This window comes from Idiotropiscis lumnitzeri, chromosome 10 (assembly GCF_059441095.1).
Source record: "Idiotropiscis lumnitzeri isolate Australia: NSW breed Sydney's pygmy pipehorse chromosome 10, RoL_Ilum_1.0, whole genome shotgun sequence".
Lineage (NCBI taxonomy): Eukaryota > Metazoa > Chordata > Actinopteri > Syngnathiformes > Syngnathidae > Idiotropiscis > Idiotropiscis lumnitzeri.
Window position 1 is genome coordinate 10157562 of NC_142400.1, and position 227556 is coordinate 10385117.

At 40.6% G+C, this 227556-nt stretch overlaps 19 protein-coding genes and 1 non-coding gene across 36 annotated transcripts; 8 read left to right on the forward strand and 12 right to left on the reverse strand.

Annotated features, from left to right (window-relative positions):
- Nucleotides 1-925: 925 nt before the first annotated feature.
- hoxa11b (homeobox A11b) lies at nucleotides 926-3177 on the reverse strand. The gene is made up of 2 exons (XM_088307024.1): nucleotides 2598-3177; nucleotides 926-1158 (listed from the first exon to the last, which is right to left on the reverse strand). Exons 1-2 carry the CDS (start codon nucleotides 3160-3162, stop codon nucleotides 926-928), a joined length of 798 nt encoding a protein of 265 aa, XP_088163150.1. The 5' UTR covers nucleotides 3163-3177.
- Nucleotides 3178-9948: 6771 nt separating this feature from the next.
- hoxa13b (homeobox A13b) lies at nucleotides 9949-12462 on the reverse strand. Its single transcript, XM_088306729.1, has 2 exons — nucleotides 11710-12462; nucleotides 9949-10294 (listed from the first exon to the last, which is right to left on the reverse strand). The coding sequence occupies exons 1-2, from the start codon at nucleotides 12365-12367 to the stop codon at nucleotides 10050-10052; spliced, it is 903 nt and encodes a 300-aa protein (XP_088162855.1). The 5' UTR covers nucleotides 12368-12462; the 3' UTR covers nucleotides 9949-10049.
- Nucleotides 12463-14516: 2054 nt separating this feature from the next.
- On the reverse strand, nucleotides 14517-30360 carry hibadhb (3-hydroxyisobutyrate dehydrogenase b). The gene is made up of 8 exons (XM_088307758.1): nucleotides 30209-30360; nucleotides 28608-28768; nucleotides 28401-28510; nucleotides 28190-28311; nucleotides 26024-26157; nucleotides 25799-25875; nucleotides 25553-25709; nucleotides 14517-15922 (listed from the first exon to the last, which is right to left on the reverse strand). The coding sequence occupies exons 1-8, from the start codon at nucleotides 30276-30278 to the stop codon at nucleotides 15764-15766; spliced, it is 990 nt and encodes a 329-aa protein (XP_088163884.1). The 5' UTR covers nucleotides 30279-30360; the 3' UTR covers nucleotides 14517-15763.
- A 345-nt stretch (nucleotides 30361-30705) lies between these two features.
- tax1bp1b (Tax1 (human T-cell leukemia virus type I) binding protein 1b) lies at nucleotides 30706-47603 on the forward strand. Of its 3 annotated transcripts, none has more exons than XM_088306682.1 (18): nucleotides 30706-30856; nucleotides 32461-32654; nucleotides 36098-36200; nucleotides 36283-36473; nucleotides 37227-37385; nucleotides 38087-38235; nucleotides 38495-38585; nucleotides 39234-39419; nucleotides 39506-39757; nucleotides 40351-40518; nucleotides 40633-40705; nucleotides 40804-40940; nucleotides 41014-41139; nucleotides 42110-42163; nucleotides 43637-43835; nucleotides 44523-44689; nucleotides 45559-45644; nucleotides 46849-47603. In XM_088306682.1, the coding sequence occupies exons 2-18, from the start codon at nucleotides 32478-32480 to the stop codon at nucleotides 47045-47047; spliced, it is 2517 nt and encodes an 838-aa protein (XP_088162808.1). In that variant the 5' UTR covers nucleotides 30706-30856; nucleotides 32461-32477; the 3' UTR covers nucleotides 47048-47603. The 3 variants fall into 3 exon arrangements, with proteins under 3 accessions (XP_088162808.1, XP_088162809.1, XP_088162810.1); XM_088306683.1 differs by having other exon boundaries at nucleotides 40822-40940; XM_088306684.1 differs by lacking the exon at nucleotides 42110-42163.
- A 1666-nt stretch (nucleotides 47604-49269) lies between these two features.
- jazf1b (JAZF zinc finger 1b) lies at nucleotides 49270-61647 on the reverse strand. The gene is made up of 5 exons (XM_088307281.1): nucleotides 61392-61647; nucleotides 52367-52439; nucleotides 51358-51554; nucleotides 51034-51203; nucleotides 49270-49935 (listed from the first exon to the last, which is right to left on the reverse strand). The coding sequence occupies exons 1-5, from the start codon at nucleotides 61504-61506 to the stop codon at nucleotides 49756-49758; spliced, it is 735 nt and encodes a 244-aa protein (XP_088163407.1). The 5' UTR covers nucleotides 61507-61647; the 3' UTR covers nucleotides 49270-49755.
- On the forward strand, nucleotides 61601-117789 carry creb5b (cAMP responsive element binding protein 5b). 2 transcript variants are annotated; one of them, XM_088307280.1, is made up of 11 exons: nucleotides 61601-61653; nucleotides 75622-75692; nucleotides 75930-76023; nucleotides 78408-78529; nucleotides 82120-82271; nucleotides 93665-93791; nucleotides 95889-95999; nucleotides 109277-109627; nucleotides 111280-111507; nucleotides 112149-112257; nucleotides 113609-117789. In XM_088307280.1, exons 2-11 carry the CDS (start codon nucleotides 75639-75641, stop codon nucleotides 113773-113775), a joined length of 1515 nt encoding a protein of 504 aa, XP_088163406.1. In that variant the 5' UTR covers nucleotides 61601-61653; nucleotides 75622-75638; the 3' UTR covers nucleotides 113776-117789. The 2 variants fall into 2 exon arrangements, with proteins under 2 accessions (XP_088163406.1, XP_088163405.1); XM_088307279.1 differs by lacking the exon at nucleotides 61601-61653 and adding an exon at nucleotides 68633-68675.
- Nucleotides 73275-73347, reverse strand: trnak-uuu (transfer RNA lysine (anticodon UUU)). Its single transcript has one exon. It is a non-coding gene; the product is annotated as a tRNA-Lys (tRNA).
- A 736-nt stretch (nucleotides 117790-118525) lies between the features above and the next one.
- cpvl (carboxypeptidase vitellogenic like) lies at nucleotides 118526-125059 on the reverse strand. 2 transcript variants are annotated; one of them, XM_088306251.1, is made up of 15 exons: nucleotides 124962-125059; nucleotides 124622-124759; nucleotides 122865-122892; nucleotides 122590-122771; nucleotides 121875-121996; nucleotides 121413-121530; nucleotides 120891-120949; nucleotides 120740-120819; nucleotides 120596-120662; nucleotides 120193-120315; nucleotides 119990-120121; nucleotides 119724-119822; nucleotides 119409-119582; nucleotides 118939-119121; nucleotides 118526-118862 (listed from the first exon to the last, which is right to left on the reverse strand). In XM_088306251.1, exons 3-15 carry the CDS (start codon nucleotides 122867-122869, stop codon nucleotides 118764-118766), a joined length of 1443 nt encoding a protein of 480 aa, XP_088162377.1. In that variant the 5' UTR covers nucleotides 122870-122892; nucleotides 124622-124759; nucleotides 124962-125059; the 3' UTR covers nucleotides 118526-118763. The 2 variants fall into 2 exon arrangements, with proteins under 2 accessions (XP_088162377.1, XP_088162376.1); XM_088306250.1 differs by having other exon boundaries at nucleotides 122865-124759; nucleotides 124962-125052.
- chn2 (chimerin 2) lies at nucleotides 124349-143807 on the forward strand. Its single transcript, XM_088306253.1, has 13 exons — nucleotides 124349-124762; nucleotides 130185-130223; nucleotides 131340-131395; nucleotides 131753-131784; nucleotides 131897-132010; nucleotides 132138-132408; nucleotides 137347-137430; nucleotides 138142-138226; nucleotides 140544-140717; nucleotides 140796-140873; nucleotides 141722-141859; nucleotides 141933-142038; nucleotides 143000-143807. The coding sequence occupies exons 1-13, from the start codon at nucleotides 124714-124716 to the stop codon at nucleotides 143169-143171; spliced, it is 1398 nt and encodes a 465-aa protein (XP_088162379.1). The 5' UTR covers nucleotides 124349-124713; the 3' UTR covers nucleotides 143172-143807.
- Nucleotides 143808-144684: 877 nt separating this feature from the next.
- Nucleotides 144685-146589, reverse strand: fkbp14 (FKBP prolyl isomerase 14). Of its 3 annotated transcripts, none has more exons than XM_088306256.1 (5): nucleotides 146461-146589; nucleotides 146246-146319; nucleotides 145908-146059; nucleotides 145718-145845; nucleotides 144685-145052 (listed from the first exon to the last, which is right to left on the reverse strand). In XM_088306256.1, exons 2-5 carry the CDS (start codon nucleotides 146302-146304, stop codon nucleotides 144894-144896), a joined length of 498 nt encoding a protein of 165 aa, XP_088162382.1. In that variant the 5' UTR covers nucleotides 146305-146319; nucleotides 146461-146589; the 3' UTR covers nucleotides 144685-144893. The 3 variants fall into 3 exon arrangements, with proteins under 3 accessions (XP_088162382.1, XP_088162381.1, XP_088162380.1); XM_088306255.1 differs by having other exon boundaries at nucleotides 146246-146393; nucleotides 146461-146579; XM_088306254.1 differs by having other exon boundaries at nucleotides 146246-146573.
- Nucleotides 146590-146744: 155 nt separating this feature from the next.
- On the forward strand, nucleotides 146745-152833 carry plekha8 (pleckstrin homology domain containing A8). The gene is made up of 13 exons (XM_088307493.1): nucleotides 146745-146956; nucleotides 147334-147450; nucleotides 147552-147707; nucleotides 147809-147933; nucleotides 148528-148686; nucleotides 148755-148795; nucleotides 148868-148980; nucleotides 149227-149500; nucleotides 149839-149924; nucleotides 151193-151251; nucleotides 151337-151538; nucleotides 151607-151668; nucleotides 151756-152833. Exons 1-13 carry the CDS (start codon nucleotides 146896-146898, stop codon nucleotides 151951-151953), a joined length of 1653 nt encoding a protein of 550 aa, XP_088163619.1. The 5' UTR covers nucleotides 146745-146895; the 3' UTR covers nucleotides 151954-152833.
- A 1470-nt stretch (nucleotides 152834-154303) lies between these two features.
- Nucleotides 154304-165309, reverse strand: colq (collagen-like tail subunit (single strand of homotrimer) of asymmetric acetylcholinesterase). Of its 3 annotated transcripts, XM_088306291.1 has the most exons (17): nucleotides 164721-165309; nucleotides 163831-163940; nucleotides 163490-163576; nucleotides 161661-161705; nucleotides 161460-161486; nucleotides 160715-160786; nucleotides 160012-160074; nucleotides 159908-159934; nucleotides 159782-159826; nucleotides 159669-159704; nucleotides 159513-159593; nucleotides 158801-158897; nucleotides 158314-158450; nucleotides 157981-158100; nucleotides 157734-157875; nucleotides 156901-157003; nucleotides 154304-156821 (listed from the first exon to the last, which is right to left on the reverse strand). In XM_088306291.1, the coding sequence occupies exons 1-17, from the start codon at nucleotides 164827-164829 to the stop codon at nucleotides 156752-156754; spliced, it is 1371 nt and encodes a 456-aa protein (XP_088162417.1). In that variant the 5' UTR covers nucleotides 164830-165309; the 3' UTR covers nucleotides 154304-156751. The 3 variants fall into 3 exon arrangements, with proteins under 3 accessions (XP_088162417.1, XP_088162416.1, XP_088162415.1); XM_088306290.1 differs by having other exon boundaries at nucleotides 157734-157860; nucleotides 163831-165309; XM_088306289.1 differs by having other exon boundaries at nucleotides 163831-165309.
- Nucleotides 165310-165469: 160 nt separating this feature from the next.
- Nucleotides 165470-173030, reverse strand: hacl1 (2-hydroxyacyl-CoA lyase 1). Of its 2 annotated transcripts, XM_088306287.1 has the most exons (17): nucleotides 172824-173030; nucleotides 172028-172132; nucleotides 171915-171955; nucleotides 171744-171824; nucleotides 171514-171586; nucleotides 171358-171435; nucleotides 170885-170979; nucleotides 170690-170802; nucleotides 170488-170623; nucleotides 169913-170018; nucleotides 169594-169677; nucleotides 169397-169498; nucleotides 168931-169085; nucleotides 168556-168714; nucleotides 168371-168478; nucleotides 168074-168260; nucleotides 165470-166605 (listed from the first exon to the last, which is right to left on the reverse strand). In XM_088306287.1, the coding sequence occupies exons 1-17, from the start codon at nucleotides 172872-172874 to the stop codon at nucleotides 166573-166575; spliced, it is 1707 nt and encodes a 568-aa protein (XP_088162413.1). In that variant the 5' UTR covers nucleotides 172875-173030; the 3' UTR covers nucleotides 165470-166572. The 2 variants fall into 2 exon arrangements, with proteins under 2 accessions (XP_088162413.1, XP_088162414.1); XM_088306288.1 differs by lacking the exons at nucleotides 171744-171824; nucleotides 171915-171955 and having other exon boundaries at nucleotides 172824-172875.
- Nucleotides 173031-175149: 2119 nt separating this feature from the next.
- Nucleotides 175150-178157, reverse strand: ubxn11 (UBX domain protein 11). Its single transcript, XM_088307327.1, has 11 exons — nucleotides 178007-178157; nucleotides 177735-177760; nucleotides 177558-177650; nucleotides 176734-176834; nucleotides 176609-176660; nucleotides 176462-176538; nucleotides 176315-176399; nucleotides 176043-176254; nucleotides 175543-175620; nucleotides 175343-175466; nucleotides 175150-175259 (listed from the first exon to the last, which is right to left on the reverse strand). Exons 1-11 carry the CDS (start codon nucleotides 178147-178149, stop codon nucleotides 175150-175152), a joined length of 1101 nt encoding a protein of 366 aa, XP_088163453.1. The 5' UTR covers nucleotides 178150-178157.
- Nucleotides 178158-178534: 377 nt separating this feature from the next.
- On the reverse strand, nucleotides 178535-189000 carry cep85 (centrosomal protein 85). Its single transcript, XM_088307198.1, has 14 exons — nucleotides 188833-189000; nucleotides 188034-188090; nucleotides 187255-187377; nucleotides 183695-184476; nucleotides 182917-183044; nucleotides 182600-182717; nucleotides 182305-182490; nucleotides 181806-181958; nucleotides 181569-181723; nucleotides 180948-181065; nucleotides 180786-180836; nucleotides 180602-180709; nucleotides 180272-180515; nucleotides 178535-180192 (listed from the first exon to the last, which is right to left on the reverse strand). Exons 2-14 carry the CDS (start codon nucleotides 188071-188073, stop codon nucleotides 180029-180031), a joined length of 2370 nt encoding a protein of 789 aa, XP_088163324.1. The 5' UTR covers nucleotides 188074-188090; nucleotides 188833-189000; the 3' UTR covers nucleotides 178535-180028.
- A 786-nt stretch (nucleotides 189001-189786) lies between these two features.
- wdtc1 (WD and tetratricopeptide repeats 1) lies at nucleotides 189787-197718 on the forward strand. 6 transcript variants are annotated; one of them, XM_088307487.1, is made up of 16 exons: nucleotides 189787-189994; nucleotides 190878-191019; nucleotides 191141-191224; nucleotides 191769-191815; nucleotides 191898-192009; nucleotides 193021-193208; nucleotides 193310-193492; nucleotides 193595-193683; nucleotides 193801-193916; nucleotides 193993-194068; nucleotides 195001-195091; nucleotides 195286-195456; nucleotides 195592-195824; nucleotides 196052-196217; nucleotides 196411-196603; nucleotides 196823-197718. In XM_088307487.1, exons 2-16 carry the CDS (start codon nucleotides 190972-190974, stop codon nucleotides 197018-197020), a joined length of 1995 nt encoding a protein of 664 aa, XP_088163613.1. In that variant the 5' UTR covers nucleotides 189787-189994; nucleotides 190878-190971; the 3' UTR covers nucleotides 197021-197718. The 6 variants fall into 6 exon arrangements, with proteins under 6 accessions (XP_088163613.1, XP_088163618.1, XP_088163614.1 ...); XM_088307492.1 differs by lacking the exon at nucleotides 189787-189994 and adding an exon at nucleotides 190067-190472 and having other exon boundaries at nucleotides 195004-195091; XM_088307488.1 differs by lacking the exon at nucleotides 189787-189994 and adding an exon at nucleotides 190068-190379.
- An 859-nt stretch (nucleotides 197719-198577) lies between these two features.
- On the forward strand, nucleotides 198578-202838 carry tmem222a (transmembrane protein 222a). 2 transcript variants are annotated; one of them, XM_088307258.1, is made up of 6 exons: nucleotides 198578-199056; nucleotides 199243-199327; nucleotides 199645-199676; nucleotides 199753-199849; nucleotides 199933-200063; nucleotides 200977-201228. In XM_088307258.1, exons 1-6 carry the CDS (start codon nucleotides 198938-198940, stop codon nucleotides 201041-201043), a joined length of 531 nt encoding a protein of 176 aa, XP_088163384.1. In that variant the 5' UTR covers nucleotides 198578-198937; the 3' UTR covers nucleotides 201044-201228. The 2 variants fall into 2 exon arrangements, with proteins under 2 accessions (XP_088163384.1, XP_088163383.1); XM_088307257.1 differs by lacking the exon at nucleotides 200977-201228 and adding an exon at nucleotides 201326-202838 and having other exon boundaries at nucleotides 198586-199056.
- Nucleotides 202839-202870: 32 nt separating this feature from the next.
- On the forward strand, nucleotides 202871-204909 carry LOC148329120 (trophoblast glycoprotein-like). The gene is made up of 2 exons (XM_088307256.1): nucleotides 202871-203160; nucleotides 203272-204909. Exons 1-2 carry the CDS (start codon nucleotides 202871-202873, stop codon nucleotides 204245-204247), a joined length of 1266 nt encoding a protein of 421 aa, XP_088163382.1. The 3' UTR covers nucleotides 204248-204909.
- Nucleotides 204910-205777: 868 nt separating this feature from the next.
- kdf1a (keratinocyte differentiation factor 1a) lies at nucleotides 205778-213102 on the forward strand. 2 transcript variants are annotated; one of them, XM_088307463.1, is made up of 4 exons: nucleotides 205778-206068; nucleotides 206945-207999; nucleotides 209661-209735; nucleotides 212196-213102. In XM_088307463.1, exons 2-4 carry the CDS (start codon nucleotides 206967-206969, stop codon nucleotides 212282-212284), a joined length of 1197 nt encoding a protein of 398 aa, XP_088163589.1. In that variant the 5' UTR covers nucleotides 205778-206068; nucleotides 206945-206966; the 3' UTR covers nucleotides 212285-213102. The 2 variants fall into 2 exon arrangements, with proteins under 2 accessions (XP_088163589.1, XP_088163590.1); XM_088307464.1 differs by having other exon boundaries at nucleotides 206948-207999.
- Nucleotides 213103-221317: 8215 nt separating this feature from the next.
- On the reverse strand, nucleotides 221318-222459 carry nr0b2a (nuclear receptor subfamily 0, group B, member 2a). The gene is made up of 2 exons (XM_088307466.1): nucleotides 221934-222459; nucleotides 221318-221852 (listed from the first exon to the last, which is right to left on the reverse strand). The coding sequence occupies exons 1-2, from the start codon at nucleotides 222457-222459 to the stop codon at nucleotides 221611-221613; spliced, it is 768 nt and encodes a 255-aa protein (XP_088163592.1). The 3' UTR covers nucleotides 221318-221610.
- Between the last annotated feature and the right edge of the window lie 5097 nt (nucleotides 222460-227556).

A 227556-nucleotide genomic window follows, 5' to 3' on the forward strand; every position in this document is an offset into this window, starting at 1 on the left:
TACTGGAGCAACTGGGAGGATGTGCAGCAATCAAAGCGGAATTCCTGGGAGTCTCACAGGATGTACGGTATAAGGAAGCCATATTATCTTATGGCAGGTCATTCAAGCTGTTTTTAGAGGCCTGGTTCTGCAGGAAAGACGAAATCTGTGTCTTTAAATGTAGATTTTTTGCCTTCATGTTCTCGTTCTACCCTGTTAGTGATATAAACACTTCACATTGATAGTATTTTGGTGAATAAACAGAAATTAGACCATGAGACAATTTGAATTATTTCGATGGGAACTTCCAAAATCACTCAAACAGGCTTTTCATTTATCTCTAAATCGTGGGGGATTTTTTTCCTGTTCACTAACAGGCATGCTAGGTCAGAAATCAGCCTGCAGGAAACGACCGCTCTCTTTGTAATGGATATCAAATTAAAAGCTGCAGCAGATCCTGTTACTGGGGCTCGGGAGAAGAGGCATTTTGCATATGAACTATACGTGCCGCAATATAAAACGAAAATAAAGGGCTTAGTTTCACTGCAGGGATTTTTTCTATATTACTGGTTTACAATTTGGATCAAGGAAGCAGTCAAGTAGATGTTAAATATGACTGAATTTGTCACAGCTGCAGGTTAAAACATAAATAGCACACAAAAATCACCTCCAGCCATTGCACAATATGCAATTTATATTTGCACAATAGAATATTAAAAGTACGAATAAAACGATTCCAGTCTGTGCGTGCGAGCGTGTAAATGTGAGCATACAAATTAGGGGTAAAACATAAGAGCTTTTTTGTAATAATAATAATAATAATAATAATAATAATAATAATAATAATAATAATAAAAAGAAAAGGGGACGTTTAATGACACATCATTTGGACTTTCGCAGAGTTCCCAATGGCGTCCAGGTGTTTGACGTGTATATAGTCCATGTTTTATAGCAGAGGGTTGCTGGTGTAGTACTGTAAACGGTCTCTGTTGAGTTTCTTCTCCTTCATCCTCCTGTTCTGAAACCAGATTTTCACCTGTCGGTCAGTCAAGTTGAGCATCCGTGAAAGCTGCAGCCGCTTCTCCTTGTTGATGTAAACGCTGAAGAAGAACTCCCTCTCCAGCTCCCTGATTTGATACTTGGAGTATGGACATCTCTTCTTGCGGGTCTTCTGGCCACCTAATCGTAATAATAAAGATCATTTTAATTTGATATTTACAAGGGGGCAGGAGGGGAGGATTACGCACAATGAGCTCAGGGTTCAAGTGTCGCCCTCCTCTCAAGGCCTTTGCGTATAAATAGTGTTATGATGGAATAAAAATCATTTTTAAACAAATCATGTAAGTCGAAAGGACTTTTAGACGTGAGGCGGAGGCATTCAGTATCAAGTGCAGTTTTTATAGTCCGCTTTGGGTTTCACTGGTCTGCGAGTGAAGTGTTGCATGCATATCGGCTCCATGTTGGTGGGGCCAGCTGCATATTAAATCCCTGGAAACCCAGTAAATTTGTACCCATATTGCTCATTAAATTATAAGAAGCTCTTAAAGGCAAAGGCTTGAAAAGTTGGATTAAACGCCTCGCTGGTTTTTCAAATTGTTGGTATGGCCAGCGGATGGGGGAAAGTGGTCAAGTTTAAACGTGATTTTTTTTTTTGTTTAAATAGCTAATTAACAGCTGCAAAAGACTCAAAAGAAGAATTTTAAAAGAATAGTGAGAGCAACGGGAAGTTAAAGTATAGATTTGAGTTTATTTGCCTGTAAAATGGATATTTAAACTCTTTATTTGTGTATGAAATAGACTGTAATCTGTAAAACAGGGACGTTCATTATAATATTTATTGATAATGTGATTCAAAAGGGTGGGAAAATGTAGTTATTTTCATTATTTTTAACATTTAACCCTAATGTCGAACTGTGTGTGATGAGTGCTCCTTTGTTTTTACTTTGTTAAAAAGCAGAGTATAGAATTTATTTTCCAGTGGACATTTGCCAATTTACAGTCAAAGTTCATATTTAAGTAATTCATTAATATAGAACAAATACCCCAAATGTACAGTGCGCTCACGTTTTAACGCTCATTTGTATAGTAAATGTTCAAATGTGATAAAAGAAGAATTTAAGTGTATTTGTTATTCAAAGCAATGACTCGCTAAAAAAGGTGTGTAAAATGTGTATATAAATTAACGTTATAGTAATTGTTTAATGTGTTAAAAGACTCCGAAAGTGCAGTATGTGCCTTTTAAATAGTTGACAGTCAAACACAAAAAGGGTGGCGAAGGAGTGGATTATTGACTAAGTGAGTCAATGTTTGTACAATCAGACGCGAGGTAGATAGAAAGTGTACATTTCTTTGCATTTTAAAATCATCTAGCTCTCAATAGTTGCTGATATAAGCAGTTAAAAGTCGAATATAAACATGATCCAAAAAGAGAGTATGTATCTTGACTTTAAACTCCTCACGGCCAATTTCAAGCCCAAGCACGTGATCTTGTCGTTTCTAACATACATTTTATCGGGTGAGATCTCGTGGCCCTCCATAAACCCAAAGAACCATAACCCTTTAAAAAAGAGCACATAAAGCGTCTTTTATGATAGCATGCAGGTCGTCCATATACTCACCGGCGCCCTTTCCACTCCTGTCGTCGCCGAGGCCGGGGGACGACTTGGGGCTACAGCTCTCCGCCGTGTCGGAGCCCGGACCTTGAGGAGTCGGTGCAGGGCTCGACTTGACCGCACCTAGCCTGTCCTGGCCCGGTGTGGCAGCTCCGTGCTCCTGGCCGCCGTAAGCCGAGTCGAAGAAATGATCGAAAGCCTGCGGCAGGACGCCGTTCCTGGTCGCGCCGCCGTGGAAGCCCCCGGGCACGCTGGTGGAGCCCGAGGAGGAGGCGCCTTTCCCGGGTATGTCTCCCCCGCGGGGGGTCGAACCGGTCCAGCCGTCGTCCGCATAGCAGTGCGCGAGACTCCCCCTGCCGTGGTGCCATTTCGCCGCGCCATCCACTGCATAGTCTCTGAACGCCACGTCTCTCACGGACGGAACCTGAGGAAGAGCCGACGACTGGTACGAGTAAGCCACCGGGCACGAGGGCTGACCCTGGGCCAGATAGTGCGGCAGAGCGGTAAAGTCCGCTCCGGGGACGTAGTAAGTGCAGCTGGGTAGATACATATTGGAAGCATCCAAATCCATATTCTCGTCCTCCTTCAGCACGGGGTCATCCTGCTGACTGAGTGAGCTGCAGTGACTTTAGTGAGGCGCGCTGAGCCCTTCACGTCGTGAGCTGACGTGCGTGAGTGAGGTCCATGTCGATCCCGAGCCATGTGACCACTGGCACTATACATGACACACGCCTCAATGGGCCCGCAGGAGCTTGTGAGTCAATATGGCTCGCCGCTATAAAGTCAACCTTTGGCTGCATGGTCAGAGGAAAAATACACGGGGAGGAGGGGAATATTGCATCTCTTCAACGCGAGCTATTTTTTCAAGGCACTTGCGTGTCTTGAAACACTGCTTTTACTTTTCTACACGTCAAACTCATGCAGCGGGTTTATAATCCGTGAATGCCACGCGATTCTGCCTCATCAAAGTTAATGACGTCATCATTTATTAAAATATATTTTTAAATGATCAAATTGTACATTTTCAACGCTATTACAATTTAAACCCACAGAGTTTAGGATATTTTCAAGTAGGTCTATTGCTTATTTACTGTCAGAATGTCATTAAAAAGTATACCAATGTGCTTGCTAAAAGTAAAAGTAGTTTTTTCCCCTTTTATGGCCAGGTTATGGAAATATGCAAAGGTTGAACGCAGGCAACTTGACATTTCTTGTTTGTTGTGTTTAGTTTTTTTTTGTTGTTGTTGAATTGTTTCCCCCACAAACGTACTAAAAACAACGGTATATGCAAACGTTAATTGCTGAAAATGATCTTGACTTTGTGTTATAATTTTGACCGTCACTGTAAACGCGCATGTGCAAAGGTTATGCTGATGTAAATGTGCCTGCACGTGACACTGAAGTGAATGAAAAACGCGGTGTTAAGTGTCTTAATCTGACAGTGACGTCAAGCTCAAGCATGGCGACGCAACTACTAAAACTTTCGTTGAAAAAAATTATAAACATTCAGTGGATGACGTTTACAATAAACAATTTGCCAATTAAAAAACAAACATGAAAGAAAACAAATCAATTACTGGAGGACCAACATAATTCCATTGTAGCATATTTGTGCGAATTTACATGAAAAAAAAATGCAAAATAGCGACTTTCATATTATGGTTAATAATCGGTTTGTTAATTGGTTATTATTAGTTTGTTAACATGTCATTAACAGTTACAGTGATGCGCTTTCCAAATTGTGAGCCCAGGAAAGATAACTAAAACGTGGCAGCAGTACCCGTTACCCACCACATATTCAGTGAGTTTACACCACATAATTTATGACTGATAATTAATAGTTTAGAAAACTCCATGCCATCAGTTATAAACAATTTATAGCGTTGCATAGGCTTTTGAGAGAGTGGTTCCCAAAGTTCTCCGATATCTGCGTCTTTTAAAAAACGAATTTAGGCTCCAAACCAACGCTGAAGGATCATATTTTATTTGCTCCACAACACTCCACCGCAGATCATAATAATGCTGGTCAAGCTGCGTAAGCGTGTAGATTTGCACAGTAAATATCTTGTCACTTTCCAATGTTATTTGCTATTAAAAAGCATATAAACGTCGCATATATTTTTACAACGTATTCTATGTCCAACAGATTCTCAAAATTCTCAAAAGGACTATTGAAAAACAGGTGCATCACTCACACTACCCCCTTAAAAAAAAAAAAAAACTCAAGTGAGTCCGCACTGTAATGCGAGCCCCTATGCCAAAAATAAATCAAGATAGAAATGTCAAAAAGGGCCATGGTGATGATGGAAATGGAAATGAAGTCATTCATTTTGAGACAGGAAGTAAAACAATGTTGTCCAATTGTGTTTTGGACTCATAAAGTGAAGTTATCCAAGAATATGGCAAGATACAGCAACTGCGCAAAAGTACATAAATAGAAGAAAATGATGATGATACATTACAACTCGACTTTTTGCTAAAAAGTGTTGTATACAATATAAAACACAATGAAATAAAAATAATAGCCAAATAACGTCATAATAAGTAAATACACTTAAAATAATGTTTAAAAACAATCAAAGTCACACTTTCTCTGTGTCTATTTGGAGAAGTTACACATCAAGCTTAATTGAATATAATAACATATAATAACATTGAATATAATAACTTTGTTTTTGTCCCTCTTTGTCTCTCGATTGTTTGCGGGCATCTTTGAATGTCTGACGCTTAATGTTTTAATCAAATTACGTTAATGTTTTTTTTTTTTTACACAAAATAACACAATTTTGTTAGAAATTACACCAACGAGCAGGATGGATTTAATCCAACTTTCTGGGTTGTTTTATATAAAGCAACCTACTTGTACTAAATATCCTCCCAAAATATTTTTTTTTAAATTCAAAACATCCCAAAATTGGGTCAAATTGACCCACGTAGCTGGTGGCGCAATATGAGACCAAAATTGGGTTATTTATCGCGTGGTCCACATCTGAAATCCAGGCCTAAAGTTAGATTGATGGAAGATTAAGGTATACGGTGGTGTTTTGATAAAAACTACAAAAGGTAATGAACTAGATAGATTTTGTTCCAGAAATGTAATTCTTTTTGGCAGTGTGTTGAACTTTTGTTTTTTATGTTCAAGCAAAGCGGTTTGGATAATGGATGTATGGATAAATACATCATGAAAAATCTGGTTTTCATTTCTTTAAGCTATGCAGTAATCCTAAATTGATGTCACAGCACCGCTTTTTTTTACCTCGGTCGGAACAAACCGAGCCACTTTCGCTAACCTTGGTACAGTAGAAGAGTCATAATTACAGTAATCATTAAAAAAAAAAACACGCTTCTAGGTCATGATTACAAATACCAGTCAGTGTTAGCATTGGGACTTCGGCCTTTGGCTACAAAACATTAGAAATGTCAGAAAAAGCCCACTAGAACATCAAAATTTTATTTTGGGTTTATCAAAAGCACTTTCCATGGCGGCAGATGTGCGCTGACTCCCATTTACCATACCTTTGATCGTGATTGGCTCATTCTGAACACAGCCACACCCCCCAGTTCTAAATGGGTGTGCACACTTATGCAACAACATTATTGCTGTTGCTCACTGGACTTTCCCATTTGTAAAGATGTTTTTTTTTTATCCATGGTGGAGAAAGTTGAAAATTATGCATCTTAGTCACAACAGGGGTGTGTAGACTTTTTAGATCCAGGATACAATACATGCACCATTCATATGACAAAGAAGTCAATGGTTTTGTTCAGCAAAGTCTTTCCAGGAAACATGCCGGAGGCCCCCAAAGGATGCACACACCTTCATGATCACATTTTCTAGAAGCATAAAAATACACATTGCACATTATTTTTTTCCCCTTCCTCCAATGCCAAAGTCCCGATGCTGACCCGGCCTAGAGAACACTGCAAACCTAAATGGCATGTGGTGTTTTTCCACACCGACAGTCCAACCCCACCCGCACTTGATGCTTTTTTTCTGCCTCTGGCTTCAGCAACAGAAGAAATAAGTGAAGCCCTAAAGATGAGGTTACCATGGCAACGGGGGAAAACAGGAGTATACATGTCTCGTTATGCTTCCAAACTCTTAAATTTAATGTGAGTACGGTACAGTTTCAACCATTTCAAAGCGATGTTAAGGTATTTTCCAAAAAATATGATGTGGTATGCTTTGGATCAGGTGGATATAGCTTATCATTGTTGACTTTCAAGATGCTAAAAGATAATCACCTATTGGAAAAAACAACTTGTGTTTTTGTGAGGGGCTAAAGCAGTCTTTTAAGTTGGAACAACTTTAAAATGTAACTCATTAACATTTATGGCAACAATGTTAGTTATGGCACAACAAAAGAAGCAAGTTGTTTGTTCCAAAACAATTTGCAGAGTTGTTCCTTCTTATATTTTTAAGTTGCAGGGCAATGCGAGAAAGACGATTTTCACATAAATTGCCCAACTTTATATTTTCTCAGTTTCTTGTCTTCAAATTTTGAATCCACACATTTTTTTCCAGTGCTGTATTTGTTAATCAAAATTCAAATTTTAAATCCACGCTGCAGTAGTCGAAAATGTTTTTGTTTTTTTTTAACTTTTTTCTTTTCGTGACAACGTTGTCAAAGTGTGTTTAGATTTGCCAATTCATGTCTTTTCTAATGTTTCAATCCAATAGTTTGAAGCTTTTAAGATTCTATAACCGTTGCATTCCTTTATTCCAATAACTTTGCATGTAACTGTATCGCTATGACTGCATTTGTCTGTAAGTGTAATTTATTTCTGTAAGTGGCCACATGTGTGCCGTATATCACAGAGTGTCCTTTGCATAGACATTTTTCAAATGTTCTGTACTGGCTGATTTACAGCTCACACACCAACTTGTGTTTTTTTTTTTCTTTCTTCCCCTCATTCAAAATGAAAACACATTTTGGTCATTCTTGCATGATTCTCATTCATCTGTGAATAGTTGAAGCTTCCAGAGTCGCAAGGTGGTAGCGTGTTTGGCCCACCGACAGAGGTTTTCAAATAAATATTTTGGGTTAACCAGACACTCATAATGTGTGTTGCTGCATTAATCCCAGAGAGGCGCTTTCACTGGGATGGAAGTCATAATAAAAACACGTCTGCCGTGATGCCGAAGCCACACTTCCCTTCCAGCCTGCAGCCTGACGATGACCAAAACCAACAAGCAAACAATTATACTTGCTGTGCTGACACTGCACTTACGTCATGTATTCACTTTGGTTATGGAAAGAAGCCCATGACAAGGAAATCAATTGATCATTTGAGATATTATGATTTTGTAATGCTGATTTTGTTTTATTTCAAGTAAATGGGGGACATGAAAAGAAGATGTGCTTTTCATCCAGTAAAGAGTCTACTTTAGTTCAAATAATTGCAGCTATGTGAAAATGACATCAACATATTCTTTAATATTTTCAAATGTGTGATTAAATTTGGATTCAAATGATGTCTTGGTTACGATCATTATCAAGGCGAAGGTTTGTGGCCTTGATTCTGTTCTTGTTGTTGTTGAGGCTTTCAACTTTATTTACATTTATTAAAACAACATTTCCACCCTTTAACATCAGTCGGATGCATCTTGTAAAGATTATGGCTGTATTTTATAAGCTGTCGATGAGAAAAGTACTGATGATTACTTAATTCTTAAGGTCAAGTTGAGCATAGTTTGGCACATCACAAGTTAAGGATGCATTTCTACATGAGAACATGATGAAAAGGTCTTTTGTTGCGTTAAATTAAATACTCTAAATTGTGACGATCACGCCTTTTAATATATCAAAAGAAAACATTCTTAATTTAAAATGCCATCCAGGGTCACCTACGCCTCTCATCTTTTTTTTGTACAGTTTGGTTACTTTACCAGTAGGGGGCGCAATGACACCAAATTAGAGAGCGAGGGTGAATGAATGAAGAAATTAAACTGAGCAAATCAAATAACTCCAAGATATTACTTCAGTGATTCAATTGCGATAATGAGACAAGAATAAGAAACAGATTTACCTAAAAAGGTGAGTCTTGCCCTTTGTGAGATCAAAATATCGTGGAAGTCAAACTGCACTGAAGGTTATTATAAGATACGTTTGAGTAACATAAGATAGCATAAGTTTAGATTACAATAATGTTTAAAAGGTCAAGATATTGGGTTTAAACTGTTTGTTTTTAAGAACATTTTGTTTTTCAGTCATTTAAGATTACCTCTTAAAGAGAGCAATTTAATCAGAAAAACATAAATCTACAAACCTTGCTCGAATCTGACGAGTGTCGGACCTATTAAGGAAAGCAAATACCAGTAAATAAAAGTCATGAGAAACTATCCATAATAAATTCATCATATTAACGGCCAATATTTATTATAGTCCCGAAATGCCCATAATTCCAAGATTTGATAAGAAATTATGTTCCCAAAGTGAAGTATCAAAAAATGCTGACGCAAAATCCGCCGATAGTAGACGTTGTAATTGCAGACTTCGTACACTAGATGGCTACAAATTGTAAATCTCAATTTTAAGGCTCGGATTTAAAACATAGAGCGCCAATTAGTGACAAATAACGAATTTAACGTCACTGAAATACATATCCAACAATCATTTTAAAAGTGGACCGGAAACACACACGCGCTTTTAAAGCAGCTTTATTAACATTTTCGTTTGGCAATGTCCCAAAAAAATACACATTTAAATATACGGCCATTCGATATTCTTCTTTCTTTCTTGTTTTTTTCCCTTTTAAAATTACAATAACTGACATGCAAGAGAAAAACACAGTGACGAATCGACCACTTCAATAACCAGACACGTTAAATTTCTTAGAAGCGACAGAGAATGACACATTATGATGTAAAGGTTCCAATTAAAAAAAAACATGAACGGGTATATATGAGGTATTGGAATGAGGTGTCTCGGTGCGAAATTTAAAAATTGAATAATCCCGTAACGCAAGTATAAAAAGCATATGATCATTTATAGATTTGTTTGATTGCTCCGTCACATTTGCTCATTTAGACTTTGAAAATTTGATTTATATGTACCTTTTTGTTGTGATAGACTCACAAGACCTGCTGATGCTTTATACCTTTCCACTGAAAATTCCACCTGACCATTTTGTTCATTCAAATCCAAACTGGAGTTTTGACATTTTGTGGAAATTAATAAAGACGTCTAATGAAGACAAATATGCGTGGAAAGCAGTGGCTCTAATGAGGTGGTGCAAAAGTGGAAGTTTATCACACACACTTGTTGCAAACAGTTCCGACTTTCTGCCAACACGCTGCGTGGACTGCTTCCAATTAAAACGCGAGGAGGGAGGAAAATAAACGTGAAAGGAGGCACACTGGCGACAAAAGTGAAGGTAATAAATTATAGCATAGTTTATTTGTGATCAAGGCACGTCTGTGTCCATGTTCCCCCTAAAGCAAAAATAGTCGAGGAGCTAACAGGAGCCCTTGAATTTACTGACGATTTTCTTCTCCTTGACGCGCCGGTTCTGAAACCAGATTGTCACTTGTCGCTCTGTCAGGTTGGTGTGCGCAGATATTCTCCTACGCTTGTCCTTGGTGATGAATTTATTGGTGGCGTACTCCCTTTCCAGTTCTTTGAGCTGCACCTTGGTGTAAGGGACGCGCTTCTTCCTGCCTCGACGCACTTGGCTGTCCGCGCCACCACCGCATGTGTTATCTGTTGCATGTTGAGGGGGATGCAACGTGTCACTTTCAACTCTTTACGCACACAATGAAAACGGAATAAAAACATACAATGCTTTCGAGAGTTATACATATTCCTGCATTCATATTCTACTCACAATGGATAGGATTTATCGTGTTTAAACGTGTAAAAAAACGTGAATTGAACTGGCGCATTGCTACTGTGTAACAAAAAAATATGCAGTATATAATAAAAAAAATAAAAACGTCATATACAGTAAACGAGGTTCTGAAATAAATAATATGGAGGAAATATATGATTGTTAACAATGAAACATGGCGTTTTATTGTCCTGGGGGGCGAAATATGTTATTTGACGTTTTTTAACGACAATTTTCTATTGTATATAAATTAGCCAATATATACTATGCTATCTATCTATCTATCTATGTATCTACCTATCTATCTATCTTTAAAAGATTTACAAATAATCAAATAAATCAAGATGGCATTTATGGGGCTCAAGAAGTCATTTAATTGTTTTTCTTTATTACTTATTGTACTCCAACTACTACGACAATGATGATAATAATAATTATAATAATAATGACCATAACTATATATATATATATATATATATATATATATATATTGAGGAGTAGGTGATGTTCTATTGGGTAGAGATATATTTCCTTCATTAAAATGAATATAATTACATTTTCATGATTATGATTATTATTTATTTCAATTTACAACGACTGAAATATTACAAAAATAATGTTGGCACAACAGATGCCGATCTGGAGGAGGGGTTGTGAAATTTAATCAATTTTAATCACAAGAACAAATATTTAATCAAATACTAGTTACTATATTATACTCATAGTAAAGAATAATATTTTTTGTCAAGATTGCAGAAGTATCAAAAACTCTACATTTGCTTCAAGGGTGGCATTTTACGTGACCGTGGGCGTTATTTTCTTAAAATGAAACATGGGAAAAACTAACATTGCCATACATTGGAAATTTGAATATATTTTGGACAGGGAGAGAATATAATAATAATAAAAATTCCCGAATAAAAATGTACAAGAAACAGTCAATTTAAGTCTACTTTCCATTTGCTTTTTTGCGCATTAATATGGAAAACTCTATAGATTGTGCACATCATCAAAATGGCCCCGTGTGCAGAGGTCCTCTTGCTGAAATGGAAAAAAAATCTAACCCAGACTATCGACTACAATTTCTATTTTTGAATTAATATACAAGCACAACATACATTAAGAAATGGAAAAACTGAAAAAATAAACCTCGCACGCCTCTTGGTTAATGGAAAAAGATAATTAAAAACACGGACAGCAACATTCAATAATATTATATTAGGAAATATTTCCAATAAACACAAGGCTTTGAAGCGCTAATGGAAATTGTTGCTAAAAATAAATTCACCTTGCAAGGAGGACTTCCACAGAGGATTGGCCTGGGGCTGCTCCTTGGTGCAGTACACTTGGCCACTCCAGCCGTTGGTGCTGATGGACCACGGCTGGTAGGACTCCATGGGCAGGAGGGGGTCGTGTCTGGGCTCGGGGGGCGCACTCAGCGCGGGGACCACCGGCACGTCCAAGTAACTCGTCTGGTAAGGAGCCGGGGAGTAGCCCTGGTAGAAGGCGAACTCCTTGGCCCGACTGGAGAACTCCTCGGTGGGCACAGATGAGTCCACGTACTTGTCCCCGTAAGAGGATGGCTGCGCGCAGGCCTTGGCGACGCCGTGCGACACCGGCCTGCAAGGGTAGTACCCGCTGCTGCCGCCTCCAAAGTATCCGTACGGGAGGGAGGCGTTGGGTGAACTCTGCGTGGCCGAACACGGGCTGCACTGCTTGGCCGCTTCCCCGACGCCGGACGTTGGCACGTCGCCGCTGGCGTAGGCGGCGCTGCTCGGAGCCAGCGAGGCGGGATGCGCCAGCAGATTCCTGCACTGGTTGGGCGCAAAGTTCCCCCCGGGAAACGGCGCGTCTTGCATGTTCTTGGCGCGCTCGTCCGCGCTGCTGTCGTAGACGAACATGAGCGGCTCGGCCCAGTGCGAGTGCAGCAGCAATGACGCGGTCATAGCATGTCCCTACACGTGCACGCGTGCGGCTGTTTTTCCTCGAACCCCCCTCGACCGAATGCACCCAGACAGGGACTCTTTGGCAGGGGAACCATACCCGCAAGGAACCATCGTAAGGTTATTGGCCCGGGACAGACACGTGATATGCAAAGGAGATGATCAAGGTCTGCACAGGAGATAATAAAGCACACCAGCCCACACAAACAACACACTATTTTGTTGTTGTTGTTTTTTTGCTTTAAATTGTGATTAGAGACCGGCCATGCATGTTACTGTCAGTCTCATTTTTGAAATATTAATGCACAGTTGCACAAGCTCGTTCCTAATAAGGCTTCAAAGCATTCTTTGAGGACCTAATGAGTCCAAGGTGCAGCTTTTTAGTCCTTTTAAAAATGCCAAGCAGATTTTACACAGAAGTCCAATTAATTATTAATTATTAATCTCAGTCTACTGATGCGAATAAGATATACCAAGGCCCGCTAAATACAAACACATATTTAAAAACAAAACAAAAAAAGGCGATGACAGCAGCATTTAGCTGCAGTAGTCCGAAGGCGGGCATGCAGACGCGGCTGGAGTCCAAGGTCAAGTTGAAAGACAAAAGAGTCACAAACACAATTGAATAACAAAGTAAAAGGGAAGCTTTACACAGAGACACAAAAAACGCCCATCAATCAGTTTTTATTTCATCCCCAAAAATAAAACCATAACAAAAGTAACACTAAACATGAATTAAATCAGCGCCAGCAACACTAGAACTCTGGAAAACTCAAAACAACATTAAAAAAACATGAACGTAGCATTTAAAAATAAAAAGTCACAATTTCACTCTGTAGTAACAATGTAAATGTACCGTCTGTGCTACATTTAGTGTTTTCGGAAGTGATACACGTTAAACTAAATCTGAGGCCTTTTTTTAATAGAAATTTCTCACCTTTTGGAGGTTGTAAATTTTTATGGGCCAAGTTCATAGCGTCTACAGGCAAATGTACTTTTTGCAGGGGATTTAATCTTCCTTAAAGGGTTAATTTAAAATGTGTGAACATTGATTAAATGAAACATACACACACGCACACGCACACACGCGCACACACGAAAACACGCACGCTCACGCGTACTCGTATATAGATACATATACACGCACACACCCACACGTGTGCGCGTGCGTACGTGTGTGTATGCGCATTACGACGATTTTCAAACATGTTTGCATTTTAAAAAGGTATAGGCTTAAAAAAATTGAAGGCTGCAATTCACTTAGATTCTTGCCATTTTTTTTTCTAAATTTGCTGAAAATACAACACAACAATCCAACGTTACAATGAGTTTCTATTGAAAGTAAAAACAGCCTACATTTCAACTTTGTTTTACAGGGGTCAGAAATTATACTAATTTGTGTGATCTAAAATACATATTTTTTTGGTAATCTATTTTGCGCATATGCGTTTGAACATAATATGTTTAGGATATGACTTGGGACAATCAAAAATGAACTCCGGGCCACATACGGACCCCAGGTGGGACTTTGGACACCCCTAGTGTTTAGGAGGATGTGGGATGAAAATGTTCGTAATGCAATAAACAACGTTTTCTTTGGAGTAGAAGGATATCTTCAGAGTACTTTCTACCAAAATGTGAAATTTATTAATATATATTTATATAATTTAACAAATATTAGCATTTAACAGTAACGTCCGCATGGTCAAATACAACTAGAAGGCACATAAATTTATATCAACGACTACCAAGGCGGAACTAAGATACAAGTCAAAATAATAAATTTAGCTAAATTTTTAAGTTGCATACGATTCAGATTTGTGTTTTCCCCATCACTTGCTAGCTAGCATGCTACTTCCCGTTTAATCAAGAATGAACAGACTCGAGCGCTAGTGTGATTCTCGGAGTTGGCGGTTATTTTGACGCCATAGTGAACATAAAAAGTAGACGACTTTCATATTATTGAAAACGTATCCAGATCTTCATCAGAATATAATTTATTGCATCCTCCATAATTCCCATAAAGCAGGGGTCATCAAGTTTTTTTTAAAACAGACAGCTACTTAATTCTTGGCAGCTGATTATGTGGAGAGCTGCTGGTGAGAGAAACTTCTGAAACAACAAAGTGCTCAGACTCCCTTTAATCAAATGTTCTAATTAATGACGCTCATTTATGCAAAGACAGATCATGTAATGATTTCCCAAAATATGAATGAAACAAATGTGCAACACTATTACTATAAATCTCTTGCATTTACATTTTTAAATGATCACTTTTACAACTTCCGTTGAAAATCACAATGTCCGATCACACTTGAGCTATTTTTTTAAAAAAGCCCCGTGGGATACTCGTGGTCCTTTGGGGTTACCTGGTGTCTGCGGGATGCAAAGAAGAAACCATGTTGAGCTTAAACGGGTGCGAGTTGGCGTGAGAGCACGCATGCAGGCCCGAGAGCAAAGTACTGCTGTGTTTGCAGTACCCATCAAGCAGATGACAACACAGCACTCAGCCTACAGTGCTTAATGGACTTTTTATGGCCTTGTCTTGTGATCGCATGACCTGTGGCACCTTGGCCCCTCAGTGGCTCTCTTTGGAGGAGCAGATCAGAAACACACAGCGCTAAAGTCAGGATGAAATGACTCATGGTTCACATGACAAAATGTTCGAAAAAGGTCAGAGGAATAAAGGAAAATCAAGAGTGCGTTTTAATCAATAGAAACTATTTGGGGTGAATGTTTTTAGGTTTTATTGGCTAGTGGAAAAAAGAAGCTGTGTGTTGTGTCTTGTTACTGCTGGGACAGGCAAACTAGAAGCTACTGAATTCATAAGAGGCAGGGAACTCACCTGGCGAAAAAACATTTAGAATTCAAAACCATATTTAAAAGTTATTTCACCAGAAGAGCTAAAATGTGCTTTAACCTCACTATCTGAAATTAAGTTTAAATTGTTTAAGAAAACACATATTGTATATGGTGTGAAAGTATTTAGGGATGAATTTTTCAGGAATAGAAGACGTCTTTATTTCTTTGCAAGATATACGACACTCTTGTGCTGCCAATCGCCGATGAAAAGAGTAACATAAAATGAGGACAAACAAGAAACACACTATCTCATTCTTGTAACTAAAATTCCCACCTAACTCGTAAGTGCTATTATAGGGACAAGCCTTCAAACTTTTGAATCTTCCACATGCGGGACATTAATCCCGCCAACAGAGAGAGGAGTGTTGCATTGTCGCGTCAAAGGTTGTTTAGGGTGCTCATGTCGCGCTGTCTTGGACAACTTTGGAAAAGTCCGCATCGGGCCCCCAAAGGGGGCCACAATACGGCAGCAGCCCCGGGCGCCGATAGGCCCGCTGAAGGTAAGGCTCACATGGGACGGAGAAGAGGGGGCGCATGTTACTGTCCCTCCTCCTCACGCAAGAACTGGAACACAGAGGAGAAATCTTTGCTGGCATAACCGCGAGCGCACATCATCCGGTAGATTTGATGAGCTAGGGAGCCCAGTGGAACGGGGGTCTTTGTGCTGGTGGCAGTGTTCTGGGCCAGACCGAGATCCTGTAAAAGACAAGGGAACTTTCATTTCTGTTCTTTTGTGGGAATTCTACAAAATGCATTACAATGGTCAGGAGAAACGTCATAAATACTGGAGCCTAATTCAAACTACTTTGAAATTGTGGAAAAATAGAACATTTTGTGACTTTCCAGCGCAAAACCATCATCATCTTTATTGAGCAATTAAGTTTCACAATATACGATTGAAAAATAGTATAAAAGCAATCATGATCAAAAGCAGCAGGCTGAAGCGTGACGCTTAAAAATGAAATAAACACCTCATAGTTTTGTAACCCATGTTTGGCTCAGCCTTTTTTTATTCCTATTCTTATTTTCTGTTAATGTGATTTTTTCTTAGCGCTGTTACTATTTCCTACGGACCTAGAACGCACCGCAGCATTGATATGACGTCTCATCTCGTACGAGAGACGTAGAGAACTTTCTAGCATTTTGTTTCATGCGAGTTTGAAGGAGAAAGGCTCTGAATAGACCATACTGGTCCGTTGAACTTTTTTGTGTGAACTGTGAGCGAATGGAGTTCAAATCCTGTGGTGTTTTCTTGCCAAGGAAATTCGATTTATTTTGAGACTATCGATCCTGGTGAGTTTTTTGTCGAATGTGCCTAATTAACATTCCTGTGTCAATGTATCTCATGATGTTTAACTGAAAAAAACAGTCAGGATGAAGGTTTGTGAACGTTGAGATTGTTATTAGCTAATGGTGAGATATAACTGAAAAAATTAAAGCATTGTAAACTATTTTACTCGCACATGCCTTCCTAGCAAGTGTACTACCTAGTGAGATAAGCTAACAGGCTCACGAAGGACTCCATGTGTGTTAGATACACGTATTTTCTTTTATTCTATTTAATTTCTTTTTCACTGGACGATTGTTGCACTGTTGTTTTTGGGGCCACATTGAATGATTGCTCTGCACGTTTCGTGCAGGCTGTTTTTTTCTGGGACTAAAAGAATCGTCTAAAGCTTGAACTGCACCGGCAGTGGATTGGATACTTCCTAGGACGCCGGCGAGTGACGTTGGATTCCCGTGGCCACCTATTTCCCTGGAGGGTGGTAGGACCGTCAAGAGGATTTTTTTTGGACAAATCTTTTTTTTCCTTTTTGTTTGTTTTTTCTGAGATCTCAGACATTTTTTTTTGTGGGTCAGATCTGACACCAATTTTGACACAAACTAACACGAATATATGTTTAAAGAGAGATTGAATGTTCTGAATATTGGGGAGTTTGGGATATATAAATACAACTGTTCACATATTCCTGTTAATTGTTCTAAGTGTGTCTTGTTTCTATTGGAGGTTTATTATTGCTCTAAGTAGAGTTGCTGCCGCCAATCTCCCTGCAACCCAAGATAGATGAGTCTTGAGTTGAATACTTACAAATAATTGGTACACACAAACAAATTCTGATTTATTTTACTTAGCTTGAGTGTGACGCTGCTTAGTTCAATTGTGGTGGTTACACAAATTGTGGCGAGCCAGCCAGGAGATTGGCATAGTGGCTTTTGTTACCTCCAACCCATAAGATACGCTTAATTATAACTTATATCCCTGGAAAAAAAATGGATCTTTGTCAGCGGTTTAGAGTTGATGGTCAAAAAACGTTGTATGTCACAGGAATTGAACCAACTTGCACAGATGGTCATATTTCTGATGTTTTTGTGATAAATGGTAAAATAGAAAAGGTCATTAGGGTTCCAGATGAGCCACACCAACCGCAAGGCAGAACTCTCGTTATCTACGAATCAGAACAGGCTATTTTGGAAGTTGATCCTGCGACCTTAGGGGAACTTGCAAGCCCCAATAACCCAAGTTCGACTTGGTCTTCTAAAACTATTAGAGATATCGCTCAAGGGGAGATGGGCAAAGAAGTGGCCCGTCGGTACCTTAGAGAACTTGAGTTTATGGGAAATAGTGGCAAGGTAGGCTTCCTTAGTTTCCTTCAAAGTGAATTACAGGCGGGCCCCACACCTAATGCTATGACACAACCGACTAATGACCAAAACATTGATACTGACACTCACTATTGTGATCAAAGTGAACCAGCAGAGCCCACAAGTGCTTTTAGTCCTAGTGCTGTTCGTTTAGATGAGAGCATTTACAACCCTTCTCATGTCCAGAAAGTGGTGGTTGAGCACATTATACGTAACGAGCCAACTCATACGTCCCTTGCACATGCAAAAATACGCACCTTCTCAGGTCGACTTCCTCGGCCCAACGGTGAAGTTGATTATGAGACATGGCGCACCCAAGTTGATCTTTTACTTTGCGACTCTTCTTTGACTGATGCACACAAAGTAAGAAGGATGCTTGAAAGCTTACTTAGCCCTGCTTCAGACATTGTAAAGCCCCTCGGAGTCACTGCACTACCATCAACATATGTGACTCAGCTTGAATCCGCTTTTGGCGTTGTTGAGGATGGAGAAGAACTTTTCGCTTCATTTCTGGGCTCCAACCAAAACAATGGAGAAAAGCCCTCCGCTTTCTTGAGTCGCCTTCACAGTCTTCTCACCAGAGTTATTTCTAGAGGGGGTGCATCTACTACAAATGTGAATGAGCTACTCCTTAAACAGTTCATTCGGGGTTGCTGGGACCAGAGTTTGATAATAGGTCTTCAGCTTGAAGGGAAAAAGAGTTCCCCCCCTTCGTTCCCGGACCTCATTCTCATGTTGCGGACAGAGGAAGACAGACGGACAGCTAAATTGGACCGTATGAAAAAACATTTGGGTGCAACAAAGGCTGCTGCACATGCCCACTCTGTATTTAACATGCCCGTCCTTGACCAAGCGTCGCTGACAAGCCCCACTTCATTTGATGACGAAACTGCAAAGCTTGATTTAAAGGTCACTGAACTCACAAAGCAAGTGGAAAAGTTGAGCAAAAAGGAAAAGACCACCACCCCAATGTCTAGTCCCCCTGTAGATTCACAACCCACAAATGAACCTGCTAACATTGAAAAGCAAATTGCTGAGTTAACCAAGCAAGTCCAAATGCTTATCCAAAACCAAAGGGTTGCACACAAATATGGTGCAACTGAGCCTAAGGAGTCCTTATATGTCAATTCAAGACAGTCACGAACCTCTGTTAAAATCCCTGGCATGCCTCGTGCATGGTTTTGTTTCAAGTGTGGGGAAGACAATCACATAGCAGTTCATTGCACGAATGATTCAAACCCTGTCCACGTCAGAGAGAAAAACGCTGAGTTGAAGAAGAAACAAGCTGACTTTGTGGCACGACAGGCTTCAGCTCCTTTTGCATTAAACTAATGGCAGCTCCTGCTGTGGGACATCCAGGAGCTGCAACCATTGATTCTCAGAGTCCCAAATCTTTTGACACTGAACAGCAAAACACTTGCCCGATGAAACCCGAACACATTTTCGACCCTCAATTGTCTTTGCCCAAAGGTCTCATAGGCCCACGCTGTGCAGCCTCTGTACTGATTGAAGGGACGCCATGTGACTCTATAATAGATTCCGGTTCACAAGTAACGACAATCTCTGAGTCTTTCCAAAAAGAGCACCTTTCTCATCTTTCCATCCAACCTATCCACACTATTCTTGAAATTGAGGGAGCCGGAGGACAGAATGTCCCATACCTCGGCTACATTCAGACGCACATTTCCTTCCCACGACATATGATAGGAGAAGAGCAGGAGTTGGTCGTACTAGCACTCGTAGTTCCCGAATGCCACTTTAACAGTAAAATTCCATTGCTGATTGGGACAAATGTACTTTTGCGACTTTATGAACAATTAGTGGAGCAAAATGGGCCTGCGTTTATTCAAGGAATACGCTCCAAAGAGTTTGCAATGATCCTACAACATGTTGCCCAGGCTCAGAGAAATGATACCGATCCCTACCCGGTAATGCTGCATAGTAAGAAGCCTGTCACAATTCTTCCAAACCAGAAAACATGTCTCATGGGAAATGTGAGATTAAGAAGAACAAACCCATACACGAGCTTTGTGCTTGAACAGCATGAGCAGTACAAGTTGCCAGGAGGCCTGCTGATCGAGTCCGTTTTTGTAGACATTCCTTTTAGGGCCAGTACCAAAGTGCCTGTCATTGTACATAATGTGGGTGAACGTAGCGTGACACTGCGGCCAACCAGCGTTCTTGCACAAGCTTGTGTAGCCCAGCAGGTGTCCCCTTTTACACCTGTTAAACCTCAAGTTTCCCTAAATCAACCGGGACAGGAGACCAGTAGATTCATCTTCGATCTTGACGAGTCTCCCATCTCAGAGGAATGGAAAGAGCGCATCCGGGAAAAGTTACTATCCATTTCTGATGTTTTTGCTCTTGATGACATGTCGCACGGCCACACTACTGCTGTAAAGCATCAGATCCGGTTACACGATGAGACACCCTTCAAAGAACGTCCAAGGCCCATTCACCCAAGCGACAGAGAAGCAGTGAAGCAGCATCTCAGACAGCTACTTGACGCAGGTATAATCCGTGAGTCTCAAAGCCCCTTTGCTTCACCAATTGTATTGGTTAAAAAGAGGGACGGATCCATCAGGCTATGCATAGACTATCGCAAGTTAAATTTGAGGACCATAAGAGATGCATACGCCCTCCCAAATATTGAGGAAACATTCACAGCTCTCAGTGGGGCGAAGTGGTTTTCTGTCATGGACCTTAAGTCTGGTTATTATCAGGTTGAGGTAGCTGAAGAAGACAAGCCTAAGACAGCTTTTGTATGCCCCTTTGGCTTCTATGAATTTAATAGGATGCCACAAGGTGTCACGAATGCCCCAGGCACTTTCCAACGCCTCATGGAGCGGTGTGTTGGTGACCTCCACTTGAACGAAGTGCTTGTTTTTTTGGACGATCTAATTGTGTTCTCAGACACGTTGGAGGAACACGAGAACAGGTTGATGAAAGTCCTGTCACGTCTCAGAGACTATGGGCTTAAACTGTCCCCAGAAAAGTGTCATTTCTTTCGAGACTCAGTTAAATATTTAGGACATGTTGTGGATGCCCATGGAGTACATACTGATCCGGACAAAATCTCAGCTTTGAAAACCTGGCCACGTCCATCTACTGTCAAAGAGTTAAAATGTTTTTTAGGCTTCGCTGGGTACTATCGACGTTTTATTGAAGGATATTCCAAGATAACTAAATCCCTTAACCGTCTTACTACAAATTATCACCCACCAAAGAAACGAGGAAAAATTTACAAACGAGAGCCACCTCAGCTAACTCGCAGTCCGACTCAGCCTCTTGCAGAGCAGTGGACTCCAGAGTGTGATACAGCGTTTCACACGATAATCAGGAAACTAACCTCAGCACCTATTCTCGCCTTTGCAGATCCACAGCTCCCATACATACTGCACACTGATGCTTGTCGTGATGGCTTGGGAGCTGCCCTCTATCAGCAGCAAGGGGGGAAGCTTAGGGCAATTGCATATGCGAGCCGGGGGCTTTCCAAAAGCGAACAAAATTATCCCACACACAAGCTTGAATTCTTGGCCCTCAAGTGGGCTGTGTGTGACAAATTTAACGATTACTTGTATGGTTCTTCTTTTGTTGTCCTGACTGATAATAATCCTCTAACATACGTCTTAACAAGTGCCAAGTTGGATGCTGCTGGACACAGGTGGTTGGCTGCCTTGTCCACTTATCACTTTACCATCAAGTACAGGGCTGGTCAAGCGAACAAAGACGCCGATGGGTTGTCTCGGCGGCCACAAGAACCACCTTATGAAGATGAGGCTTTTTGCAAAGAGAGAGCTCGTATTAATGACATGAAAATGCGACTCATTGATTCATCAAATCAAATGGATCATGAAACTTTCACTGCTTTGTGCCAGCGCCATTCTGTTTCAATTCCATCAGAACCTTTTGTTGTTGTCGAGTCTCTCGCTATTGACCTTACAGCAGTCCCTGAAGCATATGGTGAAAATATCTTGCCCTTAATGACAGATGCTGATTGGCACACAGCACAAAGGATGGACCCCCCTATTGCACGTGTCATAACCTTGTTGGAAGGAGGTGCAAAACCTGGACTCAATGAAACAAAGTACGAATCCGCTGATGTTAAGGTCATGCTAAACCAATGGAACAAACTTGAACTCAGAAATGGAGTGTTATACAGGAAGTGTAAAGACCAAGATTCTCTAGTCTACCAGTTAGTACTACCTCATCAGTATCGTGAAAGAGCTTTGAAAGGTGTACATGATGAGATTGGTCACCTGGGATTTGACCGTGCCTTACATCTTGCTCGAGCTAGGTTCTATTGGCCAAGAATGGCCAAGTCCATTGAAGATAAGTGCAGGAAATGCCCTCGATGTGTCATGAGGAAGGGTCTTCCCCAAAGAGCCGCCCCGCTGGAAAACATTCACACGACTTACCCACTTGAATTAGTTTGTGTGGATTATCTGTCCATTGAGCCAGATAGTCGAGACACAAGGAATGTGTTAGTATTGACGGATCATTTTACAAAATTTGCCATAGCAGTACCTACAAGAGACCAGAAAGCTAAAACGATAGCGAAAACGCTTTGGGATAACTTGATCATTCCCTATGGGTTTCCTTGCCGTCTGCTAAGTGATCAAGGGAGAGACTTTGAGTCTAAAATAGTCAAGGAGCTTTGTGCTTTGGTTGGGGCGAGGAAGATCCGTACCACTCCGTATCATCCCCGGGGAAACCCTGTAGAACGCTACAATAGGACATTGCTAGCTATGTTAGGCACATTGGAGGAGAAGGACAAGTTCCATTGGCGAGACTTCGTCAAGCCCTTAACGCATGCCTACAACTGTACCAGAAATGACACGACAGGGTATTCCCCATACGAACTAATGTTCGGCAGACAGCCCAGGTTGCCTATTGATCTTATCCTTGGTACATACCCTGGCAAATCTAGTCCAAAGTCCTATTCAGATTATGTCAAAACTCTTCGTGCAAACCTCCAAGAAAGCTACGCTCTTGCTTCCAAACACTCAAAGAAGATGGGTGAGAAGAATAAGACACGTTTTGACAACAAAATAAGAGCTGCTGAACTCTTTGTTGGTGATAGGGTCCTAGTAAAGAATGTTAATGTCAGAGGAAAGCACAAACTGGCAAATCGTTGGGAGCAAACCATTCACACTGTTGTAAAACGCATCAAGGACAGTCCTGTTTATGTTGTTAAACCAGAGACTGGAGAGGGTCCTCAGCGCACTTTACACAGGGATCTTCTTTTGCCTTGTGGGTTCTTACCTGTGGAGGATCAGAATGAATCCGATTCTCCAGGAGACAATTCAAGGAAAGTGAAGACAAGGAGCAAGACAAATAAGATGATGGAGACTGATGTTGGAAGTGAAGGAGAGTACAGTGACAAGGATGAAACGAGTGATGAAGAGATATTTTGTATTGACTCACGGGAGCGGCAGATAATCACGAAGGGCCCTTATACCCAAACTGAGCAGTTTCCTGTTAAATTCCAACCTCCTAAGCATGTCCGACCCTCAGTGTCATCTTCTGATATTGCAGGGCCAGAGAAACCAACACTTGACCTTGATAGGTCCATCATGACCTCACAACATGAAGTTCCTGGGTTGAGTAGTGTTGAGTTGCCATCTACAGATAGGTCTTCCGACCATCTTATTGAGATCCCTGAACCTGACTTGACTCCTACCCTGACTGACACAGTTATTCCCTCAGACTGTAAACCCAGTACTGACACTGTCAAAACAGATGATGCGGCGGTTAAGTCAATAGGCTTGCGACGCTCCGAAAGAGAAAGACGTCAACCTAAAAAGTTTACCTATGATGAACTGGGAGAGCCACTGAACTTGGCTATTAGTTCTTTTTTTCAGGCTTTAAGCGTTGCGTTCTCGAGAGCTGTACTACAACCTCCACAATGCCCAAGCTGTAAAACGTTGCATGAAGAGACTCATGCCGTTTAGAGGGGGAGAATGTAACCCATGTTTGGCTCAGCCTTTTTTTATTCCTATTCTTATTTTCTGTTAATGTGATTTTTTCTTAGCGCTGTTACTATTTCCTACGGACCTAGAACGCACCGCAGCATTGATATGACGTCTCATCTCGTACGAGAGACGTAGAGAACTTTCTAGCATTTTGTTTCATGCGAGTTTGAAGGAGAAAGGCTCTGAATAGACCATACTGGTCCGTTGAACTTTTTTGTGTGAACTGTGAGCGAATGGAGTTCAAATCCTGTGGTGTTTTCTTGCCAAGGAAATTCGATTTATTTTGAGACTATCGATCCTGGTGAGTTTTTTGTCGAATGTGCCTAATTAACATTCCTGTGTCAATGTATCTCATGATGTTTAACTGAAAAAAACAGTCAGGATGAAGGTTTGTGAACGTTGAGATTGTTATTAGCTAATGGTGAGATATAACTGAAAAAATTAAAGCATTGTAAACTATTTTACTCGCACATGCCTTCCTAGCAAGTGTACTACCTAGTGAGATAAGCTAACAGGCTCACGAAGGACTCCATGTGTGTTAGATACACGTATTTTCTTTTATTCTATTTAATTTCTTTTTCACTGGACGATTGTTGCACTGTTGTTTTTGGGGCCACATTGAATGATTGCTCTGCACGTTTCGTGCAGGCTGTTTTTTTCTGGGACTAAAAGAATCGTCTAAAGCTTGAACTGCACCGGCAGTGGATTGGATACTTCCTAGGACGCCGGCGAGTGACGTTGGATTCCCGTGGCCACCTATTTCCCTGGAGGGTGGTAGGACCGTCAAGAGGATTTTTTTTGGACAAATCTTTTTTTTCCTTTTTGTTTGTTTTTTCTGAGATCTCAGACATTTTTTTTTGTGGGTCAGATCTGACACCAATTTTGACACAAACTAACACGAATATATGTTTAAAGAGAGATTGAATGTTCTGAATATTGGGGAGTTTGGGATATATAAATACAACTGTTCACATATTCCTGTTAATTGTTCTAAGTGTGTCTTGTTTCTATTGGAGGTTTATTATTGCTCTAAGTAGAGTTGCTGCCGCCAATCTCCCTGCAACCCAAGATAGATGAGTCTTGAGTTGAATACTTACAAATAATTGGTACACACAAACAAATTCTGATTTATTTTACTTAGCTTGAGTGTGACGCTGCTTAGTTCAATTGTGGTGGTTACAGTTTGCATAACTTTTATAATCCCAAATTTTATCCTTACAGGAACATGTATAAAATTTATTTTTTTCATGTCATTTCTAGGGCTGGAGCGATTCACTCAAACCCCTTTTTGATTTGATTTTCAGTTCCCGATTTTGATTAGATTTTTTTGGTCATTTTTTTTTTCGTAAAATAAATAACTAATTTCAAAACTAAAATGTTTTTATTTCAGAATCTGCATTTTTTTCCCTTGTTACTAAGTAACCTTTTGGAACATTACAAAAAAAATTGTAATGAACAAATTTATACATAACTAATGACTACATTTTTGTCTTAGAGTTTTGTTAGTGCCAGAACTAAACACGCAAATAAATATTTGTAGAATTGATTTGCCTGTTATCATTCCAAATTATTTTGTGATCAAAATTTCCATATAGAATTTTTTTTTTTTTTTTTACAATGATGCATATTTTTAGCAGTTGAAAATGAATTTTCAATTAATCCTTACATTCGTATTCATTTGTGACATTGTGGAAGCGAGTGAACGGACCTTTGCCATGAGCTGGGTGCCAAAGCCTCCCTGGTAGTTATTAGCAGAAGGGACTCCCTCCATCACGCCGGGCACAGGATTGTAGGTGTCACTAGACCAGCAGCGGCCTGAACTCATGTTTAGAATCTTGGCCAAGAGTTTTGGATCAAGACCAAGTCTGCAATGAAGGAACATTCATTTACCAGGCTGTGAATCAATAGAATTTCAGAAGACATTGCCGTCATAGCAACTGCCGAATGGTGTTACCTGATTCCCAAATTCATCGTTTCGGCTGTTCCGATCATTCCAATAGCAAGGAGCATGTTGTTACAGATTTTAGCAGCCTGTATGCAGTCATTGAGAAAATGTTTCATAAATCAGACAAGTCACTTCAAACGTCAAAACATCGCTTGTTTGAAGCAATGTAGTCGCAACAAAAATAAATAAATAAATAAAAATAATAAAATTACACACGGGGTTGACGGTTCCTACCTGTCCAGTTCCAACTTGACCACAGTACACCACGTTGGCTCCCATGCAGCTGAGGAGCTCTTTGGCAGCAGTAAATTCCCCCTCGGCTCCGCCCACCATAAAAGTCAACTTTCCTAAATTGGCGGCTCCCACACCTAACAATGGAAATCATGCGACTGTCACGGTTTGTTGCTTGTGTGAAATTGTTCCGAGAGGTTGACGGATGAAAAGTGGCAGAGGCAAATCAGACCAATGTGCTCATAAAAATTGCCATGTGGGTTCATATTTGTCTCGCTCACTCACTGACAGATTTTGTTGCCTCGGGACAGCAGTATAACCAGAGAACAGATATAGAATATCTTCTACAGTAAAATGATGGATTAGTTTTAATGTCAAACACGTACAACAAGACACACTACCCAAATGAAACAGACATTTCTTCATTCCAAAGATGTTTTCCAAATAGTTACTCGATACTGAAATTAAATAACATACCGATAAATTTAAGATGACGTTTTACAACAGCATTTTGCATTTCAATGTAGCGTACAAGGGAAGCGATTAGTGCACACGCACACGCGCACGTACAAAAATAAGCTAACAATCCAATCAAAAAGTAGAATCATGAAGTAAATGTAATACGGTAGTTAAAACGTTGGTTCATATGGGCTTAACACAAGTCACAACAGTATCAGGAAATGTTGGAATCAGTCATCGAGTTTAGAGAACACCAGTGGAAAGAAGCCAACATTTCTGTGAGCTCTCCTTGCTCCTATGAGCAAGTTGCCACTGTAGAATTTGGTGGTAGGCGACATAAGACAATCAAGACCTCACAGATTCGCATCGGAAAGCCGTAAATCTGCTTTGCTAGAATGAACCTTCGCTCAAAGTCTGAACTGCAGATGTGAAACTACTCCTTTTTCTTCCATTGTTCGTCAAGAAAAAAAAATCTCCTTCTCCCTGTGAGATTGTTAATAACAGCGTGCTCCAAAAGTAGAAGAGTAATCATTTCTACTTCCACTCAGAAGAGAAATCAGCTGGCAGTCTTCTTGTTGGGTCCTGATATTGTTTCACATGAAGAATCAGCAAGAAGACGCATGCTGACTCAATTAGGTTCCCACCTCCATGTGTGCTTTTAAGCATTTATGATTTAACCATACAGGATTTAACAGTAATTGCCACGCCACTGTACTCCTTTTGATTTCTGCACACACAAACTTTACGTCCTATGATCTTAGAATGGTGATCGAAATCAGACGTACACACAATTTCAGTCCCCAGCACACACTTTAATCAAGGTGAACTGTGAGCCAGGCCAACTTTCAATTCAAAAGAAGTGAGCTTCTACTTTGCGCTATGAACATCAGTTAACAACTGAAATTTCATCGATGCCAATGCATGCTTCAAATGAACGCAATTTAATGAAACCGATGGATGAGGAAATCTAAGGCCCAATCGCATGCTGTGCTGCCACATGTGCCCACACTGCTCAGGCTGGTCGACATTCATTACGACTGTCTTAGCTATCAAGATACCATAAATATCACGTTTAAATTGATACACTATTGCGAGGTTAACCCTAAATGAAACAACAAGGAGAAAAAAATAACATACATGGAAAACAAAACGGGACTTACCTGCTAAAATGCTATTTTTATGATGCCAAATTACCAAAGTCTGCAGGTTTCGACCACCCACATTATTCACCTCAACAGCAGCGCATCAAAAACATCCTCAAAAATGGCCACAAATAGAACAAAGACCCTCTTGCGCAGTTAGATCATTCATTTAGAACAGGCGTGGGCAAACTACGGCCTGGGGGCCACATGCGGCCCTTTAAACGTTTTAATCCGGCCTGCCGAATTTTAAAAAAATTAAATGAATAAACCTCGTTAATGTTTTATTTTCTAAATACTGTGGTTTTTCAAAAACATATATATTGTCATGCTTTAGTTCACTTTCACTTAAAATTAAATGTATTTTTTTTCGCCAATGAAGTGATGTTACCAAAACACTCCATCCATCTACTCCTGGTCCCGCCCCTCTGTCAAATTTTAGAACCCATTTTGGCCCGCCAATCAAAAAGTTTGCCCACCCCCAATTTAGACCTTGAGCGACTAAGTGTGTGTACAGACGGAATCGTGCATGTCGCCAAAATTCCCATCAAATGCTAAATATGAAATTCACCTCCTGACACAGGTGCATCCATAAAAACTGCTCCCATCTTCTCAGCAGCCGCCGCCATCTCTTTCGAAACGGCAGGATCAATTGTACTGGAGTCAATGAGCAAGGAGCCCTTCTTCACTTTCCTGTTGTTAACAAAGGAGGCGTGTTAAATTGCAATCTGGAAACTCGATGCAAGTTATTAGGGAAGCTAAGGAGAAAAGGAAAGCCATACTTGAGAATCCCATTGGCGCCCGTGTACGCATCAATAACATTGGGATTTGAGGGAAGCATGGTGATAATGCGGTCAGCCTTGTCCGCTACTTCGGCAGGATTATCAACAATCTGAGGAAACACGCAAAAGGCATGACGGTTGAAGAGATCAAGCAGGCATAAGCCATTTAAAATCGCGAAAACAAATTCAAGATCTTTACTATCCCACCTGCGCGCCCAGTTCTTGAACTTCCTTGCAGGACTCTGGGAAGACATCTGTGGCAATGACGGGGTATCCGTTCTTCAACAAATTCTTGGCCATTGGGTTTCCCATATTTCCGAGGCCAATAAAGCCCACCTGTGTCTTGGAGGCCATGGACCGCGTGGAGGCTGGAAAGGAATGGTCAAATGCTTATCATCAGGGATGCTAAGAAAGATAGCCTTCATGTAAAATCATTAAATATTGATATTCCATTTAAAAAAGTAAATAAATTCATCATAAAACTAGATTATTGGATTATTATTTATGCACATGCATAGAGCGGGTTCATCAACAGAGATGCGGGGAAACAATGGAGAAGTCTCAAGATTATTAGACAAATGCCTTTTCTGATAACGCTAAAACATAATTCAAAACGCCATAGCTAGGCTAATGAAACTAGCACCAATGTATGCAATGTTATGACCCTTATAAATAAAGTTTAGTTGAATTTCAGCAGATTGGCTGGCAACCAGTTCAGGGTGTACCCGGCCTACTGTCCGAAGACAGCTGGGATAGGCTCCATCACCCCCCTTGTGAGGAGAAGCGGAACAGATAATGGATGGATGGATAAATTTAAGCAACAGATATTTGAACATTAACAGTGCGGCAACACATGTAGACGTTCCATTTAATTTTGTTTTACTGAGTTTTTATAGGGTTTTTTTGTGATTAAAAACACAGGTCACCAAATGTTGTGTTGGTGTTTATGGGGGGATGGAATGCATTAGTGTTCGGGCTGCACAATAAATCTAAAAAATATTGATATCGCAATATTGGCCCATGCAATGTGCATCTTTCAAAGACATGCAATAAGTTTCTTATGGGAATTGAAAACTTATCTGAATTTGGCCTGTAAAACACATATTTAAATTTGCATCACCATCCAATAGTTGAAGATAATTTAAGGTAATTACAATTAATTAGTTAAGAATACATTGAGCTTGCTTATTTTGCTGCTTGAAAAAAATCCAATTATTTAATTAGATAATAAAAATGTCATTTCTTTGGTTAAATGTTAAATACAACAATAATATCGATATAGCTACAACTACATAACATATCGCATGTTTTTTCAATATCATGCAGCCCTAATTGATGGCATTTGTAAGTCAAGGTTGGACAGTAGAAAAAAATGATTGTCTCTACGTGTTTAAAAACAGATTCCCTCCTTAAATCGGCGGGCCTTCAGAAAACACATTCCTAACAATAAGTGGAGTTATTACATAAAATCACTTAAAGACAAGAGTCAAACAGGGGCACATATTCGCTGTTTTTGTCCATAAATTGTTAAGAAAGCCACCACGGTTGGTATATTTTCGTCTGTAACTTAGACAAACTACAAACGAGGTGAAATCGAGACAGGTAAAAAAAAAAAAAAAAAAAAGTCCCAAAATATAAAAATTAGAGCACAAACCCGCTGAACTAGCTTAACAGTATCATGTCGAAAATGTGCTCAAACTTCTCGTTAAGAGTTTCTAGCAAAACTATGAGGATCTCTGAAAGCAAAGACTGTTAAAATCCCAGCAGGTAAGAGGTGCGCCTGTACAGTCCTAACTCGAAATGCTTACCAATCGCAAAGTGAACATTCTTGCACCGCCTTGCGACTAGATACCAACTCCCTCTCAGCACAGCCGCCATGCTTGTCTCCTCGCCCCAGCTTGCTGACGCAAAGTTACGTGCTTCACTGACGGAATCCTCGGCCAATCAAATCATGCGTTTACCCAGCACGCCCCCATGTTTCAGCCAATGGGCTGCGGGGATGAGTCGGTATTGTCAGAATGTATCGTCTGCGGGTTCGTGCGTGTGCGCTGAAGAATCAACGCATATAAATGTTTATTAATTTTTTAATAAAGGGTTTTAGGGTGTATTTATTGTCTTAACAGTAAAAAAAATAAATGTTAAGAGCGTTCTAATTATATTAATTTACAATAGAGATTGGCTCCATTCAAAATCTTTAAATTGTGCTTAATATAAGTTTCCTAAGGTTAAACAACGATAATAACGTGTCCAAATCGGTGCAGCCAAATACATTTTAGTTCGTTGATAATACGATTCCCCGGGTTAAAAAAATGTCACAACTGTACTGAACTACTGCGCGGAAATGACGTAGTGTTGTTGTTGTTCCAGGAAGAGCATACGGGGAAGCACTGAACTGCGTCAACAGTCATTTTTTATGAACCATAACGATTTTGGTCGTTAGTCAGCATGGCAACTGGGTATGTATAACATTTGTTAAATTAAGCTTCTCTGATTATGTGGTCTTCGTTCATATTTGCCGAGTTTCATACGCGATTTCGAAAGCTCGAAAGTCGGCGTTTGCTAACTGTTGACATTAGCTGACTGTCCTCTCGTCCACGCGTCGATGTCGCTTGGAAATTTGAGTTAAAACTACGGAAATTGTTAAGTAGTTTTATGCGCGTTTCCATCGACGCAATGGCCTTTAAATCCTTTCTTGGTTAGTATGCGGCTAACATTAGCAAGCTAAATGCTGAATTGTCTCTTTAATTGCTCTAGGCCTCGCCTGGCAGTATCAGCCGTGTAGTCGGTCTTTCTGGAATGTTAAGTTTCGACATTTGAATATTATCTTGCATTCAAGAAGGTTTGTAAGTTGTTGGAGGTCGATTGTTTATTTTTTTACCAGGAGACTCAAGAAGATGTCCTTAATAAGTAATGTTCGCCTTATTCAACTGTATTTAATAGCCCAAACTCAATCGCTTCGTTTTAACGCGTTGTGTTTAACTTAAAGAGCCGTCTGTCGTCTTTATTTCAGGGACGTACGTAGATTCCTAAAAATACATAAAAGTAAATTACCAGTCTTTTTTCGCCTCTATCTTGTTGTAGTTTACCGAGCTCTCTTCAGCTGTTTCTGACTGACTCAAGTTGTAGTGGTGGTACCTTGACTTCACTAATTCGATTTGTTCTTAGAACACCACTTTTTTTTTAATCAAAGAAATATCACTGTCTTTATAACAAGAACAAGTGATTCAGAAATTTGTGGAAGCGTGAAAACAAAATAAAACAATCAACGTTTTAAATAATTTATTTGCGTGTCTGTGTGTGCAAAATATGTATCTTTAATGGATGGGGCCGAGTGAGTGATGTCAGAAAGCTGGAGCATCTGGACATGAGTTGTGCCCAGCAGCAGTTTGTTGCAAGTGTCTAATTTTTTTTATTTGTGTTGCTGACTGATGTTGCATCGGCAACTATAGCTTTCCTTACCCACAGTGAAAGGGCTTTGCAATACCTTAATTTTCAAGTGAGAGTTTGTCAATTGAAAAACACTTAAAGGTGTTGCCCTCGCAAGTCAATGGACCAATGTTTTCACAAATAACATTATGTTTGAATTTTAAGACGTGTCTTTCAATATTAAAGAGTTAGGCATACTGGCATGGTTTTGTGAATATTGTTTGAGGGTTTGGCCCGGAGAAAGACTTGACATTTAGCACATAACACTCCCAGGAGCACTTGATCCCTGTCATGCATTCATGGTGAGTTGTTACCACGGTAACAACACAGGTGTAACTGTAACCCTGTGATGAAGGGTTTATATTTGGCAGAATGGTAAACAGTTGTGCAGTGGAACCTTCAGAGTCAAACACAAACCATTCGGGGCACCTGTGTCCAAATCATTAAGTAGTCTGCCCGCATTGACTGGCAGACGAATGTCAACAAAAAACATATTCATCAGTATAATAAAGTGTATGTAGAACAAGAGAGGAACTAATCAAATCTGAGGACCTTAACTTAATGCACTTAAGATTATACCTGAACATAATATTTAATGTAATCATCATTGGAATTTGTTCCTAATCTCTTACAGCCATTGTTGACTGATTGATGGCGCAGATAGTGGACAGGCCTTTATTAGACAACATCATGGACACATCAAACTTTGCCCACGTCATCTTCCAGAATGTCGGCAAGAGCTACTTGCCTCATGCTGCACTGGAGTGTCACTATACCCTTACACAGTTCATCAAGCCGCACCCAAAGGACTGGGTTGGCATTTTCAAGGTGAGTGACATTTGGTATTTAAAAACAATCTTGTACAAATAAATATACTTGATATAGTAGTATAGTGCATAAATAGTGGCCACACTTATTGTTAACATTTAATTTTTTGATTCAAATAATGAAACCCTGCTATTTAAACAAAACTGCCCCAGGTGACAATAAATATTCAGGTGTGTTGTTGTTGTTTTTTTTGTTTTTTTTTTAAATACTTGGCTAAGATTCCTCTTATTTCATGTACAGTGGAAACTAGTGGTGTCACAATTCGCTTTGTCGATTTTCGATTTTAGAGTCACAATTCAGTTTTTGATTTTATTTATTTTATTTTTTTATATCACAGAGGTCTATGCGATTTGTTGACTAGTCTACAATTATTGTTTTTATTCTTTGAATTTTGTACAGTAAATCCTATTTTAAAAGATGGACTCTTGACTAACCTTTTGTACTTGTTGCAAAACTTTTTTTTCTTGATAGTGCAAGCGCTAAAGTTAGTTGCACCAACATTTTTGACCACATCACATTTACTGTGCTGCCTACTAATGCAAATTCAGTTCCTGAACAATTTATCCAAAATGTATTTATTTTGAATATTTTCTTTTTAATTCTGTCAGGAACATTACAGTGGAACTGTGCCCTGGCCTGTTTTACTGTAAATATATATTTAATATTAATGCTTCAAAGAACTCTCAATATTAAAATACTCAGCAGTAGGGCTGCTCAATTATGGGTGAAAAAAATAATCCGGATTATATTAGTAGTAATTAAAGTCACGATTTTTTTAAACTATTACAAAAAAAATTATACATGGAAATAATATTAAGACAAATCAAATTTATTTTATTTTGAAACAAAAAAAAAGATGCAAATGGAAAGCTGTCGTTGTCTACGCATTATTGGACATAATCATTTGGCAGTGAAACTTCACGCCACAGTGAGCTTCAAGTACAGTTGCACTGAGCATGTATTTCCGTGATTCATAAAATGCAACAGTCCGGAACATAGCGTTTTCCCACTGGTTGTACTTCCTAAACACCTGTTTGTGTGTCTGGTGTTTGAGAGATAGGCCGACTCAACAGCTGACGTTGGCATTGCAAATCATTAGCTTCGCCCAATTGCGCAACTTAGTAGCCCCACCTTTGTTTACATTACCTCCTATGCTTACGGCGCTTGCCAGAGACTACAATCCAAGGAGTTCCTGCTGGTCTCCTCCTCGATGTTGCCCGTGCGGTGAAAATTTGCAAGAACTAAAGTTTAACTGGTTAGGCAGTGGTATCTTAACATTAGGAGAAGTAGCTCCAGGCTAATGGCCTGAGAAAAGAAGTAAGACAGCATTGTGAATTAAAAAAAAACAAAAACACATGTAGATAACGGAGATGGTGCGCATAATGTTTCACACTTTTATTGCTTATGCAGCAGCAGGTTAAGTCATTGAGTTAACAGAAAGACATTCATTAAAAGCAAAAAAAGATTTACGGCCCTACATTTAACATACTTGTATTGCTTTGCAAAACTGTAAATCAGATAAAAAAAAAAAAAAAAAGACTCCTGAGCGGAACTAAACGTCGAACATTTTAAAGATATACGGGTACCAGACATTTTTTTCTTTTGTCACATCTGCAATCGCAGCCTCTGGCTCTTGGAAGAGTTCCCATACAGGGTGACTGGAGTTGCTCGGGGCGCACGGAGGTGTGGAGTTGGGGCGGCTCTTCAGGAGGCAGAGGAGAAAGCGAAACACTGCTTTGTAATTAACATGTCTCACTCACCATGTGATTCATGAGCACTTCCTGCACGTGTTCACTCTGACTGGCACTTGGACAGCAGATGGGCCTCCTGCAGCAACTTGCTGCTTTTTACTGTACATCTGTAGATTTCCATTTTTACAAAAGTGCTTATATTATACAGTGAACCCCGACTATAGCACGGTTCATCTTTCGAGGAGTGTTCAATCAATCTACAAGGCATGTTTTTGGGAGGAAACGGTAGTACCCGGAGAAAACCCACACAAGGTTCCGGAACCGAACCCTGCACCTCTGCACTGTGAGGCTCGGTACACCCTGAACTGGTTGCCAGCCAATCGGAGGGCACGCATAGATAAACAATCAGTTACATTCCAAAACACACCTCGGGACAATTTAGATTGTTCCATTATTTTGTCATGAAATCAAGAAAATTAATGTCAACAAAACTGTCCGTTTTACTGCCATTTTCAACAGGCACTGCAAAATAAAAAGCCCTTTCCTATTTTTTTCTTTCCCTCAAAGTGATGTTCTACAATAATCTCAAACACGAGTGAGTGGGGACTGTAGTAAAGAAATACTTAGTGTTTTTAAAAGTTAATTTTTATCAACATGTTTAAATGTGTTTAAAGCACATGCAACAGATAAAACTATACCTCAGAATTGTTTTTATGGTGACTCAATATTGTAGTTTGGGTAACTGTGGAACATATTCCCTGTGAGGATCGGCGCTTTCAAAAAAGTTGTCCTACGCAACTAAATAACCCGAATATTAGAAAGTATAATGTCGTATTAACGTGAATCCCAACACTAAACATTGTTCAATAAATACCTTTCTGAAGGTGTCAATATATTTAGTTTCTATTTCCATACACATTGTAGGCATGTCTGAGGCAAGTGAAAGAGTTGCTCTCAAGAGTTTTCAGCCAGTGCCACTAATGAGTGGACTGGTGGGGGCTCGCCTCCAGTAATGACATAAACTCACTATGTGCATGTTTTAATTGCTTCCTGTTCTTTACTGCTGGAGGCTGGAAGTACACTGGTTAACAACTGGGGGGTTTGGCAGCAAACGAGGCCCTCCTATCTCTGGCTCTGATGAACACTCACATTGTTGTAGCTCCAGGCTTTGAGTGCAAAGCTTTACACGATCTGACTTCATACATGAGGCAGATAAACGTGGAAGGTTTCAAAATGATGCAGCACTTTTTTTTTCTTTTCCATCTGGTATGGAATTAAGTAGGTTTTGTTTTTGGTGCATATGTGAGAGGGCGCACACTAAAATCAACCCCCTCCATTGGCTGATTTTCTTTGACGGTTTTATGACAGACGACGGATGTTAAATATGTATTTTGTGTACTTTTACACCCCCACTCCCACCTATCACCAGTCGTCGGTTAACAACCCATAAAACAGAATTTCATCGTTTTATTGGAGTTATTTATTTCCAAGTCACCTTTTGTCTAAAAATGCCGCCTCTTTTTCTGTCATAAGCACCAGCGTGCAGATAGAGCGTGAGTTCAAATTATTCAGTTCGGACATTTCTTTACCTTGCGCGTACACTCATCTTAGTGCTTAAAAGGCTCCTGTGATAACGACAGAAAAATGTCTGTGTGCAGTTTTTAGGGAGTCGCCAGTTTTGCGTATTATGCACACGGTATTACAACTGATGTGTTGTAGGCGTCTGAACAGATTCCCCAAAATGTCTTGCAGGTCGGCTGGAGCACAGCGAGGGACTATTACACATTCTTGTGGTCCCCACTCCCTGAGAACTATGTGGAGGGCACCGCAGTCAACAAAACAGTGGTCTTTCAGGGTAAGATCAAAATGCTGCCTACTATTAATGATTTAATGTCATATACATTTCCTGCTTGAATGTTTTCTGTCATCTTTTCCAGGATACTATGTGCCCAATGACGACGGCGAATTCTACCAGTTCTGTTACGTGACCCACAAAGGGGAGATTCGTGGGGCAAGCACACCTTTCCTGTTTCGCGCCAGTAGCCCCTCTGAGGAAGAGCTGCTGACTGTGGAGGATGAATGCAACTCGGACATACTGGTGGTCACCACCAAAGCGGGCTTTCTTGAGGTCAAGACAAAATCATTGAATGCTGATTTTGATTACGCTATGCCCACACTTGAATAACTGGTAGTTTGTTTTGGTCTTTTATTCACGTGAAGATAATAACAGAAGACTGGGCGTTTATTTGCTTGTGCCTCTTCTTCTTTCTGATTGGCTCAAATAATGCTTGAGATTACAAGTTTCTATGTGGATGGTACATGCTTTAATAATATCATTGTGAGTGCACAGTGGTACCTTGAGTTACAAGTTTCCTAATTTATCAGTTATATAATGATCTTATGTGACTCTTTTGCTTTGTGGTGCATGCCAAAATCTCAGGTACAATTGAGCTTCAGATATGCCGTCGTTCGAACGAAGAAAAACAAAGCGCCTGTCACTGACGCACTTGCAGACGATTATAGTGTCGGACAAACAGCCCAAAATGCAAATACAGGATTAAATCACTTGTAAAGAGCTTGGAGTAGAATTGACTTTGAACTAAGCGTGTGGCCAAGCCTAGCGGGAGTCAAAGCTCTTGACGTTGCACACTTGGCCACGCCCCTTAACGGCGCACATCAACAGTTGGACTGATTTGCGTTCTTTTATTATTTTTTTCACATTTTTATATTTTACAATTCAGTGGCATTTTTCTTAAGAACATTAGGGCCCAAAAAAACCTTTTAAAAAATACCAGTGTACAATAAGACTTTGCTTTAGTGCATCATTTCCTGCCGTGAGACGCAGCGCAACAAGTTGAACAAGTTAGTTTTCTCTGTGCAGAAAAAGGTGGAGGAAGCCCAGCGAGTGAAAGATGAGCTGGTGAAAAAGGTGGCTTTGCTGCAGCAGGAGATGGAGCACCTGGAAACTGCCAAGGAGAGCCTGCGGAAGGCATGCGAACGGGAGGAGGAGAACTGCGCCCTGCTGAAAAGTCAAAATCAAGTAAAGTGGAATTAAAGAGGCAGGAGGGAGTCACAATTTGACTTCCAGCAAAGTAGACCCTATCTGAATACACGGTCATGAATAGTACAAATATACTTTTACTGTTTCTGTTCCAAGACAGGCCCAGACAGTCGCTTAGCACCCCCTAGTGAAAAACATGCAGACCTATTTAAACGTGTGCCTCAGATGGCATAAATCACATTTTGACAAATATGTATGTCTGTATTATCTACTTGCACTCCAGCATTTTTACAACTCAACCATTAAGTCTTAAAAGTAATGCTCGTTTGAATTCATATGACTGTCTTCTGCCATAAATCTGCTCGTTTGAAAGCGGCTTTCACAAGTTTGCGATGGCTTATTTTGTGGCTGTTAATTTTATGGCCTCACTTTTATGTTTTTCTATTTTATGTGGTGTGAATACAATGATTCCGAAATTACGCTCTTAAACAGTAAAACAAATAGTTTGCTGTTTATTTTTTTTTATGCCATTTTTAAATTGAATTGCATGTTTATCATTATTTCATGCATTTTTACAACATGAGCCATTTTTTTGCACAAATAGCTTCACTGACTTTGAATTTCAGGTGACTTTTTTTATGATCTCTACAGTAAAATGGCACATTATTGTTATTACTTGATTATTTATTGTATTGTTCATATTTGAAGAATTGGTTCACAGTGTACATTTTGCCTTATAGGAACTGGAGAATTCTTCCAAGGTCCTGCAAGAAGAGAAGGAGGAAGTGAAGCGGAGGCTGGAAGAGGCCACATCCAGGGTGCTGCAGCTGGAGGAAGACCTCATTGGCGTCACCCAGAGAGGCATACAAAAGGAAACCGAACTCGACTTGTAAATACATCCAATATATGCATGCACGGCTGTTTATCATTTTAACAACCTCACTAGTAAGGACAAACAAAGCCTAAAGCCGCATTCTATCCTTTTGACTTTAATTTTCTCATGTATCTACAAAATAATCTAGACTTTTCCTCTACTCGTAATTACGATTAATTACATTTAAATTAAAATATTCTTTATATGTCATAGTATTTTAAAAAAATGCCTCAGATATGGTGTTTGTTTTTTGTTTCTATGTTGTGTTTTGTAGTCTGAAGGACAGAATGAAGAAAATCACAACAGAGAAGGAAACACTTGAGTCTCAACTCAACAACGAGAAAGATGAGAAGGAACTGTATAAGGTAGTGTGCGCGTGTATTTTTATGGTTTTCTGACATTATTTCCCTGGGAAAACAAGGTCTCGTTGGGATAACGCTGCTCCCAAGATGAAAAGCAGCATAGGAATGGCAAAGTCCCAGGATGTGGCAAAAAGGAGTTCTCAGAGCTCTCATGTCACATCATCATTTTCTCAATTTGGTTGGCAGCGGTTTACTTGACAACTATGTTCAGTGGCAGCTTTATGTCACCTACAATTTACGATTGTTCCTATAATATTAGATTACCTCAAAAGGGTGGCGGTTTTGAAGCTTTTTAACTACTGTGATTATTTTACACACGTTTTCCCCAAACTTCATCCAAAGCGGGCTTGCCATATTGAGCTGTCCTTTGCAGCATCTGCTGTTTGTTGTGGTGGGAACTGCAAAGGAAATGGGATTGCCACAAACGACACAGTCACTACGGAAATGGTCACAAAAAAAACAAAATCCTGCATTTTATTCAACTTGCACGATAACTGTGTAACGACTGAGCTCTACCTAGTCTTTTTTTTCTGTGTTAGTCATGGCAAATTTATTTTGACAGTGCATGCATTATAATTTATCCTCATAAAAACAAGATACTTGTTTTTCTAAACGGCGGTAAATGCTTTTCTTATTTTGTGTTTGCATCAGATTCACCTGAAAAACCGTGAGCTGGAGAACACTAAGCTGAGTGCGGAGCTGCAGATGATGAAATCGGTGGATGTTAACAAAGATAACACTATCGCTCAATTTAAAGAGGAGGTGGGACGCCTGCAGCTGTGCCTTACTGAGAAAGAAAACCAGTACAAAGAGGTCTTAGCCAAAGTTTCCCCCTTGGTATGTGCTGTTAATCCATAGGTTATATTCAGTATCCAGAAAGTCATGTGTCCTCTTTCCTAGAATGTTGTTTTTATATGTGACAGGGAGATTTAAAGACCCTGAAGGAGCAGCTGCGTCAAAAAGAGGAACAGCTCCAGGCCAACCAGCAGCAGTCGACCATGCTGGCAGCTGAGTTGAGGGACGCGTCGAGCAGCCGCGACCGCACCATGTCCGAACTGTACCACATGAAGCTGGAGGCCGATGCACTGCGACAGGCCAAAGCCGAGGCGCAGGCTCACTGTGGCCGCCTGGAGAGCCTGGTGGAGAAGATGAAGGAAAATGCCAAGCACGAGGCTGTAAGTCACATCTACTTGCCAATTTATTAGGTACCTCAGGATGTAGATCAGAGTCAATTGAAAGAAATTGCACAGCTCATGACTCATCCCGTCTTTGACGGTGCTTCGTTTACTGCGGAACCTCTGAGGTTTGGAACAGTTTGTTTCGGGCCACTGGTAGATTTTGAAGCAGTACATCTACTCGGAAATAAAGAAATGAGAGATAATCTGTTTCAGGGTCAGAATCCGCCGTCTTTATGATGTGTAGCGTACCCTCATCCATAGTGGTAAAAAAAAACAAAAAACTCCAAGAATACAAATCAGTTTAATGCTATTTCATGCTATTTTTCAAACCACTCTGAAATTCAATTTAATAAGTTCCACTGTATTTCGGAATTTCACACATGATTTTGTTCCCCCCTAATTTCCTTTGGGATTGGTTCTCTGCATGTTCAAATTTAATAAGAACATACAAAAGTAATCCAAAATATACCCGTCCTCTTCGTGTTTCCATAACTCTCCATCATGTTATTTATTTTTTTTTGTTTAGTTTTTTTCCCCTGCCCCCTCTTCAAATTTCTAATGATTGTTGTCAAATATGTCATGTTCGGCAGGCCAAAGCAGAGGACGTCTGTACAGACCCGGCTCTCGTAGCAGAGCTGCAGAGAGAGGTGGAGGACCTGAAACTGCGTCTGCACATGGCTGCTGAGCACTACAAGGAGAAATACAAAGAATGCACTCGGCTGCAAAAACAAGTGCTCAAAATATCCGAGCAGCAAGGGGTGGGTTTGCAGGACAGTCTCTGCCTCACAATTTCTTTATGTATTTATTTTCTTTTGCTTTCAGAGTTAAATTTCAGTCATAGAAACGAGTTTACGGTTTTGTCTTGTGTGTAGGAGCTGAAGAGAAACTCTGCACAAGATCTAACAACAGTACCTGCATCAGTGAGTCCAGACACGTCAGTTCCAGGTCAGTCTGCCTGCACTTTGAAACGCAAGTACTTTACTGTTTTGTCAATTGCTGCTGACTTTTCCCAACTCTTCACTCTTGCTTGACTGTCTGATTAGCCTTCATGGTCCTCACAGGGAGTCCTGGTTCCGCAGATCCTATGCTAGAGGCCCTCATCCAGGAGAAGCTCAAAGGCATCAGCAGAGAGGCTTCTGAACGGCATTCCAAATATAGGAAATACAAGCAATTGTTGATGGTAAAAAGCTTCAGCCCCCCCCCCCTTTACAATTATCTAGAAGCACTGTTTTAACCTCTTTCTGATCTTTCAGGAGGCGAAGGAGCGCAGCGGCATGATGCACGATGAGCTGGCCAAGATGGCGGTGAAGGTGAAAGAGCACCAGAAGATCAGTGAGAATCTCAAGCTGCAGCTGGCGTCAGACGAAGACCGCTGCATGGTGGGTGTTGTAAATTAAGAGTAGTTTAGATGCACGCTCGTCTCATAAGCAACTGTTTGAGTCTATGCTACTGTTATTTTTTTTTTAATTAATTTCCAAACTACTGTTAGTAGAAAATCTTGTAGTACTTTGTCTGCGTGACAGAAGCATAGTACTTCGCAAATGTGCCTTATCGGGCTTTCAATTTTAAATACTGTTAGAATTGATTATTCTATCGATTTGATTAATCAAATACTCTAATAAAATATTTTTGGGCTTCAAAGTGTATTACAAAACAATTTGCCCCCACTTACAGTTTGTTAATTTGTTTCATAAAATATCAATATAAGTGGAAAGCTTTTCCAAATTAAAAATTTAAATATTCCCCAAAAATGCATGTTAAATTAAAAGAAAGTCATAAGTATCGAGGACTCATACTTATTAACATGAAAATAAATTTTGGAATTTTACACAGTGGTGACAAGCGCAAATAATTACAGACATTTTTATAATTTGTAGCAAAAAATAAATAAAAATCATGTGGACAGACTATATAGTTGTAGAATTGCCCTCAGCCATCCCACTGTTGTGTTGTCTTATATAAGCTCCGATGGGATCAGCATTTGATTACATGTCTTCCCCTGAGCACAATCCTTGTGACATTGTTGTTTATGAGCAGGCCCCGTCTGCGAGTCAACACTTTACGGCTGTTTATGTCCGCCGGTGGAGACAAGTGAAGCTTGGCTCGGAAGGGTCCTCTCCAGTTGCCGTCCTAATGCTTCGCTTGGCTCGGGGGCTAGCGGATATTTGCCCTGGTGTCTGTGAGGAACTCAAACATGTTGTTTGGTTCCAAGCGGCACCGCACATAAATCAGTGCTCTCTGCATAGAGGAATCTTTTGGAACTCTGCTTTGAGGAGTGTGTGACAGACGAAGGAGAAGCAAAAACGAGTGTGCTCATTCCTCCGTTGTTCATTCCTTTGTTTACTCCAGTGCCAGGTAGCCGAGAAGGGGCGGGAGCTGAGAGAACTCAAGGAGAAACTGGAGGTGCTTTGTAACCACTTTCCTTTTCTCTTTTAAAGACTCCGTCCACCCTCAAAATCCCTCCCGATAAATAGCAGCCATTTTCCCCAATCTGGTCTTGAGCGTAAAATGTCTCTTAATTGTAGAAGTCAAGTGAATGTGTTCTTATTTTCCCTTCCATTAGTTTGGACCACAGCGAGACTTAAAATGCACTGAAATAATGTTTGGGGCCGCTTTGGTGGGGCTAAATAACCCAATTAGAGGGTTTGACTGTAAATTCTGTCGCCGTCTGCATCTAACATCATTAAAACAAAATGGTCCCAGTGCCTTTGAAAAAAAATTTTTTTTTTTGGGGGGGGGGAATTCTGGTAAAACCGGAGGGTTTGTGTGAACACCCACCTGAGGAGCTTAAAACTTAATGACAATACAGGTTGTCACATAAAGTTTGAAATCTAAATATTAGTCACGCTGTCCACATATGGTAAGTTATGTTTTTTTTATTTAAGCATTAACATGATCAAGAGTTACTTTTTGCAACCATTTAGCTATTCTATGCTAAAATTGGTTTATTAAATTGTATTTCTTCTTTTTGTGTTCATTTTGCTTGTTAAATAATTGATTGATCCATTGACTCTATATGAATAGAATTAAAATAAAAAAATACATATAGAAGCAACAGATTTTGAATTATAATGAATAATTGGTTAATTATTTATCGTAAAAATTATATTAAAAATTATTATTTTTCAACAAAGATGACCTATTACATACGTATTTATATATTTTTTTGTATATCTATGAATGACCTAGCCTTGGTCTGTATTAAAAATTAAATGCGGCTCCAATTTTGCTTTCTTGTGTCCGAGGAAAATAATAATGATAAAATAAGCTTCAAGTTGAAAGAGAAAATATTCATCAGGCAAAATTTCAACAACTTCTTCAAATGCATCTCGATCTGATGCCGATTTCACAAAGCTGCACTAAGACATGCTCGTAGCTCCCCCCCTTGTTGTCATGGTAATAGAAGACTTGCGGTGGGTCGCGCCCCATTTTTATGAGACAAGGACCCCCTAAAAACTAATTTCAGGGAGGCTTCAAATGCAGGGTGGAAAGTGTGCTGTGGTATTTTGTCAAAAGCATGTCACAGAATGTTGCTAAGACGTGGGAACACTTTTAAATTGTGAAAGAAAATGCACAATGACTTCTTCACGCTTACTTTCGTGAGAAGTGGCTACGTTATTAGATCGCGGTAGGGGTCACCCCCCCTGATCCGCGAGGAACGACTATCTTGCATGTTTTAGATGTTCCCCTCCTCCAGCCCACCTGATTCAAATTATCAGGATCGTTATCAGGCTTCTGCAAAACTTGATAAGCGGATCATTTGAATCAGCTTTGTTGGAGGCGAGAGACATGTTGACTCCTGGACTATGGAATAATTGCAACACCTTGTATATTAATACAGCATGTCACATTTCTTTCATGCCTTTGCCTCTCCAGGAGCTTCAGAAGAGCAGCAAGAAGGCAGAGCAGGGGGCCAGCGGGAAAGCCGGTGCGGAGAATGTTCAGTCCACTGTGCCTTTATTCCTGCAGTACCCCGTGCCGTACGCCCAGGATGTTCCCACCCCTCTGTTGGTCTCTCAGAGTCCCACCAAGTTGCACTTTGGGAACCCATACTCGTCAATGTCTGACTCAAAAGGTGGGTTTGTGCGTAGTTGGTACAATTTGGAATTGAACCAAATCTTCACCGTGCATCAGAGGTTCACTTGCGCAATTTTTGCTTCTTTGCGACACTTAACTGGGCTTGTTCTGAATGTGAGGAAAAGTAGAGGTTTCCGAAATCAAGGATTCGCCCTGAGACTCACATTTTCCCAAAAGAAACATTTAAAGCAGCTGTTATCAAAATTAATTTTGATTTTGTTTTGTACTTATTTTTCTTGTACTGATTTCTATTAAATGATTTTATTGCTTAAAATGTACTTGTATTGCACTAAAGAAGGTGAAAAGATTACTTAAAACATTGGCTGGTACTGTTAATATACTGAATGTAATATTTGCAATAAAAAGGAAGAGTTAAAAAAAATACTGAATTATAGCTACAGATCTCAAATCATGACACATTTAACTTTGTGTGCAGTGAATCTTTGAGGTTGACTTTTTAAATTTAACTGCCCCAAAAATATGAATAGAATGTATCTGTATATTGGCTCTTAAACGCAACATTTTAGCAAAACTATTGAGTATTTTACAACAAGATGCGTAGGACACAGAAATGGCTCAACTTTCCAGAAAAATGCTGCATTTGAACATGAATATTTGCGACAAAATGTCATGTGGACACGATTGACAACAAATCCCTCCTCATCTGGCCTTGCGCTCTCTGCAGCTGACGACGACGAGCTGTCAGATGAGCAGCTGCTTTGCCTCCCTCCTGTAGGCCCGCCCTCCTGGGACAGCAACGTGGTTTGCATCCAACCCACCCGCCACCAGGCCCGGCCCGACGGCCGCGAGGAGTCCGAGGATACGACGCCGAGCAACACCAACAACAACAACGTAACGGCTTCTCCTTGTTGATTGATTATTTTGTGAGACCTTAGTGAATGCTTCGCTTTTCTAGTATTACTACTATTGGCAAAGAGGAAATGGGCGTCTACAAAAGACGGGCAGAAATACAGAAAGCAATGCCAAAGCTTTCAAAATGCCGTCACAAAACACTGAAATAAGTGCCTGTGTGAAATATTGTCTGTACAGGAATTATCCAAACCAATCGATTGGCACCATAATTTGTTAATTTGAGTGCTGATTGTTCATACTGACATTTGGGGTCTGACTAGTATAATTCACAGGTGTCAAACTCAAGGCCCGGGGGACCGGATCTGGCCCACCGAATCATTTTTGTGGCCCACGAAAGCAAATTAAGCATGTCAACTTTCATGACATTTGCTAAAATCTGAACCGAAATTTCAAATTGTTGTATGTAATAAATAATAACCTAGCATTTTCTTGAACAATCTCCTAGTTTAAAACTATTGCGATAAATTATATGTTATATGTTATGCGATATGTTTGTGCATTTCAATTGGGAATAATGTCTTATTTTTCAATAAACGGATGGAATTTGTTTTTTAATCCGATTCATTCCATAATTAACAGATAAATACATTATTAAAATAATAGTCAGTTGCAGCCCTGAAGCAGAGGTTTTTTTTTTTCCTCCAAATTGCAGCCTTCGTGATCTGAAAATTGCATTCTGTTGTATTAGTTTAATTGTAGCGCTTCTGTTACTGTTTTTGCGATGACACTTGACCAAAGGACACTTTACAATTTAAGCAGTGCGACTGACCAGATTCTCATGTTCAATATTTGAGGTTCCGCTGCATGAGTGTTGTCCGTGATTAATCAGTTTATGTTTTACCTCTCAGGTTAACATCAACGAGAAGCCCACCGCAACAGCACCCCCCAACCCGTTTGTGAACGATGGACAAACTCCCTTTTGCTTTGATCCCAGGTAACACTTTTCTCATAAACGGCAAACCAGTTAGCTTGGCTCCTGCTTTTCGAACGCCGCGCATTGTAACATGTGTAACGTGTTTGTTCTGACGCACAAAACCCACCCACGCTCTCCACCGTTACATGTGCAGGGGAGGCGGCCCACCCGTGTTGCGTCAATGCGACATCTCTGCTTTGCCCACCTCATCACTTGACTGCTTGCCAACCAGCAATGGGCGAAAAGTACTTGCATTCAGTACTTGAGTAAAAGTACAATTACTCATGTAAAAACACATTTTTTTTGTTATAAGTACCTATTCAAATAATTAGTCAATTAACTGTATAAAAAAAAAAAAAGTCCAGGCCCTGAAAAATACTTGAATACTTTTTTTTTTTAATCAGAGATCTAAGTAAACTTTTCGAGATATTTTTTTTTTGCTCTGATTCAGAATCTTCCCGCATTATTTTCCTCTCTCATTTTTTCTTAATGATAATAATAACAGTATTATATTATATGTAATATAGTAATACATGTACGGATTAAGATTTAGGTTGAGCAAAAGGTAGATTATTTTTTTCTGGAACGTCACAATTACAAAATTACAATGCAAATAAATTCTTACATGCAAGCTTTTCTAGGTCAGACTTAAAAACAAAAAATGAAAGCAACCACTGTACTTGAGTAGATTTCAATCTGTGCTTTTTTTTTTATTTTTACTTAAGTACTGTAGTTCAGGCGTGGGCAAACTACGGCCCGGGGGCCACATGCGGCCTGTTAAATGTTTTAATCCGGCCCACTGAACTTGGAAAAAAATTAAATAAATAAACCTTGTTAATGTTTTATTTTCTAAATACTGTGGTTTTTCAAAGACATATATATTGTTGTAATGCTTTTGTTCACTTTCATTTAAAATTAGATGTATTTTTTTTCTCCAATGAGGTGAGGTTACCAAAACACTCCATCCATCTGCTCCTGGTCCGGCCCCTCTGTCAAATTTTACAACCCATTGTGGCCCGCCAATCAAAAAGTTTGCCCACCCCTGCTAGTTGAATCAGTCTTCTTTCTTCTTTTACTAGTCATTTTTTATTCCATTTTTTTTAACAAGTATCCGTTCTTCTTCTTAAGTACAGTGCAAGTACTTTTGCCACCTCTGCTGCTGACTAACAGCTTTTAATTTTTTAAGTGATTCTTTCCTTCTGTGTGTGTGTGCGTTTGCGTGTAGCATGGACATGAAGCGATGCCCGCTATGCGAGGTCATCTTCCCGCCCAACTACGACCAGTCTAAGTTCGAGGAGCACGTGGAGAGCCACTGGAAGATCTGCCCCATGTGCAGCGAGCAATTCCCGCTGGACTGCGACCAGAAGGTGTTTGAGAACCACGTGCTCACCCACTTCGACGGGCACATGCTCAACTTCGATTAGTCGCCATCGACGCTCTTGTTTGGTGCGTTACCGCTTTCTTTCATAGACCGGCGCTTATCAATAAATCAGAATTCTGATGATTTTAGTTTCCTACTTTTAATTAACATTTCCAATTTACAATTAATCCTGGAAACCAAATGTTTAACGTTACATTGTTGACGATACCTAAGAAGAGGGGAACCTATGGCCGGGGGGGTGGGGACATATGCAACCTCTTGTTACAAGCCACACATTATCATAACTTAATATCATTACAAGCGAAGCAGACCCCCTTCCCCTGCTTTACTAAAAGCCGTATATATATATATTTCATGGTTTTGCGCAAAGACATTATAATACAGAATTTTGTCAGATTTATTTTAGAATAAGTACGCCAATGATATTGTGACAGCCTTGATACCGTGTACCACTGGGTTTCTTTTCAATCGGCTTTGAATATTTAGTTGGTGAGTCATTGCATGTTGTTGAGTTCCTGTTTTACTGCTGTTATTTTTCTCCATATACTTGTTTTCTCTGTTAATGGAACTAATAAAGATCGTTTGAAACATCAGAACAACTTTTATTCCAAAAATGAAACAGCTTTTTTTTTGAAGAAATACAGTACATAACAATATTCAATTTATTTGTATATACTCATTACACAATCGTGCCCCATGAACATACTGTATGAAAATATAATTTAATGCTTTACTCCTAATACATTCACTGTACACGAGAGTGGAGATTTCTGGCAGTAGAATACTGACACAACTTGCCATCGGACTGCAGTTTCATGTCAAAACATTTTTAAACATGGTAACGTTAAGGTTCAATTAAACGCTAAAATAAAGATGGAGATGTATGAAAACGAGTACAAAGACAAGTCAAGGCCTCCTTTAAAGGAGGGGCGGGGAACCTCCATATTGTGAGCCGTATACAACCTCTTTGGAACTGTCGGAAAAAGCACCCCCCCTACTCTAGAAACGTAACCCATAAATACTCATATATAGTTTTTTTTGGTCCTGAATATTTAGTTTGGCCCTTGAATGACAAATTGATGGGAAAACGGTATCCACACCTGCTGGCTTCAAACAACAGGAAGGCTCATGGGCACCTCCACTGTCATTATGGAATGGTTTCACAATTCAAGGCAAGGACGAACGCCACAAAAGGGGAAACGCGGGAATTTTGTTTTTGCAAATGGCTTCCACATATACTGTCTATACTTATACCAGGAACGGGAGGTTGGCAAAAATGCTCATTTGTTGGCAACTTGTTCCAGAAAAATAAAAGTGCTTCAAAAACTGCATAGGGGAAATGAAGCTAAACGGTAGCAAGGAGAGCTTAAACACTGGTTGAACATGTGTTGGGGAAGGTTGTCTGAAATGCTTGAAAATGTCACATGACCTGAAATGTTGGCTAATATATGCACACTGGCCACGACAAAAAAAATATATTTCAGTTACAAAGGAAAAATAGGGCTACACTGCAAGAATAATGTGGAAATTTATAACTCCTGCACTGCCAGCCAAATAAAAATGCATTTTTGACAATGGCAGTGACAATGACAAGGCTGACAACAAGTCCAGGGTGCACAACTTTTCACCAGTCAGCTGGAATAGATGCAGGATAAAGTAGTAGTAAGACAAATAGATGGATAGATTTAATTAAAAGAATTTTTAAAATTGTAGTACTTTTACCTTAAAAAACCCCATAAAATTTGGTCTTATTTTTGGTAATATTACAATTTTATTCTTACAAAAATTATGGATGTTTTAACTTTTTGTATAATTTGTGACTTTTTCCTGAAAGAATAATAACAAAAAGGTAATATCATCAGCCACATAGCATAAATGCCTGAGTCATTTTTCAATATTTTTGGAAAACAAGAAACTATTTTTAGAACACAAATTTGTAATTTTTTTTTTATTGGGTCTTCTTTTCCTTTCGCTTACTTGTTCACCCATAAGTTTGAGGTTTTCGTTCCAATACCAAAATAAAAATGTATTCTAAAAAACTTTTTTCTTGTCTTCCAAAAATATTGAAGAATGACTGACGCGATGAGGCTGACGATATCAGAATTTCATATTTGTAAAAGTAGGATTGTTTTTTTCCTCATTACTTTCTTTTTTTTTTAAATTACTCGCTACTACATCCATCCACTTTCTATATCGCCCATCCCTAATGCATCTCAGGTGAGATGTGGGCTGCACCCTAGACTGGTCGCCAGCCATTTGCAGGGCATATATAGACAAACAGCCATTCACACACACATTCACACTTAAGGACAATTAACGGGTTTGGTTAAATGTCTTATAAAAACGAAGAATCATCTTTTATAAAGGCAGCCCTTGTCATTACATAGATTGTGCAAGTGTACCTAATATTGTGGCCAGTGTGTTTATGTGGGTCCCAGTTTGGCACATTGTTGAATGACAAAGGCATTTTCCACGGTTCAAAACAAAACCACATTTCGGTCTGATTTAAACCATCACCAACAAGCACCATATTGGTCCAAAGTTAAAAAAAATAAGATGATGAAAAATCGCAGCTTCAATGTGCAAATTACAAAACGGTGAACTACTTCTAAGATTGAGCATTCAGAATAAAAGCTCATTTTAAAGCATGCAAAAAAAAAAATAAAAAATCTAGTGTCATAGCGGTGGGCAAAGAGGAAGCTGATGATGAAGATCTCTGCTGGTGACGGCGGTTGAGGTCCACCACGGGTGCTACTGCTGCATCTTGCGATGAATGACGTCGACGGAGACGGGTGGGTGGAAGTTGATGGTGTGGTGCCGGAGACCCTGAGATGTCTTGTAGCTCTTGCCACAGCGGCACTTGAAGGGTTTGCGCACTCGGATCTGCGTCCGGTGACCGTTCTTGGCGTGATACTTGATCCCGTTGACGTTCTGCAAGGAGGAAAAAGTTGGACTTGCTAGGCATGGAAGCAGAAGCGTCTGCCAATTTGTTGCTGTTAGTTTCATTAAACCGAAAAAGAGCAATAAAAACATCTTGGAACAAGTATAAAAAATACAAAAAAACAAACAAAAAACCCCTCATAATCAGTTTACCGGTATGTTGTTTTGTTTTGTTTTTTTCACATGACCACCTCAGTTTATAATATTAATTAAATCTTGAATTTCATAATTTTACTTCATCAGTCTGGTAAAATGTGTTACTATTAATATTTAATGCTCAATGACAACTTGATTCTCCTAATATCACTTTAGCCTCATAATATTGTAACATAATTCTAGTAAAATTTGGGCCGTTTGTTTTTTTTTTTCTCATAATATTTTTTAAAGATGAAGCTCTTGAAATAGGGCTTATTTTTCAAAATATGCCAACTGTCTTGAATCATTACAATGTTATAAGACTTTTTTCTTGTAACATTTTCTCATAAAATCATATCTTCATATCAAACTTAATTCTCATAAAAATGGCCTCAAATTTTTGGAAGAAATATAATTTAATGTCGGATTATTTGAGAAAAGTTATCTTCCTGAATTTTGTTCATTTTTGTTCATAATATAAAGACTTCCATTCTTGCAAAAAATAGTTTTACTTTTATTGGCTGTGGACTTTTTCCATTGTAATTCAATAATATTATTCATATATTCTTGCAAAATTAGGACTTTTTTCTCTGACTATTACAATTCCTTATTATAGTAGGTCTGAATTTTCACAAGAAAAAAATACTTTATTCTTGTAATATTATGATATACTTTTATACATTTTTTGTAATGTAATTTTATTTCTGTAAATGTGATTTTTTTCTCATGATTTTAAAAGCATATTCTCATGTATTTTCAACATTTATTGTGCTATAGTCCAACAACTTTATTTCTAAATTACAGTAATTCTTTTTTGAATGGAGAATTTTCCCCCGAAAACAATTTCATAACATTTTAAAATTATTATTTTAACTGTATGACTTTATCCTCAGAGAATTTTTTGGGGCCCCAGTACTCCCCGACATCTGATGGTGAATGTCGTGTTCTACCAACCTTGTATCGCTTTTTACAGCCCGGGATGGGACAGGCGAAGGGTTTCTCATCGCCGCCGTTCATGCACATGGAGCTGAGGATGGACTGGGAACTGATGGCGCTCTCGGTGGTCCACGACTCGTCGCTATCGGACTCCTCGTAATCCACCTCCTCTTCGTCGCACTCACTGCCTGTGTGTGTGAAGTCCCATTGAAAAGGAAGAATGTAGAAAATCAAATCTCAGTTTAAAACAAGACAAAATTATCCGGTTGTTTTTCATTTTTATATTAACTTTGACAATGATGATGGCGAGCCAGTTTAAACGTAGGATACATTGAAGGTTACCTGTGGGCGTGCTGCTGCGAAAGGACGAGGAGGGCGTGATTGGCGGGGTGACGGGAGGGGTGAGGTTGCCGCTGGCGTGGCGAGGTGGCGCCGACACGCTACTGCGACACAGGTTGCCCGTTAAACACAGAGACAACTTGGGCTGCATCTTCTTCTTCAGCGCCTCGTGCTCTCGCCTCGCAGCTTCAGTCATGAACCTGCAAGAAAAAGAAGCATCGTTACGCAAAAGAATGATCATGCGCATGGATGTGGACATTGTCGAGTGAAATGAGAGATTTATTTCTAATGTATGATACATGAGTCGAACAAAATCGATATATCGATTTAAATCGATATTTTTTTACATTGCCCGAATCGATTTTGGAAACTTGAATCAATACTAAGCCCAAGTTTAATAATCTTGGTCTCAAAATGTTAACACGCAGCAGCATGATGAAGGGCACTGCTTAATTACCAAAATTTATTTTTCAATTATTGGATCATCACAACTGTTGTGAATTTTGCTGTTCAGCTTCTTTGTAGAGAACAGAAAGTTATGCAAAGAATTTTTGCATAATATGATAAAAATGCTTTTAGTCCAACGTTTGCAGACTTGGGTCAGAAGAAAAAAAAAAAAACACTGCCAGCTCTCATCCTATAAAAAGTCAAACGCACTGCGTTTATGGACAGTTGGTTTAAATGCGCATCATAAAAATGAAAATGTTCAAGCAAAAAGTGGAATAGACAAATTAAGTGATAACCACATAAACATGCTTTTACGCCGGCTGGGAGGCATCGGCAGACGTTTCTGCGTAATGTGCGACTCAGTCGCCATATCAAAGTTGACTCGGTGTTGTAAAAACAAACCAGCTACCAAATCCTGATTCAACTCCTGTGAACGATCCCCCAAATGACGTCTGTTGGGTCTTCAAAGGAGCTTTCATCGGGCTCAGCGCTAACACTCAGTGACGCACATCCAGCATTTGTTGAAGCACTGAAATGGTCTGCTCATCTTTTTTTTTTTTTTTACCTGTTAATGTAACTGAGGGCAATATAGGTGGGCTGCTGCTGCTCCTGTTTCTCCAGAAGGCGGGGGTCCGTGTCTGAGGGACACAAAAAAGGGTTGGTTGAGCCTTTTTTAGTCAATGACACAATGTTAGAACTTGGATAGGGTTGTGTTGAGCAGATTAATACATGGATGAAGACTCATTTTCATTGCTGGAATCATTTGAACTTCTCTAGACAAGAAACAACGTGACATCGGATCAAAAGCGCCTCGGCTGGTGGCCGACTAATAGTGAAGTAAAATCTTTTTTAAAAAGTCACAAGTCACAGTTATGTCACAAGTATTTCAATTTCTTATTTCACAATATATATTGGCATTAACCTAGCTGTTTTTTAATTACGGCATTTTCCTGACAATCAGGTGCACCTGTATATAAGTCACAGCAGCTCTTTTTAAAAAATAAATAAATAAATAAATAAAAACCATATACAAGTTGCACCAGGCTATAAGCAGTTTTCAATGTTGAAAAAAAAAAATTTGTTTACTGCATGTACAGAACGATTTTGTACTGTGAATGCACATCAAGGTACATAAGCAGAATAACGAAGAACAATACGCATCGTAACTTTATATCATTTTTGTTAAAAGACAGAGCCCGCATGCTTTGGGTACTCACACATACTGTCTGCGTTGCTCATTCATGACTACACTCAACACACACTGAGCTGGGAGCCAGACATCCATCTTGTTTAGCGGTGCTAAATGTACAACAATAGCTAATCTCCACACCCTGAGGTGAAGCAGCCCCGACTTCAAACGTTCCTCACAGCAGCGTCCATGTGGGAGAAGAGAGATGGCCCATAAAAACGTAGCTGGCTGTGGAGCTCCGCCTCTCTGTCTGAGCTGTGAACAACTGCTACCCCCATGTGGATGGTTTCCATCCACCAGCTCGTTTCCTCACGGCAGCTCGCACCCCAGGGTGTTTGTGCCGCAACTTTGGCTGAAATGCAAATGTCGGCAAACAGTGTCGAGACATCACCTGTTTTTTTTTAATTAGTTTTCAGGGCACCACCAAGAACAGAGCAACTTTTGTCTTCTTTTAACTCATCTCAAAGCCACTGAGGTTGACCGAAACCGAGTGGCCATTTTTTTTTCTCCTCCGTATTCGTTTTCTCACTTCTTATTATGGTATCCGTAACGTGGCGGGACAGACGCTGTTGAGTCCTGGAGCCTCAAAAGGTGCGCCACAGATTCCGGTGTCCCCTCCCAGCCTCACATTCTTCTGATGGCATCCGTTTACGTTTGTCACATTCTATCAAAGCCTTCTCGTTTTTATTTATTATCTGGGCAGAGTCAAATGAAGCTCCCCAGCCTGACCTGGCTCTCGAGCAGGCGTGGGCAAACTCCGGCCCGGGGGCCACATGCGGCCCGTTTAACGTTTTAATCCGGTCCGAGTAATTCCCCATTATTGCCGCGTTTGTATTTCGTGTATATTCATTTATATTGTTTCTTCGTGTATTATTGACCATTCATCCATCACTTACCAACTCAGTATCGATTAGTCATGCCTGGAGAATGGGGCGGAGTAATGACGTTGCTAAAGAGGCAACAGTTAACTATTAAATCTTACAGTGGTCACTTGTGAGCTGAGTTCAGTACAGCCAGGCGAGAGTGACAGATTCCGACTTTGATTGACATGGATGTAGTTTACTTGAAAAACTATCCGTCAGCCAAGCATGCCATTTTTTTCCTCATAGTAGAACGACCACAAGAGGGCGCCAGTGGCTGAGAACACGATACCTTGAAATAAGGCCGATACGATACCTGCTATCGGTAGTCGCACATCCCTAATTTCTATTCGTCTTTTTACCGTTTACTTTGGGTTTTCCATATAATTAATTTTTAAATAAATTGAATGAAATTTTAAGGAAAAATATTATATTGGAATATTTGGACATTGTAATCAACATATCAAATTACCTCCATGGTAATCATGGCATCTAATTAAGTCCATATCGCACAGCACAGCTGAGTATTAAATTGGCTTAAATGTAAAAGTAATTTTGATACAGCTCTTGTTATGGATCTGATCTGCAGATGTACCTAATAAAGGTTCCAGTGTGCACGCAAGTGTTGTTTTCCATATAATTAGGCTTTCCAAAGACACAGAGCATCATGCAGTAATTGCCCAAAGTCTGGCAGCTTGGCTGACAACATACAACAATTTTACGACACTGGCAGGTTGAGTTCTGAGAACAGCTCAACGTCTGACACTCTCAAGGACACTCCATAACGTAAGCAAGTGTTTCATTAGCAGTGGATGTGGTGAGCGGGACAGCACCACTACCCTCCGCCCTGCATCCACAATCACGAAAACGGCGTAGGAAAGATGCCGACAACCGCCAAATGCCAGAGGCGGCTCAACAAGTCATGTTTTTGCGAGCGGTGTACGTTGGTATGTGTAATCCCAGCAGAAGTTTGCTAATGAGCCTTCGCGAGAGGAATGGCAGCTCTCTCAAACAGCAGCGCATCAATCTGTTCCCACACGCTGTAAATCACACACACCTCACATGGGGACTACGGAGATGGATGGTCTCCGGGGGGCAATTCCCTACAGCCTCTGCCATTTTTGGGGGGGCCCACCAGCAGTCAGGCCAGGACGAGAGGGACCAGGAGGCAGGCGCCTCAAGTAGAGATGGGAATCCCTTTAAGCAAACGACACAGGTGGTCCACCTTGGTGGGCAAAAATAAGCAGGCGAAGAATGGAGGGGTTTAGTCACCATATCTAGTTACAGCGGTCTTTCTATAAACTCAGATGACTCAACATGGAAGGTAAAAGATGTTTGGTGGGACTTGAAGAGCTCACCAGGAGTGATCACATTATGATTTTCACTGCTACGTACAGTATTCTGATGTCCTTAGTATTTAAAAAAAAAAAGACCTACGGATGTGTTTGCAAAAATTCCAACGTAAATCATTAATTTTCTTTTTAATTGCTAAAAACAAAACAAAAAAACCCTTTTCTTTTAACTTTGTAGCATAATGGGGGGAAAATGCAACTTTTTGAGCGTTTAATCAACAAGTAGAATTAAATGAATTTCCGAGTATGTTCAAACATATTTAAATACGTTCGAACATACTTGAAAATACGTTGAAACGTATTTGCCAATCAAAAAAGTTCACCCCACATTGGCAGTCCCTCGTGTCCGCACTTGGATGCAAAATATGATCGCAATATCTTTAAAATATTTCATCATGTTCTTCATAAACTTACATACGTCAGATTCACGAACCCCCCTGTACCCACGAAAAATATTACAACCCAGAACATTCTACCTGCCCAGGACTCAAGAGCCTGGGGGGGCAAACTTTTGGATTGGCGGGCCACTGTGGGTTCTAAACTTTGACAGAAGGACCAGGACCAGATGGATGGAGTGTTTTGGTCACCTCACCTCATCTGAGAAAAACAAATACATTTAATTTGAAATGAACATGAACAAAAGCCTTACAACAATATATATGTCTTTGAAAACCATAAAACATTACCAAGGTTTATTCATTTAATTTTTTTTTTCACGTTCGGCGGGCCGGATTAAAACCTTTAACGGGCCACATGTGGCCCCCGGTCCGTAGTTTGCCCACACCTGCTCTAGATTGTGGTCTGAAGAGGAATAACAAAACATCATGGGAAGTTGAGCAATATATTGAGACACAACTCCTTCGGGTAGCATGAATCTACTCAATAAGACACTGGGATCAAAAGAGGAGAACAAATATTCAAGTTATAACATTCATATTGAGGAAGGAAATTCTTTCAAATGTCAACCCTTAGTTTGTAGTCATGACTAAAATGCTCTGATTAACACCCGATGACAGAGTACATCAACAAACCTTCCTAAGGCAACGGAGGAAGTGACGCCTGCTGCCGGCCAACAACGCCCTCTTCGACCCCCCCCCCTCCTCGTCCCCCCACCCGCCCTCACCGTCTCACACTCCAGCCTCTCATTTCCACCGTGGCCTGGTTCTCCCCATCCACCCTCAAGGCCAGATGCACGGTGGGGTAGGGCCGAGTGGCGAGCCGTACGGTGACATGTTTATGGCGGCTGTGATCAGCGGGGGACACACGAGCGGGAGTGGTGGCACAGGCGATTCATTATGATGTGGCCTCAAGAAGGAAATGAAACAGAGTCGTTGAGACTCCATATGTAAGCTATCTCGCGGCTTATTCGAGACTCAGAGAGGGCTTCAAACGATCCGTCAAAAAAAACATTTTCATTATGAGCACTAAGCAAGGCATGCACACAGCTTGTCATTTCGTAACCATTTTTCTTTCCAACATGTAACAGCCCAGTTTCTTACAAGCAACTTTGCTCAGAGGCACTGCGCTACAATGCTACTGTGGGAACTGCAATCTTTCACACTTTACAGTTTCATCTTGTCTGTTAAATAATAAAAAAAGAAAGCCAATGAATGTTGAAGGAGATGGTTAACGCTAAAACAGAAATATTTTTATCGTTTGGGCAACCATCGTTAAACAGTCATGTTAGCAAAGAGGCTAATGCTAGCAACATGAGACGTCCTGGCTGGGCCATATATTGTAAGTAGGTGGTAGCTATGGCAACAAACACTTACTTTAAGGTCATAGTTTATTGTTAAGTTCAATATTTATACATTAAATGTGTCAGCGCTATGCGCAGGCTAGTTGCAGTCCAAGTGAGTGCAGTATAGAAAACAAAAATGGCTGCTGGTGAAACAGGAGGCGGCCAAAATAAGTTTTTTAAAGACAGTAAAGTGGTGACCAATTTTGGCAATTTTAAAGATTCTATTTTCTTAAAACAGGAATTGCTTATTCATTATTTTGTCATTAAATATTATTATTATTTGTGTTTTACATTTGATGTTATTCATGTCCAGCACTGTTTGAGCTGCAGTTGTTTTCTAAATAAAGCTGATTAGAGTAATAATAAACTTTTGGACTATTAAATAACATTGTTTGTAAATTACAGCGTGTCAAATAAAATGGAGTTTCAAACTAATATATATAATATAAAAGATTTACAACAACTGATCAACGTGCGCACTTTAATTCACCTGAGGGTTTGTTTTACATGCTTCGTCTGCCGTTTTGGTTAGCGACTGAGCTAGCAACGACTTTCAAATCGGCTCAGCAGCTCACTATTTAAGTCCTGGTGTGAACAATAGCACAAGAACTGAGAAAATCTCCACATTTTGAAACAACCCAATTAAACTAGCAAACTGCGCTGCACTCGTCACCATTACTGATACATGAAAGTTATCAACATGAGCTCTGTTTGGACGGGCACGGCAGCCTCCCGCCTGACAGTCATCGCACAGGAACAGGAGCAGCGGTGTCTGGGACGGGACGGAAATCTAATTAGGCCAACCAGGTGCACAGATCAGGGAACTAGTTAGTGCTTTTCCGAATTTATTACTTCCGCGCAGTTTTTCGGGGAACGTGGGGGAGGAGTTGGCGAGAAAAATATTTCTAAATGAGCCTACAGTGAGAGTTGGCGACAAGCAGACTGATTGTTCGCTCGCTTTGGACACTGCAGGCCACCATGACGCCAGCCTGCAGCAGCGTGAGCGCACACACACACACTCACAGTGCGCTTGGAGTCAACTTAGGCCTGGTTTCTTAGCAACAAAGCAAACATTTCAGTGAGGTTTTCCTGCAACACACAACCACCAGACCACTAAGGACATCTTTCAAGGTTAATAACTTGATTTAGGCTCCCTGCTGAAATCTTTCCTCGCAAACTGCTTTTCTTCTGGTCCTTGTTAGTATCTGCTCTTTCATTGTGGGTGACCATGTTCACAAAGTTGGAAGCCATTAGTGATCTATGCTCTGTTCTTTTTACAGCTTCTACTCTTGCCATATTGTAACTGTGCTATTGATTTAGAAGTGAAGTACTGTGAAGGACTGCCATGAAAATGAAAACATATCGCTTTTAAATCGCTAAGAGGAAAATTGTAGTGAACGTTTTAATATTACAAGAAAATGTTTATTGTTTAACATTTGTTTCACATTATTACATATCTATGGTCATTCGTGTAAAACCGTGACTTTGTTGTTGTAGGATTAGGACTTTAATCTTATGAAATTACAAATTAATTCTTTAAAAAAAAAAAAAATCATCATATTGAAACTTTAATTTCGGTAGAATTCTGACATTCATTTATTCTGACACCTTTATAGTTGCACAGTATTCTTCTTGAAATATGACTTGACGACCCACAACTTTATTCACAATAAATACAACTTTATTACTATAAATTCGCAACAGTATTAAAAAAAAATACAACTTTATTCTTGAAAAAAATGTTTTCAGGATAATAGTTTTTTTATCTTATAATTTACAAACATATTTTAACATTTTTTTGGTCAGAATAGAGTGACTATCACAAAATGACTACTTTGACTTTTTTTTTTTTTTTTAAAGAAAATTTTAAAGTGTTCCGAAAATTGAGCACAACTGTGGGGTGCATTTGTGGCCCACTTGGGGTTCTGTAAATATTTTAACAAGTAAGGAGTCATGTCTGTGGCCTTTGATCTGTTCCATGTGTAAAAGTATCCTGAGATGACTTCGGTTGTGATTTGGCGCCATATAAATAAAATTGAATTGAACTTAACATCATCTTCCTTTTCAGTGAGGCCAAAATGCTCTTTAATAGTCTCCCGCAATAGTTTACAGGACACTACATGGACCTAAGCAGAAAAAAAAACCAAGTCAAAACATTTTGCACCGACCACAGCTGGGTAGCGCCATCTATTGTCTGCCAGCTTCACCGGGCAGCCTGTTACTCTGTTGTTGCTTGTTTTCCAGACGCCTAATTATCAAAGAGAATGTGCTTGGTGCAGCAGGCCACCAGATGAGGAGGAAGAGCGGCCAAATCAGCCACTCTGACTGTAATTATGCTTCACAGGCACTTGGCACGGTGCGCAAGATTTCGCACGTCTTCCAGTGGGCAAAGGCCAGCACACAATGGGGGTGGGCACAAACTTTTTCCACATTGACTACACTAATTGCCTCATTTCTCCCCCAAAAGTAATTTTCGGGGATTTTTTTTTCTTTCTCCTCTGCGACTAACAACTTAGACACTCGGACTCCACACAATGAGAGGAGCGAGGATATTGAAGCCATTCGAGCAACAAACAAGAAGAACAGAGGCAGCTGGCCCTTGTCAACTTCGATAACGAGCCCGAAATATTAAATGGCGAGAACAGATGCAGGAACTAAGCATACTAAAGACCCAGCAAGGGAGTTTACTCTTGGGCTTACTTCAAGCTAAAAGACATTTGCGCGTGACTATCAAAGGCTGACGTTAAAAGCATTGGCATCCATGGAGAATGTTAAATAAACATGAAATGACATTTCCATGATGGAGCTAGTTTATATGCACAATATGAAGGCCAGCAGGAATTAAAGCGAGCAAGTGAAGTTAACAGTAAACCGTCGATTGAATGACATTGAGTCGACGACATTTCACAAAATTGAATTACGAGGTACCAGTTGAGATTTCAAGGACAAGGAATTGCTATTTCATGGTGAGACCTGTTGCATATGCAGCGACAAGTTTGCCAGGTTTGATATTTGCATCATATTAATACTTAAAAACTAGACATGGCATGCAGCCCATGACACATGCAGATGCCATTGTGTACGAAATAAATGAACAAACCAGAACAGTGTGTAACTCCAGGGAAACGAGCCTCAGCGAAGGGCACGGAGCAGCGTAGCAAGAGGACTTCTGCCACGACACAATGTTCTATTTAAGAGCATCGTTGTAGTGATGTCAGACAAGCGCCTCCAATTGGAGAGGAGCTGTGCAGTAATTTTGTGTTATTTTGAAAAAAATATTTACAGGTTACGGCATGATTAAACTATCCAAGCTCGCAATGAGCCATTAGCTTTTCTCTGCTGATCGTCTCCTCGTTCAAAGTGGGGGCTTCCTTGCAACAAAGACACGTACATTTTGTCAAGGTGTGATAAAACCAGTGGCAAAGTATCAGTTTTTACTTCCTGGTAGGATGCTACGTCAGCACTTCCAAGTATGAGCACGCTGGCCGACTCTTTCACACTGAGCTAGTGCAGTGTGAAAATGGCTTTATTAAACCAATCAGCAGCTTTAACTGTTTCCATTTGTACTTTTTATCTGCACTCTGAATAACAGAACATCACATTTCAACAACAAACAGTCAGAGTGATTTTTTTTTTGGACTGATGCCACTTATACCCCGGAATGACTTATTTCCATAGCACATACATTTAGAATAATGGACATTTTGGTGTCTTCAATTGACCTAATATGCATTTTTGGGAAAGTGGGACAAGGTCAGAGTAACTGGAGAAATTCCACCGTAGCATTGGCAGAACATGTCAACTCCTACCAGGAAGGTCAGAGCATAGATTCGAACCCAGGACCTCAGAACTAGGTGGCTAATGACTATTCCACCATGCTTCTGGTTTGGCGCAAAATAAATAAAGTTTAATTAACTTAAACACACTTTAGTCCATTAATTTCATTTTTGATGGGTGGGGGAGGCATTCTGGCTGTCTGGATACAAACATAGAAAAAGTCAACTTTGTGTCATCTTTTTTTAAAAAGAATGCTCAAGTTAACAACTGGAAACAATCGAAAAGTGTTGCCGTGTCTAATTAAAAGAAAAACGTCAATGGAATAAAAAGAAACAGGAACATGAAGTTGATGCAGTCAATCTGAACTTCCGGTAGTGTGTGCGCAGGGGCCTCGGACGGCAAAACATGTCATACGAGCGAGAATACAGAATGTCATCAATTCTCCTTCCTGTTGCAAGCAAAAAGTCGTCGACACGTAGCGAAATGTTCCCACGGGGACAAACACTATGTTGACGTCGTGGTGTGATGGACAGGAAGTACAGTAATAACAGGCGAAGAGCGACTCCCACCACGCCTAGCAACAGGGTTGTCATGGAGCAGGAAGCCACCGGCTAGTTCGTTAGCCTAGCCGCTAATGCTAACCGCGAAGCTCGGCCGTCGGGCTCGCTTACCGATGTGGTTATCCTCGATGTGCAAGATGAGCTCGGCCAGCGAGTCAAAGTGGAGTCCGCAGCTGCCAAACCTGCAAGCGTTGGAGAAGAAAGAAGCAGCGGCGATGCCTGTCATGGTCGCTGCTGCATTGGAACCGCGGGGTACCACGGCAGCGGGCTGACGGCCGGAGCGCAGCGATGGCAACAGCTGGAGCTGGAGGGGCGGTGTGCCGCGCGCCGGCCGGGACTTTTTTCGAAGTTGCGTCAAACTCGACGCAGACAGGTAAGGATACCGGAAGTAGGTTGCCTTTCCCTTCACAACAAAATAGAAGTAATGTAAACTTGAAAAAAAATAATATTATTTTTTAAATACAACAATTAAAGAACAAACCAATGGAAGAACTGTAAAAATGTAGTAGGCACACACATTTATGGATTATTAATTTCTTCCAGCAATTTTGTCTTTGAAATTAATTTCATTCATCCATTTGCTTTGTTACCTATAAGTCGGTGCTCATACATTTCCGACATGCACTGACCAAAGTAGTTGATAAAGTTATTTTTTGTTGGTCCCTAAAGATACAAGTGACATTTATTCATAGTAAATTCTAAATTTGCGTGATATTGAATGCTTTTGTCCGAAGTAACCAACTTCAAATGACCCATAACAGAAAATGAATTGATGAAAAGAGCCTTCAACTTAAAATAACGGCATACATATTATTAATTAATGATTTTTCACACACATCATAACGTATTTAAAAACTAAATGTGACCCGTCTTATATTTTCATTTTGTAATTCAAATGTATTACACTATCACTCAAGTTCGTTCACCTTTTTAGTTGTGTGGCGAAGCATTGTAAAACTGTGTTACTGCCACAGCGGGGCAGTATTGGTTAAGTTTCAGAGATACTTACGTGGACTTGAGGTGAAAATATTTCACTGCAATTTCCGTTTTGACAAACATGCTGTAGGTAATGTGTTTCGTCATCTTTGGGGACGGGACCCACTCCTGAGCGGTGACAAAAGATCTGTCTATATTTATTTTTTATTATATTGTGTGCAACTGTGCATACAGGGCAGCACTACAGGTTGACACATTTGCTTCATAGTTCTGACGTCCCCAAAACACGCACACGCACACACGCGCACACACGTACACGCACACACATTCCCAAAACACCTGGGATCCAGCTCACCTTAATGAGGACAAGCTCAATAAAATATGGGTGGATGGTTGCATTCAGTAATGTGAAATGTTGCAGGTAATCATTGTTTTTCAGTTTTGATCATAAACATGGATGAGGTAATGGCCTTATTTGTGTTTCTTCGCTATCGAAATTTACAGAACTGTTTATTTAAACAAGGGGAGAGCCACATTTTATTTTATGGTGGTTGGCATCAAGAAATGATTTGCCCTGTTATATTTTGACATGAGCTTCTATTAGCGGGGATGATCAGGGAATTACTCAATATGATATATTGTCACAAGACCGGCGATGACAATAGTCTGCAAAACATTTTGTCACAATCAAATTATTGCAGCTATTGATAACACGAAGAGAAAAACAGTGGCTTTTATAAAATGATTTAAATGTCATGAATACAATTTCTAATTTATTAGAGTCACATTTAAGCAACTTAACTGTACCATCGTGTTACGTTTTTGGTTTTAATACATCACACAAAAAAAACTATTTCTCATAATGCTGAACTTAGACTATTTACACTACTGCTATTTTTGCCATAATGTTACAAGTCTATTTTCCCACCATCACAACTTGCAATTTGAATTATTTTCCCTTTCTTTGCGGCCCAATACTTCTTCATTAAACAGAACACAAACAACAGCCCAATTCAGTTGTCAACAGAGCCGTCAGCCTTGGGTCTATGATAAGCACACAGTCCATTATCCTACGCCCTAAATCCACAGAAGCATCAGACAGGCAGCCCCATTCTCCAGCCACCTAATGTAAATGTTACAGGCTGGAGTGTTTGAGAGCCGGAATGTCACCGGGGTTATCTATGAGCGCCTCCCAGTCCATACATTTTGTTGAATTAGGTTCAGCAGTCATGCTTGTGTCGGCTCAAATGTTAATCTGCTTGTGGCCATTTTACAAGCTTTTTGGTTTCCTCCTTCGGGACACAAAAATGAAACAAAAGTCTTTGTTCCAAACAACTCGTGTTTCACCAATGTCTGAGTATCTCGAGTCTTAGTGTGGTGGAATACTGAAAGCGTTGCACGTACAGTGGAACCGTCAAAATTGAACACAATCAGATCCATGACAATGGTTGACTTCCAAGTTGTTCTAAATTTAAAGCAATTTCCCCTTTGGGAAATATTAATGTTTTTGTTTTGACGTTTAGCACCACAGCAACTCAATCGGATGATTTGTTTGGCTGGGAATTCAACCCACATAATCCACATGAAAGGCAGCAGCATGCACCTTTCATAACCGTCCAGGCAGTGTTAAATTTTAAGTCCAACATTCCCAACAGGTATTACATTATAAAGAGAAGCTAATAACTCTAAAATATGATATAGTCAAGTAAAATTACTCAGCCTTTGAGGATGCTTGACAGACATGTAATGGAGATTTGTGGTTGTTTTGTCGGTATAGTGTAGCATTGTTTGTTGTAAAATAGCAGTGGCGAGTTGTGTAGATGCGGTACCGGGGCCTTCCCCGGCTTAATCACCACTATCACGTCATAATTATACAAACCATCATTTATGCACCATACAAAAATGCTAAATAACAAGGCGTGACATTACAGAGAGAAAATACAATTTTTAGTTAAGCAAGAAATTATTTCTTACAACAACAACAAAAGAAAAATGTATTTATCTATCCAGACGGCCACAGACATGTTAAGATAGTCCAGTGCTTCTCAATTATTTTCTGTTACGCCCCCCTAGCAAGAAAAAAAAAAAAACAATACCCCCCCCCCCCCCGCCTTATCCCCCCCTGCCCCACTCTCCGCCGCAGCAATAAATAATAGCATTTTCGTTGCAAAACAAACCTACATTGTAGAGTAAATACTCGCCGCGCTCAATAAGCAAGGAGAGCGCCACTGCCAACTACTGGAGTGGATGTGCAATAACACTTTATTGCAGTCCGGCGGGAAAAAAGCATGTTCCCCAGGTTCACACGCGCCCCCTCAGGGGGGGCCGCCCCACTATTTGAGAAGCACTGTGTCAGTCAAACATTGCTGTAACATTTTTGCTTTAATCAGCCAATCAGAGGACAGAAAAACGCAGACGTTATTTTGGGCCACTGTGAGGCAAATTTGAAATGTGATTGGTTAAAGAAATGCTCCCATTGCTATTATATTACGCTACTTCAGCCAGCACGACTGATTAGGAAGGCGCCTGGCAGATTAGATTGACGTGGCAGCACATAGAGCTAAAAACCTGATTGGACAGAAAAAAAAAATGGAAAATCCATTTGAACATACTGAAAGTAAGATAAAGACTACAAAATGAAGAGAGTAGACTTTTGTGTTTTTAAATGGGTGCTACGATTGCATTGATACTATTTGTGTGTCTTTTCATTGCAAGCTTGTTTTGCTGTGGCATAATACAGAAAATAGCACGTTGCATTAAATCATGCTTCCAATCATTACTTTTTTTCCATCTGCTGTCCTACTCAAAGCTTAACAAAAATAACCGATCATCTACAACAGCACTCACAGATGCTACTTTTGATCTTTAATGCCTTTACTATATAGATCCTGCACTTTTTTGGCATCCATGCAACACTTTCAATGCCTTCCAAGGTGAACCTCCTCATAAGTGTTGCACAAAGGCATAATAATAAAAGGTTTAGTATAATATAGATCAAATCGGCTTTAGTGTGGGTCACTGACCCAAACTGCATCTGCGCTTTCCAGCCTTAATAGTCTTCTTCTCTGAGAACATAATGTTTGGACTGCTTGGGTAATATATTGGCTATAAAGAGACAAAAGGATGTCATAAACGTTGATTAAGGCTCTGGTTAAAAGACACAGGCGGAGAAGCTCTGAGTTATGAGTGCTTTTCAGACTGCGTTATTGTTTCAGCGACAGTGCTCTTAGCGGAGTGGTCGCAGGCAAGTGGTAAACATCTCTCAACGTGTGAGGAGTCATTAATCCCAGGAGCCGGGCTGTGGCTTCACTAGCAGTGTCTGTGGCCCCCAGAAATCACAGCCAGTTGGCACCGGCAGGTCAAACAGAGCGACTAAATAAATGGCTTGTTCTCACAAGTCCTTTAAATCTCTTCTTATGTGCTGAAAGAGGCGCACATTAAAACAGTGTAGTGGGACAATTGTAGTTGGTGTGAATAGAAAGCAGTGATGGCAAAACTCTGCAAGATTATTTGTTTTCATATTTGTAACAAATGTTTACAAATGCTGTCTAAAATAAGTGTAGCATTAGTTATTATGCACAGGTGTAATCAATTAGTAATAATTAAATTGATTGTTATTTTGATTGTTAACGATTGTTCAGGAAAATGATGCACTGTTGATTTTGTAATATGATCATTAATTTGACTCATTGTCTAATTCAATTTGGTCAAATGCTAAACAATTAAGTACGGCTGATACTAACGATTATTACTAACAATCAATATGTTAATATGTTGATTATTTTGTGGATTAATCGAGAACTCAGATCCAAAAGTTTTGATTTCCATCCCTTTATTAAAAAAAAACATGACATTACGTCAAAGTGAAAATCAGAAAATACACATACATAAATTGATCAGGATTCAGTTACTGGTTTGGTCAATAAATGAGAAAATAGGCAAAAATGTTGATCATTGTTTGCCACGTAAAAGCAGACGTTTGCAAATTATTATATTTTGATTATTCACCAGTATGCTTTAATGGAAGATGGCAGAAATTAGAGAATATTTACAATTGAGATTTTTCTAAATTTTTAAATTAATTATTAATTTTTAAATATGCAAATTAAACAAAATCTGAAAACGACTAATTGATGATCAAAATAATGACAGATTTGTGTGACTATCGATTAATCGCCGATTAATTGGTTAATTGTTGCACATCCTCTACAATTAAGCAGGGTACACACATATTGACAATTGGACCAAATTTTCCTCACTTGAGTTCAAAATCACAAAGGCCTGATTTTTTTTGCACATCTTTACTGCAATGTGGCTGGCAGTGAGTCTAGCTTCTCATATTTCTTCACCACTTTTTTGTTCGTGTGTGGTATGCCGTGTTGGTCACCTTGTATATAATATAAGAGCAGTAAGCATGTGCGTCTATTTTTTCTCATTTAAAACAAATCTGTTCAGATGTCAAAATTGGTATGTGTGTACTTAGTTTTCATTTTCACCTTTGGGAAAACTTAATTTATCCCATATTTTTTCCATCAACACATGGAGTCTACTCATGAACAATCCGAGCCACAAGGAGGAGGAAATCCAGGAAAGGAAAGAAACTTTTGGGGATTGTTACCTAATCAAGAGCATCTCGACAATGATTGAAAGTGGACTGGCATTTCGCCAGCAACCATACCAATTTCCATATTTTGCATCAGAGCTGACGTCTTGTGAGATTTGCTGAACTCTTGCAAGACATAGTTTCAGCTTGTTGAATAAGTTTTGCCCCCCCCAAAAAAACAAACAAAAAAAACAAAAAAAACGCCACTAAAAGCCAAAGAAACAGCAAAACACACGACCAGAATGACTCTTTTAAAGCGTGCTGCGATCTTTGCGAGGGTCTCTGCTTCGGTCATGCACAATAGCGATTCAGACTTTACACTGTTCAGGTCTAGCGCTTTTGCTTTTGTACCCTTGAGACTCGCCTTCAACAGATTGGGAGCAAACGTGTAGCTTTTTTGGCAGTGGTACAAAAAGTTGGAGCCCAATAATTAGCCCTATTGGGTCCATTAGCGTAGATTGTACCTTGAGACACATAAATGCTCTCCTATTACAGGCCATAAAAAGTTTTGGATGGGTCGTAGTTTAATCCATAAAGACTTTTCGTAACACTTAAGGACAGCAGGGGGTTGCAGGTACAAGACTATTGCGGTTCCAAAATATGGAAGTGGTGCAACGGCGCATGCAATGAGACTTCCGCTATGCCACGCAGGCAACATTATTCCGCTTAATAAAACCCTCTCATTAAAAAAGGCATCATGAACACTTTAAGAGCCATTCCTCCAGCACAATTAATTGATTTATTAATGCTTTATTTTCCCAATAGTTAAATAATCCCTCTCAATTTTCTCTCAAATTTGTCCTCATTTCAGTCACAGGTGAACCTATCTCAGCCGACTTTGAGCAAGCTTAACATAGAGTATGATATAAAATGGCAATAATTCAATAATAAAGACAGTGAAATACAAATGAATGATCCGAACACATATGCAGTACACACTAGAACAGTAGAGAGGCCAGAACTGGGGTTATGTGCTCCCTCTTCCGAGCTCCAGTTAGAAAACATGCAGCAGGTAGCTATTTGAACAGATTGGCTTACTTTTACCCAAGGTTGGGTTAGTGATTTTGACCAGCGCAGAGGGTGGAAAATTGAAGAGCTGAAGCTGTGCCATGGAAAATGGTTGGGTTTCATCAGGAAGGTTTAGAAATTGTGCGAGAAAGTTGGTTCAAATTGACCCAAGTAGCTAATTGGTCAATTTTTGACCCAATTATTTATTTATTTATTTTAAGATCATGATAACCTGCTAATCCATTTCTTGGTAACTTTAACTCACCACAATGGATATAAACAATATTACAATGTTTTTTTAACCCCAAAATCTTGACCCAAATGTGCTATGACAAATCTTCAACCCTGCTGGGTATAAATGACTCAACATTATCTTGGTACCTTTTGGACCCAGTTCTTGTTTTGTTTTTTTTTCACCCAATTTGGGTTACTTTTCACTCATCAGTTTTAAGAGTGTGTAATTATGTACTATTCAGATGACTCCTTCAATTTGATAGCGAATGTGATTTTTATTCATTGTTATGGACGTAATGGATGTTTAGTCCAGTTCCACTGCCACAATTTGCAGTCTACTTAATTGTCCGTCCTGGCCGGAGCTCCATTTTTGCACCACACCCACCGCGGCCTCTTGCAGTCCACCTCCGGGTCCATCCTCTCGCGTGCACTTGCAAACTCCGCCCAGCTCGCACCGCCTCCAAGCGGACCGCAATGATTTAGAACTTCAGGAATCCCACGTGACGTCACCCCGGGGTGACGTTATGCTTCTCTAAATAGATCGTATTGTAATCTTTTCTCAGTCCAACGTGGTTTCTTCTGAGAGGCTGCTTCGCGTTTTCTACACTTGTTTGGTGAGTTGAAAAGCCTCGCAGGGGGACGCTGCACGCGTCCCTTCCGAGCTTTGCCGGACGCCCATTTTACGCCATCCTCGCTACTTTTGAATGCAACAGCTCGCCTTGCCGTTCAAGTGACACGCTTGTTTGTTATTTCTTACGTGTGATTAAGTGTCACGATGCTCGCGCAATATTGGCCGCAGTGACATGTCACTTGGGTGTTGACCGCTAAGTTTGAAGTCCACAGAATTGATCGCATGCTCGATTGAATATCTAAATGCAGATAAATGCACGATATGTTGATCGTTTTATTAGATCCACCGGTTGTATTCGTTCGGGTAGTTTTCTCTTGTCGCCGGGGCTTTCATTGTCATGCTTGTCCCATCTCGGGATAGGGCAGCTGCATGGAGCCGGTGTGCGGTGCGCGCGCTGCAGGCAGCCTACCGCAAATCCTCTATTCTGTATTAGGACTTCAAGAAAAACAGTCATGCTCGTTATTGCAATCAATTCACCCACATCATTTTGCAGCTAAGTCGATATTTGACGTCGTCAAAGCTTACTTTGCGCGAGCTTTTGCTGACGGGCTTTAAAAAACGCGCAACTGTACGCTCCAATCATTTGATTACTCCCCACTGTCATTATGTTTATGTGACACGCTATCAATAACCACATGTGTCCCGTGCATGCTGCTGTGAGTGTTGATAAATGATTATGAAGGCTTTCGCCATTATCCAGTGTGTCCCCTTGAATTATTTATAGTAATCAACCGCCTCATATAAAAGCTTTAAGCTTGATGATGCTGTTATTTATTCAGCAGTCCTTACATTTAGGGTATAGGTGACATTGCATATATGCGTGTAAAATCAGGTCACAGTTAAAGAGAGGCTGAGGCTGACTTTGAATTAATTGCATTTTTTATAGGACATAATATCAATGCTTTTTCATAAGACTAATGTTCTTTTCTTGTCATGGCTAAAATTCTAATATTTTATTTTTTCCAAAGGCGTTGAGATGTGTTGTTCAAGGGTGTCTTCATTGCGGCAGGGAATTGAACCAGTGACACTTGAGTTCCATGATCAACTTGATGCTGTCTGTTCTTTCCATTGTCTTATGTAGTACATGTGATACATCACACATGATGCCATTTGGTAGTAGTAATATTATATCAATAATGCATTGAAAAACTTCTGCATTACTTTCAAAGTACTTTCACACGCCCCCAAAACACACTAAAGTATGAAATTTAATTTTAATTAATTGATAGACATACATGCAAATCAATGCCAAAACAGCACATTGCAAATTATAATTATTTTAGTCGGCTTACTTTTTATTGAACCTTTTTTTGCTTTTGCTCAAAATTTCATAGCCATGGATTAATTTAGGATTAAAAAAACATTTTCTATTCAAAGTAAGACCTAAAACTAATAATAAAAAAAAATAATAGTCATTATATTATTTACTCACCAGGCGCTGTGTACTACTGTAAATGCAAACTATCAAGTGTGCAAGAAGCTCCAAGTGTAATTCTTACTGCTCTGAATAATGATTGACATGCGTACACACTGAGTGTAAATGATGACCAATCAAAGAGGTGCGTGTAATTCGATGCATATTTAAAAGAAAATGATTGCATGAAAAGTGACTGAGAAGATGGCCCATGTTGGTAGTCAAGTATTCTTCTGGTATCTATTGTTTATGTGTTTATATTTGTGTTCTAATTTCACGCAAATTTATATTACACCATAGGGAAAGCGCTTTGTTACAGCTCCAGCTGTTGTGAAATGTGCTGTATAAACAAAGTTGCATTGTATTGTATTGTACAGTCAGTCTGTATAGGAAGGCAGGTAGAAAGTTGCAAATGTTGCAAACCAGCGACCCTTCACTTCCATTTTTCCTAACCACTTCGTCACGACTGTCTCCAGAACTGAAAACGTTGCTTATATAGATGACTACGCTTATGTGCTTAATGCGGACCTAATTCTTACCATATTTCGAATCAGCTTGTTGATTATCCAGCTGCGCATGAAATATGACCTGCATTTCCATTCCGTTTCTTTGGTGATGGTTGTTACATGTGTTCAAGGTGAAACCATCCTCTCCTAATTTTGGCTTAAATCTATGAAATCAGTCACGGTTCACTCAACAGTTTTGCTCAGTCAGTCATAAACAAATATCCTTTAAAACTGTGTTTGCCAACCTTTATTTAGCCAAAGCGCATGTTTTACATCTGAAAAATCCCTTGGTACACAATCAAAAAGAAATGTCTGAGAAAGGGCATACGCAGGTTAATTATGTACCTTCTGACATCTTGTACGACAGCATTTTATTGGTCTGCCTGTCGCTATACGTTGCTGGCACAGAGAGATGAAAAAAGAGACATCATTTTTCATAAATGAACAATTTTCAGGCCGATTCTGTGAAATTGGATATCTTCCTGCGGCACATCTGATAATCTGTCATGGTAATGTGGTTGGGAAGTTGCTTTATAATGTGCAAGTTGTAATAAGCTTTATTACAATGTTATTAACATGATTCATGTTAGAAAAAGCTGTTGTAACAGCAGTTTGTGTTAGTTTACACGTAGATTATTGAGGTGTAAGCTTATTCAGCATTTTTGTTTCATGTTCAGTCAAAGAGCTGGAGGTTGTGCGCAAATATTGTCTATGTGGTCCATGTTGCCCGCCTCAGGGATTGTCGTGATCCCACCTTGAACCTGTGCTGTCAAAGGCCCGGGCTGTGGGGAGCTGCAGGTTTGAATTGCTGTGCATGTTTTCGCTTGCTTTAACCCCGTCCGCCTCTGCACCCCAGTCACTCATTCCCTTGATGTGCTGTTGAAATTCAAATATGCACTCAACCTGGAGAATTCATTCCCGTACTTCTTCTTGAAATTGAACTCCGCGCCCTTAATTCTTCCCGTGCGCTCACATCAGGTTATAGTTAATGTAAAGCGTAACCAAATTTCCTTTGCTAAACTCCAACATCTCTATCAAATTAGAGCCAAGTGGCCTTTCGGAGGAAAGCGCGTTGAGCGCTGATTATGAGAAGTGCGAAAGTGATGGGGTCATTTGCAGAATTAATGATTACACCTTTTTCACCTCATATGGTTTGAATTTCTCGGCAAATGTGCTGAAGGGCTTATTTGAAATGCAGAAAGACCTATTTTTCATCCGGGGCCATTATATATTTTTCTTGTTGATTATTTCGTCAGCTGCATGTAACGTGTTCAAGAAGGATGCAGAAACGGAACAAGTGATAATGGAAAGGCGCATTAAAACTCGCCGTTTTTCGTCCAGTTTGACTTCATATTTTGTTTGTTGTGTCAAAGGCGACCAGCTGAGATTTCGGGGGGCCCACAGCGACCCGGTGACAGCAAACGAGAGCAGGGCCTCGTCGGTCCCTGACAGAGAGACCCTGTCCAGACGCTGTTCTGCACGCTTGCTCATGAAGCACAGCTTGTTGGGAAAACAGCACTGCTTAGCATAACACAATATTTGAGTGTTTTGACTGTGCTTGAGGAAATAAGTCTGTCGCCATGAAAAAGACACATTTAAGTAGTTTACATCTGGTGCCCAGTTTAACTTGCCCAAAGGTAAAATAATCATAAATGTGTTGTGTGGAATAAATTACTAATATTATATGCAATAAGGACGAATTAATCAGGGTAAATCATCAGTCTTTTATAGCCCCGCTCTGAATATGTTTCAATAGCCTCTTGTATTATGAGATGCCGCAAAATTACAACATCAAACCTGTTCTAAAGAACACAGTATTTTTTACACCAGCGACTGTCGCGAATGTGAGCTTTTTTAGTTAAGGACACGGCATCCCCCGATCAGATAATTAGATGCACATTATTATTAGATTACACATTACCGGCTGCATCTGGTGTACGGTTGTAGGCTGCATCGGTACTCGCTGATGCCATCATGTACGTCTTGTTAGTCCTGGTATAAGAGTGGCTGTGTGTAGTTCGATAGATAGCGGAGAACTTTTTAAACAAACATGACCCTAAAAAGGTCACACATTCTTGAGGTAAAATGTGCAAAATAGTTTTTGATCAATCATCAGACGCATAACTTTTCCAGTCATGTTTTTTGTGTCCTTGCCATGTCGATAAGGCAAAACTGTGCATGATATATTTTTCTACGTTTGCATCCTGGGAAGGTGCCACAATTCTGATTTGGTTTTTGAGCTACAAAAACTAGATAAACCTTGATGTTGTGCATCATTTGTGTCATAATTCATAACTAGGCTACATTAAACAATCGGACGCTGTCGTTTAAAATGAATAGCCAAAAGGGGCAACTCGTGGTTATTGCAAAAAATATTTACGTTGTGGGTAATACTTTTGCCGCTTCCTGTGGTGATTAACACATGCTGAGTGGCAATGTGACCGATGATGTGGTGCTGATTTTATTATTGACATATTAAAGTGACACAAAAGCCATCCATGAAAAACCCAGGCTGGACTGAAACAGAAGAAAGAATAGTTGTTGACTCTCGTTCCATAAAGTCGGAGAATTGAACCCAATTATTTCATGGAAATGATCTCCAGTGTGCTATCTTGCTCGGATTCTGGGTTTGACCCAACCACCTCTTGCCTAGAAAACACAACGCCTGAACAGGGACTTGAACCCTGGACCCTCAGATTAAAAGTCTGATGCTCTACCGACTGAGCTATCCAGGCTCTGACGAACTGGGCGGCTGTTGAACGATCTATCCTGACTGCTGCACTTCATCTTCGGAATGTCCTTGACTTGCATGCAGTGCTCATCTCGTCAGCAAGGTTGAGTGTTAGATGGGTTAATCAAACGTCGAACTTTGCAACCGAGACAGGTAGTCAACCCCTGCTTGTAGTTTTGCAACATTGAGTCAAGGTTGTATTTTCCGAAATGCGCTCAGGCCTCAGAGCCTTTAAACCGCCACATATTCGGCCTTGGAACGATCTTGAGAAGCCGTTAAAATGTTGTTGTTTTTTTTCCCTCTGATGCTCAACCATTTTTAGATGAATCCCGAATGTCTCTTTTGTATCGGTGCCATGTCAACATTCCAATTATTATAAGTGAAAAGAGGGATGAGCGAGTCGCAGAATTTGTCAACCAATAAAAATAATTCTTTGTGGGGTTTTTAAGACATCCGTTTTTATATCGCACACGACAAATGCTTCTTTTACAAAATGCCCTGCATTTGTTTGTAGTTTATTATATATCTCTTTTTTTTAAAAATAATTGGAGAATATAACATGATTACTGAAGCGTGGCATTATATAGGCCTTGACTTCAGTCTAGCCCATTTTCTTTTTGGCAGCACCTGGCAAAAAAATTAATTAATTCATATTTTTACTGTCTTTATTTTTATCATCTTGGATTCCCAACAGCCAAAGGATATGGGATGTTCAGAGTGAGTAATGTTCCCTTGAGCGAGGCATTAAACTCACCCAATTCTTCCCCAGGTGCTTCAGTGTGTCTCTAAATTGTGTGCATGCACTGTTCAATAAATGCAACGCTTCCGTATGGTTGCAGCTCCAAGGTTGAGCAAACGCCATCCCAGAAAGCAGGCCAACCTCCAGTGTGTTCGGATTTAAAAACATTTTTCCCACATGAAATAATGCCAACAGAAATAATTTGTTCCAGACATTTGTGTAAAATATAAACCATTAACTATACATGCAATGCTTTAAGTCAAATTTTAACATCTGTCATAAAAGTGTAAAAAGAAGCCAACCCTTGTAAATATTAAACTCCCTGCAAAGTGAAAATAAATGTCTTCAAAATTCGAAACAGTACAGAAAGTAGTTTTGTTAGCAACCCTGCAAAATTTGAATAATTAAAAAAAAGGACAAGTATATAAAGTGAGGCTTTAAAATTTTTAATCAAGCTCTTCTTTCCCTTCTCGAATGCTGTGTGCGTGTTTCTTGAATATGCTGAAACCGTGTCCACGCTTTGGCTCATGTCAAGGGAATGAGAGGAGCTGTTTCTATTGGCCAGGAAGCAAGTCGGCTCTGTTCACTCCCACAACGGCGCAAACGTCCGTTTCTAACTGCTTGCATCTATAAAAATACCAAAAAAAAAAAAAAAAAACTCACAATGAAACATGAGCAGACGTCTTGCACTGCTTTTTACAGGTTTTGCAATATTTCCACAATTGAGTTTTACATAGTTATCAATATTTGCATATTTCCAGCAGTTATCTTCAAAAATGTATTTATAATGTATAATAGCTCAGAAATTACTTCATGGGGTCTTAAAGGTGTAATAAAAAATAAAAAAAAATTAAAAAAAAAATATTCTAAAAATATTAACCTTGAATGTAATATGAATAAAATTATCTAACTTTGATAACCACTGAAAAAGCTGAAAGCCAGACAGTTTTTGACTGCAGCTAACTTTAACATCAAGCCCACTGACTAAACTTCTAGAACAAAACTGCATTTTATCTGCCACATCTCGCCTTTCTTGTTCTTACCGTCATACGAGCTGACTGAGTGAATTTGACAATCAAACGACTGCTTAATGATGCAACTTGAAGATATAATCCCCAAACCCTAAAATAAGATTCATCTGTACCATTTAAGTGTCTGAACCAATTTGTGTCGTTTTTCTCTAATTGCAAAATTACAGAAACAATTGAGGTGAAAATAATTTTCTCCCAACTTCTAGCCAGCAGATGGTCTAATGAAAAAAAAATCTGTGCGAGCTTTGTTTGTCAGGTGTCCGAAAGGCGATTTATCTAAATCCCTCATTTTCAGCCCTTGCAAACCACATTAATATAATTTCAAGTGAAACATGAGCAGACGTCGTTTATGACTGAAATTACCTTGCAGCTGCTACAGGTGCAATATAATTTTATGCCACACAATGACTATATTTTTTTTCCCTGTCGGATGCTGCTGTGAAAACCTTTGTCACTTACTTCCTCTTCTTATTTTCCTCTTTTGTCTTTTTTTTTTTTTTTTTTTTAGCTTTATGAGAAGTTGTGATGAACTCAGACCCGGAAAGGCCGTATGTTTGCAACGCTCCTGGCTGTTCTCAGGTAAGTGTGTCGCGACCAAACAACACTGCACGACTTGTACCTGTCTGTGTTCATGTGTGTAATACGAAGAGGAGGACACTGAGGTCGGCCGAGGAGGCGGTTACTGCCTTGAATGTCAAGGAGGAACACAAGAACGGCTGTAAAAAGACCTCGGGCTCTTTTGTTTTTATTTTTAGCTTGATTCAGAAAAGAAAATACTCAAATAGTCATCTTTGTATTTCTACATCCTCATTCCAGCGATTCCCCACTGAAGACCATCTGATGATACATCGACACAAACATGAGATGACTCTTAAGTTTCCTTCCATAAAGAATGACAACTTGTTATCAGGTGAGTTACGGCTTGACAGTGGCCTGTAATCTTCACGATGTGCCATGTTTACAGCCGCGTGTGCGTCACGCGGCTGGCTGAAGAGATGCTAGCATATGACCGAGATGATTCTGTTGATTGAATGTCTTCACACTCGCTTGATTTGCATTCGGTCATCATTAAAATGAGAAGTCAACCCAAAAAAAATGTCATGACAAGAATATGTTCTATGGAGGCTTGCTAATTGAAATATGGCATTGCGATTAATATTGCATTTGGGAAAGATGTTAAGCTGCAAAATCCACGTTTTAGCCATCTAAGTGGGCGGATATTTCATCACTTCTGTTGACTGAAAATGACGCCAAAGTTGATCAGGGCTCCGCTAACGACCAATCATGGCTCAGCTTTCGAAAACAGGTGACAGAATGGCCGCCCCTTGAGATGTACAAAAACGGGTGCATTTTGCGACTTAACTTATATTCCACAAATGCAATAATAATCAGAATGCCGTGTTTCGACTAGTGAAGGAAAATATAACATTTTATTGCAAAGATTTTTTGGGGGTTGACTTCCCCTTTAAGGTTGATCTTCTGGTAGAGTTTTCAAGTAATAGATGACATCCTTCTGAGAAGGCAGTTATGAATGCGGTCTGGGACAGAAGGGCCCTGTTTTTTGAGTCCTCCACTCGCATAAGGATATGTGCAAGATAACAAGAAAGAAATGCCCCCAACAATAACAACAGTGACAAAATAAGAATCCTGTCGTAACAACAACAACAATGCATGTCTGCCTCACATTTGAGAGGTTCCGGCCTTGCTGGGCCAGTTTATGTTCTTTCTGCGGTTATCACTGAAATAAAAACAGTAAGAGAAGAAGAACTGTCTTAATTTTGTGGGACTGTGTGGGTAAAGAACTTAATTTTGAACATTCATTTTCATGACGACATAATTTTGAAGACAAATTCAAACTTTTAAAATTGGATCTCAAAGGGAAAGTTATTGGAAAACGATTTTGTCATTTCCGTCAAAACATCAAGTCTGCATGATTATTATTATTATTATTATTATTATTATTATTATTATTATTACCCATCTGTTTTCTCAGTGTTCCCATGGGTCTTCTATCAATCTTTCAAAATTCTTAAAAGGTAGAAAAGTAAGATTTTACGATTGTGGATCATCTCAAAAATGTACATTTATCGAATGACTCTTGTGGTAACATTGTGACTTTTAAGAGCAGAAGGCCGTCATTTATGTACAACTTGGCAACTTGGGATGTTGGGAACATTGTGAAGGTGGTCTTAAATTTAATTTCAAATTGAATTAAAAAGCATGGAAAGTCGTAAATTGAACTTGCCTTTAGATGTAGGAACCGCCGGGTACATATAGAGAACCAACTGATCATTTATTATCGTTACAATTATGATGACTCTATGGCGGTCAAAGAATTGGTTGCACATGAACTTGATTTTCTCATTTTCCTAACCTTAACTTCTTCTGTCAATCCGCTGTGCAAAAGCGAATCCGTTCTACAGTCTGTCTGCCACATGTCATCTCCTTAGCCCAAAATCTATCGCCGTCCTCCTCCATTGCAAGATCAGATTTTGGTTTTCTTGCTCAGGTTACACCTCCGAGGCTCGCCTTATTTTTCATAAGAAATGCTTCAAAAGAAAGCAGCTCTCTATTTGAGCCTCGCCAAAATCACGAGTATAGGCGTGAACTGGGTGAAAAGGTAATTTATTGCTTGTAAAATAATTTACATCAACTCAATGCCAGTGCTCTCATTTTTCTTTCTATTAGCCTCCAAGAAAAAAAAAAACATGTGCTGACCAAAAAAAAAACAAAACAACTCATTTTGGGTTCACAGGTCAGCATGCAAGTCAGAGTGAAACAGGCCTTGGTCTCCTGAAAGTAGATAAACAGACTCTGAGCTATGCTTTTAGCCTTTGAAACAACCCTGATCCTAAAATCGCCCTCAACTGTCTGAAACCTGATCTGCGTGCACCCCCCACAAAGCCAAGTTGAATACCACAGCTTTTTGAGTGCCCTCAACAAATGAGCCCCCCGCATGGTGGGTGAGATCTGTACTTTATCAGCTGCGCCGCTGCTGTCGAGAGAAGCGTCTCTCCTGCCCCATCCAATTGAAAAGTTGTCGTGTTTTCCGAAAAAAATAATAGCAAACACATTATAGCAATGCACCTTTTGTTTTTCTAGCAATTAACCGCTCGCTGCAAATGTAAATAACGTCCCGGTAAATAGTGCGCCGTTTTAGCAAATTAAATGTCAAACAAAGATCATATAATAAAAAAAAATCAGAGAATTCAAATGACAATAAATCCAATCCAAGACATGAAAAAAAATACAAATAAATGAGAATAATGCTTGTACTTGTTGCTCAATCTGCAGACCAGACGCCAACGCCAACACGCTTCCTGAAGAACTGCGAGGAGGTGGGACTGTTCAGCGAGCTCGACTGCTCCATTGAGCAGGAGTTTTGCAAGGCCCAGGAAGAAGAGGACTCCAAACAGGTACTGCGGGAATTGAAGCCTCGGGTTATAACAGGTGAACCTGAAGCCGCAAGCTCTCTGACAGGGGTCAGGTCAGGTGCCGATGACTTCCTACCTGGTGCAGTCATCAATCATATCACTTTTCCACCGCAAGCGGTACAATTCAGTTTGCTGTAGTATGTTAGAAAAGGACAGAACGTTTTCACAGTGCTGAAGTATTTCCGCATTTTATGTTACCACCTTATTTGGAGTAGTTTCCTTTTTTTTCTGTATTGTGCACACAACTCAACAGAATTTTTTTTTCTAAGCTAAGTATTTAATTATTTATTTTCTATCTATTATTTATTTATTTCTGTTTATTTAAGAAAGTATTTAAAAAAAAAAGTTAAGAAATCACATGTACCTAAATATTCACAGCCTTTGTTAATCTCAGAATTGAGCTCAGGTGCTTCCTGTTTCCACTGATCATCATTGAAATGTTTCTACAGCTGAATTGGAGTTCACGTGTGGCAAATTAATTTGATTGGAGATGATTTGGAAAGGCACACACCTGTCTAGATGAGGTCCTACATTCAGTTGACCAAGCACAAACTGAGCAGCACGTCAAAGGAATTGTCTGTCGACATTCTTGATGGGACTGCAGATGAATCTTTGCTGCTCCTGTTCCTAATAAGCGCCGCAAATGTCAGCATTTAAATGTCTAAACTCAGCCATTGGGATGAATGGGCCTTAGTCGGTTGATGCTGGGCGAGAGGGAACGCTTCCATCTTGACTTAAATAAAAAAAAAGAAAAGTGAGTTATATAATTTGTTTGGATCTACCACCTGCCTTCAACTTTGTCCTGTTTGTTTTGGTTTCTCTGCAAATTATTATATTGTGGTTGTTTTTGTTTGTTTTGCCTTGCTGCATTTTTAAATGTCTTGAGCGCCCACTTAATGAGCCATAAGTAACTTTATGGGGTGTCTCTTTCAATTATCGTCCTTGTAAATATTCAATATATGACGTGAAGAACGTCAAAGTCAAAAGTAAAAAAAAAAAAAAAAAAAAAAAAATCATGTATTTACAAAAAAGATACGACTCACTATTGCACCTTCGAACTGATATTTCGATAGACCACACAGCAAGAAACAATGGCTCCTTTTGTATTGTTCCCCATCTATTGTCATTCTCTCAAACAATTGACTGCAATGTGTCTAGCTCAACTCGACCACTACCCCACGATGCCTTAAAGAAAACTGGCTTCATACGGATTGGAAATTTTGCTGCGCTTCACAAAATTTGTCCAGAAAAACACAAATTTAAAAAACACAATATTTTGATTGCAGTTTTTTTTTTTTAACGAACATATTCCCTATCATAAAAGGCGTTTCCAAAGTTCACTTATGCAGATAAAATTTGGTTTTGTGTGTTGTCGGTCTTGTTGAGATTGACAGCAGGTGGAGATTTGTCATCCAGCACAGGTGAGGAGATGAAAGATTGAGTTCTCCACCTGTAACTTCAAATAAAACTTCAGCCTTGTAAGGGCGTCCATCATCCTCAGCGCTGACAATACCCAAGCAGACTTGCAGCAATGTTTAGGGGAGTCCTTTGTACATTTCAAATAAACATATCATGATACAGTACGCTTTGTAGATTTGGCAGATGAAAACGACGCATTGCTACTTGTCAAATCATCACGAGACAGACTTCTTATCTAATCTGCCTGGGTGGAAAAAATGTGTGGTGCAAGTTGTACCTAAGGATGTTGTCCAAGTGTTTTGACTCTGGAGCTTGTCTGTGCCCGGGTCAACCACGTCTAGCCTCCCCTGCCTGTGTTCTTTATGATGGGAGGCTGTGCCAAGTCAGCAGGGGGGGGGGCGAGTCCCAGCAAGCAAAATACGCAGAATTAAACAAATGATAGCACTGAAAGAATGTGGCAAAAAAATTCAATTTAAGTAGCCTGCGCGCCAAATGCAGATTACCTGTATCAAATTGACAATCATATCATAATGGATTGGATATAAATATAAATATAAATATAAATATAAATATAAATATAAATATAAATATAAATATAAATATAAATATAAATATAAATCAAATAATAATTTAATACAATTTAATATCATCACCAAAAATATGTAATCAATAAATAAAATAATATATATTTATTTTTAAATGACTCAGGCACTTGTTTATGGTTTGGTCTGACTCATAAAGCGCCTGAATATCCCAAATAACAGGCGGCGCTAAATTGTGTGTTTGCTCACTTTAACCAATTGCACGTGCTGTTGACAACAAGTGGAAAAGTTGGAAAAACTGCCATAATTAAAAGAGAGTTTTGCATTTTCACTGTGGAACACTTATGAGAGTAGCACACACGCAGAATTAAGTTGGACGTGGTGTTAGTGGATGGCAAACATATTAATGAGTCACAGAAAAGAAATCGAACGCTCCAATAATTTAAGCAAAGCCAGAAGCCTTATGAAAGCCATCTTTTGTTTGATTTAATTCGTCCCAAGTTGAAACTTGGGACAACACGCCTGAAAAGCGGCTCTGGGAGAGGCCAGAACCAGACAATTGTCACAATACGCTAAAATTACTCGGATGCAAGGTAATTCTGAGTTGAACGGAGTTTTGTCATCGGCGACTGGCTCCAAACCAATTTTTTCGAATCTTAGATCATTCAGAAGCTCCAAAATTGCATTGCTGAATCAATAATAGGTCATTTTAACAAATGTTTACCCAAGTGGAAATGATCCATTTTCCCCATCGCCTCCCATTTTGCCTTTGCGTCCTCGCCATGGTTACGCACAGCTGCATGATGTGGTTTTGAAAGACGCAAAATCAGCCAACTCGTTCGTCTCCAGTTTGATGAATCTCATTGTGTATGCAAAACTGCAAATACACTTTTTGTGCGCACATATTTCTATGCCTAAGTGTTAAAGGCAAGGCAAATTGAGTTCGAATGCTTGGAGCAGGTATGGCCAACCGGCGATAGTGAGTAGCCTTCAATTAATTAAAATGAAAATAAAATGAAAAAAACAAAACATTTTTGGGGTAAGAGAAAGTATAAACCAGTTTCTTCTGCAGTAGTTTTAAGTACTGTAGTAATATGCCCATTCAGATGGCATACATCGCTAAGTTGAGCATGCACGAGGTCTTATTTTGCGCTAAGCTACAACGTGAGTAGGCCTAATAATTTGAGATTTTGTAATAACATGCGTGACAAACATTTTTAAATGAGTTGATTTTTGTGGGGAAAAAATGCTCAAATTGAGTCCTTGGCTTTAATGTTGGTTTGCTGTTCAATAATTTTGTGCCATCCTTGAATGACAATTTTTATGCACTGTGAATTTTTTGAAGGCTGGGTCTTTCATATATGCATCGAGCATGTACCACATTCCGCTACTGAAATGTCAAATAAAAAACAACCATATGCATTTATTTTGTCCATATTTACATTTTTTGTCATACATCTGATTAGGACATGTGGTCTTATGTGGCTCCCCAGAAACACTGATGAACTGTTTTACCCTCTCCATCATTTAGGTTGCCCATCCCTGACTTAAAGCATTGTGATCATTTTCACTGAATCTAAAACTTGTTGCCTTCCCTATTTGACTTTTCAGAACATCTCTCTGCACGGACAGGGTGGCCAACACCAGCAGGCCCACTCGAGAATGGGCAACCACGACACCAGCATCGTGATCCAGCAGGCTCTCCCCTCTCCTCAGTCCAGCTCCGTCATCACTCAGGCGCCATCCACCAACAGACAGATAGGGTGAGTCGGCCACGGCAACCCGCGATGTAATCAACCTCACATTTAATTAGGCAGCAGAGAACGCAGCGAAACGATTTGTGTTTGTATAGAATGACTTGAAGTGTTGACCACCAGTTGAATTATATGCACAATGCCACAATTGGCAGGTGTGTGCTCACACGCCGATTGTCATTTTCACCGGTCTGAGGTAATGTGAGTTGCTTTTTGAGCAGTGTACCAGGGTAGCGGTACATGTTTTGCTTCGCTCTCCATTCTGCATTGTCCCTAAGCAGAACGTGCCACATTATGAGGTCACGGTTGAAGTCCTCAGAAGCGTCCGCTTCAACAGTGGTTTAACATTTCATGGTATAAAATTGCTCTTTTTACTGCGGGGGAATGACAGGTATGGTGGCGTGTTTCTCTGTGAGTTTTGTGCCATCATGCCACAGGTGTGAAACGACACCAGAAATCTGGAATGTGGAATTAAATATAGGGGAACCTCGCAGGCTGAACGCATTCAGTTCCTGGATGTTGGCGCTTATCTTAATTTTTATTGTCACCCAAGTGTAAAACAAATTTAACTCAACCTTGAATTTTTTAACAAGTGAGACTGGAGTTATCTTATTTCACGGAACCTGATGAATAATTTTGTTCTTACGCTTCTCATGTTCTTTTTCTCTGAACGCCTTTATGGAAAACTCACTGAAACATCCGGAACCAGGTGTGGGCAAAATGTGGCCCACGGGTCACATACAGCCCATTCCGTTCTTTAATCTGGTCCGCAGAGCATTTCAATTATCAAGAGTCGTGTCATATTTGTTGCATTCACTCAGCTGTTTTTCCAACATCGGTTATTGGAAATGTTTGCATTATATATATATATATATATATAATTTTTATTTTTTTTCATTTAGTTCATTCAGTAATTTGTTCATTTGAATTTACTTCAAAATAAATATTAGAGACTTTATATATATATATATATATATATATATATATATATATATATATATATATCAAATTTCACATACTACAAATAGCCTGTCTCATTATTCTGTACTAAAACTCAAATATGGACCTTGAGCACAAGAAGTTTGCCCACCACTTTTTTTTTTTTTTTTGAGTTGCTCTTTGATGCTACGACAATTACATTTCATCATATGTCATTATAGACTCACATAAAAAATAAGATTTATCATATATTTTTGTTTTATTTGCTGCCTGACAGAGAGATTTAGCCTCACAGTAAAGCATGCAGCGTTCATCTTAAACACTCACTCAACTTACCAAATATGGCCTTGCCTGATAAAAGGATAAAGCAACATATGTGGTGACAGTGACGACTTTCAGCTGCATGAGGTTTGATATGTATGAACTTAAGCGCTCTGTGAAAGCCTTTCTTGTGGAGGTTGTGGCACTCTTTATCTTCCGATTACATTGACCGACCGCCTTAACTGCCTGTCGCGCTAGCCCAACGACATTCAGACTTATGCCAGTTCTGTGTTACTTTAAACCGGGCCTGTGGAAAGCTAGACACGGAGATGTCTCAGTGTTGGGCCCATGCTGTGTCGGGGTTATCCTGAGTAGATTTACACCTTGAGAAGCTAGTGAATATTGGATGGGAGGCCCATGACTATAAGCCTGACTGACATCCCGTCAGGCTCTTTGTCAAGGACAAGGATGGAATTTCATCCGCTTTGGAGGTGCAGCGGCAATCACAGCCAGTAACCTAGACTTTGCAGGACCTGCTTCACCTGACTTTACCTGTCATTAAAAACTCCTCACCTTACTGAAGAATGTTCACCTCTTCACTGGTTTATGGTCACATATGCTTGGCTTGTCTGATCTCTGGTGAGATGCTTTCTGCTTGTACATATTCATTTCATCGTCGCCAGTACTTGTGTACCCTCTGAAAGTAGTCTTAGTCTTTTTGTGGGTGACTCATCTGTTGTCATCATCAAATCTTCCTAACGGTAAATATGATGCTTTAAGTAGAATGTGTTAAGTTAACAGATGAAATGTAATCTAATGAATTTTAAATGAAGTCGACTCACCCTTTGGCGCCACCTGACAGACGTAATGGCGAAGGAACATGACGGTCTCTACTGGCGTTTTCTAATGTACAGTGGAGCAATATTTCAATATTCTCACTATTTTTCTATATTTTTATTTATTTTTATATTTGTTGGAGCCAACCTCTTTTTTTCATGGCATACACATGTTGGCGGTTTATCCCTTCTAATTCAACAATTTTAGGGGGTTAAAAAAAATGTTTTTTTTTTTTACTATATATTTTTTTAAATGCAATTGCAACGGATATCAATTTTATGCAGGTTTTTGTTAGACACCGACTCCACTGCAAATAGCGGAGGTCCACTGTATCTTTTGGTTAGTAAAATAAGAATTTGTGTGGGGACTTGTGTCGGGAATTCTGAACTGATGTTGTAGAAGATGTTGTTTCAATAAGAAACTATTCGTGCTATACTAAATCTAAGTGGCTCAAATTCATATTTTGACCCAAATGCGATGTATCGGTAATTACTTTTGGTGTATATTCGATTTTCCCAATGTATGATGATTTTGTTTTTCATCATCTGCGGCTCATTTATCAAAAGAAGTTGCATAACTGTACTTAAAATACCTTTACATACAATAATGACTTTTCCGCATTTCGAATTAATAGGTTTTCAGGCAAACGCTGAAGGCCTATAAACTTTTTATTCGTCGTATATGAGCTCAGCAGAGGTCATACTGCTAAAATAGAAAAAAAAAAATATGACCCAAACCACATCATTTTGCTTCCCTGAATTGTTCTTCAGCTTTGTTGAACACACAAGCGCGAGCATCCAATGAATTAGGATAACAAGTCATTTTCATTGCTCCACAATGTTTACTAAAGAGCTTTGAGGCTTGGAATCAATTAGGATTGGCTTTCCTCAAGTCCATTTACTTTCGAGTTGAGCCGGGCCTGCAGCTGTGAAACCTGAGGACTTCTCTCGCTCTCCCTCCTTTTCCCTCGCCTTTCCCTTTCCCCGTGTCCCTAAAAATGGTCTTTGGGGAACGTCACTGACACAAACCAGTGTTAAAAAACCAAGAATAAGAAACAGCAGCTCCGAAACCCACGACTATCATTATCATACAAAGGAAAGGCTTCTCTAACTGATTTCAATGCTTTTCAAGAGTAAACATCTGGGACTGAGTTATGTCAGAGTTAAATGTGTCGGACGTTACTAGTCAACCATGAGATACAACATTCGGAGCAGGGCTCGACTTTTTTCACTCATAACGGGGGATGTGCTCGGAGATGGGTGTGGGCACAAGACATTTAAAATGACATGACTCCGCTTTGGCTCCTCAGAGGATTTCAGTCCAGTTGTTTCCATTACGTCGCACAATTAGCTTTCATGCAACGGAGCGAAAAGAGTGGCGATTTATTTGTGCGATTTGGAAGTAGGTGTCCTTTCTGAGTTGTTGATGTCATACAAATGTGTTTTTGGCAACGGTCAACAGTTGAACATAGTTTTTGATCGTTTGTGTGGTTTTTGGACTCGAACCCTTCTAATTATAATCATAAAAGTAATGATAATAATTGAAGCGGATGTATTATTAAAATAAGATAAATTGATCATTCGGAATTTTGTCAATTTTGTGGGATTCAGTTTGATCAATCATGTCCCGAAGCAATAAAAGGTCAAAGTCGAATAAAAGAAAATCTTCGCAATAATTTATTGCGATTATGGAATATGAAATAAGATGAAAAATCCTCCCGTTTTCATCCATCCCATTTTGCCTCTTTGTGTACTGCCACTCGCTGTCGACTGAAAATGACTTCACAGTGCCGAAGGGCCCAGTTTTTTCGAATGACATGAGATGGATAAAAACATTTTTTTTTTGCTCAATTCACGTCCCAATAATGAAATATTATTCCAAATTTTATGTGTAGACTAGTGGCGCATATATCTTATTAGCAGAAGCACTGTTAGTTCAGTCTCAGTTAAGAAAAAGACCTTTTGCTTAATTTATGCACGGCATAATTCCTCGGGCAGCATTACTCTGCTCTGCAGAACACGGCATTGAAAAAAGGAGTTCAGAACATTCAGACAGCTATTTTCACCTTCAAAAATATTTAAAAAGTACATTTTAATTAATTGTCCACATCGTGAATCAATGGTATTCAGTGTAGTGCTCATTCCTAATTACCGGTACTATTGATCAAAATGTGTCCTTTTTCACAACAATTCCACAATAGGCAACCTCTGCTATTGCATCACAGGAAGTCAATTTGTCTCCATGTTGCATTAAATGCACAATATTTTTCACACCTTAGAGCTACCAGCTATTTGCAGTCCTTATCTTTGCCTATAAAGGAAATTGAAGTCAGTCTTTATTCATAACATGTGGAAGTCATAACATTTGCGGTGGCTTTGTTGGTTATTAGGTTAAATACCACTGGGTTTGCGATTTAATCAAAGGTACTGATGTTTTTTTTTGTTTGTTTTTTTCATTTCAAATGGTCATTTTTACATATAGATTTTCTAAACAATTGAAGTCAGTGTGTGCAAATTTACAACAGTACCGCAGTAGTATTGCTCTAATTGTGAGTCCTGAATGTCGTGCACAGTAAATACACATTTTCCCATGCCTCCAATAAAACAAGAGTGCCCGCAGAAAGGCATCTGGCGTTGCTCTGCCTTTCTTAAACACAGCTCAACTCCATTTAGCATTTGCATATTTCACTGCGCTTATAATTTCAAAACCTGCCATGTTAGGGACATAGTTGAAACCCTCTTCATCGGACAGCACTTAGGGCTCTTTGTGTTCTGCAGATAAACTTTAACCCCGTGGAGTTGACAATTTAAACAAAACATATTTTACGAGTGTTTATGATTTGTTTAGCGAGATAAGAGGAGAGGTCTTTTCCTGAGTGCAGGAGAGCAAGACCTCGACAAAATGCCTCAGGTGCCCTCATGTCCCGACTTGACGAGCACACTTCTCCACATGAGCAAAAATCAACCGTGCGCTGCGTGTACGTACTGTTGACGCATGGCTGCAGAATAAGCATACATTAAAAATTCCGGCAAAGTTGCAGTTGATTAGAAAATGAAAAAGAGAGAAAAAGAAAGCGGGAGAACATCCGATGTACATCTGACCTGAATTAAGATGAGCTCATTGTGTACTGCAGTGCGTTTAATAGTGCGTTAGTCGAGGAACGCCCAGTCTCTGTTCCCTCTCATTCCAGCGGGCCTGTGTCATCCCTGCCCCGGGGCCACCACACGTGCAGCCTCCTGCACAAGCAACTCGCACTCAGGGACGTGCCTCACAGGGATCACTGCACAGGGAAGTGTGGAAAAGGGGGATCAGAGGTAGACGGAGGGGAGGAAGAAAGGGATCAGAGGTGGATGGAGGAGAGGAAATGAAGGATTCCGAGAGGAGAGGCATCGGATGGCTTTAGCGGGCGTACGGGAGAGGATGGGAGATTTGTTTGCACAGGGAAAGGAAAAGACAGATCATGTTTGAATTGTACCGATGTGATTAGAGGAATTAAAGATTTGGGATAATGTAATCAATGGATAATGATCAAAAGAAAGTGATGATGTAAAACTCGGGAGGAAAAGGTGGGAGTGTGAATGACTTGGGGAGAGATAAGAGATCACAAAGCAGTGGAGTTCTGTGTAGTTGTCCACAGGATGTTTTGGACCAGTAAGCCCTCATCTGGCTGGCACTAAAACTTTAAGACAACCGGCGATAACTGTGTCAGCTCAGTATGTCGGGTTTAACAATTAAGAACAAGAAACGCTCATTGGTAGTTAGCCGATTAGTTGGGCTAAAATGCGGCTGCTTGCCTCTTATCTGGAGCACGTAAGAGGGAGCATGGAACACCGATTCTAGCCTCCCTACACTTGTTGCTGGTGTGTTTTAGAATTTATTTCAACGTTCTTTTATTTATTTATTTTTAAAGGCCTAAATGGTCTCGCCTCATTTTACCCCTCCTAGCTATTCCATCCCTACGCTCCAGCCCGGTCGACAGGTTAGCGGCCCAGTTGCATCTTACCGAGGTTTCGATGTAAGCTTTTTCTCCTTCTGGCTCAACACTGAAAAAAAAAAAAAGCCTCCCTCTGCACGTTAGAGAAGCCCCCCCCCCCATTTTATTCGAGAGACTCTTTACCTGTTTTAGGGTTTTATTGTTTTACTGTTTTATGTTTAATAATTTGATAGCATGTTTGATTTTTATCTTTGTTCTGTCTGTGATTGTTTTTAATGTTCTTTAGAAATAAAGTTCAAGTTAAGGTGATCTTCCTTATTTATTTAAATTAAGCTTCTTAGTTTTGTCACATTCTATGCGTTTCTTACACCAGCACCGTGATTGGCAAATTTTTTGGGGGGTAACTTTTGACTCAAATCGCAACAGCAGGAAAATGAACGGACATTAAAAACTCTGAGTGTCAGAAAAAAAATTTGAAACATAATTTGAGAAATGGAAAATGTATGGAACAATTACTCCAGCAGCAATGTCGCCGTACGTTTGAGAGTGGAACGACTAAGAATGCTCAAACCCGTGTACCCTTTGCAGTGTAATGAATTTGATCCTTGCCAAATGTCTGCTACATATCGTTGTTTGCCGAAGAACAACAAACCACTTCCTTTGTATTCTGTGCGTCCACTGCGCTTGAAGAATGGGGCCTTTCGGAAATTGGTGGGCGCTAATTTCGCTATTGTCTTGACTCGATCTAGTGCTAAAAGGCACACAACAAATGAAACCAATGTGTCATACTGTACCAAACCCAATTGAACCCGACCACTTGGTGGAAATAATTGTCACCAGCTTCATTTTCACAGTGACATGTTGCAAAATTAGTAACAGAAGGCCTGCCATTTATCAGCCTTTGTCTTTAAACTGGCCGGTGTGACTTTGTCACCCCATCCAGTTTTTTTTATACAGCGCAGGATCAAGGAGAAAGGTAGATAAATCCCGACTTGTACAGGCAGCGTAAAAGAGCCTATTGAAACAAGGCCAGCAGCAGTCAGGTTCCCTTGACGGGTTAAGTCGTGTAAAAAAAAAAAAAAAAAAAAAAAAAAAAAAAGACGTTTAACTGTTGCCAATAGATTTATCTCATTCAGTGGTGAAATGAATTTATAGACAAGCTTTCATAATATTTCATTTTGAATGAAAGACAAATCCTTGATGTCCTCATGGTGCCACATCACATCTAGTAAATGATTGAGCAACACTCTGCTAATTCATAACAGACAATCAGTCACTCGCTCTCCTCACTTTGTCTTTGCCTCGTCGTGAGTCTCCCTGAAATGTGGACACCCCCCATCCCAGATCCATCCCATCTTTTCTTGCAGCGTAGCGCCATCCTAGCATCCATCCCTGCACTAGCCAGCTAATAAAAGTCAGCCTGTGTCTTAGCCCATTAGCGCTGATTTATTTGATCAGATTCGTTTTATTTCCTCAGCCCAAACCCCATGGCACTCTCCTCCCACCAGTGATTAAAGGCAGTAAATCAGGGGCAGGTCCTGTGTAGTGTTTACTCGGAGAGCCAGGCAGCTGCAAGCTGTTTGAGGCCCTTGTTTCTCCCTCTGTTTACTTCGGTTCCCATGGCAACTGCACCACCGTCTCCCGAGCGTCTGGAACTCGGCCCTGGGATGTTTTGGTTACGTTTGAAAGTTTTTAGCTGCTGTGTCTACCCAGAGCTCGGTGACTTCACCCCGGCACGGGGCGAGTGCATCGACGCTGGATGTTGGAGGGAAAGAGCGATGGGGGGGGGGGGGGACTGGAGGAGGGAGGGACCAAATGTTGGGGTAGGCCGGCACAGGGTGGGGGGAGGGCGAAAAGCCAAAAGCATTACATCATTGCTGGAGGAGACTCAGAGAGGGAAGGATATGAGTCAGTGGACCTGTGCCTTGCTCTGTCTTTCCCCCCGCCTCTCTCTCCTTTTGGAGTGCGTCCAAGGCCCTTGTGTTGAAGTCTAGAGCACTCCAGTTGGAGCTGGGATTGTGCTCACACATTCTCTATAGACCGGTGTCCACTAACCGATTAATCTGGATGCTCTTGATCTGAGGAGGACCACATGAGAACAAGCGGTAATATAGCTGTAAAGACGGATATTCTATATTCATAACGAGAACGGGATTAAGAGAGGATAAACACAAGAAGGTCTCGCGGTGATGTCATGGCGGACGAAAGGTGGATGGTGGGTGGAGGCTTTGTGGTTCTGGGGTGGGGATTGGGACGGAAAAGCGCCGTCGTGAGAGCCCAGCACTCAGTAATGTGAGAGCGCAGGGTCAGGACTGTGGAGTGTCTACCTGCTCTCCCCGGGGGCCCACAGCCCAGGCTATTATCAATCGCCTCCGAGGAGCCGCAGCCTGTCATTATTCACTCACCTACACACACAAACACACATGTAAAGGAACAGAACGCTCGAGGCACCACAGAGTGCTGCCGTCTCGTAGGGAAGACGAATCATGTTCAAGCCGAAGCTGAAATAATGCAGGACAATGCATGAAGAACATGGAAATTAAAAAGTCTAAACACCCCTGTTCAAATGTTAGAAAACAAAACGAGATGAATCATTTCTACTTTTTCAACCAAGGTGGAGTTTAAATGCAGCCTTACTCAACAACTCAATTATAATTATGATTAGATTTTTTAAATCTTTTTGAGTGTAGAAGTATACATAAACAACTGCAATAATGGCGGCTTCCCAACGGAATTCGACCAGGGGTGTGTAGACATTTTAGAACCACTCGATATTCATATTTCATCGTTTAAAATTAACTTTGGTTTTCACTTCGAGTAGAACATTGAAAGATGAATTAATATGTCCCCAAAACATAAAATTATATATAAAAACAAAGACAGACAAAAAAAACCTTAAAGGTTTACTGGTTTACTTTACTTAACTTACTTTACACTTACTCTACATGACAGTTAAGTACATAGATATATTGTAAAAAGCCTTTACCATAAAACCTCAAATAACGGTTTTATTAACGAGACAGTTCCACCGAAGATTTTCCGAATGGATTAAAAATGTTTCGAAACAAAACCAGTGTCCAGGCTTGGATTGTGTTTCCTTTTCAGTGGGTAATGTCATTTATCTGACTGAAAATGACATCACAGTTGCTCAGGGTTCAGATAACGAGCAATCATGGCTCAGCTTTAGAAAACAGGTGAGCTGTGATTGGTCGTTACCTGAGCTCTTAGTGTGATGTCATTTTCAGTTGATAAGTAACAAAATGGCCCACCACTGAGATGGCTAAACCCTGCTTCCCTAATATTCCGGAAACGTAATATTAATCAGAATGCCATATTTAGACTAGTAAAAGCCCATAAAAAAATTCTTGCAGAGATTTTTTTGGGGATTGATTTCCCCTTTAAGTTCATATCTGAATTGAATTGAAGTGTTACACAATAAAAACAAAAGACTTTCTTTCACATAAATAAACATTTTCCATTGCTTGCATAACTTAATACCACATTTTTTAAAAAAATGTTTTTGTTGTTTCAAATGGTGCACATGAAATGGTTTGAAATTCTTTGAAAGTCCAACAAAACAACTAAAAAAAAAGTTTATTTCCGCCGCCGCCTTGTTTTTCCATGCTCTTGACAGCTGGCCGAGGGAAACAGCGTTCAAGCCGTGCGTACGTAGCTCATTGTAATTTCATGACTTTTCCCATGTGGAAATGTTTGGATACGCCGCGCTGCTCAGGTGTCATACGTGCCGTTAAATGAGTGTGATTGTGATAAATTGTTATGTTAGACTGAAATGACACACAGTCGGGATGGTAATCGTGCCGTGTGTACGGAGCAATCCAAAATGTCTGCAGGGTAAATGCACATATTTAGGTTTGGAAAAATACAGGTATTTATTCAGGTGTGGGACCATTTGCTCTGCTCCTGCACCCCCATACGTGACCATCACTCTTGCACACGACCTTGCCAATATAATATGATGTGGTCAATTGATTACGTTAACCTGCTGAACACAGTTAACCTAAATGCTCCTTGTTTGCACTCATTCCTAAATGCTTCGGAATATCGTGTTGAGCTTTATTGATGAGTGAGAGGTATAATTCATCCTGATGACACTGATGACTGAGGTTATTGATTGCTTAAATATAGGTTGTATTAAAGTGAAAGCCCGTGCTTTTTAGTCTGCTCGCAAGCAATGCATTGTGGTTGTAAAAAGAATGTCACAGCCTCGAGATTTTTCATGTGTTTGGATGTCCGCAAACCTGAGCCGGGTTCCTGCGATAGGAACCTTGCCCATTATTGAAGCATAGCCGGTGAGCTCGTCTATTCACAAGGTCCGCTGTGTTGTCGAAGAGAAATTTCCCACAAGGCTTCCTGTTTGTGAATGGGAATCGCATACGCGTAATCTCTTGCGTTTTGCGATGATAAATGCTTTGACTTTATCGTCTGTCATTGAACATGAAGCGTGGATGTTTTAAGCACATCCATAATCCATCCCCTGATACCTCAACTTTTGCAACGCGACTTTCCTCTCCTGACATATCACATCTAATACAGAGACCCGCTGGAGAAAAGCTTGCTTTGAAAATGATTAATATAAGAGCAATTACTCATAGAGGGAAGTATGATACTCTGTGGGTTATAACCGCACTTTTTAACGGCTTTATGCTGAGGTTTCAGAAGCGTTCCATAATAATGTGACAAATGTTTTGGATAATTCCTTTGCTCTCGGTTATAAATAATTTCTTCTTTCTGGGCTTTGAATTGTATTTTACAAAGTAGGCTTGTGTGCTGCTGTCTTTAAGTTCTGAAAAAGGCATTTGTCCAGAGTGCGATGGTCGCCACTTTTTGAAAACTAGCAGCCTGCATTGACCCTTTTTTCTTGAGGAATGTGACAATCAATAGCTTTTTGGCAGCCTCACTTTGGAGCCGGCAGTAGTTAAAAAGGTCACAAAGCTATCAAGCACTTTGACTAAAATGATTACCCCACATCTCAGGAATTTAATCTTAAACTGTCATAGTAGTTTTTTTTCCACATTGAAACAACTCGTCAGCAGGTTTATTGTTGTTTTTTAACCAGTATACTTTAAGCATGATATTTTTACTATTAACGTTTTTGTCACTGTGTTGTGTTACTTTCATGGCCAAATCCTCTCAGAACCATAAAAAAAATGGCACCTCACTCTATGGAAAACAAAAAAGATTGCCATGAAATCATAAAAAATGTGGTTAGAGAGTGAGGGCGTATTATTTTCATAGCATTCATTAACAAAAAAAAAAAAGAATCCCTTTTCATGTATGTTTCCAAATAATAATTACAGTATTTTGGCCATGGTATAATAAATTTTCCCTTTGAATGTTTGATTTATCGATCTGACCCGGTAGGTTTTCATTTACTCCCCTGCCAATGACAGCACTTTGTTTATCCTCTCAGGCCTGTCCCTGGCTCTCTGTCCTCACTGCTGCACCTACGAAACAGACAGAGACAGCCGCTGCCAGCCTCCATGCCTGGAACGCTGCCAGACCCCACCATGCCCGGCTCCTCTGCTGTGTTGATGCCCGTGAGTGCACAATGGAGCACAGAGCACACACACACACGCGCACACACACACACACACACCGTTTCACTCTCTTATGGTAAGTTTACACGCGGCACTGCGCAGTCATTGCTATGCACGCGCGCTGTCACCATTAAATTGACTAAGCGCAGGTTATCGAGAAAGTCAGTTCCTGTAGAACAGAGGAAATCTATATCGGAGTGGGGGGGGGTGGATTTTATTGAAATGATGCCAAAAAGGGAGTACTTTTCAAAGGAGGGAATGATAAAAACAAGACAAAGTGGAACTAATAAGGTTAAGGATTTTTTTTTTGTTTGTTTTCCCAATTACAACTATATGGGAAATCTCATTCGTATGTTCCATTGTGCATTTTTTTGCCACTATAAAACATTTCGACGTCAAAATTGTCATATTCACGAAGTGAAAAACCAAAGTCAAATTTATTTGTATAGCCTCAATTCAAAACAGAAGTTTTCTGTCAATCTTGATGGAGAGAAAAAAATTGGAAGAACAATAGGCACAACAACAGCCGTATTACGAACAGTAATAGTCCCATTCTGAAAGGATTACCGAGTGTGACTCTTCAAATTAGTACTAATCACTTTGCTGTGTACAATCACTTCCTCTTTTCTAGTTTCAATTAGCGTACTCTAGCCACATTGTACTGAGCGGCCAGAACAGAGACCTGTGTTCCACAAGTGCCATTTCCAGCTCTACAGTCATAATCACATATTTCCACAAAGCAATGTAAAGTAGGATATACTGTACTGATTTACTACACTGTGGGAACAATATTTGGAACGCTCCATGGTCGGACCGACATGGTGACTTGTGATTCCATAACCATGATTATTACTTGCACAATTTAGCTCACATCAAACATGGCCGAGTCGGCATTTACGATCACGGTTTCATGAACATAACTGGTCAAATATATACCAACATTGGCCAACACACAGCAAATTTAGTAAAACATTTCCCAGTTGTGAAATATTAAGCAGTTAAGTCTTCTACATGAGTACATGAGTTTGGTGTGGAAGAAGCCATTCTAAATATTTAGGCGAGACAATGACAGAGGTTGAGAGTTTGAGTTCAAAATCAGAACCCCCCCCCCCCCCCCCCCCAACTCCAACGACTTTTTGAAAGAGTGGAAGTTGTTATAGCTGTAAAGGGGAGACCAACTCCATATTTTCTTTCGTTGTCACTTCCTGTATTGTCAGGTGTCCCAATACTTTTATCCATTTATTGCATGTTCACATTGTAACACAAGACAGCTCATGTTTATGGTACGAGGAAAAAAAAAAAAAAAAGCTCCCATGTTTATTAAATTAAGAGTTAAGCCATTTTGGGGAAGATTGACGGTTCAGGAAAGGGGTGCAGGTTAGGGTGATATTTTTACACAAAACATACTTAGTGCAATTAAGGCTGTGTGTCAGATTCGAGTCCACCATTCTCTGTCGCTGAAGGGGGTGGGGATCCTGTTTAGGGGGTTGGGGGGGGGGGCGCTTTTCCCCTGGGAGGCCACCGCACCACCAACACCACCACCCAGAGTTAGCAGCTGTGAAGTTGCAGCAGCTCGCGTATGCACATTTATGCATGCACGCACTCACACAAAGGCGCCTTCTTTCCTGTATGTACACTCACTGGTCTCACCCCTGTTACTCGCTCAGCTGATTTACACACACACACACACACACACACACGACCAGGCTGACCGGCACCACTCATTGTCAGGTGGTTACCACAAGTGACAGATTCTAATGTGTGCGTATGGCTTACTCACATCAATGCAATCTCTCAACAAGAGCAGCCCAAGGTTTAGTGCGCGAGTGCGATAGACCCTCGCCACACAACTATCAGTACACACACACACACGGCGCTGTTTTACCAGCTTCCTGTGTTAAGACTCTCCATACCGGCTTCCTGTTTTGGGTCAGCTCTTGTTATCATCACACAAAGCTGTGCTGAGGGCAGCCTGTCATGTGAAATCCCTCTCTCGTTGTCTCTCATCTCACTCTTATTGCCTCACGCTTTGTGTTTCATTTTTTTGGGGCCAAATATTCCGAATTTATTGACTCACTGTTGCCGTTGTGTTGTCAGATGGAGAGACAAATGTCTATGGGTGGCAACATGATGGCTATGCAAGGTCCCGCCCACAACAGCCCCTGTTCCTCCGCGCACATTCCCTCCATGCACTCAGAGGCCAAACTGGTGAGTACTGTATACGCACGCGTACACATTTATGAGCGCATACACTTAGACGTGTGGCAGCTTTCTTTTCCACTGGGCTCTGCCAAGCACGGCCCCACTCTCTTAGGCCTGTGTGGATTTCATCATTTGGTGCGAAATCAAAGCTGCGTCTCAACCTGCCAGCGCAGCGCTCGCGACTGGAATAAAAGACTCTTTATGCAGTTGTGGCACAGCTGCCCAGTCGCTGCCCGATGTATATCTTAATGTACAGAACATGTTCTGTAGCTCCTGCAACTTGTTAGCACTAGTTTCTCACAGGCAGGAAAAGTCACATGATGTCATACTTGAATAAGGGAGCAGTTAGGAATGAGTCGCAGTCAAGAGTTGCAAAATTATAATTCATTTGCATGCAGTCTATTTACAGAATTTCCGAGAATTTGGCTGTCATGTCCAAATTATTTAAAACACAGCATATACATTTAAATCCTAAAATAATGGCTTGGTTAATTTTTTTTGTCATTGTTTTTAATAAAACTGATTATATTATATTAATTAAAAGCACTGCTCAACACATTTTTACAATTTTTTTAAATCATAGATGCAAGTAATTTTTTCAAGATGATTTTTGGTGCTGATTCAGACCCTTGTTTTCAGGTTTTAATAATAATAATTATTATAATAATGATATTTTTTATACATATATATATATATATATATATATATATTTTTTTAGTAATATTAGTGAAGTAAGGGTTACGTTCAGCTACAGGTGGATTTTTTCTGAATCATCATTGCTCTAAACTAGAACGCATAGCAAAATCCGAATTGCACAGGCTTTTATAGGTCAGACTTAAAAAAATAAATAAATACCGTATCTCAAAAACCAGGCCCCGCCTCTTAAAGGCACATATCTACACACAGCCCTTCTCTTACTGTACATGGAGTACTTTCTATGCATTTTATGATTACATTATTCTTTGTGTAGAAATATGTTTAAAATATGATTAAAGGGTGTGTATTTATGAGTTTAGATGCTTTCAAAACATGTGTCAGGACTACAACTGGAAAAAAAATGACCTATGGCCTTTCTATATTGTGGATTTTCACATGTGTGGTTCTGGGTCCCTTCCCTATATTGTTATACACCGGTGATATTGTTGAATATTATTTCAAACATGCAATAGGCCTCCCCTCATTTGACACCTTCCCAATCTCTAGTTAAGTAAATAAACTCCCCCGACCACTATGTCATGACTGAATTAATCTTGGGCTCACACGATTACCCGCCAACTTTTTGTCTGCAATGTGACAATGAAAACGGGAACTTCTCCTTAGAAAGTGCAAATGTCCTAACTTGGAAAGAAAACGAGTAATGGAAAGCGTGCTTGGTAATGGCCGCTGATAGCTGACTTTGCTGGTGAGATGGAGTGGACGGAGAGAGGAGAGAGAGCGAATGAGCGGGAGAGAGAGGAGTAGTGGAGGTCATTAGAAGAGTTATTGCTCTGATAGTGGAGCGCAGGAGCATTCCCAGGGCATTTAATTCTCCCTCTTCCTCCTGCTCTCCCAAGATTGATCGTCTTTGTGGTCTTTTGAATCTCCTTAACGGTTCCTATGGTAACATACCGGGGTAACACAATATTGGTGTATTAGGCTTATCTCTCCTCTGGCTGTCATCCAGACACATCTTACTCGTTTTTGTACTCCTCCTATCTTTGTAATTGAATTGTAAATGCTCCATTGGGCCTTCCATAAACATATGCAGTCACTAAGTGGCTACAGGCCACCGCTTTCGTCTGCCATCTAGACGCAAGGCACAAAAAAAACCATAAAAAAATGCGGATCACTCCAGATTCTCTTCCCTGATCTCGGAACACAACTGGTGGATTTTTATGATTAAAGGACGAAAGAATTGGGTGCAATTGCGTTATCAAGGGCACAATCTTTAGTATGTGTTTCATAAGCAAAGAAAGAGACTAAATTCCATAATATCCTCGCCCGGGCCGGGTCGATAAATACGGCTTCGATATCGTATAACTGGGCCATGATCAGGCCCATGTGTCCCCTGCGACGTTCTCGATCCGGCTCTAATCGCATTACCCCGACCATGTTGACGTTCCGCCAATGGGAAATCTCCACACTGTAACCCCACACCCATGAGGCATGGACCCGGGTGCACTCTCTCCCACCAAACTTTACACTATTAGAGCAGGGAAGGGGGATTGAGTGGGACTTTGATAGACATGAGGGAAATAGATAGACAGCGAGTTGAAAAGTGAGAGACATTGATATTCCGAGACACCAAACACATGGAAATTGGTGTAGTTCTCCACTTGAAAGGACTCATTTTGTGTGCTTGTTTGATATTTTGCGGTAACTAGAGGCCCCTGTTTCAGATTTAACCCTCCCCTGCCAGAGAGAGCACACTGTGGGTCCAGAGCTTGGGGGGGCTAATGAAGGCTAATTGATTTTGTGGTGGGCCAGAGCAGCAGGGAGGCCTGTCTCTGGTGTAAATAGTTAATGAGCCAAAGGACTGCTGTGGCCCCTTGGGGACTCGTATCGTGCTCTCAGCTCTCTGCTTGTGCTCTGCGGGCCAGAGACTGTATCTCTGCATCAGTGTCCCTATTTGTTCTCCTCTATTTGACCCCCCCCCATTGAGTCAAAACCTGCCAGACTTGTATGTTTCCCGTCGTTGCTTTTAGTTGTCTGGGAGGACTTGCTGAGATTGGTGTGTTTTATTAGTTTTTGCTACAAGTGATTTTTGTGTGGAGCGGTGGGTGCTCGCGGTGCCGGGTGTGGTTGTGTTCTGTTCTGTTGTGGCCTAGGGAACAGAACGGTGCGTGTTGTGGACTCGAGGTTGTGGGATAGTTGACCTTGGTAGTGTGAAGGAAATCGGGATGAGGCCAAGTTCCACAGCATGCCGGCCAATGCATTACATCACCGTTCGGAGCCGGTTCTCCACAGGGCCTCGTGAGCACACACTCACACATGCACACGCATTCTGATCCAGTTCTGTTTCATCACCTCGGCACTACAACAAACACACACACGCACACACCGGCAGGTAAACGTGCACTGTGCTTACATACACACTTGTGTGCTCTCTTTTTCTGCTGTCTGCCTTATCGGGCTTGTTCCAAACAACATATGCGAGTGCCACGTGGATTCGACATGACTCAGCTCATGTCAGTGCAGCCATTTCCAAACGCATTGTTTTTTTGTGTTCCTCTCAAATGAGCTCTGTGCTTTTGCTGCCAATTTCAGACCGCCAAGTCTTTTTAATGTTTGAAAAAAAATGTGTTGTTTATTAGCGTGTGATTAAATATTGTTTACATTGTTACTAAGGACAATAAATGTGTCACTAAGCATCGGGCTAGGCGCTGAATTTTGAATGCGGTAAACAATACTATATGTTCTCGACTGCAGCGCTCTTGGCTGTGGAGCTGGCGCACGACGGGTTAGATGACATAATTCCTGGCATGTTCTAAATGTGCTCCTTTTTACTCCGCGGAGGGGGAAAAAAAAAACTCTGTGTGTCTTAAAGGGATATTTCATAGCACGTAGGAGGACCTGCAATCAAAAGGCGAAAGTTGCATTTTACATTTCGTTTACACAGCCTTTCGTGTTAGGTCCTTGGATTAATAGGCAAAAAGGTGCGAGTTTCACACTAATAATAAGTATGGGGACATCTCATAAATGTTCATAAAATGCCAAAATACAGCATGTGTTTATGCTCACCCCTAATACATTTTACACACTTATAATTGTTTTCGGATGAAGTAATTTGATTTCAGTTTAACAATTATAGTGCATGATTGCATTTGTGAGCACCCTTGTGGTACACCTCAGGCTAAGATCTATGTTGTAAGGCACAGCACACGCACGCACACAATAGAAGTTGAGCTCCAGGTTTTGCAAGCAACATCTGTATGAATGGCAACATTGTCAGGGCGTGATGTCATCGGAGAGGGACGGTGAACCAAGAGCACAGCTGAATCTGCAGGCAGATCCACAGTGAACGTCCACTGTATATATTTGTGTCAGTGTGTGTGTGTGTGTGTGTACCACGTGCACAAAAAATGACTCACTCTCATTCCGCTGACCCTGGTAGTGATCGTCCTTGGAAGTTAAAACACATTTGGGGATTAACTGGAACACAATAAACCATTTGCATAGAGTCATTGATGCGGAGCTGTCTTGTTTTTCTCAGCAGTTATGTGCGGTTAACCTCAGGCGAATATGGACGCTTGACAGAGGACACATGCCAACATGTACTGACATACCGTTTCGGATGATGAATATACAATTGTTTCTTTCACCATTGAGGTGAGTGGAGTCAGAGTGAGGAGCTGTGAGTTTATCAGTGTTGGACTCAGACCAAGGAAGGGGCCCCTTCTCACACTGATCCCACTGTGTTGTTGTTGTTTTTTTTTTTCTGACCCAGAGACATACTGTCGCTTGGACTGTTGTCTTTATGATGGCGTGCCACTCGTTGAATAGATCTTGGTGACAATGTGCACAATCACCATCGTTTCTTAAGAGCTTAACAGAACCGCTGGAGTCATTCATAATCGGAGCAGAGATTTTGTAACATTTTCAGACGTAGAAAAGAATGGAAATTATCCTTTCTAGAATCTTTTTAATGGGGGGGGGGTCATGACTTCACCAGGGTTGTAATAGTATTTTTCATTAAAGTTTGTTTTTATTTAATTTAGTTTTTAAATTGAGTTCATTTTAATTAGTTTTTAGAGAAGGGTTGTTAGTTTTTATTAATTTCTTTGGGGGGGATGCTCTGTTTAAATTTAGGTTTTATTAGTTATAGTATTAATTTTAGTTTTTTAGGTATATGAAATATTTGTTAGGTGCAAAAAAAAGTCACTCAGTTTACTATAATAAAGTAAAGTAAACTGCAATTCTCCAACGATGGACCTTCCTTCGTCGATATGGACGTACAGCAATACCAAAATAAATGCATTTAAAATGAACAGCAAAAGCTCATGTGTGATATCAATTGACAACAACGAAAATCAAAGTGCATTTTTGCTCCAATTCTAGTTAATTTTTAGTTTGTTTTATTTATTTTTTTTTAAGTTTTTTCAATTTTAGTTTTTGTTATTTTTGTTAGCTTTCATTGACTATAACAACTTTGAACTTCAAGGAGTAAGCACATTTCACGGTTTTTACTATTGTACAGTGTTTATGTCTATGCATATTTTTATGGAATATCTCAGCCTATTATGACTCCTTAGCATTATTGGAAAAGAAGCAATATGTTGCTCTTGGAATGTGATTTGATAGATGATATAACATTTGAGGAGTTGTGTATATGTGTGGCGGTTGGTGTGTGGATGGGAGTGAGCGTGTTGCATCTGTTCATCTTCGGATGACGCCGTGTTGTTTTTGCTATGCTGATGCGAAGGCCATTTGGTCATGGTCCAGGGCCTGTGAATAGGACAGAATCCGACCGAGCCAAGCCTGGGTAAACCAGCTGCCCTCACCCCATGGACCGGTCCACGGTCAATGAACTCAAGCACCCACTGACCCACCCGAGAGATCCCAGACAGCAACCATAGAATGAGTTACTACCCAATAAGACCTCACGCACTAGAGAGGTGATTGGATTAAGATTGTCGGGTCAGAGATTTCACTCAGATTACGCTCAAGTCAATATTGAGGAGGATCTGATCTGCTTGGACACCAGGAGATCTCCTTTGCTCCCACTTTATTTTTCTTTTCTCCAATTTCTCTCCTCAGAACACAGATGAAATTCAATAAAAGCCTCCCTTTTGTGCTAATTTTTTTTTCAAAGGACAATGGGGTGTTTCGGTCTCTAACTAGCGTACGAGCTCCATCTACAGTAAATGAAAAGCAATTTGACGATCCATTAAGACATTCTGTATGTCAGTGTGGATTCTTATTCTTGTGTGTTTTGGTCTTCGTCAGACACATTTATTATTAGACCTTCTGTTGAGTTTAGTGGTTGTAGCAGTGAGCATAAAATGCTTGTTGAGAGCTCTGCTTTACATGAACGGGAACAGAATGTCGTCAGAACGCCATCTATTAAGTTGACAGGGTGGAGAAGCAGCTAAGAGCATGAGCGCATGCTTTGGATCACGCTCCTCGATTGGGCGTGTGTCTCGCCGTCCCGTTCCGTTCTGTTCGTCCGAACGTCTGGCCTTGGCAGAGCAGCCAATTTGTGTCCATGCTGCCGCCAGAGGTGAGCCCAGCTCTTATGCACTTGGCCCGGGACCTGAGAGAGGAGAGAGGGGGCGACATTACAGCCGAGCTCTCCCATCAGACTGTCTGCCTCGCCGTTCCCTGAGGAAATCAGTTTAACAGTCCCCAGCTCTTGGCAAGCAGAGGGAGAAAAAGGGGGAGGAAGGGTGTATAAGAGAGGGGGGGGGGTTACTGCCTCTCTGGGCGAGAGGGAAATCTAATAAAAGTGAACTAATGGGGGGTGTGGAGTTTAAGGGGACAGAGAGTGGGTTCTGCAGGCAGCCACGTAGTGGCTAGTGAGTGGAATAAGATCCTCTTAGCGCCTGACAAAACTACACAGACAAGCTGCTGCTTTTAAAATGCAGATGGTGGACAGTGTTAGGTTGAGAGTTCGAGGACCAAATCCCACGCAAAATATTGCCCGAAAGGTTATGATCATTTGGAATGGTGCAACAAATAATACTCTTCTTCTAAAATGTGACTGCTGGTAGTTACACTGGCTGAATGGGCTTGAGTCTGTTCTGTGACGCTGGTTGACTTCCAAGTTGTTCTAATTTTAAAAAAAAATGAAATAATATATATTAATTAAATTCAGTCATTCCAGGTTCAAGCCATTGGTGTGAGTAAACATTTATTAGCTGTACAGACAAGTTTAAGGTAATATTAACTCATTCACTACCAGCCGAGTAAAAAAAATAAAATAAATAAAAATAAAATAAAATTTAAAAAAAGATTGACGTTTTTAGCCGTCAATGGCACTAAATGAGTTTACAATGAAACTGATGAAATAACACCAAAACTCTAGCTCTGCTTTTGACTGACCCGACAGAGATACGAACCTTCTTATTTGTTGAGTCTTGACTTGCGAACAAAAATTACAATTACAAAGTTACAATCGCTAAATGGGAGCAGCAAATCCTACAAAAAGACCCCGAGTGCTTGCTTGAAGCAAAAGGAACAAAATTGAAGAAAGAGATTAACAGAACTAGTAGCAATCCACTAGTTCTAACCATTTAGTTAATTGATATTTAAACACAAACTGTGCAGCAACACATCTCGACAAACAATGCTCACAGGGATATATTCTTTTATCCTTTTCATAAAAAGCACTAACATGACTGCGGCATACTGATTTTGAACTCGTTGCCAGTCAAATGCAGGATATTCTATAAGTATTAAATAATTATACAGCTCATATTGTACTGAGCAGCCAGAAACATTCCTGTGTTGCTATAAGTGCAATTTGTAGTTCTGTCACACATCTAGTTCCCCTTTCAGGTAGTATTGAAAAAAGAACAAATAAATGAAAATAACACAGAAAACTTCTTTCGATGCTCTTGTGATATGATGCATAATGATAATTAAACGTCAAGTTGACTTTGACTTTCGTGGCATATATTTCCTCAAAATTTATGCTTGACATTAGAATCTCATCCCTTCGGGAACATTTCACTTTGAAGGTTCCGCTCTGTTTTTATGGCTGACTAGGATGCATTTATGTAATACCTGGCTATATCTTTAGGAGCTGTTGTGCGCTGCCAGAGGCTCACTGGTAGCCAAATAATACCCAATTCCACGAATAAAAGTGCTCACCTTGACCTCCCTGGTCTTGATTTTGCCCATTGTGTCTTCCTTCAGAACTTGCTGTGCACTTCCTCCATCTCAGGTTAATAGATATGAAGTCATTTGTCGAGTAGAAGCCAGGGTGTGTTCTTCGAAGGTGCCCAGAGCACTCACAGGACATCACTCAAAGCCCGCTTGTGTCAAAGAGGAAGTGGCCATTAATAAATACCATTAATGGCCACGACATAAAAGAAAAAGGTCTAAAAAAAGGGAGAAAGTAGAAAGATCAGAGGGGCAAAGGTCTGAGAGTATGCGTCGCTCCTGGATAAAAGATGGATGAATGTTCACACATGGTGATTCTTGAATAACAAAAAAAAGAGCTGAAATTTAAGAGTGCCCTCGGCTGTTTTTAGGAGTAGAAAATTATTAAAATTACTAGTTTGACATAATAAAATTATGTTTTGGTCTCTGTTAAAAAAATACTTTTTAATTTTTATATAAATGAGCAACACCAAAGAATCAGAATAGCCAACTTGAATTTTTGGTTTGCTATTTTGTTTCAAAATCATCTTCATTGGGAGTGTCACTCACTCACTATAAACAATTATAATATAAAAAAGCGGAAGATTTTTTTTTTTTTTTTTTTTAAAGTGCATGAGAACACCGTGACTCTGATGCGTCCGTCCAGATTTGAATCAGAATTTCTCTTGCCAACTGATTTGACTTCATTTGGCATTAATGTCATTGTTGTGCTTTGTCTTTGTGCTCTTCTCCTTCACTTTCATTTCTTTCCTTGTGTTTGATAAGCACTCCTGTTAAACCTGATATGGAAGATTTTGTGACTTATTTCCTGTTGTCGTAACACTCCATTGCTCAGTACTTGCACAGAGCTTTGAGATAAGAGTCCAATCATCTTTCCCTGTGAAATTAATGGAACTGGAGTTAATAAATTGCAGCCAGTCGCACATTAAAGCGTAAGTTTTTTTTGTTTGTTTGAAAGTAAAAAGAAAAATAATATTGCATAATATTGGACTTTATAAAAATATACTGCAATGACAAAATAAAATATAATCGAAGGAACTTTTATGTTCAAGTGAAGTTGTGACACACATAAATACTTTACAGTGTACAGTCACAAGTTAGTACTCTGTATGCTGCTGGAATATTAGTCAGTCTTCACAGAGGATAAAGAATATGCCTGAGTGTTCTTATATTATCCGTTTGTTCAAATAGCGGTTGCTTTTAGTTTTATGTCTCTTTGCTTTATGTTTAGTTCAAAAGTTTTAGATTTCACATTCTGTGTCTATTTACTGCATTATTGTCCAACATTTATTGAATATTTTTGAAAATGTCTTCATGAACAGAATCACTAATGTCGATTTTTAGTTCAGTTTAGTTTGCTGTGTTTTCCTTCCCTCCCTGCAAAAACACGCACGAAAAAAAAAAAAAAGAAAGAAAGAAACCAAAAAATAGGACAAATTGTGCTCCCTGAACCCTACAGGCTAACACCTGTGCATATTTAATGACTGTTTTCTGTGGCAGCCATGTAGAAATGGACAGTATGTATGTGTGTTATTAGAGTAAAATGCATGTGGCGGCTCAGTTGTGGCTCTCAGCTTAGTCTGGCAAAATGCAACCATGTGTTTGAAAGCATCAAGAAAGCTGATGAAGGTGTTTTACAATCATCACTTTGCTCGCGGTCCTGTAGTTGCATCACCTTGGTTGTTGAGACAAATATTTAAGAGGTTTGATGGGGTTTTTTTTTTGTTTTTTTACACTTTTGGCTGAGCTGTAACAGGCTGCCAGCTAATTGCACCTGTTAAATCTCGGTACGGGGTTTGTCATTTAAAACTCTTTTTTTAAAAAGCGTCGTTTTCATGGGAATTAACAAATCGCTTGCAATCACTTGGCTTCTTTTGTTGAAGAATTGGTCACAATTTGTTGCTTGTTGGGAAGTTCGCTGCCTCCTTTTAGTGCTCATAACTACAAGTTTTGCTTGCAACTCAAAGCATAAATCTTTAAAAATATGCACATTATTATAATAGCTAAATATTTTCATTGATGTAATAAAATGAGAATAAAAATGATTAAAATGAAAACTATCATTTTTGCAAAACTTTCCTTCATTTTCATCTTTTTCACTTATATATTATACATTTTTCAGGCTTCATTTTAAATTCCTTATGGAAGAAGAAAGGTTTAAACAGTCGTTTGTGAATTGTAGATTACTTTTCTACAAACAGTGACCTTTTTTTAATCTTGCGCTAAAAAAAAACTCCATATATTAAAGCAAAAAAAAAAAACTAAAACAAATACTAAAACTAATAAAAGCTAAATTTTTCAAAATGTAAAAACTAACCTGCTCTAAAAAAATAAACTGTACTATAAACTATAATGAAATATATTATAATAATATATAAACTATTACAACCCTGACATCTGGTTGCTCTTAAGTCAAGGTACCACTTTATCTGTTTTTAAATGTTGGGTGAATAAAATCAAATCAACCTAATACTTGTCAATATTGGTGAGTGGTGGTTGGCTGTTTTCAAATCTTAAATAATGCATGATCATTTTAGTTGCAGTTCTCATTCGGTTCTTCACCATCCCCGCTCAGCATCCCCGCAACTAAATTTGACGTGCATCTGGATTTTGTATGCCGGCTAATTCAATTACTAAACCGATAGCACGGCATTGCCAGCTGGACTTCTATCAAACACACGATAAACCAACTCCCGCTGTCGTGGTCTGATGGCGTGTTAGCAGGAGGCATCTAATCTCCCCCCCTAACCGCATTCTAACAAGCGTCTTTGGTTCTCGCACAGCCTGCCTTCACCTTCTCGTATCCTCTACGTCCTGCAATCATGAGGTCCAGTTGTCAAGCACCCCCCCCCACTCCCCCTCAATGCGCACGATCACCATTTTACGTTATTTCTCGTGATAACCTGTCGCGACTCGGAGACTTGCAGTTGAGTCTGATTGGTTTCCTCTTACACAAGAGGGGCGGGACTCACCTCCCTGGTGCTGAGTGACAAGTTGAAGGTTGAAGGGAATGTGTTTTGTGAGGGCTGTCATCCTCAGAATTCATCCCTTGATAGGCGGACGATGTCTCCATCGACACCGGTGAACCTGATGGATGTCTGTAAGCTCGCTATAATCCTTTTAATTTTTTTGTCTTAGCTTTGTCGTTGTTTTCGTCACGAGTCTTCTTCTCAAACGATCCCACTCCACGTGTGACAAATTGCTCTCGTTGGATGTGTGTACGGCGCGACTCGCCGCACAGCTGCAGGCCTGGGGCTGCATGCTGTGTGTTAGCGTGGCCTCTGTGGTATTTTTACCCCGGTGGTCACAACACAGACGAGCTGTTCCCTCCTGTGAGAGTTGACCTGTTGAGGCTGCGGTCAAAGCGGCTACCAGGGGGCTGAATTTTAGGAATCAGACATAGATGGAAGTGGAATGGCGAAAGAAAAAAAAAAAAACAACTTGAGAGGTCTGTGTCACAATGTCAGACAAACTGAAACTATTTTCAGCCAAAACAGGCTTGACTGGGTTATGATTTCACAATCCTGGTTTCGCTTGAATAGATACTATCATACAGGATTTGGGGATTGTGGGAAGAGTTCTTAATCAAGTTCAGAAAAGAATGTAGTAGTGGACTTCTTTTTTCTTGTCTGGTAAAACGCTTTTCCATTCATGGATGGTGTGAGAGAGGAGAGGGCGAGCCGATGGTGTGCTCCGGTGGCGTCAAAGTATTGTGATCCGGACCAGCTGGATGACGTTCCCTGTGGGAATCGTGAATGTAGAGGTTGTTAAAAGATACGGAGCCTTGGACGCTCCACGGACTTACTGACAGCAGCTGGGAGGAAAGGGGGGAAGGGAGTTCCAAAATGAAAAGTGCGGGATTCATGGCAGTAGCCTTGCGTTCAAGTCTTTCATTTGCTAACTTTTATTTCAAAAATCATAAATCAAACCTGTGACTTGCTTACATGAATCTCATGAATGAGAGGCAGACATTTTTTTTTTTGGATGATGTCTAGGTTTGTCTGCAACATTTGAACCCTTGTGGCATACGGGCCACTTGCCATGCCCAGGAAAACAAGCTCTTGAGCAAAAAAAGTGAAGCAAGTAAACACAAACAACATAAGAACACCTAAAGAGTGAAGAGAGAAGAACCGCAACGTCTGTCACGGCTAAGTAGACCGCACGCTTAAGGCAACAAACCTCCTGCTGGGTCAACAGTCTGAGACTCGCACCTTGCCAGAGAGCTCATCTCATAAACGCACACACACACACACAGAGGGAGGTTATTAGGAATATGAAGAGGCGAGATGTGGAATGGGCAATCAGGGAATGTAAAGAGGGGGAATGACAGGACTGAAGGGGAGACAGAGGACAGACTAAGTGCTTTGATTTGTTCCCCAGACATATGGATTTACGGAGCTATTCATCATCTTATCGAGTCAGCGTAACGGTTAGGAATCAACATGATAAAACATATCAGTTCCTTTACGCCTTTCATAATTTACTTTTGGGAATGTGGGGATGGGGAAAATTATCAATATGTCATTTATATGTATAGTATTTCTTTATTAGGCTGCACAAATTCCCTGGAATGGAAATGTGCTGGTTCATGTTGAGGAAAATAAAGTAAGCATATTAATAGCACTCGTTTCAGCAAATGTAAATATCGTTGAAATAATGCAGAAATCCCGACACGTTAGCATAACTTGACTAGCCTGGAAGCTAACGCTTTTTTTTTATTTTCCATTAATTTCTCATACAAAGGACTTGTCACATCTTCTCACTGTGCAACTTGCAGACTTGATTCAGGAAGAGGGTCACACATTTTGAGTTATTCCAATAGAGTGATGAAGAGGAGAAGGTGATCGGAAAACTTTTTCAAAACTACCAAAAGTTGAAACTTTTTTTTATTATGACTCCCATCGTGTGAATCGGACAACGGCAAGCGCCCGACGCACTGCTGTCCGTGTGAGAAGGTACGAATATATGAAACCGGTCAAAATGGCAAACAATATTAAACGATGATTAATGTTGTTATTAATTACAATAAAAGGAAGAGTTGATTTACTTGTGAGGTATTACTCCAAAAAAAAGGATTTTGTCTCGCTCTTACTGTCGTCGGACCATTTTCTTAAATTCATACTTTTTAGTTGATGATATGCAATACAATATAAAAGCGATGATGGTTAATGTTAAATCCATGTATATTTGGTTAAGTTCCACTTTCTACTAAACAGATTAGCAATATTTACGGTGAAATGTGAAAAAATAAATTATTCCCATGGGCACCGAGCAGTGCAATGAATCTGTGAATATTATATAAACATGTCTCGATTGACTCCACAGTGCCCCTTTTGGTTTCAGCCAAGTACTACACCCCATTTGCATTAACGGCTTCGTGATTAACTCATAACCAATTTCACAATTTATGGACAAATTTTGCATCATGCGTATCCCTTCTCGAAAGTTGTAACGTAAACTTTGTGTTCCTGTGCACTCAGAGGCTGAAAGCTGCACTTTCACACCACCCTGGCGCCATCGCCAACGGAAACATGAACTCCATGGGTCACATGATGGAGATGATGTCGTCGCGGCAAGAGCAAGGCAACCACCATCACATGCACTCGCACTCGCACTCTCACTCGCACCCGCACCAGCACCTCCAAGCACCTCCCCACGCGTACCAGCACCACGGCCATCACCACCACAGCCACGGCCACAGCCAGGGCCACAACCAGGGCGGCCACCATCACCCGCAAGGACACAACCCCCATCACAACTCCCACAATGCTCACCTCCATCCCGGGCACCCACACCAGACCTCGCCACATCCTCAGATGCACCCTTCACAGGTGAGACATTCTCAACCAGGGACACGCTTCACTTTGGTTCTTGGCAACCACTTTTTGATCAACTCCGCCACCTACTGTATTGGGGTAGTCTAGTATCGATGGCCGATAGCGCCACCTTTTCTCCGTCTGTGCCAGTTTTGTATTTTTCATTCGTTATTTTTTTATTTTGTTTTGTCTTTGGTTTTTAAATTCATTTCATTTTAGGTAGCTTTTAGAATGGTTGAAACTGCTTTGTTTTAGTTGAGCTTTTCTTAGTTTTAGTATTAGTGTTAATTGTTTTATATATATATAGAGTATTTGTTGAATGCAGCATACACAAAGTTGAGTGTTGTGTAAGAAACTGCTCAAATTGCAACTGCAATTCCAGAATGACTGTTTCAACTTCCGTCTTCTGTACATCAAAAAGTAATCCTAAAATAAATACATTCAAAATAAAACCGAAAACCTCGCGTATGTAATTAATTGACAAGGAAGTGACATTTATGTTAGAATTATAGTGAATATTAGTGGTCTAGTTAGTTCTCATTTGGTTAAAAGCATTCAGTTTTTTGTATTTTATTAATTTCTTTATGTTAAATCCATTTAATTGTTTTCAAATCAATAATTATAAAATAACCTGAAATACAGACATTGTGAGTCGCGCAGCCTTCCTAAGCATGTTATGTTTAAACAGACATTTATTTCAAATCTAAATTGACCAGTTAATTAGACTTTTTCATGGCTGTTTTAGCCTCGTATTTAAGGTTTACTCATTCGCTGCCATTGACGGATATAGAAGCCAAAACGTACATTCAATTTACATAGGCTGGCAGTGAATGAGTTAATTAATATGTAATTACCGCAGCCTTACAGCCATAGAGCTGCTTGTCTTATTGTTTTTTCTTTGAGCATTGCCGGTTACAGTGAAGTGGTCAGGAAATAACTGTTAATGATCTTCGGTTTGGTCGTGGAAACGTTGCTCCAAACGCGTTTTACACAAATGCAAATAGGCAACTATGGCGCACACCTGACTGTAAACACATTTGCTTGTCATATGCAAGTATGGCTCATAACATTAATAATAACTTGATTGAAGTCACTTTGTCCTCTCATTGTCTTTGATCAAGCGATACGCGTCACTGTAGGCTCCAAACGCGCCATTAATACATTAAAACAACACTTTTGATGCATTCTTGGCATGCATTAAATTGGCTTGTGTTTTCCATGCTTCTCATAAAAATGGTAACGGTCCAAACTGCAAACAGGTGACCTTGCCAAATATATGTCAAGATCTATCCGTCCATGCACTTGTGTCTGCCGGTGTTAGTCTGAGTGGAAGTGGGTGGTGGAAAAGTGCCTGACACCTCTTTAACTAGGTAGGCAGCTCGGTGAATCAGCCCAGTCACTCACCCACTGAGCCAGATGTTGTTTTGAGGGCAGTTGGCACACTTGAAATAGCTTTGGGGGTAATGTATGGACGCTTGTTTGTGTTTGGAGAGCGGCAGGGTGGCTGCTGCAGTCAGGTGTCTGGATGTTTTCCAGGTGTGTCACAAAGATTGCGTCTGTGGTTGCAAGTTGGCAGACGTAAACTGTCTCATTAAGAGAGCTGGGTTATGATTAATCCCCCCCCCATCCCCCCGCACCCTCGCTCCTCGCTCTCCTCCTTGTTTCAGATGTCTCCTGCCACCCAGCATATGCAGCCAACGCAGACGCTCCATTCCCCGCCCCCGAGCGGCGGCCGTCGCAGGCGAGTTGTGGACGAAGATCCGGATGAACGTCGGAGGAAGTTTTTGGAACGAAATCGAGCGGCGGCGACGCGATGCAGACAAAAGAGGAAAGTGTGGGTGATGTCGTTAGAGAAGAAAGCGGAAGAACTCACGCAGACCAACATGCAGCTTCAGGTATTCAAATGAATTTTTTTACTTTCAAACTATTTTTTGCAATTTTACCAATTTCCAGCACACCTGAGACCCTAATTGGGATGAATGGATGCAAATGGGTTGCCCTGGAGCAAAAAATAACAAGCAGATTGTTTTTTTATTTCTTTTAAGGGGAAGTCAACCCCCCAAAATTATTTGCAAAATATGTCTTATGTGCCTTCAGTAGTCCAAACATGACATTCTGATTAATATAGTGTTTATGAAATATGTGTTCAGCAGTTAAATTTGATTTTAGCAATCTCAGGGGGCGGCCATTTTGTCACTTCTGTCAACTGAAAATGACATCACAGTTGCTCAGGATTCAGGTAAGGACCAATCACAGCTCACCTGTTTTCTTACCTGAGCCCTGCGCAATTGTGATGTCATTTTCAGTCGACAGCAAGTGGCAAAATGGCCGCCCCCTGATATGTACAGAAATAGTTGGATTTTACGGAATTAACAAATGTCTTGGTTCGACTTCCCACTTAAGGTGTCAAAACTGTCAAGATAGTCTTTTACTCTCATAAACAAAACTACATCTCAAACCTTGAATTTTCTCAATCAAATTCTCTGCAGACCCAGTGCAGCTTAAATGACAATTCTGTATTTTTTATTTATAACAGAATGAAGTGACGATGCTAAAGAGCGAGGTGACCCAGCTCAAGCAGCTGCTCCTCACACACAAGGACTGTCCCATCACCACTATGCAAAAAGAGTCCCAAGGTTACCTCAGTGAGTCACCCAAACACACACACACACCCCAACTCACACCAAACACACACTTTAGTCCCACAGTGTTGATAGCACTGCTGTGGAGATGCTTTATTTTGTCAGAAACAAATGAATAAATCCCACATCGGAAACCCGACGTGACAAACACGTCATGAGCTGCATTTTGGTTCCCAGCGCGACATCAGAGCTCCTCCCTTTGATAGGGATACGAGACATAATTAGGATAGCGAGCCTCCCCTGTGTGGTTCCAGCGAGGAAAATCCGACTCATATCCGTCCTGACTGAATGTTTCTTTAGTAAAGGAGAGAGCCTCCTCCCAGACTAGGCGAGACGTTCATCAATGAGTCTTAAGTTGCGCACACATGTCCACTTTAATGTAACCATAATTTTGCTGACGTGTGTACAGAGCTGAGTGATTCTATTTTCCATTTTTGTGTTATCTGCTCATGGTTTATTTTTCACCGCTGAGGCATTTGGGATGGTTTTATGTTGTTTGAAATTCATCTTTCTTTTGGATAGATGAGCAACCTACGGCCCATGGTGACATGGATAATGTCCCAACAGATTAATTTGCTCGGGCTTCTAATGTCATTTAAATAGCAAAACAAATGTTTCTTAAATATTTGCTTTTCTAATGTTTCGACTAAAAAAATTATAATAGTGAGGCTTTGTAATTAATTTACTGTCATGCTTTTTCATAAAAGAAATACACAGGCTATTTTTTTTATTTCGGCTGACAAAAGAATTTTTGCTATTTGGCTTTCGGACAAGTTTCTAAAGATGTTCACGTCTAAGACCTTTCACTACTTTGCCTTTCTGTGACTCTTCCAGTCTCTCTGTTGCAACTTGCTGATAACAGAGTCAAAAATGGGAGATCAATTATTGGCCTCTTTGGAAAGTCAAATCTCCCTCTTTTGAACCCAGAAAATGACTGCAGTGATTTAAATTAATTCGACTTTGATTTTTTTTTTTTTGGTTATTTATTCATATTAATTTTAAAGTCTCTGTCTCAAGCATCTTCATGTAGTCATTGAACTTTGTTGGTGGCTTATTGCTTTGAATATTGCTACCGTAAAGGGTCATGGGTAATATATCTCCTTTCCTTTTGCAAAGATTGGTCAGAAGTTGGCTTAAAGGTTGCATCTAGACACCTTTTCAACACATTTGTAGAATTTGAATGATCCAAATCTCAGAGTCGACTTATTTTTTTAGGGTATATGAATGTTTAAATGTCATTATCTTTGTGTCAAAAAAAAAAATCTTTTTTTAAAATGATGAGATATTATCGACCGATTAATCGGTCGGGCCCTAATCTGAAGCTCATTTACCATCCCCAGCGATTTGTCCTCAGGTCCAGAGAGCAGTCCGGCAGGAAGTCCATCTCCAGCTTGTACGCAGCAGCAGGTCATTCAGCACAACACAATCACCACCTCCACCACGACTGTAGGGGGCGGCAGTGTGCACGGACAAGCCAACAACCGAACAGACATTAACCCCATCCACGAGGGGAGAAGATAGACTGTACCTGATAGCCGCCCCCCCCACACTTCCCTTCACCCCAGCACACCTCTGCTTTCTGAGGCTCTCCAGCTGCACACATGACCACCCCCCTCCCCCTCCCATCAAGAAAAACCTCAAAGGCCTCCAAGGCTGTTCTTTTTACAGTAGCCATGGTATGTATTTTTATAAACCCTATAATGTGTACATGTTTGATGGTATGTTGCCTACTTTTTTATTTCTTTTTTTACATTTGCTTTTGTGAAATACGTCTGCAGCGTTGCTATGAATTTTTTTTTTTCCAATGTAGCGGTACAAAATGGACCAAAGGGTTCATGGAACAAGAGGGAAGAGACTGGAGGTTGAGTCAAATATTTTCCTGCGCATCTATGTGGGCACCAAACATGTTCTCACAAGTATTTAGTAGGAAACGAGACTCAAAGTCATTATATGCTAAAACCTAACATAGAACAGAATTCATTCCAGAGCAGTTATTGATCTCCAGTTTGTTTAATTTTTTTTTATATATGATAGGCTGCTAAATTCTCTTGAGAACAGCTTTGGAGAGTATGTCAAGTACATTTAGATCCAGAAGTATTTCACAAAAATACCGTTCAGTGGTGCCTTGACTTACAAGTGACGTGGCTTCTGAATTTTTCCGAATAGATAGCTGTCACTTAGCTGATTTTTTTTATTTTGACTTGTCAGCAGAAATTTGAGACACAAGTGTTACACGGGAACTCCTCTCACTTCACAACAAGCAGCAGGCTGGCGGATAATGAAAAATTATTTTTAAAAGAAAGTCTTTAAACTCCCAGATGAAGTTTACTTTCAAACTGAACTAAAAATATAGAGAATTATTTTTTTAGGAAACCAACACACAATGCAAAATGCTATAGACAGGCTCAGCACTGGCATCGATCATTGTAATCCTTCAAGGAACAAATATTTGAACACTAACAGTGCAGCAACACATAAAGACAAACAATATAGCAATACTAACCAGCATATATTATTTATCCTCTGCAAAAAACAACTAATATTACTCCAGCTGAGTCAGCTGACAATGCGTCTTTGTGTGTCCGTTAGCCTGCGTTATACCGCCCCCTTGCTCGCCAAGGCACACCAGAAAACACACATTGAGGGCTTCGAGCCGATTTATGGCATTTCCATTCATGACAAATGAAACGTGTAAGTCAAGACACCACTGCATACTCATATAACTCATTCACGACCAGCCGAGTAAAAATAAAAATGGATCGTTGACGTCCTCAGCCGTCAATGGCAGTAAATGATTTAATGAACATTAAGGAGTCGCAGCCATTTTATTTACAATACGTCTGCAGCTGGACAAAGGGACATCATTGTGCGTACACCCCAACTCAAAATTTAAAAAAGTTTCAATGGCTCCATAAGACAAAAAGCAAAAATACATAGAATTGCTGTCATTCCTAAAAGGTAAAAGTCATATTTTTGTGAAATCTGTGGTTTCAAACCCATTGGAATATAAAAGCAATACAATCAACAAATGATCTATCATTTGTCTTACGTGCTTCTGGACCTAAATGTAAATCTGTACCTTGCGATGGAGTTGCCACGAAATAAATCACCATTATGGGCTGTTGCTCATCATCCTTTCCTTCCCTACGAGACTGTTAACCTCATTACTGCCAGTCTTAAAGAATCGTGCGAACTTCATCATGATGGTAATAGCATCGTGCTCAAGGGATAAGCAATACAACGCTCGGTGGATCATGTCAAATATGTCCGCCAAATGTATAAACACTGTGATAGTGGCGAGGCAGCTTAAGAGTCGCAACAATCTCCTCCAGGACCACCCGAAGCTTTAATTCAAGGGTGGGGGACCGTTTCCCCATCATTTTTTAGAAAGTCCTCTGAGGGCCATGATGAATTTATGACAAAATATGACGCAACGATCAAACAAATGTGTATTATTACATATGATGAGCACTTTTTTATTTTTTTTATAACAACTCCTCTGAGGTTTTATTCATTTTTAGACTCGCGTGGAAGGCCGGATCAAATCCGCAAGTAGATAAAAAAAAAAACATTTGAAAAAACATGGAAGAGACCATCTTTGCGATGCATAACTGGTATGATTTTATATTTCTTAAAGGGGAGCAATTTATGGAAGTGATTTCCCAAATGTCACAATGTGCCTCGGTTATTTTGTTCTCTCTCATATCGATTTCAGCCTCATTATGCTATTGATAGTTTTGCCTCTTTTTGGCTTTTGTCTTCGATTTCTTCCTCATTTATCTTCATGAATCTTTCTCAGGCCTTTTTTCCGTTTTGAACTCAATGGCAACATACTGTACATGCTCCCAGGAACTTTTCTTCTACTTTGTGACCAGGAATGTCGACGTGAGCTCCCTTAAAGCACTGTGTTGTACAGTACGGTGAAGCAGAGCTGTCTATGCACTTTGTCCTCTGCGGTGCCAGAGGGTCGAATAGCCATATTAAACCAAGTCATGCTCCGTGACCCCTTGCCCTCTTTTTAAATACACCAGCGAGAAATGTCTTTTTAGCCATTGGATTTTAGTCGAAGTAAATTTACTTGTCAAGCAAAATTCCTCTTTTACGATCTCGCCCTCGCGTCTTCACTTTTTGGGAGTAGCGTTCTCAGTGCGTAGGCAGGGGGGACGTTTCTCCTTAGAGAAGGGCTTAATTTCACCTTTGAATCCAAACGTCTTGATGATTATACCAGTGGTTCTCAAACTGGGCCGTGGTCCGGGAGTTGTGGCTTGGCGGTCCCAAAAGGAATTTGGAAAATTGCAAATTGTCTTCACTTTTAAAAATTTGGAATATTTGTTTCTATTACCATTATCTTTTTTTTTTAATAATTCGAACAAACATTTCTTACTGGCCTCTGATTTCAAAACTAGTTATTGGTCAATTTGTTGTGTATACATGTATTACTACGACTCTGACAAAATAAGTATGACCCCCCCCCCCGAAGTAAGGTGTATGAAATCAAATACAAGGTGCAACATTACACAAATAAAAATGTAGTGATGAAATTCAGTTGTTAAAATGTAACTTTGTCCTTGTGGACCTTTGACTTCAATATCATAACGATATGACTTGATCGCAGCGAATACAGCTTTGTTGTCGTAAGGCTAAAAAAAAAAATTCTCATGACATGACAAAAAATTAATTACTTCTCATAACATTAAAGTTAAAAAAAAATGCTACTTTAAAGGAATATATAATTTCAGAGTACTCAGTAAAATTGGCTTTGATTGCTGTTAGAATTATGAGAGGGACGTTGAAAAATGTTTCTTTTCTTGTCAGGGGTCTCTGGACACAAAAGGTTTGAGAATCCCTGGATTAGACCATTCCAAATCAAGCCCCTGTTTGTGATGTTTCAACTGGAATCACGAGGGAGGTGTCACTATGGGTGGGGAACCTTTATAGTTTAAGTCCTCAGGGCAATACTAAAAATAAATACAAATATGATACAGGTGTTCATTTTTGTAGATGAGCATTTGTGGGCCTTTATTTTTAAATATCAAATTGCATGGCGGGTCATCACGAGATCCAGGTTCCCCACCCCTGCACTCTGATAAAGTTCAGGAGGGAAAACATAAAAAAACCCGCTATGTGTTGCTTTATATGCAAAATAAAAAAGGTTGAGTGTGACTGTGTGTGTACAAGAATAGTTCTTAATACTTGTATAATTTTAAGTGTAAAACTATAAATATTGTACATAAGACCATGAATTTCTATAATCATGTACATGTAATGCAACTACCTTTCTTTTTGAAGGGAATACATGTGTGGCACATGTGTGTAAATAACGTTTGCATACAGCACTTGTTGCCTTTTGTCATACGTCGAGGATCATTTCAGCGCTTAGTAAATATGTTGTTTATATGACATGAACTGACCCTTTCCTGCATAACTTTGTACATTTTCTGTGTCCTCATGTCGGCTTATTTTGGCCATTTGTACAGATCAACATTATCGCTGCAGTTACATTCTGAAAATAAAGCACTTGCTCTGCAACATGCAGTTAAACGACTTGCTTGATTTGATTTCATAACTGGATAAGTGGAAAAGTGCAATACAAAATTATCCCAGCAAGTACTGCTCACTGATAGTCTTGACAGTTCAAGTTTTAATTTTTTTTTTTATTGTGTGCTCCCTGAATTAACTTTTTTTTTTTTTTTACTTTTTTCTGACATAAGAGTAATAGTGCAAAAGGACAACACAGAAATGGCCTTAAATCTCATTGTACTTATTTTGTTAATTTCCTTCCTATTTTCTATTTCAAATAACTAATCAGCCAAACTTCATCAAGGCAATTTCATCAATTACAATACAGAAGCAGACGGGATCATTTTATTTGTGAACTGGTGAAAATCCTTTGCGCATACTGCCCCCTGGTGGCTATTATGGTAACTACACTTTGTCCACGTCGAGACACTTTGAACAGATTGTCTAATTAAACACAAAAAAAACGTTGCTAAATATTACATTGTACTGTCTACGACACAACTGTTTGTTTTATGGCAATTAAACTGAAAAACCGATTCTTTAGATTTTGTGCTGAGAGGAAAATAGAAAAAAATGTAATAGTATTATGCTGCATGGTCTCGACTCTCGATTGAATAGAATAGAATGTACGTGTGTGAGTGTGCGTGTGCGTAATTGTTTTTAAACATGACTAGATCCAAAGGCAGACTAAAGGAATTTTGTACAGTTTCATTTGATATAAGACACCATGAAAAAGACACCACAGTCAAAATGCGTTTTAAACAACTTCATTGAAAAATATCAATAAGAGCGATTGCCAAGTTTTTTTAAAAAAAAACACACACACTGAGAAAAGCATTTCATTAGCCATACAGATTAAAAAAAATATTGTGTACAATTCCATTTAAAATAGTGTGGTTGATGAGAACATAAAACATCAAGGTTGTGATTAGCAGCAATTAGAACCTGATTTGCCTACACTCATCTAAGTAGTTGATCACGTGAGCTCTTCATAGCCAGCCTCGTGTTGACAAAAACCTGTCAATCATGTCAAAAGACCTCGCTGGCTGGTCGTAGGGCAAAATATGTCCACCTCCTCTGATGATCACCTGCATGATAAGAAGCCCCATTTTCAAGCTTGTGAAGTAGTACTTATCCACCAGCGGGAGTGGATCATGAGCTAACCTGGTAGAACTCCCCCACTTGTCTGACGTAACCGGCCACCTCGGTGTCCTCGGGCTGAAGCTTCCAGTGAAAGCGCGGCGCCGTCCTGTAGTCGTCCGCTCCGGTCCAGTTGACGGTGGGCAGGAAGCGCTCGGTCAAAGGAGCCGCTACGATCACGTCTAGCTGACCGCTGTAAATCAACACCTGCGCGTGAGGAGGACAAAGGGTCTCAAAGTCAGTGGTGGGTCGAATACGGCGCGCCAGGTTTTTAAATCAGGCATTTACATCATCAAGATTCTCTTCACTAATTTAATATTATTTTCTAGACATTCACAAAATGAACAATCTTAAATAGAGATTTAATTTATTTTAAACTCATCTATGAGTGGCCTGGCCTATTTGTCCATTTCCAAAAACCAAATCTCATGAGCACATATTTTTTGCATACTCTGTTTTAGGTAAAAAGGGATTATTCCGTTTCGAATCCTCACCTTGTAGTGGTCCATGAGCACACCCAGCCAAGGCTTGATGCTCTTCATCACGTCCTGCATCAGGTGCTTCTCCACCTGCGAGCCATCGTGGAATTCCAGGTTGCCCACGTGGATGGCTCGCCGCACCTCTGGGAGCGTCACAAATGTGGAAAAGTATTCCTGGTCTTCGGGTTCCTGATGCATATAAATGCAGAGAATGCTTCATTAGAAACACCCGAGGTGTATCTAAAAAAAATAAAATTCTACCTTCATAAAGATAATAAATGTGAACTAAACAACAGTAAACCGAGTTTTAAAGGTTGCATTTCCAAATACCCGACACAACATGTAGTTGAAGTAGTTGGTGCAGCCTGTTGCGTTCTGGAAGAAGGAAGGGTACGGTGCCAGGTCGCCATTCAGCAAGCTGTCAAAAACCTGACAGGACAGCAAGGACAGAGGTACGATATTTCAAATTCATGGACTCTACACAGACAAAACAAAACTTGACTAAAGCCACTTTTTTTTTTTACTTAAATTAGATGTGAAAGTTTAACTTATGAAGTCGAAGAAATTACACGTCAACATTGTTCCGTGACGCGTACCTTAAAAGCCTCCACCCACTTCTGCTGCCGGATGAGCTCCACCCCCAAGTCGGTCTGCTTGTTGACGAACTGTTTCTGAACTTCATCGACCATGCCCGTTTGGTACAAGAATTCACCGTAGCCGCCCAGCATCTGAAAGATATGAGAATGTTACATTATTTCCCCGTGCATGACGTGTGACACTCGTGTCGGCGGATAAGCACCATTTCGGGGTCACACAACCCATCGCCGATGGCCATGCCCTTGAAGTTGATTTTGACCTTGGCGGTGGGGTTGTTTTTATGGATGTAATAGGAGATGGCTGGAACGTACTTCCCTGCGTAGGACTGCAGAGACAGACAAACCTTTATTGCTTAATGACAGACATTGCGGTTGTAGTATTTATTTGCGGATGCCTTTTTTTTGTCCAACACAATTTCAAATTTCTTATATACTCTTTCATCATTTTATGATGATTAATTATGTGTGATTAATGGAAAAACAAAAATAATCCAGAGGGTGTCCCAAAATGGAATATACAGTTCCTTTTTTAAAACACAGAGATGAACTGACAATTAACGCCATGATTGAATAATTTCATTTCCAAATAAAACGTCAAAGACTTGCCTCTCCAGTCGCATAGAAGTCATTGGACTGGTACTCAGGAAAGAGCTGGAAGAACTGGATCAAAGCACTTCGAAAGCAAGAGAATCAAAACATTCAAGTGCAAGCAAATTCAAGTGACGCAATAAATGGAATGAAGAGTTGCACCTGTACAGATCTCTGCCAACGTCATCCTGATTCTGAGCATAACCACGGCCGTCGTCTGTAAAGCTGAAACCAGTTCCGACCTGAAGCACAAACGAAAAAAAAATAAATTGTAACGTTCTATAAAGCACATGCCTTTAAATACAATACCTACTGGATTGTCAATGTATAACACGGAATATTTCAAGGTCCAGGCGTAATCCCTCAGGTCCACTGCAAAGCAACAAAAGTTGTTCATTAAAAAAAAGACGCTGGTGTGGGGATGCCAAGATTGATTTAATTTTTTTTTCATTTTCAATCAGGTTTTCTTCAAATAGATTTCCTTGTTTCCAATTTATGGAATTTTCATTTAAAAGTAGTTTATATTTAAAATGTTCTTTTTGTCCAGTTGTTCGTTTACAGTACGAGATCTAACGCAACCATTCCACATAGAGAAATCCCGATTATGAAAATCACATTTCATGCAGACCACTGTTGCAAGATTGTGAAGGACACTTGTATTATTTGGCGATGTAACAGATTGTTAACATTTTAAATGTTATGGACTTTCGTCTCCCTGTTCCAAGATTACATTGAACATTGACGTGAGATGTATTACTTGTATACTTGAAAACATTTTTCTCAGTTTAAATCAAATAACACTATCGTATGCTTCGTAAGGATAATCTTATCTTACCCGTCATGTTCTTGTAAACCACATACGGTCCGTGTTCCACGAAGAGCCCGAACATGGAGGTCCCACCAGGACCACCTTGCAGCCACAACAGAACAGGTGCCTTTCCATCAGGTGACGGCTGGAAGAGTCACACAAAAGAAATTCATATGACTTCAGCACCATCTTGTGGTTCGTTATTGAGCAGAATTTCCATGTTACTTTGGGTACCAACGAAGGCGGATATTTTGCACACCCGTGCCATTTTCATCATGGCAAGAATTATACTGTTAAAATATGTCTGGGATATAATTATTGACATGTTATTAAGCACTTATATTTTAGGGGAACGTCTCAGCTGTTGTGAAATGCTCTATACAAATAAAGTTGTAATGTATTGTATTTAATTTTTCAGTGAATAATGCCCAAGTATGAAAAAATAAGGTGCTAGTTACAGCATCAAGATATTGAGTGGTTTGAATTTACCTTGAGTGCGGGGAAGAACCAGAAGAAAAGGTTACTGTTGTATTTCTTGTTGACAGTGAGGTAGCCAGAGTAACTCTTCACATTTTCACCAGGCAGCTCTCCGACTACACTTAATTTCCTGGCTGAAACAAACAATAATAAAAATATGAAGATTGTTCATTTATTCCCATGTCAAAATGTTAAGATCAGTCAGTAAATTCTGGGAACTGTTTTCCCACATTTGAGTATCATTCACAAAATTCCACAACTTTTACAGTGAAATCCTCCCGTTTTAGAGACATTTCACACACCTACCGACCTCCTTCAACATTCTTGAGTGATTCAAGACATTCCAACGTCAGAATATTTTTCTTACTTCGGACCTCTTGGGAACTAGTACTCAAGTTCCCTAAATTCGGATACATTTACCTCTTCCTTCCAAGTCTCACCTTCCACATTTCAATAATTCAGTTAATTCGCCCAACATTTCTTCAGGATTTGCATGCAGAAGCGGGTTGTGTAGTGTTTGCCAAGTTTTAGAGAATGCAGACCATGTACTATGTAACAAATACATAGAACAGACGAAATCACAGTGAAAGTGATAAAATAATAATCTGATAAACTGGGAAGAAAGACTGCGTGTGATATGATTGGCTTTTCCTGAATTATTCAGTTTGTAGTTTTAATAGGAAATATATATCGCATTGTCGAGTTGAGTCATTGTATGCACGTCTACCTTCGTCAATGGCACCCTTCTCCAGGTAAGGCGTGAGAAAGAGAGGGGGTCCGGGATCCACGCCGTTGAGGCTACTGACATTAAGTGACTTGCGGCAGAAAAAGGACGAGCATCGCCGTGTTTGGACTGGAACTTGAGCGGCCCACAGAAGTAAGAGGACAGCCACTGTTTCCATCCACGCTCTGCCAACGTCGGCGCAAACGTTAAACACGCTCAAATGTCAACAGGCGTGTTGTTGGAATTAAATAACTTAAAACAAATCTGTTCAAACTTACCTCATGTTGACTTTTCAACAAAGCGGTTCTTCAGTCATGTAAAAGTAGATCCCGAGTCACATGATCAGTCAAAGGCAACCTCACGTGACCGGTAATGAACCATGCGTCAATTTCAACATTGTCCCTGAACTTTACCTTACAGGACTTTCCTAAAGACTTTACACTAATGTTCTTTTATTTTCAAATGAAACCGATGGTAATAACAGACAAACAACATATTACAGATTTGTGAGCTACCTGTTTTATACGACATTTTTTCGTGGGCGTTTAGCTTGCTATCGGATATAACATGGATACACACTTGCAATTCTCAGTAGTATCTTTCTGTAGTCTGTTAGTTGGGCCCTACACTGAAGAATATTGAACTGAAGAATTTACAGTACATTACAGGCAAAAAGGTTGCCAGTAAAGTATTGCAAACACACGAAAAATCTCTTACAACATATTACTGTAAAATTTTTACGGTCTAAAAATTACAATTACTTCCTGGTTTTGTTCAAAGAAAACAACAATTTATTGTAATCTAGTTTACTACTGTTTCTTGTATTCTAATAAATTACACTACTTACCTGGCAACTTTACCAGTAAATAAATAATACAATAACTTGTTGGAAAATGTTTTTACAGCTAATAATGGTTTTTACATTACCTACCTTGCAAATTATGCAGATTGTGGATGAAACAAATAACATACTATTAAACCTGCGACAAAATATGATTATTAAATTTAGAACATCTCAAAATAGCAAACATACATTAACCCGAGTCCAAAATTATTTGCTGTGGTACAAAATCCCATTCAATGGTGTTTGTTCCTAACCAGAAATATACCACGCATTTACAGGGATTGTAGGGCTCCGCACTTGTATATACATTGATGAACCGTTTGACATTTAATTGACTATAACTAACTAAAGTTACATCGTGGTAATTGAGAGTAGCCGTGGTTTTTTTCAGTCAGCCTCTTTTTTTAATTAATCTGTCCCAACGAGCATTTACATGATTAAATGTTTAAATGATCAAACATTTATTAAATTAATTTAGCCTTCAAGCCCCTAACTCGATAATTAAAATGTTCATTAAATAAATGGTTATGATCAGATAATGTACGCAATATTAAAACATTAGGAAAATAAATGGAGATGTTCTTTTATCAATTTTATTTATTTATTTATTTATTTTTACATTTTACGCAAATATGTAAACTACAGTAGAAGTGACGCCAGTGACGTAATTTTGCCTCGATGAGATGAGAAAGTAGACACGCCAGATGGCGCTATTATCCCACAGATTAATTCGGACTCAAAATGACATCACGTTTGAGATTAATCTATTTACAATGTCCTGCAATTATTTTTGTTTGTTTTTGGCACCCATGTTTGTAATCGGATCGTGAAGTAATGAATCCCCGTGGTCTTGTTTTTCCTGATCCAGTCAAACTTGATTACTACATTTTGATTTCATGTGCAGCAAATCCAACTTTCACTTTAAGAAGGCGCGTCTGCGCTTCTGCGGTGGAGTGTGTTTATACTGCGAGCCTGCTGGAGGCACATGGAGACATTCTGCCTTACGTTTGCATCCACAACCTGTAGACATGTGAGCCTCATTCCGTGGACCTGGCCGTGGGTTGTCAAAAAAAAAACTGCTTTACCTTCATTGCTTGCTCCAATTTGAGGCTACTCGGCAACCGAGCGCACTGCGAGAATTAGATCGGCTCATTCATAGAAGATAAAAAAAAAAAAAGACTCGAGACCGACCGTGGATGTGTCATGGAGGCACCGCCGGGTCGGAGCTGCTGCTGCCGGGAGCGCACCTTAGCTGAGCGGCAGTGAAGAAGAGGAGGGACGGGATGGCAGCCTCCAGTAATTCCAGCCTCTCCGGTTCATCCGTGTCATCTGGTAAGAGTTGAAATCCACCTCGTCACATAATGATTAATACGTTGGTAAACTTGGCCAGTAGCATATTAAATGTAGTCAGCTGTTTTTCTTCTTACACCTAAAAGCAGTCACAGTTTTATTTGTGCAATATGCATGTTCTGCATGTTCAATTGAGACCTCTGCACGCCATTGTCAATCACATCCATAGTTTCCTGCTTGCCTTTTTTCACTTGGTGGTGGGCTGCAAGGAAGGATCATGTTTGGCATGTGTAGTCCTCTTTCCACGCATGCGGCGCCAAGCTTGGAAGTTCTCTGGGGTGGTGAAAACCCAAATATGTCACAATACAGTGACACGCTGCCGCTTATATAATTTAGTCATATTTGAATTCAGTGGAGTTTAGTATAGCAGGAAAGTGTTTTTCAATGCAATGGTTCACTTTTCACAACTTGAGCTCATTGTCGTACATCAGCTCACAATGTATGATTAATATGTTTGATGGTTATTGCGATTGAAGCTGATAGTGGTGTAAAACTACACTGTGTCACACCTCAATTCCTGATGTAATTGATAATAATGTAACCAAAATATTATAAACAGCACGTTTTGCATTTGTACTACACGTCAAACCACACAATAATAAGTCTCTGACCTTATCAAACATAATCTTCTCTTGTCTTTGTAAATTATTGGTATGGCGCCGTAGCTTTCACTCTCAGATCATTATGAGCTGGTGTGCCTAATATTGTGGCGGGAGAGTGTTGATCAAGCGGCGGATTCACGTTTACTCAGGGTGGAAAGTACACATTCTTCTATCACACTCCTGTTTGAGGTGGAGGCCTCAACCAGTAACCAGAAAAGTGTATGTGCGTGTAAGTGCGTGGGGGTGCGTGTGTGTGTGTGTGTGTGTTGACAGTGAGGAAGAGAGTGTAGGAGTACTAGTTGCTAGAACACCAGGTTCAAAAAGTCATATTTTGCCCCAAATATTTAAGACATATTTTGAAGGAACGGTATTATAGAGAAAAAAAAATGTTTAAAAATATTGCTCACCATTTGCACTATTAGCATCAACAAGCCTTTACGTGTCTTTAAGTGTGATGAGAGTGACGACATGATGAGAGTAGCTTGATGAATGGGGAGGGGGTTCGAGTGTATATTGAAACAACCGTTTTGGCCCACAGCTGAGTCACGTTTTTCCGATGTTCTGCCGAGTCGGAGGAACAATCAGCGTAATAGCATGTTGACAAAGCCTGTGGTATAACCCACGTTTCACACAGCATTATTTTATTTTACGTGTGGGCCTCACAACGCAGCCACTTCTATACACGGTACGCTTTGACTGCTGCCTTGCTTGCTTTAAGAGGAAACACTTTTCTTTTCGATGGCATTGGGAGGGCTGTCATTACTACTTGGCGTAATTATCAGAGGTTACTAGCTGCGCTGCCGCCAGGGATGGAGTGGTTGTCACAAGGGTATGATTATTTTCAAGTAGAGCTTTTTGGCTGGTGGACGCAACATTTGAATAATCTCCACCACGCGGCAAAATGAATCCTGGCTGGTGCTGTTTGTTTGCTGACCCAAATCCGTCTGTTCTGGCTGCAAAGGAAGTGCTTTTTGGCACGCTCTACCTAGCCAGCACGTTATGAGTACGGCGAAATAAAATGCTACACCTTTGTCTAGGAGAATAACCGTGCGAGGCAATATGCACACAATAGATGCAGCCTCATGTGAACTGGGTGGCCTATTTAAAACTGAAAAAAAAAACAAAATGTCAAAAACACATTGTTGGTATATGTGCAAACAGGAGCGTGTACACGGGCAACAATGCTCCATTTCCCATATGGCTCTCAAGAGAGTATGTGACTGATTAAAGAAAAAAAATGAATGACAGCATAGTTTAAGGCAGGCGTGGGCAAACTACGGCCGGGGGGCCACATGCGGCCCGTGAAACGTTTTAATCCGGCCCGCCGAACTTGAAAAAAATTAAATGAAAAAACCTTGTTAATGTTTTATTTTCCAAATATTGTGGTTTTTCAAAGACATATATATTGTTGTAATGCTATTGTTCACTTTCATTTAAAATTAAATGTATTTTTTTTTTCTCCAATGAGGTGAGGTGACCAAAACACTCCATCCATCTGCTCCTGCACCTCTGTCAAATTTTAGAACCCATTGTGGCTCGCCAATCAAAAAGTTTGCACACCCCTGGTTTAAGGGGGATGGAATGAAAACTGAGGTTCTCTGCTGCACACCACAACAGCACATGTTTCTGCAAGCTACTGCTGTTCACCTCAAAAAGTCATTCCACTACAGTACTTCCATTTGTCTTCCTTTCCAGCGAGGATCATGTGAAACTGAATTTTTAGATTCCTGTGATTTGGCTACATGTTTTACAATATCACTGAGGCTGTGTACCTGTCGGCACTAATCTCAACCAATTCAACATTGCATCACTTGTTTTTTTTTTTTTTTGGACTGCGGTCATCAGACACAGATGGTCTCCCTACTGCTGACACACATATTCACACAGAGAGGCTGCTACAATATCCTTGTTCTTCTACTTCCTCTTGGGTGGTTCAGTAAACCTCTTCTACAGCTTGGTAACCGTCACATGAGTTTATGAGCTTACAATGTGACGCGAGCTTTGCAAGAACACAGCGCCCATAGAGGAAACGATAACGCCGAAACCTGCAGTATGACTGGACACATTCCTTTCGCCTCATGGCTAATAACAAACATTATATGACCTCGTTGCACCATCTGAGAAAGTGAACTTTTTTTTTTTATCACAGGCCCAGCATTAAAGTCGTAGCAATGCAACTATAAATGATTTGTTGGCCTCTTGGAGTATGAGCATGTTAAAAGGGATGTCAAGCATAAGAGCAATCGTGCGGAAAAAGTGTTAAATGACTTGTTTATATAATCGCTTGTGCCTATTAAGTGTTGCTCCATTTTGGGGGGGGTTGAACAGTATTAATATATGTCTGTCACTTCCCATCACGTATTGAATGATGAAGGTTGGCATTCTGAAACTTCAGATTCAATAATACACAACCATGAAGGTCGCATCCTTCCCCCAAGGCCAATATGAAAAAGGCAAATCTTTTGCTATTTTTGTTTCTTTTTTTTTTGGGCATATGTATATATATATATATATATATATATATATATATATATATATATATATATATATATATATATATATATATATATATATGAATATATATATATATATATATATATATATATATATATATATATATATATATATATATATATATATATATATATATATATATATATATATATGAATATATATATATATGAATATATATATATATATATATATATATATATATATATATATATATATATATATATATATGATTCAGTCCAAAGAAATTCTGAAAAATCTGGAAAATTGAAATAAAATAATTCGGGTCAATTTAGTGAAAATTTTCTATTCTTCAGCAGTACAAAAAAAAAACTGAGTGAAGTGTCATTATAAAATCCAAAAGTTTTACTTTTTTTATTGAACCAAAAAAATAAGATTTCCACAATCTCCAATATATTAAATTTTTTTCCTTGGGCTGAATCTGTTTGTCACATACCATAGTTGCCCTTTAAATGAGTGGTTATTTACCGAAGGGTAAAAAAAAAAAAGGCATGCTCATATAGCCAAGTAATGCATTTGGTCTTCATTCATCAAATATGCACTTTACTTGAGTAAACATAATTATTATTTTAATGAGTGTCTTTGACTGTTGAGAACTCTCGGAAATTGCGTTCTCTTTGAGGGGGGGGGGGGCTCCATCTGTGTTATCCTGCATTCTCCCACAACACCAGGCAGATCATCTGCAAATTCTTTTGATGTTTTGCGGATATTTGCATCATCTGTGTATGTTTATTTACTTGAGTGTGCATCCGCATGTGTGTGAACGCGAGCGCATAGCGGAGTGTCGGTGTGATCCCATGCTGCAGAATTAGAAAAAGCCAGGATGGTGGGTTCAAAGATCCCCATCTAAAGAGAGTATTTGGCAGGCAACCAGATGAAATCACATTTTTTTGAACAAGCTGCGGTGCAATAAATCTTTCAGTCTGCAAGTGTTATTCCCAGTGACAGGCTCAATAGAACAATATTCTCTGCACCTCTAAGATTCATTTGTACTCGTTGTTATATTAACTTATTTATCCTCTTGATCAGTGGTGATGAACCGACCTCGAAAATGTTCAATGAGGTTCACTTTACATTTTAAAAAATGAAAAAAAAAAAATACCCACAAGTTCTCCTAATATATGACAATTCATTTTTTGGGCCTTCCTAAAAATAAACAGTCCCCTGCTCTAAATATTAACGTTTTAAAAGAACTATCAGTATTCTTTCACATTCAGTTCTTGTCTCATGATGCAAACAGCCCAAGAAATCTGTAGTAATAATTAAAAAAAAAAAAAAACGTGCACCGTGCTAAATAAGACACAGAGGGAGCTAGTGAAGCAGTGAGACATTGATAATATTTTACAGCCTATTCCACAGTAGTCACATCCAACAAGTGCTTACTGGTTGACACCATATTAATCCCCTCAAGCACTCAGGTGTGTTTCATTTCACCACCTCAGGCCTGAAGGGTGTGGAGTGCAAAAGAATGCACGGCCTCTGGATTGATATGATTCATTATGGTGGTAAATCGTCCCGCAGGTGAATGATATTACTCTTAAATGCTCTGTATTGTTTTGTCAACAAGGGTGTGTTAAACCTTAATGAGGGCCATCAGGGAATAGTTCAGCTCGTAGCTGACAATTAAGTGCATTTTCATCACAAGTTATTGCGTTTCCCGTAGCTGTTGCAATAAAGTCGGTATATACTAGCTCACACATTCTGTGGGATTTGTATCACTTCTCCTACGCGAAGGAATCACCGCCTAAGTACAGTTAGTTATATTTAACTTTTTTACATTTGCATTTCGTCTTTAAAAAAAGTTTTGAGTTTTATTTTTTTGTAATTATTTCTTTTATTTCAGTAAACATTTTATTTAACCTCATTGATTAAATTATGATTTATAAATTTTGTTTAAATTTTCCCATATTTAAGCGCAGTGTGAATAATCTTACAGTGCCTTACAATAAAATTAAATATGTTTTTCAAGAATAAAACCTCTCTTTTTTTTTTTTCGGACGTTGATCAGGATTGATATAAAACTAAATCACTTGTAATTTCCATCAGAAGTTCACAAGAATTTGTCCCCCTATAATTGAATTCCCTCGTATTAGCAACATATGCTCTGTACCTTGCAAGCCGGTTTCGTAGATGCGGCATGAGTAGGAATGATGTTAAACAAAGCCAGCAGACGTATATTGATTGTCCTTGAGGCCGAAATGCTGATTAGAAGTATATTTACTCTGTTGAGCGCGGCACAGTGACCTGCTTCCCATTTTGTCTTTCGACAGACCCCGAGGATTACCAGCCACCAATATGGAAGTCCTACTGTGAGTAGAATGATTAACGATGAATTTGCCCTCTGTGCGGAAAATGTTTTTGTCGTTTGTAAACCATCCACACATTCTTCCAATAGACTGATGAGAGTGATGTAAATCTCCTGAATTTTCAATGGGAATAGTAACACAGCTCTGTGAAATACAGCCAAATCTTCTCACATTCTGAACGAAATGAATGAAAAAGCCACGTTTCAAATGACGCGTTCCTAATGCTGAGCAACGTAAACACAAGCACGGATGCCACTCACCGACACGACACATGTAAAGCCGAGTACGAGTAAAATAGGTTACCCTCGCCGGAGAAAATACGATTTTCTCTTTGTGAAGAGGCTCTGAACATCCTCATAACGCCCACTTCAGCAGCTCGTGTTTTTGCCTTGTGGGAGGAAATGGATCCACTCTTCCATATTTGATGTGACTCCTGTCATTTCAAGTGGGGAGTGCAAATGGAAAGTGTGACACAATGTAGTCATTTTCTTCCGCATTTGTTTTCCATATATTAAATGTCTGCATATTTTCTACTAATTTCGTTTCGTCCCGCTGAGGTCCCATCGGCACTTATTGTGTCAAAGGGATGGACGACGTCCAGATCTTAAGTCAGTTTGACAAAAACATGAAAATACACATTGAAAGAAAATCACAGTATGTGTGGTTCATTGTTCGATTGAACTGTTAGTCAAAGTAAACAAAGAACATGCCCAATTTAATTATAAAAAAAATATTTTCATGAGATAGTAAAAATGTCATAATATTCAACAAGCATATCGCGTGTCAAATATTTTTCCAATATCATATTTAATTCAACCTAATTTGAGTAAATAATTGTGAAGAAGTACAAATGCTCTCCATAACTCGTGTTACTGGTACTTGAAGGAGGATTACATTTTTCGCTTTTCTAGCTTTCCCCCTTTTTAAAATGTCCGGGCCACACTTGCTGCTGTCTAGCAGCTTATAATTTAGTATACCTCCCCTTAAATGTACATCGCCGACTTTCTTTTTTTTTTTTTTTTTTTGGGGCCCCAATCTACTATTTTTAAGTAATTACAACTTGCACTGAACTGCACACGCACAGGCCTTAATTAAAATCCACATATGTCTCTCTAACAGTGTACCAATTACAGCAGGAGGCCCCGAGACCAAAAAGGATCGTATGTCCCAAAGAGGTGAGTCTATCCCCCTGTGACAGGAGAGATAGGCTAGAAGTCGAATTTGTCTCCTCATATTTTGAGTTGACCAGCCACTAATTAAAACAGTCTATTCCTGCATTGCTTGTTTGTTGCCCTCGCTTAATTTTGGGACGTGATGGACCTTTTTACGTGCAAGAATCACAATTTTAAAGCAATAAACTGTAATGATTGTGTATTTGTTGGTTGGTTACCCTGACGATGGATAGCCGTTACCTATTGTGCATCTGACAACCATTCAAGTTGGAATGTCAACGAGCGCAAGAGACAGGGTAGCATTAAAGTATCTTCATGATGACGAATTCTCTCATGCTCAACATCCTTTCTGTTTCACAGATGGAAACCAGGCCCAAATACTATGGCCGAGAGTGAGTGTAAACTTAATTACTGTACTTATAAAAACGTGTGTTTTGGGAGGGAGCAGGAAAGTAACTTTTTTTTTTTTTTTTTTAAATTCCAATATCTTATAATTTGTCCCAGATTTCATGGCATGATCTCTCGAGAATATGCAGATGAACTTCTCAGAGCAGCTGATGGTTCCTACTTAATCAGGGAAAGCCAAAGACAGCCCGGCTCACACACATTGGCCTTAAGGTACCGAAATCGTCACTCTGCATTCGCGAGGAATGCCACCTGGTGTTTATTTTGTCACTGAACTCATTCAGCCAGACTGCTCGTCTCGACTGGACACAAACTGCTCAAACCATGTGTCTCCATCCAGGTTTGGGCCGCAGACGCTCAACTACAGGCTGTTCTACGATGGGAAGCACTTTGTTGCAGAGAAGAGGTTCGAGTCTGTGCACGACCTCGTCACGGACGCCCTCATCACTCTCTACATCGAGACCAAGGCGGCGGAGTACATCGCCAAAATGACTGCAAACCCCATCTATGAGCACCTTGGTTACACCTCGCTGCTAAAGGAAAAGATGGTGCACCGGCTGAGCCGTGGACGCACAGAATCCCGCAAGGCCACCTTTGTCAGGGATGAACAGGTCAGTTTACAATATGTCACATGGGTGTCAGTGGCAAACATACAGTTAAGCCCAAATTTAGTGTAAGAGTGTTTGTTGAATGTAAATGGCACAAGAAAGGAACTTAGGACTGTATGAAGTTATGCCTAAGCAGCATTTACATTTTTTGAGCCAAGGTACCCATTTTATATGAAAAAATAAATCACAGAAAAAAATGTAAAATACAAAATATAAAGAATATATTGGAAAAAAAAAGTAAAAATCTGTAAAAGAAAACCTCTTAGTTTTAAGTTGTTATATCACCAATAACCTCTAGATGGCAGACATGTCTTATTTGCACTTTCAATGGGGCTTGGACTGCCCTGTTCAATGTGAAAAAGCCTAATAAATGTGGATTTAAAATGATATGCAGAAAAAAACATACTCCCGAAATAATATTAACATTTTGAGTGAGTTCGTTTTTTAAAAAAAAATTTACAAAATGAGTTCTTGCACTAAATGTTGGTAACTTGTTCAGCGGTTTTGTGCCATCCTTGAATGGTATTTTTTATGCAAGAGAGTGTTTTACACTTGGAAAAAAAACTACATTATTTGGTTATTTTGTTGTTTGCTTCAAATACTTTATTGTTGGGTTAGGATAGTGGATCATTTATACATCAATTATGAAATGCATTATCAAAAATGAAATATGTTAAGATTTTGCACATATGCACATAATTTGTCCGTATCTAAAATAGCATTTGTGGTAACCCAATAGCACTGATGAAAAAAGATGCCCCCCCCCAGCATTTAGGTTGTCCATCCCTGGTCTATAGAATGCTGGACAGTAAGACAGTTGTTTCATTTAATGGACATTTTTAATCATATGTATACAGTATAGTGTATGGATTCAATTATGAAGGTTAGTCTCGAGGAATCTTAATTAGGTTTCCTATCAGCACTCCAGCTGTCAAATATATTATGCACTCAAGCAAGAATCGCTTTTAGCCAAATTACTCTGCCTGGCCCAATTTTAAAATATTTCGGATTCATCTACTAGAATCTTAAAATGTATTTTGAGTTATATGTCTGTTCTGTAGTGAATAATTTTCTGGATGATTATGTGTTTTGAAACTAATTGAACTAGCCGCATACTTTCACTAGGGACGGTAACTCCCTAATCGGAGACCTCACTGATTACATGACATAGTCACGGATTATGTTCCTTACAGTCATACAAGTGCCGTATGTATCTCTGTGGTTTTGGCCCTTTCACAGATCCAGAATGATACTGTGATTTTGATCAGCTTTCGCCCTACTGAACATTTTTACAGTGAGACAAAAGTGATTTTAGAGGACGCGTTGTCCTGGGAGTTAAGTGCACATTATCAGCTAGCCGCCTCCGGGTGTGTTCACTGATGCCATGCTTCATTGCCTGCTCTGAAAGGGAATGATGACCGCGAGGACGGGGGCCTTTGCTCTCCCTGGCATGCATATCGGACACTCTGATCCATGCGAGGACAAAAAGCGCATTGTTTTCACCGGCACTGCGGAGTAATTCCGTAATAGTCTGTGAATGTCTTACCACGGAGAAACAAGGAAGGTTGTGCTCCTTCTCACTGGAAGAGCTTCAGCAATCCCGCCACTAGGGGGCAATCTTAAGGAATGTGCTCTATATGGCAAGTTGGTGTTTCTTTGTTTCACATTATGTCTCCTAATAAATTAATTACTTTTAATGAATCAATTATCAATGTGTAGCGAGCATTAATCCCTTTGGAGGATTTTGGCACTCAAAGACTCATGAAAGCTCTGTGAGCATGAGCATCAGCTGTGGTATCAACATCAGTCATCGCTTTGCTCTCTGTAACCTGACACTCAAGACATTAATACAGCAAATGGCCGTCGATCAACATGTCATCAATTGATTTACAACGCCTTGCTGTGTTTCTTTTAAGGATCCCGGCCAACAGTCGTCAATGGTCATTTGAGTCACCGCAATGTTTAATGTCCTGAAAGTCTTCCTGTGTACATTTCGAGCATGTCCTTTTGATCATTTTTTTTTTCATACTGTATACAATGATCTGAGCTGTGAGGTGATGTTTGCACAAAATGTTTTTTTTTTTTGCCTGATTGGATTTATCCAAAAAGCACAGCTCACCTCTGCTGGCTTAAATGTGAAAAAGTCTTTTTGACCTTCATGTTTACCATTCTCACAGCCGCGCCCTGAGGCTTCAGTTGCACACTGGCTTCACTGTATGGTCAATATGTGCCCGTATTTACCCTTTGAATGCACCTCCACTTGGCTGTGGCTCATAGTGCAACCAAAACGCTTCCCGGAGGCCGAAAAGGGAACTCGGCCTGTTGGTTTATCTCCTCAGTGAGATTCCTTTTGCATGCTGAATGTGGTCAGACGTCTACCACATTCCTCCTGATCCTCACCACTCTGACAGGCTGAATATCAGTGAGGTGCCGGTCGGACTGGTCTGGTTACTCGCCCTGGAATGATTCTCACAGTCATCGCTCTGTTGTTTGTTGAGATAATGACCTTCTCTGTCTGTAAATAATCCTTATTTTATCTCATGAAAATCTCAAATGGAAGCTTTATTTATCCAAACTTCCGAGCACATTTGTAGCCAGTGAACCTTTTAGTTTCAGTCGCTAACATTTCCAATATTATCGATAAACGTACATCCTGCTATAGACGAACAACAGTTGCCGTTTCTTCCATTTTTCCAAGAGGGTGACAACTTTGTCTCACCGTGAGTGTCTTCACAGTGACTATTTGTGATTTGTCGCTGCTGTTTTGTCTCGGATGTGTAGGGGGGTTGCATCCTGTTGTCTCGCTCTGTCAGTGACCACTGTGTTGTTACGCCACGATTGCAAGCGCTAACTCACAGGAGTCCACTCAGTTGTGCCTTCACAAAGACTAGTAATAAAGGAGTCAAGCCACTCCAAAAGAAAGCGGAGCTTGTTGTGTGTGACCACCTTTTGTCCTTTTTCTTCCTTGCTTTTTCTTTGGCCAGACAAGAGGCCATCTGCCCGCAGACAAAGCTCAGCCCTCGTCTGGGCCCCTCCTCCCTTCTTGTGGCTAAAATATCTCAGAGTGGTTTATTTCTCATCTGTCCCTTCTGACTTTGATGCTAAATTGCATACTCTGGTATGTGGAGGTCTTTTCAAAGAATGTCCCCCACCATGGCAAATATCTCACCTGCCATGTCAATCGATGCCGGGATACTTTAATTGTACTCAAGAACGAAAACAAAAAATACTTTGCATTATGCATGGTGTCATGTGGTGCGTCCGCAAATTCTGCAAGACTTCCGTTCAACGCGCATCCAAAGGATTAACGAGCACAAGTGTGTTTTGTTTTTGTTTGGCTGTTTTGTTTGTGATGCCACCACAGAATAGTCCCAATCATGCAGAAAAAAACCCTGTAATGATGACAAGTAATTGAACTCTTGCAAATGTTCAACATGGACAAAATATCATCAGTTAATGCAATTAATTTGTATATGCAAACAAATTACGCAGCAGTGTCATAGCAGCTGCAAGCATAATGACCAACGAATGTTCGCAAATGACCAGAACAGGTTGCCAACAAGCGGTTTCCTATTCCTTTCTGTTACGTTTCAGATGTCTTCAGATGGTGCATTGTTTTACTTACTTTAGTTTTTTTTTTTTTTTTAGAATTATTTTATGAACTTCTGTTCATTTACTTAAAGCATTACTTGTACAATAAATATTTCTCCCCCCCGTGGCAGCAGTTTAAGCTTGAAATAAACTTCCTTGAAAGTCCATTTGCAGTCAATTGTGTTGGACTTTTGAGGTTCTACGATTTTAATTAGTATGCTTTTGCAGCACAATTTAACTTTTCACGTGTTTATAATTTTTTTACACAATATATTGCGATACAATCTACTGCACTTGCTTGCGTGCACAAATTCATCTTGACCATAGCAACAGCCCCCCACTGGTAAACCCCCGTATGTCTGCAGAGTGGCAAATGAGCTTCCTTTGCTCTTTTAACATGGATTTGAGCGCTCTAGGATTATTCCCTATATCAGGATTATGGCAGTAATCTCCCCACCGCCCCCAGTTGTTAGTCTGGCTCTGCCGGTCCTTTCTGAGTTTTGCGTGTGACTGGTGCAAATTGCTGGTTCTGAAAGACCCCCCCCCCATCTGGGTGTCAGGTTGAGGAATTCCACCAGTTAGCTGACAAAGATGCGGGTCATGATCTCTTTGACTGATGAGGGACAGAACCGCTTCATCTGTCCGGCCCAATAATCTTGGGTCTGTTTTTTAAGGGCAGCGAGTGACACATTTCGGAAGCCCCGCTTGGCTCTCTGCATGCTGCTGGCATTTGAATCTGCAGCTAAGTGGAGTGGAGTGTGTCCGGAAGGCAGTGAGCTCATGTGAGAGTGCTCTGCGATATAAAGAGGGTGTCTGCACTATTGATCCTGCTTTACAGAGCTGTTGAGCTGTGTGAAACAGTCCTGACAGCAACAGCCTACGCAGCCCCTCCCCATCATAAAGCCTGTTCTCTCTCTCACTCCTTTCTGGGCGTGTGAAAGAGGGCCATTGTGCGAGGCACACTCCAGCCCTGAGGCCACCCACCACCCGTCTTGTCCCCCCTGCTCGTCTCCCTCCCCGCTGACACTCTCTGCGGCCAGAAGTGGAGCCATCCGCTCGCTATCAGTCGTCCGTTGCCCCTCCAAAGCTGAGAGGGTAGCGAGCGGATTTCACTTGGTCACCAGCTCCCTTCTGCATCTTCCCCCGGAGGAGATGGAGGGTCTGTGGGAACAGACCAGGAGCGAGGCTGAAAATAACAGAGGAGGTTTAATAGGGGATCTGAGCAACCATAAAGCGAAAAGACAAGAGCGGAAGCGGCAGGAACTGTTGGCTTTTGCACTGGGAGTCAAACTAGGGAGCAAAGGGACACTTTTGTGGAAGCCTCTCAAACTGTTGGCCTCCTGTCCGCAGATCTCGTCCTCTCTGGTGCGGCAGAGCGCCTTGAAAGATACCACGGAGAAGCAGTGCTCCTATGAGAAGATCCACAACTTTAAGGTGAGCTGATTTTTCTGAATTATGAGCTTTTTTTTTTTTTTTTTTTTGCTGAAAATCATTCTCATTAACAGCTGAAGTGAGTGTTGTTTACGCCATGTGTCGTTTTAATGGGAGCACAAACAGCTGACTTTCCTGCACAAATACGCGTAACTAATGGACACAGCCGAGTGCATTGATCATCATTGATTTTAAGGTCTTTGTTTTAGTCGATTGACTCCAAATAAAATAATTTAGTTCCAGTAGTATTGTTGGAAGCAATCATACTGATTTGTAGATGGTGAGTTTTCAGTATTTTGGAGTGTATATTAAGTTTCAGAGTTCTAATGGCCTCCAGCTGGCTTAGAAAAAGAACAAAACCAAACTCCTTGAGCACCTGCCATATTATTATTCGTCGCACATACTGAAGGTGTGCGTATGTTTGACTGCACGCAGGTGTCATCCTTCCAATGATTCGGGATGCACATATGTTACTCGGGCTTGCAGATTTACATCCATGTATCTGATTGCCTTGCAGCAGATGCCAGACACATAATCGGAAATCCTTTAATCTGCCTCCTATGTACACTTGCTCTCCTTTCATCCACTCAGGGTCCTCTCTCAAAGTAAGCTCTGTGCAAACCATCAAAAGGGGTTCTTCTCCAGCTTGGACATGGAGGTGTAATGTTCAATTGTGTGTTTATGTGCTCGTAATCACGGGGTCTCCACCTGCAGGTCCACACTTTTCGAGGGCCACACTGGTGTGAGTACTGCGCCAACTTCATGTGGGGTCTGATTGCCCAAGGTGTCCGCTGCTCAGGTAACTCCAAAGGACAGCACTCACTCACTCACTCATCATAGAATGTCTTGTTGGTCATGGATTTCTAAAGGCATATAAAAACCCCAACTCCAGTCAAATTGGGACATTGCGTAAAGCTTAAATAAAAAGCGAGTGCCGCTACAATGATTTGCTGATCCTTTTCAACCCACATTGAAATGAAAACGCGATGTATTTAAAGACATCTAAACTTGAGTGTTATATATTGTTTTTTACAAATATTCACTCATTTAGAATTTGATGCCTTCAACACATTCCCAAAAAGCTCTGACGATAGTATGTTGAGCACTGTGTTACATCCTCTTTCCTTTTTAAAAACACTCAATGAGCATTTGGAATCAGAAAACACTAAAGGCCCTATTTTTGTGCCCAGTAGAGTCTAGAGCAAAGAGTAGTCTAATTGTGTGTCTGCATGGAGTTTTCTTTCGTTTGGTAGTTTTGTAGTATTGTCATCTTAATGAATGATTGTCATCTTAATGAATGAAATACGACGACATCCAAAACTGATGCATGGGGCTCAGAATCTGTCTGCCTACACCACATCGCATCATGTAAATACTTTTAATAATAATAATAATTATTATTATTATTATTATAAATATAATGATAAGGATAATAATAATAATAATTATTATTATTATTATTATTATTATTATTATTATTATAAATATAATAATAATAATTATTATTATTATTATTATTATTGTTATTATTATTATTATTATTATTATTATAATGATGGATTTAGAGTCACATGTCCACTGCCCACATTATAACATTATTTTCTTTGTGTGAGCTGCGCCACTAATTACTGTATATCACGAGTCGCCACTTATAACAAGGTTTGGTGCACTATGGTCTGTGAGCCGTACACAGGCCATGAGAGCATTTAATCCAGTCCGCCTTGTGATTCCAAATTTAGATAAAAGGCAGAGGAACTGTCATAAAAATTCCCAAACATTTAAGCCACATGTTGCTCATACAATAATAAACCGTGTCTGTCATCAATTTAGCAAAGCCCTCTCAGAATTTCACGAAAACACAAATGGTCCCTCATTAATTAAAAAAAAAAAAAAAAAAGCTTCTTCTCCTCTGACCTATGAATTGTTTTTTTGTTTCATGAAACTGCATCCTAATTGTGCTTCCAATCCATTTTACAATGATCGGGCTTTTGAAGTTGTTTATGTCATGGCCGGCCGTTTTCAACCTATCAGATTAGCACGTTTATTGTGAGCATATTTAAAATGACGTCTGTTCATTTCACCTTAATCATGAGCGCCAAAATCATGATAATTGTGGAGAATATTGTTCCCGGGGAACTCACATTAATAATATACTTAATAATATATAACTGACCCAAGTCCAATGCAATAGGTATACAGTGCTGTTGTGCGTCTACTCGCAGGTTCACGAAAATAATTGGCTTCTTGTTGGTCACACGTTATTCCTGTGATTGTTTTTTTTCTTCTGGGGTGGTGGTTTCTTAAAAATCTAATTAGAGGTACTGTTAATTTCCACACATTATCTTACCAATCACTTGTCAGTTCATACAACTTTAAGAGGAATGAGGATTTATTTTCTTTTTTTGGAAAGTTGCAAACTCCCCACTCAATTGAAGACTTTTGAACGCTCGTTTTTCTTTATGTGCCCCATAATTGAGTGAATTGAGTGCAAATTTCTCATCAAATCCGACAATGTTGATTTTTCAGCTTGATGTTATAATGATAATGACATCTTTAGGCTCACTAATCACACCTGTCATGGTTTCCTTTTTCAAGTATGTCAGTGACTTATGTAAGCATTGAAAGGTTATTGACGGCTCAAACTAAAACAGATCACAAGATTTTCTATTCGCAACACAGACACAAGTCAAGACCTGGTGAGTTTCCCCCAAAACACAGTGTTTGTTGTTGATGCATTTCCCATGCTGGTATGCCTGCGGCACACCGTGTATCATCAGACCTCATGTGCTTTTGCAAGTAGAAGGAACATCTTTGCCCTCTCTCACTTCCTTTCCTAACTGCCCATTTATTCTTTGATACATCCCTGCGAGGGGATGAACCCACTTTTCCATCCAAACGTGTACTCGGAGAGCTCAGAAACACTTTGCATGTCGCTAGAATGACTTCCTGCTTGCCGTGTTTGTTTTTATCTACAATTTAGTGAGTGAGAGAGAGCAGGAGCTGCGGCCGTGCGGCGTGACAGCACAGGTCACTCTCACGTGGTCTTAATCCCGCTGCCGTGTTTGTGTTATCATGTGTACAAGGCTGATGGGCCGTTCTTTATCTCATTCCTCTAGATTGCGGGCTGAATGTACACAAACAGTGCTCCAAACTGGTTCCCAGTGACTGCCAACCGGATTTGCGACGGATAAAGAAAGTGTTCAGCTGTGACCTCACCACGCTGGTTAAGGCGCACAACACTCCAAGGCCCATGGTGGTGGATCTCTGCATCCGAGAGATCGAGCTCAGAGGTAAGATTGCGGAGAGTGTATCCTCTACTGTGCTACATCTACAGATGTGTTACATCCCCCCTACTGCTTGTGTTGCAGGGATGAAATCGGAAGGTCTTTACAGAGTGTCTGGTTTCTCAGAGCACATCGAGGACGTGAGACTCGCCTTTGACCGAGGTTTGTCGTCTTTGCACTTGAACAAGGAAGTTGAAATCTGACTGAAAAACATGTTTTCCTGGGTGCTTGAGATTCTTCAGATTTTCAACTTCAAATTGCATTTTGAGCCAGCTGAAAAACTTAATTCCATAGCAAACAGCTCTCTGATCGAATAGTTTGCTTGGAAATTTTACAAAGTAGATGCAAATAGGTAGAAAGACAAATATTGGAAATCAAATTAGATATAATAATAAAGCGACGTACTATTGTTTTGCTCTAATTAATGTACATTTGCTCTTGCAAAACTAAATATATATATATATATATATATATATTTTTTTTTTTTTTTTTTTTTTTTACAGGCCAATATCTACGGAATTTCAAAATCACAAATTATTAGTATTAAAATATCTTGGTGCTCTGAATTTCTTTTTTTTTAATTAAGCTACACGATGCAGTCAATCAAATTAAAATGTCAAAAAATAATAATTTCACACAGAAAGTAAAATAAACATACAGTCTGTAAATAAAAGAAGTCATGGCTCATCTTTTTGTTCAATAAAAACAGTCCCAGGTTTCACACTAAGTGAGTCTATTTGTGTGTAAAATGAGATGAAATCTTTATTTTACTCATCATATTTTTGTGACATTTTTGTTTGGTTGTGTGTTGTGAGAAAATTGCCTCAAAAAAGTTGCGGAACACTAATGCATTATTTGACACCATAGTGCTGGCAAAGCTAAAAGCTTAATGGCTTGAAATCTGATAATACAATTCCACGCTGGGAACGTTTTATGAATCCTGACTATTGTGAGGGCTTTCATGACTTGTTTTCTCGCCTCCAAAACATTGTTTGCATTCTTGTCAACAGAAGGTGAAAAGGCTGACATCAGTGCCAGTGCCTATGCAGACATCAACATCATTGCCGGTGCTCTGAAGCTCTACTTGAGAGACCTCCCCATCCCTGTCATTACATTTGACATGTACCCCAAATTCATCCAGGCTGCAAGTACGCACCCCCGCTGCCTGACATCACTTTCATTAATTCCAACATGATACTCATACCCATCATATTTCTGCAGAAATTCCAAATGCTGAATGCAGACTGGAGGCCGTCCATGAGGGTTTGCTGCAGCTTCCCCCCGCTCATTATGAGACCTTACGCTACCTGATGGCTCACCTCAAGAGGTGGGACACAAAAGACATTGGCTATAAACACAATGCAAAAAAAAAAAAGTTAAAATTAAACACACCATAAAAGAATAATGAAAGGTAAATAACCCCCAACCTTTAGTTATTTGCAGTATTACTGCCACCTAGTGGTGTTTTATAGGCATTGTTGGAATTAGTGTCAGCGTCTTCAGCAGTGTTTTCCAACTTCTTTTCAGTTAATTGTTCTGCCTGTCACTATACATCGCCAGCATAGATAGATGAACAAAGATACATCATCATTAGAGTCTGTGTAGTTAAAATATGATACCCATACGTTTTTGAAGGTTATTTTTTAACAGTATTTTTTTTTTCTTAATTGTTCTTAACGTCTATTAAAGTGGCCGGCAACTTCACTACAATAGTAAAATGTGTCTCCTAGTGTGACAATGCTTTAAATGTGCTCAGAATGAAGTTTCATGCGTTTTGCTCACGTCTTGTCACATATGAAGATGACTAGAACTTTTGTTTGGATGTTTGATGCACTTTTTTTTCCTCTCAAGACTGTAGCATTTCATTTAGTTTGACTTGGGAGGTTCTAGTGCACCTTCCATTCATTTTGTAATTTAGCATCATTGCCATCCCAAAATGAATAGAAGTCTGTTTTTGGAGTGCTATATAAATTAAACATGCCCTCTATGTTAGTGCGTCTCCAAATTATATACCAAAGACAACCACCCAAAATACTTAACTCATCAAATAACATGAGAATGACCTGAATTAAAATACAGTAGCACAGGAGGCCTAAGTGTTCCTCTATTACAAGGCAAATGTTTTATTCCTGAAAAGTATAGAATAATTGTTGAAAAGTAAACAGTTCTTAAAGATTAAATGCCAATGTCTTCTATTTAATAGCTATTTATATATTTTTTTGTGCATACCTCACTGTGAGAATTACTGCTCTAGATCCTTGCCAAAGTGTGTCGTTGTCACATTCCAGGGTAACAACATTTGAAAAGGACAACTTAATGAATTCGGAGAACTTGGGCATCGTCTTTGGTCCGACGCTGATGCAGCCCCCCGAGCAGAACGCCCTGACCACGCTGAACGACATGAGGCAACAGAAGCTGGTGGTGCAACTCATGATAGAGCACGAAGACGTCTTATTCTAGCTGCCGCTCGTCACCACCGCCGGCGCGTATTTATTCTGTCAACCAGGAAGTCCAAGCCACCTTGAGGAACGTCATTTTTTGATCACGGTGCTCCTGAGGAGTTCCCTTTCACGCATGACAGTTTTGGTGTTGACATTGTCATGTTTCTGTCTGTCACGGAATGCCAAGACCGTCATGTTTGATTTAGCACAGGATCCCAGATGTTTACAAGCTGCTCCCTTTTATTTGAAAAGTACGCCGCTTCCCTCCCGTGTACGCCGTGTGCAGTCTGTGAACGTGTGAATTACATGTCGACTTTCCCACGCATGCAATTCCGGAATCATTTGAGGGAATGTCATTCAACTTTTATGGAAACAAGACATTGTAGGTCAAGAGAAGATCTTGCAGTGATCACTATTTAAAAGGATGAGAGATAAAACAATTGGTCAATTCATGAAGCACTTTTTTGCAACGTGTGTACAGATTTGTTTTGTAAAGATGTTTATTTTTGCCTTTTTACTCTGAATCATGTTGTTTTGTCACAGTAATATATATATATATATATATATATATATATGCAGTTGGGAATGATGCATGTTTAGTTGGTGTCTGGATACAAAAGAGTTGAGAAAAAATAAAAAGCGCGTTACATTTACACTTTTCTTTTCCATCAATACATTGCAAATGTTCTTCTCGATCGACATCATTTGCTGTTTTAATGAGATCATGGAAACTCTTCCTTACAAGATTCAGCTAGTGATTACAATGCAGTGGTTGTTTAAAGAACTTGTGTGAGTTCAATGCACAACCCCACACGGGCAACTCAATGGGGTCCCAAAATGTAATTTATTGGTTATTGATAGGCCAAGTTTTGAAGTTGATACCTGTCTTGTTAAAGCCATATTTCTGTCATGTAGTTTATCCAGAGGCCGCTATCTCTGATTCAATCTCAAGTTTTGCCCTGCAGTGTTCTCACTCTTCCAGTTATTCCTCAAGGTGTGACCGACAGGGTGGAATCAAGCCCGATCCCACGAGTGTTTTTTGTTTTTTTTTTTCTGCGGGAACATGTTTCACCGCTCTGTGGATTCGATTTGTCTCGCTGTCTGTGCTTCTTACCTCATTCAAACAGGGACAGGTCCCTCTATGCAAGTATTGTGGTCGGTGAGCTTGATTGAGAATTTTAACATTCCCCAGAATCACTGTCATAAATTGCTCAGCACGACTTCACAATTAATGAACTCATAAAGACTCCTTCTACATTGGGGTGCCTTACATTTCCATTAAAGTTGTTTTACTGTGCTCGTTTTTAGGAGTCCACTGCCAACAGTAATTTAAGTGAGTGGATGACTTAAAACTTTTACTACTAATTAATGATAGTTTACACTTTGTGGAATGAATCTGGACGTGATTATATCAGACTTTTAAATGTTTGAGGAAATAATGCGATGAAATATTAAGGAGCAGATTGTCAAGTACTAGTGCGCCCTCTAGTGACCAGAAAGAGAATATAACAAATTCCACGTGAGACCACAAATTGTTTTACATCTAAATATTTTATTTCCTGAAAAAAAAACACCAAACGTTCCATTTTAAATACATCTGTGGTAACACTTTCAGTGCATGTTGACTGAGCACATGAATAGAATTCACAAAATTAAGTAAACAACCCGATTTTCGAGGTAAGACAATATATTAAAAGCAAAATGACATATTCAGCATGTGAGCGTTGATGAAATGTGTCCTTCACAGTTCATCGTGTTGATAAGTGAATTCTCTGGCTGAAATGAAACCGTCTTTATCCTCGTCCTCATTTTTGAAGATATCCTCCACCATCGCTTCGTTATGTGTGTCGTTTGGCGAGTAGCCATGTTTCGCAAACTCTTTCTCCAGGTACACCTTCACCTGCGATGTACACAAGGACACTTAATGCGGCGTAAAGGCCCACTTGATATTTGGTATATTTTATTATGTAAAAAGAAGTCATACTGCATAGTCGTAAATGACATAATGTGAACTATGAGTTTTTCCCACACAATGTTAATAAAGCTATGTTTTTTCTATAACTAAATAAAATGAAGAAATACATAAAAAATTATAAAATCTATTATATAAAAATGAATAAAAATTTATTTTTAATGCATAAATTGTGCTCAAAATAAATTGAAGTGCAAAATAATACAAGTTCAACTGTTAAGCATGGCACTATAAAGTTGGAAAACAAGGCTGGGCAATTCAGCATCAAAATTCCTCACAATGTATGTTTTTCATATCAGCCTATATTGATAAATACAGATTTATTTTTACACATGTTGGTAGCAAACTAATAATGCGTGTTTACTTTCTTATACTAGAACAGCCACAAGATGGCACCAGTGACTGGTATCAGCGACTGGTATCGGCAGCCTTCTCTACAGCTCGATACCTCGACATAAGGCCTGTATCGGTACTCGCACAGACCTTATTTGTGCCATGCTTGAACGTAAAACACTCACACTATTAGTGAAACGTGCCTAGTGTGAGAGTGCATCCTAAGTAAGTGCAGCAGGTGAGAATGAAGAATTTCCCACCTCCTGCTTGGAGAGCTTCCAGTCATCATTGAGATCCATCTCCCGGAAGGAATCGTGCGACCTCGGCCCATTGCGGATATCGATGAGCTCGATGTCAAAAAGCAGGGTGCTGCTCGGAGGGATCTTGCCTGCAAACAAACAATATTTAAGAAAGTACTTCTCGCTTTTCGGTAGACTATTTTGAACATACCTTTACTTTCTTTCCCATAGGCCAGAGATGGAGGGACAATCAGCTTCCGGCGCTCTCCAGTGCACATGTTCTGCAGACCCTTGTCCCAGCCCAAGAGCACCTCTCTGGTCCCGAGGGTGAACCAAACTGGATTTTTATCACCTTCAAGACGGCTGCAAGTATACATCAGTGTTATTTTAGAATGCAGGCGCACAAATGCACATTAGAGTTGGACTGTATGAAGAGCTCATGTGGAGTGATGGATGGATGAAACTTACACACAATACAGAACAAAACAGCATCCGTGAGTTAGTTCAAGAGTAATATATGTGACATTTGACATCAAGCCAAGACATTACCTTGAGTAAAACATGGTGCCATTGCTGTGCAAGTATCCCTCGTAATGGACAAGAAGCATGTCGCCATATTTTGTCTTGCGGTGACATAAGAGAGGTTTATGGAGAACTTCAATTTTGACTTCAGGGTCGGGTAGTTTGCCTCCATGGGCTAGCATAATGACAAACGATAATAACGAGCAAGTGGAAGACAATATCATTGTGTTAAATGAACTTACAAGGCGCGCTCACGAGGTTTGATATTCAATTCCTTAAATCATATTCATAAACTTTATACTATAACGGTGTTTTAGGTTAACTACGTGGCACCAAACTTCATGAACACTGCCACTGTTCAACAATTCTCCCTCCTCCAATTCTTATTGGAGCATTTGCCAAAGTCCCGCCCTGTATCTAACCTTTATCATTCCATTGGTTCTTTTCTATGTCACTTTTATTAAAACCACTCCCACCTTACGCAAATCCTCTGGCGATAAAACAAGAGCGGCCGCTTAGAGACGTATTCTAGAAGACGTTTACGTACTTTGAGAACGTAGACCCAATGTACTGTATGCGTGTGTTTTCTGTACTCCGCAAATCTCACTTGGGGCCAGATACACTGGTCGGAGTCAGTCAGCTGTGCGCCTAATCTTATCATGACAAACAAGTAATGAATGGCAAAAAACACCTCAGCGATGGAGGGAATACTATACAAGTGGACCAATTACATAAGCGGTACGTTATTCTTGACATTATTTTGATGTTGTCGCTGTATTCATGATGGACGCTAGCCAGCAATGACAACGTCAGCGTTGAGTTTGTGTTAACATAAAGAGGTAGCTGGCAAGCTAACGTATGCTAATCGCTTCAGACTCTTGCTTGTGCCCCATCAACAGCGATTTGTATAAACTGGCAGGAATTAATCTTGTCTTGATTGTGATAGTACCAGCTGTGTCATTTAGATATATTTAAATGTGAATTAGAGCTTAAAATCTAGTTACGTGTCACTTTGCTCAAACTTTAAAACACTCGGGCTACATCACGTACTGTGACTGTATTCGCTTTAATTGCCAACGAAGAAAATAAAGTCACTTTTAATGTGATTGTTCCAGGGTGGCAACCTCGATGGTTTGTGCTTGACGGAGGAACTTTGTCCTACTATGACTCTCAAGAGGATGCTTGGAAAGGCTGCAAGGGGAGCATTAAAATTTCTGTTTGTGAAATTCAAGGTTTGTACTTTTCACTCTAACCATTTCTTGCTTGGGAATGACTCCTACAACTTATTTGATTCTGCTGGCATGTTGACTATTGCTATATCTTTTGCTGTTAGTTCATTCGTCTGACTCCACACGGCTTGACCTGACCATACCGGGAGAACAGTACTTCTACCTGAGAGCCATCAATGCAGCAGAGAGGCAAAAATGGCTGGTTGCTCTGGGAACAGCCAAAGCTTGCCTGACAGACAACCGGACAAAAAGAGAGAAGGGTAAATGTGTCAACGTAAAATGAGCATTTGACCTAACGTGATGGCTAAATGCTGCTGCTTTTGTCAACAAAGCAAAATTTGTGTTTAACATGGCTTTGCAGAACTACAAGAGAACACAGACGCACTAAAGACAAAGATGTCAGAGCTCAGGTTGTACTGTGACCTTCTTCTTCAACAAGTGAACAAAATCAAGGATGATGACGATGAACTTGGTGACGCATCAGAAGTAAGGGATGCGTTTTTGAGAATGTAAACAAGCTGTATCAGTCTCCGTTTTGTCAGTACTTTATTGTCTTGTCTCAATATAACACAAAGCAGACGTGAGGCTAGTTAATTTGTTTGTTCAGCTGTCGGTGAGCGTAACTGTGCCGTTAACGTAGCTTACTTGTCTTTATGTGGATTTTATAGTGATGGGTGAAGTTAGAGTAGTCAAGATAAATAATTTACAAACTGTTTCCACCTTTAATGTGACCGTTAAAAACAAACTCCAATGTTTTAAGGAAAAAAGAAAGAAAACCTGGTTGCATAAATATGCACGCTGCCATATATTTTTATTGTCTTGGAGTAAACAGATACTGCTGATGCCGTGAAAGCACTCTTCACAACATTGCTTGTGCTGGAAGATTTGAGTATTAATATGTTAGGAAAAGCCCCCTGAAACAGCAAGGGTGTGCACACTTTTGCAACCACATTATGTCAGTTGTTTATTTTTCCTTTCAAAAAAAAAATAAATAAATAAATTGAATTGAATTGTATCTTTCAGAAGTCCCAAGTGTCCAACTCTTCTGTCATTGAGTATGTTCGATGTTCTCTTTTTCAGACCGGCATAGACACGGGCGACATGGTGAAGTCGACGTGCACCACTTTCCTCAAGACCCTGGAAGAGTGCATGCAGATTGCCAATCGTACTTTCACGCCAAATGCGTCCAAGCAGAGCCCGCCGGCGTCGCCTCCCATCGCTGCCGTCAAACCGCAGAAGGTGCGTTTGTTTTGCCAGCTGATGCCATCATGCATGGCAAACATGTGACACCCTCATGCCTCTTACAGATGAAACCTGTAAATCAGTTAAATCAGCGCTTTGGAGAGAAGTAAGTACCGCTAAGTGTTATATAATGTCAGTGCTAGAAGAAGACAATGTTTACGATGTAAATATATCCCAGGTGGAGAGATTTATCAGAAACAGAGGCGATGTCACATGATTCCCGTAGCCTCGACTCTGGCGCAGAAGCCCCAGACGAACCAGACGGACCAGAACGTCAAGCTTCCCCTTCAAGTAAGTCCAGTTTTTCAAGGACTTCACTTTGTTTCGGCAAAATATATTGAAGGATGATCTCACAGAAAGAAATGTTCTGTTTGTTTATGCAGCAAGCAAAGTGATGACCACACATGTTTTGACTTTTAGACAAGACACTGATGAATGTTTTTTTTTGACAAATTACAATAACAAATTATATGATATATAAATGTCAGTTAAATCTCTATCGTCTCTCATTTCATGCGTTTCCCGTATGCCACACAGCCAACGGCGACAACGCCATCCAGGAGGAGCAGGCCGATCCTCTTCCTCCCGCATCCCAAAATCCCTCTCAGGCAAAAGGCTCTGCAGCGGCCATTGAAGACGAGGAGCAAAAAGAGACTCGCAGCAGGGGCCAAAGCGCAGAGAGCGGCAGCGAGGAGCCTCTGCAAGAAGCTCTTCCTGACGGAGATGAGGCCGACTGTGAAGAAGAGATTTTCAAGGATTCTGCTGAGCCAGAAGAGCCACTGGAGACTTTTTTCAGCACAATGAGTCACAGGTATGAACGGATGTAAATGCGCCACATTTCTCATATGTTTCACTGACATGCTAACAGCACAAATTCATAATGAGACAATTAATACAATTGTTGTAAATGTCTTTATTTTCCTTACTCTAAATTGATCTTCGAGTCATTTCCTGACTGTTCGTGAATAAAGCGTGTATGCAGTATGCGACAGGAGATATCAAATGGAAGGATGTTGTGTGTGCCACTGATCAAGTGTTTCTCTCTGGCTTTCTTTCCTTCTCTGTATTGCTTTGTTTCACCCTTTGCTCAAATAAAGTCGACAATGTGTTTAATATTGTCCTGTCCTTGTGTTTTTTTTTGTTTTCTAGATTTAGTGATTTAACGCTGGATGACAACAATGGCATCCCCACGCAAGAGTTTTTGGACTCATGCTTTGCAATAGTGCCTGTATTAGGTAGGCCAGTCGTGTCGTCCTCATCTTTTCCCTTGAAAGAAGGCCGCTGACATTCTTTTCATGCCATTGCTGCTCATTCTGTCTTTCACGCGTTTGAAATGCTTTCTGCCCGGCCTTCACATCTGCAGCCTCTTTGGTGCCTTTTTTTTTTAATGCTTATTGTATCATGTTGAATTTATTTAAATGGTTTGCTATGGATGTACACTTGCCGGGTGCTTCCGATGGCAGCCATTTACAATTGCAAGAACTGTATCAAAAACTCAACCTTAGCAAACATGATCATGCTCGGTTTAGAGTGGGGCGTTCTTGGACACTTGATTAATCTTTTTGGGATTATTAAATTGATAAAGTATCCATCCAGTTTTCCAGATATCTGCTCAGCTGCCGACCCGTTTATTTCCAGGCATCAGCGTTCAAATTGTAAAATCTTAACGCGACTCTTGTGTCGGTTCTCATTAGAATGTTAGTTGTATTTATTTCTTCTTCTCTCACATTCATGAACTTTTGCACACAAGTCAGGACGCTAATTTGTACACGTAGGTTCTTCTCAAAAAAATGAAATATTTGGGAAAACCTTTGTTGTTCGATTGAAAAAAATGAAAATTCTACAAATTGGATTATTAATACAGAAATTCTGAAAAGTTTCATCAATCCATATAATGGTAAGTGTCACTATTTCGAATTGAACTACACAAATGAATGAACTTATAATGTAATTCTTGGACATACACCAACTGTAAGTAATGACTGGCCAATGCAAGGATTCTTCAATTTCGGGCTGGAAGCCTCACAAAAAGGAAGTTCCAGATTGTACAAAAGACACAATTTTTTTTTATATTCTCAATACATCCAAGCCACAGTAGGGCTTGTGGTTGGAGTTTATTTAGACATCGAATAAACCCAACTCGCAACATGTGTCTTATTGATGCCTGCATCAGAAATTTTGGACAACACAAATGTGGATTAGAAACATTATTTTGCAGTAAGTCTGTTTTCGGAGTTAGTATGTGATCGATTGTGGCATTCTTTGAGTCATTAGCTTCACATCTTACAGACCGGTTGGTAAGTACCGTGTTGTGCAACACTTTCGCCCAAAAAAAAAACCCAAACGTTTTGATACAGTATTGGGGCGTACATATGGTAATTGTCGCTGCAACGCTCATCTCACGCCACCTTTAACATTTTGCCCTCATTCTTGCAGTATTTTACTTCTTTTGCGTTGATATGTGAATGACAAAGAACAATGATTTTTTTTTGCGCACTCTCAGACAAACTTGGCCCGACCGTCTTTGCTCCAGTGAAAATGGACTTTGTGGCGAACATCAAGGTGAGTGCAAGTGTGAACCGTTATTTTTTTTTATGAAGCTTTTGTATTTACTCAGTGATTCCAAGTCTTCATTTCCTGCTTGTAGAAGATCAATCAGAAGCTGATATCCGACCCGGCCAGCTTCCCCACGCTGCAGTCCATCGTGCTGCACGAGGTGCACGCGCAGGTGGCCCAGGTGCGTAATTCGGCCACCGAGGCTCTGCTGTGGCTCCGGCGCGGCCTCAAGTTCCTCAAGGAGTTCTTGTCGCAGGTCAACGCGGGAGAGCAAGACATTCACGAAGCACTCAGTGAGTCGAAACTCGACGAGGCAAGTCGCTTCGAATTCTTTTGTGATTGTAATCGTCCTCTTGTTCAGATCACGCTTACGGCAAGACTCTTCGCCAGTATCACGGATGGGTGGTCCGGGGAGTCTTTGCGGTACGACCTAAATCGCAGATGAAGACCGTGAAAGTGCTTTGGCGTCTCCTTCCTCACTATTATTATTTTTTTTTTACCCCCTTCCAGTTGGCCTTGCGAGCCGCTCCGTCCTATCAGAGCTTCACGGCCGCCTTGGTGACGACAGAAGGCGACGAACTGAAGAGCGGCTTCGCCGGCAGCATGCACAGAGACCTCAACATCTACCTGCCCGCCATGGACAGGGTACTTACCATCCTGGATGCCCTCTATGAGGAGTACAACCTGGAGTCCGATGAGGTGGTCTGAAACCCGAGCACAAACCCCTGAAGTAAGTGGGCGGAGTCACAGAAAGGCACTACAAAGAAAGAACAAGTCTGCAGTGAGGAGCTTTCAGCATCAACAATGAAGTGTAGTTTTGAGGGTCAATTGTGGGTACTTCCAAAGTACATCCGAAGTGGACAAGTCTGATTTCTGTGGTGGAAATCAAATGTCAGAATGTATAGTACATGGAAACAAAATCAACGTCAGTGTTTTTCATACAAACTAACTAGGCGATTTGCCTAGTGGACTTTTTATTACTCTAACTTGCTAATGTTGCACTTCGTCTGTTTCGGGACGCAAGGCTTTCCAATTTGATTTCAAATGTGCATTTATTTTCTTTCTTGACTTTAAGAGGGACCAACGAGGATGGCTTTAGCACCACAACACTGGAGAACTAAATAATTATGCATGTAGAACATGGCTATAAACATACCGGCATCTTCTCAACAAGCCAATGCATAGTATGCATTTTCTAGGTTTATTTATTTTGTCTTAAGTTATTAACTTGTCATTCGTTTCGTCTAAATTGGAGCTCAGGAGGTACAGTAACATGGAAACAGACTGCAGTGAACTGACTCAATAATACACTTTCATGTAGTGGAAAATGTGCTGATCTCATTCATCCATGTATGATGTCATCATCATCCCGTGTGCTAACTTATTACTTCCGAGCCAGTCAAACATGTTTCTTTTTTTAGACCTTGTCACAATAGTTTTTTTTTTAAAGCCTAAAATAAATTCAAATGGTTGCGGATGTGCAAATGTTAATCATTGAACTGTTCTGTTATACAGTATATATAATTGATTTATTTTCTATCTCTATGGAAGTATTTGATAAGTACTTAATAAACATAATTGAGTTGTCTTTATGTCCAATCTTTGTTAAACCCGTTTGCGTCCGTACACACAATGTTGCACGCGAGTGCATTAAAGAGTTTGGAACAGCATTAAAAAGTTATTTTACACACAGCGTGCGTCTCATCTTGTCTGCTGCATCTCCTGTCCTGAAAGTGAATCTTCACATCTGATTTAGATAAGACTGACAGTGTAGCACAGTAGTAATCCAGTTACAAAGTCGGATTTAACTGCCAACCCTGCGAGTAGCCCATCGCAGTCCTGCATCAGCATCTCCTGACTGACACCCAAGTGACGGTTGTTTTAATACACGACTTTCATGTCTTTGAGGGGGAGAGGGAAGAAGCGAGGTCTGTTTTTTGTTTTGTTTAACACAGCGGTTTGCAAGAAGCTGCTGACGGTGTCAAAACCAAAAATGATGGATGAGATTCAAGTGAGAGGCCAGCTGTCGAGGAGCATCCATCAGGGAGCTTGCACTGTTGGCTTCAGTTTTTCTGACTGCTGCCAATAAAAGTACCAAAAATGTAGTTGTCAACTTCAGCTTCATTTATGTGTCGTTCCTTGTTTAAGGAGTATTCATAATGGTAGAGATGGGCAACTGATGACTCCACACTCTTTAGTGGCCTCTTGGATAAATAATTAAAAAACAGATAGATAGATTGGGAACAAAAATTGCTGATAAATTGCTTGTTTTCCATGAGAAACGGGGAAATGAGGGATGGCAATTCCGGAAAAAAAATCTAAAATGTGACAAAATACTGTAAGAAAAGTTTTAGTTTTTTTTTAACCTGTGTATATGCAAATCTGCAGGTGCCAAATTACAAATATGCAGTGGTCGACTGTTGTTTTAAGTTGTAATGTCACCAATCACCACTAGATGGCAGACATGTCTTGGTGAGTTGATTTTTTTGTGAAATGTACAAAATGAGTTCCTTGCACTTAATGTCAGTTTTGTGCCATGGTCATTTTAATACAAGGGAGAAAAAAACAGAAACAAAGAACAGAATGAATAAATGAAGCAGATTTTTTAAAACATTTTTTTGCTTGGTTATTTTATCAAGAATGGATTTTTGCATCAAAACACATTAGCTCACAGCAAACATGAATTGTTTTCATACTTTAATTTGTCATATTTTGTTTTATAATCAAGCAACTTCAATTCCAGCTAAAGGGCACAAATATGAGATGTTTGCTGTTCTGTATGACTGACTATGAAGATTCAAATGATTTCTTGATTTGTTTTGCTGATAGTTCTGAGTTTCTCCTGTGCCACCCTCCCACTTGCCAAAAGTATAAATGTTAACTTCATTGAAGAATTGTCCAGAGTTGTGAATTGTAAGGGTTGTCTGTCTCTACATGTGACCTGTGATTGACTGGCATCCGGTCAAGGGTCATCTCCGCCTTTTGTCCAGTCAATGTGAACAAAATGGGTGGCATAGAAAACAGAATCAATTCATTTATAATGGAAAACAGCTTGACATATTTTTGAAGTCTCACTTTTATTGTATTTTTTTTGAACATCCGTAGAAATCATAGAGTAACAACACATAACAATTGTTCAGTATTCCAGTCAGAGCGCATACTACACTTCAGCTAAAGCCTTACAGAGTTACCACATGCGTGTCATGTTGTGCACATTACAGTATGGAACAAAGCTCACAAGCCACAGGCGGGAACATTCAGCACGGTGTGTTTGAACCTAATACATTGTGTCACACGACTGCTGTACTCTGCAACACATTTCTTAAGACACCCGCTGCACAGATGAGAGATACACAAATGAAAAAGGCCGTAATGATCACATGAGCACAAACATGCGGACACAACATCGTAACAGTCTTGTTTGTACATTATACAAGGAGTGAGGAGACGTCTCCTTTCGCAATGATAGCTTATGGACAGAGGAAGCTTATGTCGACTAATTTCTTTCTTTTGCGCCGCCCTACACGTCTACACACGCTCGCGTGACCGTAAGACACAAAGACTGGATAACGAGGTAATAGAGTAAATACAGTAAGGACCATAGAACAGCTTCATCGCCTATTTAGCAGCTACGGCCTATTCCAGCCTTGCCTGTGCGCTGAGTTTAAGGACATAACAGTTTCAAGCCTTCACATATAGGAGTATATTACAGTAATCCCCCACTATATCGCAGGTTTTTCTGTTTAACATCTTTGTGTTGAGATACCTTGACAATCAGAAGTGTGTTTAAATACGTTTCAGTGTGTTTACAGCGTGTGGGAGGCGTAAATGGGGAGATGCAGTTTAAAATTTAAAAAAAATTATAAAAAGCTTTTGTCATATTTGTTAAAACTGTCAGCATGACCTGATAGTAGTACAGAATTAAAAGAATATGAGAGAGAAAAAAAATCTGTCTCCCAGGCCCCATCTTGTGCCACTAATCTGATCGGCAAGAAATTACCGCGCCAGAGGAAAAACAACCAATCAGAAGTACCCCCACAGCCTCGTGCAGACTTGTCACCTTGTTACCCCGTAAAAGCACCTTATTCGTGAAAATCAAATCAATCAAATTAGAGGCACAGGATGGGGGTCTTAGAAGATTTTTTCCCCACATATTTTAATCGTGTACTATTTATTGAAAAATATGATTTTTTTTTTTTTAATTGCAAACTGAATTAGCTAATGTTTTTTTCCCAGTTGATTAAAGAACCACTGGGCCGTGAGAGATCAAGTGTGCTGTGGGAAATGATCAAATTTCATTTTTTTTTTTCACAAAAATTCTTATTTATTCATATAAATAATGTGCCTTTACTCATATACCTAGTGACAGGCAGAACAATTAAATGCTCGACTAAATGGCACTCATTGCGCTGAATAATCGCTTTGCGATCAACTCATTTCCGACCGAATTTCATACTGAGCAAGTCAATTTGAGAGTCACTTCAGACGAGCTCGTCATTTTTTTCAGAACTTTTTGTGACATTTGTTTGGTTGCATGACGTGAAATTTTTTTATTGGAAAATATGTGCCTTGGCTCATTTTTCTATACATTTTACGCTTGCAATTCTTTTTTTTTTTTAGTATCATCAAATATGTTAACAGTGTGTTTAAAACACGTTTTCATCAGTTGACGAGTTTGTATAGTTTATGTCCTCTCTAAATCACAAATTTTCACTTTTCACGCTAGAAATGTAACTCCGTTAATGAACGGGAGATCACTGGACTTTTTTTTTTTTTTCTTGCGCTTCCTATGTGCCTCTACAAACCAAAGTGGATGCTGTTGAGAGTCGACCTGCTTGTTCCTGAGAGTTGTTCTTGGATATGTGACCAAATGTGTGTGTCGAGTAGAGAAGCACCACCTGTGTCGCCGGTGCGGTGTGTTAACAGTCTGGTTGAAAGAGCGCTAGAACATATTTACTGACTGACATCCCTGCTTATGTTAATGTGAGGTTAAGAGTACAAAGTGGAAACCAGTAAGAGGTCAAGTGATACATGCTTGATGATGGCCAGCCTCATGCAAATGCTGCTGCACTGGCACAAAACCGGAGGCCTACGCTCAGCTCTCTTTTTTATGTTTTTTTTTTTTCTTCCGATAGTAACTGGGTAAAGATTACGATGCCCCTGGCAAAGTCTCCCAGCACGGCTGGCACGCATCTGTCGCCCTCACAGACAGATTTGTGTCCATTGAGGCGTGATGAGGAGGCCGGGTTTAAATCCGGCTGGTTAAGACGGAGCGCAGCTGTCTTGCTGTTTCCGACGTGTGGGTGAAAATTTTCCCTCCACATATATAGCAACGCTCCGAGGGATTAAATGCGGCAGCAGTACGCGGGAGTTATCTACAGTATATGCTTCGCTTCAGTTCATCTGCTGCGTCTTCCCTGTCTTTGTTCTTTTATTTGGCATGAAAAGTATATTCCCAGTTTGTGTCCCACGTAAAAGGATCCGGACGCAATGTCCAGCTTTCCACTCAGGTGAAGTACTTGCAGTTTGTGGAATCGATAGCACAGTACGGAGTGCACTTCAGGTGACCGTATGACCTGCAAATAATAGAGGACACTTCCGTAAGTCCATGTGGTCAAGTAAGAGTTTTGGTGGTTTTGGTTTTGCCACGCTTACCCTGGCAGGTATGAATGACACGTCTGGTAGCCAAAGTCTTTGCCGTCACATTCCTCAGCGCCCTCATGGCGATATCCATCGCCGCAGAAGGCGTGTTTACACTCTGTGGTAAGATGACAATAAAAAAGAACAGCATTCAGTTGCAGATCTAGTTGACAGTAATTTGTGATACTCAACATGTGCCACAAGATGTCAACAGGTGTGCTGGGGGGGATGCAATTTTCAAATTGTAAAGGCTCCACTTAGGGGTTTTTTTTTTTGTTGTTTTTTTTTAGGTGGTCGCAAGGTTTGACTTTTATTTTTTTACATTCATCCTTTCATCCAGTGTATATTTTATTTATTTATTGTGTCTATAGAAATTCAGTCTTTAAGAAGCACAGTCCACATGTTTGGATTTTATTGTTCAGGTGAAGTGATGAAGCTACAGATTTGTTTGCATTATTGCTGCAATTTGATTTGTGACTTACTGTGATTTAAGTTCATGCCGCACTTCTTTGGTACAATTCTGTTGTCATAATGAAAGCGTCAACAATTGCAAATAGTTGTGTTTAATAAATTAACAACTCCAATTGAGGTAGATAATTATTAATTCATGGTTTATTTGTCTTTATTTTAGCATAACCCTAGGAGTGTAGATTACATTTCAAAATTGTTCAGCAATAATCGTTCGTGGTACAACTTTCCACTTGTACAGTGTGTGCATTAAAATAAAAATAAATTGAAGAAAAAATGGTGATGTAATAATTTCTTCCATGTTTGTAAGTCAGCAACAGATAACGAGGGACATTTTCGTACATTTTTACACGTCGTTCAGTGTATTTAAGACGACTTACTGATGCAGGCGTCAGTGACAACTTTGTTCCGGTCGTCACATTCCTCACCACCTCCGCTTTGCACGATGCCGTCACCGCAGTAACCGTCATCATCAGGTGGGTTCTCCATAGACTGGAACGCTGGCATCTGGATTGGGAAAGTCTTTTACAGAGTTTAAGAGACTTGAGCAACAATTGGAAAAGACGCTTGTCGAACATTATATGACAAAAAAACATTGATCATGGAGGATGTAGATTAGAACGATACCTGAACTGGAACCCAGCCGTCAGCGTCTTTGAAATAAAGAGACCTCTGATCTTTACGGAATGCAAACGCGTTCTCTGTCTGAAGACGCCCCAGCTCCTCCTCGTTGCTCACTACAAAGATCTAAATGGAAAAGACGTTAAGGGATAACATTGTGTATATACAATAATGGAGAATGTTCATATAAGTATAGTGTAACTTAACATGCACCAGACGCACGCGATCTATCAATCAATTAATAAAGAAATTAATTGTCAAGCCCATTCTCACTTGAAAAATTAAAATTGTTAAAATAAAACATCACATTTGTTCAGCGCAAAAGTATTTCCCCCTCACCGCAGGTACTTTGAGATTTTGAGGCTTCCCCCTGGAGTGATAATCTTCTAATAGAGAACCACTGAGAGAGCTGCAGCTACACTGTCCAGGCTGCCCGGGTGGACCGCGGGCACCTTTGGTTCCAACCATATGAAGTCCTGAACCCATTGACAGAAGAGAAAAGGATTATTAGGGCGTGGCTTTGTATATTTGCAAACAAATACGTTATGTGATGAAAAAAAAAGTAGCAGAAGCCTCTCTGTGCATTCTAGCCCCATGACGTCATGACGCAAGCATTTTTCCTCACCTCAGGAGATTAGATTTCTCCTCACTAAATAAGACAAACGCTTACGCCAGCCTTTGCTGCCTTCTGCTGATAAGGCGTTTGGCTGCACCCGCTGCCACAGCGGAGAGCATGCCAACGTCAGACTCAAAGACTCGTCTGACTGACTGAGCACTGTGTCACTTTGCACTGATATGCAAAAACAGTTGAGGTCAAAGTCGTCACCTGTGACGGGAGGACCCGGAGGACCAGGAAGGCCGGGAGATCCCTGTGGACCTGCAGGACCCCTTGGACCACCACTGCCTGAGTCGCCTTTCGCTCCCTGCAACACAAGCCGAATATATACAACATGCCTCACACCGCTAACTCTCATGCATACTTGCATATTCTATTCATAGCGGTCGAAACAAATAATGAACGCGACAGCAGCTATGTAATCCTTTGAAGTAGATACAACAGCGCAATAGTGTTAGTCGGTGCCACATCAACCGGGGCTAACATACTTTAGTGGTCCACAATTCTGATGGACCAGCCGGGACACGACTCATATTGCACGAGCATTGGTGCTAACGTGCCCTCGTACAGTATCTTACTGTGTATCTTACAAGACGCTGACAACTGTGTGGGAGTCAGAATACAATGCATTTGATATTTTTGAAAAAGTGAAAATTACTTGTCATATTGCACTGTCGCATATAACATATATTAAATATACGTAGTTCTGCAAAAAAAAAAAAAAATGTGGAAAGCTTGATTATTACTTTTTCATATTAAAAAGTGCTCCTTTTACAATTATACACATTTAATACATTTATTTACTAATTGTGTAAAATATGTCAAAAATTAAGTAAAATATCAAAATGAATTTCCCATATACAGTTTTGTATTTACTTTTATAAATTATACTGTATCAGTTTTTTTACGGCCAGGACATCACCTGTTTGCCTCGCTTGCCTGGTCGACCAGTGGGTCCTCGGTTTCCTGAAACGCCAGGTTCTCCCTTTGGACCCATTTCACCCTGTACAAAAAACATCACACCAAAATGAATAATATGTAAGTGTAAAAAAAAAAGTGTGAAAAATATGCCGCTCACTTTCTGTCCCAGCATTCCGGGGAATCCCATTGCCCCCTGAAAATATAACGGAATACTATATGCATGAAATGTGTCCAAATATTTTACAACATAAATCCTGATTATGTACCCACTTTGTCACCTTTGGAGCCATCCTCACCATGTTCTCCTCGCGAACCCTGATGAAGCAAACATACCGTAGATGAGTCCATTTGAAAACACTCCCACTGTCAATCATCGCAATGACAGTGCTCACACACCTTTTCACCCTTGTAGCCAGGTAAACCCTGAAATAGAGAAAAGCATTATGAGCATGCTGAGAAAAAGTAGTTGAGATTTAAATGTTAATGAATCGATTGCCTACCCTGGGCCCAATTGGTCCTCTCCCGCCGGGTAAACCCATTAGGCCGGTATCACCTTTCTCTCCCTGACCACAGATAAATATAAATAAATAAATAAAAATAGCCTGATTTAAATAATAGAGCATAGCAATGTAATAGTTGGTTGTTAAGAATGTCAGTAATTGTGGATAACTCCTATATTTGCGTAACTGTTACAAAATGGAATGCAATTTTGGCTAGTTTGTGGTCAAAACAAGTACAACGTCGGAAATTGGATTTTCAACAACAATCATTCTACTTCTCTCGGGAACATTATTCGACTTAACACAGCATTGGCATGCAAACGAGAGTTCAGGACATTCAAAGTCTCACTGGCGCTTATCTCAGCAGATGGCAGGCGAGAGGCCGGACACACTTTGGACTGGTCGCCAGCCTTTCACAGGGCACAAACGACCATTCACTGGTAGTCGTCAATAAAACTAACAAGCTTGTTTTTTTTTGGAAGGCGGGAGGAAGCTGGACAATCAATATTCGGACTCTGAGACTCTGAACTATTAGGCAGATTTGTTCTCCATGAGTACATTCTATTGACTCCTCTAAAATGAATTTAACAAAAAAAAAAGATCATTCATTTCACCATAACCGATCATAGATATTGCTATAAAAGTATTCCTGTGCATCAACATCAGCATACAGTATCTACATAAAGAGATCTGACTTACTCACTTTGGGCCCACTTGGTCCTGGCCATCCAACTGGTCCTTGCTTTCCGGGGAGTCCAGGGGGACCAGTCCGACCCTGATGGAGGAAATGATTTTTAAGAACCAAACATCTTATCAAGCCTGTTCTGCTGATAAATCGGGACATTAATGGGAAGTAAAAGCAAATAATTCAATCTGTACGATAAAATACAAGCAAAATAAATTCTCAGTTCTAGTGAGTATTTGCTGCAAAGGCTGTCAGTCTGCTTGCGACAGTATTTATCCGACATGTGCAGGAGTACACGCAGGGGAGGACTGACTTTAACGAGCGCTGTCACTTTGCCCTATTTAATTAAATGATAGCCTGTGTATAGAACAGGAGCCGGTGCTTGTGGGAAATAAAATGATTTACGACCTGGCTCCGAGCACTAAGCTAAATTGCACTGCAGTGCTGCAAATGCCGTTCGCTCAGACCTCCCGCCATTGAATCTCTCCCACTGGCCCATGGGAAGTAATGGTAAAGTATTTTACGCTTCCGCTGGTGGTCACACGAAACACCTGAACTTTCTCACACACGTGCCATGTTACAGCGACGCACGTGGTCTGAAATGCCCCACCGTACGTGAGCTCAGCATCCTTTGCAATCGCTTACATGTGCACCGTCTCCCGTCAAGGTTGCGCTTGCTCACAAAGCAGCCACTGACATTGAATCTCATTTTTGTGCAAATCCATTTAGCACAGAATAACTGGTGATTAATGGAGACGCTCACCTTTTGTCCAGGTCTTCCGATTTCTCCCTGACAACAGGATGTGAAGGAGGGACAAGGACAGACGCCGTTAATGCATTTCCAAACTAGCATCTGTCAGCATCTTGGGCTGCAGGCCAAGACAAATTGAGCTCACAAAAATAATGAGCACATATGATCATGGATCTTGAGTGGCAAGGATGTCATTGAGGAAAATATCCTTACCTTTTCCCCCTTGGATCCTCCAATACCTGGTAATCCTGGTGGGCCCTGGAAAACGTGAAATACAAACCACTGGCATAAAGAGCAGTAAGGCCGTTGAGAAACTTATACAATAAGTAATACAATAAACTGAAACAATAAGTCTGACTTTTCTGCATCGCCTGAAATGCTTTGTCTCTTTGTAGAGATATAAATATATATATTTATTATTTTTATTGAGCTGTTTATTTTTTTCTTTATTTTTCTCAAGCATTAAATCTAGTTAATCTGATGGGAGGTGTGAGGTGTGCGTTATTTAGACATCTCTAAATATCCCTATCCACACTGTCCCCAGTGTAAGCCTAAAAAGTCTGCAGGTGGAAATGCGAGCTGCAGTCTTAATTAAAGCCTGAGTGGCAGATATTGATTGAAAAAGCGCCTGTTGCGGCCCTGATACTGCTGAGGCAGCCCAGGGTGGTCGGCGGCAGCAAAACATTGAATAATAAATGACTCATGTTAATAAACTTCCATCACCCATGTAGGCACACTGTCACGCCCTTAGGTTGGTAATCCCCGGAATGTACGCAAGCCAGCGCGCCTTTCCAGGCAGACAACTCTTTATCGAGTTTCAAAAAAATGACATGAGGTGCGCTGCGGGCCGCCAGTGGAAAAAGGCTATTTATGTCCGTGGCTAAATGCAGAGTGTTAATGGGCTGCTGTGTTCCATGCATGAGAGAGTTCCCCTCCTGTCTCCTCTCCAGGATTTTCTCAAATTGGAGACCTCAGTAACATGTCACCTGTTCAGTTCTCAGCCTTATTTTAAATCATATTGGGAATGATTTGGGGAAAAAAATCACCTAATAACGTCCCAAAAAAAAAGAAAATTATCCCCAGATCATAAACAAGTTGAAAAATAACATCAGTCAAAACTCCCTTTTGACAAACGGGGGCCATATTTTCGTGCCACGTCAAACTGTGACCATGGGTGGAGTTTTAGTTGTTTTGATCTTTTTGATCGCAGTCCCAAATGGGCATTTGCGCCCACTAAACCACCCCCCCCCACTCCACTCCCAGCTGTACCACGGCTCAGGGGATTATTTTAGAAATATATTAACGATGATGATTACAATAATAATAATAATAGTAATAATAATTGGAAAAATAATAACGACAATGTTGTCCAATGCACGCTGTTAAGTGAATATTTATGAATGAAATACGATGACAACTATCACACATCCGTGGAGCTCAGAATTTGTCCGCACCTTGATCAAATCTACCAAAATCGCATTACACCACCTTCGCCAAGACTTAGACCTGATTTCATCTGGTCTTAAATTTCGTCAGATTACTGCCATCAAATTGTCAAGTGCATGTAAAAGAAAAACCCTCTGTCCAAAGTGCCACCCAGTATGATGCAACGTGCTCTGCCAAATTGCCAAACACAGAAAAGGAGGCTTGTAACTGCACAAAAATCAAGATGCGCCAGGTTTTTACGTCCGAGCGGACATACACTGTATACAACAATAAAATGTTTTTCCACTAGAAGGCGGAAGGCATATAATTAACACGTGTTTCCAGACATTTGTGTGGTGAGAGATATTTTCCGATGTAAAGTATGTGCCTTGGCCATTAAACTTTAGGAAAAAAATGGTCTAAACCCTGTGTCAACTTGGAATTACAGGCCAGATAACTTCATTAAGATTCAGTAGGCTGACCAAATGTTCTTACAAAACAAATGAGTGTTTGAGTCTTAAAAGTCTCTGGAAAAATACTTGGCATAGTATTTGTCAGGTCCTAGCGAAACATAACGTAGACTGACAATGACAATTTCACATTTTGCAAGCACTTACCTGAGGTCCAGGGGGACCAGTGGGTCCGGGGGGGCCACGGGCACAGGAGGAACCTTTACCTCCAGGTGGAGTCTCTGAATCACCATCCTGATAAGAGAAAATATCAAAATATCCAAAATAATCTTTGACTCATGCTCACTAGATGATAAGGATCCAAAGCATACCACAACATCTCTCATCTACTCTATGTACTGTATGCATGCAACGACTCATCGCTGTTACTTGGCAGCTTAAAAGAAAGCGGGTGTGTGACACCGGTTGGACATCATCCAAGGACACGACAACATTGACACACGTCGGATATTCTTCAAAAGGACGGCGAGCACACGACTTGGACTCACGAGAATGTGTCGGCGCCAAAGTGAAGGGGGTGGCGGAAAGAGGGGGGGTGGAGGCGGACTCGCTAAACAGCATGGGTTCAACCTCCTCTGCTGCTCCTGGGGAGTGAGCACTGTGCAAGGTGTGAAGACAAGCAAGGAGGAAGACGTTGAGGAGAGGTCACAACAATACATGAATGCTGTTCTTTTGAGTACGCATGTGAGGGGTAGGGGAGGGGGGAATCCATTGATGAACAACATCTGGTGGCAAACATGCAATCGTGAAGAAGGTTAAGCACAAACAGTTAGCATGCAGGAAACAGGTGCAAACTATCAAATGGTGACACCCGTCCAACAGTTCCTCGTGCAGACATGAGGTACCGCTGCATTGGCTATTTATAGAGGCATTTCCAGTCCACCTCATGGGCAACAACAACATGACAACAAGAGTAGTTTACAAGACCACTTAACTAGGTACACAGTAACATGCACATCAAATAAGATCCAAAATCTGGATATAAACAAGTCAACTGTTACAAAAATAATAATGCACAGTTTGGATTGACACTGATGACTTGATTCAACATTTACCGAACATCGTTTTCGGCTCCGCAGCTTTCTGAGAGCCGTATCTAATATTTGCCTTCCTATATTCTTAAATACCACAAATGGGTAAAAAATATAAAGCAAGTCGAAATCACTGCAAGCTATAACGGCAAAAAATAAAATAAATACAGACTAAGATCAATCTCTGACTGAGTGTCAATCAAAAATGAGCCTTATATCAAGTTGCATTTGGACTTCCTTAGATTGCACCTTGATGTTTCTTCACGCTGATGCTCCCCGGGCCCTTCAACACCTGTGCATGCATGTTTGCACGCACCGAGAAACACGCATATAATGACAACAATTACCTGCTGGGAATGAACTAAAGCTGTCCAGCAAAGAAGAGTGGGCCAGGCCATAGGAAAAGCACAGAGTCAGATAAAGTCCATGTGCTAGAGGAGTCATGCTGCTGCTCATAGTTGCCCGACTTTATTCGTGAAGCAAAAGCAGCCTTCTCTTACTGTCTGCCTTCCTGTCTGCGTTTCACCTCCCCATTCTCCCTCTCCTCTCCGCTCTGCTGTCTTTACGCCCTCGCGAGGGGGGCATGTCCACCAATGCCCATTAAACCTTTCCTCCGCATCCGTGTGCACTAAAATTACAGAAGGCGGCCTGCCAGCTGCTTATGAGTGCCAATATTAGATAGATACTACTGCAGGGGGTGCCTTTGTTGTTTCCACTCCCCTCACAAGGGGGGACCGGACGCTTACTCGCCCACTGTTTGCCTTACTACAAGATATTGTGTGCATTAGCACATACTTTCACATTTTAGCGTGCAAGCTTTCAGGCTATTTTGATTGCTGCGGTTTTTTTTCTAAGCCAGCCCCTGAGCAATTGTTGCATCCATTTACTCCAGGCCGAACTGGTTTTATTGCCTGTACTGTCCGACAAAATAAATTGTCTGCTTTTGCGCTGGTCTTCTTTGGGCGAATGTGTGAGCTGTAAATACATTCTCTGTCAATTTAAAACCATTCTGTTTGCTGAAGTGTAGAGAATGTGTGGAAAGAAATAATGTCCTGGAAGAAAAAAATAATTATACAAGTGAAGGAAATGCAATAAATTTTAAATTCAAATAAATTTATAATAACTTTTTACATCAAAATAATGCAAGTATACAAGACATACATTTTTTTCCTGGATTAGGATTAATGTACATCTCTTAATTACCCATTTCTTCTGTTAAAAGAAGGAATCACTTTTATCATTAGTATAGCTGTTCGGTTTGGAGCAGATGTTTTGACATTGGAATGCATTAGAATTGTCAAAATACGAGCATATGTCATTCCATACAATGCTTAACAAACGCACCCTACTCAATGTAAGGTACCAATTTTGCGTGACACAGCTGCCTTAGTATACGCACAATTACCAACATTTTGCTAAATTTCTTCAATGCTTTATACACCCGTAGCCAGAATCAGTTCTTGTTCCTTTTTTATTTTTATTTAATATTAAAATATAACTGCAAACTTTGTCCATAACTTTTCAAAGAATCAGAATCAGTTCTTGTTCCTATTTCTTTATTTAATATTAAAATATAACTGCAAACTTTATCCATAACTTTTCAAATGTTATGAATGCTGTCTTTGTCAAATCATCATTAGCTACAGAAAATATAGTTGTATCGGTTGAAGGTTATGCTTGATTCATTTGTGACTTCACAAATTTATTTCCAGTGAGGGTTGGACTCAGCCAAGGCTTCCCTTTGTCATTTAAGTGCATTTTAAATTCCTGATCAAAATGGAGAAACGCCGCTCACTAAATGTTGGATGCTCTCTTCTCTTGTTTACATCAGGCGGGAAAGTACATTTGTTAAGCACTGCATAACAGATAGATGAATTTGCTTATGAATTGATGACATTACATTCAAATGAATGCTATTTCATTCTAAATTAATGCATCATCAAAGGAGGGGCTCTAAATTATTTTAAGCAATTCAAAATGAACCAGATTTACGGTCATGATATAAAGAGCATGTATTAGCAAACTGACACTGAAGTTACAGAAACAATACATGCTGCTTGGCAGTCATTGAAAATCCCCCCCAAGCCCCCTTCAACCCTCACAAAAATACTAATAACAGGAAAACTTTCACTCATTAAGAAACAATCAAGTTTTGAAGCTTCCAGTAAATGTAATAACCAAAAAAGATTGACTTTCCTTCTACAAGTTGGAACGGGTCAGCCAAGGGAACTCCTGGAAATACAGAGAAAAAAAAACCAAAATCAATTTGTTCCTATATAATAGATTCAATTTGTATTTGTTGTTGGCTGCGATTCTGGCGAACAAATTGACAGCCAGGCATCCGGCGTCATTCAAAAGGGAGGTCACAAACATGGAGCTTAGTGCCTCAATGGAACCTTCCATCACCTGAATGTATCTATGCCACCATGCGTTGCGTGGATACATTCAACATAAACACAGAGGGCCCCGCTTTCTAATTATAAGGGACCAGAAATAGAGGGGTCAAGTTGATGTGAGGTTGAGGGATTGTGAGTGGAAAGGAGCAGCTTCACAGTGCACCTGTGGAGTGGAAGGATTAGCGCTCAGGGACACATTGCTGTCAAATAAACACTGAGCCGCTTATTGGTCTTTAATAATCACCAACTGGAATGCTGCTGATTTTAATTCCAACTGGCTTAATTAAGAGTTGCAGTCCATGTTTATGTGATTTCCTGTGATTTAACCATTTCTTTAACCTGTTCTCGTCTTCTGGTGCCAGCCAATCAGAACCTTGTCGTTGTGTCCTACGCCATCATTCCGGACTTCACCAAAGAGGTAATACTTATGAAAAAAAGTGTTTTTGTTTATTTTGTTCTATTCTGTTTAACTAACCCAGAGTTTCACAACCTTTGAGTCACTCCGCATGTTTTTTTTTTACTGCACATTTTACTCACAAATGTACTTTCAATGTGGAATCTGGGTCTGTTTAGTTTAACACAGAGCCCATTATTTTGTTGTATAAACGGCAACAGGTGGATACACAGGTTCACAGAACCTTCTACCATCTTGTCTTGTGGATAAGCCTTTAATTGCTCTGCCGGTCACTACACATTACCGCTATAGATAAATAATAGTTATTAGACCAATCCAGTTAAATTGGATTCCCTTGGTTGGTTGAAAATGACTGGTTTGAACCAATGCTGCTCTTAATTCATGGCACCGCATTCACTCTATGGTTACATTAAACTGTCAAACTAGAAGGACTTGAAGCGTACAAAATGTCAACGTAAGCCTACAACAACTAGCAATGTAAGGTATTTTGTGTGCAGTGATTGGGATGGGAGATGGGCAAAAGAAAGTGCAATGCTTCCTCCTACAGGACATAAGTGCAAAAGGCAATCTAAACTATCCTTCAATGGCCTGCCTCATATTCAACATTTGTGTATGTGTGTGTGTTCAGATAGTTACATCTCCTTCAAATTTTATGTAGGCTATTACGAGTCTAGATTGCAGGTGTCAAACTTCGTTGCTGGGAGGCCGCTTTCCTGCATGTTTCCCATCCCTGCCGCCTGCAACACACCTGATTCAAATAAACAGGTGATGAGCTTGCTGATGAGCTGATCATTTGAATCAGGTGTGTTGCAGCAGGGAGCGATGGAAAGTGGCCCTCCAGGACTGGCGTTTGACAGATCATAGCTGTTCATTGTCCCAGCTTGTTTACCTGTTGCTTCCTGTCTGAGGACGGGTCAATGAGCACGTTGAGAAGGCTTGGCCTGTCCCAGTCACTCAAGCTGAGTTGCAAAGCGGTACGCAGCTCCTCCACTGTCCTCACCAAGAAACCGCGGCCGCCAAATGCAGTCATCACTTGATCGTAGCGCGCCTCAGGCAGGAGGGTCACTGGTGGAGCGCTGATCAGTTAAGGGCACAGACAAGGAGGAGTATTAAAAAAGAAGAAAAAAAAACATAACAGCAAACATGATTTGATTTGACACAATTTACACAATGGTTTTTGTCTCACATTTGTGTCAGATCCCCCATTTTTGCCATTTCTTTCCAAGTCTCCGTGTCCACTCCACTGTATATACCGTTGTTATTCACAACTATCAAGACTATAGGTAGGCTATATCTGTTAAAAAAAAAGAGGGTTACATGTGATTGGTACAGAAAATCTAGGGCATTTATTACGAGAGTTATGTTGATTACCTGCACATGGTTTCAACCTCCATGCCGGAAAAGCCAAAGGCACTGTCACCTTCCACACAGACAATCCTTTGGCCCTTATTCTTGCTCCTCTCCACAGCAGCTGCAGCTATAGCAAATCCAGGGCCCACCCCCATTGTTCCAAATGTACCCGCATCCAACCTACACGTCATTAGGCATAACCACAACAGACTAAATACATTTGGACTAATTGTTAACTACATAACTGCAGAAAGAAAACAAGAGGACAAAAGATTTTTTTCTTGGCTGTAGTCATGCACTCACTAATTCAAGTGATTGCTTTCTTTTTAGAAGCAATGATAAAACTCACACCACTCGAAAACAAAGCTTCCCAAAAATAAAGTAAGCACTGCTTGCCTGTGTCGAGGTAGGTAGTTATTCAACATAGTGCGTCCAATGTCCATGGTGTTGGCGCCCTCACTGACAATGATGCAGTCGTGTGGCAGCAGCTGTGAGATATGGTGAAACACGGTGTAGTAGTTCATGGGCATCGTTGATTGGAGAGCGAGTGCCTGTGGAGAATCAGAGGAAGGACAAAAACCTTGAGAAGTAAAACATGGTTGAAATAAATAAGGCAATACGGTTGAATGTGTCGTTAGCGCATCTGCCAGGAAAATGTTTCAGGTTCAAGTGTTAGCTTCTATCAAAAAATAGGTTTGTTAGGGTAAGTGGAGACTAAACAGTTTGACAATATGAGGATGTTCCCCATCCCAATAAATTCTACAATTCCATTTTGATTATCCTGAGAAAACAATTTTATCCTGTTTGTTTATGAGGTGACAGCTGTTTCTAAGTGAAGATTTGATACTTTTTTTTATCTCACGTTTGATATTTTTGCATTACTGGCCATTTTCTCCTTTAGGGTGCTCCACCATTCAGTGTCAGAAGGATACTTCCAGCCATCTTGAATAAGACACTCATGCAACTGAAAGGAGACGGGATGATAATATGTTACAAAGCCTGTTCTTTTGGCGTCTAATATTAGAGCATGATTTAAGTGAGCATTTGAGCGTTATGCACCTGATTGATGACTGCATTGATGTCCCCTAGAAGAGCAACAGCAGGCTTCACATTGTTTCCCATCTCTTCGGGGCAAAGGTCGACCTCCACATGGAACACAGTGCATTAACAGTAACCATAAAGTACATTAAACACACTACAAGGCAGGCCAATATTCCTACATTAACCCCCCTGGACATTTGTGGGTACAATAACAAAACGAGTATGCCTTGAAATTAAATGTGTTTTATACCAGCACCACGTTTTCAAAATGCAGTTTAGTATTGTACTATAAAAATAAGAAACATAGACAGAAAGCCTAATTTTGGTTGTTACCAACCTGGATAATGTTGACATTGGGGTCAAATCTAGGCGGCAAACCAAAATGGAGGATCCAGTTGAGTCGGGCTCCAAGAAGAAGCACAACGTCTGTCTGGAGAAGAGCTCTTCATTTCAACCAGTTTGATTTGAGTTGAGAAAGGAAGATGACAAATGAAACCCAATCATCATCAATCCAATTAAAAGCATATATTGTAAGAACGTAGACCGAAATGGTACCACAAATATCAATTTTGTACATCTTAATAGCTAAATCCCATATTAGAAATTTCCCTTATATAAATGCCTAAATTATTTTCAGGAAAGATTCAAACAAGGTGCTGGCAATGTTGCTCAGAAATGCTCCATGGTCATATGTTGGTCCATATTAACACAATAGCATCACACTGTGCATGTCTAGCTAACAAAAATTCCCAAAAGTACTCTATTGGAAGATACAGCGAGTTATCCTGGCCAATAAAAGATGATACGTTGTGGTCATAAAGGGACTGAAATTTACTGTGACTGGCCCCAACGTATTTTGATTTAAACAGAATGAAAACAATTTGTATATTTTACTTTATGAATCTGGTCTACCTTGAGCGAGCAGCCGCCACACATTTGGGGTGATCATCAGGCAGCACTCCCTTCCCCATGGGAGTCGGAAGGAACGGCAGTTGGCTCAATTCTATAAAGTCCCTCAGGGAGGATTCTGCTCGACCGTAGGCTGCACCTGCGAGCCACAAATGGAGGATCTCTTATTAAGACATAAAGCAAGTACGTTGTTAGTTTATGTTACCTTTGCCAATGATGACCAAAGGCCTTCTCGCTGATTTCAACACAGTGATGGCCTTTGACACTGCATTATGGTCGGCCAGACAAATGGGAGGAGGCGAACAACAGTGCACAAATCTGCATGAGGAACAAATTTATTAGTCGAATGCTGAAATGCTCTGTCTAGCATCAGATAACAAACAAGAGAAATATGACAAACCTGACTTTGCTTCGGTCCACTTTGGCATTCACCATATCGCCTGCAATGTCCACATAACAAGCGCCCGGACGCCCATACATGCTTGTGCGAACAGCCTGTATAAAGCCAAAAAATTATAAAGTAACTTATTTGCGTTGCAATGTTCCCCAGCATATTTGCAATTCACCTATTCACAGACTTTTGGGGGGGAACCTATCTTGTTGTATTTGGTGAAAAACTGCAAAAACTGTTTTGTGGCATCCGGGTGCCAAAAACGAAGGCGAAGTGAGCCGAGGAGTTTCATTTAGACTAAAGTAGTGCTTTGCCCCATGTTGTAGGCTCTATAGACAATCGTAAACCTTTTTAGGTCCTTATCTTCGCGATAAGGGGGGGGGGGGCTGTACTATTATCCAAGTACAAGTCCGCTCAACTCTGTGCAATAAAAAAGGTTAAGTAAAGCGAGGGAGACATCCACGACAATGTTAACGTGTTACCTTCTCAATAACGGAAGGGATGGCTTCAAGACTGCTTGGCCTTGCAGAGAATTTGCTGTACAGGCGACATGCTTCCACCTAAAAAAAAAGGAGAGAATTCAAGCAGAGTCGAACACCTTTATATACAGTATAAATGCTCATCAACATGTATGTTACCTGTGGAAACTCTTGAAAGGCACCTGCTGTCTCTTGGCTTCTATCTGAAGATCCTCCAATAACAACAACTGGCCTGCATGTGAAAAAGCAAGAATGCTTTAAAAATATGACTTCACAATGTACAAAGTTCCTCTGCCTCTTTGTGATTGGCGACACGGCAGAGTTTGTCTTCTACTGACTATTTGCGGGAGATTACAGATTTATACTGATATATTTTTTTTAATTCATACCAACAGTTCATGTTGGAGTTGGCCATTCCGCCAAGAGCATGAATGAGTCCAGGTCCTGACACCACCAGGCAGGCACCTGGTCTGGGTGAAAAGAACCATCCAGAATCAAGCTGACGCGCCAGGTGTTTTTTTTTTGTTTTTTTTGTTTTTTTGGGGATCGCAATGTTTTACCTCCCAGTGAGGTATCCAATGGCGGATGCAGCATAACAGGCCTAATGTATGGAAGGTTGGATCAAACACAAGGACCCATAGAAACTGAGCAGAATGTTAACAGTGCAGCTTACCGCTTGTTCATTGCGCATGCCAACGTATTTGATCCCTGCAGCCTGAGCAGCCATGGCTACTTCAATGACGGGAACACCCACAATCCCAAACATGTATTCCACTTTCTGTCGGGACATTTGTACACATATTATGAAAAACTGTTTTCAGAAATCTGAAGATTACTTCCAGGGGCATAACCAGTAAAACATAATAAAAGTGGTCCATAGGAAAGTACGGAATGCATTGGGTTATTTTTTTCCCTTGGGACATCTACTTTTTTGTATTGTGTTAACTTCAAAAATATCATTTGGCATTCAACCATAATTGTTTTCCTCTGTTTTATTTTCCAGCCATCAGTAACCACTTCAAAATCATTTTCTTTGGATTTGTGTGTTGTGTACCACCACAGAATCATATGGCGATGTTAAAAAGTAAAAGCCTATTACAGCAATACCCATAAAACACCTCCCTGTTCCCATTCCATTGCATCTGACAGACGTCTTCAGTTATTTTTGCTTCATTTTAGTTTTAGTTGTTTTTATAGTGCATTGATTAACATATATAGGCTCTCGAACGAAAGTTGAGTTCTTATTTCTAATGTTTGGACTAAATAGCTCTATCTGCGATGACACTGCGCGAACTCACAATCTGAGACAGTTAGTGATCTTTGACCCGCATATTAACAAAAAACTGTGTTGAAAAAAGAAACGAGTTAAAAATTAACACGTTTCATTTTGAAGGTGTTTTGGCAATTACACAGTAGTTAAACTATCTTAGTGACGGGGAAAACCTAAATTGTTGTTGTTTTCAACTGACCTGATTTATAAGAGACTCCGCAATCAGCTGAGCTCCTGTCACTTCGTCCATGGTTGTCAAGAAATGAAAAACCTCTTCCGAATGCGGAAAATGTTATCCCGCAACTAGCGGCAATTGGACTAACGAACTAACTATACCACAAGGTGGTTAGTTTCATAGCAGGTTACGCTCAAGCCTGAAGACGAACGTCGTCCGCCCAACTTCCGGGTCTTGAGCCAATGGGACAAGTCGGTGTTTACGTCACTGGCGCCACGTAGGAACGTATTCAACGAGAAAAGAAAATAACTCCACGTGGGTAATTTTTCGGGAACGCTCAATTTATAATATAATCATAATAATAATTTGAGTAATATATAGCATAGCGTGTTCCTTTTATATTACACTTATGAACAAAATCAGATCATATTTAAAATACTACACGATAATTTTGTAAAACTGAACCGAAAGTTTTTTTTTTAAATCATATTTTTCACAGTTATGAAATGATTTAGTTTGATCATATTTGCATTTCATGTTTTTTTTTAATTTCATTTGGATGTGGTTTTATTAATTCATAAGACCAAATGGGAAAAAAAAACACGAAAATAACCATGTGTTTAAATTGAAACAATCATCCACACAGATATCCCGTAAGGAGAAAAGTCTTTGCAGATCTGTCTGGCATCACCAGACAACAGAGAATAATACCGGTGCAACTGTCATGCTTCCATATGAAAAAAAAAATAAGCCAAACTTTTAAAGAGAAAATGCTAAGTCATATTATTTAGATGATTTATTTGTGTTTTTCCTTCCTCGCAGAAGAAGAGTAACATTGGTTGTGAGCCCACATGACCCAAGCGTTTGGCAGTCATCCTGATAGTGACGCTGAGGGAATACACTGATAATGTCATAGCCAGCCACGTTATGCCCCCTGTAAAGGAATCAATAACGACAAACATGATCTGGCACGATGATTTCAACAGTAGACATAAGCTTACCTGTGTGTGTCCAGGTGCTGCCTCAGGTGGCCCACGGTCTCCGAGAGACACATTTTCAGCACATAAGTGCGATCGCCATCCTCTGACTTGATCTTAAGTGTGACTACATTGCGTGCAGACGAAGGCCGGTCCGAGGTGATTGTGGGCATGCTTGAAAAAGTGACAAGATGTGACGTACGATAATTGCACACTTTGCACAACTATCATTATGTTAGTAGTTCCTACTGCTTAAAATGTACATAAGGCATTTAAAAATGTGGCCTACGGATAAATACTGTATATTTTATGATTGTGTACTGTGGCGTTACAAATACAGTGGTGCTTTGCGATATGAGTTTAGTTCACTGTGACCATGCTCATAACACAGACACACTTGAATCTCAAATAATCTCTCTCCACTGAAATGAATGGCAATGCCATTTACTCGTTTCAGGCTTACCCCACCTAAAAAAATATTTTTACTTAGGAAAACATGCTCTGTACAATATTGCACTTACATATATATTACTTACATATTACACAAACATACAGTAATGATATAATGGAATGTAAAGTGAAGAATGAAGACATTTTTTATGCATTTTTGGCATCAGTCCACTGGAGCTTGTGTTGCTCCTTCTGGTGTGTACACCTTGGCCACCGGGGGGCAGTGTACTACAAACAAGGATATATGTAGATTGAGACGGTCACAACTCCTGTATGAACTAACAGTATAATATTCACTCCCTGGACCCATCTTATGCCTCTAATGTAACTTATGATTATTATTTCTTAACTTATCATGGCGCGAATAAAACTAACAAATCAGAGACTGTAGTGACAAAAAAAAAAAAAAAACGTGACAAGATCTTTGGCATTTTGCATTATTTTTTTAGCATTGGGCCAAACAGACTTGGGCAACAACCATAAGTGGTTGTTTTAAACTCACAATGCTTAACTCTTTGTATAATGTTTCGCTTGACAGTAAACGTCAATGTGGAATGGCAATAAACCGTCACTTGTATCTCAAGGCACCACTTGATGTTATATTTTTTTAACCATGGCAGAGGACTGTGCTCTCCTGAGTGCCATTCTATCTTTTAAGGGTAGCAACAGAGTTTTTTTTTTTTCCAGTGCTTTTGTACTAAAAAGTAGATCACATTAGATTGGGGGTTTGTCTTAAGAGGTACCCATAATTGATAACCTTGTAAGTACCTTTCCTTCATTGCTTGCAGTGCTGGTGTATCAACAATGATTGCTGAGCACCTGTTGTGTGTGTCAGATGAGCCCTAAGGAAAAGGCGAGCCAGAATCGAAAATTTCTGTATGATCAGCACAGTCACAGAAGCCTGTTTCTTGGAACGAGGTTGTTCAAACCTGCAAGGCTGTTTTCAGAGAGTCCCTGATGTCAATCACTCGACCCGCCTTCACCACCACTTTTGGCCGCCTGCTCAGGAATTGATTTTTGCTTAATGTTTTAGCTGTGGACCAAAAAAAAAAAAAAACATGATTGGGTTATTAAAGTATTTCAAGCCAAGTGACATTAGATGAGTGCAGGGCCAACCAGGAAACTGCGAGCTGACTCTGACTGACAATTTCTCTTTTTTGTCTCGCACAGTTTGTCCTCTACCAGGAAATTTATTGCACGGTTCTTTGAGAACAAATTCCTCATCTCGTCTGTCATGGACCTTTGTGAGACAAAACGGTGGGCGAGGGTTGCATTTATTTGTTACTGTTGAGTGATGTAGAGTGACGGGTACACACCTCAAAAGGCACACCATCTGGAAATCTGCCTTGAAGCTCAGATGGGAAATAGCCCTCCATCAGATCCTGCATGCATTGCTGCAAGGAAAACCAAACAACTGAGCTGCAGCACATTAGTGTCTCATTTAAATGTAGCAAAAATGTCCGTTTAATTATTATATCAAATGTATCTTTGCTCATTTATCTGTACCAGCAACATAGAACAATGAAATGATCTTCCACTAGAGGGCAGAAGGTACAATTATTTTTTTTATTTACCTGTTGCTATTCAAACAACAAATGAAATCATGCGTGTTAAATTAATCGGGCCCAGATTTCACAAAGAGTAAGTCAATTTGTGAGTAAATTAAGACAAGACGGTAAGTATTAAAGTACATTTATGTGCTTTTTGTGACATTTTTGTTTGGTGGTGTGCCACAAAATTGTGCTAATGAAAAATGCGTGCCGACAGACAAATCTCAAATTTTACAGCACGACCTTAATTTACAGCACAAGCTAACCTGGGTGCTGTTCTCCCGGTAGGAGCGGAAAGGTCCGTTGAACATGACAATGCCATTGCTGTATAGCTTCAGTTGCACGGGATCGTTCCGTGCCAACCGCGCCCCTGTGGGTGTGGATCGTACGAATGATTCCCCTGCGAGAACGTTCAGCTCCTTAATCGTCTGGATCACGAGGTCAAAGTCCATCTGGAAATTTCGGACCGCAGAGGTGTCTGCGGGGAAGTAGTTTGAATGTTAGCAGACATTTTTGTTCAAAAGAAGATTGTTTGTACCTGTGACAGAGATGTTTGTTTGCTGTGCTACATTACTGAGCTTCCTGTCTCCCACCCAGATCAAACCATAGTCATTCAGGAAGCTCTGCAGACAGTAACAGACAAATTACTAAATGAATCACTTGGAAAGGTTTTGATCAAACGCACCTCCATGTCATCCACTTGGTGCTGTAGGTGTTTGCATCTTCTTTCAAGATGACTGCAACTCTCAACATGGCCACGCGCTATAATTACATATCAGCCACAAATTCAGCGAATAGATGAGCATCATTTCATAAAGGTTTGAGTGATTACCTGAGTCTTCCTGACATTTCAGTTTCCCCCTCAAAACCAAAATAACATTGTCCTTCCAGAGAATAAAGAGATTGTGTTGTGAGTGAGGGTTTATGTCCTTCAACATAATAAGCGAGAGCGTTCACCTTGCGCGCCATCTCCTCTTTTTGGCTTGTGACCTTCCTTTCAAGTACGGTCAGTCGCTGCATCATAGAGGACGTCATCTCAAAGTCGGTTGGAACAGCACCTGAGTTTTCACAGAATAGGTTGGGGTGAGAAATCTTTTTCAGGAAGTCCTCTGAAGGCTTCTGAATGCTAACCACTTGATCACAGTAGTGACCTTCGAATAATTATATATATTAGCATTTACAATTTAAATGTGTCCCATAGGACATATGTTGTACAGTGTAATATGCATTAAATTAAATTCTTTGGTATTTGGAAAATGTTGTTGTCTGAACTTGGAGACAAACCTTTGGACAAGTCAACTCCTATTAACTTTTGTTGATCACATTCTCTCAGTGCTTCTTAATATGTAGCTTACAGTACGCTCATGTTGAATAAGAATAAGAAAATGTTTTTTCTCTACTTGAACCACTTGAAGCCTATCTCACAGAAACTCTAATAAAATAATTTAAAAATAATTAGATAATTCACACTTCCGAAAACACCGGTATGTGGCATGAACTCAGAGCTGCACTCCATTATCCAACATATACACAAAATTAGGGCTGTTCGATAATGAAAAAAATATTAATCACAATTATTTAAGTAATAATTGAAATCACGATTATTCAAAAGGTTATTTTTTTTGGGGTGGGGGGTACAAAAGAGACACCTGTTGGGTAGAACATCACTATATCATCCTTAGCGGTGTTTCTAAAATGTTGTTTACATCATCAAAGTAAGCATTAATAATATAAATACAGTTTCTGGACTGAAGATCAAAGGATTGTACAAGTGCCTTTACCTCGATTAGATGCTTTAACCTTTATAAAGTTAGCATCACCGTGTCGGGTGGGACTGGCCACAGGAGAACTTGGGTCATCCAGGAACTGAGATTCTAATTTAAAGTGTGGGGAGGGGTGGGGGGTCAATAAATATATGATACATTTTGTATTATTGTTGGATGCGAGCTGCAGTTTACCTGTTGAGAGATTCTCACTTTTGCCCCTGTAGGACAGAATAAGTATAAATGTATCCAGCATGTTAACCCAAATTTATTGTGAACACATTTATAATACAGAAAAAAACGTATAAAATGTATAGAATAGATTTTGAATAATAATGTTGAATTTTTCTCTTGACTTGTGAGAACGATATGGGGTCACGTGACATCTTTTCCCGGAAGTCTCCGAAACGTAATGCAGACAGTATAAATATTTTAGTCAGGTTGTGAGGTCTTATTACTGCGCTTACCGTCTAGCATTTTCCTCACACTGAAGCGGGATGCGTCTCGTTTTCTTTAGCATCGACAATGGTGAACTCATGACTGGACTGGAGTGTGAGGCTTTCTTGGAGCTTGTTTTTTTATGTTTGTAGTCTGTTGCCAAGAGCAACATACGAGCCAAGGCGCGAGCTAACCGGAAACAGTGATGTGCACGCGCCACTTTTCTCGGGTTATGTTTTACGCAACTAATAAGTTACGTCACATATCAAGTTATATGCATGGTTTAATAGTTTTAAAGGCAATTACGCAAATGTGCAATGACGTAGGTTTGTAAAGGTTCGGATTTCATGACTTAATTGAGACGACCCCAAAAATACAATTCCCCCCACCCCAAACTCTGTGCTCCAACTGTACCTAAAGGCAGCAATTAAATCACTGACGTAGTACTGCGAGGCGTGATGGGTAAATGTTTAGTTGATTTCGATTTCATTTCAAAAGTTACTGCTCACTCCGATTTTTTTTTGAGGCTACGAAATGACAAGTCGTAAAATCAAGGATGGAAATTGAACAATTTTATTTCTAAAATAGGGCAATACAAAGGACAAAGGGTATGACTATATAAACAAGTTTCCCTTTTGAAAAAACGTTTGAGATGTTAAGGCATGCAGAGCCTGACTTTCAATTTTGTGCATCTTAAGGTTAATAGGTCCCATGAAATGGCTTGTGTCCTGGATAATTATTGCATAACTGTGTACGAAAAGCTCATTTTCATTCCCTTTAAAGTCTCGTAAATATGGCTTAATTCATATCAGGGAAAACGTGAAAATCCTTAAATATCGCTGTGAATTCACTTCGGGGCGATCCAGCCAGCCCTACGCTCATCACCAAGAATGAAAACATGTCCCTTTTAACACGCCTTTACTAACATCCAATCGAACTCGTAACAGGTCAGGTCATAATGTGGAAACAACTTACACTTCATGGAACCTTTGCACGTTATAAATGTCAAGCAAATCGTTACAGCAAGATATTAGGAGGCCCGCAACGTGTTCACACTCTGTCCAGACAATAAATAAATACTGAAGGTCAATAGTTTCTCCCTCATATTTAACTAACGAGTCAGCCATAATCAACCTTAAAACTTACATGGCAACATGGACAAATATAGAACATCACACGTCTAGCAGTGAGCGCTAACATTCTACATCATCTGCTACATTCAGAGTCACGGAATGTATGGACTATCATCCTAGTGGCTGATGCTCGGGGAGAAAGGTCATCCTGGAAAAGTGAGCTGAGAGCAGTCTCTGATTGGTCTAAACTGAATGAACCATAACCGCAAATGCGAAAGAAAGGCACCCGATGGTGTTCAGTGATAACCAGGTCTACAGCAGAGGCGGACGGAGGGGTTGCACAGGGGTTGTTGAACATTTCGACTTTGCACGACTGCCTCAACCAGCTTTCTTTGGTAGTTTGAACAGACAAAGAAAGGCCCAATGGTGTAAAATGCTGGTTTGGTACAAAGTTTTCTACCTCACAACACTGCAGATGTCTCACTTGTCACCATTTTAAATAATGGCATGGTGGCAACATCTCCATGATAAAACATAATTTCAGTTGATTGTCAACCGCTTCTTGGATCTTTTCCCCCCAAAGAGAGAAATCTTGAGTTAAATAAATTATATTTCTGGGACTTTTACACACACACACACACACGTCTCTATCCAGTAAAGTGAAAAAGGTTTAAGACTGTTTGGTAAATGATAATATAACACATTAAAATGATAAAAAAATATTCAAGGATCAAGTATTAGAGGTAAGTTTTCTTCTGTTAGCCCTTGGATTGAAATAGCTGAACTGAACAGTAGGATGGGAAGACTGTGCTCCAGGCAGGCTCTAAAAGTGACGTACAGTCAAACGAAGCCAAATCATTCAGGGTTTCCTTTGTCTGCATCCAAGAAAATTAAAACCTGCTCCGCGTCCTGACATTCAGTAACCAGGCTTAAAAGTCAAGCCCGATATTGATGCTCCTGAGGTGCAGCGGGGCTAAGCTATTGGGTGATGCAGTTTTCGCCCATGTCTTGTGCGTAGCGGTCCAATATTAGGTTACGTAACTCCTCCACATCACGACGAAGCTGTTGCGCTTCCACCAGCTTCTTGTGTAGCACCTCTGGATTTAGCCAGTCCTCGTCCTGCTCCGCCAATGGTATGGGTGCTGTCAAGACAAATAGGACATATAAATAAATATACGTATAATGACCAAAATCCGCAAGAAAGGTTTAATTCAAGCTTACATGCGAGACCAAGCAGCAGGGAGAGGTTGGGGTCTTGTCCCTGAGCTCTCTGGGTCAAAATGCTGCACAGGGAGCGCAAGTCGCTAAGGCAGGAAGCAAGCTCCTGGTGAAGCTTCTGTGTCAGGCGAGCCCCAGCCGGCTGCAGAGTCGAGGAGGCCTCGTTGGTGCTCTTCTGCTCTGACTCCCTCATCTGCTCCTGCAAGGTCAGATTCTGCTCCATCAGTTCCTGGTTTTGGGAAGAGAGCTGGAAGAAAGTAGCTAGAATCAGCTTTGGCCTAACAAATACATTCTCGGTAATTGAAGCAACTATTGGGAACGGAACTATCTAACCTCTTTCATGGCTATGTGGAGCTCAGCCATGTTTTGCTCTTTGACCAACACATCTCTCAGCGCTTGTGTTGTGGTGTTCTCTTCCTGGGATATTTTCACCTCCAAATCCTGCAAAATAAAAGGTTTAAGTAAGTCAAAAGTCACTTAACAAAATCCTTTACAAGGAAGACAAGTGGTCAATTACCTGAATCTGGGAACCAAGCTGTTCCATCATCCGATGTTGTTTCTCAATAACCTGCCAAGAAAATAGAGAGCTGTTGGTGATTGTCAATATGGTGTTTGGTTCATAAAACAGTTATTGGAAGTACAATTTATTTTATGGACTATACATAAAAACACAGCTGACCTTCTTGAGTTTTTGCTGCTCTTCTCTTAAAGTATCATTCTCTCCTCTGAGCTTGTCAATGTCTAGAGAGGGTAGTCGGGCTCCGTCTTCAAGGCCCTGTTGCACACGCTGCTGCATACTGAAGAAGACGCAAGGAACCATTGTTACTTGGTTTTTATATTTACAGCAAAGAGCAGCATATACACACCAAGTTTGTTATAGTTAATGAAAAGTTAAATAAACTAAAATGAAAAAAAAAAAAAAAACCTTTTGAAAATTGATAACCGAAACTCCATTTTGTGTGTACAAAACTAACTAAAACTATAATTATTCCAGAAATGTCTTTCATTTTCATCCATGTATTTATTTCTAAATTACTGGATAGGAGCAAAGTCGCAAACAGTAGTTTAACTTCCATTTAATAAAAATGTATTTTTTTTTAAAATAAATACGTATTTTTGAAAAAGTAGTGAAAACTAAGAAGCCCACTTTAAAAACTAATTAAAACAGAATTGAGAAAAAACAAGTCAAAACAAAATAAACACTAACAATAATAAAAAAAAATCCTAAACTATTATAACCCCAAAACACACAATAGTACTCTATGCATGCACTTTAATGAGTGTGTGCTTGTACGCATACTCTGTAATGGTGGTCAGCAGATCTCTCTCCCTTCGTTTCTGTTCCTCCAGCTGTGCACCCTTTGCTTCAAGTTCTGAGCGTGCTGCCGCTAAAGAGGCCTCCAGCTCCTTTACTTTCTCTTGTAGCCGAGCTGCCTGCTGCTCTGCCTCCTGAAGCTAATACAAAAACATATTTCTTAACCAGCAAAGATCAGGAGAAATGCATGCTGATTGTAGCTAAAACCTTAACTGGGCTCACTTCTTTGTTCTGCCTCTGGTAGTCTTCTAAGGTTGGCAGGTCAGCCAGATAGCGTTCCAGAGTCTCAATGCGCTGCTGATTCTCTCGTTTCAGCTCAGTTTCTTTCTGGCACTTCTTCTTCAAATTGCTGATATGCTTGTCTCGGCATTTAATCTGCAAAAACAGGCCATACTAATAAGTGGAAGAGTAGGGAGCAGAGTGAAGAGAACGGGAGAGCCACTGTTGCTGGAAAAGCTGTTTTGGATAAAATCGACGTCACATTTCATCAGATTTCCTCAGTTATGTCAAGTGGCAAGTGTACTGCGACTTAATGGCAAAATGCGGAATTTGTCCACACTTAAATTGCAGGAGTGTAGTTGCCGTTTTCAATTGAAATATTCTTTTTGGCAATTTACTCGAGTTGCATCAGCTGATAGATGTTATCTCTGATTTCACAACCTTTTGTGGTTTACTAGCTTGCGAAACACAAATTAAGGAAGCAAAGCCGGTTAACACCCACCCTGTCTTCCTGTTTCTTCATCTCTTCTGTATGCTTCTCGCACGTCTCCTTCAGGCTGTCAGTCAGACGGCGTGTCTCGGCCTCCACTGCCCCGAGCCTGCGCTCGGCCTCCGCCTTCTCCATGGCGGCACAGTCTGCGCGCTCAGCAAACTGTGCCCTCAAGAACGTATTTTCCCTCTGGGCTTCCTGCAATATTGTCATGTGAGTCACCATGAGGTCCACATGGAAGCGAAGCATGTGAGAACAAGGATGGCAACGCAGGGCTTGCCGTGCGACTTTTGCACGAGTTACTCACCTGCAGCCGAAGCAAACACACATCACCGAACGGAGCGCCTCGGCCCAAGAAGGCTCCGTGGACCTGCAGCTCACTTTCCCTCAGACGCTGCTCCAACTGAGTCATATGCTGTCTTTGTCTACACAAATATCAAAGCATTAAAAACACATTCGCTATAATATGGGAGACTTAAATAAATACTTAAACAAGACATATATTTGGATTTAGCTGAAAAAATAAAGAGTAAATGGACAGCTTCCAGTAACACTTTTGCAAAAAAGCAGCAACATCAGACTAAGGTAAAACAAACGAGTTGTAAAATTAGTGGAAACACTTGCCGCTCTATTATAAGCTCCTTCTCCTTTAGCAGACCTTCACTGGCTTTCACCAGAGCGTCCCACTTGCCAGACTCCGGGTGCATGGTTGTGGGGTACAAAGTCGGGTATTGGCCCACCCCCCCACTCAACTGGTACAGAGAGACATAAACAGGACAATCAGATTGACCACATATACTGTATTGTCATCATTATGTTCATAATGTGATCTCTCAAGACAACAGATTAGTGTTTTCATTACTACAATATTTGGCGAGTGAAAACTGAGCAAACACACTTGATAACGACCAGATTTACAAAATAACACCTTTTTGTTAAAAAAAAATACACTGTAAAAGACTATGAAAAGTGATTCATCAAAGTTGTGTAAATTGTGCCATGTTTTCCTCCCAGACAAAAAACAATATTACAACACATGCATTCAACGTATATGTAAATTTTGCATGTGCGTGTGGGGGTGATTTCTTAAATTTAAATATTTGTATAAATCAATTGGCACACTAATTCTCATGCGTTTTACTTGTCTGATATCCTGCTTTTAAATAGGCCAATGTGTCTGTATGCCCCCAGGCTTTGTTTTGTCTAGCTCAACATTATTTTTCCAATGACAATCTCTGTGACTGTCCCCATTTTCTGTTCTAAAAACAAGGGTGTTCCACTGAACAAATGGGATGACTCTTTATCATTCCGTCACCTCATGGAAACCACAATAAAATTTGTTTAGACAGGTATGAAGTCTTGTATTTCTAAGTGGACCTCCTAATCTTGAATAAAAACACACCTGCATTTGTTCCACTTGCATGCGTATGCTGTCCATCTGTTGCTTATGTTGTTGTTGTTGTTGCTGCTGCTGCCAGCCCAGTATTTCGCCACACCGGTCCTGGCGAACTGGATCGTACGCTTTGGTGCCCGCATGTTCTCTCAACAGAGCCTGTGTCTGCAGGCTAAGCGGGCTCGCATAAACACCAGAAGGCTGGCTGGACCTGGAATTGGAGGGCTCGTTGGCGATGGAAACTCCGGGAAGGGAAACTCCAGGCCTGGCCTCCGGGAGAACTTTATAATTGTGATCCGTGCCTCCTCTGTAAGCCTCAGACACAAAATCTGAGTTGTCTCTAATCGCTGTAGTCTGTAATCGGAGTCTGACATCAGGGCATAAGCCCCCCAACAACGCTGACTGGTTCAGGGTAGGTTCCATGGCAGGAGTGTCAAACCTCTGGCCCTCATCCATTTGTGTGTGATCCGAGGGGAAAAGCGAGTGGTCCAGCCCGTTGACCAGGCTGCGATAGCGGCTCAGGCAGTCTGGCTTTGGCGCTGCAGGCTCGCTTCCCATAGTAGGCTGGGCATCCAGGTTGGGTGATGATGCTGATTTGGAGAGACAGGACGATTTGGAGGTGGAGCCACTAGATGTTCTGGAGGTAGAGGAAGATCTGGACTCTTCCTGGACGCTAGCCTGGGGCTTAGAAGCCAGGGCTCCGGCCGTGGATGGCATGACATGTGCCGTTGGTATCGGGATCTGACTGCGAATGGGCTGGAAAGACGGACTGCTCCTGGAGCTGCAGAAATCTGCAACCCAATTAAAAATGGATAAAATTAGAAACACATTATCTCACTGTTCCATATACAGATGTACAGAAAAGGATCAGTGCAGAATACTGCGAGCACTGCAGGCTATTTGCACTATTTTAGTAGACACAGCAGTCAGTGTCTGCGGGTGGCCTACTTTGTTGTTGAATAATCAACCCTCTCTATCTAAAATATAACATGTAGCAAACAGCAATGTATTGCTTTGGACTACCGTCATTATACAAACTATGTTTCAAGAATATAAGTTTGTATTCAGTGTCATATTGCTTATGCAACGCTATCACTATTTCGCAAGAACGAAAGGAGGCCCTCGGATTACTCGCGTACATACACACCCACTTTATACCATGAACCATTCCCCAAAAATGTCACATCATGCAAAGAAAATAATTCCAGACAAAAGCTCTACAAACCTCTGAGACCCGTTCAAGTCCCAAAAACATGCAGTCATTCCAAGGCAACAAGCATATTAATCGCATTGTATCGCTGATTTGAGCTGAGCGGCAGGACCCTTTAAATCCAAAAAGACGTCTGAGGCTTGCATTTCCCAGCGACAGTGAATCACGCGAAGAAGCCAAGCTGACAGAGACGCAGCGGGTAGGCCATGTGCCCAAAGGAGTATTGTCCTCAAGCAGCCTGAGCCCAACACTGAGCAAACGCATCGAACGAGGCAAACACAGGAAAGGTTAGGGGTATTTATAGCCCCCCTCTCAAGTTACAGAGTGATCTGTGGGTGACGCTTATTTAAGTACCTTTCCCCCTCCCACTCACACTAACACATCACATGCGCACATTTACATTTAAAGTCTAATACGTGTTGTTTTGTTCAAACCAAATCTTCCACACATTAGACAAGAAAACCAATCAAACAATATTAACAATCACAATACAAGTATCAGAACAAATGAGTGGAAAATAAAGGCATCGAGAACAAGCTTTTACTGTTGAACTTGCGGTGTAAAGCAGGTCTCTCGGCTTCCTGACTGACGAGAACAAGTCTAAACTATTCTGTGAGATGTTTGCTCAGCACACATTCCTGCCTTTCAAAATTATATAATTACAGTTACCTCTCACTGTAAAAAAAATATTCTCTGGCTAAACTTTAGAGTGCGACTTTAAAAACTATAGTTTAAAAAAAAAAGGCTTTTTGAAGAAAATTTGACAGCTTGTTTAAATTTCCCTTCTAATCATGATACACCATTTTCTTTGGAACGGGCCTTTACTGATGCTAAATTTGGACTTAATTGTTATGTTTCCTGTCAGTTTACGTGGCATCGGGGTTGAACCAATACTGACATGGTGTTCAACTATAGAATAGAAAATAGAAATAGAAATCCCTTTATTGTCATTGTACTCAAGTGTGCAACGAGATTAGAGGGCTCCCCTCTCCAGTGCAATACAACAATAATACAGACAAATATATAAATTAGATAAATAAATAAGAATTCAGTACTGAATAGGGCATATAGAAACACATCACAATGCTATTGTGACAAAAGCAACTAAACTACATCCTGACAACTGACAGCTCACAACAACATGTTCAGGGACACACTTAAGCTCAGGCAAACCTGTGCAGGCAACGCTTACATTTCTTGGAAGAGTTTTATGAGGTGTTGCATCACCACTTGCTTCAAACACACTTCAATCCTGCTGGGAATGTTGATATTTCATGAGGCTGGAGGTTGACTCCAGGAGAACATAAAGTGCTTTAGATCACATAAAATTGTTGAATCAAACTGTCTTCAACACACCACTGAGTTGTTTCTCTGAATGAACTATAACCTTTACTGAGGAACTTCACTTGACCTTCTCTAAACTTCCGTATAAAATGTTCAATTGTTCAACGTTTCCAAACTTTGTTCTCTAACAAGGAGGGAAATTCACAACAGGTGTTTGATCCATGAATCGACTAATACATGTACTGGATTCTTTAGAATTGATCTTTAAACATTCCTCGTCATTCTGCTGTCTCCATACTGAAATCATGAGACCAGGTCATTTCATCGCATGGCTTCAAAAAAAAAAAAAAGAAAAAGGATGTTCTCAGGGGGAAGTTGCCACTGAGCTTTGAGCACTAGAGTGTCATCAGCAGTTTGTAACATAGACAGAGATACCAGAAGAGTTTAGAATCAGAATTTTGCCATTCAGCTATTTGTTAGAGAATGACATGTTAGTGAAATAGAGTCACCTGTAAAAGTTATTTAACAAAAGTTATGTTTCATCCTGAATTTACAATACATTAGAACATCCCAACTTTTTTGTGGCAAGCACATAGAATATTTAAAAGAAAAATGCTGGCTGCAATAAGTCAGCCTGGTAAACAAGCTGGTCTGCTAGGCAGGGCTGAACTTTGATTCCAAATGTAGGTAAGAATCCCAGACTGGAACATTTGGAATAGGTCTGATTGAAATCTGAGGACTTCGAATTCAATGTTTTTCCCTTCAGCTGCTGTGACCCATATCGAAAGTGTGCCACGAACAAGCACAAAAAAGTGAACACTGGAATTGCACCACTTGACCCATGTCGTATAAATGCAGCCATAAATAGGAATTAATCATACACTTGTCCCAGGAGCCTGCAATCCTAAATCCTAACACATTACTACACTAATTTAAACCTTTCATTGTGAATTAATTTACATCTTTACAGTTGTGACTGTAAGCAGTGGAAGGGAAGGTAACCCCAGGAAGTGGTCTGACTGCACAGTGAAATGGGCTGCAAATCACACATCCGCACAGGAAACAATTAGGTTACCTTCTGTGCTGTCAGATGCTGAAGTGCCAAGACCACTGTCTGACGTTCCAGGTCGGCGGCCCAAGCGACTCTGAAACTTCTCTGACAAGTCCGGCGTTTGCCACGCCATGTCAGCAAACAGCCCTGTATAAATATTTAGGAAACAGGACAAAGCTATGAGAAAATGTGTTCATCCAGCCATCCATCCATTGCCCGAACAGGTTATCCAGTAGTTCTCAAAGTGTGCTACAAGTACTACTACTTGAACAAGAGCACCCTCCAGTGGTACGTGAAAGAATCCCTGAATTAATTGTTGAAACTGTGCATACATGTGGTTGACAGTAACATTTTTTTTAATCCTGTACAGTAGATTTGCTCAGTACAGTTTAGTTGTATTTAATATGCAAGCACTAAGTACTATTTGCCTCGCTTTAACTTTTTAGAAACCATGTTTTCATACATTCAGATATTTTTTAATTCAATGTTTATGTGTAAAACATTTTAATTGACTCATTATGCAAGTAGCTTTTTAATTTTCTATGTAAGAGACAATGTTCAAACTGTGACTACAGTTACAGTGGTTTACAACAATATTACCTTGACTCTGTTACATTTTTGAGGAACTATTTGGCCTATTACGCTACTGTATTTTAATGTTTATCATTGTGTTTGTACTTGAGTATTTTTCTTAGCTGGTACTTAGTGAAAAAAAGGTTTGAGAACCACTGCATTAGAAGACGTAGCTCAATTACACAGAGGAGAGACGAAGGTAATGTAATTATAAAAAGTGACAAACCTACCAGCCGGTTTGGATTCAGTGTATCTCTTCGACGTTGTCATTCCATACACGGTGTCACCTGAAACAAAAATGGTTTTAAACGGAACAGGGAAACAATACATTAACTGCTCAATTGTAATCCAATAACATATTGACAATATCCACCACGCTCAGCAGCATTCAACACTGTTTACCATCAAGTGAACTTTACAGCTGCTTCGGACCTCAACTTGACCTGATGACTCCACTCCAAGGGACAGCAACAAAAATAACACGAACATGATGTACCGTTACACAATCGGTTTCCAAAACACGGACGTCCCCGGAGACTTCAAAGAGAGCACATAATAATGCCTCTCATCCCTAATGAACAGACGCTGTCGGCAATCTCATTCCATTACTTTAATCCTCTTTACTCGAGTCTAGCTAGTTAATTCATAGACCAAACGCGCGCCTAACTCAAACAAAAAGGCAACCAGGCGAACCATAACCACACTCTTACCTGACTAACCATTCTTCCAACGAATAGGGCTGGCTGAGTAAAAATACCACAATGTTATCAAATATATGTTGCCTGAATGCGACAACGTAACAACTGTTTCCCGATAGCGCACAATTGACTGTGATGCACTGCGACGCTAACCATTTAATCTTGTTAATCCATGACAAATCTGTTTCCGTACAGCATGCTATTGCTAACGTGCTACAGCTAACAGCTAAACCAGCGCTCGTCCAGCTGCTACTCCAGTTTGTTCACACCACCACTAAAATGTTTGCTTTTATCGTAGACAAGTTGGCGCATATAAAGATGGTCTCATTACCTTTCAATCCTCATCGATGTAAATTGTTCAAATGTCGGTTTGGTGTACGCGACCAAATCACAAACATCCGCCGCGATGGCAGTTGTTCCGCTACTGAGCCCGATTTGCACTGCAGCGCGCTGTTGGCACGCCAAGCAGAAGAGCACTTGTTCAGTTTCACAGCGTCGCCCTTTGCACAATATCTACTAGGATCCACGAGGACAAAAAATCGGTCATCTCCTGCGTTTATTATTTCAAATTCAATTTAAAACCACAAACATATGCATTTTTAAGTTGTTACTAACATTCCACCTCTACACGAAGACGTTTGCTGGCATAATCAGTTCACCAATTACGGCTATAATACCCAAATCGAACGAAACTTTGAAAGTCGAGTGTACTTTGGAATTAAATACCCCAACCTTTTAAACATTGAGGCATAGTTATTATTATTATTATTATTATTATTATTATTATTATTATTATTATTATTATTATTATTATTATTATTATTATTATTATTATTGAGCTGGCAACCAATTTAGAGTGTAGATGGCCTCCTGCCGGAAGACTCGCGCGATCCTCGTGTGGATAAGCGGTTTGGAAAATGGATACGATACATTTTTATTTATATAGCGCATTTCACAACAGCTGGAGCTGTGACAAAGCGCTTTCCATAAGGTGTAATGATAAAACAGGGGTGTCAGACTCATTTCGCTCTGGGGCATGGAAAAAAAATTATTACCAAGTGGACCGGACCAAATAGGATAATAATAATGAATACAGAGAGCCACACATGCGGCTGATTTTGTTCACACGACTTTATTATAGATTCCTAAATGAACGAGCATGTAGTGGTGTTCTGTCTTTCATTTTGCGAAGTATATACCATATTTTATTTTGTTGACACAAACTTTATTAATGTTTTTTTTTTACATCCGGTTTGACAGGCAACAGTTTGGCTGCCATTTTAAATTCCGGATTGCGAGTCGCTTTCTGATCGAAAGCAGCGAAACTGGTATCAGTTTGCTACCTGCAATCAGTTTCGTGTTGTTTGTGCCTTCGAAAGCATCGTCTGTAGGGAACGCATTTGCGATAGAAAGTTATTTAGCAGTGTTAGTTTTATACTGTGATACGTTTGGACTAATTGCAAAGTTTATAGACTTTATTAAAACCACGTTTGGTGAGCTTTATGTTTCATGTTTGTATAGTATGTTCAAAAGGCTTGTGTCGTAACTAATTTCCATATACGGTGTTTAGAGAAACCGTGCTATAATTCATTTGCCTTTTGTTTATTTGATACATACATAATGATGATGAAATTTAATTTAGTAATACGTCTTTCAAATTGAGTTTATAATTTAAAAAATTTACCAATTGTTGAATTGTATATACCGGTCTGATTTGAGATCATATTGTCCATCTTATTTTGATTCGACTATATTTTAATATATTTTAGACGATAATAAAATGGACCGGAAGTGTGGGTCTCAAGTAGCGGAACTAACTAAGTTGTGTTCAGTGACATGGTACACAGTGGGAGTGTGTTGCGTTTATGGAAAAATGGTGTAAGGATGATCTTTATGACGTTTTTTTACGTCGACTTTTCCCGACAGTGGACTTTGTGGTAGAGGGAGGACAGCGAGCTTGCATACTAAGTCGTAAGTTGTCATCAAACGGAAAGGTTGCAAAAACCCTGTCGGTGAGGTTTTGTTTAGCTAATAGCTAACGAAATAAGCGAACGCAATTTGTTAAATGACACCCATTTTCAAAACCCGGCAGCTCAAATGGTTCCTTATTCTGGAAGACGTAACAAAATTCTAAATGTTTCGAATGGTGCTGATGATGTGCGGAGTGGCTCTTAGGACGAAAAGAGTGCTCCATTAGCTTAACAGCTAACGCTATCGGACAAATCGACTCGTCTTGTTGACGCGAGCAAGTTCCACGGTGTTTGCCACTCCTGCCTAAAGCAAAGTCTGTCGATCAGCTAACGCGTTATGTTTTGAAGTATAAATACAAGATGTATGTATGCATCGACCATGCCCTGATGTAATCTGTCTTTGCAGTATACATTCAAGAATTGTAGACCGCCTGTCCTGGGTCCTGGGTTAGACCTGGATCCTCCTGCCCAACTTCAATTTTTTATTTTGTGTTTAAGTCATGACTAACGTCAACATTACCCGAGATATCCTGCACAGGCAGATCCGGGTGAGTAATCAACCAATTATAGTACTAAAAAATGAAAAACACAGAAGGCCTCACTGATGCTTGTTTATTCAGAGAAATACTGTAATAACTTAAATGTAGCTTTTTGCTGATGTGAATGCAGGAAAAGGGCGTGTCGGGCTTTCAGAGGTTCTATCATGTGACCGACCCCTTCGTCAAGAGACTTGGCCTGGAGGCTGAGCTTCAGGTCAGTCTCAGAGTGCTTGAGCTTCTCAGAATATGGGTTTCAAATATCGCTGGTATGGTTGTTCTTGTGGTTTCCCTCAGGAGGGCAGTTCTAACAGTCAAACCTCATAAATGTAAATACCTGGTGGTTGTAATGGTGCACCAAAACGCACATAGATTACCTTGATTTTCACATTTGGTATAGTAATGGGAAAAAAATAACATGTAAAATGAGACATCAACATCTTAAAACCTTTTAAGAAAGTGCGACAGCAACATTTCTGAACTTCTTAATAATAATAGTATATAGTCTTTAAGCAAAGAGTGGTTTGTTTGTTAAAATAATTTGTTAAAATAACACACCCACTTTTGATAACTTTCCATGCATCTCTTTCGTATTTCTTTGAACGTAAGTCAAGAAGTCTGTGGCATCCTGGCAGGAGCCACATAAATCCTTGTGGAGGGCCAAATCTGACCCGCGGGCCTTGAGTTTGACACCTATGTATCAGCAGTTGTGAGGGCAAGATTGACTGGTTATTTTTCTACTGTTTTGTGTGTTTGTGCAGGGCCACACAAGCTGCGTGAACTGTTTGGAATGGAATGAACATGGAGAGTAAGTGAGAACTCTTTCTGGATTATATAAAAAAAAAAAACAGTCTAGTTTCATAAACAAATTCTTGTTTTGCCTTTGTCAGTCTACTGGCCTCAGGCTCAGATGATCAACATGCTATCATCTGGGATCCATTCAGACTCAAGAAGCTTACGACTATGCACACAGGCCATGCAGCAAACATATTCTCTGTTAAGGTAAGACTGGTGTGCTTAGCAGTTCAATCAATGGCACGTGGGGAATGTGAGGAGGGTTTCTGTTTGAAGAGTCCGTGCAGTCATAATTTGTTATGTCTGACTGCTCCTTTAATTTGACCTTGTTATGACTCCTCTATATACTTGACTTTAATGTCAAAGCATGGTTAATTGAAGAGCAGACAAAAATAAATCACATTTTATTTTACTGTATTCCAAATTGCATTAAATTCAAGAGCGGGACTAATTTGTAGAAATTACAATCAGTCATACTTCTGAGTCAATCATGTGACACGTAAATCCCAATTCAATGCATAAATGACCAAACTACATTTACCTGTTAGTCGTAATATAATTTGATTACCTCACACTTTTCTTCCCCCAATGTATCGCTTGTACATAAGATGGCGCTGTTGGCCATTTATTAAGGAGGAAGGCAATCGCTTGCAAATATTAACTCATACAAGCTTTAGTGGCTCATTTTATTTCTGCACTGAGTTTACGCTACATAAAGATGTGCGTTAAGCATCGCTCATAATGAGCATCCCATAAAATAATAGAATGCAATGTACACATCGAAGTTGTTCTTGTAATAACATAACCAGATATTTTAGTTCTGTTTGCGTAGATAATATTTGGATGAGTGGTTCATTGTTCCCGTGCAAAAGAGCAAATCCCACCTGACTTGGTAATGAGCGGAATGACACACAAAGGACACGCAACACCTTCTTTTATATTTAATAACTCTGTAATGTTAGACTGCTATACAGGTATCATTCAGTCCTGTAACTTCTGCATTTTTTGACACTTTGCATAACATAAAGCACACATCATCTGACCTAATGTAGGTAAGTAGAATGTTTTTACCTTTCACAGAACACGAGTCACTGTGTGTCAGTTAACATAAATTATTTCAGTATGAAGGCAAAAAACAATCACATAATAAGTGCACAACAAGCGCTTATTGCTTGTCTGCACCTCTCAGGCAATTGTAATGTGTGTTTCTCCATACAGTTCCTCCCCCACTCCGGAGACAGAATCTTGGTAACTGGTGCTGCGGACACGAAGGTCCACGTGCATGACCTGACAGCGAAGGAAACCATCCATATGTTTTCTGATCATACCAACAGGGTCAAACGCATTGCCACCGCACCCATGTGGCCCAACACTTTTTGGAGTGCCGCAGAGGATGGCATCATCAGGTAAGAAACCCTGGGAATTCTTTTGTTCTGTCGATTCTGTATCTCGCTGACTCCACCACCCCGCTACACAATACGCTTCCTTCTCTCCTGCATATGTGCAGACAGTACGATTTGCGGGAGAGCAGTAAAAATTCACTGGTGCTGATTGACCTAACAAAGTTTTGTGGTCGGCTGGTGGAGGCCAAGTGTTTAGCTGTCAATCCACGGGACAACAACTACATGGCCGTTGGAGCCAACGGTCCCATTGTACGTCTCTATGACATTCGGATGATTCAGAAATGCAGGTGGGTTGGCGCTTGCTGCTCAAATTTGAAAACATGCGTCCACCGCTTCTTGTGTGAGATCATAACTTGGGTGAAAAACATTTTTACGCCCTCCCTAAACAGAAAAGCACAATGGAAGTCATATATTGTGCGCGCATTCTTTGAAAATCAGAGGCCCATCCCGGATGAAGCTGTGCAGTATTATGCTGCAGGTACTGAAATATCATTGAACAATCATTGAATACACGTTGAATACAACTTGACTGTTCCGGACATAAGTGGCATAAAATCCCCTCTCTGTCCATGTGTTCACTCCCCCTCTTCTTCAGGTCACTTGCTAGAGAAACTGAGAGACTACAATAACCGCTCAAGGGTCTTGGTGGTCACTTATGTCACTTTCAGTCCAGATGGAACTGAGTTACTTGTCAACATGGGCGGTGAACAGGTAGAGCTGTTCTGCTCAGGACGCAGTCCAAAATGAGTCCTGAAAATCTGATTTGTTTTTGTTTTCTGTTTTTTAGGTGTATTTGTTTGACTTGACACGTAAACAAATGCCATACACATTGCTGCTTCCACACATGTGCCAGTCATCAACAGGTGGGTCTGTGTTATGTACGGGGCTTAACGCATTTACCAATCCCCCCCAAAACAAAAAAATAAAAAGGGAAACCGCATATTTTAGAAGTATATGAAAGACCTGTTTAATATGAAATAGTTGAGCTCTCTTTTGACCAGGAATGAGCACTTCCAAACTGAATTTTTATTCGTGCTCACATTTTAGCCTGCTCTCTGGGCTGATCTGATAAGTTTTTAGAAAAGAAATTAATCAAGTATAACATTCAGTTGTATTTTTGTTATGTTTTTTTTTTATTATGGATAACTAATAATTATATTTGTACGGTATGCCGTGGTGTAGTTTTAGTTACTGCGTATTTATATATTAGTGTATTAATCTTTACACAGATATTAAAATAAATAAATTACCAACGCTGTTAATTTTGCCGTTCCGTCAATTTTACACCGGCTGATGGTCTAATGAATTTGTATTCTTTATAACAACATATATTACACTATATGGAAAGCGCTTTGTTACAGCTCCAGCTGTTGTGAAATGCGCAATATAAACAAAGTTGTACTGTATATCAAATAAAGGTTTATTGACAATTAGGAGTTTCACTTGACCATTTAATTTTTCATGATATCAGGACATTTTAGACCTTTCCAAATTTGTTAGAACAATTTGTAGGTTCTTCTGTTCCAATGGCCACATATGGGCATGCATGGATGAGTTTGTGGCAGCGCAGGAGAACCCCAGCAAATACTTTTGGGGTGAACTTGAGCGCAGATTGTAGGCTAGAACATCTGACCTCACAAATTTGTGACTGCACAAGCATTCCAGCACACTACGTAAACTAGTCTGACCTGTAGCTGGAATTTGCGAGGAAATATGTCTGTACTGTGAATTGCTTCTATGTTGTATATTAAGTAGACTGGATATAATGTATTTTTTGTGACACCTTGGATTCTAGAAGATGTGCAGGATGAAAAGTCAACCAATGGCGTCTCCAATGGAATTCATTTGCCAGCCTGCCATATTACCCAAAGCAAGATGCAACTTGGGTAAATATTAATGCTGTCCATTGACTTCAACACTTTCGTTGTTTCTGTAGCAATGCTTTTCTTTGCACAGCAAACTATTTCATAAAAACATACCACAAATGATTGTTTTTAGAAGCACATCCTTTTCACGAGAGCGAGTATGTAAACTAGGCACAATAAATGTCCATTCTGCATGCTCGCTCTGGCTGTTGCAGCTCCTCTGATCTTCCTCCACATTTGGAAAAGATCAAACAACAGGCAAATGATGCATTTGCACAGCAGCATTGGAGTCAGGCCATCCAACTGTATAGTTTAGGAATTCATCATTCCGGTTGCAACGCCGTGCTCTACGGAAACCGGGCTGCAGCCTACATGAAGCGGAAATGGTAGGCGTCGTTTTATCTTCAGACATGATGTATCACTGCACAAAAGAGCCATCTTCTATTCAGAATCATCTTTATTGGTATGTTAAAAACACACACGGAATTTGTCAAGGTTTACTGTGTTTGTTCATATTGCAGGGATGGAGACCACTATGACGCACTCAAGGACTGTCTGAAGGCACTTACTCTAAACCCGGAGTATCTGAAAGCTCATTTCAGGCTTGCACGCTGTCTCTTTGAGGTCAAGTATGTATCTGAAGCGCTGGAGTGCCTCGACGATTTCAAAGGGAAGTTTCCAGATCACGCGCAGAGCAGTGCTTGTGATGCATTGGATAAAGATATCAAGGCCTTCCTCTCACAGAGAGAATCAGGTGGGTGAAATAGTTTTAAAAAATTGTTTTAATTAAGTTTATATGCAAATGATGTGAAATACTTGGATTTTTTTTTAATCAAATTTTCAGTAATTTAGAAATTAGGTCTTTTTTTTTTTTTTATCGGGCACGAGGCAAGTCTTAATTGTGTTCTGATCTATACAAGTACAAATGAAATGCTTATTCTTGCATTTCCATGAGTCACGTTATTTTTAATCTCTCACTAGCAGAAGATTACCTGTCCAACAGATTCAGCCATTGTTTTAATCAAATGGGCCAAATCCCAGTGATGGATGAGATGGTTTTTAGACAGCAACGCTTGGACTACAAGCACAGATATTGTGGTCACTGCAACACCACCACGGATATTAAAGAAGCCAACTTCTTTGGAAGGTCAGTGATAAACTCACTCAGGGGTGGTTGCTAATGGAGCAAATAAAATATTCAGCAACACTCTTTCAAAAGTAATGGCTTGTTAATTTAGTTTTACATCAAAAACAGAATGAAACACCAAAATCAAACGCTCACTCTCTTGTGTAATTCCAAGTTTATGGGGTCAGTCTGACTCCGAATCTTTCCTGCACAGCAAAGGCCAGTACATCGTCAGCGGGTCAGACGATGGGTCGTTCTTTATCTGGGAAAAGGAGACAACAAATCTGGTGCGCATCATGCAGGGGGACAAGTCCATAGTCAACTGTTTGCAGCCCCACCCCAGCTACTGCTTCCTGGCCTCGAGTGGTATTGACCCTGTGGTCCGATTATGGAACCCCAGACCAGAGGTAAGCAACTTGTTTTTGGATTAATGCTTGAACGTTTGAAGCCCGTATTGCACTGAGCGCCGAAGGTTGACGAGTGTGTGTAGCGTGCCTTTTTTTTCTTCTTAGGTGGTACTTGGTGTTAAAGGTTCAAGAGACTGATTCAATGAATTACAATTCCTAATCAAAAAATAGTGTTCCGCTCTGCCTACATCACTCATTCCTTCCTTTGTTTCCTCACAGACAGAGAGTGAAAATGAACGTGTGGTAGAGGACATGGAAGGTGCAGCTCAGGCCAACCAGCGGCGAATGAACGCCGATCCACTGGAGGTCATGATGCTCAACATGGGCTATCGAATCACAGGATTGCGTGGCGTCGGCCCAGATGGTTCCGACGATGAGGACAGCTCAGACGGACAAGCGCAATGTCGACCGAGCTAAGATGAGCTCATGGCCATTCTATAGAATGGAACTAGTAAGCCAGGCATGTCCAGCTCTGGTCCTCAAAGGCCACTGTAGTGCTTGTTTTCCATCTCTCCCCCGCTACAACAGACCTGATTCAAAGGATCACGATTGTTATCAAGCTTACAGATGAGCTGATAATTTGAGTCAGGTGTGTTGCAGCAGGGAGGGAGGGAAAGCAGGCAGGAGGACTGAGTTTGGACACCGCTGTAAGCAAAGCGCTGTGCCCATTTCTGTTTGAGCCCTAATTTCTTCTGCCAAAGTTTGCCCTCCATCAGTCAAATGGCCAAGGATTTGTGTTTGTTTAATCCCAAAAGTGGGACCTTTCAGACAATTCATTCAGCCAGAGAAAGACTAATAACTTTGTTAATTGGTTATTTTTCAATTAAGTCCTCTTGATTTCAAATACAATTTAGTGTGAACATTTTTTTGTTTGTCTAAGATGGACACATGCTGAATTGGAGGATATGGCAATTATGCACCAAGTATTCGGTAACCACTGCTGTGTGTCGCTAGCACTACACATAGATGTCATAAACAGAATAAATGTTAATGATTTGAAAAGTAGGCTTCCTAGTGTTTTACTTTAATTGCTTTTTTTCCCTTTGAGGAATCATACAATACTGTTTGTTGAAAACAGAAAAACAAAGTTTAAATAATAAAATAACAGAACATTTGCTGGTGTGTTTTTTTTTGTCCGACAACTCGAAGTCGAATTGACTGTGATTACATTGGAAGAGTACCAGACAGAAGTGCAGAACAGTTGAAAATAAATTACTATAGGTTAGAAGAGATGCACTAAAAGTGAGGCCATGCTATCAACCTGGTATTCTGCTCATGCATCAATGACATCACTATCTGCTTTTGCTGACAGAGGAAATTGTGTGCACAGTAAATCACAATTAGGGCAACCCATATGCCATATATTGTACGATAACGAGGTGACCCACCTTCAGTGGAGTTTACAGTGATAAAGCAAGCAGCTGACTGAGCAATGTGAATGATGAACAGGCCTTAAAAGTAACACAAGCCAGATTTCATGAATCATATGTTATATGTTCTGCCTCCGGGCCTCTGGAAAGTGTTAAACCTGCCAGCACGGTGTTTTTCCATCTTCAACATGGACCATTTCATAACTCTGTGGTCAAGTTCTTAAGGTGAAATTGGAGTGACGTGTTTTAATATCACGTCATGGGGAGAGCGTTTAGAAAACTAATTTGTAAAACGCAGTACAACATGCGACATGCAACGTAGCCTACTGTACGTCATCTGGAGCATTTCAGAAAATGTATTTCTTAACGAGGGAAAACATAAGAAATAAAACACCTGATGCACATTATTAAATGTATTAATGTGAGCTTGGATCACTACGGATGTTTGGTTTGTCAAAGCTGGTTGTACAAGAATTACTCTGACCAACCAATCAGTTTGAGGGGGATAATAGAATAGATTTGGGAATGACAATTTCATATAACAAGATATTCCAATAGGTTAGTAATTTAGGTCAGTGCCTGGGATTGTTATAGCCATGAGAGACGACCCACCACTAACGGTTCCTAGCATTTGGGTGCAGCATTTCCTTTTAACATAGAAGTGGCCTTTGGAAAGACAACTATTGCATGACCAATATAAGAATCGTGTCATAATTTTGAAAGACAAGATTGCGACATTAAGTCCATTCATTCATTTTCCGACATGATACAATACGCATGCAAATATCACAACCATGGAAGGCAAAAAGTCATGCTTTCAAAAAGCTTCTTTTGAGCTGTGCTGCATTCACGGACCGCTGATCCGTCCGTCCACGGTGAGGCGACTACGCACTACCGAGTTGCCTGCTGTACATCACCGTCGTGGCGTCGTCGTCTTCGCTAACCCGTCAGAGGTCGATCGGTGATGGCGGATGCGCATAACGTTGACATAATGAAGAACTATCACGAAGATTTGTTAAAAAACGACAAAAAGAACAGCCGCTACCCCTACTGCATTGTCTGGACTCCCATTCCGATATTATCGTAAGAAGCTAACGCTCGAGCTATTGCTAGTTATTAGCGTTCACAGTTTGTTTGGCTATGTCGAATAGATTATTTAATTCACCAGCTGGCTTTAAGTATCTTTCAATCATTAAGTACCCTCAAATGATCAAGCATAATGTTTTCAGTCGATGTTTACGAGAAATCACGTCTATGTTCATGCTGCAGGTGGGTGCTGCCTTTCATCGGCCATATGGGGATATGCACCTCATCCGGAATCATCAGAGATTTTGCAGGATCTTACTTTGTCTCGGTTGGTATTGCTGATCCATAAAATAAGAAGTATGAATAATTGTTGGCATTGTTTGTGTACATTGGCATTTGGGGGCGTCATGGCTCAATGGTAGAGTGGTCGTTTCTCAACTTAGAGGTTGTGGGTTTGATACCCAGCCATTGTGGCAATGTCTAATAAGCATTTGCTCCTGATGGTATGTCATCAGTAGGTAGATGAGGTGAAGTTACTTTGAGTACTGATGGTAGTAAAACGCTATTCAAGTGACAGCCCATTAGTCATTTATTTTTTTTTTTACCAGATCCCATATTCATAGACTGACTGTTTCAATTTTCCAGGAGGACAATATGGGCTTCGGGAGACCCACAAAGTAAGTAATCCAACTGAAAAGCTATTGGGATAATAACAATGTTGACCACGATTAAATTAAACCTATCCATACTTAGGTACTGGAAGCTTGACGTGAGCAAAGTGCGAGGCAACGGTGCTGCCACTTGGGACAAAGCAGTACATGAAGCATCTGAGGAATACAAAGGCCGGCAGGTAAGAAATAACAGTCTGGACTTTTGATCATAGATTCCAAAGCAGAATTCTAATTTGAATCACTACTTTTGTTTTTATTACAGCACAACCTGTGTTTTGATAACTGCCATTCCCACGTCGCCTTGGCCCTCAATTTCATGCGCTATGACAACAGTTCCTCTTGGAACATGGTCTATTTGTGCTTTGGGTCTCTCATTCATGGCAAATATGTGAGGTAAGCACTCAAAACACATTCACCAACAATAATTCAACTGGACTAAAGTTCACTTGCAAACGGACTGAGAGCTACCTCTACAAGACCTCACAGTTGAACAACTGGAGCAGATTGTCCATATCCATCCATCTTGTCTTCCAAGTACAAAGAACTATCCTGTTTTTTTTTGTTGTTTTTAGCGTTCACCGGGGGTGGGCAAACTTTTTGATTGACGGGCCACAATAGGTTCTAAAATTTGACAGAGAGGCCGGACCAGGAGCAGATGGATGGAGCGTTTTGATAACCTCACCTCATCGGAGAAAAGAACTACATTTCATTTTAAATGAAAGTGAACAAAAGCATTACAACAAAATTTGTCTTTGAAAAACCACAGTATTTAGATGATAAAACATTAACAAGGTTTATTCATGATTTTTTTTTCAAGTTCGGCGGGCCAGATTAAAACGTTTAATGGGCCGCATGTGGCCCCCGGGCCGTAGTTTGCCCATGCCTGGTTTGGCCAGTCGAAGTTTGCATCTCCAGTAAAATATGTATAATATTCACCTAATTTTACACTTGTATGACAGTGTCAAATGTTCAATTGATTCTCAAAACATCGCCTTTACAGTTAGTAAAGTCGTTGGTGAAGACAATCCAGTAGTTTGACAGATTACTAAAATTGACTCCATTTGTTACAGGAAAAAAAGTCTAAAGTAGAGGTGGAGCAACGCCTTTGTTCAACTTTGGAGATTCCATTTAAAAAATATCCGCATTTTAGGCAAATCTCAGCTCAATATACTACATGTATATTTTGGAGTCCAGTCAGTATTATTTGAAGCATCTACATCACAATCATGCACATGTGTATTAAGATGCCCCATACAGACATATGGCTAAGAGTCACCCTCTCATTATTCTCCGTTGACCCACATAGAGAACGCTGGCGTCACTGTTTGTGCTGCCTCCGCACATCCACTCCCACGCCACAGGAGTCTGTTTAACACAGGGGGAGTCATGCAATTCATCACTGACAGAAGCACTCCCCTATGTGCCACCACTGGAGGTCACCTCTCCGTTGGGGCTCCCTCTGGTGGGGGTGGGCTGGAGGGAACGACAGTAGGAAAATGAGGATGGGGCTGTGGGAGAAAAGACATCGGGCCGTGTCCTTGTCTCTCCATGATATAGGAGGGAAAGAGGTGGGATTGTGGGAGGGGGTGTTGCGCAATATACAAGATGTAGTTGACAAGCCTTCTAACGTTCTTTACTGTCTTTGCATCCTTCAGCTGGTCCGCGTTCCTCAAGACCTGGATGCCCTTCGTCATTCTCTGCGTAGTAATCGCCACGGTCGTCCTAACGTTCAACTTTCAGTAATACACCCCATCTGAAGACTCATTTGATTGTTTGATTCAGACTTTGGCAGTGGTGATTCATATGCTGTAAATTCTTGCCTATTTATGAAGCACATTTTGCATTGTTTTCTGCTCAGGTGCTTACGATATCATGGGGTGATGTGATGATGCGTTTCACATGTATTTTTCATGATGAGAGTCTTTCCAGACCGGCTGATGTTTATTTCAGTGATGAAAAATGGAATGACAATGAGAATCGCGACGCTGTCTCCATGCTGAAAGTATTCAATTCTTAAAAAGATTACGTGATATGAAGCACTACCAAAGACCTGTGGGAGGATAATAGACCTTGAGTTGATAAATGTGTTTTATTGTTAGTTTGTTTTTTTAAGTTAGGTTGCATGTTTTGGTCAATGCTTAGAAACTGTACATCTTCACTAAGGAATGTATTTTTAGCATCAAACAAGCAATACTATGTCATGTTGTCATTGCATCAATATCTCTATAAAGTGCCCTTGCTGTCCTCATGAAAATGTATCAGCATGAAAGTACAAAGTGGCCAAACATTTGCACACATACCAATACAAAGCATACAAATAATAGTAAATATTTCTATTGACATTGTTGTCCACATCACGTTCTTTGATTTAATTTTTGATCATGTTTCTTCTATTTTTAGAATCTTGCAACTTGCGTATGTCCTAGAAAGTGCAGTCCACCCGATCACTATGGGGTAGCTGCCGCTAAGAGAACCCCTGATGTTTTCAGTGAGACCAGAAAACATATTACTTGTTTTGCAATTTCCAACATATGAGCGTAGAGTTGGGTGTTGTCAATTTTCTTATGTCCACATTGTCATTGTAAAATATCATTTGATAGGAAAAAAAAAAAGAAGTTTCGGAAATTCAGAATATATTTGAAAATGACGCAGTATATACAACTTGATGCAAAAAAGAATAAGCCAAAATCATCATGCGACATTTCAAAATTGAAAAAAAATATGTTTTGCATTTCTAACAACTATAAGATCTATTAATACAAATAGTATATTTCAATGGAAAAATCTAATTTTGGGGGGGCTGAAATGGACAAGTTTAAAGGCACCTTGTAGTGACATTGACTATTACAGTGCATTTTTGTCAGCAATATTTGTACAGAATATTTTTTTTTGTCTTGATAGCAATGTAATAACTATTCTCCTGTTTCGTTGTACAGTGGAGGTCACAACCAGTGGATGCTCAGATTGTCCGCTGTAGCTTTAAGGGAACTACACATTTTTTTTTTATCCAGCAGATTCTGCACTACAAGAACTGCCATCAATTTACAAGACCCTTTATTCCCAGAGTGCAGCAGATGAGGAAGGACTATTGTTCGCATGCTTTCTGCTCATGTTGGCGTTACTTTGTGAGATCCGCTGCATTAAAATATACTCTTCTAGTGTAATTTATTCCGGTCTCTGTCTTTTTTTTTGTTTTGTAGATGTTCTCTGGGCATTCTTTAGCAATGTGTATTTCTTCAGTCTGTGTTTTTTTGCTTTTGGGATTACTTTTTTGTTCCCAGTCCCAGTGCTCAGAGTGTTCTAACGACTGCGAGTGTTTTGCTGTCACACGCACAGTGAAATGTGTCTCTAAGGATCTTCTGGTGGTGCCACAAATTATTCCAGGATATGCAAAGACTGTCATCGTCACCGGGAATAATATTCACGGGATTGGACCTGATTCCTTCACAAAGCTGGACAATGTTTCCAGTGTCATTTTAAGCAACAATAGGTGAGAATGCACCATATTCAGTTTCACTTTCTAATTATGTAAATCTTACAAGAACATGTTAAATGTGTTTATTACAATCATACATTGTCTGAATGATTCTTGTGCCCACAGGATGACACAAATGGCATCACACAGCTTCTCGGCCCTCATCAACCTGCGCTTCCTGGACCTCAGCGGCAACCAGCTGTCAGTCATCCATCCGGAAGCTCTGAGCATCCCCGACAGTCCTCTGCAGGAGCTCAACCTGAGCCGCTCGCTCTACAACTTCACCGCCCTGACAGACCTCACCACGGCTCTTCGGTGGGGGGACCTCCGGGGGCTCCTCCGTCTTGACCTCTCTGGGAATCACCTCACTCTGCTTCCCCCGGGGATGTTCTCCCATCTTCTCAGTCTGCAGCAGCTCTTCCTTAGCAACAACTCTCTGGTGGCAGTATACAGCGGAACCTTCTCCGGGATGAACAACCTGGAGATGCTTGACTTGAGACACAATGCCTTCAGAACATTCGGGACTGATGATCTTAAAGAACTGGAGAGGCTCGGGAGCATCCGGATCCTTCTGGGTGGAAATCCGTACTCCTGCTTCTGTGACATTCAGAGTTTTGTGGCTTGGTTGAATAATTCACAGGCTCATGTAGATGTGGATTCTGTGAGGTGCGTCTCGCCAATGGGGTTAACCAACAACCGACTGCGGGGGCTCGGATTGAGGGCAATCGGATGCATTGTTCCCACCCAGGCAGAGATGAGCGACCTTAGTCTCCAGACGTCCTATGTTTTCCTTGGCCTCGTGCTGGGCTTCGTGGGCATGGTCTTCCTCTTTGTGCTCTACCTGAATCGCAAAGGCATGAAGAGGTGGATAATCGAAATGCGAGATGCATGTCATGATGTGATGGAGGGATATCACTATCGATATGAGATTGACTCAGACCCACGCTTGGGGAACATCTGGGCTCAAAACGGCGTCAGCGGGGCACGCCAGCATGTGGGAGTATCTCTGTCGCAGGAGCCACCAACTGACACTTGTATTGTTACTGAAGACGCACGGGTCAAACCTCTAAAATCGCCTTCTGAAGCAAGAAATGTCTTGTAGATTGACTAGTTTACTGCCCGTAGTTTTACAGTTTGTTTGATTTTTTTTGTCTCAGAGCTTTTGCATGTACTTTTGCAGCTAAACAAAAAATATAACCTTAAAAGTGCCTTTGAGCTTGCTTGGCACTGACTGGAACTTTTTTTTTTTAATGCAGTAACCTGTATTTTAATAGAAGAGAGTGCATAGGATTGTCAAATATGCAAAAATAAGTTGGTTTACATGTGTCATTTTGATGTATTAGTATATCATTAATTAATACAGGGACTCAACTGCTATTTAGGTGCACTTTCCAATACTGGAGCAGTTACAAAGATATCTTTGCACATCAGTGCAGTTTTTTTTACACTGTCACTGTATTAATTTGACAATATATTTCATACTTCGTTCTGTTTTGTGTTATGCAGGAGTGTACAATAGCACAGCATCATAGTGACAATAGTGTCTATTTGTAATAATTAAAAGTAAACTAGGTGGCATGGTGAATGCAATCTTACTGAGGTATAGAAAATTAGTGGATGGATGGTTAAAAGGAATTGTCACCCGTTGATTTTCTTTCCTGCTTAATTGGTGTACGGGTGGGCAGAAGCCTATCCAAGCTGACTTTGGGTGAGATCAGGCTACACACCGGACAGGTTGATTTGTCAACCTTAGCACAAACAAACCGTTAACATTCATGCAGTTTAAGAGTCTTCAAATAACCTAAAAAGCATGCTTTTTTTTTAAATAAGGGAGGAGCAGCTATGCAAACTGCCCACAACTAAAAGTCAAATGCAGAAACCCCAAGCCTGTGAGGCAGACTAACCACTATAGTGCTGTACTGTCTGTGATGTGTAATTATATAATAATAATCATCATCATCTTTGTAAAGGACACATTTTTGATACATTGCTTGTATGATAGCACATTATTTAGTGCAGGTCTATCTAATGTTAAACAGCAGAATGGAATTTTCTCAATGGAATGAAGTACTTTATAGTTATTTATAGGACATTATAAATCTCTGAATCTAATCATATATTCTCATTGTACCCACAGCATAGAAGTTTAATTAGTTTAAAATGTGTGATTAATATTACAAGGCTGTTTCTGAGCTGCTGGCATTAAATGTGAATTACTCATGAAATAAATACGTTTTCTGTATTTCTTTCTCATGCCATAATTGTTTCTATTGTGAGCAGCTTCAAGACTTCACATTCTACTGCAGGTGGGGGTAGCGCTATTGTTTTCCATTGGAAGATGATTAAGTGCTTCCACAGTGGGGAAAATAGGGCAGAATGAAATATTTTGTTTGGAAATAACTTGCTGGCTCGGTTGTGGGTGCGCCAGGTTGTTGTCTGTATGTGTATGTGTGTATTATATGCAGCACGGGTGAGAGTTCCCTCGCAAAGTATATTGATAAAACTTTTGAAAAATGAGCTCCTTTAAACGTCTTTTGGCTGTTGTGTTTTGCATCCACGCTTGGAGTTGACGTCGTCTTCCGCCCCTTTGCGCATTAATACCCGCCTCGTGTGACGTCACAACCTACCTGAGGTAACTACCAGGGATTAGCCATAGCCGCCGGTAGTAGCCAAACACCGGACGACAACAAGTTCGCCCGAAGGACAACGCCAATGAGTCCGCTTCGACTTTTTCGTTAAAGTGCTGCTTTTTATTTTGTTGGAGTTTGTTGTTTGGCTAGCGCAACTTGACTTTGACTATTTATACGCAGCTGGTTGTTACTCATTCTTTCAGTTTGACGCGCCAGTAAAGAAATTTTTATTCCTACAACTTCCGCCCTTGGCTCCCCCATACAAGTTAAAGTCAACTCGTTACTCCTATGCGGTAAGTAAGTCCACGTTTTGTTTGTTGGCATTGAAGAGCCAAGCGGTTGGTTGCCTTTTGGGTGTGTAACTATTTTCCCAATGATCAAGCTATAAGGGCGGGACGAAATTGAGTCTGCATTATTGCATTCAGTTGTAGTAACGTTCCCATGTTACCTTTTGTGCGTGCATTTGGGACCTGCGCCTTCAGTGGCGACTCAATCCACCACTTTCACATCGCATTTATTAAAACCAGCCAAACGAAAACGTAACACGCAACTGTGCCATGCAGCTACAACATATTGAGCAATTTAGAATCTAATAAAAGAGAAAAAAAAACATAATGCACGTAAATAAAATGCACAATACTTACTAGGGATGGTAATTATTAAATATACTGTGTGAAGATCACTTTAATGAAGTTGAAGCTGTAACAAGTATTACTGTGGCCAAGCAGAGGACTGAAAAATGTTGACATCATTGAGGTCCAGTTTGCAGCCCTCGTGAGGGTAAACGTAATTATGGTTTATTAAACAGTCCCCTCGCTAAAATATTTTATTACACTGTCCAGCACCACGAAATCTGAGCTCCTTGGGAAGGTTGATGTGGCAGCACATAGAGGCTAAAATCTGAATGGACAAAGAAAAATAAATCGAACATACTTATTAGATGCAGTATCAAAAGAATTGTTACAAAATGAAGGGAATAGTCTGTTGTAAATTAATACATTTGAATGAAACAAATATTAGCATTTAGATCATGAGACCGGGTCATTGCTTCTGATCGTATTTAGGCCAACATTTCTGGAATGAGTACCGGTTATGCAAATAGGTTTAACTTGTTGGAGAGCATTTTGAGAAGGTGGTGCTTACTTGTGTATTGTCCCCCCCTCCTCAAGCAGGTCAGGGGGGTTCTGAGCCATGCCTGGCCACAGCACTGGGGCTCCGCAGGCATCACGCCACCACAAAAATCACAGCTCCAGAGCAGACAAGTACAGTCAGGCCCCGACAATATTCAGGCAAAGCAAAACCAACCCAGACTCCTACAAGGATCCCTACGGAGAGCATCATCACAACAACCACTCCCACTACTCAGAGACAAAACATGGTCGCAAAGCGCACCCGCGCAACGGCGCCGGGCAGGGCTCAGAGACTATTGGCTTCATTCCGGGCTCGGCAGACAACACGCCCACCAACAGACATGCCTGTGGCTCCTGTGCCTCGATGGGCTGGAGCGGCTGTAAGGCCCTTATTTGCTGTGTATTGACTTGTGGATTTTATGGTAGCCGAGAGCCCTGCCTGCCCGTTAACGAGAGCTCCACTGACCATCCCCCTAAAGCTAGTAGTGAGTCCCACTCTCCTAATGGCATGGCTGTTACTAACTCCCCCGTTGGCGGCAAATCTTTCGAGCCCAACAAGTCCACTAAACCTGTTAGATTGTTGCCCACAAGCGACAGCTTCCGCTATCCAGATGTGCGCATCGCAGGTCAGTCAGTAAGATATCCGGTCATGGCCTCCAAGAGGACCCGAACCTCAGGCCGGGGTGAAAGCCAGCGGCCGATCAGCAACACTAGTTTGTTATCCCGTGAGGACTATGACTTGGATGACCTGAGTGACACCGGCACGGATATTGACTCGCTCATCACCAAGAAGCTTCTGGAGCTTTACGCCCTCCATCAAATCGACCAGCTGGCCAAGTGCACCTCGGACTCGTCGTTCTCCCGCAAGACCAACGAGATAAGTGAGCTCATATACAGCATCGCTCAGGACTACAACCTGGAGGAGCAGGAGGCCGAGTGCAAGCTGGTGCACGGCGTCATCCGCATCAGCACCCGCAAGGGCAAGCGAAACAAGAAGCATCATTCTGCCGGACAGCGTCCTAATGGGCGCAGTGACGGCACTCTGCCGGACAGCGGCAACGAGACCATGACCAACACCTTCATGAGCAGTGACTGTAAGAATCTCATATTTTCCTCATGACATAATGTTAACGTTTGAACTACGGATTTGATGGCAGTGAACTTCTGCGTATTGTGCGGGATACTAGTTACTTACCTGCAGTATGTGAAGATCTGTATTACAGAGAAACAATATAATTCTTGATTTTTTTAAAAGGGGTTGAGTTACCACTCCTAGTTGTAATTTACTATACAACTGACATCAAACAAAAGAGAATTAAATTATTATATATTTCGACACTGGCTGACTGGTTAGCACGATTGCCTCACAGTTCAAAGGTGCAGGATTTGATTCCGGCACTGGCCTTCCTGTGTGGGGTTTGCATGTTCTCCCTGTGCCTGCGTGGGTTTCCCCCTACATTACAAAAACATGCATGGTAGGTTGATTGGACACCTTGAATTGCCCCTAGGTGTGTTTGTGAGCGTGGACGGTTGGTCGTCTTTGTGTGCCCGGCGATTGGCTGGCAACCAGTTCAGGGTGTACCCCGCCTACTGACCGAAGATAGCTGGAATAGGCTCCACCGACCCTCGTGCGGAGAAACGGCTCAGATAATGGATGGATGGATATATTTAGACACCATCGTGTTTAACCAAATTAGAATTTTGTCTAATGAAGGACTGATAGTTTAATTCTAAAATTTAAAGGGAAATCTCTCAGACAGGCTGGCAGAAATTAGCATTAATGTTACGGTAATTATCACTCTTCAAATAACTGCTACTGCACACATGAACAGCGTATACAACAACAGGCGAATATTCTCAACAATTATCACTAAAGGTTACCTCCTCCAACTCTACTTTAAAATCTTTATTACACTTCATCGCTTCCATTAGACCTCCGTACTGCATCAAACTCAGAATTCAGACTTGCCTGTATTGTATGTAGTAAAACCCATTCAAAAATATTCGCAATATCGCCGGGGTGTGACTCATAAATTGGAATCAACACTACTTTCAACAGAATGTGAGACTGCATTTTCGATATTCTTACTTCTGTGCCACTTTTGTGTTGATCAGGTTAACTCTGACTGGAGGAATTGGGCCATGTCAGACATCTGCTTGGTTACCTAATGACCTAATCAGTCAACATGCAAATTCACCCGATATTGAATTTCTAATGTTTTTTTTTTTCAATTTATTTTTAGACATGTACCACCCAAAAAATACTTCACTACCAAGTACCACCATCAAGACCAACATTAGAGTTTTTATGCCTGTGGTCATCAAAAATGAGACAGGTTTCACTTCTAAAATAATACTGTAAGCTCCATCAATGCAGTTTGAACATTAACACGGCACTTTAAATATTGAAAAATTAAAATTATACATAAACATGATTCGCATTAATCCTAAAGTAAAATTTGTGCCCTAGCGTTAAAATTCAAGCAATTCTTGAACATGAAATTAAATGTATTAAACTTAAACATGAAACACAACTGGAGTGTCTTGGGCAGTGATTCTTTGGTGTTTAAGAATGAATAAATGGATCAAATACTAAGCCCCTCCCTAGTTCAAACATCAACACAAGTCCTTTTCTATGGTCCAATCTCAAATCCATCACTTCGTGAGCGATTTCTTACCTTTTTATAAATACGCTGTCTTCAAAATCACACATCAAGAAACATGTTTTTTTTTGTGTTTTTTTTCTCATCAATAGTTCCAGAGGTGAAAGTGTCGGAGCAGACGCCGTCGGATGAGCTGGCGAGGAAGATGAGACATTACAGCGGGAGAAGTGAGTTCCTAAAGCAATTCTCTAAGATGAGCATTTTTGCCCTAACTTACTATTAAAAATCATTATTTTACATTTAATATACCTGTACATTTACATAGTCTCTTCACATACCCCTTTTCTTTTGGGCTGCACCTGTAAACCAAATACAGCTTCCTACATGTATACCGATTTTAACATCTTTCATGATTTTTAAACTGTGAGAAACTTCACTCATGGCTGGAAAAATTGGCACATTTCTACTGACTGCTTTAAAGTGTATGGTGTACTCGATAAGCATCAACTGCACACCGCACACACAACAATATCTCCACAGACATGTTCATGCCTCCTCCCCCAAACCTGATGTCTTTCGTAATGCCAAGACTGACCTGTTGGAAAATATCAAAAAATGAGCAGCAGTAGATGGATAGATGAGAGTTAACTAGGCTAAGTGTTCACTGCTGGTCTGGTCTGGTAACAGCCTTGCGGTTGGAAACTCTTCTCCTTGTCATTTTAATTGTGACAAATGACGGGCGAGACATGTTAAACACTCAACATAACCAGTTGCTCCTCTATAAGATTCAGGTAGTTTCCTAATTCGCTATTAGTTAGTTTCGTGTCTTCGGATCGGCCAGACACACATCAGGATTTGTAATTGGAAATATTGAACAAGTTCATCATTTTTGATTGTTGGCCCCCGTCCATTCTCTCAGCTACATCACGTCACAAGATGATCACTCCGGAGTAATTTAGAGTCGTCCGAGAATCAGGCCTGGGGGGCGAAAAAGCTCAAATGAGCCCCAGTTCTTTCCGGGTGTGTGATTCAGACCCGACCATAATAGGTGAAAATCTGCAAAGTTGAGAGACCATCTAAAAACCTTTTGGCACATACATGCTTTAAACACACACACACAAAAAAAAAAAATCCATCTTAAATACTCGGGCCTGACTGATTTTGATTTTTCAGCCAGACTCAGACATTTGGTAGAATAAAATGTCCATAACCGATTATTCAGACAATTAATTACAAAAATGTTTGCAATTAATAAAATAATAGTTTTTGCTTTATTGAACCAGTTTAAAACAACTGTAAAAGGGACTGCCTCGCTCACAGAGCCTCTTTTGATGCTTTGATGTCATTTTTCATATTTGTAAATGTTACTGTTCATAATGAATATTGGTCCAAAGATTTTGGAAGACAATTCCAAACGCAAAGTTTGTCAGAAAAATGAGTCTCGTTAGGAGGCAAGGGCCTGGCAGTGTGACGTCCCGAGCTGGAGGGGAGCTTGCTTGTTGCTACGTGTGAGGAGTTGATGTGTGAGTGTCTGGGCGTGAGTTGTGCCGTACAGCAGCTTCTGTCCAAGTGTGGTGATTGTGTTTGTGTCTCACTGTTCTCCTTGCGTTAAATAAAAGGCTAAAAGGTACATTCACAACCGTGGCTCTCCTTGCCCACATGTGTTGGGCATGGCATTACAGGAAGTAGGTAAAAGCTAAATTAAGCAGTGTGCGATTAGTGGTTCAAACCACATCCTTCTACACATCTTGATTTTAAGCTGAATAACCGCCCCTGCCGCCACTTACCTCTCTTTCCTGATTCCCAGTAACTTGGCACCGAGTAACAGTGAAAGCGCTGCATTCCTGTCTTTTTTCTATGCTTTTTACAATCCCCTATTTTCTCGGTCACCTTACACCCACCGATCAATCCGTGTCCTCCCCCTCCAGCCGAGCGGCCACATGACACCCCCTGCCGCTGCTGCAGCGGATCAAGTCCCATTAAATATATGCCAGAAGTTGTCCTGTGGTTTATGTCATGTCATTTTAGAGGCCAACTAGGATTTCAGATGGATTACGGTGCAGCAGCCCTTTTTTTTTTTGTTGTTGTTGTTGGTCTGCCAGGAGGCGGGTAAAAGGATGAGGTGTCGTGTTGCACGTCTTTGTCTTGCTGCCTGGGATTGTCGCCTTTTCTGATCAACATTTATGTATCAGGTGTAAGATTCAGTATATTGTATATAAAACCATTACATGAAAGATGACCAACTTTAACAAAATTTCAATTTTTTTTTTACTTTTTTGTTGTAATATTTTTTTAACCCTTTGCAAACGACAATAACCTAATTTTTGTGTTTTACTATGGAAGCCACTAAAAAAAAAAAAAACACCTGGATTAATCGACGTTATGATGCCGCCTACCCAAAGTTCGCTCAAGCTCACCCACGAATTGCAGCAGGGCACACGGTCGAAACAGAATGGATGTATGGAAAATTCTGTAAACAAGTCTTGTCTTGCCACTCTTGCCCACACTCAGACATGTAGTATCCAAACTGCAGGAGTTTGTTTTGAACTGGCGTACACAACCAGAAATCCCTGCTGTTCATTTGAAGTTGCTTGTTGAACTCCTTATCTTTCTTCCGTTGTTTTCCCCGCATACTTTTTTGACAGAGGTGTTTCTCTGATGACATAATAGCTGTGCGTCTGTTTCAGCATACTCCTCCAGCAGCGCCATGGCCTATTCGCCGTACCTGCACGACACCGAGACTGACTCGTCAGGTGCTCCTCTCCTTGCGCTCTAGCGACTTGGCCAAATACAAACTCCTGCTCTCATTTACCGAATGCTGTTACACACTGCTGGCTGTCTGTAAGTAAAGGGGTGCAATTTCCATTGGATGCTTGGCTAAGGAATTTTGGAAGTTTGACATCTTCCTTTGGGAAGAGATGGGAATTAACTGGACATTTGAACAGAATATTTTTCTATGCTCTGCCTCATTTAAATTTTTTTGCTGCATGTCATGATATATATTTTTTAACTTTAATGTTACAGTACTACAATGCAACATTTCCTGTCAATTCCAGCAAAATTCCTGTATTTCCATAAGTCTCGTTTGTCTGATGCTGCTAATGTTATATGCCATGATGAATTTACCTCTCTTAGCCAAGTTGTTTTTGTGTACAAAGTGAGAGGATTTTTTTTTTCTTATTGTTATTTGTTTTATTTAAAAAACATTTTTACAACGTGTGTTACATGTGTCAATTTGCAGTGTCATGTTTGAAAAAGATGAATGTCTACACTCCAGGCAGGCTTGACAGTCAGAGCAGAGGAAATGTAGAAGCAGAATGACCTGAAGGCTGATACATGTGATTGTTCAACTTTTGTCAGGGCTCATTGACTCAGGCCTTTAAAAAAAAAAAAAAAACAACACACACACATGATGGTTTGACTAAAGAATTCAGACGTACTTCATGGTAAATATTTCTAAGTTACTTACTGAGTTGTCAACTCACTTGTGTTATTTGAATGCATTTTTTTATTCAAGGGTGCGTGCTGTTTTGGAGTAAAAAAAAAACTCCTTTCCTTTTATTGTTTTATGTTCAATAAAGATGTATATTTGTATGTGGTTGTTGTTTGTCTTTAAGCTGTTTAATATGTATAGAAGAGGGGTGGGTACAATCTGCCATGTCGAGCACATGAGTTATTTAATCAGATCCACCAGGCATTTACATTCTCAACAGTCCTGGAGTATTTATTTCAGTTTTTCCCCAAAACTTGGTTAATTAAACGTATTTATTAATTTATCGCACTAAACTAAGATTTTTAAAAACCTTATCTATAAATGACTCATTTGTCAATTAAAAAAAATGAAATGTGTATGTGAAGCATAGACGTTTGGCCATCCTTATGCAAGTCATATTTCAACAACGTGACAGTTGTGTCCAGGTGTTTTTTTTTCCGCTCTTCAGTCTATAACACCTTTTTTTTAGATCACTTTGCATTATTTTATGTCACCTCCCTGAGGCTGACCGAGATGCGCAAGGCAGGGTTTTTCCGCTCTCAGCAAAAGCAAGAACTTGTTTGGCTGGTTCTAAAAAAATAGGAAATCAAATCCTGGGGGTTGTCTTTGTTTTGTTTGTCTTGTTGTTTTTTTCTGTGGCGTTACAGTGCAGATGTGAGGCCTGATTTTCTTAGAATTTTTTGGGAGGAGGGGGGCTTTGGTTGCCGCCTTATATATATATATATATATATATATATATATATGTGCCATTGTCATAACATGTTAAGGCTTCAATTTGTGAATAAAAATAAATAACACCTGCCTGCCGGAGTCGAACCTGAAGTAATGAAAACATTCTTCAGTTTCTTGCAATAACTACAAAAATTGCATTGGAGCACAGCAGTGTATTTTTCCCCCTCCCTACCAAATGTTGTCATGGCTTGCTTTTGTGTATTTGTTACAGGCGCCCTGTGCAACCCTGTTTCCGCTCTACCCCCACCAGCACATTCCTGTTTTACCTGTATGAGGTGACAAGTAAGAAGAAGCTCTTTCTTTCGCAACTAACATGCCACAGGCTTGCTCCAACCACAAAGCCGTGTTCTTTACAAAATACGACGCGGAACGCATTTAGTTACGTGTCACTTGCACATCCATAATAAGAGTACGGTACAGGTGAGATGTCCTACAAGTTTATCTTATTGACGGGTCATTTCCACCAGTATCCAGTAGAGGGAGACAAATACACGATCCTACATGACTAACTAACTGACAAGTGGAATAAGTGTACCCTAACTTTGTAAACGTCACAATGAGTGTAAGCAGAGGAATATAAAAAAGTGTCTTAAAGACCAAATTGGAAGGGGAATTGTCTAAAAAAAGAAAGAAAGAAAAGGTAAGCCCGTTAATTGTTATTGATGAAATTACTTTTACTTGTGCAAAGTTACATGTTGTCAAGTTACGTGGCGTGCAGGTTGAGGAAAAGGAGGACCAAAAAAGGCAGGGAGGCGAGGCAGGGGTAATTTAAATGGCATTTAATAACATAAATACAAAAGAAGAAAACAACTGGGAGCAACAAAACACAAGGACTTGACTAAATTGAAAATAAAGCGAGACAGGCTGGAGGACAACGGAGTGTTACAGGCTCAGCCTGGGACAGCAAGGTGGCATGTGACGTGCATTGGGAGGCGGGAGGAAGGACCCGGATGTGTGCTTGCTTGTATGACAGAGGAGAGAATGAATGATCACAAAAATAAACCCCGTTGTGCTAAGCGAAGTGATCGTCGTCTATGTTTCCCACGCTGGTTCCTGTCAGTTCGCCCTCACCACGGTTAGGAGCTGAAAAGGCTGACGCATACCTGATCCGGAAGGTAACATTGGGGGCTCGTCCGGGATCGAACTTAACGAGCGCGGAAAAAGACGTGGAAGATGTCAGCGCGCGACTGCAGCGGGGAAACTACGGGGAGCGGCCATGTTCGGCACACATTCTCTCCTACTAATCCATTCCTGATGGACATAATTGGGACTGTTGGGACCACCGCCGACGACGATCGTGTCGGCGCCAGCGGCACAAACCAACGATTCGCCTGTAGTACGCCGTTCGGAGCGGCGCCACCCGCCGTAGGGGAATGGCTGCTTACCCCGCCATATTCATCGTCATCCAACCCATTCGTAACATCAACAAACGATTGGCGGGCGCCAAAAGCTGAGCCCGCGGAGGCAGTGGAGGGAATTTATACGCGTGGTAAGAGCCGTGCCACGTCGCCTATGCGCCGTTCATGTGGGAAGAAAAGTAATGCTGGCGACCACAGTAACACCTGCTTTCAAATAAACTGTAGCTGTCGTGAAAGTGAACAAGCCCATGCTTTCTTTGATGGTGGTAACCCTTTCATGCATAGAAGCAATTCGCTGCCTTCTTACTGTGAACGTGACCTTTCCAAAGGGAGGAGTGCTAACGTTTCACTACACCGCTCAATGACTTTATACGATGACGGCCGCCATCTTGGTGATGATGATGATGAGTATTTCGACCAAAGGGAGCGCATACCTACGCTACGACCAGGCCATTTTGATGGCACGGGATCCTGGAGAGACTTCCTCCACCAGTTTGAAAGCTGTGCCCAAGCAAATCATTGGTCTGAGAAAACAATGGCTGTCCAGCTGAGGTTCAGCCTGACAGGTGCAGCCGGCGCCATTGTCCACAAAAACCCAAGGTCTTCCAGATGGAATTACCAACAAATAGTTGATGAAGTTGAAATCGCCTATGGTCCGCGTTCGGAGCATGCTGCCGCCGTTGCTGTTGAATTGCGGCGGAGACGCAGACACCCGGGTGAGACACTTCAAAGCCTCCGAGATGACATCTATGAGAAAGTGTCCATCGCATATGCTGCCCGCACGGAGCTGGAGCAGGAAGCAATAAGTGTGGAGATCTTCACCAACGCCTTCGCGGATGCTGACTTGGTGCAAAAACTTCTGGAGGAGCAGCCGAGCACACTGTGCAGGGCTTATGGCATAGCCCACCGATACGAGACCACCAGAAGGGCTGCCCGAGCTGTCACTCAGCAAAGGCAACCAAGTTCACAAGTCACAGCGGAGCGACGCATCAGAGCGGCAATGGCACCGGAGGACCCTTCCTTGGCGGTAGGTCAGGGAGCAGTGGGGGTGGCCGGCCGTTCTTTTGTCCAGCTAGAGGGGGTGCCAGAAACTCCCAACTTGCAGCTTGTAAAAGGGGAAAGTGTGAAGGGGAACCGTGGGAGGGTTGTGTGTCACAACTGTGGTGGTGTAGGACACTTACGGAAAAATTGCTCTTCGCCCCGCCAGCCCAAAAACACTTCCCCAAGTTTTGGTGTGACCCCATCACCTGATTCTGTTACGATAGTTAGCCGCGTAAAAGACACCGAGGACGAGATGAGTGTTTCAATAGAAATTCACGGGATAAAATTGTGTGCTATCTTGGATTCGGGCGCTCGGAGAAATGTGCTGCCGCTTCGCCTCTATAACACTATCTCTCCCGAATGCAAACCTCAGATGCAGCCCTCCAGTGCCCAGGTTTTGCAGGGCATCGGTCCGGGTGGCGTAGCTGTCCTGGGCGAAACAGACCTGCCCGTGAATGTTGGTACGAAGGCGGTTTGCGTAAATTTTGTTGTGGCTAACACCACAGATGGTACCGAAGCTATCCTCGGGCATCCTTTCCTTCGGCAAGCTGAGGCACAGCTAAATTATGGCCGTCAAGAAGCTATTCTTTTTGGTGAGAGCGTGCCCCGCTGTAATCCGAACCGCAAAGTCCTGACCTACATTGTTCGAGTAGCCCGCACCACAGTGCTCGCGTCCGACTGCGAGTATGTGGTTCCGGGAGTAATTGGCCGTCGCCATGTAGGAGCGGGTGATATGATGATGACCCCAACCAAAGGTTTTGTTGAGAAGCATAAGGTTCTAGTGGCTCGTGCAGTCGTCCGGCCGCGCAACTCCGCGATTGTCCCCATTCGAGTTCTCAACCTAGGCGCGGAGCCACTCACTCTAAAGAGAGGGGCGGTGGTTGGGGTACTGCAGCCGGCCGAGGTATTGGAGAAGGGTGGACCACAGCCGCTAGTGGCACAATCTGAATCTTCTAACCATACATTTCCAATAGTGCCCGGCCACTTACAAGCATTGTACTCTGAGAGCTGTGTCAACCTCGGTGTGTCAGACCGTCTTAGGTTGGCACATTTGTTACAGTCTCACGGAGACGTTTTCTCCACGGGTCCGAATGATTTAGGTCGTACCAAACTAGTTCAACATGACATTTTAACCACGCCGGGTCCCCCTATAAAGCAACCTCCGCGCAGAATGTCAAGTGAAAAACAGGCTGCTGCCGACCAGCAATTACAGCAGAGTTTAGCTGTTGGGGCGGCTCAACCCAGCAACAGTAGTTGGGCTGCACCAATTGTAATGGTTAAAAAGAAGGATGAGACCCCAAGAATGTGCGTGGACTATAGGCCTCTGAACGAACGTACTATTAAGGACGCATATCCTCTGCCACGTATCCAGGACACCCTGGACACCTTGTCCACAGCCAAATACTTTAGCACCCTAGATTTAACTTCTGGATACTGGCAGGTGGAAATGACTGCGCGGGCCCGTAAGGCCGCCGCGTTTTGCACCCGCAAGGGTCTATTTGAGTGGAACGTGATGCCGTTCGGTCTCTGCAATGCACCGGCTACATTTCAAAGGTTGATGGACCGAGTGTTGGTCGGATTGCAGTGGGAGACGTGTTTAGTTTACCTCGATGACATCATCGTTCTCGGTAAAGACTGTACTGAAATGCTGGAGCGGTTGAATCAAGTTTTTGGCCGGCTGCGTCAGGCCAATCTTAAATTGAAACCCTCCAAATGTTGTCTTTTCCGGGAGAAAGTGGCTTACCTGGGTCATGTAGTGTCGGCCGAGGGCGTTGCCACTGACCCCCGAAAGATTCAAAAGGTAGTAGAATGGCCCCCGCCGGAAAATATCTCGGAGGTGCGCCAGTTTGTTGGATTGGCTTCCTACTACAGGCGTTTTGTGGAAAATTTTGCCACCATAGCTAGACCACTTCACGAGTTAACCAAGAAATACGCGCGATTCAATTGGACTAATGAGTGTCAAAGAGCATTTGAGGAACTAAAGGGGCGGTTGACCTCCGCGCCTATATTAGGGTACCCCCTCGACGGTGGTGAAATGTTCCTAGACACTGATGCTAGCGATGCGGGTATCGGGGCGGTCCTCTCCCAGGTGCAGGGCGGGGCAGAGAGGGTTCTGGCTTATGGCAGTAGGAGGTTGTCCGTCACCGAGAGAAACTATTGCACTACAAGACGCGAACTTTTGGCTGTCGTCGAGTTCACGAGCCATTTCAGGCAGTATTTGCTTGGAAGGCCATTCAAGGTTCGCACGGATCACAGTAGTTTACGATGGTTAACTCGATTACGAGAGCCAGAAGGCCAACTTGCGCGGTGGTTAGAGAAATTAGCCGAATATGATTTTCAAGTGCTCCACCGACCGGGCAAGAACCATCAAAATGCGGATGCACTCTCTAGAAGGCCATGTCGTTCTTCTTGCCCGTGTGCGGTGCAGGAGCCTGCGTCGGGCGATCGATGGCGGAGTGATGCGATCCACGGCAGTCCGGCGGGTACCACAGGTGGTGGGGTACATGCACCGCATTCCCTAGTGGGGGTAGTTGAGGACAATAGAATTATGTCAACCCCTGAAGCAAGCATGATCCCGATGCCGAATCCCCCGCGCGTGAATGATCAGATTGAATCTTGCCCGAGTGTCCACCGTGTGAGCGAGCAGTCCCCTGCCGACCTGTTCAGCGGTTGGACCCCAGAACAATTAGTCGACGCACAAAGTGCAGACGCAGACATTGCCCCGTTAAAGATGTGGCTAGATGGGGGGGATAGTCGGCCACCTTGGACTGACATAGCTCAGCATAGCCCAGCCACCAAAGCATACTGGACACAATGGAAGAGACTATATCTGAAAGATGGGGCTGTGATGAGGAAGTATTACTCTCCCGATGGGAAGGAGTTCCACTCTCAGACATTGTTACCACGCACTTTCCGAAATGCCCTCATGGAGCAGATGCACGATGGCCCAGTGGGAGGTCATTTTGGGGTGGAAAGGACTCTGACCAGACTCCAGACTAGGTTCTATTGGTACAATATGAAGGATGATGTTACCCTGTGGTGCCGCACTTGCACGAGCTGCGCTGCTAAGGCACGGCCAAAGAAAACGCCTCGAGCAGCTATGGGAACCGTGCGGGTGGGTTCACCCATGGAGAGAGTAGCAGTTGACTTGATGGGACCGATGAACGAGACGGAGAGACATAACCGATACATATTGGTCGTACAGGACTATTTCAGTAAGTGGGTGGAGGCCTATCCGGTCCCAGATGAACGTGCATCAACGATCGCTGAAAAGATTGTAACTGAGTGGGTGTGTAGGTACGGCGCTCCGCACAGCCTGCACAGTGACCAGGGCACCAATTTTGAGTCAGCAGTTTTTCAAAGAATGTGTGAACTGTTGGGAATTGAGAAGACCCGCACTACGTCATTCCACCCCCAGTCGGACGGCCAGGTGGAGCGTTTCAACGCCACCTTGCAGAAGATCCTGTCCACCACTGCAGAGCGCTGCCACTGGGACTGGGATTTGATGATTCCATATGCAGTGATGGCGTACAGATCTACCAGACACAGCTCTACTGGACTAACCCCGAATATGGTGATCTTTGGGCGTGAAATAACTGAACCAATTGACTTGGTAGTCGGTCCGCCCCCAGACAACGTTGATAACACTCCACCCGAGTATGTCATGCAGCTCAGGGAGCGATTGGAGCTTTCCCACCAACTAGCCCGTGACGTGCTCGGAAGGTCAAGTGAACGAGCTAAGAGGCAGTATGATAAGAACATTTGCCAAGCACTGTACAAAATTGGGGATGCAGTGTGGCACCTGGTCAAAGGGACCAAAAGAGTGAAGAATAAAGTCAAGAAGTTCTTACCTGCTTATGAGGGCCCCTACTTTGTTGTGGGTGTTTTGGATGACCTGGTCTACAGGATAAAAAGAAGTCCACGGTCCGGCGCCAAGGTGGTTCACCACGACAAGTTGAAGCCTTACCACGCCCGAACAACGCTGGACAACAATTGGGCACATCAGGATGCCGACTCCTGGGCTCCAATGGAGGTACAGTCCCCTCCTCTTGACTCTGACTCATCTGTTCCTGAAGTCGGCCCCCTCGACCTATTGGACACACCATCGGAGGCAGAGGATCCTGTTCCGGTAGAGGCTACTTCAGGCCGCCCCGACTCATCATTGCCTGCAGCAGAGGACAGCGGTCCCCCTTCTACACGTGGTGTTCCTCCTCAATTGGATGATATGGGGGCTGTATTCTCGCCCAGCAATCAGGCTGCGACTCATCGCTCTTCTTCTGCACCTGTGCAGATGCCTCGGAGGGCCCGCAGACCCCCAACATACTTTGGTGACTGGGTCCATCACTAATTGCTGAAGTTGCCTGAGGTAGGGTGTAGGCGGATCGCTGCCCTCCTCAGTGTTCGTGTTAAAAAAAAAAAAAAAAAAGTTCCAGATTGTTAATGCAATGTTGTAAACCAAAAGAGTTCCAGTAAATTGTAGTGTGTTATTTGTTTAATTATTTTTTATATTGCGTTTTGCACTTTTCGATAAAAAAAAAAATGTTGCTTAGGGGTCTTTTTGCATGACGCGTTGTGGGGCGGTTGTAGTGTGGATGAAGCATTGTAGTATTGTCCTGGAGTGATGTTAAGGGTTTAATCATCATCCAGAGTGGGGGTAGTGTTACAGGCTCAGCCTGGGACAGCAAGGTGGCATGTGACGTGCATTGGGAGGCGGGAGGAAGGACCCGGATGTGTGCTTGCTTGTATGACAGAGGAGAGAATGAATGATCACAAAAATAAACCCCGTTGTGCTAAGCGAAGTGATCGTCGTCTATGTTTCCCACGCTGGTTCCTGTCAGTTCGCCCTCACCACGGTTAGGAGCTGAAAAGGCTGACGCATACCTGATCCGGAAGGTAACAGGACGTAAAGATGGACGTGTGACAAGTACAGCTGACAAAGGCAACGCGCCGACAAGAACTGAAAGAAAACAGGCAACTAAATACAAACAAATTGACGAGACAACGAGAAGAACCTGCATACGGATGTTCTTCCCAAGACAAACAGCGATTTTATTGAGTCGTGCCGGCAGTCTGCCTTTGAGGATGGAAAATGAAATAGCAAAAAGCCTCATCATAAATTAATGGCTATTTACTGGGTAGTTCCACTACACTTTAAAACAAACTTCAAAAGACAGAGTTCATGTACAAAAATAGATTTATTTGAATTGTTCTGCAAAAGCAAAAATAAAAAGTATTTACAAGAGAGCAAACATAATAAAAGGCGGGACATAAAAACATCTTTTTGTGATTGTGGACGACTAAATCTACTCGGAGACAGTTTCCTCAAGTCTGCTTCCATTTAAGAAAATGTCTTTAAAAAAGAGCAGCATTCTTCATCACAGGTTGAACGCTGATGATCCACACAGGCTCTGTCATTTAGGAATTGCTTACATTGAAATGGATTGGATTTGGTTTTAAGCCGTTAGACAAAGCTCTCCTCTACCTGCAGAAGAGCATGTCCACCAGAAGCTCCAACAAGTCAGCTTGACCAATTACAGGTCGGAAGAAGAGTTCAATGATTAGACTGGGTGTGATGCTTTGCAGCAGAGAGGCCGTGAGGAGGATGCGGGCGAAGCGTTCCTGTCGCCGGGGATGGAGTAACTGGACCACCTCGCTCAGAGCGTGCTGCGCCTCTTGCTGTAATGCCTCGATGAACAGCGAAGCCTTTAAATCTGGGATGTCTGTTGGATGCAAAAGACAATGAGAGTCTGGTTTTTAAGACATGGTGATGCAAATGCTCGTTGCTTCTCGTTTGCACATACCTGGGTTAAATATCGTTGTCCCTTTAAGGTACGCATACTCCTTTGGACTCAAATCTAAGCTCCAGAACTTTCTCAGACAGGACTTGAGTTTGCTGACGCCAGCCAAGGTGGGCTGCTCCCTCTCCATCTCAGTCCCCCCCTCACGCCGTAGAAGAATCTTCTTCAGCATGCTGTCGGCCGGTACGTCGGCCACCTCAAAGTCCACGTGCTCCTGCGCCAGGCCCAGGATGAAGAGCGGCGCCCAACAGTTTTTGAGGATCATGAACTGGTCGTTGGGCGGAAGCTGCTTGAAAGCAGGTAGGTTCTTCATGAACTGGACTGTTTTGACCAGAACTGACGAGGCTTCCTTGCATATCTCCGATGGTCTTTTTAAGCGCACCGTTCGCCGAAGCTCACAGTTGCATCGATGAGGTACGGAATTATAGTTGTGTGGACTCGGGTGGCTGCTATCTAGTTGATTGAGAATTTTGAAGAGGATAGGATTCAACAGCCTGTCGCTGCTGCACAGGCACCGGTTATCCATCATGGAGCGGCTTTTCTGGAGTGAGGCGCTCTCGCCTCCGCCACGTCTGTATTTATAAGGCCACCCAAGTGGACCTTGACTTGTCAATATACGCTCCGTGAAAAACAGCCATGTGCTCTGCCAGGTGACTGGTGGCTTAACCCTGGGAAACTGATAAGCTTTTCTCAATGAAAAGAAGCTGGTGGAGTAACGTCTGGATATCAAGAGGGCTCGGCCTTATCTTGGGCTATGTGTCATTAACCCAGGCCGTACCATGCTACCAAGGACTCCGAAGGTAATCAAGCCCAGCTCTGATGGGTCGCCGCACACTGCCACCTCATACTTGACAGTGGGTCACTGACCCAGAAGTTAAGTACTCAGGATGATGTCATGGGCACATTTTTGTAATAGTTGGAGCAAAACCCCTGAGACCTACAAACCTACCTGTCTTGCCAAATTTATTTTAGTTTCAATCATAATCCTGTATTATTTTCCGTGGGGACAATCGTGTGTCGGTGATTAGGTCAGCTTTGTGGTCGATTAAACAGGCCAGGATATCATACTAAGTCCATTTTTATTTTTTTATGCCTACTTAATATAATTGGGAGACAATGCTGTAGACAGGCACTAGAGTAACCGGAATTGGGTAACTGAGGACATACTCTAGATCAGTGCTTCTAAAACTAGGTCGGAGAGTTGTAGTGTGAGTCTTTGAGTTATTTGAGATGAATTATTATTTCCCATCATTTTAAAAAACTGCGTACCTACAGTACATATGAGGACTAAATAAATCTTGATCAGCTCTTTTTTTCATAACAAGTGGTCCCTTAAATTTGTCAAGAAATATACACTTAATTAATAGAGCAGTGGTCTTGAACCCGTGGCCTGGTGGCCATTTTGCGGCCCACAGGAATATATTTTCCGGTCCCCTACTTGACATCAAGGTTTAATGTTATAATAATTTTGCAATGGGTGTTTTTTTTTTCATTTATTTTTTAATCACTCTTGAGTTACCACTGGTCAGGCTCATGATTGCTTTCTCCGAAACATTATTCTGAAGTGAAACCAAGTAAAAGGAAAGGAATGAAGAGAAAGGTTGCAATAACAACAAACAATTTCAAGAAAAACTGAAATTGGAATGTGCTTTTATTTAGCACGGGGCCACCCCGACATGTTTTGAAGGCACAGAAAAAGTTGCAGTGCTCAAGAAATTAGATGTGATTACACAACTAGACATGCTGAGGAGTTTGTAAAGCTCCAGGGAGGGAGGGGAGGGGGGAGGGAGAGGGAGGGAGCGAGCGGGAGAGAGACATGGGTTTTCTGAAGACCTGTTAATGCTCTGAACTGCTTTTAATAAAGATTGAGAAGACTAGATTAATTGTACTTTTTTGGAAGACTTGAACTTCTTTTTATGGAATACTTAACGCTGCCTAGGCCTATTCAGACAATCTCCAGTCGCCCCCACATAAATTCAGCTTAAGACTCCTGATGTTCAACGATGTTGGTGATATACAAACTAACTTTTAGGATTGGAAATGTCTCACTCAAATTCTCTGCAATTCAAAAAGTGATTATTTGTTATTTATTAAAATGTCATAATTTCTTTTACAGAGTAGTATGCTTTTGGAAAACGTGCATATACATACAGAAACGTAACACAACTGATGTAGTATCGATGATTAAACCTAAAACCAAGACACCCCTCATATGAATGGAACTCCTGTTCTCTTCCGCAGGGTGAAATAAATCAATGAAATCGAAGGAATTTCAGTTTATGTCCCAGGTTGTCATTTATTTAATGTAAGCCCAAATTGTTATCTCTGCTGTGCCTGGCACGGAGGCTTGACGCTGATAAGTCGATTACTTTATTATTGTCACAAATAAACAACTCAATTTCAATGACTCATTTTATGTTTCCTTCTCCCTGAGCTTTCACCTTATCACAGTGAAGGTTTTTCTTTCTCGTTTCAATGATCCTAGGAGCTACATGATGTTGCCTTAAGCCTCCGGCAGGGTCACCTATGACAAACAGGTCTAAGGTGAGGGACCAGAAAAAAAGCACGGCTCACAATACAATTATTGGATTTAGTTTTCTCTTGCCGAGATGTGGGTCACCAGGCATGTTATGGTTTGAAAAAAATGAAAATTCACTGTATAAAAATCTTGCCGGAGGTCTGGGCATGGTGGGGTGGCTTTGGCCACCTCTGGCCACCAAATAGCTCCACCCCAGCTGCAACTCTGCAATGGCCCCCAGGTGCGCGCTTTTCTTAGCCCCCTAGCTCGGCACTTGTACATTAGAGTTCACTTCATTGAACAAGAGGGTTGATATCGCGATTCTTTGGCTTCATCAAGCCATGACCATTCGAATGTGAAGATTTTGCAATGAAATCTCCACCTCCAAATGTCATGGTTCTAAATTGGAAAAGGGTCGAGTACCCGCTCCAGGTCAAGGATGCCATTTTGGCCCAAGTGGAGATGTTCCACTTTCTTGGGGTCTTGGATCACAAGTGAATGAAGAATACAGCGGGCGACCGACAGGCGAATTGGTGCAGTGCCTGGAGTGATGCAGACTGCACTTGGTCTGAATTGCTGAAGAAGGTAATGAATGTCTGCTCAGTCTCGAGTAATCATATCAGCTTTATTCAATTAATTTGAAATTGCGCGTGTCCACAAAGTGCGCTACAGTCGGCTGTCACTTGAAATGTAAAACAACATCCAACATTGTCCTTATTGTGTTTCTTGAAATGTCCTACAATACACTCGGCAGTCATCGGGCTTGATGAAGCATGCTGACAATTGTAAATGCCTGTGATAAGACTCTTGTTTATAGACGTTAGGAGCAGGCAGAGACGGACACGGAGGACAGACGCTTATCTGCTTCCCGACTGTAAAGTTGAAATAAAAACGTCCTTCGATCTATAAGTGGAGCAACTACTGAAATCAATGTGATTAAGAAAGTGAATATATTCATACGAGTAGAGGCATTACGCAATGGCTGCTGGCACTGACTTTCCAAGTAATATCTTAATTAAGTTCCTCCAAACAAAAAGTGAGGCACAAATAATACAATCAAATACATTGTGTCATTATTAATGTACTGTATATTGTTTTTCAGTGGAGTAGTAGGGTTTCCCACTTTTCTCAGGTCAATGAACTCTTGCGAGTGCACAACGATGTGAACGGCATGTCTAGTAGCTGACACTTCACCTTGGCCTACTGTTGTGACAAAGGGTCATTTGCATCAACCCCAGGTCACGAAGGCAAAGGGGAGTCGTTCTCCCCCAGTCGAGTCATTACTCTTCTGGAATGGGGGGAAAAAAATCATACTCTCCTAGTAATGACATTCTTCGAAGGCAAATGCTTTTTGAGTCAGCCTAAAAAGATGGTTCTGTAATTTTCATAGTTAGGCCTGACTCATCGTAGTGTCTAATTAGCTGCCCATTGTCTTTATAGTTTTAAATGCATATTAATCAATTTCTAAGTAGTTAATTTATTTGTTGGATTAGCATATGGGTGCATCATAATATTACTGAATCGTGGGAAAAAAATTATTACAGTAGTGAAATTTACGTGATCTGGATTTACTACTCACTGTGTGAAATATTTCATGATTTTATTCTTTAAAGTTTGAAGTATATAATGGTATCTTACAGTGAACAAAACAAACTAATAGTCCATTTTAAGAAATCTGATTGTTAGATAAAAAACAATCAAGATGATTTTTATGTAAAAAGTGGGTCGGAACTATTTGCTGTATGTGATGAATTTGTAGAATATGTTTTTTTTTAACTGGCCTTAAAAAAAGTATTGTGTATTTTTCGGGAAGCAGATTTTTAAAATAATCGGATTTTTTTTTTCCCACTTGACTTTTCAGTTTCATCACACACTATGAATTAATTTTTGAGAGTTTATGTTTGTAGCGGAAGGTAGGATGTTATATTTGCAAATTGAAATAAAAATCAGTATCTCACACAATCATCAAAAAAATTTGTTGTTATTGTGTTGGTTTGAATTTCCATTATTTCGGTGTGCAAGGTCACATAATTATCTCTGCAAGTATTATCATTATTATTATTATTTTGCTTACATTTCCCACAATAGTTTACTATTACTTTTTGTGGTCACAAAATGTTTAGTAAAACCACTTTCACTTGTACCTCTATTGAACCATTCCATTCTTACCATTTAAATTGGTTTAGGTGCAAGATGTGAATTGTAATATATTGGACATGCTTAATAAATAAATTTGAACAACTAGAAGATATGGTAGCTGTGACTAATACACAAAAGTAGCATAATGTGGTGTAAATGCTCTGTAGTGATGTCAGGGTCCAGACACATGAGTGCAGTTTTACTGCCTATTACTATCAAAACACACCGATAAACGCTAAGGTGAAGGCCAAGCACAGTGTTAGCCTCTGGGTTAATGAACTCTAGTGGAATACATTTCTTGGTCACCTTTTTTGAAAGACAGAAAGTAAAGTAAATACCCCAAAAGATATAGATATATATAAATATAATTAACTTTCAACTAAAATCTGGTACTGTATTGTTTTTAAATGAAGGTTTAACACTTCCAAAATGTTGAACATTTTAAATAGACTGTTCCCCCTCAACCCAAAAGTTACACACTCAAAAGTAGAATGTCATGCAGTTAGAAATAGGCAACAGCAATAATAAGGATGTTTTGTTAACTTAGCCTCTTGCTGACAGTGTCACTTAAAACAGAATATTATCTTTATAAAGGCAGGGTTGTAATGCGAGTTTTATTTCTTTCTTTTATGTATGTGCTAACATTTCTAAAGAATGAAAGAAAATGACCGGAGTAGCTGGCATCTCAGTCGGCTTTTGCAACGTCATGTTCTGGTCCAACGTGCCGACTTCTAGGCCGACGCAACAGTTGACCACGACGGTCACGTCGGATTGGAGTGTAGAGAGGCCTTTAGGGTTAATTGAAAACTCAAAACTGTTCATAGGTTTGGTGTGAGTGTGAATGGTTGTTTGCAGATGTCAGTATAGTCAGTCCGTCACTAAGTTCACGTCAGTATTTCAGGCAAACCCACGTGGGCCCAGTCCGTCGATCGTCGGCGACATCCAATCAGCGTCGAGAAAAGAATTTTC

Coding starts and splice junctions, on each gene's coding strand:
- hoxa11b (XM_088307024.1), bottom strand. CDS start 3,162: ATGGATTTGGATGCTTCCAATATGTATCTACCCAGCTGCACTTACTAC. Junction 1,159..2,597: donor CAGGAGTGGAAAGGGCGCCG/GTGAGTATATGG, acceptor TATTACGATTAG/GTGGCCAGAAGACCCGCAAG.
- hoxa13b (XM_088306729.1), bottom strand. CDS start 12,367: ATGACCGCGTCATTGCTGCTGCACTCGCACTGGGCCGAGCCGCTCATG. Junction 10,295..11,709: donor GTGGAAGTCCTCCTTGCAAG/GTGAATTTATTT, acceptor AACATGCAACAG/ATAACACATGCGGTGGTGGC.
- hibadhb (XM_088307758.1), bottom strand. CDS start 30,278: ATGGCGGCTGTGCTGAGAGGGAGTTGGTATCTAGTCGCAAGGCGGTGC. Junction 28,312..28,400: donor GGCGCCAATGGGATTCTCAA/GTATGGCTTTCC, acceptor TGTTAACAACAG/GAAAGTGAAGAAGGGCTCCT. Junction 25,876..26,023: donor GTCAAGTTGGAACTGGACAG/GTAGGAACCGTC, acceptor GACTGCATACAG/GCTGCTAAAATCTGTAACAA.
- tax1bp1b (XM_088306682.1), top strand. CDS start 32,478: ATGGCGCAGATAGTGGACAGGCCTTTATTAGACAACATCATGGACACA. Junction 37,386..38,086: donor TGCTGAAAAGTCAAAATCAA/GTAAAGTGGAAT, acceptor TTTGCCTTATAG/GAACTGGAGAATTCTTCCAA. Junction 39,758..40,350: donor AAAATGCCAAGCACGAGGCT/GTAAGTCACATC, acceptor CATGTTCGGCAG/GCCAAAGCAGAGGACGTCTG.
- jazf1b (XM_088307281.1), bottom strand. CDS start 61,506: ATGACAGGCATCGCCGCTGCTTCTTTCTTCTCCAACGCTTGCAGGTTT. Junction 51,204..51,357: donor TCGCAGCAGCACGCCCACAG/GTAACCTTCAAT, acceptor TCACACACACAG/GCAGTGAGTGCGACGAAGAG. Junction 49,936..51,033: donor GCTGTAAAAAGCGATACAAG/GTTGGTAGAACA, acceptor TCCTCCTTGCAG/AACGTCAACGGGATCAAGTA.
- creb5b (XM_088307280.1), top strand. CDS start 75,639: ATGAACTCAGACCCGGAAAGGCCGTATGTTTGCAACGCTCCTGGCTGT. Junction 75,693..75,929: donor ACGCTCCTGGCTGTTCTCAG/GTAAGTGTGTCG, acceptor TCCTCATTCCAG/CGATTCCCCACTGAAGACCA. Junction 111,508..112,148: donor AGACCAACATGCAGCTTCAG/GTATTCAAATGA, acceptor TATTTATAACAG/AATGAAGTGACGATGCTAAA.
- cpvl (XM_088306251.1), bottom strand. Junction 120,663..120,739: donor GTTGGCAGAGATCTGTACAG/GTGCAACTCTTC, acceptor TTGCTTTCGAAG/TGCTTTGATCCAGTTCTTCC. Junction 120,122..120,192: donor GGTTGTGTGACCCCGAAATG/GTGCTTATCCGC, acceptor CATATCTTTCAG/ATGCTGGGCGGCTACGGTGA.
- chn2 (XM_088306253.1), top strand. CDS start 124,714: ATGGCAGCCTCCAGTAATTCCAGCCTCTCCGGTTCATCCGTGTCATCT. Junction 137,431..138,141: donor AGAAGATCCACAACTTTAAG/GTGAGCTGATTT, acceptor CTCCACCTGCAG/GTCCACACTTTTCGAGGGCC. Junction 141,860..141,932: donor CAAATTCATCCAGGCTGCAA/GTACGCACCCCC, acceptor ATATTTCTGCAG/AAATTCCAAATGCTGAATGC.
- fkbp14 (XM_088306254.1), bottom strand. CDS start 146,442: ATGATATTGTCTTCCACTTGCTCGTTATTATCGTTTGTCATTATGCTA. Junction 146,060..146,245: donor GGCACCATGTTTTACTCAAG/GTAATGTCTTGG, acceptor GTATACTTGCAG/CCGTCTTGAAGGTGATAAAA. Junction 145,846..145,907: donor CTATGGGAAAGAAAGTAAAG/GTATGTTCAAAA, acceptor GTTTGTTTGCAG/GCAAGATCCCTCCGAGCAGC.
- plekha8 (XM_088307493.1), top strand. CDS start 146,896: ATGGCAAAAAACACCTCAGCGATGGAGGGAATACTATACAAGTGGACC. Junction 148,796..148,867: donor AATCAGCGCTTTGGAGAGAA/GTAAGTACCGCT, acceptor AATATATCCCAG/GTGGAGAGATTTATCAGAAA. Junction 151,539..151,606: donor AGACATTCACGAAGCACTCA/GTGAGTCGAAAC, acceptor CCTCTTGTTCAG/ATCACGCTTACGGCAAGACT.
- colq (XM_088306289.1), bottom strand. CDS start 164,067: ATGTTGTTCATCAATGGATTCCCCCCTCCCCTACCCCTCACATGCGTA. Junction 160,787..161,459: donor TCGGAAGACCTGGACAAAAG/GTGAGCGTCTCC, acceptor TTCCTCCATCAG/GGTCGGACTGGTCCCCCTGG. Junction 157,004..157,733: donor TGTCACTGACGCCTGCATCA/GTAAGTCGTCTT, acceptor ATCTTACCACAG/AGTGTAAACACGCCTTCTGC.
- hacl1 (XM_088306287.1), bottom strand. CDS start 172,874: ATGGACGAAGTGACAGGAGCTCAGCTGATTGCGGAGTCTCTTATAAAT. Junction 172,133..172,823: donor CGGAGTCTCTTATAAATCAG/GTCAGTTGAAAA, acceptor ATGTCCCGACAG/AAAGTGGAATACATGTTTGG. Junction 171,436..171,513: donor CCTTTCAAGAGTTTCCACAG/GTAACATACATG, acceptor CTTTTTTTTTAG/GTGGAAGCATGTCGCCTGTA.
- ubxn11 (XM_088307327.1), bottom strand. CDS start 178,149: ATGTTGCTCTTGGCAACAGACTACAAACATAAAAAAACAAGCTCCAAG. Junction 177,761..178,006: donor TGTGAGGAAAATGCTAGACG/GTAAGCGCAGTA, acceptor TCTGTCCTACAG/GGGCAAAAGTGAGAATCTCT. Junction 176,400..176,461: donor ACCAAGTGGATGACATGGAG/GTGCGTTTGATC, acceptor TACTGTCTGCAG/AGCTTCCTGAATGACTATGG.
- cep85 (XM_088307198.1), bottom strand. CDS start 188,073: ATGACAACGTCGAAGAGATACACTGAATCCAAACCGGCTG. Junction 182,718..182,916: donor AAGGAGCTTATAATAGAGCG/GCAAGTGTTTCC, acceptor ATATTTGTGTAG/ACAAAGACAGCATATGACTC. Junction 181,959..182,304: donor TGAAGAAACAGGAAGACAGG/GTGGGTGTTAAC, acceptor CTGTTTTTGCAG/ATTAAATGCCGAGACAAGCA.
- wdtc1 (XM_088307487.1), top strand. CDS start 190,972: ATGACTAACGTCAACATTACCCGAGATATCCTGCACAGGCAGATCCGG. Junction 194,069..195,000: donor CATGTGCCAGTCATCAACAG/GTGGGTCTGTGT, acceptor CTTGGATTCTAG/AAGATGTGCAGGATGAAAAG. Junction 195,825..196,051: donor CCTCTCACAGAGAGAATCAG/GTGGGTGAAATA, acceptor ATCTCTCACTAG/CAGAAGATTACCTGTCCAAC.
- tmem222a (XM_088307257.1), top strand. CDS start 198,938: ATGGCGGATGCGCATAACGTTGACATAATGAAGAACTATCACGAAGAT. Junction 199,328..199,644: donor CAGGATCTTACTTTGTCTCG/GTTGGTATTGCT, acceptor TCAATTTTCCAG/GAGGACAATATGGGCTTCGG. Junction 200,064..201,325: donor ATTCATGGCAAATATGTGAG/GTAAGCACTCAA, acceptor TGCATCCTTCAG/CTGGTCCGCGTTCCTCAAGA.
- LOC148329120 (XM_088307256.1), top strand. CDS start 202,871: ATGTTCTCTGGGCATTCTTTAGCAATGTGTATTTCTTCAGTCTGTGTT. Junction 203,161..203,271: donor GTCATTTTAAGCAACAATAG/GTGAGAATGCAC, acceptor TTGTGCCCACAG/GATGACACAAATGGCATCAC.
- kdf1a (XM_088307463.1), top strand. CDS start 206,967: ATGCCTGGCCACAGCACTGGGGCTCCGCAGGCATCACGCCACCACAAA. Junction 208,000..209,660: donor CACCTTCATGAGCAGTGACT/GTAAGAATCTCA, acceptor TCTCATCAATAG/TTCCAGAGGTGAAAGTGTCG. Junction 209,736..212,195: donor GAGACATTACAGCGGGAGAA/GTGAGTTCCTAA, acceptor CGTCTGTTTCAG/CATACTCCTCCAGCAGCGCC.
- nr0b2a (XM_088307466.1), bottom strand. CDS start 222,459: ATGATGGATAACCGGTGCCTGTGCAGCAGCGACAGGCTGTTGAATCCT. Junction 221,853..221,933: donor GACAACGATATTTAACCCAG/GTATGTGCAAAC, acceptor TGCATCCAACAG/ACATCCCAGATTTAAAGGCT.